Genomic DNA, 288,358 nt, shown 5'->3' on the forward strand with positions numbered 1-288,358 from the left:
TAATGGCAGTGATCAGCAGCTTTTAATGGGACTGCGGTGGACATTCTGAGACTGGAAGGAACTGGCTTAGTGTCATTAACATCCCCAGTGACACCAACACAATGATCAGTGCTAAAAAAAAAGCACTGACACTGTACTAATGGCACTGGGCAGGAAGGGGTTAATATGAGGGACCATCAAAGGATTAACTATGTGTAGGGTGTGTTTTACTAGGGGGCAGGGGGTGTGTGCTTCACTGTAAGCACACTGCTCTGGATGGCTGTGATGTAAACAAAACAGTCTTCCTCCTCATCGGAGATGCTCGGGTGCCGGCTTATAATTACAGGCCGGGCCCGGTGGTTGACAGCCGCAGCCGTGAATGGTGGTGCGTGTGGGGCGCGTACGCCACCTACCCAGAGATGTAAAATCACGTGTATATACGTGATTTTGCGCACCCCTGCTGCTCTGTAGCAGTATACCTGAAATGCACATGTCCCTATTTAAATTAAAGAAAAAGAGGGGGAAAAATTAATGGGAATGCACAAAAAAATGCACTAGAATGCATAACAAATGAGTAAAAAACGTGCATGCAGAAATGCATCCGGAACGCATCTGGACTGCGTTTCCATAGTGTGGACCGGCCCTCAGAGTGCATTAGCCTCATGTGAGAACCTGTTAGGTGTCATCTTTATCCTTGGTTACTCAAACAAAGAAGTATTCATGTAGCAATGTCCGTCCACATCATCCTCTGTGGAAACTCTGAAGAGGGATGCGGGAACACTAGGCAGGTTCTCATTGCTAAAGCAGATAACCCTTTCAAAGGGTAAATGGAAACCATACCTTTAGTGTATTGACAATGTGTTTATTGAATGTGATATCCTGTTAAGTGTCATCTCTATCACTGGCTGCTTAAACCACCAGGATAGTTATACTCATCCGCATCTTCCATTTCATAGAGTCTGAAAAGGCTGTCTTGCCTGGCACAGCTATGAGACTTCTTATCGCCAGAACATATAACCCTTCCACAAGGTGAGTGGAAACAACTCCCTTTAAGTGCACTGGCCATTTAATGAATGTGACGTGTTGGGTGTCATCATCCTCATTTTGTGGTTGCTTGAACAAAGCAAGGTTCACATCGTCGTGTTCATCTGTGTCTTCTTTTTTGAAAAGTCTGAAGAAAGTTGTTTTGTTTGGGAAAGCTCTGAGCCTGCTCATTGCCAGACTAGAAAACCCTTTCCTGCTGCTTAAAGCAGCTAAAAAAAATAAAAATAATAAAAAAAATAATAATAATTTAATGAAGTAGAAATTAGCTTGCTTAGTAACAAACCCTAAAGGGTTGACCACTGCTAGAGGGATGCCAATACTGCAGCTTCTAGCCCTGAAGTCACCAGGTGGGTAATGAACCGAACCTTGCCATGCCAGAGAACAGGACATGATGAAAATGTTTTGTTAAGAAAAGCAACAAAAAGGTAAGAATCTGCAACAGAATTACAATAATATTCTGAAATGTACACAAACCATCCAAGGGAATTGTTGACATCATAAAAGACACTTTTTTTTTTAAGAAACTGGAGACCACAAACAAATATTAAAGGGATGTCCTATACTCCAACAGGCAATGCTGACTACAGTAGTCATCCACAGGCGACTCCTCTACCTTCTCTGGGAATGCAGTTTTTTTTTTTTGAGGGGGTTGGCATAATGACGCAATAGTAAAGCAAATATGAGAAGCCACCATCAGGTAATGCCATGTGTAACAGACAAAGTATTACTTTGTACACCTGTTATGCAGAGTGGAGCTCAGGGTCACAAGTGCATCAGGCACAGCTGGATATGCTTCACGGTTGTAAACCTAATTAGCTGGTCCCATGATGTCTGTCAGACACTTGCCTTGGCCTGGTCGTAAAGCTATAAATCAGTCAGTCACTGGACATGAAAAGCATTCCAGAGTGGCAGTACATCCCACTTTAATCACTTTTCATACAAATTCATAAAATCCCGACATAAACAAGGTACATTAAAACAAAGCATATATTCAGATATGTCATTTTAATACAAGTCACCTGATGCCTTACACCCCTAGGTAACGTCTACCAGAGAGTAGAAAGCAATATCTTTTTATCCGTCACAGCCAGATATGTCAAATTTGGTGTCTGGACGTTCAGAATATGATTCTGCATATTATTCTACCAGTGGATAGAATGCTACATGTACCTATGGAAGGTTATTGACCATGGTGTAAATTGACCATGGTATAAACTTGTGAGGGATTTGGGTCACAGCCTGGATCTCCACCTAACACCCCTCCCCAAATGAGGCGATTGGCCCTTGGCTTCAGTAGACACCCCCTGCTCATGCCTGGAGAGAGGAATGAAGAGATTCTCCCTTTTAACATCAGGAACCGACTTTGGGAGAAAAGGTACCCTTTGTTCAGGACACTTGACCTCTGCTTAAACCAAGGACTTCTGCAGGTATCCTGCCTTCTTAAACTTCTTTCTTTATCTCTCTGTTGTGTTATTGCTCGCTCTCTCTCTCTCTCTCTCTCTCTCTCTCCCTCTCTCTCTCTCTCTCTCTCTCTCTCTCTCTCTCTCTATAATTTGTTACATCTTTTTCTGTAAATATTTTTATTGCACCATTTTGACCTTTTTAGTAATAAATCCTATTTTATGAAAAGTGTTGAACTGTTTCTAAAGCTCTTTAATGCAAACTAAGAATCCCTGTCTCTGAAGAGTGTGTTTTAACCCTCTGCATACATCTGTCTGCGGTGGCAGTGTGTATACAGATGCTTATTCAAACATCATAGTGTTACTGCTAAGATTTGTGAGTTTCCTCCTCTGTAAAAAGGTGCTGGTGGCAGTGTGAAGGGTTAATTGCGTAATTAACCTGACCCAGTAACAATCGCTCTTGGGCTGCTGTCACATAGATTGTGGTCCAGCGACCTGGAAAATCTTTGTGCAGGGCGCAGCTGAGAGTGGCATTGCTACGCAAGTGGCAGCGTGGTCTTGGATTGGCTGGTCCTTCGGTCACAAGTTGGTGAGAAGGCTGGGGTCTGACGCCGCGCCTGTCACAACCCCCACCTCCGCTATCCAACTGTATACACTGGCGCAGGCATGTGTGCCTAGAGGAAACTCTGCTTACAGCACTGCCCACTTCACATGAACCCAGTGGACCCCAGACAAGGATGTTAGCCATGATAAAAGCCACCCTGAGGACCAGCAGCGGGCCTCACTAGATTGTGGGTAATTTACCCGGTACACCAGGGACCCCATCCAGCTGAAACCCACATGCATGGACAGACAACCAGCCCTTTAGACTGGCCAGGTAGAGGAGCACACCTAGGTCCTGCACATGGGAGGAAAAAAGAGGAACGCTGAGGCTGCAGGTGGGCTCAAATTTATGAGCTAGGTCCTGGAAGCATAGGGAACCGAGGTCCTAACCCAGCTGTGCTGACATGGAGTTGTTAGGAAAGACCAAATTGTCAATCAAGTCTGCCCCATTGTTTAGATTTATGTGTTTTTTTGTCTTTTTTTTTCTTTTTTGTGTCTTAGAGTGGAACTGCACTGCATCTAAGCACCACAAACCAAAAATGCAGTTTAATTTACTGTTAATATTCAAAGCAAACTCACCCATCCATGTCTCCATGCTTTATTTTGCTGAGAAATAATTTTGGAATGATTTTTTGCAGTGGCCAGCTAAAGTAAGGGCAGATTCATGTAGCATTTACTTCATGTAATTAAAAGAGTAGGGGTTTGGTTTATTCCCTAAAATATAGTTATCTAGGTGGATGCAGCATCAATCTAATACTGCACCTGTCCTCCGCCGGCTCTAAGTGTTAGAACTCAGAGATCACATGACTGCTGAGTTCTCACAGCCAGTGGCTCACTGAGAGGCTGAACCATGTGCCACTCCAGACTCTGAGGTGGATCCCGACTTTAAAGTCAGGATCTTTCTCCAGCCTGGACTGGCTGAGTGACATCAGCCAACAGCTGGCTTCAGCCCATTTTCAGCTGAAAACTGCACTCTTGTGATCCACAGAAGTACATCCAAAAGAGCTTTGGCTGTACTTCTCCTTTAATCAGACACTGACTGAGTGGAGAACCCTCCTTCCCCTCCTGAAGACTGCTGGGATATATGACATCATTTGCCTAGGCCTGGAAACCAGGAAGTAACTGAAGAAATGTAAAAAAAAAATTAAAAAAAGTAAATATGATATACTTCCCTATTTATTTAGTAAAGATAGCAGCATAAGGATTAAAAATAGTCCACCATTATTGAAAGAGTGAAGTTACACTTTAACCAATTCAATACCAGGCAAAACGATGTGCTGCACTGCCCTACAATACAGTGTGATTTGGCATGATGCACTGTGATAAAATGCAGCATGTCTGCATTTTACCGCAGTGCTAGGCCGTGTTGCAGTATGAATGGAACACATAAGAAACAATAAAGGTATGCTTTATAAAAATTCATAGTGGAAATGAAATGTTTGACATAATTCATTGTGGTCAGTGATGCTGATTGCTTTTGATTTGATAAACTTACTTCAGAATTTCCCCAAACTAGTTATTTATCATTAACATTTATTAGCTATCTTAAATCATTTTGAATGTGTCTTGCTCCTGACCCTCTCTTAGCCATAAACTATATGTTTAATTTATAAATATACACACTATATTGCCAAAAGTATTGGGACACCCCTCCAAATCATTAGATTCAGGTGTTCCAATCACCTCCGTGGCCACAGGTGTATAAAATCAAGCACCTAGGCAAGTAGATTGCTTCTACAAACATTTGTGAAAGAATGGGTCGCTCTCAGGAGCTTAGTGAACTCAAGCGCGGTACCGTGAAGGGTTGCCACCTGTGCAATAAGTCCATCCATGAAATTTCCTTGCTGAAGCGCACAGTGTGCAGAAGTCGCCAACTGTCTGCAGAGTCAATAGCTAAAGACCTCCAAACTTTGTGTGGCCTTCAGATTAGCACAACAACAGTGCATAGAGAGCTTAATGGAATGGGTTTCCATGGCTGAGCAACTACATCCAAGCTTTACATCACCAAGTGCAATGCAAAGTGTCGGATTCAGTGGTGTAAAGCCGCCACTGGACTCTAGAGCAGTGGAGACGTGTTCTCTGGAGAGATCAATCACACTTCTGTCTGACAATCCGATGGATGTGTCTGGGTTTGGTGGTTGCCAGGAGAACGGTGCTTGAATTGACTGCTTTGTGCCAAGTGTAAAGTTTGGTGAAGAGGGAATTATGGTGTGACCTCGACCTGATAGATCACCTTTGGGATGAATTGGAGCAAAGACTGCGAGCCAGGCCTTCTCGTCCGACATCAGTGCCTGACCTCACAAATGCACTTCTGGAAGATAGGTCAAACCTTCCCATAGACACACTCCTAAACCTTGTGGACAGCCTTCCCAGAAGGGTTGAAGCTGTTATAGCTGCAAAGGGTGGGCCAACTCAATATTGAACTATACGGACTTAAACTGGGATCCATTAAAGTTAATGTGCGTGTAAAGGCAGCTGTCCCAATACTTTTGGCAATGTAATGTATACTGTATATATTTATGCAGTATAGCTAGGTGCAGCTGGTTATTAGTCTACAAATGTGATAGAGCAGTCTTCTGACTGTGTTTGGGTGAGAAATATTTATAACTTCTGGTGCTAACTTGCATTTGCCTTCACATACTGTATAAGCTAGATTTATTCATACTGAAATTGCATAAAAGAATCAGGAATAAGGCTTCCTGTATGGTTAAACAGAGGAGTTTCAATATTAAATATGATTACTCATTGATCCCTTGTAGGAAAAGTCCAGTGCATATTGTGCAAGACTTCTGCATGACGTGTATTAGCTTGCATGTGCAAATGTATTAACGTGCATACTAAGCAGCATGTGCGTAGGTACACATGCACTCTTGGCACTGGCATTGGTGTCAAAAGACCTATTTAAGCTGGAATGTGATATGAACAGATTGCTGAGCGGTTTTCATTTAGTTCCTGCTTTAGGCTAGGCTCACGTCTGTGTAGGTGGTGCCACTGTGGGATCCGCACCAGGGGCAGACTGACAACTCATGGGGCCCCCAGGCAATAGGGGATCATGGGGCCCCTGTGTCTTTGCCCAAACTCAAAAAAGCCTATGAAAAAAGTACCAGGGGCATCTTATGGGGCCCCCTACTGACCCCGGACCCTTGGGCAGGGCCCGAGTTTCCAAATTGTCAGTCCGCCCCTGATCCACACAAATACAGCCACAACCAGTCAATGGCAAAAATAAAACAAATCCTCCTGCACATAGGTGAGATAGACTATGAACAAATGGTGAATGCCCCAAATAACCATCCAGGGAAAAATGAGGCCTTGCTGCCCTCTTATAATAGGGGAAGTCCAGCAATCTGCAAGGAAACAAAAGAAATATGGCACACCAGCCTAGTGTATTATCCCCCAGGGTTTTATTATTAATAAGTCAAGCTAAAAATATACTCACAAACGTGTGATATCCAGCATGTAAAGCCACCACCTTGTGGCACAGTGAACGTAATGACCCAACAGGAACCAACACTCAGAAAAATGCAGGACCCACAGGCGGGTGCTATTAATCCTAAAGGCATGCCTCTTGCACTGGAAATCACAACCGTACTGTAAACCTCGGTTCCTGTGCAGATTTCGATTTCAAAAATAGTGAATGGACTTCTTTCCTGCGTGTCCTGGGGCACGGCAGCCCATTCAAATGAATGTCCATGCAAATCGTGGCCCACATGGCCGCACAGGTGTGAACGTAGCCTTACCTGGCCCTTGGCCTGCTATATTTACCTTTACATGCACGACCCAACTTGCCTTTGACCTGTCTTTGGATTCCTGCCTACCTGTTGTAAACTCGGCTCACACCCTGACTCCGTTGCTGCCTTACATTCCTGTACTTGACGCCAGCTTGTATCCTGACTGTGCTTCTGCCCATTGTCCCTGTACCTTGCTGCTTGGCTGTTGATGAACTTTTGGTTTATGTCCTGGCTTTGCTTCACAAATGCACTCACTAATGCTTTGGGAACATCAGCATGGGACCGCAGTCATGTAGAGATGAGCATCAAGGTGGCACCCCAACTTGGAAACGAGCCGTTGACCTTGCACAGTTTCAGTTGGTAGACTTTGCAGTTAAGCACTTCAACCATATCCTTAGCTCTTCACAAAATATCAATTGGATGTTTGGCAGAAGTTCAAATAAGCAGAGCTGTCTGTCTTTTCCCAATTGATCCAAGAAGAGATGAAGGTTAACCCTCTCTGGTGTGCAAAGTTGAGCAGTGTTTAGTGTAGCAAGGTCTTAGAAGACTATTATTTAAGGAAATACCCCCTTCTTTTAAGGAATTGGTTATTTGTAATTTGTACTCTGGAAAGTAAACTAAAATTGACTTGTTCATGTCAATGTCAAGCTTTGTGACACAGTTTTCACAACGATAATATTGTATCTTTGTTTTTATGTGCACAAATTTCTGAGCTTTTTATATGTAAAAATTATTACATATTACATGTTCTGTTTGGTGTGTGCTATAGAGGTTCTTACTGTTTATATATTTATAAAGTTTTTAGTTATTTTGTTCATTTTTATGGTGGTGCAATGATGCTGTCATTGAGGACTTTAACTCTTTAATTTTTGTAGTAGTTGCTTCAAGTGACTGTAAACTCTCACCTTGTAAAATAACCCATTTCAGTTAAAAATAAAAAATTAAAGCAGCACACTGAAAGGCTCTAGGGAGGGGGGAGGGGGGTAAGCTTCAGGGATTTCAAATCCCCAGAGCTGTGAAGCAGTTGTCTCTCCTCTCCTTGCAGGGATGACAGTATGGACTAGATGGCTTTCTGGTTGGTCAGCACCGTCCAATCTGAAGTCCCCGCCGCTTTCACTCCTCTCCTACAGCTGAGAAAACTGAGCATCTGCCTCTATCTGCCACCAGGTATACATCCTCACACTCCCTTCTCTCCCACTCTCTGCTTCGGGAAACCTCCCTGCACCACTCCTGTGTGAACTCAAGCTATGACAACCCTGGGTTCACACAGGAGCAGTGCATGCGATTTGGACAGGAATCGCATTCCTGTTCAAATCAAATGCTATTCTTTGAGATGCACTTTGTGTCCATTTTGTATGGACACAAATCACACCCACAAAGTATCAGTACTCAGTATCGACAAGTACTTGACCGAAAGTATCGGTACCATACTCTCCAATCAAAAAGGGTATTGGTGCATCCCATACTGTATATATATATATAATACAGTGAAGGAAATAAGTATTTGATCCCCTGCTGATTTTGAATGTTTGCCCACTCACAAAGAAATGATCAGTTTAAAAATCGAATGGTAGATGTATTGTAACACTGAGAGACAGAATAGCAACACAAAAATTCAAAAGAAATACACGTCTAACAAATTATGCACTGATTTGCATGTTCCTGAGGGAAATAAGTATTTGATCCCCTATCATTCAACAAGATTTCTGGCTACCAGGTATCTTTCATACAGGTAACAAGCTGAGATTAGAAGCAGTCTCTTAAAGGGAGTGCTGCTAATCTTAATTTGTTACCTGTATAAAAGACACCTGTCCACAGGAGCAATCAATCAGATTACAAACTCTCCACCCAGGCCAAGATGCCGAGAAGCCGCATATTTGTGTGCACTTGGCGTCTAGGGGTTAAAGACAAAATATATATTTACCAAATATACATTAACTGTATTAATCAATCAGATAGAGAAACAAATAAAAAAAAGAGATAGCGTTACGAAACTCCACAGTGATCAGCAATCGCCAGGCAGCTTTCAGTAAAGGACTGACTCTGAGAGGAACACTAGAAGGGGCGGCAGCTCAGCTGCTACACTGGCCCTAGACACCGGGCATCTTTCTCTGTACTTTCTTGCTCCCCTCTGCCGCCCCTCCCCTCAGTTGGAGGATCAGTTATGACATGCCAGCATCCCACATGATCAATCAGCATCCACTCCCCTCACCCTGATCATTGTCCGCCCCCACTTCCTTTCCTGTCACCTCCAAGACCCGCCATCCCCCTAGGCTCGGCTCACCCTTGACGACTTCTGCCAGGGTGCAGAGTCCAGGCTGCGGCTCTCAGTGAGGTCAAGAGGCCTCACAGCACTACACCACTTCCCTCTCATACACATCGGGCCCCTATCATCCTACTCACATAGGGTTAACCTTGCAACCAGAGCACACCCCCACCTATTAATTGGCTCCAGCTGTGTAAAATAAGGCAGAGCCAGTCTGGACATGCTCCATTCGGTCACTAGTCAGCTCCTTGTTACAGCTGGAAGATCGTGTGTGCCAGTGTGTGTACCGACCAACCCTCTGATCAGTGACTGCTGACCGCCAGGGGTCATGGGCTAATGTTATCTGCAGAGAAATTAAGAATTCATACACGAGGTCCATAGGCCACACAAAGACAGTGCCAGCCTGTGCTGCGCCCACGCACCCCTAGGTGGCAGTGTGCTGTAGGCGGCTGCTTAGTTTCCCTAGTGGAAGCGCCGGCCCTGTATGCTGCACAATCCTCCACTAGCCAGCAGGGGAAGAGCTAAAGCCAAGAAGTCCATATACTTTTATGCAAAGTGCTGAGAATCCTGGGAGTTGTAGTTTGTAACGGCTGCTGTATAATGGCTACACTGTAATGGTTACACTACAGCTATCAATAGGCTCTGTGCAGTGGGAGCAGCGGAGATATGATTTTTATTAAACTGCCTGGGAAAGTTCTTCCTCTTGCCACCGAGGAAGTTTGAGAGAGAGAGAGCATCTTTGTCTGAATGTTTGCCTATCAGTGGGAGACCATACCAGTGGAGATCCGAGTCTGAGACTGGGAGCAGGGGCAGACTGACAACTCATGGGGCCCCCGGGCAATAGGGGATCATAGGGCCCCTGTGTCCTTGCCCAAACTCAAAAAAGCTGAAAAAGGTACCAGGGGCATCTCATGGGGCCCCCTACTGACTCCGGGCCCTCGGGCAGTGTCTGAGTTTCCAAATGGTCAGTCCACCCCTGACTGGGAGTGGAGACACCTGGGGGCATCACAGCACTGCCCACATCACAGCATCTGCATTAGTGCTGCAGGGAGACTGGAGCATTCACTCACCCTCTGCTTCCCACCGCTGGTCACTGGAGGTTGTTTGGGAGAGACTGAGGTGCCCCCTTCTACAGAGAGAGGTCACTGCAGCATCCCAGGGACTGGTGAGAGGGCTATTTGCCCATTGCTGATACTACTAGCAGGGACTGAGCAACTCAGGACACCAAGTATATGCAACCCATACCACATCCGTACTGCTCTCTATACCGCACTTATTCTAAACCTAGACTGCACTTATACCAGCCCTATACCGCGTTATACCAAACCTTTACCGCATTTGAACCACATCTATCTTGCACATGTGCTGAGACAATACCATACCTATACTGTACCTTTTTGCTGTTTATGCTGATCCAGATGCAGAAATCACAATGTACTTTAGGTGCGCTCAAATATTTTAGTGATTGGAAATCAAGATCCAAGGACTGCATATACAGAGTATACCAGCTAATAAAAACGTTTCTTATCCACCCCCACTCTATCCAAAACAGAACAAAAAAATGAGTTTAATTACACTTTAAAGTTCCAAAAAGTAAAAAAGAACCTGAAAAATAAAAAGCAACATTTTTTAAATGCTCTCAAAACATATTTGTCTCTAAGACTTGGTTCACACTTTTGCATTCATTTTTAACTGCACAACAGAAACTAGGGCACATTTTTGCTTGTGCTAAACCTCATGGTGCCAAAACATCAGATCCATATTTCCCTCTGTTAACAAATCAGCATTAAAAGCATAGAAATCTTCCAGGTAGATCTTCCATCCTATTGGACAGGCTCTGAACCCCCTGAAAGTTGTTATGCAATTGAACCATCCAGATAATATATGGCATAAAGCCAGGGCCAATGCTAGACCATTTTCCCCTCAAATTTTCCACCCTAGCACAAATCCTCTCCCCCATATCCCCCTCCTTGCATAAATCCCCCAAATCCTGCCTCCTAACACCTCCTCCAAATGCAAATCCCCTCCAATCAATCTCTCCTAGCACAAATTCCCCTCAATCCCCTCTCCTAGAACAAATTATCCCCCAATTTCCCCTCCTTGCACCCCCCCAATTCCCCCACCTAACACAAACCCCCCTCCAAATCCCCCCCTCCTAGCACAACCCCTCCCAATCCCCCCTCCTAGCACAATCCCCCCATCCCCCCCTAACACAAATCCCTCCAATCCCCCTCTCCTAGCACAAATTACACCCCAAACCCCCCCCTCCTAGTACAAATTACACCTCAATTCCCCCTCCTAGCACAACCCCTCCCAATCCCCTCTCCTTGCACAAATCCCCCCAATCTCTCTCCTAGCACAAATCCCCCCCAATCCTCTCACCTAGCACAAATTCCCCCCAAACCCCCTTCCTAGCACCCCTGCAATCCTCTCTCCTTCTACAAATTCCCCCCGCTTCCTCCCTCTAACACAAATCCCCCCCCTATCCCTCCTAATAGCACATATCTCCCCAATCCCCCCATCCCAGCACCAATCCTCTTCCTTTAATTCCCTCTCCTAGGACAAATTCCCCCAAATCCCTCCTCTAGCTAAAATCCCTCCAAATTACCTTTCTCAGCATAAATTCCTTCCACTTTACCCAAATCCCCCCTCCCCCTTTAGCACAAATCCACCCCACCTCCCTCCTCTTCAAACTTCCCCCCTACTCCTTGCACATATCCCCCCATTCATTCTCCTAACCCAATTCTCTCCACCCCCATCATCCCCATTACCCTTCCCAGCATAAATAGCCCCCATCCCCCTCCTGCACAAATTTCTCATATCAGCACAAATGATTGTCACCCCCCCCCCCCCTTCATTGTGTACAGTTCCCCCATCCCCCAAACTTACAGGCAGGAAACCAGGTAAAGGTATGTGTTGTGCAAGTTGTGCTGTGCTCTCACTCCTGTCAGTGCAGTCATCCTCCATGGATAGGGCTGTACACAGTTTGATTCCCCCATCTCCTCCAATGACCACTCATATCTGAATGAATCAAACACTGAACATGCCGATGTAAGAGCTATTTTGTGTCATCTGCTTTATGAAGGATCACTCCACTGACAGGAGTGGAGAGCACAACCCTCACCTCCAAGCTCTCGCCTATCATTTCTCCTTTGCAGGCTTCACTGATCCAGGCTGCTCTCCCTGTGAGTGCAGGGATGGGGGAAGGCACTCATTGGCCAGGCACAGTGTCCATAGAAGGATCGGCTAGTGGGGGCACAACTGAAATCTGGACAGGAGCGTTGGTGGGGGACCCGAGAAGAAGTTGTAATGTTTACAAACAGTTCTCCCTCACCCCCGTGGAAGATGCTCGGCAATCACTGGGCTTGTGCGAGTAATCACCGGCCGGGACCCGGTGATTGACAGCCAGGGCCGCGAATGATGGCGCGGGTAGTGCGCGTGCACACCTCGAGCACGGCCCCTACCCGGAAAGCCAAAATCACTCATATATACGTGATTTTGCGCACCCGTGCCGCCCTGTAGCAGTATTTCTTCTATAGAGCGGACTGGAAGCGGTCAATATCACTTTAAGCTTTCTTGACACATACACTATTCTGTCCTGAGTTCCACCATTTGACGTACTACTGCGAGGCAAATTTTTAAACATTTTAAATTTGAAAGTGCCAGAAGCATCTTGCACAACACAGGAAACCTGTCAATTATGCGATATGTAGGGCTGGGTTTGGTCTACGAATGAATGAGGTGAATGAGAGGATTCAAGGGACATTTGCACATCATATAGTGGAGCGGGTTGGGAGGGGTAAAAAAAATAGGGTTACCTGGATTTTAGGCTGCATTCACATCTGAGTGTAGCGTTTCTGTGCATTTTTTCATGCATTTCGTCATGTGTTTTGTTGCGCAGTTGCAAACATTTGTGCGTGATTTGTTCAGGTGTTTTCAGGCTTTCTGAGTTCTGGCACTTTTGTATTAGCCAGTAGAGAAAATTTTCATCTGTGACATCAATTGTTGCCATGTTTTGCCATGCCTGAAATGTGCTCTTAATCACGTGCCAAAACTCGCTAAAGTGCATGAAAACGTGCGATTTGCGCATTTCCATGTATTTCTATGGGAATGAAAACGTGACAAAAAAACATCAATCTGCCCGAATGGAGCTACAGAGCCAGCTCTAAAACTTTTTTGAGCTTCTGTCATTCTGCTTCAGGTGACATGGAGTGGAGATGTGCACCCTCTCCATACAGTAATATTGATTTTTTTTCTCCCTGAGCGATTTGGAGCTTTGAGCTTCACACTGCAAAGCGCTCAGGTGTGAATGGGGCATTAAGGTGGGTTGACATGGCTTTAATACATCTGGCAGTATCTTTATTTATAGAGATCTCTATATGTGACAACAGAGAAACAGAGAGGGACAGAAATTTTTCCAAATGGAGAACAAGTCCATCCAAAGGACACCTGGGAGCTATGCATGATTTTGAAAATATAACTAAAGGCAAGACTTTTTTTTTTTTTTAATGTTTGGACAGAGTGGAAATGGATTAGAACACCTGTCAGATTTAATTGCTGTCTGTGTCCCTGATTTACCCTCTCTATGTGTCCTGTTTATAGTTATAATTGAAAGTGAAAGTTAAAAAAAATCTACATTTTGGGTTGTCCCCAGAACAGTAATAGAGGGGAAAACTTCAAATGGGGACATTGGATCTGGTGACAACCAGGAATTCCCTCACTTTGAAGAGCCTCTCTACGACTTCCTGTTTATGGGACAAGAAGTGAAGGAAAATCTCCCCAATAGGACACAGATGGCAGAAACAAACCTGACAGGGGTTATAACCCTCCATTAAGCTAGGGTCATATTTATGCATTTTTAGGACCTTTGCAGATCTGCAAACTTTCTGAGATGGAAAAGATTGACACCTACTGTAATGGTAACTTTGGGAATACCAAGAAAAACTCCAGACACGAACTTGAGGAAAACAAGCCTTTTATTTACCAACAGTTACGTCACAATGCATATATTTCCTCCAGGGGCGGACTGGCAACTCATGGGGCCCCCGGGCAATAGGGGATCATGGGGCCCCTGTGTCCTTGCCCAAACTCGAAAAAGCCTATGAAAAAGGCACCAGGGGCATCTCATGGGGCCCCCTACTGACCCCAGGCCATTGGGCAGTGCCCGAGTTTCCAAATGGTCAGTCCGCCCCTGATTTCCTCTTTACTTTTCTGTACTGTTAAAATAAATTCTGAGCAGTTAGCCTTTGCGGTTTCACAGACATTGCAGCTGCTAGGCTGGAACATATGGTTCCACAGGAAATGAGGGGAAGGAGGTAAGCTGATGACCTGCTTCTGCAAACAAATGCTTTTAGAAATGTTAAAGCTTAAATATTTGGGTACTGCCACACTACAGAAGTAGAAAAAGTATGTATTCATAAGATACACCGCCTGCCATGCCTCCTTACAAGGACAATTTATACATAAAAATGATTGGTTAAACTCACCCTCTCTTTTTGTCCTTTTTACCATCATAATTAAAAGTGAAAGTAAAAGACAATCCCACATTTTTGGTTGACATTGCAACAGGGATAGATGGATAATCTTCCAATGTGGACACTATTTCTGGTGACCCATTGAGATTTCCCTACTTTGGAGGGATTTCTTCTCAGTTCCTGTTTTGGTTATTGGACAGGCAGTAAAGGGAAATTTCCCCTATGGGACACGGATGGAAAAAAAATCTCCCTTACTCTCCAAGATGAACCAAAAAAGGTTTGCCTTTAGGCCTGGTTCACACCAATGCATTTGTAAGTGCTTTTTGCATTTTTCAGAAATGCACTACAGTCCATTTAACATGGTTTCCTATGGAACATTTTCACATCGATACGTTTTCAGCCGCTGCATTTTTTAAAAGGGTCAGGGATTTTTTTTAAACGCAAAATGGTGTGTTTTTGATTCAGTAGACTTCAATGGAGATGCTGCAGAAAAGCATGTGAGTTTTTTTTGCCAAGTTTTGTTTTTTAATCTGCTTAACAACAAATTGGCTAAAAAAACACACATAAAAAAGGTTAAAAAACGCCTGTGTCAAAACGCAAAACGCACTGCAGAAACGGATCAAAGGCAAACTGCATAGCTGTGAACCAGGTCTTAGGCTAGGCTCACAACTAAGGGTTTTGCGGCACATTTTTCAGAAACACACTACAGTTCATTTAATATGATTTCTTATGGGTCACGGTCACATCTCTGCATTTTCAACTGGTGCGATTTTGGCCTGGTTCACACCTATGTAGTTTGCTTTTGATTCGTTTGTGCAGTGCTTTTAGCTGTGCGTTTTGCACGCATGATTTCCCACACATTTTTTTACGTGGTTTGTGTTTATTAATGCTTTTTTTTGGTCAATTTGTTTTGGGCAGATTAAAAAAACGCGAATGAAAAATGCATCAGTAAAACGTACTACATACTTTCCTGCAGCATCTCCATTGAAGTCTATTGAACCAAAAATTCAACATTTTGTGCTGAAAAAAGTCCCTGACCCTTTCCAAAAACGCAGCAGCTGAAAAATGTGTCCCATAGGAAACCATGTTAATTGGACTGTTGTGTGTTTCTGCAAAAAGCACAAAAAACTGCATTGAAATGTGTCAGCCTGGGTTCACAAATGTGCGGTGTGGGAGACCCTGCATGTGATTCGCACAGGAATTTTAGAACATTAATTTTGTATGGCTCAAATCGCACCGCTTCTGCACCAAAATGGGGCAGGACCCTTTTTTTTTACCGCACCGGAATTGGATCACATGGTTGTTCACAACCATGATGATCCAGTTTTGGCAATTGCACTGTGTTTTGCAAGCTGTTTCAGGGTGTCCTTAATTTAACATTGACACCCCCAGCAGATCACACAAACACTGTGCAATTTCAATGTGGTGCAGAAGATGCACAGGATTCGCTGCGCTTCCCACATTGCATCAGAGCAGGGGCGGACTGACCATTCGATCACTCAGGCACTGCCCGAGGGCCCAGAGTCATTAGGGGGCCCCATGAAATGCCCCTGGTACCTTTTTTATAGGCTTTTTTGGGTGTGCTTTGAGTGTGGGCAAGGACCACCGAGTTGCCAGTCTGCCCCTGCATCAGAGTGAACCCAGTGTTAGGCCTGGTTAACATCAATGTGTTTTTTAGTGCCTTTTGCCCAAACGTACTACAGTTCATCCAACATGGTTTTCTATGGGATACATTCACATCTTTGCATTTTTAAAAGGGTCAGAGACTTTTTTAAATGCAAAATGTTGCATTTTTGGTTCAATACACTTCAGTGGAGATACTGCAGAAAACGCATGTCATGTGCTTTTGGCGCATGTTCTGCGTTTTTAATCTGCCCAGCAACAAGTTGGCTCAGAAAAAAAGTATAAAAAATGCAAAACGCGTCAAAAACGCCACACCAATACAGTTTGCATTTGATCTGTTTTTGCAATGCATTTTGCTTTTCACTTTTTTTACACACTTTTTTTTTGCTGCATTTTTACTGTGTTTTTTTCACAGTTTTTTTGGTGGTTTTTCATTAAAGGGGAAATGTTCTTGTTGCTGGGCAGAATAACAAGGCAAATGCAAAATGTGGCAAAAACGCGCCATTGAACTCTATTGTAGAAAAAATGCTGCTTTTTGTGTTTAAGCCCAGGTTCACACTGATGAGGTGCTGCACATTGCATGTGATTGGCTAAGGAACCACACCACATTCCTGAGCAAATCACATGCGATTTGTGTACGGTGCAATTTGAGCCATACATTTTGAATGGCTCAAATCGCACTGCATCTGCTCCAGAAAAGTGCAGGACCCTTTTTTAGCCCGCACCAGAATTGGTAACACCCATGCGATCCGATTCTGCACATTGCACCGTGTTTTGCGAACTGATTTTGGGGTGTCGTTAACATAAAATACACACCTACAATGGTTCAAATGAATAGGGTGCGATTATGATGCGGTGCGGAAATCGCAAATTCCTCACTGCATCAGTGTGAACCCAGGCTAAAAAAGTCCTTGACCCTTTCCAAAAATGCAGCAGCTGATAAACACATAGATGTGAACGTGTCCCACAGGAAACCATGTTAAATGGACTGTAGTGCGTTTCTGCAAAAAGCAATAAAAAACACATTCGTGTGAACCAAACCAAAAAAGGACAAAACGCAAACTGCATTGGTGTCAACCAGACTGCTTTTACCCTAGGTTCACAGGTAAGCGTTTTCTGCAGCATTTTGCATTTTGCAGAAATGCAGTACAGTCCATTTAACATGATTTCCTATGGGACATGTTCACGTGTGCGTTTTCACCCCATGTGTTTTTTGGAAAGGGTCAGCCTGTGTTCACACTTGTGTGGTACGGTATATCGCATGTTATTTGCACAGGAACCGCACCGCATTCCTGTGCAAGTCAACATCGAATTCTGTGCATTGCGATTTGAGCCATACATTTTGTATGGCTCAAATTGCACTGAATCCACACCAAAAAGGTGCAGGACCCTTTTTTTAGTCCGCACTTTAATCGGATTGCACGGGTATTCACACCTATGCAATCCGATTCTGCACATCGCACAGCGTTTTGCGGACCGATTTCGGGGTGTTGTTAATATACACACCCACAGCGGTTCGCATGAACGAGGTGCAATTCTGATGCGGTGCGGAATTTGCACAGAAACCGCTGCGAATTTCACAGTGCATCAGTGTGAACCCAGGCTCAGGGACTTGTTTAAGCCCCCGGTCACATCGGGTGTGATTTGGCATGCAATTTACATGCCAAGCGACTTGCAAATTGTATGCCAAGTCGTACCCTATTGTCTGCTATTGGAGCGGTGATATTGGTGTGGTGCTGACTTGGTTGGAGCCGCACCGATTTCTAAAGTAGTGCATCTGTGTCAGATGTCTTGCAAATCGCAAGAAAATTGGTAGGTCACCCGATTTTGAAATTGTGCAACTTCACTGTAAGTTGCATAATTTCAAAAGCGGCTTTGGTGTGACCGGGGTGTAAATGCAAAAAGTTGCATTTTTGGTTCTATAGACTTCAATGGAAACGCTGCAGAAAAGCATATATTGAGTTTTTGCTGCATTTTTGCCATGTTTTTGATGCGTTTTAAATCTGCCTAGCAACAAGAAAAAAAAGAAAAACACAAAACGCATCAAAAACGCAACGCAAAACGCAGAAACTACTCAAACACAACCTGCATAGGTGTGAACCTAGCCTTCATACCAGGGGAGGACTGACAACTCATGGGGCCCCCAGGCAATAGAGGATCACGGGGCCCCTGTGTCCTTGCCCAAACTCAAAGAAGCCTATTAAAAAGGTACCAGGGGCATCTCATGGGGCCCCCTACTGACCCCGGGCTCTCGGGCAGTGCCCGAGTTTCCAAATGGTCAGTCCGCCCCTGCTTCATGCAGCAGATGGCATTTTTGGTTCTTAGACTTCAATGGAGACACTGCAGAAGGCTATGTTCACATATGTGCAGGTGGTGCTGCTGCGGATCTGCACGTAAATCTGTGCAGCCACACCACCCGCACAGAAGAATGCAGCTCCGCGGGTGAGTGCCATTAATTCTAACGGCATGCCGCCCCCGCACTAGAAATCGCAACCGTACTGGAAACCAAGATTCCCGCTGCGTTTTCAAAAGTGCAAGGACTTCTTCCCTGCGTGTCCCGAGGCACGGGAGTCCATTGAAATGAATGGGTTCTTGTGCCCGTGCAAAACGTGGACCGCAGGAACGCCGATATGTGAACCAGGCGGAAAAGCAGGTAGTGCGTTTTTGCGTTTTGTAATCTGTCCAACAACAAATTTGGCAAAAAAAAGGCAAAAAAAGCGCGTGTGCAAAAACGCACCTCAGAAAGCACTGCAGAAAGTGATCAAATCAAACTGCATAGGTGTGAACCTAACCTTCTTTGGAAATGCTGTACACTTTATCAAGCACTAGGTGGCGCTGTGTGATATTCCTCGGATGGGAAGATGCCTCTTGCTGGTAACTGGCATTCCATTGGTTGGTTGCAACCGGTTCTTCTCCCCTCGGCTTCCTAGGAAGTGCTGAGCACTGCGCATGTGTGAGAAGTACACATGGCTGCTAAGGCAGTATGGGAGTACAGGGGGGACCCGGAGCAGGCAGCTCTACTCGGTAAGACACAACAATATCCATTACAAAGCAGTGTCAGTGGAAGGAGGCAGCTCTGCTTATACATGATCCGGTGCTGCTAGGGGCACATTGTACTTTATACTGGTTACAGTGTGATATGAAGGCAGTACAGGCTACTTCCACAGGACCGGCTTGGATTGATACATTGTATATTATGGCTACTATTGTGATGGTATTTTTATCAGCTTGTCATCAACTGCTGTTTTTTTTTATGTTGGGCCAATCTTATTCTATGACAATGATGTGATGAGGAAATCCTTGCAGTGTAGTTCAGTATTTGAGTTTGTGTTTATGTTGGCCACATGGTGATCCAAACATAACCACTTTCCCTCCTGAGGATTTACCCCACCCCCCCCCCCCTTCTTGATCAGGCCATTTTTTTTTGCGCTACGTTACTTTAACAATTGCCCGGTCATGCAACACTACATAAATGAAACTCGTGTTCTTTTTTTTTTTTTTTTTTTTTTTTCCCCGTGAATAGAGCTTTCTTTCAGTGGTATTTGATCGCCTCTGTTTATAACACAAACAATGAAAAGCGCAAACAAAAAAATAAACAGTATTTGTGACGTTTTGCTATTAACCACTTGCTTACTGGGCACTTATATCCCTTCCTGTCCAGGCCAATTTTCAGCTTTCAGTGCTGTCACATTTTGAATGACAATTGCGTGGTCATGCAACACTGTAATTTTTTTTTTTCACACAAATAGAGCTTTCTTTTGGTTGTATTTACTCACTGCTGTGTGTGTGATTTTTTTTTTTTGTGCTATAATCAAAAAAAAAAAGCAAAGAATTTGGGAAAAAAAAAGTTTTTCGTTTCTATTATAAAATTTTGCAAACTGGTAATTTTTCTCCTTCACTGATGTGCATTGATGAGGCTGCACTACTGGGCAGCATTGATGGGCGGCACTGCTGAGTGGCACAGGTAGCTGGCACTGCTAAGGGGCACAGTTGGGTGGCACTGCCGGCCACAGTTGGGTGGCACTGATGGGTACAGGAGGGGGGCAATGCTGGGCACTGATCATCAGTGCTGATCCCTTCGCTGACAATCGCCAGTTCTCAGCAGTACTTTCCTCATGCTGTGACAACGTGAGGAAAGTGCAGCCGATAACCAGCAACTGTATTTACCCGGTAATCGCTGTGTCATTGGACACTGTACTACATGATCAGCTGTGTCCATAGGATACAGCGATCACCGGCGAGGCCAGGTGCGTGCCGCTGGGGGCATTCAGGGGGGCATGTCTTGGAATGACGTTCATGGACGTCGTTCCAGGATTACACAACCACGCTGTATCTGTCCTTTGGCTATAGTGCGGTTGGGAACCAGTTAAACGTGTCCAGTAAATACATTTTAAAAATCAAATTTCTTCATAAATTTAGGCAAAAATGTGTTCTGCGACATATCTTTGCTTAAAAAAAAATCCAAATACATGTAAATTAATTGGTTTACGTGAAAGTTATAGCATTTACAAATGGCGGTATAGATACTGGTGGTTTTTTTTTTTTGCTAGTAATGGCGGCAATCAGCGACTTATAGCGGGTCTGCGGCGGGCATTCTGACACTGGGGGGGAAAGTACTTGGTGTCACTAACATCCCAAGTGAAACTAATGCACCGATCAGTGCGAATAAAAAGCACTGACACTGTACTAATGTCACTGGGCAGGAAGGGATTAACATCTGGAGCGATCAAAGGGTTGACTGTGTGCTGCTTCGCTGTGTGTGTGCTTCACACTGTAAGCACACTGCATTGTATGGCTCTGCTGTGTAAAGCCATACAAAGCAGTGTGCAGGATTTGACGGGAGAAATCAGTGTTGTTTATACACAGTTCTCCCCCCCCCCCCCCCCCCCCCGGGTGATTTACAGCCAAGGCTGTAAATGGAACTACAAAATCATGTGTATATATACGTGATTTTGCACACCCGTGCCACGCTGTAGCAGTATTTCTGCTATAGGATGATGCGGAAGTGATCTGAGAATTGTCCCTTACAGCACACCACTAGCCTGAGATCCTGGGGTGGCAGTGAGCAGTCATATAATAAATGCTCATCTTTTTGCAGCTAAGAACATGTGCACAAAAGTTTTGGCGTCTAAAATCAATACACACTTATTGGTATTTTGGTTTTTTTCTGGAGCTAAAGGAAACTGTTTCTTTTATCTTGCGAAATAAACTAAAAGGAAACTTTTGTTTCTTTTAACTCGGGGAAAGAAACTAAGGGCTCTTACACAGGGCATTTGAAAAACTTTTCTGAACGCTGGAAACTAACTGCTAGAAAATGTAGGTTAAAAATGTCAATTTAGCTGTGTTTACCTACCACGTTTAGGTTCTTGGGTCAGGTTCTGTTCAGAGAATGCTTTGAATTTTCTGAATTAATTCAAAGTGTTCTCTGATTAGACAAGGTGGAGAGGGTGACATCACCTCTCCATCCCATCCAATCATGGAACACTTTGCATTCATTCATAAAATGCAGAGCATTCTGCAAATGGTGCTGATGGCAAGGGGCTGATCTCCTGTGTTCTAAATACAGAAGGGCAGTTACTCCGCACTGGACCCAGAAGCAATTGAAGATCACTGGCGTTGTAGTGTCTACTGGTATATACATAATTACATTGGATCAATGTAACTATGTATAAAATATCTATACCTGGAATTCTTTCAATTTAATTTCAATTCTTGAAAAGAGACCAGGGCCCATGGTACAAAATCATTGCTCAGTGCAGCACAACAAACAGGCAATGACAGCATTACGTACCATAAGCCCAGTTTTCCTCCCCAATTCAGACAAAAGATAAATTACATTAGGGAAATATGACATGTCTTAATGAGTAATGAGAAATAATTCTGCCTATTGTACTGATGTCAAAGAGACCTTTGGAACTTTATAGAAGATGTGGGTCAGACAGGCGTTGTGAGCATCACTACCACGACGAGATCGATAACACATTACATATGTAACAACACAAATACATATTTTTTTCACTTTGCCAATAGTTAAAGGGAGGTCCAAATTTGGTCTTTTACTGGGGCCCTTTGGCAACTCCCTCCACCACTGACCTTACCTCTGAAGATGGTGGCAAAGAACAGTTGCTTTACTTAAAACTAAAATGGGTAAAAGTTGAGAAATAGGCACTGCATGCTGTTTGGAACAGGTCTGCCTATTTCCACATTGTTTTCTACTCTGACAAAACTTCTGTTTAACAAAAAAAAAAAAGCTTATTAAAATATAAAATTAGAAAGCAGTTGATGCTGCAGTACTAGTTGAAATGCAGCGACGCTCGAACGCACTTAAATGTCTCTATGCACATTCAGCATTCTTCCTGCTCTTCAGCTTCTCTCCTGAACACGCCTTTGGTGGTTTAATTTTTTATGGACATATAGGCTAACCTAGAGGTGCTTTTACGGGCTGAAAAAAAAATGCCAAAATGCCTGTAAAAGCAGATTTTTTTTTTCTCTTTTTAACCCCTTTCTCAAAGTGCTGAAGCTTGTCTACTCCTCCCACCTCCTGCAAGTTCTTATTGGCCAGTGAGGCAGCTCATAATCATGATGGACCCCTAGGAATGTAAGGGAGTGGCACTTGGTGGAAATTCTTTGCATGGTGCCACTGCAGGTAACCAGTTAACCCTTCAGACGGGATAACGTTAAACATAATCAGTATTATTTTAAAATGAACCTGTACCCAGACTATGCACTTAAAATATTTACATACTCAGAACAAACAGGGCACTTTAAAACAAATCCTATAAGCTGTAGGCATTGTGGAGAAATTCATCTTCAGTGGTTACAACAGAGTCACTGAAAACACTGCTACACCTCCTTTATTTTCTATAAAGGAGAGACTTGGCAGCCTGCCAGCATTTTTAGAGTGTTTGTTGGTTTTGATTGGCAAATGCTGCATGCTTTTGATGTCAGTTTGGAAGTTTCTAAAGTCATTCAAAAGTTATTGTAGGTGCAGTTGACTTGCATTTGACCTGCTTCAGCTCTTATGTGCAAAGAAGCAGTTCTGAGGCAGTCAAAATTTGCCTGTTGACACTGGCACTTATATAAAGTTGACCATACACAGTAGAATTTTGATCTTAAATATTCGTTTTTGGAGCCTTGGTTCCAGTTTCTAAGAATGGTGACGATATTTTTAGGGCTTTTGACCAGAATTAGCTGACACTGTTGCAAGAATGAGTATTCTGAAAAGCAATTTTTCAAAATTTTCATGTGACGATTTGAGCAAAAATCGAACACTGAATGGCCAGCTTTAACAAAGTAGGGGTTTCTAAACTATCAGAAGAGGACTGAAACCCAATTTTATTAGTAATGTAGAATTCATTTTAAATGGCACCCCAGTACACCTGCAGTGCAACACAGCACAGTATATGATTTAAAGTGTGCTGCAAAAAAAAAAAAAAATGTATTCCGTTCGTTAAGTATTATTGTGGTGTGTTTTTTTTTTTGTTTTTTTTTTTTTTTACATACTGTCACCAGCCAGTGTCCCTGATCACTGCCACACCAGTTATGATACTGAACTGCACTGGTAACTTCATATTCAAAAAAATTGTAACAGAAAAAATGACAACTTCAAAAAACTCACCATGTACCTTGTTAAATCCCTTGGGATGTCTACTTTCCAAAAATTTCAGTAAAAAATTCAAGTAAGTTAATTTTAGGGCACAAAAAGAGCAATAAATTACCCTTTTTTATTGTAAAATATAAAAGATGAGGTTGCAGCGAGTAAATAGATATCCAACTTGTCAAACCTTAAATTTGTGTGTGCTCGTGAAATGGTGACGAACTTCAGTACCCTATATTTTCTATAGGTCGACACTTTTTAAACTCCTTATAGGTCATCAGTTTAGCATTACAGAGGTGGTCTGGTGCTTGAATTATTGCTCTCGTTCTGGCACACGTGGCGACATGTGATGTGTATCGCAGTTGACGTTTAAATGCATAGGCACCCCAGCGTGTGCATTTATGTTTGCACTTGTGTATATGTGAAGGGCTTCAATTTTTTTTTGAGGGGGGGATGGTATATGCTTGGGTGTAACTTTCATTTTTTTACAATAAAAAAATATTTTTTTTTTTTATCATCATAGGGGACAAAGTCCCCTATATGATGATTTTTTTGGGATATTTTGGCAACAGGTTCTCTTTGAGGCATCCAGGGTCTGAAAGACCCTGTATATCTCCCCTGTCCTCCACCAAATGTAATGCAGTGCACGTGGCACCGCATTACATTCTTTCATGGCTGGGAATCTCTCAACGTCACTTCTGACGTCAGGACAAGAAGGGGAGGGGAGTGGACGTGTCCGCTCTCCTTCCTCCCCTGTAGCCGACGGCGGTGAGCTGGACCTGGGCCCGTAGATGGGCAAGCGGCGCTCGAGACCTCATGCGGGGTGGGGGAGGCTGGCACTGTGTGGAGGCAATCGGGAGGCAGTGCTTCCACCTGATAGATGAGCCCGCTGCTTGCCCACAGCAGGGCTAAAGGTAGAAAATAACTACCTGCCCGACACTACATGTGCTGGGCAAAAGGAATCGAACATCCCTGTATTTGTGCACTCTATAACTTCCCTACAGACTAAATCATATACACTCTTTTGGGTTATTTTTACCAATATAAATTTAGGCCAAAATGTATTCTAAATTTAGACTAAGGATTCTTTATTTGCAACATTTTATAACAAATGAAGAAAAATTCCCTTTTTTATAAAAATTTTCAGTCTTTTTTTTTTTTTTTTTTTTTTTTTTTTTTTATTTAGCAAAAAGCTATATTTATGTAAAAAAAAAAAACAAAACAAAAAAAAAATTTTCATTTGGGCAGTGTTGCATAACTGAGCAATTGTCATTCAAAAATGTCAGTTGCGCTACACATGTAACATATTGCGGTGCATGCTGGAGTGAGCGTAATAATTCTTGAGCCATTGCTCATGGTTAGCTCTAAACTGTTGACCTATAAGCCCTGGTTCACACAGGTGTGTCTTGTCATTTGATTTGACCGTTTCAGAATCGCAACCTATTGTTGGCAAAGGAACTGTTCAAATTGGTGGGACTCCGACACTGTGTGTCGCACAGATTTTGAAAGTAGTTCCTGCACTATTTTTTTGTGATTTCACGTGCGACTTGCATAGACATCTGTGCAAGAATTCACACAGATGTCTGTCAAGTCACACCTCGAAGTCGCACTGAGATGCGTCTTTGAAATTGTGCAACTTCAGCGCTTTTAAAGCATCAGCTATGGAAAATGTAAGGTCATTTTAAGTATTGACACCTCATCATTTATATCCCCCCCCCCCCCCAATAAAAAAAATGGATAATGTGTTTGAAATTCTGTGCATGATAAACTGTTGCATTATTATCGCTTAACATAAACAAATTAGACCTACCACCATGTTATTTTCCATTAGCAGTATTATTGCACACTATGGCTAAAGTCGTCCATATTCATTTTAAACTTATGAGAAACAAATACTTAAGTTACCTTCACTTTTATTTAATTATTATTTCTCTGTGTTTATCTGTCTTTTTTTTTTTTTTTCCCCCAGTTCAGTTTGCCAATGGAAATATTCAGACCCCCAAGGATGTACGTTTCACTTTGTATAGGAATGAAGATGACAAAACCCCAGAAACAAAAAGGCAAAAAATTTTGGTATGATGGTGTGTGGACACCTAAAAATGTAGCATTTTTAAAGTTCATCTGTGCTTTGGCCGTTTACTGCTGGGAGAGAAAGTAGGATGCCATGTGTATTAGTGTTGAGTGCCTAAGCAGCTAACCACCAAGCCCCAGCCCCGCCATGTTGAAAAAAGGAGAGTCACGCTTCATTGCCTGCAGCCCAAGAAAGTGGCAGGGGAGAGAAAGGAAGGTTGTAACCTGCCTAGTTACCCTGCATAGCAAAGCACATGTCACATTAAGGCATATTTTTCTTGCATGTCTTGACTACTGGAACAGGAAGTGAGACTTCCTTCCCAACAAGGATACAGACAGCAAAAACATGGTAGGGGCTCTAACCCTCCCCACTATAATCAAAGCTATGAGAAAACTTTTTCATTTTCCACATTGATTTGAATTGATTTGAGTTCCACTTTGATTACAACTCCTATCTCAACATTGTATGGATAAATACTAGCCATAGAGGGCACTATATACTTCACTAATTAACAGATTATTTGTTTACTTCTATAAAGAATTCTGTGTTGAAGCCTGATTAAAAAGGCTTTGTTCAGCAAGAAGGCTTTGGTCATTAAGAAGTCAATGCTTTGATCTGCAGTGCAACTTCCAAGCTGGCCCTAACCTAATTGTACCCATGGAAGAGATCTCTTCCATTTTCCCCTTGGTCTGGCCATCTACAGGTAGTAACACACTAAGTAGTAGTATTTGTAAATGAAGCAACATGAGGGGCACCTGAAAGTGAATGATAGCCCATATTTTGGCACTCTGAAGCTGTGCTTGATAAAAATCAGAATGTACTAATCTTGTGATATTTATTTTAATTTTGTCATTTTGCTTTTTTTTTTTTTTTTTTTTTTTCCCTCAGGCAGCAGAAACAGACAGACTAAGTTATGTAGGAAATAATTTCTCAACTGAAACTGCAAAGAGCACCCCCCTGTGCAAGTAAGCAAACTGTTGACTGATATCCTTTCATCTCATTACTGGTTTCAGCAAATAGTATTATGTGCTCTTAGATGAATAAAGCACAAAATGAAATGTGATTCTCAAAATCATTCACTCCATAACTAAAATAGATGGCACGAATTGTAAGTGTGGTTTCCACAAGAATATATTGTTGTTGATCATGCTTTGGTTATTAAAAGCATCTTTTTATTTACCTAAAAACTTTCAAATTTCACCAGCCACTATAGGACAAAGTGCTGGTGTTTGGGCCTTCGGATAGAACCACTGAGTAACAGGAAGAAGGGTCAGCCGCACACCGGAGGATAGACGAATATAGTGTGTATTTATCGATCCATGGGACACACAATTATGATTAAGCACGAGATCGTGTGAAACGCGTTAACAGGTCCTGTATTCATGTCCTGGTGTTTTGTGTGTCCCATGGATCAATAAATACACACTATATTCATCTATCCTCCGGTGTGCGGCTGACCCTTCTTTCTGTTGCATCGTGTGTGGTGGCGAGCCAGAGCCTGCGCCTGTTGTGGATTGATCTGGATTGTTTGCCTGAGCGGTATACCTCTGTTGTTTGGATAGAACCACTGAGTGCAGTCAATCCTAAGAATTAAATGTTACATACAGATCTGCTGTTTTATCAACCATTTTTTAGGTGTGCAAAAGCAGGACCTTTTCTGGAGACAAAATCTTCAAAGCTTTGAACTGCTTTATGAGATCAGATACCACCATCAGCTATTGTATTCACTACTAACCCGCACTCAGATATAGAAAAAAATGATTATGCTGTATAAGTGCTATGTGTCTTTAACACTGGACTGCTATTCTAAGGTTTTAGAACCCTGAAACTAAATAGATCTAAACTCACAGCACTGTCCTATGCAATCCTCCAATAAATCATTATTTAACCACTTGAGCTCCAGAGGATTTACCCCCCTTAATGACCAGGCCTCTTTTTGCTACTCGGCGCTGCACTAATTCAACTGATAATTGCGCGGTCATGCAATGCTGCACCCAAACGAAATTTACGTCCTTTTTTTCACACAAATAGAGCTTTCTTTCGGTGTAATTTGATCACCTGTGCGCTTTTTATTTTTCACGCTATAAACAAAAAAGGCCAAAAATTTTGAAGAAAAACAATATTTTTTACTTTCAGCTATAAAAAATATATAGTAAACTCAAAGTTGGTTATAAATTTAGGCCAAAATGTATTCTGCTACATGTTTTTGGTAAATAAAATCCCAATAAGTGTATATTGATTGCTTTGTGTGGAAGTTATAGTGTCTACAAACTATGGTATAAATACTGCAATTTACGCCATTTTTCTGCTATACAGCACTGCGCTAGTTTAACGGACAATTGCGCGGTCATGCAATATGGTACATAAATGAAATTTACATCCTTTTTTTCCTCACAAATTGAGCTTTCTTTCGATGGTATTTGATCACCTGTGCGGTTTTTATTTTTTGCGCTATAAAAAAAAAAAGGCTGACAATTTTGAAGAAAAAAAAAACAATATTTTGGACTTTTTGCTATAAAACATGTCCAGTAAAAAAAAAATGCAAAATTCAAACTTAGTCATAAATTTCTGCCAAAATGCATTCTGCGACAGGTCTTTGCTAAAAAAAAACCCCCAATACGTGTAAATTAATTGGTTTACGTGAAAGTTATAGCGTTTACAAATGGCGGGAAAGATACTGGGATTTTTAGTTTTTTTTTTATACTAATAATGGCGGCGATCAGTGAATTATGGCGGCGATCAGGGACTTATAGCAGCGACCAGCGACTTATGGCGGGACTGCAGCGGACATTCTGACATTGGGGGGTACTGACTTGGGGTCACTGACATCCCCAAAAACACTAATACAGTGATCAGTGCAAAAAAAAAAAACACTGACACTGTACTAATGGCAATGGGGAGGAAGGGGTTAACTTTATTTTGCAGGGAAGGGTTATAAGAGTGAGGGGAGTGTTTTACTAGGGGGCGGGGTGTGTACTGGACGGGACAAGGCTGATCGAGAAAGAGAAACTGTTCTTTCTCAATCAGCTCATCCTCGAGCTGACAGGGAAGTGACAGACAGCTCAGCTACTGCAGCTGTGCTGTCTGTCACTGTTTGCCGCCGATCGCCAGGAAACAGCCGCTAAGGAACGGCTGTGAACCGGCGACTCACATCTGCGGCGGTGATCGGCGGGACAGATAGGGCGGCGGCGTGCCTCACGCGCGCCCCCTATTTGTTTACAAAACACGTTTTAAAACGTGGTTTTGCCTGCGAGTGCCGCCCTGCCACCGTATATCTACAGTGGCTGGGCGGCATGCGGTTAAACATCATAATGAACATTAAAGTGCTTTTATGCAATCTTTGTAACAAAGTGCTAGTGCTTAAATAGAATTTTGTGCAATCTTCCAAATACTTGTGCTGATGTGCCAAATCTCCACTGCTTCACATGCATCAATCTCTTGTGCTGTGCCCCCCCTCGAGTGTTCACACACTCTCCAGAACCTGTGGACTCTATGCTTAAGCATTGAGTCAGTAGAATTTGTTTTTGCAGGCTTCACCGGCACGTAAGAACTCCAAGAACTTCTTCTCCGTCTCTCACTGCTCCTCTAGTGCAGTAGTTACGCTCGGTACCATATGTGGCTCATCTGCTCCTCAACAGCGGTGGTTCCAACCTGGGTGGCCTGCAGCAAGACTAGGGCAGTGTGTTCAACTCAGTCCTTTCCAACCTGGCTTTAGTAGCCCATTATATTGAACCATATGATTTGTCAAAGTAGTACATATGTAACTAGTTTTCCTGAAACACATTCTTATGACTTGATTTCTCTCTTGTCCACTCAAAAACTGCCCCACAAAGGTGTATACATTCTGACTTTGTGCCTGATTTAATCAGACTCCTGTTCCCACACTAGGTTTAGGGTTTCCACTTGTCTGAGGGTGCTGCAGGGGTTCAATAACAAATGCCTCAGTTGCCAGAGAGTTCAAACTTGCTCAGAACTCTCCCTCACTGACACCTGCAGCCAGCAGCTATTGCCTATGACCACAATGGGATGACCAATGAACTTGTCCATCTAAAGAAATACAGAAGAATATTTTTCTATACTACAGATTTGTAGACTGATGTTTCTTCCTGTCCTTTTAGTACCCCTTTTTTTCTTGTGATTTCCTGATTTTATTTTGTACTGAGCAAAAGGATAAACAATTGAAATACATTCTGTATACAGTATCTCACAGAAGGGAGTTCGCCCCTCACATTTTTGTAAATATTTTATTCTATCTTTTCATGTGATAACACTGAAGAGATAACACTTTGCTACAATGTAAAGTAGTGAGTGTACAGTTTGTATAACAGTGTAAATTTGCTGTTCCCTCAAAATAACTCAACACACAGCCATTAATGTCTAAACCGCCGGCAAAAAAGTGAGTACATCCCTAAGTGAAAATGTCCAAACAGGGCCCAAAGTGTCAATATTTTGTGTGGCTACCATTATTTTCCAGCACTGCCTTAACCCTCTTGGGCATGGAGTTCACCAGAGCTTTACAGGTTGCCACTGGAGTCCTCTTCCACTCCTCCATGACAACATCACGGAGCTGGTGGATGTTAGAGACCTTGCACTCCTCTACCTCCCATTTGAGGATGTCCCACAGATGCTCAATAGGGTTTAGGTCTGCAGACATGCTTGGCCAGTCCATCACCTTTACCCTCAGCTTCTTTAGCAAGGCAGTGGTCATCTTGGAGGTGTGTTTGGGGTCGTTATGTTGGAATACTGCCCTGCCCTCCGAAGGGAGGATATCATGCTCTGCTTCAGTATGTCACAGTACATGTTGGCATTCATGGTTCCCTCAATGAACTGTAGCTCCCCAGTGCCGTCAGCACTCATGCAGCCCCAGACCATGACACTCCCACCACCATGCTTGACTGTAGGCAAGACACACTTATCTTTGTACTCCTCACCTGGTTGCCGCCACACACGCTTGACACCATCTGACCCAAATAAGGTTATCTTGGGCTCATTAGACCACATGACATGGTTCCAGTAATCCATGTCCTTAGTCTGATTGTCTTCAGCAAACTGTTTGCGGGTTTTCTTGTGCATCATCTTTAGAAGAGACTTCCTTCTGGGACGACAGCCATGCAGACCAATTTGATGCAGTGTGAGGCGTATGGTCTGAGCACTGACAGGCTGACCCCACCCCCACCCCTTCAACCTCTGCAGCAATGCTGGCAGCACTCATACATCTATTTCCCAAAGAAAACCTTAATAATATGATGCTGAGCACGTGCACTCAACTTCTTTGGTCGACCATGGCGAGGCCTGTTCTGAGTGGAACCTGTCCTGTTAAACCGCTGTATGGTCTTGGCCACTGTGCTGCAGCTCAGTTTCAGGGTCTTGGCAGTCTTCTTATAGACTAGGCCATCTTTATGAAGAGGAACAATTCTTTTTTTCAGACCCTCAGAGAGATCTTTGCCGTGAGGTGCAATGTTGAACTTACAGTGACCAGTATGATCGAGTTAGAGCGATAACACCAAATTTAACCCACCTGTTCCCCATTCACACCTGAGTCCTTATCACATTAACGAGTGGTAATACTAACGAGTCATATGACACCAGGGACGGAAAATGGCTAATTAGGCCCAATTTGGACATTTTCACTGGGGGGTGTACTTACTTTTGTTGCCAGTGGTTTAGACATTAATGGCTGTGTTGAATTATTTTGAGGGGACAGCAAAGTTTACAGTGTTATACAAGCTCTACACTCACTACTTTACATTGTAGCAAAGTGTCATTTCTTCAGTGTGGTCACATGAAAAGATATAATAAAATACAAAAATGTGAGGGGGGTACTCACTTCTGTGAAATACTGTAGGTCACTGCAGAGTCAGGATATGGCTGAAATGCATTATATTGCCAAAAGTATTGGGATGCCTGCCTTTATATGCACATGAAGTTTTATGGCATCCCAGTCTTAGCCCATAGGGTTCAGTATTGAGTTGGCCCCGCCTTTTGCAGCTATGACAGCTTCAACTCTTCTGGGAAGGCCGTCCACAAGGTTTAGGAGTGTGTCTATGGGAATGTTTGACTACTTACAGAAGCGCATTTTTTTGAGGTCAAGCACTGATGTCAGACGAGAAGGCCTGGCTCGCAGTCTCCACTCGAATTCATCCCAAAGGTGTTCTATCGGGTTGAGGTCAGGACTCGGTGCAGGCCAGTCAAGTTCTTCCACCCTAAACTTGCTCATCCATTTCTTTATGGACCTTGCTTTGTGCACTGGTGCACAGTCATGTTGGAACAGGAAGGGGCCATCCCCAAACTGTTCCCATAAAGTTGGGAGCATGAAATTGTTCAAAATGTCTTGGTATGCTGACACAATTAAGAGTTCCCTTCACTGGAGTTAAGGGACCAAGCCCAACCCCTGAAAAACAACCCCACACCATAATCCCCCTACTCCAAATTTTACACTTGGCACAATGCAGTCGGGCAAGTATTGTTCTGACAGCCACCAAACCCAGACACATCCAGTGGAAGGCCAGACAGAGAAGCATGATAGGTCACTCCAGAGAACACGTCCCTACTGCTCTAGAGTACAGTGGCGGTGTGCTTTACACCACTGCATTGCATTGCACTGACGCTTTGCATTGCACTTGGTGATTTAAGGCTTGGATGCAGCTGCGCGGCCATGGAAACACATTCTATGAAGCTCTCCCCACAGTGTTGTGCTAATCTGAAGTTTGGAGGTCTTTAGAAGACAGTTGGCGACTTCTGCTCACTGTGTGCTTCAGCATGCGCTGACCCTGCCAATTTTACATCGCCCACCACTTTGTGGCTGAGTTGCTGTTGTTCCCAGTTGCTTCCACTTTGTTATAATACCACTAACAGTTGACTGTGGAATATTTAGTAGCAAGGAAGGTTAATGGATCAACTTCTTGCACAGGTGACAACCTATCACGGTACCACACTTGAATTCACTGAGCTCTTGAGAGCAATCCATTCATTCCCAAATGTTTGTGGAAGCAGTCTGTATGCTTAGCTGCTTGATTTTATATACCTGTGGCCATAGATCTAATGATATGGAGGGGTGTCCCAGTACTTTTGACAATATAGTATATACAGGGGGGGCTCAATCCCACAACCTTGAACATCTGCTGCTCTGGAAGTACTGAATGAATGAGGCCTTCATTCATTAGTTCCTCCTTTCTACGTTGTAAAGGGAGGGTGTGGGCTCTCCAATGTAAACACTACACTGTTCATTTGTGATTACTGTGGTCATAACAGTGTTCACATGGTACGTACCCGCTTGAGTCAACTCTGTATACTGTATCTGTGAACCGAGCCACACAATGTTGTCTTGGTTCACAGCCATTAACAGGTGCACTTGCCGCTTGAGGGTGATTTTATAAATGGCTCTACAAAAATAATCTTCTTCCACTTTGCTGTTCAAAAATGTACTGTGGTAAAGTGGTTAAATTTCTCACACTCCAGCCTGTATGCCTTTGAATTTCTATTAAAGAGCATTGCAGCTGGCAGACTTCCTGTCTGTGGACACCCAGCCCCCCCCCCACAAGTCCCACTGACTGACCTAGACAGATATACATGGCACACAACTTCTGTAGAGCTAGTTTCTGGATTGGAAAGGGTTATATGCAGAGCCTGCCCTGAATCATGAAACCCAAGAAATCCTCTTCAGCAGTTGGTATGTTGCCCAGACTAGAGTCTGTGCAGTGTGATCACTACAAGTAACCTGTAACCGCATCTTGCTTTATCTGGATGGAAATGTTATCTGCAGAGAGCCCCCTTCATACCTGTACACAGTGAATCCCAAGACTTGGGAATTCCTCTGCAGCTAGTATAATGTATGTAGTTGTATTGCACTCTGTGGGCCAGTTCACACCACAAACACACACTTCAGATGTGTTCTGGATACATTATTTTTTTTTCTGCACCGGAAACTGAATGGAACTGACTGCATAGGTGTGAAGTAGGGCTATTGGAGTACATCAAAAACCCTGTGCATGCATTTTTGATGCAGAAAAAAAATTCATTCAACTGCGTCTGGTGTGAACTAGCCCGAAGTGGGAATGCATTCTTGCTTTTAAGCGACACAACTCATTTGTTGTGTTCTTATTGTATTAGATGCTAATGTCTGCTGTATTATCTACAGTAGCAGTAAGTATGGAAGGGAAGCGTAGGCTCTAGTGTATTATGTCAATGTCATCTAGAGTGAAAACAAATGTAATACACAGCTTCTAGTTTACTGTCTTCTACTGTTCATTTTTAGGCAACTTTGTGCGTATTAGGTTAGATAGGCATAAAGTATGCAAATTGTTAGTTGTTGCTGCAGCAGCAGTACTTTGGCTCCACCTGACTCCACTTACCTTCTAGTGCAGTGCAAGGATAGTCAAGGCACTTTTTTTTTTCTCTCCAGTTTTAAATTGGAACTTTAGTCAGAAAAATAAGTCCTGCTGGTTCACTTGAGAAAAGGGCCACACCCCGAAACAAGTTGCTAGGATGACCAATGACATCGCATCCTTTGCAGGGCCCTGACATGTCTCTAGGTCCTTCGGTCATTTTTTTCCGATCTCCTGCGACATCACTTCTCATAACCCGGGCTTCCGACTTGGAACACAGAGTGACAATGGCTGCCCTTCTCCCTGGGTATACAGATCCAGTGCATTTTTATTCAATCAATCTATTGGGAGCTTGGCCACTTATCTTTTGAATCAGGACTTTGGTTATATAGGACACCGTGCAGCCTTACCCTTGGTTTCCGATTTATTTTATTTAACTCATCTTTGGGGTATCCATGAGCACTCCTTCTTGGTTATGGTATAAATCCTAGTTCCATCCTGGTTCAGGTGGTCACATGGAGCAGCTGTAGGAAATACCCAGGCACTTGACTTTTCCTGGCATTACATCTATCTACTCGAACATCAGCAGCAGTCCTAGTACTGGACTTTATTGGGGTTCGTTTTAGATCACTTTAGATTGGCCTCTTTTGCTGGTATGGCTATGTACAACATTAAAAATACGTATGCCTATACTGTTTAAACCCAGTAATACACTGCTTCACCCTGCTCTTCACATTCTCAGTTGCTTTCTATTTTTCAGGACTGATCTGCTGACAGCCTAAAGGTTTACTGCTGCACTGGGCTTCAGCCAAATGGCAGCCTCCAGCAAGAAGGAACGGGAGCAATGCTGGAGGCAATTTACAGCACACACAAATTTTGATAGCATAATTGTTAATGTGGAATGTATTCTTGCTAAAAAATATTTTATTTAGTTATGGGTAAAGTTCTGCTTTAAGGTAGAAACATCAGATAAATTGTTCGAAAGCTGCCTGTGGCATATCAGTCTTGAGAGATAATGTTAAATGCTTGTTTTCTTTTAATTATTTGTCAGGTATTTTATTGGGGTTCTGAATAAAGCCACTGGAAAGATGGAGGTGTATGATGCTGAGCATATCAAGATGCAGCCAGTACTGGAAGCAGAAAATAGCAGTGAGATACAAATCCTTTCATTACTACAAAATGTTAAAAGTGTATCTTTTCATATAACTGCTTTTCTTACACCTCCTCTGCATATTGTCTTCACATTTTTCTTGCACCTCCTCTGCATATTATCTACACGTTTTCTCTATTTGCTTTTTTTTTTTTAATTTTTTTTTTATATTGGTTATGTACCCAAGCCCTAGTGCCTCATCACTTTTGTTATGAAACTGATCCAAACTCCAGTCCCCATAAGGATTTCTGACAAGTGCACATAACTTGCCCACACATGCTAAAATTCATTAGCGATTCCAGATTTTCAGATCGTAGCTAAAGGTATAAAGAGTCAGTCCAAGTATGCCTTTTTTTTTTTTTAATTTGTTTTATATAAAGCTTTATGGAGTTTTACAGCGTTGGAAAAGGTAACAGGCTTATGGAGTACATACAAGAAAAGAGTTCACATACCATCGCAGAAAGTCAGAAAAAGACATATCTCAAACAAAGGAGGAACCCATTATTTAAGATAATTTTTTTTCTGTTAAATACATTTATGAAGGAATCTTTGAGGGCTGTCTTCTTATTCCCTCTGGTGAGTGAACTTTAGGTTCCTTACCTATAATTTCTGCATTCACTAAGTGGCTAGCTAGCTGGCTATGCACAAAAAGTCAATTGCACAATATTGGACAATGTTCTGCGTGAGTTATTAGGAATAAAAGCTTTATGATTAACACTGTTAACCTGCAACATGTATTTATTTTTGCAGTGGGTAAGCAAATCCAAGATGCGACAGACCCGTCAACAAGAACCTACAGAGAAAAGGTGTTCTATGGCTTTCATTTTTTTTTTATACTTTATACAATTCCAAGCTAAATTTCTTTTAAAATTCTGACTGTTAATGCCAATCTGTTACAAATCTCAGAATTTCAAACTGAGCATCAGAGATTACCTTCATTGAAAACTTCATTTCAAAGCAATTGATTCAGAGTTATAGGCAGCTGAAATTACATGTAAATTTTTTTTTTTTTCCTCCAAAAAAATTTTATTGGCTCCCTTTTTCTTCACTGTTCATCATTTTGATGATATCATACTCACTGGTCAGGAGGAGGTTGACCCCAGATTGACTGTTAAATGAAAATTCTATATTTGTACAAATTTAGCTCCCTTTATCTCTATGCAAATCACATCAGTGCTCAAATCAGGATGCTGGATACAAATTCACGACAAAAGTCTTGGGAAATCCTCAAAACACTAAATAAACACTAAAGAGGGTGCACGCTCCTCGTGCATTACCATTATAAATGAGTTTTATTATATATGAAATACAAATGGGTACTCACAAACCAACTGTGCAATCAGGCATACAGTATAACCGTGTTGGATCATGGGGTCCCATCCTGGAACCTGCTAATATAAATGCTATCGCATTTCGGGAGCCATGCTCCCTTCCTCAAAGCTGAAATAGTCACACAGTTCCAATACACAATTGACTAATCTTTTTAACATGCAGTGTTCACATTTTTCAATGAAGCAAATTACTGATTATGTAGTTTTTTTTTTTCTTTTTAAGTGATGACTTGAATGCCCAGGCTTGTGACTTTTTTTTTTTTAATAAGGGAAGAATTCACTAACCTACATACCTGGATCTCCCCATTAGTGTTGCCAATAGAATTGCAAACCCCTGATGCAGCCATCCCCATGTGCTCGCTGTTACAACCTGGGTATTATTATTATTATTATTATTATTACTTCGAGTTTATATAGCGCCAGAGGGTTTGCTCAGCGCTGTACAATAGGGGGGACAATACATGGCACAGTACAAAAACAACAAACAACGTACGAGGGGTAAGAGGGCCCTACTCTTTCGAGCTTACAATCTAGGAGGGAGGGGGTAAAGGTACAGTAGGAAGTGGCTGAGGGGAATGAGGGGTGGGAGGAAAGAGGGAGAATGGCCGTTAGGTGAGGGTGGGGTAGGCTTCCCTGAAGAGATGGGTTTTGAGGGAGCGCCTGAATGTGAAGAGGGAAGGCGACAGTCTGATGGATTGGGGCAGTGAGTTCCAGAGGATGGGGGAGGACCTGGAGAAGTCCTGCAGTCGTGCATGGGAGGAGGAGACCAGGGAGCAGGATAGAAGGAGGTCCTGTGAGGAGCGAAGGGTACGGGTAGGGCGGTACTTGGGGATCAGTTTGGTGAGGTAGTCAGGGGCAGTGTTGTGAACGGCTTTGTAGGTCAGAGTTAGGAGTTTAAATTTGATGCGTTGGGCAATCGGGAGCCAGTGGAGGGAGAGGCAGAGGGGGGTGGCAGAGGTGGAGCGGGTGGTGAGGTGGATGAGTCTAGCCGCTGAGTTCAGGATGGTCTGGAGCAGGGAGAGCCTGCACTTGGGTAGGCCGGTGAGAAGAGAATTACAGTAGTCAAGGCATGAGATGATGAGGGAGTGTACTAGAAGTTTGGTGGTGTCAAGGGTGAGGAAGGTACGTATCTTGGCAATGTTGCGGAGATGGAGCCTGCATGTGTTTGTGAGTGATTTGACATGCGGTTGGAAGGAGAGGTTCGACTCAAGAATGACACCAAGGACTTTGGCTTGCGGGGCGGGAGTGATAGTGGAGTTGTTGGTGATGACAGTAGGACAGTGATTACATCTTGTGCTTTTCTTGTGTTTCACAGATATATTGTGCATGTTCCACCTGGCCAGAGAGAGTAATGACTATCCATGCCCTGAACTCAATTCATGTAAATGGAATTTCCTTCCTTTTAAAGGACTTGTAAAATTAAAACATTAATAAGGCTTTTTAAAAGATATCACCAATGGATACAATTCAAGCTCTGCAATAGGTATATAATGTGCAGCAAACTTATAAATCCCAAATTCTAATTCAATTCCCATTCAATGCACTAGATGGCCTGTTTAGCACTTACGCATGTTAGACGCTGTGTTTAGAGCTAGGAGGGGTAGGCATAACAGTTTAAGACATGCATGGGTCTAGTGGGTAGTCTGATTCAGACCAGGGGCGGACTGACAAATCATGGGGCCCCCGGGCAATAGGGGATCATGGGGCCTCTGTGTCCTTGCCCAAACTCAAAGCCTATGAAAAAGGTACCAGGGGCATCTCATGGGGCCCCCTACTGACCCCGGGCCCTCGGGCAGTGCCTGAGTTTCCAAATGGTCAGTCCGTCCCTGATTCAGACACTGCCCTCTATCTGCCTTGCAGTCCACCATCTGCATTAGCTCCATATAGCCCATATAGTCTAGCACATACTACAGTGGATATAAAAAGTCTACACACCCCTGTTAAAATGTCAGGTTTCTGTGATGTAAAAAAATGAGACTAAGATGAATCATTTCAGAACTTTTCCACCTTTTAATCTGACCTATAAACTGTACAGCTGAATTGAAAAACAAACTGAAATCTTTTAGGGGGGTAGTAAACATAAAAAAAACTAAAATATTGACATTACCAAGAACTGGACGTCCCTCCAAAATTGATGGAAAGACGAGAAGAAAGCTGGTCTGGGAGGCTGCCAAGAGGCCTACAGCAACATTAAAGGAGCTGCAGGAATATCTGGCAAGTACTGGCTGTGTGGTACATGTGACAACAATCTCCTGTATTCTTTATATGTCTGGACTATAGGGTAGAGTGGCAAGACGGAAGCCTTTTATTACGAAGAAAAACATCCAAGCTGGCAAAATTTTGCAAAAACATGTCTGAAGTCTCCCGAAAGCATGTGGGAAAATGTGTTATGGTCTGATGAAATCAAGGTTGAACTTTTTGGCCATAATTCCAAAAGATATGTTTGGTGCAAAAACAACACTGCACATCACCAAAAGAACACCATACCCACAGTGAAGCATGGTGGTGGCAGCATCATGCTTTGGGGCTGTTTTTCTTCAGCTGAAACTGGGGCCTTAATCAAGGTAAAGTGAATTATCAGCAGTTCCAAATACAAGTGAATATTGGCACAAAACCTTCAGGCGTCTGCTAGAAAGCTGAACATGAAGAGGAACTTCATCTTTCAGCATGACAACAACCCAAAGCATACATCCAGATCAACAAAGGAATGGCTTCACCAGAAGAAGATGAAAGTTTTGGAATGGCCCAGGCAGAGCCCAGACCTGAATCTGATTGAAAATATGTGAGGTGATGTGAAGAAGGCTGTGCACAGGAGATGCTCTCACAATCTGACAGATTTGGAGTGTTTGTTTTTGCAAGGAAGAGTGGGCAAATATTGCCAAGTCAAGATGTGCTATGCTGATAGACCCATACCCAAAAAGACTGAGTGCTGGAATCAAATTATAGGTGCTTCAACAAAGTATTAGTTTAAGGGTGTGCACACATATGCAACCATATTATTTTAGTTTTTCATGTTCACTCCCCCCTTGAAAGATTTCAGTTTGTTGTTCAACTGAGTTGTACAGTTCATAGGTTACATTAACCCCTTGACGCCACCGTAACACAAATATGCGGCCTCACAGAACTGGGCTTTTTTCCATGGGGCCACATATTTGCGTACCTGGCTTTGTGCAGTGTCAGTGTGAGCCCTGGGACCCGTTCTAACGATCGGGACCTGGGACTCCCGATTCTGGGTCACATGATCACTGTGATAGCCTCTGATTGGCTATCACAGTGCTCAGTCACTGTACAGCCTTGCCCCCTTGTGTTTTTTGTTTTTTTCCTCTTCCCTCTGAATGGAGGAGAGAGATACATTATATCTCTTCAACTCCTGGCATAGAAGGAAAAAAAATGTTTGTGAAAAAAAAAGGGAGACATAAATAAATATAAAAAAATAGTGAAAAAACACCTGGATCAAGGTTTGATCTAGTTCAGTGCCAGGGTAAGAGTTTGGGTCAAGGTCAAAAGGTCAGGATTTTTTTTTTTTTGTTGTTCGTGCCTGTGTTTTTAGGTAAAAAAAAAAAAAAACCACAAAATGCGCAGTATTGTTTCTGGGCTGTACTATGGGTACAAACAACATACACATATATGGTATCGCTGCGATCGTCAAGAGATGGAAAATTTATTTTGGGTTGTTCTTTGATGGTAGGTTATGGTAGTAACAAGAAACACAGCTAAATTTTAAAAAAATATTTTTTTTTCACTATTTTGGGCCAGTTTTCCTTTTGATAATAAAAAAAAATCATTTACCATCAAATGAAAGCCCAATTTGTCCTGAAAAAAACAAGGTATACCGTATTTTTCGCTCCATAAGACGCACCTGACCATAAGACGCACCTAGGTTTTAGAGGCAGAAAACAGGAAAAAAAAATTCTGAACTAATGGACTGCAGACATAGTACAGGAGATGACCAGAGACTGCGGACACAGTACAGGGGTGACCAGAGACTGCGGACACAGTACAGGAGATGACCAGAGACTGCGGACACAGTACAGGGATGACCAGAGACTGCGGACACAGTACAGGAGATGACCAGAGACTGCGGACACAGTACAGGGGTGACCAGAGACTGCGGACACAGTACAGGGATGACCAGAGACTGCGGACACAGTACAGGGATGACCAGAGACTGCGGACACAGTACAGGGATGACCAGAGACTGCGGACACAGTACAGGGATGACCAGAGACTGCGGACACAGTACAGGGATGACCAGAGACTGCGGACACAGTACAGGGATGACCAGAGACTGCGGACACAGTACAGGGATGACCAGAGACTGCGGACACAGTACAGGGATGACCAGAGACTGTGGATAGTACAGGAGATGACTGCTGACCTTTGGGGAGGTGGGGAGCGGGTACCTGAATTTGACAGGTACCCGCTCCCACTTCCGTGGAGTTGTTCTTTCATCTTACCTGTTCCTCGATCCAGCTGCGCGCTGTCTTCCCGGCTTCTGTAATGGCGCTCGGCATGACAGCCGGGTGCCCAGTGCGCATGTGCGGGAAGCACTTGCGCTTTGTGATTGGTCCGGCGGCTTCTGGGATCTGTCATGTGTCCCAGGTACCGCCTTACCATTCACAAAAAGCACCTCTTCTTGCGCATGCGCACTTGGCACCCGGCTGTCATGCCCACGCTACAGAAGCCGGGAAGACAGCGCGCCGCTGGATAGAGGAACAGGTAAGATGAAAGAACAACTCCACGGAAGTGGGAGCGGGTACCTGTCAAATTCAGGTACCCGCTCCCCCCCCTCTCCCCAAAGGTCAGCAGTCATCTCTATAAGGTCTCGCTGCAGAGCTGAGCGGCCGGCCCGGTATTCTGCACGGCGGCGGTGGAAATACCGGACCGGCCGCTCCATATTCGCTCCATAAGACACACTGACATTTTCCCCCCTTTTTTGGGGGGAAAAAAGTGCGTCTTATGGAGCGAAACATACGGTAATTCACCTGGATGTAAAAACTAGTTGTAATGATATCTACAGTTTTACTAACACGTGTCAACGGTGCAAATTTGAGCTTAGGCATTTAGATTTGTTTTACCCTTGGCATGAAGGGGTTAAGGTAGAAAAAGCTCTGCAATGATTTATCTTTGTCCTAATTTTTACATCACAGAAACCTGACATTTTTACAGGGGTGTGTAGACTTTTTATATCCACTGTATGTTCAGCTTCAGAATACTTTATTAACCCCAAAGGGAAATAATTAAGATACAGTTACGTTCAATAAAGACAACACAATAATGAGCGGAAAGCGGACACCATGACACAATAAAATTACCAATAACAGCAATTCCTACCAAATAAAACTAAATTAAACTATACTCTAATAAACCATCCATCCTAGTAAAATACTACATAGAATAAATAACACAGATTGAACAATCACAGAAAATCAAACTACCAAAATGTAAATATTACACCACATTTTCTAGCATTACTCAAAATCCTAATAATACCAACATATTATAAAAACCACACACAAATCTGGATCATAAATCAGATTAAATCTGTTGCATACATTTCATCACTTCCTGTCTGGTAAAACCATTTCACTGGGACAGTAAATGAGGGGGAATTTTTCTAATGGAGCAGCAGCTAGCAGTAAAACATGACAGGGCTTCTAATCTTTTGCTACTCTATCCAAAAAAAAAACAAAACACAACTTTAACTTGACATACAATTTAAGAGTTTGACAGTAGAGGTTATTTTCAGTTATTCAAAATTTACAGTAACGTGTAGTAACGACAGATTTTTGTTATTATTACATCTGTAGTAAGCACTTTTTGCTTTGGGGGCAAGTACATTTTTTTTTTTTTTTTTTTTGCTTTTACTGTTTCAGGCCTAATGCACACTGGGCGTTTGAATTTTACCTCCTGCACATGTTTAAGAGCATCAAGCATTTGAGCAGTTAAGGATTTAATTGGCTAGATTTCTTTATTCTGGTCATTGGAATGAATGAACACTCAAGTGCTAAATGCGTCTATTGTTCAAACGCATTTAGCTGCATTTATGCATGTCAGTAGTTCTTCTTCTTCCTTCTTCCTTCTTTCTTCTTTCTTCTTTCTTCTTTCTTTTCCTGCCCAATAGCGCCTCTCCTGAATGCTGTGGTCTTTTTTTGTTGGTTTTTTTTTGTGTTGGTTTTTTTTTTTTTTTCCCCTGTCAGTAAACGCTCCTCTTCTAGTGTGCGTGGACACATAGGCTAACTAACATAAAGGTGTGTGTACAGGCAAAAAACCCCCTCCAAATGCCTGAAAAAAGTGACTTTTCTTCTTCTTTTTGCATGTGTGCATGGGCCTATAATCAGTAACAAGTTAGAAACTGCTAATTTTAGTAACTTGCTGCCTGATTTAAAGTGAATATTCAGGCTAAAAAAACACTCTACCCCTCCTCTGGTTCTCTACACTGTTAGCATTCTTCTTCTTTTTTTTTTTTTTTTTTTTAAGAAAATGTTTGCCCTCCTGCATGTAATTCGCCTAGCCGATGACATGCACTGTGCTGTCTTTGCCTCTTGGGATATACTCGTCGCATAACCAAGGCGTTCTAGCTTTCAGTGAGTAAAGGAAGAGGGGGCGTGCCTATCGGTGCATCATTGTTAGGCTCCCGGCTTAAGAAAGAACAGCCAGCAGTCTTTTGATGATATCTCAGGAAACTGTTGCAGCGCAGTACCAAGCGCTGCCACAAGAGATCAGCATCTCAACTGGACAACACTGGATCTGGTGGTGGGTGAGTGTCAAAAATGTTACTCTCACCACCAGGTAAGCAGTGGTTAAAAAAAAAAAAAATTGGGAGGTAGTTAAGCATTATTATTTTGCTCTTCATAGCAGCAAGGTCACTATAATGTCACTTTGATACATAACATTTCTTCTTTAGATCCAAACAGATGGCATGTTGTAATCTTAAGGCCTTTATATATTTACATTTTAACAGGTGGATGCTCTTATAGAAGCTTTTGGTACCAACAGACAGAAACGTGCTTTAAGTTCTCGAAAACTGAACCAAGTTGGCAGTGAAACATTAAATAAAGCAATGGTGAAAGCAGCAGAAGAGATCATCGAGTACAAAGGAAGAACAGGCAAGGGCATTTTTTCTCTTTTAAAAGAGTTTGTCAATAAATAAATACTTAAAATAAATCTTCTACTTTTAATATATCGGTGTGTTCACTTAAAGCGGAACTCCACCCAAAATGGGAAGCTCCCCTTTCTGTCATTTTTATCTTCCATTTTCCCCCCACATTTGGCACTTTTTGAGGGGAGGGGGAGTGGGTGTCAGGTTTTGACAGGTACCTGCTCCCACATTCGGCTGAGTAAGCTGCTGCGATCTCCAGACCCTCCTCCTTCTGCAGCCTTCTGGGACACATCACAAGTCTCAGAAGACTGCGGGACCAATCACAAAGCGCAGTGCCACTTGCGAATGCCCTTCGTTAAGATGCCGGCGCTTGTACCCAAAGCCGATTAAAGAAATCGGCTCGGGTACGGACATCACCGGAACTCCGCTTTAATATGTTCCTTTGTCATTTATTGTCCAAAGAAAAAAATCATTGCTTATACCTAGTACCAGTAGATAGGCTGAGCTCATATTTCAAGCATGTTTGGCTATATATACTGTAGATGCAGTTAATCTGAAAGAAAAAGTAGTTTTGTTTACTAATGGATGACCAGCTCCTTAATACCATATTAAAATCTATTTCTTCTCTACAGAGCTAGTGAAAGAAGCAATAGACACAACTAAAGAAGAGTTGTCTTCTATGTTTTTGCCTCCATGTGATCCTAGTGCAGATAAACCAGAAAATGTCTACAAATTTGATGACCGTATCCTTTTATTGTGTGAAATGAAGTCTTCTGTAGTGACATCTCTGACACAGAAAATCCTTTTGGCTGCTGTTTCTAGCTCTGCATGTACCTGTCAGAAAATAGAAGCATGCTGTTTTATGTGACAGCGTCTAGCTTTGGCTTTTCATACATAGGCCATTTGGATCTAGGTACAGTATGTAATATCTTTAAAGAAATGTATTTTGGTTGCTGTATTAATGATAAATATGTTTAAAATCCAATACCAATGTTTTCCCATGTTTCTTATAGTGAACTAAAAATATTTTTTTGGTTACGCCAAACATGAGAATATTAAATACAGAAAAATACACATGCCAGAAGTTCTTAGCTTATCTGCACTACTGAAAAAATCTTTTTTTTTTTTCTTTCACCTATTGTGCATGGTCCTGCTTTCCACCTTTAACCTCAGGTGGAAAGACCATTTTTACTATTTTTTTTTTTTCTTTTTTTATCATGTTTAAATATTTTTTACATACAGCTTTAAAAGTCTGTAAAAAATATTTTTCTTAAATTCCTACTAAATCTAAAAGATAAAACAAAAACTGCATTGAAAATAAAGGCAAATATTCATAAATGGTAAACTCTGCCTTTTTTCGTAATGGTAAAAACTGAAGGTACACAAATGGCAAATAAGCCCCTCATGCTAAAAATCTGGAGGTTGGCTTCACACCAGTGCATTGTGGTAATCCCCAATCCATAGTGCATGTATTGCAGTTAAAATTGCAGTGCACATGCAAAAAAAAAAAATATATATATATATATATATAATTATTCACAGCACTTAACTTTTTACACATATTATGTTACAGCCTTATTCCAAAATTGATTAAATTAATTTTTTTTCCTCAACATTCTACAAACAATACGCCATAATGTGAAATTTTGAAATCTTTGCAATTTATTACAAAGTAAACAAAAAAATCCACATGTACATAAGTATTCACAGTTTTTACTCAATACTTTGTTGAAGCACCTTTAGTACCAATTACAGCCTCAGGTCGTTTTGAGTATGATGCTACAAGCTTGGCACACCTATTTTTGGGCAATTTCTCCCATTCTTTGCAGTACCTCTCAAGCTCCATCAGGTTGGATGGGGAGCATTGGTGCACAGCTATTTTCAGATCTCTCCAGAGATGTTCAATCATTTCAAGTCTGGGCTCTGGCTGGGCCACTCCAGGACATTTACAGAGTTGGCCCATAGCCACTCCTTTGTTATGTGGGATGTGTGCTTGGCGTCGTTGTCCTGTTGAAAGATGAACAGTCGCCGCAGTCTAAGGTCCAGAGCGCTCTGGAACAGGTTTTCATAAAGAATGTTTTTGTACATTGCTGCATTCATCTTTCCTTCGATTCTGACTAGTCTCCCAGTTCCTGCCTTTGAAAAACATTCCCACAGCATGATGCTGCCACCACCATGCTTCACTGTAGGGATGGTTTTGGCCAGGTGGTGAGCGGTGAGTGGTTTCCTCCAGACATGACGTTTGACATTCAGGCCAAAGAGTTCAATCTTTGTTTCATCAGACCAGAGAGTTTTGTTTCACATGGTCTGAGAGTCCCTTAGGTGCCTTTTGACAAACTCCAGGCAGGCTGCCATTTGCCTTTTACTGAGGAGTGGATTCCATCTGGCCACTTTACCATACAGGCATGCTTGATGGAGTACTGCAGAGATGGTTGTTCTTCTGGAAGGCTCTCCTCTCTCCACAGAGAAATGCTAGAGCTCTTTCAGAGTGACCATCGAGTGCTTGGTTACCTCTCTGGCTAAGGCCCTTCTCCCTCAATTGCTCATTTTGTTTTGGCGGCTCGCGCTAGGCAGATTCTTTGTAGTTCCAAACGTCTTCCATTTATCGATGATGGAGGCCACTTTGTAAGGTGATGCACTTGGGGACTAAGAATATGCATGCATCATACATACTTGGGGGGGTACAACTGGGGGAATCAATGGCGGAGAAGGATCTGGGGATTCTGGTAGATCACAAGCTTAATAATGGCATGCAATGCCAAGCTGCGGTTTCTAAAGCAAGCAAAATCCTCTCTCTCCCCTCTTTTAATGAGAGAGAGACCCCTGTAAAAAATCATTAGTAACACCTCATCTGCATTTCAGTTTTGGGCACCAATTCACAAAATGAACATTGGGGAACTGGAGAAAATACAGAGAAGGGCAACCAAACTGATAAGAGGCATGGAGGAGCTCCGCTATGAGGAAAGATTTAGAGGAACTGAATTTATTCTCTCTTCAGAAGAGGAGATTAAGGGGGGATATGATCAACATGTATAAATACATCAGTGGTTCATATAGTGAACTCGGTGTAGAGCTATTCACCATGAGGTCATCAGAGGGCAAGGGGGCACTCTTTACGTCTGGAGGAAAATAAATTTAATCTCCAAACACGGAAAGGTTTCTTCACAGTAAGAGCTGTGAAAATGTGGAATAGACTCCCTCAAGAGTTGGTTATGGCCAGCTCAGTGGATTGCTTTAAAAAAGGCCTGGATTCTTTCTTAGATACACAGAATATAACTGGTTACTAACATTTATAGGTAAAGTTGATCCAGGGAACATCCGATTGCCTCTCGGGGGATCAGGAAGGAATTTTTTTTTCCCTTGCAGGAGCAAATTGGATCATGCTTTGCTGGGGATTTTTTGCCTTCCTCTGGATCAACTGTGGGTATAGGATTATAACTTTTTTTTTTTTTTTAATATGGTTGAACTGGATATACTTTTGTCTTTTTTCAGCCGGACTGTGTGTGTGTTGGCACCCCTTCATTTCTGTCAGATAATGCACCACTCATGTTTATTTCTTTTCTTTGTATTGGTATGACACAAAAAAGTGAAGGAATTAGCAAAATCTGACACATTCCATGCAAAACCCCAAAAATGGACTGGACAAAATAATTGCATTCCAAGTTTGTGATGCTCCTGTAATTTATTTGTAAATAAACTCACCTGTATCAATAGCAGATCTTAATGTTCCCGTGTCCACTGTACACAACATTGTCAAGACGTTTACAGCCCATGGCATTGTAGCTACTCTCCCTGGACTTGGATGAAAGAGAAAAACTTGATCAAAGATTGCAACAAAGGGGATTGTTCTAATGGTGGATGGAACTTCCAGACAAATTCAAGCTGACCTTCAGACCCAGGGTACAACTGTGTCAGCTCGCACTATACGTTGCCATCTGAATGAAAAGGGACACTATGGTACAAGACCCAGGAGTGCCCCACTGCTGACACAAAAACATAAAAAAGTCAGATTAGCGTTTGCCAAAACTTAACTGAGGAAGCCAAACTCCTTTTGGGAGAATGTGCTGTGGACAGACGAAGCAAAATTGCAGCTTTTTGGTAAAGCCCATTATTCTGTTTTCAGAAAAAGCAATGAGGCCTTTAAAGAAAAGTCAGTCATGGTGAAGGTTCACTAATATTCTGGGTTTGCTTTGCTGCTTCAGGCACTGGATGTCTTGACTGTATGCATGGCATTATGAAATCTGAAGACTACCAAAGAATTCTGGGGTGCAATGTAGGGGCCAGTGTCGGAAAGTTGAGTCTCCATCAAAGTTCATGGGTCTTACAGCAGGGCAATGACCTAGAGCACACGTCAAAAAGCACCTAGAAATGATTTAAGACAAAACAATGGAGAGTACTGAGCTGACCAGCACTGAGCCCAGATCTCAATCCCATAGAGCACCTGTAGAGAGATATCAAAACAGTAGTTGGGAAAAGGAATCCTTCCAATTTGAGAGACCTGGAGCAGTTGGTGAAAGAATCGCCCAAAAAAAAAAAGCTTCCGCCCGATCACTTCCACAGCCCCCTCTACCGAGCCTGGGGAGAGCCATGGCGGGTGCTGGCAGGTAGAGGGTCGTTCTGTGACCCGGAAGGTTACCTGTATGATGTCACTTCTGGGTCATGGCTATTCTAGCCGGTGACACATGTATTGCAATGCAATCTGCATCTAGTAGAGACCCGAGTAGACATGCAGGGTCTTTTAGATTCTCCCCCACATATACGCATATATGAACGTCAACGCACATGTAGGGGTGCCAATGCATGAAACCGTCTATTGCGATACACATGTTGCATATCGCCGAACACGCCGGAGTGAGAGGAATCATTCTAGCACTAGAACTCCTCTGTAACAGTAAACTGATGACCTGCTCTGGTAGTAAAAGAGTTAATGAATGGCCATGTCCAGAGGTTTGTTAGCTTAATTCATACTTAAATTTTAATGCATTGCTGTACTGGTATTATGTATGTTTTAGAGGTGTCCAAGGGGCCAAGTTATACCAGGCATACCTTGCTTGTTTTTGGTTTCTGAGGCATTCAAAGCCCTATTTGTTTTCTTAAATGGGGAAAAAAGTGCCAGGAGCAAAACACAGTCACATGACCTGTTATTCAGTGCTGCCATAGAGTTCTATCTTCAGCATTATGCATTGAGCGCTCCATAAGACATCACAGCCTGCATTTGTTTTTTAAATTGAATGTAAAATTGAGGCACACTATGAGGTACACACTGCCGTGTGCAGAGGATAACAATACTTGCTCTCCATTTTCGGTTGTGGTAAAACATATTTAAGACAATTACACCACGACAAAAATTGCATAAAATTGTTTAAAATCTATGCATGTTTTAAATGCTATCCTGTGCATAGGATATTTAATACATATATCTTCATACTATACCTGCATTTGAATATCATTCTAGTTCCTTACGATACTTTCCCTGTAATCCTAAGATATCAAAATCCTTTTATGATGATATTTTCATTACATTCTTTCATACTGGTGGTATTTTGATCTTAACTCTTGTCAAGTTATTTCTCCTGTGGAATATGAAGCTTTGGAAAGTGTATCTGCTTCTTTTAAGAACATTACATCTGAGGAACTCCAACAGATGACAGAGAAAAAGGAGTAAGCCACTCTTTTCAATGGGTTGGTTCAGCACAGAGTTACAGAAGTAGACATGTTAGTCTAGGTTGTAGTTCTTTAGGAAGTTTTGCTCTCTGTTCTCATATTTATTATATAGTGTAGCAGGCTTTTCCATTTCCTAAATGTTCTTGTTTTACTGTTCTGTCATTGCCACTTATTTTCAATATAATCTATGATATAAGGTGGAACAGTTCAACTGTTATCAAAATAATAATTTGGCTGTAGAGATCAGAAATATGCAGATATGTATAGCATGCATTTGGTGCGTGTTTCACATTATTGAAGCCAGCAGATCAGTGCTAGAAGCAGGCAGCTAGCACATTTAGATGGTAAATTGAGCACATTTTCTCTCTTAGGTTTTCCATCTTTCAGCGGTTAGAGGAGGGTGGAGAGGGTGTTGCTAATAGGCTTTTGGAGAGGCACAAAACATAACTTGAGTTTTTTACATTTTTACAGTAACTTCTTCACATTTATTAGGGAGCAATTTAAAGTAACAAGTAATAGAAGTATTAAAAACTGCAAATGTTAGAGTGTTGTAGTACATTTAACTGCCTTTCAGCATGGATACTGTCTGAGTAATTTTAATGCATGCATATACTGTATGTTTGGATAGCTTGGCATGTGTTTAGTTATAGGACCACCACGCCTACTAAAAATCATCTTTTTCACGCAGGCAAACTTTATTTGTACTTCAAGAGCTCCAAGATCTTAAACTCACAAATGACATTGACCGTCAAGCTCGCGTTCTGTGGTATTTGGACACACTGATTAAATTCAGCCAACTTAAAGTTGCAAAACGGAAAGGTCAGTTCTTTAAACTACAGTTCCCAAAATTATTAATTATTATTATACAGGATTTATACAGCGCCAACAGTTTGCTCAGCGCTTTACAATATAAAGGGAGACAATACAGCAACAATACAGTTCAATACAAGAGGGATAGGAGGGCACTGCTCCTTGGAGCTTACAATCTAGGAGGGAATAGGTAACACGTTTAACATTTTTTACAGCTGATCTGTTTAGAGAACCATAAATGAGGGATCTAGAATTATTTCTCTGGCTCATAACCAATGGCGTCGATTTACTAAAGGTAAATATATTGTGCACTTTCATCTAATTATATGCAAACAAAAATGCTGTTTTTTTTTTAATTTCCTTGCATTTTCCCCTCAGATCTAGAGCAATTACACTTTCAGTGCACTTGGAGTGCACAGCCTATTTGCCTTTAGTAATTCAATCCTAATATGTTTTCTGCAATCATGATTTACTTACACATGCACTCCCCACACTTGCATTTTTTTTTCGTACGTGCAAAATGTTATTTGTTTTACTTTTTGAACACTTTTTTTTTTTTTTTTTTAACTTAAAGTTTACATTCAGTTTAAAATAGAAATGAAAGGCACAGCATTTGTGTATAGATATAAAGAGACCTTTTTTTCCCACGTTTGATTACAGTAATTACATTCCCTCTGTTCAAGGAGCTCAGGGAGGGGAAACAGCAGTACACTGATCTTCCCAGTGAATGGCTGGGGGGGGGGGGTGACAGCACAAGTCTGATCATTGGAGGAGAGCATGCTGAGTTCCCGGCACAGCCAGAAAATTGGCCATGCTGGGGATCATGAAGGAATTTTTTTTCCCTGCAGGAGCAAATTACATCAGGCTTTGCTGGGGTTTTTTTGCCTTCCTCTGGATCAACTGTGGGTATAGGATTATAACTTTTTTTTTTTTTTTTTTCTTAATGGTTGAACTGGATGGACTTTTGTCTTTTTTCAGCCAGACTAACTATGTAACTATGTGCTCTCATGCCTAGTCAGTTTTCACTAGGATAGCAGGGGGACTGGCAGTAACACCAGGGATTTCACACAGATGCAATGACAAAAAGCACATATCAGGAATATGAAATGTTGGGGTAACATTCTTTAAATGTATTGCTATCGCAAGGGGGCTAACAAGCACCTAATGTGATGGCATTGAGCAGGTAACAGGTACTCTTATGGGGACTTTAGGAGACTATAAGGCTCCAAATGTCTCCCTTACTATCAGCTGAATCTGATCGAACGCAGACTGTTTACGCTTGATTCACTGTTTACCTAGCCTTCCAGCCAGGATTTTGCACTGAATGCTTCAGTGCCTACATTTTGCAGCGTATATAGGGGAACAGATACAGCCATGAGTTTGTTTTAACTCTTTCAAACCATGATGTGTGTCACATGTCTTTGGCAGTGAATGGGTTAACCCAAACGCAAACCCAAACCTCGGCAACTTAGAATGGGCATATGAAAAAAAAAAACACTTTGGACTCACCATATGATCATCTTAAAGTCCATTGGGAAACACAGTAAGTGTTTAACTTTTTGAGTTATCCTGTCACCTATAGGACTGGACAGTGTGCAAGCAAAATAAATTCTATGCCAACCCAGGTTAACTTTTTTTTTTTTTCACTACCAGCATGCCTCAGTTTTGTAAAAACAGCACAAAAAGTATGATCATACCCACAGAGGGGTGGACCATGAGCCCCTCAATGGGCTCCAAGAAAAGAATGTTACAGTGAGTACGAAAATCCTTATTTCTCACTCCTATATTGAGGCCGCTAAGCCCAACACACTCAGATCAGATAATTCCAGGCTACAGTTTGTCAACACTGTCAGTAGATGAACTGCAAGCTGCCCCAGAACCATTGCCAGAGTATGAGCTAGGGACATCCAGTATAGCAGAACTGTCCATCCCCCCAACCCCAGTATCTTGAATCCGACATGGTACGACTGTGTGGCAGTGAGGCAACATACTTACAAAACCCAGACAACTGATAGGTTAGGTGATGGCCGGAGTTGATCAAAGTCACCCTAGACAGCCAGCAAAAATGGATTAAAGATTCAAATTCCACATGTTTTTTTTCAAGCAGGATCAGCAGCGGGGAGATGCTTCCTCAACGCTGTATGACACTCCACCCAATGGTGGCGTCACTGCTCAGTCCTGCATAATTTACCATTTCCACTGCAAAACTGGTGGGAATGGGGAGAAAAGGCCCTGGGGACCTAGGTTAATAAGGTAGCTCCTGGTGCTTCACTTGACTGGCCCACTCACTAAATGAGTCTTCAGAAACGGGACAAGTCCTGAGGCAAAGCTAGTCGCCCTGAACCTACAAAGCAATCCACAGCTAACTTTCACTAGAATGAACTCTTGAAATTGAACTACATGGAACCCAGTTCACTACAGTCACTTCAGGGTATCCCCACACATCCAGTCCAACAGTGTCTGGATGCAGTGTTCCATAAGCAAGGCAGAGGAATAGTGCGCCATAATGCTGCCTTTGAAGAGACAATTTTCCAAAAGTGATGTAGAGTCTTGTTTGAAAAAACTAAGAGAAAAGGTGCTAGTAAATATCAGTCTTAACACAGCATAGCTGTAGAAAGGACAACCATCCTTGAACACTAGCAAAAAAAGGCATGCTGGTAGTGGGAGGGGTTGTCTTGGATCAGCCTATAGTTTGTGTCTAATCCTCCTGTAGGTGTCAGTGTTACCTGAAGGTTTAACATTTCCTTTGTCTCTTATTGGACAAGAGAGAAGTATGCAGAGGTTGCCTTCAGCTAAAACTGGCAGAATGAAAAATAGATCCAGTGATAATGTTTGCTTCAGTGTGTCACAGTATCCGCACGTTTTAATGCGTGTGTAAACCATATCCCTAAAATCTTATAAAAAATTTAAAATGGTATTGTAAAACTTTTATTAAACCCGTGGATTCCATTAAAATAGCAGCAGAACATCCTGCTGTGAATGTGTTTGTTCAGGCACACCATTGCTATAGCAAACTAAATGGCATTTTAGTTTACATCTACTTTACTTTTGGTCTACTCCTTGTTGGTGACTTGTATATTTCTACTGTAAGTAGCCACATGATAGTTAAACAGTCTATTGCTGGTTCTCACTGGTTAACTCTTTCCCGTTGACTACATGTATACGGGGTCTTTAACCATGGGGCAGCATATACTCGTACTTGTTTTTGTGCTGGAAGCCCCAGGTCTTGTACTAACAATTATGAACTGGCAGGCCCATTTCCTGATCACCTGATTGCTGTGATATCCTCTTGGCTATAAGTGATCAGTCACTGCACAGCTCACCCTTGTGTAATTTTTTTTTTAATCTTTTTCTTCTTGCTAGAGGAGAAAAGTATAAATATAGTAGAAAAAATATCTAGATCAGGGTTTGATTTAGGTCAAGGCCAGGGTTAGGGTAAAAGGTCATGTTCAGGATCAGTTTACTTTAGGTAGAATTTAAAAATTTTTTTTTTACCATTTTAGTAAAACTTTAAAGTTTTTAGTATTGGTGTCAGTTTGTAAAATGTGCAGTATTGTTTCTGGGCCCTGCTGCTGGTACATGCAACAAATAATATACACATACAATATATTGCCAAACGTTTTGGGATACCCCCTCCAAATCATTGGATTCAGCTGTTCCAATTACCTCCGTGGCCACAGGTGTATAAAACAAAGCACCTAGGCATGCAGACTGCTTCTACATACATTTGTGAAAGAAGCGGTTGCTCTCAGGAGCTCAGTAAATTCAAGCAAGGTACTGTGATAGGTTGTCACCTGTGCAATAAGTCCATCCGTGAAATTTCCTTGCTACTAAATATTTCACAGCCAGCTGTTCGTGGTATTATAACAAAGTGGAAGCAACTGGGAACAACAGCAACTCGGCCACGAAGTGGTAGGCCACGTAAAATGACAGAGGGGTCAGCGCATGCTGAAGCGCAAAGTGTGCATATGTCGCCAATTGTCATAGCCAAAGACCTCCAAACTTTTTGTGGCTTTCAGATTAGCACAACAGTGCGTAGAGAGCTTCATTGAATGGGTTTCCATGGCCGAGCAGCTGCATCCAAGCCTTACATCACCAAGTGCAATGCAAAGGGTCAAATGCAGTGGTGTAAAGCATGCCGCCACTGGACTCGACAGCGGTGGAGACGTTTTCTCTGGAGTGACGAATCACACTTCTCTGTCTAGCAATCTGGACGTATCTGGGTTTGGCGGTTGCCAGGAGAACACTACTTGCTTGACTACATTGTGCCAAGTGTAAAGTTTGTTGGGGAGGAGGTGATTATGGCGCAGGGTTGTTGCTTTTCAGAGGTTGGGCTTGGCCCCTTAGTTCCAGTGAAGGGAACTCTTAAGGCGTCAGAACACCAAGACATTTTGGACAATTTCATGCTCCCAACTTTGTGGGAACAGTTTGGGGATGGCCCCTTCCTGTTCCAACATGACTGTGCACCAGTGCACAAAGCAAGGTTCATAAAGAAATGGATGAGTGAGTTTAGGGTGGAGGAACTTGACTGGCCTGCACCTCAACCGATAGAACACCTTTGGGATGAATTTGAGTGGAGACTGCGAGCCAGGCCTTGTTATCTGACATCAGTGCCTGACTTCACAAATGCGCTCCTGGAAGAATGACACACTCCTAAATCTTGTGGACAGCCCTCCCAGAAGAGTTGAAGCTGTTATAGCTGCAAAGGGTGGGCCAACTCAATATTGAACCCTACGGACTAAGAGACAGGGATGCCATTAAAGTTCATGTGCGTGCAAAGGCAGGCGCCCCGATACTTTTGCCAATATAGTGTACGCAGTATTGCTGTGATCACCAGGAGCAGGAGAATTTATTTTGAGTTGTTCTCTGACTTGGGCGTTATGGTAATAGCAAGAAATATACAGCTAAATCTAATGAAAAAAAAATTTTTTTTTTCTATTTTTGTGCCAGTTTTCCTTTGCCTAATAGAAACAAATCAGGCGATATCCATTATCCTTTAGCATCAAATAAACACTAAGTTTGTCCCTGGAAATAAGGTTTCATTCATCTGGATACACTAAGTAGTTGTGGTGATATGTACAGTTTTACGAACACATGTCCAAAGTGCAACATTGTGTTCAGGCATTAGGATCAGTTTTACCCTCCATCATAAAGGGGTTATGGAAGTATAGTTTGTTTTTGTTTTGTTTATTTTTTAAATATCTAAATATTATTGTTTTCAAATTCAGATCTTATTACCAAAGGTTTTCCAAGTATTATTTGTGGAAATTTAATGAGGAACTTTACTGTAACAGTCTATAAAGATGGCAGGTAAGATATAAATGTATTTATTATTGCACTCATTGAAATTAAACCATTCTCTTGCTGCGCCTTCAGTTTTCTTACCAAGATATTTTAAGGGGGTTGTGCCTTCTGATGTATTTTTTTGAAATTTGTGTAAATTTACACATGCACACAGACAATATTCTGGACACAGTAATGTGCATTTGGGATATACAGTGGATATAAAAAGTCTACACACCCCGTTAAAATGTTGGGGTTCTGTGATGTGAAAAAATGAGACAAAGCTAAATAATTTCAGAACTTTTTCCACCTTTTTATTGTAACCTATAAACTGTACAACTCAATTGAATAACAAACTGAAATATTTTAGATGCAAGGAAGTAAAAATAAAAAAATAAAATAATATGGTTGCATAAGTGTGCACACCCTTAAACTAATACTTTGTTGAAGCACGTTTTCATTTTATTACAGCACTCAGTCTTTTTGGGTATGGGTCTATCAGCATGGCACATCTTGACTTGGCAATATTTTCCTACTCTTCCTTGCAAAAGCACTCCAATTCTGTCAGATTGCGAGGACATCTCCTGTCCAGACCTCTTCAGATCACCCCACAGATTTTCAATCGGATTCAGGTCTGGGTTCTGGCTGGGCCATTCCAAAATTTTAATCTTTTGGTGAAGCCATTCCTTTGGTGATTTGGATGTATGCTTTGGGTCGTTGCCATGCTGAAAGATGAAATTCCTCTTCATGTTCAGCTTTCTAGCAGAAGCCTGAAAGTTTTGTGCCAATATTGACTGGTATTTGGAACTGTTCATAATTTCCTTTACCTTGACTAAGGCCCAAGTTCCAGCTGAAGAAAAACAGCTGCAAAGCATGATGCTGCCACCACCATGCTTCACTGTGGGTATGGTGTTCTTTTGGTGATGTGCAGTGTTGTTTTTGCTCCAAACATTGGAATTATGGCCAAAAAATTCAACCTTGGTTTCATCAGACCATAACACATTTTCCCACATGCTGTTGGGAGACTTCAGAGGTGTTTTTACTAAATTTAGCCAGGCTTAGATGTTTTTATTCGTAATAAAAGGCCTCTGTCTTGCATCTCTACCCCATAGCCCAGACATATGAAGAATACGGGAGATTGTTGTCACATGTACCACACAGCCAGTACTTGCCAGATATTCCTGCAGCTCCTTTAATGTTACTGTAGGCCTCTTGGCAACCTCCCTCTCCAATTTTCTTCTCATCGTTTCATCAATTGTGGAGGAATATCCAGTTCCTGGTAATGTCACTGTTGCACCATATTTTCTCCACTTGATGATGACTGTCTTCACTGTGTTCCATGATATATCTAATGCCTTGGAAATATTTTTGTACCCTTCTCCTTACTGATACCTTTTGACAATGAGGTCCCTCTGATGCTTTCGACGCTCCCTGCAGACCATGGCTTTTGATGTAGGATGCAGCTAAGAAAATGTCAGGAAAGACCTACTAGAACAGCTGGACTTTATTTGGGGTTAATCAGAGGCACTTTTAAATGATGGCAGGTGTGTACTGACTCCTATTTAACATGATTTTGAATGTGATTGCTTAATTCTGAACACAGCTACATCCTCAGTTATAAGAGGGTGTGCACACTTCTGCAACCACATTACTTTAGTTTTTTATGTTTATCCCCCCCCCCCCCCCAAAAGATTTCAGTTTGTTTTTCAATTGAGTTGTACAGTTTATAGGTCACATTAAAAGTGGAAAAAGTTCTGAAATTATTTATCTTTGTCATTTTTTTTTTACATCACAGAAACCTGACATTTTAACGGGTGTGTAGACTTTTTATATCAACTGTACGGCAAATACGGCCATGTGCATTAAGCCTGATGGTGTAGGCATGGTTGTATTCATATTTTCTAAGTAAAAACATTTTGTGAGGTGACCATCAGATTTCTCTAGGAATCTTATGTAAAGCTTCAACTCCTTCCAAGCTATAATGTTTAAAATGGTGCGGCAAAATCAAAAATTACATGTTAAAGTCTGTCCTGTAGTATCAAAGCAAAAACAAAAGTGACTATAATATACAGGTACGCTTTGAGTTGGCACAGAGTCTTGTAACTTCTAGCAACCTTTTCAGGAACGGAAACTGACCATGCCTATGCCGATCTCATTCCATCCTTAGTGTGGTCAATTTGAAACAGAAGCCAATGAGAACTGGCAGGGTGACCAGGTATTTAGCATCAACGTACAAAATAAAAACCAGCACTAATCCTAATTATGAGTAACATACACTTTTAATACTGCCTCAAATCAGGCAATCATAACTTAGTATTCTGTAATATGGATTATTGGCAGTGGTTTTGCGGAGATGTAAGATTACCACTACAATTAAATCTTACCTTTGACCTTGTAAATGTAATGTTTGAAAGTGACACCTGTGGCTTTTCATTAGAGTGGGCAGTTTTAATGCCTGTTATAGTGAGGCACCAATACATGAAGCACATTAACAGTCTGTGATATAAACTGGCAGTAAACTTTGTATTTATTTCTTAAAAGTACTTTTATATTGCTCTCGGCCTCCTCCAATTTTTATATATATATTTTTTTTTTTAATTTTTGCTTCCCTGATCTAATTTACTCTTAGCGGTGACTACATTTGTTGATCATGGTCACATTGTAGCCACCTTTTTGCTCGCTTCCTCAATGGACTATATTTGTAGTGTGCATAGATCAGTGCACATGACTGCAACTAATGTGCACTGCTCGTGTCAAATAAAGGTGGGGGGGAGAAGAATTTCAGGAGCTCACAGAAGCATTACAAGGAGACAGAGAAACACAAACTATTTTATGAGATATAGATTACAGAGCAATTAAGTAATGGATGTGCATGGATTATTTTTTTTTTTTTTGAGAATATTACTTTAATCAAAGCAAGTGGTCAGGCATATGTAGATTGTAACTAGTGGTGCACCGAAATGAAAATTCTGATACCGAAACTGGAAATTCAAGATGCATTTGCCTGAAAACTGAAACCGAAATGGGGTGTGTGTGTGAGATATATCAATGTATTCGATGTTTTAATTAATATAATGAATTTAAATGAATATGAATTAACAAAAAGATTGCTGCACAGTAATTTAAAAAAAAAAGGCAAAACCTAGAATGGCAAAGAGCCCCTATGTTAATGTAGACATGTTTACACCTTTTTTAATTATTGTTCAATACAATAAATAGAACTGCCCAACAGAATTTGCAAAAGGCCTCTAATCTGTTTCATATAAATGTATTTTGAAAGTTACTGTGCAAAATAGTAATAAATAGAACTAAAACAGCAAGGCAGAAGGACGTTATTCTGCTTCATGTAAACATATTTCAACTTTAATTGAAATAAAGTATTGTGCAAAATAGTAACAGAATTAACCAACAAAATAACAAAGGGCCCACACTCTATTCTGTTTATGTAAACTTTTTAATTGAAACTTACAGTGCAAAACAACCCGCCAATTTTAGCATAGAAAATTGGACTGCTTTCTATTTAAGTAGAAATGGCAGATTTTGCTTTAAGAACAAAAGTTGCTCAGCTTTCTCATAGGAGACTGTTCGTCTTCCCATCAAGAATATGTGGTGCTATAGTGAAGTCTCTCATTCTGTACTGTTGCTTGGTGCAGAAAAATGTGCAATCTGCAAGCAATGGAAATGTTCTTTGTTCATTATTATTATTATTATACAGGTTTTATATAGCGCCAAAAGAATAATAATAATTCTGTACTGTTGCTTGGGGCAGAAAAATGTGCAATCTGTAATCAATGGAAACGTTCTTTGTTCTTGCGCCAGTAGTTAAGGGGTTTTGTCAGGAAAGGAATCCTCATGTGCGCAGGCGCACAAATCTGAGGAACTCTTCTCGTGCCAGGGACTTCAGGTGCGCGTGCACATTGGTGCCAGAAGAACTATTTAAACTGCACTATTGCAGTCTGTCAGTGCTGTTTGACCTTATTACGTTCCTGTGTTCCTGATACCAGTTACTGCCCGATCTTCTGTTATTGACCTGGTCTGCCTCTAACTCTGCTCTGAATGCCGTCTGTACCGACCCCTGGCTTGTCTCTGGACTACGTCTCTGCTTGATCCTTCTGCCATTATTGCCTGCTGTTATCGACCATGGCCTGACTCCTGACTACTCTCCTGCCTGGCGCTTGGACTTCATTTGCTCGCTAGTTACCGACTCAGACCGTCTGACCCTGTTTGTGCCTGTTCACCGACTGCCTCTGCCTCTGTTATCCTGTGTCTGCACTGGTTCTTGTCCCACTGCTCGTTTGTCTGTCTGTTTCTGAGCCTCCTGCTCTCCTGATGCACATCAGCACTAACCAGCGAGAGCCACCCTGTGCTTTTTTGTTTCCTCTCACCTTACCAGGGACTCCTAAGCCAGGGCTCCCCAATGCTTCAGGCTCCACCATCGGGTATGTAACAGGTTTGTTGCTTCTACCGATAGGCAGTTCAGCTAAATAAATCCCCAGCTGTTGGGTAGCTGCACTTGTGGCACTACTATGGACCAGGGTGCTTTCCTGTATAATTTTGTAAAGATATCAGATATCATCATCGCCTCCAGTTGTCCCTGTATCAGTTCGTGTGCACGCTGCTTTTTCTCCACATTAAAATAATGTTTTTTTAAACAGAGAATCTAGAACTGTTGCAGTGCAGTAGAGTGGGTTGGACTTGTCTTGGAATTGGTTCACAGCTTCCAGTTTTAGCCGTTTTGACGCCATGGTCTATTTCTGACTCTTTTTTTCCTAGCAGATGCTTCAGTGCAGCAATCAAGGGAATAACTCCAGCAACGGAAGCATCAGCTGAGCTCATTTCTTTTTGTTAAATGTTCAAATGGAGTTAGAAGAGACCAACTATTTTCAATTAACATCCACTGATGTGCGCTCATTGTTGCCGGCAGTTTGTAATCTGCAATGTACGCAGCTAAAACACACTTTTGTTCAAGAAGACTTTGCAGCATATAGTAGGTGATGTTCCATCAAGTGGCTACAGCTTGCTGCAGTTGTTTTGGTGGCATTCCAAACTGTACCCGCAAAGCTTTTAATCTGGAATAAGCAAGTAGAGAATGCTTAAAGTGGTCCACAATTTTTCTCTGTTTTGCTACTATGTCTGTTATGGTTCGCTGACTCCACAGTCTCTCATTCACAGCCAACTGTAGACTGTGCCATGCACGGTATGCTTTTAAGTCCACTGTCCTCTATAGCCTTTGTCATGTTCTGTGCATTATCTTGGACAATCATATGCACTTTTAGACTAGTTAATGTGCTATGTGTTGAGCATGGTATTTAAAGCATCAGATATTGCTGCTGCAGTGTGTGATCCAGCAAACTCATGTGCGTTTAGGATGTTTTGCAATTGTAAAATTGGCATCTGTCCACTGCGCTGTCAGGCTAAGCATGCTTTCTGGACTGACCCCTGAACTCCAAATGTCCATAGTAAAACTGAGAGCTGGGATGTTGGTAGTCATGAGCTCATGAATGTGTGTTGCAGCACTGTCAAACACGGTAGACGGGTATCTGCAAAGAAGCGTCTGCTTGCTAGAGTGTAACACGGCTCAATATATTGGATGACCCTTTGAAATCCACTGTCCTCCACAACAGAGAATGGCTGGCCATCTACACAATAAATGTCATTATTTTCTCTGTAATGCCACATGCTTTGGGACCGTCACTTTTTTCAGCCTTGTCAAAGACTGCGGCAACAGATAGTGTTTGTGCTTGGGGTACTTTTTGGAAGCTGTGTTTGTTTATTGTACTCTGCGTGCTGGACTGGATGATGTGTTTTTCAGGTGGTATATCACACCTGTGTCGTGGAAAAATGCTTGGCACTTTACCCCTTCTTGAAATTTCAGCTGAGCAAACACTTCAGATTGCAAAATTTGTTGTCTTTAGCAGGAACTGTAAAATATTTCCACATTGCAGACATGGTCCACCTCTGCTGGTAGCATAGTGATATAAGATTAGAGCGTTAGTGAAATCTGAGGGGGAGGGGGGAGAAAGCACTAATCAATTTCATAATAAACCCCAGCTATAAATGTAAAAAAAAAAAAAGGAAAAGTGGCTAATTTGAAAAAATTTGTACTGATTTTAAGCAAGATCACTTACTGTAATATTATCAGTATAACTTCAGCTATATAGCATACACTTTCATACCAATCATTGTATGCAGCTCTTCTTGCCGTGCAAGTTGTCTGCATCTTGTATATACTTAACCGCTTGCCGACCACCTTGTAGCAGCTTTACAGCTAGAGGGTGGCCGCTGTGTGCAGAATCATGTATATAAACGTGGGCGCACTGCTTCTGCTGTGATTCCTCACAGCAGAAGCCGATCAGCTGGTGTCGGCCAATGTATGACCACCAGTACCTGCTGAGCAGCGAGGAGACGCACAGGACGGAGCTCTGCATATGTAAAGAATGCAGACCTCTGTCCTGTCACAGGGGATTTGCTGAATTTTGTTTCCGTGCAATGCAGGCAATAAAGTCCAGCACATGCCTTAGTAAAATCAGCACACTGTACACACAAAACACTGGTTAGCCACATTTAACCATTTGATTGCCCTTAGATATTTAACCCTTTCCCAGCCATGTCATTCGTGCAGTGACCGTGCATATTAGCAGTGATCACTGTATCGGTGTCACTGGTTCCCACAAAGTGTCAGATTATGTATGCCGCAATATCGCATTCCCGCTGTAAGTCGCTGACCGCCACCATTACTAGTATAAAAAATAAAGAATTCAATATATATACCATAGTTTGTAGACGCTACCACTGGGCTTGCGCAACCACAAAACCCAGTGGCGTGGCCATTACCACTGGGCATGCACAAATGCGAAGCCCAGTCATCCTCAATTTGCAGCCGTGCCTCCCCCCTGAAGGAGTAGGGAGCAGCATGACCCATGGCTCCCCAGTGAAAAGGGGGCGGGATGGAACCCAGATGTCACAGCCACACCTACTCCCTTCATGCGTCGCCCAGTGGATAGCTGGTAGTGGCCGAATGCCTGCGGGCCACAACAGAGAAGACTTTATCTGCACCTTTCTTTTTTTAAATACTATTTTTAAGCCAATACATTTCTGCCACCAATACCGATTATTATTATTATTATTATTATTATTATTATTATTATTATTATTGCTATTGCATCCCTAATTGTAACAGCATAAAATGCCCCGTGCCAGTCTTCTTTTTCTCAAGAGTCACAATAGTTTCAAGGGTTATTATATATGGACTGGTATTCCTACAGACAAATGATAAGAATACCAGTTGATACATGCCCAACTGGGAGATTGAGTTCTAAAGACATAAGTTTGAGTATTAGTAGTCCTTTTTTCTGTTCAGCACTCTAGAGACTTGTGTATGATCATGTGACTGTCTTTTAGAATACTTGCCATTATAATTAAAATCCATATTGACTTGCGAGCAAGGATCCTTTGTGGTAAAACAGTATGACATGAGGTGTCTACAGTATACTGCTGCTGACAGCACAAAACTACTCATTACACATGGAGAGCTCTTGTCAGTTTCCTTGTAAAATTTGTAGCGAATGGCAGGGTTTCCTTATTGAGATTTATTCACTGATATGGTTTGCAGCAATCCATGTACACTTTTAAAGTGACTGTGGCTTGAAGAAGCTTTTCTTGCGTGAGCTGAAGTGCCTGAAAGCACATGTATTAATCATAGTGTGATGAATTATTTATTTGTCCTGGGCTATCTAACAGCTTGTTCTTTTCTCCTCCAGGACTCAGAATTCTATATCTGGGACAATGAAATCTAAAATTGTGGCCTATGTCATAGCCTTGGCATTGCACATCTCTGATTTTCAGGTGGATCTGACATGTTTACAGAGGGACTTGAAACTAACAGAAAACAGGTAAGATGGCATCTGACAACTGTATAGATTGCACATTAAGGTCCAGTTCATACCATAACAACGCAGTCCGGATGCGTTTCTGTATGCATGTTTTTGTTTTTGATGCGTTCCGGTTAATTTTTTCCTCTCTTTCTTCAAATTACATAAGGACCTATGCATTCCAGTGTGTTTTTGATGCATTTTACTGCATTCCCGTACAGTTCAGTGCAGAATTTTTTTTTAGCATATTCTACTTTTTTTTTCCCCCTGGAACTGGAATGCACTGGAACTGACCGCACTGGTGTGAACTTTGCCATTGGAAACCTACTATCAATGCGTTTTTGATGTAAAAAAAAAATGCACTGGACTGCATGTGGTGTGGACTGCATGTGGTGTGAACTGGCCCTTAGTGTGAAAACAATAAACTGCCCACTTGAGATAATCAATATTCGAACCTTACCCCAGCCAAATTCTTATTTCAGCTATAAATTAGTTGTGTCAGAGTTTAAAGAAAATGTGCTAATGAAAGTGTAACTCAAGTATCAAAAGCGTTTTAAACTGGCCTCCATCATCATTGTTAGGGTGAAGCTATATTATGCTTGTTGGGTAAGAGTTCACTCCACTTGATAGGCATTGCCAGATGCTGAAATTCAGCAGCTAAAAAACTTCAGAAGGGTGGCAGTAGGTGCCTTCTCCCCCCATTGCATTTGCTAGGTTGCCTTGTGGGTAATCCAGCAGGCAGACACTCCTGGGAACCCCATACTCCTTCCTTTAGGTACAATAGTCCCAAATAGAAACTGACCAGTCGGTCATTGATAAATTATGGGGTACTTTCCGACCTCTGTTCAATTCCTGGAGTGCCTATTGCCTGCCCTTGTTTCCCAGTGCTCCCAAGCTTTCCTTTACTGAGCGCTGCTTTTTTTGTGGCCTGGCCTTTGCAGGTTAGGTCTTCTCAAAATGCTAGCCCCTGTTCTTGCTCAGCTTCGACAGTGGGATATTGTATGACGTTCTAAAGGCATTGTCAACTCTGACTAGATCAGCTAATATCTATAAGACTGTGCATACTCTACTGTGATCCATGAGGATCTTAAATCTTCAAAACTCAGCATTGAAACTATATCTTTGCTTGGAGTGTCTGAGTCTTATCCTAGTCTCAGCCCTGAAAAGCTCTAAGCTCCTTGTCCCCACTCTGTGGCCCAGGAGCAAACTGACCCTGCATTTTGCATTAGGGTCATGGGTTTATTGGGGTCCTCTTCAAGGCAGTCCAGATCATAACTGCTCGCCATTCTGGCATAATGGAACATGAAATGTAGTCTCTGGATTGTCCTATTCACCTGTCTTGCAAAACTAGGCTTGCTCTGGAGTTCGGCATTGGACATGGAAACATGCCTTTCACTCAATTGCTTTGTTGGTTCTCTTAATGAACATCAGCCCTTTAGGCTGGAGGGAAGTCCTGGGTGCCTTCTTTGTACAGAGGGCTTGGTTGTTGCAGAACCTTAGTCTTCTGATCAGTGTTCCAAAACTAAGGGCATTTCAGTTCTTTTTAGTGCTGAACCTCCCTTCTACAAGGTCATCCAACCTGGATTGGGTTGGATTATTCCACTGTGGTGGCTCACATCGTCATATGGGAAAAATCTGATGTCTCCTATATTAAAGGGAAATGGATTTGCTTTTGTCCTGGGTTGGAATTCCCTCTCCAGCTGTGGCCCTCATGCCTGTTCACAGCTAGGAAACTCGGCAGGTTGACTTTCTCAGTCATCCATTCTGAAGTGTTTAGAACCTCTTTTGACGGTAGGGGATTTCAGACATGGCCCTCGTAGATAACAGGCAGACACAAACTGTGCTGGATTGTCTTAAGTCTCAGAGCTTCCAAAAGTGTTCACAGTGAATGCTCTAGCAATGCTGTGAGTTCAGTTCATCCCACCTATGCTCTCAAAGTGCAAAATCTACCTTTGCTCTTGGATGAGTACGTTGCTTTGTGCATATCTGAGGGACAAATCTTGGCTCCAGTCTGGTCTAGACCTTATTTTTGACCTTAGCTGGTTGCCCATCTTTCTTGTGGGGGCCCTTATACAGGATGTTGCTTGCAATGGTCTTCCTGTATTTATCCCAGTAAATTCTGTGAGGTCTCAACCTGGTACTCTGTAGGTTCCTTTAGGACTGCCCCTGGAATGCTAACAGGGAATTTCCCTGCCTAGGCTTATTGACATCATTGCCTTTTTGTCCCTGTTGCTTATGCGTGCGAGTCCTGAGGTCTTCCCAGATACGGAGTCTTTCATTGCCTTCATTAAATACAAGATTGTTTTGAGGCCAGGGCCTCTTTTTTTCCAAGGGTGTTTTCCTAATTCACCCTGTGCAGGACTTTGTTACACTTTTTCTCTGTCTAGCTCTTGTACGTCCTCTGGAAGTTTCCCTCAATTGTTTGGATGTGACAACATGCTATTTAAGTTTCTCCCAGTGGCTATCCCAATCACCTGAAGATACACGTATTGAAGTTCCCCTCTCTGTTCAACAGAACTGACTGTTCGAACGGCTTTTGTTGAACGGTATTGCTGGAAAATCGGCATTCAATTTGCACTTGCAACCAATTGCTGCATTGCTGATATGTGTATTATGATGGAGCGAGGGCCCCATGGTCAGAGTACAATAGCACAGCAGTAGAGATTCCTACATCCACATCACTTGTGTGGATTAGGGAATCTATGTTTTTTTTTTTTTTTTTTTTTCCGTTCAACCCTCGGACAGTTTGAAAGAAAAAAAAATAAATCCCTGTCAATGTATTTCCAGCATTAGTATTCTATCCTGTATTGTACACCAAGATAAAAATCAAATTTACAATATTAAATATCTCCCAATATTATCCCTTATACCCAACAAGCCTCATTTTTTTTTTTGTGTGCCAGTGTCTGAGGAGGGTGAATGTCTTTTGTTCTGCTGTTGATTTTGTTTGTGGATTTCCTCTTCCATTGACTTAGATTCCTCATAGCATTTCTGATTAAACTGTTTACTACATAGCAGCTATCCAGATTGGCTTTTCCTCAGCTTGACTTTGAAGTGGACTGGACATGTTTTGGCTAGCCTGGAATGTGACCTTTAAGGCACTATGCTCTACATTGTGGTGTTTTCCAGACCTGAGTGTACTGGTAAAAGTTAGCCATGGATCGCTGTCCAGAGCAATAGTATTGCTTTAGCGCTTGACCCTGGCTCTGAAGACTCAATTTGTGGACAAGGCATTCCAGAAAAAGCACTGGGAGTCACCTCATGATTTGTACTGTATTGAATATATTAAAAGGCTTAATGGTGAGGGACTATGCACTGCTCTCATCCGCTGGGAGCAGTGTCACCTGTGCTATTTCCTGCCATTCAGCATCAAGAAACCACTCTCCCTCTGCTGCTCCTGCAGTTTCATGCGGAATTTCAGTCTTTGGTCTGTTCCCACTGCCTGCCTACAGTGACCTCACATCTGGAGACATGATGCTCATCAGCACAAGCTGCTCAGGTTTGAGCCCTTGAGACCTTGCCTCAAACTTCTTACTACGTGGATCTCAACACTTAAACAGAAGGGAAACTCCCACTGCTACGGATGACCCCAGCCCATATTCCCTCCCCTAGTTGTTCTGGGGGCTTTTGCTCCATATTGTCTGGGGGAATCGGAACCTACAATCTTTTACCTGGTGCCTCTATAGTTATATAGGGTCTTCTTTATTGGTGTTATCCACTGCAGGCACTGTCTGACCTCCTGAGTCCTTTAGATCAGGCCAGGCCACTGGACCCTGTGACCATATCTTACTCAGATTCTCAGTTCCAACAGTCTGTCTCAGAAGAAGCCGTTTTTGAGCCTCCTGCCATCACCCCAGAACTGCAAGCGATTCTGTTGCATTGTATTGATGCAGTGTGTTCTAGTCTTCATTTGAAGAATCAATCTGCTGCTGGTCTTTTAGAGCTCCTACTGCTGCTGAGACGTTTCCATTTCTAACTACTATTCAAAGAATTCCTCCATGCAGACTGAAAGGTCCTAGACCTACGTTTTGAGAGTGATTTTGCTAAACTGTGTTTTGTTTGCATTATGGATCTACAAGTGCCTCACCTTATCAGGGACACTCTTGGATTATACTGACAGGCAGCTAGAATTCCTCCTTAATTCCCAGAATTGGCTGGTTCTGCCCTCTGTCCTGTGTTCTAAGTGACCTGAAAGAGATGCTTAAGCACAGAAGGTTTTTCACCTTAATGCATTCTATGCATTAAGGTGAAAAACCTTAAGGCTTTAGAATCCGTTTGTGTGGACATCAGAACCATGCAGAACACAGAGTACTCTGGTTATGCTGGGGCCTATCCAAGAAACATCTGACTCACCAGGCCTTTAAGGGATGCTGTCTCTTTGGCCCTGCACTTGACACCATCTTAGTAATGCTACAGGAGGCCATAGTGTTAAATGAATCCCACTATTTTCCTTTATCTACTTCTGCAGTTGGTTCCCCAGGCCCTTGGAGCTAGTCTCCCACTAAGCCTGTAGAGCTGGAACTCAGAGGTCGCCTAACCCCTCTGTACTTCTTTCTGCATGAAGGTATGTCCTGACTTCTGCAAGTTGGGGGCTGATTGGCATTCAGGTGCAAACTGCTCAAGGACCCACCAGGATGCACAGAAAAGTAGAGTCCCTGCATTATAGTGTACAGTAATGGAATGTTGAATGTTTCAGATCTGTTAAAAACCTGCACTATGGGACAAATGCATATTAACATACCTGGTGCATTAGCACCACAGATCTTTTGGCCCTATATTGAGGGTTTGGTGATGCTATTGTGTGTATTTTATAAGGCTTGGATCACGTATTGTTTTTTTTTAACACTGCAATTGAGTGAGGAGTATAACCGAGTGAAAGCTTGTGATTTTCCCCATGATTACCCTCTTTTGATTCTAGCACATATTTTGTCAACAGGATAACTGAAATTGCTAGAGCCATGGGGCTGAAGATCAGTAAAAGAAGTATGTTCTCTGATGCGTCTTTCGAGGAAAATCACAAGATTGCCACACTGGAGCTCCCACTGGTCGTTTACAAACCAGCAGGTGGAATAAAGAAAAGAAGGAAGATGTAGGGGAACTGGGCTAGATATTTGAACTATAAGATACATTGTTATTGGAGCACAGATATTGCTTTGTTTTAATTTCTATCATACCTGAAGTTATTTGTATAAACACACTGTTGTGTCATTTGCAGTGTTTGTGTTGTTTTTCTGGTACCAAAAGAGCCTTGACACATCAAGGTGAAATGTACATTAATATAATATGCGTAAACATTAATAAATACAACATTCATGAAGTAGGGCAGCAACATGGACCCATGTAGGGGTATCAAACAATAGCAGTTTTGTAAAGAAGTTGCCATTATGGTCTATTCCAATAATAAGGGCACATATATTATATCATATCTTGTTACCGTAAGCTTCGTACTGTACAGTGCCCTGGTAATGGACGTGTTATTTTTCTATATGATGGCTTATTTGTGAAAAAAGTAAGAATTTTCTAAATAATGATCCTATGAAGTGTGTCTTATTCATTTTTTAACCCCTTGATGCTGACGGCACACAAATATGCGGCCTCACGGAACTGGGCTTTTTTTTTTTCATGGGGCGGCATATTTGCGTACCTGTCTTTGTGCTGGGAGCGCGCCAGCACAGAGACCGCAATGTCACTGAGAGCATCGGGTCCAGTTCTAACGATCGGGACCCGGGACTCCCGATTCCGGGTCACGTGAATGCTGTGATAGCCTCTGATTGGCTATCACAGTGATCAGTCACTGTGCAGCCCGGCCCCCTTTGTATTTCTCTTCTCCATTCATAGAGAGAGAAAAAACATGCATCTCTAACTCCTGACATAGAGAGATAAAAAAAAATGTTTGTAAAAAAAAAAAAAAGAAAGAAATATTAAAAAATAAAGAAAAATACCTAGATCAAGGTTTGATCTAGTTTAGTACCAGGGTTAGTGTTTGGGTCAGGGTCAAAGGTCAGGATTTAAAAAAAAAAAAATTGGTGTCAGTTAGCGTTCATGTCAGTGTCGGTGTGTTGTAGGTAAAAAAAAAAGACAAAAACAAAATGTGCACTATTGTTTCTGGGCTGTACTACGGGTACAAATAACATACACATATATGGTATCACTGTGATAGTCAAGAGCTGGAGAATTTATTTTGGGTTGCTCTTTGGTGGTAGGTTATGGTCGTAACAAGAAACACACAACTAAATAAAAAAATTTTTTTTTTTCACTATTTTGGGCCAGTTTTCCTTTGATAATAAAAAAAATTTAGGAGCTATCCATTACCATTTACCACCAAATGAAAGCCCAATTTGTCCTGAAAAAAACAAGGTGTATTCCACCTGGATGTACAAAGTAGTTGTGATGATATTTACGGTTTTACTAACACATTTCATCGTTGCAGAATTGTGCTTAGGCTTTTAGATTTGTTTACCCTTAGGCGTGAAGGGGTTAATATACCAACAGAAATATAAATGATAGGCATTTTAAAGTGCCATTTTAATATTTTTTTAAAGCTAGCAACTGATGGAAATTTGGTGCTTTGTTAGCACCGCTAAGTCTAAGCATCTATGGTTTTAATGTCTAGGACAGGAAGGGAGGTCTCCTAAATTGAGACACAGAGACACAAATGTGTATATGAGCAGTCAGCATTCTTAGTTTGATTTGAATTTATTGTTTAGCATTTTTGTTTTAGAATTTCTAAGGTGCAGATGCTGGAGTTAAGCTGCTTGGTGAGCAGGAGCACCTTTTTATATCTCTTTCTTGTCCTCTGTTACTTTGTTTTCAGATTTATTCATTGACTGAGATGCAGGTCCCACTTCCATGGCTTTAAGGGTCTGTGTACACTGGGCATACAAAATGCTGCTTATACAGGCATTGTGGGTTTTTTTTGTTTTTTTTTTTTTCTTTCAAGTTTGTAGAAGCAGCTCTATATTAGCCAATGTGTCCCATGCCCATTAAGGAGTTTAAACGCATGTTTTCAGATGACTGTTTAGAGGCAGACATAAACCCTTCAGAATCATGTTTTTGAGAGGAGCTTTCTGGCAGAAAAAAGCACTAAATGCTCAAAATGTGGTGTTTAGGAGCATTTGGAGTTTTCAAGTGTGCATTGAAAAATGTTTTAGGGAAAAAAGGAAATGCCCATAAACTCTTGTGCAGTATGAGCTTCCCCTCGAAGGTTGTGGCATTTTTTTTCCAGCCTCAAGCATGCATGGACCTTTTTATAGTACCTTCTGATTTCAGCTTATACAGGCATTATTTAATTCTGTATAGATAGGGAAAGGTAAATTACATTAGTGTGTTACTTTATAAGAAACCATGTGGACCTTTCTACTGTCCATTGATGTACTGTAATCTGTATTTCTTTTTTTTTTTTTTTCATTCTTTGCATTTGTAAAGGACTTGCAATGTGGTGTATGGAGTTTTCGCCAGATCTTATGGAGCAGTAAAAACGAGCATTTATTATTCCCTTTATTAGGCCGTACATTGCTGTGCTATTGTTCCTCCATAATGGTTCAGTTCATCATAGTCCAGACTCCCGGAACTTTTCTACATACCATCAATGTAAAGCAGCTTATTGGAAGAGCCTTTCCACAGACCACTAATGTAAAAGGGCTTTTGATTGACCAACAACACAAAATAGATTGTCAGGTGGCCTTGCCAGATTCTCGTCCATTTCTTATCCATAGCCTAAGGAACAGACTGAAAGGTTTCAAGGATTTTACTTTGCTCTTTTCAGACTTTTTTGTTCTAGCCTCTGTGGACATCAAGGAAGTGTACTTACATTACATGTGATTTTTTTTTTTTTTTTTTTTAAGTACATGTTTTCCTTTGCTTTACTGTGGGCCCCATGCACTACTAATTTATGGCCCTACTCTTCTGCTTCTTGTATGGATTTTGGTGGTAAAGTGGACCTTTAATCAGAAAATGTATTCCTGCTAGATCACTTCAGACTGGCCCCTTTTGCAGGTATAGCTGTATGTAAAACATTAAAAATAAGTGCCTATACTGTTTTAAAACCCAGTATTACACTGTTTCACCCTGCTCTGCACATTGCTTCATTGCTCTATTTTTCGTCACTGTGCCAAAAATGTAGAGTACGATCTGCTGACAGCCTAAAGATTTACTACTGCTCAGTGGCTCTGTGCTTCAGCAAAATGGTAGCCTCCGGCAAGAAGAAACAGGAGCAGTGCTGGCAATTTACAGCACACACTAATTTTGGTAGCATAATGTATGTTCCTGGCTAAAGAACTTTTTTTTTTCATCAAGTTGTTAAAGATAATGTTCCGGTTTAGCCATGGTGCTGGTCACAGTGTTACCCCTACTGTACTAATGACCTATAAAGATGACCTTCTGTGAGCTGTTTGTATTCCCCTGTAGCCATCTCCTGCTGAAAGGAACATGTTCCCATTTCATAAGTGCACATCAGCTTATCATTCCACTATTTTTAGGTTGCTCAGAAAGTTTATCATTCAAACTTATAATTCCCTCCCTTTTCAGTCAAGTCACACTACTAGATCTGAGTGCTTTTGCCATCAACTGTGTTCCAGGTTTGCAAGACTGCCACCTGGTTTTACATTCACACATTCTTTAATTTTCCCAGAGGGTTGTTGTAGCCCTATCTGATACCAGCTTCGGGTATAAGACCCTTGTGCATAGTTAAAGTGGACCTTCACGCTCTCAAACAACATGGACTATTTTTAATCCTTGTGCTGCTAGCATTAGTAAATAGATAAGAAAGTGTATTGTATTTACTTGTTTTTAAACTTTTTTTTTTTACATTTATTCAGTTATTTCCTGGTTTCCATGCCTAGGCAATTGTCATACATCCCAGGAATCTTCAGGAGGGGATGGAGGGTTCTCTGCTCAACCCATGCCTGAGCTAAGGGCAGATGGATTCCAGGAGTAAATGCTACAAGAATCATCTGCCCTTACTCAAAATGACCATGCCAGAATTGTGAGGGGGCGTTTTTCAAAATGATTTCCCAGCAAAAGAAAGCATTGAGACCTGTATGGATGGGGCTGTAATGGTAATGCATACTGAGCCCTCACAAAGCTGTGTGAAAGGACAAGGACGCCATGTTAACATTTAGCCATGACAGTTCGTAGCACAAGTTGGTGAATAGCAGTAGTGGTTCTCTTCATCCCCCCCAGCAGCCTCTGGTGCAATACACAAACTGTTAATTGATGCCAGGACCTTATTATCAATCCATTGATCAGACCCACAGACCTCTCCATTACCCAATCCACAATTTCAGTCTAGAAGCCCTAATAAAATTCACCCTCGCAAGCTTGAGCAATCCAGAGAGCTAACAAGATACGTAGTCCTAAATAGTTCAGCTGAAGGAAATAGCCGATGCACATTTCTACTAGAAGGGTTATTATCCAAGACTTTAAAATTTCAGCAAATTTCATAGCTCATGAAATCATTACAGCACAGCCAAAGTATAGGCACGCTTACCTCCTTCAGTTATTGGAAAGCATTTTGAACCCAAATATCCCTATGCCAAGAGGTACTGGAGTGGATTAGGCCTCCACACCTCTCCTAGGCGAAATAGATATCCAAGACTTGCCCTATCTATATCCATTTTGAAGCTAATTTCATTCTGAACAATAATCTGCATGGTAGCAAACTGTAAACAGTAGGTATTCAGAAATATAAATACTTATAAGAAACTGTATTTGGGACTTGGTCATAAACATAGTGACCTCCCAACACCCACCCCTTAAACTGGATGATTGGTCATATGGCCTCTATCAACACCCCTTTGATATCACAGAACAAGGGAATGGCAGGACCTGTTGTCAAGCTCTCATTTAACATCAACCTAAGTGGGACCTGAGAGAGCCATAGCACTGTTTTGCTTGACCAATTGGACTCTGCTAAAACCAAGAACTTTGCAAGTATTCATTTTTAACTACTTTATAATTCTCGGTTGCTTTATGGTTTCTTTATTACTTTGTAGCACCTTTTTCTGTAAATATTTTATTTGCAACATTTCGACCTATTCATTTTTAAACTCTATTTTGAAAAGTGTTAAAACTGTCCCTAGGGCTTTTAATGAAAACTAAAGAATGCCTGTCTCTTGAAGAGGGCTACTGTATATGACAAATCTACAGCCATTTATTTTTTGTATTTGTTAAGATTATAAGTTTCTGCCTTCTCAGTCAAAAGGTGGCAGTGGTAGCTTAAAGAGTTAATTAACCAGTTCCCTGCCGCCCCATAGCAGATGTACTGCTACAGGGCGGCTCCGCTGCACAAAATCACATAAATTTACGTTTTGCACTTCCAATAGGGGGTGTGTGCGCCGACCTACCCATGCTGCTATTCGCTGCTGGGGATGTCAGTCCCCGGATCGTCTGCAGGGCTGAGAGGGGAGAGATCTGTCTGTACATAAAGATCTTTCTCCTGTCAGCATGGATGTGCTGCTTTGTATCTCTCTGCACAGCAAAGAGATACAAAGCAGCAGGTCTCCCAAGTAAAATGCCACACAGCACACTGGTAAACCTTTGATCGCCCCAGATGGTAACCCCTTCCTGCCCAATGTCATTAGTACAGTGTCAGAGCTTTTTATTAGCACTGATCAGGGGCAGACTGACCATTTGGAAACTTGGGCACTGCCCGAGGGCCCAGGGTCAGTAGGGGGCCCCATGAGATGCTCCTGGTACCTTTTTTATAGGCTTTTTTGAGTTTGGGCAAGGATACAGGGGCCCCAAGATCCCCTATTGCCCGGGGGCCCCATGAGTTGTCAGTCCGCCCCTGGCACTGATCATTGTATTAGTGTCACTGGAGATGTCAGAACGCCCACTGCAGTCCCGCTATAAGTTGCTGATCACCGCCATTACTAGTATAAAAAGCATAAATAAAAATTCCAGTATATATACTGCCATTTGTAGACGCTATAAATTTTTTTTATTGTATATGCTGTATAGCAAAAAGTAAAAAATGTGTTTTCAAAATTGTCAGTTGAGGTGTGCATGCAGAGGTGGCTTGAGCAGATGTCCCGGTGATCCACTCCGCACCCACCCTCAGGCGCTCTATAGTGGGCACCAGACCTCGCCTGGGCTCTGCACAAGCTCCGGGCACTACATAGCTCTTCCCGATGCCGGGTCTTGCGGCTGGGAAGAGCCAGAGTGGCTCACAGAACCTGATCTCCATGGTGGGCAGGGGGCAAGATGGTGGCCGGCTCCAGTCTCACGGCCTGCAGCTATTCTCTCCAAGTTAAGCCTCTTCCAAAGAGCACCAAAGCAGGCACCTCCTGCATTGGAGACTGCGATCTGAGCACTAGAGCTTCTATTAAGGGGATCAGTGATCTTTTGCAATCCCCCCAACCTTCCTCTAGTCCTGCCTTATCTCTATCACAGGCTTTTGCCTGCTCCCTAGGCCATGATTCCCACACCTCCTCTGCCTTGGATAAGGAGATGGCTGATATTTTCCTCAGTCAAAATAGTGGTGTGAACCCTGCTCTGGATAGCCCTGAGGGATCTCCAACACCCCCGCTTGTCCCACCGCAGTATTCTGGGGATGCAGTCCTTATTGTCTGTTTTGCTGATCTGTTACAGTGGGAATTGGATAAGGCTACTACTAAATTAGCTGCAGATTTAAAGCAAGACTTCCAGGAAGTGGGCCGTTTGAATAGTATTGAATCTAAAGTAGATGCAACTGTCCATAATGTGTCTCAAAATTCTATCATGATTACTGAGCTAAAAGACTGACTGGAAGAAGCTTACATTAAAATAGACGATCTGGAAAACCGTGCCCGACACTGCAATTTCCATATATGGGGACTCCTGGAATCAGTGAAGGATCTTGCTACCATTACTCAGTCTCTTATGCGATCTGCAGTGCCAGAGATAATGACCTCCACATGGAAATTGACCACATCCACAGGGCCCTGATTTCCCCCAGACCGGAGGAGCCTCCTAGAGACGTTATTGTCAAACCACACTTTTTCCGGGTTAAGGAAGTGGTCATGAAATATGCTAGAGAAAATTCGAACATAGAACTGGCTGTGTACAAAATTAGATTTTACTGCAGATATCAATGCTACAGTTCAACAGATCTGGTCAAGTGTTTGCCATCCTCGAATAAACCCTGATTGGTCATCATGAATGTAGTTTGCTAGAAAAGTATTGAGGTGCAAGGCCAAACCTTTAGTAAGGATCTTTAGGTCGCAATTGATCAGAGAAATAGGGCAGTAATTAGGAACAGCAGTGGTATCTTTGTTAGGCTTGAGAATGACACTAATATATGCTCTATTCTCTTCATATAGCACTACACCCCCATCCTGTAGATGATTGAATTAAAGAGCCATATGTGGAACCAAAAGATCTGAGAAGGTTTTAGAATAAGTATGACGAAGACCATCAGGTCCCAGTGATTTATGGGTAGCTAAAGTTTTAACAGCTTTCTGGATTTCCTCACAGGTGATATGTTGGTCCAGAAGGTCTCTGTGGGCCTCCTGAAGAGATGGAAGAGTCAAAGATGTCAGAAAATGATTAATAGCCAGGGAGACATTGTTTCGGGGTTGACAATAGAGATCAGTATAAAAGGAATGAAATTCTTGCAGAATTTTACCAGGGTCCTGGGACATATTACCAGTCGATAACCAAACTTTAGGGAGAGCTATATGAGAGTGCCTATCCGGCCACGTGAAAAATTTGTGATTAGCCAAACATAATTGTTTATCTGCTGTAGGAGTGAGGCATGAACTAAGTTCAATATGGGCCTGCTCACGGTTAGCTAATAAATCAGGGTCAGGGGTCCATTTATGTTGGGCAGCAAAAATTCTATAAGCTTTGGATTTAGCGAAGATCAATTCAGGATGAGACTTCTTGAGTTGGGAAGATAGCTGAATAAGAAAGCCCCTAACTGAGGCCTTCTGGCCATGGCTATCTTTAGTAGGGGCAAATGACTGACGTAGCATGTACTTTGAATCTATCCACCCATAGCTTAGGAATGCCGGTTGGAGGGTTTCTTTACCCGAGTCTACCCCTCCTCTCCTCCTGAAGACTCCTGGGATGTATGACATTTGCCTGAGCATGGAAACCAGAAAGTAACTGAAGAAATGTAAAAAAAGGAAAAACCGTTAAAACAAGTAAATATTATATATTTTCCTAACTGTTTACTAATGCTAGTAGCGTAAGGATTAAAAATAGTCCGTGTTGATTGAGAGAGTGAAGTTCCACTATAACGATTTGAAGATTTTTGACATGAGCACATACAGTTGTGTTCAAAATAATAGCAGTCAGACATCACTAACCTGATCAATCACTGTTTTTGGTAGAGATGATATTTCTACATGGCAAATAATTTACTAGCAGGTGTAGAGTAATAGAAATCCAACAGACCCAACAGTCATGACATGCATGCTGCTGATTCTGTGTAATTGAATCACTAATTGAAAGGGGCATGTTCAAAATAATAGCAGTGTGGAGTTCTATTAGTGAGGTCATTCATTCTTTGAAAAACAGGTGGCAATTATTGCCCTTATTTAAGGAAGGAAGGCAGCAAATGTACATGCTGGTTACAGTGCATTTCTCTCTGAAATTCTGAGGAAAATGGGTCGTTCCAGACATTGTTCAGAAGAATAGCCTTGATTAAAAAGTTGATTGGAGAGGGGAAAACGTATAAAGCAGTGCAGAAAATGATAGGCTGCTCAGCTAAAATGATCGCAAATGCTTTAAAATGGCAACCAAAACCTGAAAGACGTGGAAGAAAGCGAAAAACTACCATTCAAATGGATAGAAGAATAGCCAAAATTGTAAGGACTCAGCCAACAATCAGCTCCAGGAAGATCAAAGAAGGTGTAAAGTTACCTGTGAGTACTGTTACAATTAGAAGATGCCTATCTGAAGCCAAGCTATCTGCAAGAAGCCCCCGCAAAGTCCCACTGTTGAAAAAAAGACGTGCTGAAGAGGTTACAATTTGCCAAAGAGCACATTGACCGGCCTAAAGAGAAATGGCGCAACATTTTGTAGACTGATGAAAGTAAGATTGTTCTTTTTGGGTCTAGTGGCCGGAGACAGTTTGTCAGACGACCCCCAAACACTGAATTCAAGCCACAGTACACTGTGAAGACAGTGAAGCATGGTTTCCCAAGCATCATGATATGGGGATGTTTCTCATACTACGGTGTTGGGCCTATTTATCGCATACCAGGGATCATGGATCAGTTTGAATACATCAGAATGCTTGAAGAGGTTATGCTGCCTTATGCTTAAGAGGAAATGCCCTTGAAATGGGTGTTCCAACAAGACAACGACCCCAAACACACCAGTAAACGTGCAACATCTTGGTTCCAGACCAACACGATTGACGTTACGGAGTGGCCAGCCCAATTCCCGGATCTTAATCCAATAGAAAACTTGTGGGGTGACATCAAAAATGCAGTTTCTGAGGCAAAACCAAGAAATAGAGAAGAACTGTGAATGTAGTCCAATCATCCTGGGCTGGAATACCTGTTCACAGGTGCCAGAAGTTGGTTGACTCCATGCAACACAGATGTACAGCAGTTCTCAGAAACAGTGCTTATACAACTAAATATTGATTGATTCAAAGGAAAGCAAAATCTTCAAACATTTTTCAGTTTATATAGTGAATGTTTGAGTTTGTAAAGAAGAATACAAACACTGCTATTTTTTTGAACAGTCTAATATTCACTTTTCTTCAATTTTTTTAGAGAAACAACACAAATTTGATATTTTTCCTCATGTTTTGATTTGGAATAGAATGTGTAGTGTTCCCAATGCATTTGTGTGTATGGAAATGTTAGTACTGTTAATAAGAAGATATTAGGTTAAGGAAAGCTTCTAACATGTATGAATGAGTTGGATCTTAATAGAATAATTGAGTTATTATATTTATATTTGTTCTAGATTGGGAAAAGTAAGTAATTAGACTTCATAATCTGTGAATATACATATGAACATATATCTTGGGTTTTTCCTTTACATTCAAGCCACATATGAGAGCAATTAGCTATACCTTCCCCCATCCTCCCCCATCTATGTAAGAGATAAAGTTACACTCAGACTTTGAGAGAAGTAGATTGGAGGTTTTGTTTTAATACCTCTGTTGGTGTCAATTATCTTAGTGGGACTACAAGAGAATACCAACCCACTTTTAGGAGATGGTGTGGTCTGGATTGCTCTTTTAAGAGCAGAACAAAGACTTTGTAAGGACACTCTATTTAGAAGCCTTGATGCGACAGACATACACACACACACACACACACACACATATACATATATACAATCTTATTATCAAGAACTTAACTATATTTTTTGGACATTATTTAAACATTTTGTATTCCAATATTTTATTTCTAATTTTATGCAACGTTATTATTAAATCATCTTTTTGAGTTTATACAAGAAGTGGAAGGACTTTCTATCTGAACATTTCTCATCAATACAAGTTAATAAAATATCGAGACAATACGATATTTTACAGGAAATAAAAGCTATTTAGAAGGATTTTGAGCTTTATTCACTTTTTTCAACACACTGCTATTATTTTGAACACAACTGTACGATCTAAAAATTTCAACCCCCACAGCTATTGCAGGCTGTCACAATGACAGCCTGTATTTTCTTTCTAGTACACAGCATGAGCAGCTATCAATGTGTAAAATGAAAATAGTCTGCATCTAAGTACATTGAATGTATTGTTTTATTTAATTGTATTTACTACTTTATTTATCTGTAGATAGGTTTGACATTTTTTTTGCATATGACGTCACGTAGCCTCCCTAGCGATCTGATTATGTCAGTATTTCTGTGCTCAAAGTGGTACATTTTTTTTGCATGGAAATATGTTGTTTTTTTTATTGTAGGCCTGTAATTTTTAGGAATAACTCACTGAAATCTGTCCGAACAAGAGTCTAGTAAACATCCCGGGTAGGATAAAACTTGAAACATGAAATCATAAATTATAATATAATAAATAATCATAAAAAATAATAAGTTTAATTCAATAATATAATCAAACCAAAAACACTGAAATTTGAAATATAGCGCCAAGTTCGCACATCACTGAGCAAAGTTGCAAAATTGTTTTCAGTGTCTGATGACGAATTTCCCCACAGATCATTATCACTCAATTCTGCAAGTGGTTCTAATTTTCTATCGCTGTTCTCTAGCTGGTCTAAAACCAATTTTGACCTAAAGGGACGTTTTTTGGACACCATGGACATTTCTCAGTTTCCAGGCAGAAAGAACGGTAAAAATGCAGGCAGGGCACAGGACAAAGCACTAGGGACAAAATGTATGTGAAATAGTTTGATACAGTAATGTTTTACTATGTGATTTTAGTGAATGTCACGTTTTGACATTTTTAAATTTCCCGCCAGTTCTGTCCCCGTACATCCCGACATCGCAAGGAACGGAACCCGGAAGACAGATGCCGGCATCGGCCGGAGGACATTGCCAGGGACACTGCAGGGGGGACATCGCGGGAGCGAAGGACAAGGTAAGTAAAGAAGAGATCCTGGAACAGCTCTGCAAGGTATTCCCGAGTGTAGCTCGGGGTTACCGCTTGTGGTGCTGAAACTTTACCCCGATCTACACTCAGGAATACCGCCAGGGAGGTTAACGCAACTGTACAAGTTAAATGTATTGATTTATACCCCTTTTTGAACTGTTAATTAACCTTAATTAGCCATAATAACTCCGTTCTTCCCTAAGCTATTTTCAGATTTTTTTTTTTACTATCAATGTTTGATTTTTTTTTTTTCCAAATTCCTTTTGTTATTTTTTTTGTATGGCTCTTTAACATGGTCAGCCTGGGGATGATAAAAAAAAGGTGCAGAGCAACAGTTTTATGATCACACAGCCACTTCCCCAATGAGTGTCAACCTAAATCTTAACATTACAACCAGCCAGGGAAGTAGACATGCTGCGAAGCTATGCTTCATGGCCACTGCAGTTTTTTCTCGACTTGCAGAGTGTTACAGGTGGTCAATAGAAGTGCACTGCAACCGCAAGCCAAACATTAAAAAAGAATAAAAGACATTCAGAAGGTGGCAGAACCACTTCCCGAACACCTGTCAGCCATTGCTATAGAGGGTAATAAGCACTGTCACCAGAATGAAAAAGCCCTTAGTGTTCCATAAAAAATATATGTGCAAAATTTAAAAGAGCAATAGTTTTTCATGTGTAAAAAACTGGTGCGTTCTACCAGAAACCTTATTTTTGTGTCATTTTAAATGCAACAAATTATAGAATATAATATAGAATACTTTTTTTAGTTTTTTTTCCATCTTTTTGTCTAGAATTTTTACAGAAAATAATATTTTTGTAAAACAATATCGGTAAAAGAGAGCCTAGTTTTTTCACAAAACAAAAATATATGTATGAATTTTTCTTAAATACAGATATATAGTGGTATACAAGTACAAGGTAAAGTGATTTATAACAGGTGGATAGTTAAGGTTGATTCCATTCTTAATAAGATAGTGTTGATCCAGAACGTTTGAATTCATAATTAGCTTTAAGGACATACACTGTGGCAAGGGGAAAAATTAAATGCTTGAGATGTAGCGTTATTCACTTCAGTATTTCAGAGATTTTTGTAGAAATCATTTAAAACGATTGAAAGCATTGTAATGGAGAAGTTATGAACATTAGGATATAGTCTGTGAGCAATGTGCATTCTTCCATCCCACAGTAAGTACAACTAGTATTAGCAGTGTTTCTGAAAAGCAGTTGCTAAAGACATTGGGGTTTATTTACTAAAGCTGGCGAGTCCAAAATCAGACTCCCTTCTGCATAGAAACCAATCAGCTTCTAACCTCAGCTTGTTCAATGAAGCTTTGGCAATGAAACCTGGAAGCTGATTGGTTTCTATGCAGAAGGGAGTCTGATTTTGGACTCTCCAGCTTTAGTAAATAAACCCCATTGTGTCCAAACAAATAATGGTCACCCTTGTCTTGTGCCTCTTTGTGTATTAGGTGGAGATAGTCTTTCACTTCCCTGTCCCAAGCAGAATACAGAGAATGAGAGTGAACTCCAAACATACAGCAATAAAAAAAATTGTTCCTTGCTAAGTGCTAACACTTTCTGTGTCTTGGTTGGAAAGATTACTCTCACTTCCTGTCTTGATAACCACATGGGAAACGAAGAGAAGCTACCCAGTGGGGTCACAAATGACACTTAAAAATAATTAAAAAAAAAAAAAAAAAATAATGCTGTGATCCTCAGTTGGAGTGTGAAAGGCAGAGGACTAGTGATCATTTTAGGACTTTCTAAAAGATTGGGTGTGCAGGGGATATGGGAGTTTCAGGTTCTGAGTCTTGTTTGGTTAAGTGATCAGGCATGACAGGTGTCATTGGGCCAATGTGAATTAGTGACATCACAGGTATATGCCTATTACAGCATTAAATATGGGACCCCCACTATGCAGATGAATTCACACACATCCAACATTTATCCATTTCTGTTACACAAAAACGTAAACTGTAACAAAGCATATAAAATAAATCTTTATTGTATTTGTTTGTCTCATATATACAGTTTTCACAAATCTACTGATAGAAAAAGAACATAGCAAAATGATATTCATACGATGTACATGTCAGATGCAGATTTCTGCATAATTGTAATGTTCTATATAGGAAAGAAAAAAAAGACTAAAGCTTAATGCATGTGTATAGCCAGCCTGAATGTTTAATTGCAAGTTTACAGTGCATGAGTCTTATTTATTTGGATCTTTCTGCCTTGTGGAAATGTACAGTTCAGGACTATTACAGCCAAGGACTACCAGACTGTTGTAAAATCAAAGAATATGAATATTTCCTCATTAGTGGATTAAATTGGTTTGGGATTTGGTATGTGATGTAAACCAAAAGCCTTTAATTTGCCTGAAAACATGTATGCTAGCTGAACTTTCCATGAAAAGCATACAGTCTTATAATTATGTTTGGAGATTTTTTTAAGATGATAAAAATGTTGCTGTGAATATTATTTGATGAAGATGGACTTATGTTTATCATATTAGGCAAAATATACTTGCATTAAAATAGAGGCTTCTTAGCAAAATCATAGACTTTATTGAACGTTTCCACATATTATGCTTAACATATACACATTACGGTTAAAGCACAGAGACCTTATCTGCATAATGTTCATAATATGCCTGTTCTTAAAATTACTGATGAAATATATTTAAAGTGTAAAATTGTTCATAACTAGTAAAGGCATCCACTTTGTGGTTGGGAGTAGGATATGCATTGATTCATTTATTTATATTACTGTGGCATCTTGCACTTCCTATTACTGATATCTATAGTGATAGGCTGCATTCTGTATACGCTTTGCTTAGGTGAACAGTTAGCATCAGCTTTTAAATTGATATTAAAGGCAATTAAAAACAAACATGTCATACCTGCTCTGTGTAGTGGTTTTGCACACAGCAGCCCCAGTCCTCCTCTTCTTGAGTCCCAAGCCGGTGCTCCTGGCCCCTCCCCCTTGCCAAGCTGCTTGCTCTGGGGGTACCCAAGCAAGCTTGCTCCTGAACTGCTGCTTTGTGTGTCCATTCACACACAGGGCTGTGACTCAGCCCTTTCTCTCTTCCCACTGGCTGTGATTGAAGCAGCAGGAGCCATTGGCTCAGGTAAGTATTAGGGGTGCTGGGGGGATGCTTCACACAGCAGGTTTTTTACCTTCATGCATAGAATACATGAAGCTAAAAAACCTTGTACCTTTACAACCACTTTAATGAACTACATATGCACCTTAACTGAAGGACATCGCTCAAATGAACTAAAGAAAATACATGGGTGGACATGGTTCTTAAAAATAAGAACTGACAATAATTATATATTGAGATCCAAAATAATATTTACAAAGGGCTGAATTAGCTTCATCACAAATATCCCACCTGATGACAGTTGCTTCTAACACCTTGTTCAAATGAGTGTCAGCAGTACATATAATAAAGGAGTGTGTACAGCAAGAGTTTACAAAGCTTTCTGCCGGCTTTGGGCAGCTTTTTAGAAGCTTATGAAGCAACCGTCAGATCCAGTGCCAGTTTGAGGATGGTAAACACTGATCTATATGGGACTACCATTGTCATTTTTTGAAGCCAGTTAAACAAACTGCTAGCAGGCATTAGTAAGCTTTGGCACTACTTGCTTGTTGAAGTGTTCAGCAGTTTGAATAATGGCACGTTCAGCGCTCCTATCAGAATTAATGTTTAACATTCTCAAACTAAAAGTATTTAAAGCTTTAACAAACCTGCCAGAAAGCTTTGAAAATGCTTTGTAATAGTTTGCAGAACATAATGCTTTCATACAAGCTAAAGTCCAAGTGAACAAGGCCTACTTTGTAGCAATGAATTGATTATTTCTAACTATGGTAACATGAGCACATATCTATACATGCTAGATTATAGCTAAACCTATACCATAAAGGGCTGTGTAAAAAGTATACAGTTTGGGGTAGATATAGTAACAGAATGACAAGCGAACTGACCAGTCTATTCAGCAGGAATTGTGGTATGATAACATGGATGACTGTTTCCTATATGTATACATATAGAATTTATGGCACATAGATCACCACGGGAACAACCATTTTACCAAAGTATTTTTGTTTTACCAAAGTATTTTAGAACATCTTACTGTAAAGATCCATTTATGAGCTTCACACCTTGACTTAAGGGATATTTAACTCTGTTTTAAGCCCTTTCAGCAGCTGATTCAATTGTTTACTGAGCATGCAGCTTCTTCTTTTAATCCTTGCTCTGTGTTCCGGTTTAGACTCATGCTATGACCACTGCCCCAGATTCCTGTTTTAGTGCAACTCCTTTTTAATTTTAGCCTCCTAAAGGGCCACCCCTGCATATAGTGACTAGAGATGTGTCTCCCTACACTGTGTGCATCCATAGAAACACACAGCACCATAGTCTAGGATGGCAAAACACTCCCTTGCCCCTGCCTTCTTTCCCCTCTCAGCTAACAGATGGACTCAGACTGCATTGTCCTGTTCAGACTGGAAGTTCATGGAAACGACACTGGGAAAACAGGAGCCTGAACGCTGTAAACTACAAGTGCTAGGCAGGGGTGTCAAACTGGCAGCCCTCCAGATGTTGCGAAACTACAAGTCCCATCATGCCTCTGCCTTTGGGAGTCAAGTTTGCAACTGGGAATCTTGCAATGCCTCATGGAACTTGTAGTTTTGACAATAGCTGGAGGGCCAACAGTTTGACACCTGTGTGCTAGGGTAACGATTTTAATAAACAGTTTACTAGGGAATGTTTATTTTATTGTGCTAAATGTGTTAAGCAAAGAAAAACTGAGTGTTATTACTAGTTTAACCACTTGCCCTCCCGAAGATTTACCCCCCTTACTGACCAGACCATTTTTTGTGATACGGTGCTGTGTTACTTTAACTGACAATTGCATGGTCATGCAACGTTGTACATAAATTAAATGTATGTACTTTTTTCCCCACAAATAGAACTTTCTTTCGGTGGTATTTGATCACCTCTGTAGTTTTTATTTATAAACAAAAAAAACCCGACAATTTTGAGAATTTATTTTTTTACTTTTGGCTATTAAACATATCAAATAAAAAAATTTTAAAAATCAAATTTCGTCATAAATTTAGGCCAAAATGTATTCTGCTACATGTGTTTGCTATAAAAAAAAAATCCCAATACATGTAAATGGATTGGTTTATGTGAAAGTTATATCGTCTACAAATGGCGGTATATATACTTGAATTTTTTATTTTTTTTTTAAACTAGTAATGACGGCGATTAGCAACTTGTAGGGGGACTGTAGGACTGCAGCGGGCATTCTGAAACTGGGTGGGAACTAACTAACTTCCACTGACATCCCAGTTACACTAATACTGTGATCAGTGCTAATAAAAAGCACTTACATTGTACTAATGACACTGGGCAGGAAGGGGTTAACAAGCTTTTTAAGGCTTTTTTTTTTTAAAGAGTTTTCTAAGAGCTAAGAGTAATATATAAATAGTGTTGCATCATGCTTGCACTCCAGTACTAGAGGGAGATGAATCTGCCAATATCTTTTTTTTTTTTTTGTTTTGCTTACTATACATAGGAAACCTCAGTAAAACTGTATGAAAACTTCATATGAAATGCACTGTCTTTATTACTGGCTAACTTCTAGTTTATTATATTTAAAGATCTCCTTGGCAAAGAAGCCTAGCCTGCCAGGATTCTTCTGTCATTTTGTGTGTTTAAAATAAATGCTGTAGCACTGTTAACATATCAAATTAATAATGAAACACATAAAGATTATAGGTTTAGAAAATATGGAGGCTGCCATTGCACTGTTTCTGAAATAGCCAGTTGCCTTGCTGTTTGGCAGATCTATTATCTTCAATAAACTCTTAACCACTGACTCAAATCAAATACATGCTGTCATGCTTATGCTGAGTTAGTGACTCCAAAGTACTGAGGCCAGAGACAGCCCAGCAAGTAGCATTTTTTAGGTGGAGATCAGCAATGGCAGCTCCTTTATTTATATCAATATGATTTTCCTTTAGGAAACCTGTGTGCTTTAGTGTGACATCATCTCTTCCGAAATGTTTAGACCAGGGTTTCTCAACTTTTTTTCATTCAAGGCATCCTTTAAAACGATATGCAATCTCAAAGGCACCCCATTCTGTCATGTAAAAAACGAAATGTATAGTTTTACATAATGCAAGGGCATTCACACATGCAGGGCACCCAACATTAGAAGTGATTTATTTTTTGAAAGCAAATATACCTTTATACACTGGTACTGAATGTTATTCCAGTGTTTGTCTTCTCCCCAAGTTTCTCCCCCTCATGCTGCTAACGTGACTCTGGTGATAATGGAGATCGGCAAACACAAGCACGTTGTGCAGGCACCCGATGTGCTCATTAGGATATTAGGGGCTGACCTGCAAGGTTCTATTGCTGCACAATAAAAACCTGGGACTTTGTGTGGTAAAAAAGCAGGCTTAATCCACTTGCTTACTTGTTAATAATTGTGGGGCATTGTAGGGAACATTTTAGGCATTTTTCCACAGCACCGTGGTTAAGAAAGGCTGGTCTAGACCACTTCTCATTGACAAAGTTTCTCCCCCATGGAATGTATTTCAGAATCCAGATGAAACAGCAAGGTCAATATAGCTCTGCAGTCAAAGGATCGTACAGAAGATGCTGCCATTGTTGTGACAACGTCCTTCCACTCTTGCGGCAATCCTGGTGGTGACAGTGTTAACCCTCTGACTGCTTTGTGTGCTAGAGACTCCTCTTGTACACCCTTCAATGTATGGCCTTGCTGGTGGGTTCTCCAGTTTCCATGTAACATCCGACCTGGAATATAACATTTTCCATGTTTAACAACTGTTATTGATTATAGGGAAAAACTCAGGTTACAAATGTTGTCTCCTGGTGGCATGGGTCTAGCTCTCATCCAAAACACTAAAAGGGCAAGCTTCAATTCCATTATTAATTAAAAACAAAAAATATTCAAAAATTTCCAGATGGGGAAAGAAACAAATGTTATTTTTTTGACCATCACTTTATTGTGTAAGATTTGTCAGCCGTTACATTGTATTGTAGTTCAATACAATGTCTTAACTTTTATACTGTATGTATACTTTGTCGTTATGTGCAATCCCTGTTATCCAAATTCTTCTAACTAAATAATTAAATGAATAATGAAAGAAAGAAATAAGACACCAAACTTTAATTTTGCTACACATATATCATTGTAACCTATGGTTTATAGGTGGGGTTCAGTTAACTGAATACCACCTCTAAACCATAGGTTACATTGATACATTATATGTGTAGCAAAATAAAAGTTTGGTGTCTTATTTCTTTCTTTCATTATTCAATTATTTAGTTAGAAATTATTCTAATTTAAGTTTTTGGGTTAGGTTGAGATTAAGTATTAGGGTAGGGAGTTGGGTCACATTGATCCGAAAGTTGAACAACAAGCAAACAACTAAACACACAGCTAAAATAAATAAATCTGATAAGCTTTACCTGCAAAACCATTGTAATTTTTTGAAGCCAGTAACAGAAACAACCCTGCTTCACAGTGTGGCAAGATGATGCAACCCCTAGAGATCTGTCTTCAGACTACACTGCAGCTGAGCAAAACAGCCTGCTCTGAGACCGAACTGCATTGACAGAAACAGCTAAGAAAAGGTACCTAAAACTGTTCTGCCTTTTTTTTTTTTACTGTCCAGTCAAAAATATCAAGTCATTGATGAGATCAACATTCTACCCTCTTCTCCTGTCCAAAAAACATCCAATATCCTATGTAGAACTCACTTGTGGGTGCAGCAGAGTCTGACTGGCCTACATGGATACCCCTCAACCAGTTTAAATGCTGGAGGAGACTGATATCAAGACAGCTTTAGGTACCTTTTTTGCAGCTTATGAATATACAGCTAATTAATATAAATACAGTTCATTTAAACAAAGCTTACCCCACTAAGAAAGTATCGCACATGCACAAGTAATAAAAAAACAATGAGGATAATTTACAAAAGCAGTTGAGGATCTTCACATTAAATTGTTGGAAGATTCACTTCAAATATCCAGGAACAGCAAGTTCGTGTTTACTTATTTCATCTACACATGATTAGGTTTTCAAAGTGCACAAACATTTTCTTTGCATATAATTAGATAATTTAATTGAATATTCATCAGTTTTGCTATGTAAAGAGTCTCAAGTTTTTTTAACCACTTTCTGCCTGCAATGCACTGCAGATGGGCAGCCACTGTTGGCAAATCGACTTACCCATACATCGCTGCCCACTTACGGGTTATTATTATTATACAGTATTTATAAAGCGCCAATAGTTCGCTCAGCGCTGCGCCCCCCCCCCCGGCTGCCACCTGCAGTAATTGTGCCCCGCAGGAGCCTGTCCGCAAGTCCCGGCCAATAATTCACAGCTGGGACCTGCTGATTAGCTGTGCACGTGCACAATCACAGCCCAGAGCTCTGTGTTGACAATCAACACAGATCTCTGTACAGAGGGAATGATGTGTTTCTCATCCCTGCTTTGAAGGGATGAGAAAAATAGAGATCTATTAGTAAGAGAAGCACACTTTACACACATTACACAGTTAGGCACACATTAAACCCCTTGATTGCCCTAGATGTTAACCACTTCCCAGCCAGTGTCATTAGTACAGAGACTGTGTATAGTATTATCGGTGATCACCAGTGTTAAATTCATTGCCGAAAATATTTTCATAATTTTTGTCAGCGCCATGTTTTCAGTGATGAAAACTAAATGAAAATCAATTTGAATTTTCATCAGTTGACAAACTATGAAAAAAAAGTTAACAAACAAAAACTAAATGAAACTGTAAGGGAGGGACGTTTACCCATGTGAGCTTCTGTTTTCCTCTGAGCCCTGCCTGTAAAGCCTGCAAACCACGTGGGGAGTGTTCCCCTCCCAGCAAGGTAGCAGTGGTTAGTGGCGTTCTTAGCATTGTGCATTACAGCCTCCCCAGACCATGCAATTCTCTGCCCGCACCCTGTGCACTCCCATGAATAATAACAGGTTACTCAATTTTTACTCCAGGAGTACATAAGTTTGCCAATTCTAAAGAAATGCTTAAATAATGCTTTACTATGTAAATCAACCCATTATTATTATTATACAGTATTTATATAGCGCTAAAAGGTTTGCTCAGCGCTGTACATTATAGTGGGGGACAGAACATGAGACAATACAGTAACAAAACAAAACACGAGGGGGTCAAGGGCCCTGCTCTTTCAAGCTTACAATCTAATTAGATTTGAGTTGACTATAATGTAGTGGAGATTTTAGTTGACAAAAATGTACTGGAGATTTTAGTCAACTAAAATATGACTAAAACTAAAACAATTCTAATAACTAAAATACGACTAAAACTAAAATGACATTTTAGTCAAAAGACTATATCTAAAACTAAATCGAAATTTGATGTCAAAATAACACTGCTGATCACTGTAAGGATGTCACTGGTCATGACACTACCTGCAGTGAGCTTACATGTCATGCTTGTGTGGGTTCACTCCCACACTCCAAAGATATAATGAAATATTATTTGGCTTTGTCTAAAAAAAAAACAAAAAAAAACCTAGTATGATATTCGACTGATGTGAATGTATAATATGTATATATGAAGCGCTGCGTAAATTGACAGCACTATATAAGTACCTGTAATAAACCTGTAATACTAAGCACGATTGCGATGATTACCTCAACATCTGCCCCAACAGCAGATAAAGCACTTTAACCACTTGAGCTCCAGAGGATTTACCCCCCTTAATGACCAGGCCTCTTTTTGCTACTCGGCGCTGCACTAATTCAACTGATAATTGCGCGGTCATGCAATGCTGCACCCAAACGAAATTTACGTCCTTTTTTTCACACAAATACAGCTTTCTTTCGGTGTAATTTGATCACCTGTGCGCTTTTTATTTTTCACGCTATAAACAAAAAAAGGCAAAAATTTTTGAAGAAAAACAATATTTTTTATTTTCAGCTATAAGAAATATATAGTAAACTCAAAGTTGGTTATAAATTTAGGCCAAAATGTATTCTGCTACATGTTTTTGGTAAAAAAAATCCCAAGAAGTGTATATTGATTGCTTTTTGTGGACATTATAGCGTCTACAAACTATGGTATAAATACTGCAATTTACGCCATTTTTCTGCTATACAGCGCTGTGCTAGTTTAACGGACAATTGCGCGGTCATGCCATATGGTACATAAATGAAATTTACATCCTTTTTTTCCCCAAAAATTGAGCTTTCTTTCGGTGGTATTTGATCGCCTGTTCGGTTTTTATTTTTTGCGCTATAAAAAAAAAAGGCTGACAATTTTGAGGAAAAAAAACAATATTTTGGACTTTTTGCTATAAAACATGTCCAGTAAAAAAAAAATGCAAAAATCAAATTTAGTCATAAATTTCTGCCAAAATGCATTCTGCGACATGTCTTTGCTGAAAAAAAAACCCAATACGTGTAAATTAATTGGTTTACGTGAAAGTTATAGCGTTTACAAATGGCGGGAAAGATACTGGGATTTTTAGGTTTTTTTTTATACTAATAATGGCGGCGATAAGCGAATTATGGCGGCGATCAGGGACTTATGGCAGCAACCAGCGACTTATGGCGGGACTGCAGCGGACATTCTGACATTGGGGGTACTGACTTGGGGTCACTGACATCCCCAAAAACACTAATACAGTGATCAGTGCAAAAAAAAAAAAAACTGACACTGTACTAATGGCAATAGGGAGGAAGGGGTTAACTTTATTTTGCAGGGAAGGGTTATAGGAGTGAGGGGAGTGTTATACTAGGGGGCGGGGGTGTGTACTGGGCGGGACAAGGCTGATCGAGAAAGAGAAACTGTTCTTTCTTGATCAGCTCATCCTCGAGCTGACAGGGAAGTGACAGACAGCACAGCTACTGCAGCTGTGCTCTCTGTCACTGCTTGCCGCCGATCGCCGGGACATAGCCGCTAAGGAGCGGCTGTGACCCGGCGACTGACATCTGCGGCGGTGATCCGCGGGACAAATAGGGCGGCAGCGCGCCTCACGCGCACCCCCTATTTGTTTACAAAACACGCGTTTTAAAACGTGGTTTTGCCTGTGAGTGCCGCCCTGCCGCCGTATATGTACAGTGGCTGGGCGGCATGCGGTTAAGTGGAATTTATCAAAACTTGAGCAGCCAGAATTTGGTGCATTTGCAAAGCTGAACTGAGCAAGCTAAAGGCAGACATTGATTGGTTGCCATGCACGGCTGCTCCAGATTCTGTCTGCTCTAGTTTTGATAAATTCCCCTCTTTGAGTCTCCAGAAAGAAAAGTGCTATAGAAACAAAAATTCATTTTAAACCTATAGTTTAAATAGTATAACTTTTAGGTTGATCTGAACTGCTTTTATAGTATCTATGTAAAAATATGCTTGGTTTAACCGTTTCAATACCGTGCAATTTTACACCTCCTGCCCAGGCCATTTTTCACGTTTCAGCGCTCTCACACTTTGAATGACAATTGCGCGGTCATACAACATTGTACCCAAACTAAAATTTTATCATTTTCTTCACACAACTAGAGCTTTCTTTTTGTGGTATTTAATCACCGCTGGGGTTTTTATTTTTTGCTAAATTAACAAAAAAAGACCAAAAATTTTGAAAAAAAACACATTTTTCTTTGTTTCTGTTATAAAAGTTTACAAATAAATAATTGTTCTTCATAAATTTAGGCCGAGATGTATTCTGCTACATGTCTTTGGTGAAAATAACCCAAATTAGGATGTATTATTTAGTTTGTAGGAAAGTTATAGAGTTCACAAACTATGGTATAGATCTGAATATTGATCAATCCTGAAGTACTGACAGCCAATCTAATTTCTTGAGGTCCAAGAATGTCAGAACAGTACAGATATCCCCAAATGACCCCTTTTTGCAGAGTAGACAGTCCGACGTACTTCATAAGAGGCATGGCGAGTTTTTTGAAGTTGTATTTTTTTGTCATAATTTTTCGGAAAATGAAAAAATTAAAAAAATTATTTTCACTATTTTTTTTTTTTACATACTGTCACCAGTGCAGTACAGCGTCATCATATAACTGGCATGGCGGTGAACAGGGACACTGACTGGTGACAGTATGAAAAAAAAAATATATATATTTTTTTTATTTTTTTATTATATTTAATTTTTTATTACATTTTTTTTTATTTTTTTTAAGATTTTTTTTTCATATTTTACTATGACCAAAGTAGTACAATGTTACCATAGTAACTACTTTGGGGAAGTGATCAGTATTTTTTTTTTTTTTTTTTTTACACAATTTGCTTATAGCAAAGAGTTACTTTGCTATAAGCAAGCATTTACCTGAATAAAATCGATTCATTCAGCCTTTTTTTTTGTGCTTAGCTGTGATTTGGTCACAGCTAATCACATGACATGTGCATGTGATTAGCTGTGACCATTCACAGCTAGGCACTAGTATACAATGGATGGCGTCATGAATGAAGCCATCCATTGTATACAACTGTCATGTGACCTGCTGTGATTGGTCACAGCAGGTCACATGGTACCAGCAACGGGAGCCGGTACTCAGATCTGTCATCGGCCGTGTCCTAGGTGCACGGCCGGTGACAGATCGCACTGCTGCGCCGCTCTGCATTAGCGCAAACTGCGCATGTGCGGGAGCACGCCAAATGGCGTGCACCCGGAGTGCAGAGACACATTTGAGGCCGCCAAACGGCCATTGGCCGGGCGGCTACTGGTTAATCCTTTTCAATACTTCATATACATGATATAATAATTTATATTTCATACTTTCAAACTTTTTATACATTCATATACATACAATAATCTTATATACTAACTTTTTCTTAAAGGTGAGTAGTTTGTTGTGTTGGACGATGCAGTCCTCATTGTTGGACATCTGCTGCAAAATGTTTTGGCCATATTTCCCTTCATAGATGATATTTTCCTGTACAAGTCCTTTAGTTTGGTCAAGGAGAGCTATTCCATAGTCATGAAGTGACTGAATTCGGTTTCGGGTCACCTACAAAACAGAAGCAAGATGCCAGTGTTTGACTGAAGGCAGTAGTCTAAAGATGAAGCTTTAGGATGTATAACAAGAAAGCCTTACACAGGGTCTGAAAGAAGCCCCTCCAGTTATGCACACACAGAACCTCTTCCTAATATCTATAAATCTCCTATTTACTAAGTAACAAAGGCTTACCCAACAACAAGGTAAACTTAAATGTTCACCTAGTGGTGTTCTAGTCATCTGGATACTTGAATGAGAGTAGAAAAAAAATCTATATTCCTTCTTTGAGGTATATACATATTTAGTGTTGGTAGCGTATAATGAAGCAGATGCACAACATAACACAGGGCTCCTGTTAAGGCATCAATTTTAACATTTAAGATAATGCACTTCTGTAATTATACACTGGAAGAATTCTTTCCTCTATTTTTTATCTCAGCAAAATTCTATTTGATCATTTCTATACGCTTCTAGATATAGAAAATCATACTGGAAAAAAACACTGATGTGGAATAGAGCTGTTGCCTTCAGGGAAATGTATAACATTTTTTGTAGTTATGCATGGGAAAGAAAACAGCTAGATGCAAGAAATCTTTTCATTGTTTGGTAATGGTTTAAAAACTTGTTTCTATGTACAGTATGGATGTATGCACACAGGGGCAGACATATTTGCCTATTACATTCAAAGGATTTAGTTCTTACTTGCCAGCCTTCAGCCTACATACCATACTGCTGCCTCTCACAATGCTAGTCTATGAATTGGCAAACTGGTAACAAGCCCTCCCTGCAGGACCGACATCTTATCTCAAAAGGTTTGAGATAAAGTAATTGCAAAATGACTGTTTGCTCCCTTTACATGGAAAATCTATAAATCTCTATATTTAGTCCATTAGAAAATATATAGAGTAGAAATTTTAAAATATAAAAGTTTCAGCAAAACTAACCTAAAGGTAAATATTGCAATAAAACATCAAAAATATGTACTAACATATAGTACACTATACTTTGCCTTTAAATATCTAATATCTCAATTTGGTATATCATTATCAGGTCTCCCTATGGGCCTGTTGACACCACTGTGATGTAGTGACATTCAGTAAAATGCACAGCTTATGCTATCGCACCATGTAAGCCGCAGAACTTTGCTGTGTGCTGGCCTGCAAAACAATGCAAAAGGACCCGAGGAGCACTAACAGCCAGTTCTGTTTGAATGAGCTGTAGCTGATACTGATTGCTTCACAGTGATATGCACTTGCATCACTTCAGTTTTCCACAGAAGAAAGTGGTTTGAATTCAAAGAACCGAGATAATGTCCTTAGCATGCAATATTGATCATCATTTTTGTCACTTATAGTACAGTTCTAAATCTTTTTTTATATCTTTTTATTTCAATCTGTTTGTTTTCTTTTTTAAAAAATACAGGTAGTACAAAAGTGAGAACAAATCGCTGTACATACACCATACAGTCAAGAAATCCTTCAAAAAAGGCAAAGCTGAGTGACATACAGACACACAGATCACAATAAAACCATAATAGGAGCTATCCCTTCACAGTGTAATAGTACTGTTAATAGTAGAGTATCATCTATGAACAAGCAACTTTGTTAAGAATTCTCAAACAGTGTAGTTCTCTCTTTGGGTTAAAACTGTAGGTGAATTGTTATATCAAATGAAGCATGGTGTAGTGTATATATAAGTCATAAAGAAACTAAAAACAGTATGAGTAAGATTTTCAGAAAACAGTTGATTTGGTGAAAGGAGAATAGGAAGAAGGAGAAAAAGTCGAGAGCAGTCAGGGTAACACCTCCCAGGCCTCATTCTTCTACATACAAATATTGTATCCATGGTTGCCATGTCTTATGGAACCTAGCCTGGTTATTGTGGATGGTGCAAGTCAATTAATCATGATATAATTTAGTTTTTGTTTGACATAGTCAAAAGTTACTTCTGATTGGTTCCAGCAACAAGCTATCCTTGTGGCTAGAATCATATAGGAAATCAAGAGTGAAGTGTTTTAAGTTAGACATTCATCCAGTTTATTAGAGAGCAATCTCTAGGATTCTGATAAGGTTCACACCTGTAACTGAACGGATTAAAGTAAATACTCTAATCCAGAACCTATTTTTTTTATATATTTGCAGCAATAAATATTAGTGGATATATTCATGCAAATGACATTGCAATAAGAATGGTGGTTGCAGTGCACCACCTCAAACATAACTTTCACAGCACCAGGCACTGAGAAATGTTACCAGTTTTGATAGTAGTGTAAAAGTCATCAGATCAGAATATTGACCTTTACATGTACAGTATTTTCTGGCGTATAAGACTACTTTTTATATCTAAAAATATACCCCAAAAATTGGGGGTCGTCTTATACGCGGGGTATAAAATGTGAACCTTGAGTTTGTTTGGGTCAAGCTGGCTGGATGTGTGGTAATACTGTACATACAGTATACCGTGCTGAGCCAAGCTGGCTCAAAACAAATGTCCCTATGACAGATTAATCTGTCAGCCCGCTGGATGTGTGGTATATACAGTATACTGAGCCAAGTGGTTTCAAAACGTACCTGTACATCCCTACTTTAATCAGCCCACTGGATGTGTGTATGTACAGTAGCTGCGGCTACATACAGTATATACTGGGCCAATCACGGCGAGTGATGTATTCTACTAAGGAATACAAAGCCTGCTCGGATTGGCTGAGTCAGAGAGGTGGGCTCATGTCACAACCTCAGCCAATCCGAGCAGGCTTTGTATTCATTAGTAGAATACATCGCTCGCCGTGACTGGCCCAGCGTATACTGTATGTAGCCACAGCTACCGTACATACACGTATCCAGCGGTTTGATTACCGTAGGGACGTACCGGTACGTTTTGAAACCGCTTGGCTCAGTGCAGTATACTGTATATACCGCACATCCAGCTGGCTGACAGATTAATCTGTTATAGGGGCATTTGTTTTGAGCCAGCTTGGCTCAGCGCGGTATACTGTATGTACATTACTGCACATCCAGCGGGCTGTATATATACTGTATACTGTATGTAGCCGAAGCTACCGTATTAACGCACATCCAGCGGTAACCATCTGATTTGGAATTTAATCCATATGACTGTCTTACAAATGTATCACAATATGTCATTCATGAAATTATGATGTCAGAGGATGAACATGAGGATTTTAAGTACCGGTAAGTCATAACCATTTCAATTAAAAAATCTGATGTTTTTAAATGGTGTTGCCTCGGAAGGGGGGTAGTCTTATACGGCGAGTATAGCCCAAAACCTATGTTTTAACTGGAAAATTAGGGGGTCGTCTTATACACCCAGTCGCCTTACACGCCGGAAAATACGGTAATTGAAAACAACTGTTTCCTTTAGAAAAATGTATGGAGACATATGAATTTAAAGGATAGATGCACTTTAAATTCTAATTTACAGTCACTCTCACCCTTCCACTATCATCATTACAATACATTCTATATAGGATCCATACCTTGCTGCTGGGTACAATAATCTTTTAGCAATAACTAGCCTGAAATTCACACCAATAGCTACTTAGACTGATAATAAAGAGGTGTACTGTGTTTCAAACAAGTACATTTATAATAAATGCATCTATGCACTATGAAGTTCATACTGCACAATGTTTATCCAATTATTGTACTCTAATGGTTTTGGTGTACAACACACACATGTATAATAGGATACTTAAAATACAATTATTTATTAGTCTTAAGAAGTCTGGTGTGGAATTGTTTACTTTTGTAATTAATTGAACTTGTTTTAAACCTTGCTTCTTTTCTTTTTTAATTTGTGGCCATTATGTCCGCATATTTACCCATTTTAGAGGCTGGTCCACAGATGCGACATCCTGTACTTGATTTGAGATATATTTAAAAAAAAGATTTGCCATACAGAATAATGGCAGTCAGCTGACTCAAGGGCTAAGGCACAGATGGGGTTTGCCAATATATGAAGTGAAGAGGTCCTGGGCTGCTTGCACAGACTAAAACATGGTTTGGAGAGGCAGAACAGGGGAACATTTGGGAGGTTAAAATGTAAAGCGCACTTTTTACTTATTATAGTGTGTCACTATTATATATAATTGAATATGGTAAAGGGCATTTAATTTAATATACAGAAAAAAACATACTGTACTACTAAAGGCACAATGTTGTTAAAGAACTCTCATGATCAAATATAGTACCTTCAAATTAAGGTTGAAGAAATTCTTTTTTTGCTTTTAACTACTAGAATGCTTTAGGTATCCAGAGGCAAGGCATCTTACTAAATAATCACTCTAGTATGCCTTTGGAAGTTAGTACCAAACTAATTTTACATCTATACAACATAACACTCTGAAGATACTGACTATAAAAGGCTAGCATGAAAACTTCCCACTGATCAACCTAAATAAAAAGAGTCTTCCCTATAGGTCTTTCAAAAAAGAAAAATACTTTATTGAGATTTTTTTTTTTTGCATCTCCTTTCCTTCACATCACTAGTTTTATTTATCTATGTCTGCTATTTCCAAATAAATAAAAGACATTAGACAAAAACTTGCAGTGTACTTACCTTCATGTCAGCAGTATGGATGAGCTGGATACCACAGCTACGGTTACCTATGATATCATTCTCTATGATTGTCCCATCTCCCTTGGAAGCGACACCATGGCTTCTATTGTCATAGACACCATTTCCCCTTAATTCCACTCTGCATCCTGTCTCTACATGGACACCGCTCAGTCTGTTGCATGAGATGCTGTTATTTCCAATTCGAACAAGTTGGTTACTTTGAAAAACAGCCACACCACTATCATGGTTGGCATGTATGGCATTTGCTATGATGTTCAGAGCTTCAGTACTTTTAATGTACAACCCAGCAGCTGAAAGATAAAATGGTTATAAGTTCCTTAGAGAACTATAATTAGGCTGGAAAATCAGGAAGATACTTACTGTATTTTACTAACTGTACTTACAGTATAACAAACCAAATTAGTATCATGAAAGGAAAAGTAATGCACAGTAACAAAATGCTGATGGCACTATAAATAATATTGGATTCAACTGGATTACTGTCCTGCTTCTTGTATTCATATTGTCACATGATGAGGTCTTCTCGGAACCAGTTCTATGTGTTTTTGGGACAAGGAGTCCCCCTTCTTCATGAGAAACAAAAATGGAGAAGATGAGGCTGCAGGGGATACTTAGGTGTGCTAAGTTAATACAGGCATCAAAATACATAGAGCCTGTGTACTAACCACTTGGTGACTTGGTGGAGATAAGTGTTATATGTATGGAGGTTCAGCTTTTTTTTTTCAAACTTAAGTTTACTGACACAAGGCAGTAACCATGACAGTTAACAGAAATGTATCCAGATACAAAGGCTAGAATCAGTGCAACATCAGAATATACAGGGCAAAAGACCATATAGAACATCCACAGTGGGACCATTTGGGCCAATATACCAATCCCGAGAGCAAGGCTTTATAAAAAGAAAGACAATACAGCCCGATAGCTAATTATATCATCAGACAAGGTCAGCATGCATATCCTGAACCACTTGAGCTCTGTATCCGCAAAACATGAAACAGTAAGTCCCTGGGGGGGATGGTACTGACTCACATTTTATTGTATATTATGAAATTAAAACAGATAGCAAAGACGAGTAAAAGAGAAGGAACTAGAGGTTCAGCTTTAAGTGAGGAGGCTTTGGTCAGCTATGTGCATGTGCTAATGTTAGCTGTCCTATTCAACCCCATGGTATACCCTGTGGCACTTCACCTTAGAAGCTTTGAAGGAACATCCAATAAGCATCAATCAGGTTCTCATAGTGCAGCTAAACTCCCTCTTTCCCCCCAAACACAGTAGTAGCAAAAAAACGTGAATACTTATATATGGCAGAGGATAAAACTTTTCCTCCCAGGGAAACTTTGCTCTGAATTCCAGAGTTTTCTATTCCTGGGCCTAATCAAAATGGTGATGAATTACTAAAGGAACAGACAATGTTTGCTTTGCAAAGTGAATGTTCACTGAGCTTAGTATATAAGATGATGTTTCAATCAACTAATCTGGCAAAAATCTATTTTTTTTCCTCTACACATGATTGGCTAGTCAAAGTAAACACCAGTTCACCTTAAATACTAGAATTCTTTGCAAAGTGAACATGCACTTTTGCAAGTAAACATTCACTTTGTAAAGTAAACCTCCTCTACTCCTTCAGTAAATAAACGCCACTTTCTGAGGCTCAGAGTACCATGTAAACTCTAATAACTGTGCTCGATAAGAAGGGTTGTGATGGCAGATAATTGAAGACATTGTGAAAAAAAAAAGTAAAATAGTATGTTAAAGTTGCCTGTCAAGGCCCCTTTGTAAGCATACATGTTTATGAACAGTATTTCCTGAGGGTGATTTAATTGTGCCTGCATGGTTTACTGGCACCTAAAAGTGTATATAAACCTTAACAATGAACATCTCTTTTTTTGTGGTTTGAATATACCTTTAAAAGCATTTTGTTATATCTATTTGATCTGTGCAAAAAAAAAATGTTGATCGTGTCAGAAATACATTGCTGTCCTTGGTCCTGTGCACACTTGTTATCTCAAGGAGTCTCATTAGCCCTCCCAGTTCTAATGTGGACTAAGTCTAGGTCCACACTATTGTGGGTGGCAGCAGGTGCGAGAACTGCCCTTGTTCCCGCACCCGCAACTAAAATACCCTACTCTTTAAAGATGCGCGGGGCTGCCATTCATTCTTAATGGCACCCTTACACATCTAACGCGTGTTTGTTTGGTCCGGGAACTATCAGGAAATCAAATGAATGGGTTGTCATGCCCAAGCAAACGTGGCTCATAGATCCGCAACATTGTGAACCTAGCCTTCAAATGTAATTTAGTGTCTATGTTGTGGTGAATAGCATAAAGGGAGGGTTTGAATAGTTTAGAAAAAGACAATTTGGCAGGGAGGACCCTGCTCAGTCCACAAAAATGCTGTGTGTTGTCAGCTCAAAACAGGACTAAAAACAGGACTTTGGAACGGAGCATATTTCTGACAGATGAACAGGTATTTTTCTGTACATGCAGGAACAAAACATGAGGAAATATGCGTGTACTGCAGATATGTACTGAATGTGTTTTTTTCCCCTAACAATATGTACACTTGAATGTAGAAGAAAATGATATTGACAGTAATGCCCCATTAATGAATACGCCTTTCCTGTTGTGACAATGTTATATGCTCTAAACAATATGGTGTTTATCTGTTTGCCAGTCTGTTAGTCTGTCCCTGTTTTTTTTTATCTCTTTCCTGCTATTGCATTTCATCTTGGATCATAGCAAGTGTGGGGGTGATATATTAGACACAAAATTATACATTAATAGGAGTCTGGCTTATTTTTGGGATAAAAAATAAATAAATAAAAAAATCAGTAGCATCAATGTTTTACAAATATTGTGCATTAAAATGCATGGTTTACAATCAAACTAAACTGCTGAATTATATGGTGATTTAACAAAAAAATCTTGTTTCCACATAGTCAGTTTTCCTTTGGCATCCAACAAAACACATCTTTGCCAGGATCACCTTTTCTTACAATGAATGTGTGAATACCATTTTCTATTCACAAAACTTGTGGAATATTAGTACATTAGTAAATTTGTCTTATGTCAGTAATGCTTTTTGATGGCTGTGTACACATTTGGGCAATTTACAAATGTGGCTCAATGTATGGCCTATCTAAAGTTGAACATACATGGAGCGAATTTTGGGTAGTTCCTGGTGAACTGCATGAAATTTGCTCAGTGGTTGCCCTGTCTTCCGCCTTCCACTCAACATCCCTCTGTTGAAAAATTGTCAGATGAACACCACCTACATCTAATCAGATGCAGCTGCTGTTCAGGTACAACGTCCATCCATCCATTCCTGTCATGAGACAAATTGAGGATTTTGTCCCCGACAGTGCCATCTAAAGGAGAAATATCACAATGTTCTTACTTTAAAGTGGTAGGATTGACAAAGGAATGTCCCAGGGTCGACCTATACCAGCCCATGTTTGTTGGAGACACTAAATCAGTCATCAAAATCTAGAAAAGTTCTGGGTACTAATATTTCAAGTTTCAATTACATTGCTAAAAGTGCTTTTGTGAATAGAAAATGGTATTCATACATTCAGTGGAAGAAAAGGTGATCCTAGCAAAGAAGTGTTGTGTTGGACGCCAAATGAAAAGTGACTCTGCAGAAACAAGCTTTTGCTAAATCACCATACAATTCTGCTGTTTAGTCTGATTGTAAACCATGCATTTTATTGCACAGTATACAGTATGTAAAGCATAGATGCTACTTAATTTTTTTAAAATTGATTTTTATCCTAAATGCAATCCACGCTCCTAATAATCTATATTCTTGTTTCTCATATATCACCCCCACACTTGCTATGATCCAAGTTGAAATGCAATAGCAAGAAAGAGATAAAAAAAACAGGAACAGACTAATAGACTAGCAAATGAATAAACAGCGACTCAGAGGGCCAGCTGTCAAAATACAATAGACCATCAGGGGGGATCCATGCTGTGTAGCATGGATGGAGGTATCTCCTATCTGAATATAGGAGATATGTATGGCCAGCTTTGCATTTAAAAATAACAGTGTCGTTACAAAGTGAATGTTTATAGCTGCAACAGTTTTTCTAGGGTGTATGAAAGTTTTACATTTTTATGGCAGAGTTGTGTTTCTTCCTATCAGTGATGAAGTACTGCTATGTCTAATCAAGATTTAGAAATGCTACTTTTCAATGTCACTGCCCATTCTTCTGTCTTGTTAAATTAGTGTACAAGTAGTCAGTCAGCAGTAGCACTGACACAATTCCCACAATGCAAACAGTGCATCTTGCCTTTCATTCCCTTCTATGTCACTGGTTTTGACCAATTCACCTTTGCACCTTACATATCAACCTAGAATTTCTGGCTGTAGGATAGGTATACTGAGATCTGAAGGTCTGAGATTCGATGCAGGGAAGCAGGATACTGGTATAGATACACTTTAGTTAGAACAAAAGGTTGCGCCAAGGATGGAGAAACTGAGCTGAGCACTGAGCTGGCACGATCTTTATCAGTGGAGCACTGATTCAGGGTCACGCAAGAAGCATTTACTATTTATAAGGGATAATTTTGCACAAGAATTTCTCTACCTATTACAATTTCCTGAGCTTTATGGGCATTTAAATTTACTGGACATTGTGAGAAGCAGTTGGACAGCGATTGCAATTCATAAGAAGCACCATATTTTTGTTTTCCATAGTATTTACACATTGATGTATGCACTTTAATACTTATGTTTGGATTTTGCCTTTTTATTCCCCATCAACGTATTCAGGTTGATGGTACATGTATATGGTATTATATGTTATTGCTGCACACCACTCTATACAGTCAGGTCCATAAATATTGGGACATCGACACAATTCTAACATTTTTGGCTCTATACACCACCACAATGGATTTGAAATGAAACAAACAAGATGTGCTTTCCCTGCACACTGTCAGCTTTAATTTGAGGGTATTTACATCCAAATCAGGTGAACGGTGTAGGAATTACAACAGTTTGCATATGTGCCTCCCACTTGTTAAGGAACCAAAAGTAATGGGACAGAATAATAATCATAAATCAAACTTTCACTTTTTAATACTTGGTTGCAAATCCTTTGCAGTCAATTACAGCCTGAAGTCTGGAACGCATAGACATCATCAGACGTTGGGATTCATCCCTGGTGATGCTCTGCCAGGCCTCTACTGCAACTGTGTTCAGTTCCTGCTTGTTCTTGGGGCATTTTCCCTTCAGTTTTGTCTTCAGCAAGTGAAATGCATGCTCAATCGGATTCAGGTCAGGTGATTGACTTGGCCATTGCATAACATTCCACTTCTTTCCCTTAAAAAACTCTTTGGTTGCTTTTGCAGTATGCTTTGGGTCATTGTCCATCTGCACTGTGCGTCCAATGAGTTCTGAAGCATTTGGCTGAATATGAGCAGATAATATTGCCCGAAACACTTCAGAATTCATCCTGCTGCTTTTGTCAGCAGTCACATCATCAATAAATACAAGAGAACCAGTTCCATTGGCAGCCATACATGCCCACGCCATGACACTACCACCACCATGCTTCACTGATGAGGTGGTATGCTTAGGATCATGAGCAGTTCCTTTCCTTCTCCATACTCTTCTCTTCCCATCACTCTGGTACAAGTTGATTTTGGTCTCATCTGTCCATAGGATGTTGTTCCAGAACTGTGAAGGCTTTTTTAGATGTCGTTTGGCAAACTCTAATCTGGCCTTCCTGTTTTTGAGGCTCACCAATGGTTTACATCTTGTGGTGAACCCTCTGTATTCACTCTGGTGAAGTCTTCTCTTGATTGTTGACTTTGACACACATACACCTACCTCCTGGAGAGTGTTCTTGATCTGGCCAACTGTTGTGAAGGGTGTTTTCTTCACCAGGGAAAGAATTCTTCAGTCATCCACCACAGTTGTTTTCCGTGGTCTTCCGGTGTTGCTGAGCTCACCGGTGCATTCCTTCTTTTTAAGAATGCTCCAAACAGTTGTTTTGGCCACACGTAATGTTTTTGCTATCTCTCTGATGGGTTTATTTAGTTTTTTTAGCCTAATGATGGCTTGCTTCACTGATAGTGACAGCTCTTTGGATCTCATCTTGAGAGTTGACAGCAACAGATTCCAAATGCAAATAGCACACTTGAAATGAACTCTGGACCTTTTATCTTCTCATTGTAATTGGGATAATGAGGGAATAACACACACCTGGCCATGGAACAGCTGAGAAGCCAATTGTCCCACTACTTTTGGTCCCTTAACAAGTGGGAGGCACATATGCAAACTGTTGTAATTCCTACACCGTTCACCTGATTTGGATGTAAATACCCTCAAATTAAAGCTGACAGTCTGCAGGGAAAGCACATCTTGTTTGTTTCATTTCAAATGCATTGTGGTGGTGTATAGAGCCAAAAATGTTAGAATTGTGTCAATGTCCCAATATTTATGGACCTGACTGTATGTAATCTTTTCTTTAAGCAGCGCAGCATTTCTTTATTTTATTTCTGTTGGGAATTTACTAATGTCTGTGTCCTCATTGAGGAGATTTACTTTCCTTATTTTTCCTTGGGATGATTATTACTGGGACTAAAAGTGAAGAGATATCTAAAACTTTTAGTCACAAACCGGAAAAGAGGGGGGGTCCTTAAATGGATTTTGTATTTTATCTAAAATAATATTTTGCTTCCTTTAGAAACATGACTCTCACTTGCTGTTGTGTCTTAAGACAGGGCATGCAGGATAATATTCCAAATGGGACACTGACAGCAACTAAAAAAATCTTGATGAGTTTTCAGAATTCCATACTCTCTCCTAAACGAAAATCTAAAAATAGCCTTAGCTATACTGTAAAAGAGAAGCGTGGGATTAAAAAAACAACAAAAAACAATAAATCATACTCACCCATGTGCAGAATTGATCCAATGCAGATTGCTCAGTGGTGACTCTCTCTGCTCCTCCAGCGCTCACTGGAGCACCAGGTTGTGGAGGGGGCAGGAGCAGCTGGCTAAGGGCTCTCAACAGCTCACTGAGAGGCTGAGCCAGCTGTTGGTCAGGCATCTGGGTGGATCCCAACATTATTGTCAGAATCCCTCCAAAGCCACAAGAGAGCAGAACTGCACTTTTACCCACATGGGAAGTATGGCAAAGAAAGCTTGGTCATACTTCTCCTTTAATGAATGATTTGAATATGACATCTTTTGTTATGATTTATCAAACTAAAACATTAAACACTTTAATTTCATAGTAACGCTAAAAAACAGATTTAGAAAAAAAATCTTTCAATTCATATAAAAAAAATCTTTTTTCTTTCTGACCTCCATTGTGGTTAATACTGTTGGACTCAATAAGTGCAACATTTATCGGCCTCCTTGAGGAGAAGCGATCATCTTCACTGTCCAGATCATTTTCCCAGTTGGCTGCTTCTCCTTCATCATTGAAGTTTTCATTACCAGCCTGGTTAGCTGGGTAGTCACTAGCATCATCTTTGCGGCAGAAAACTGCCACCCCATAAATGCTGTTGTGTCCTATCTGGTTGCTGGTGATATGTGGAAGGCTGGATGACATAATCCATACTCCGCAGCCTTTATTGCCTAGGAAAGAAAATAACAGCATATTTATTGCCAAAACAGAAATCAAAATATTCAAAAAGTTTAAATATTTGTACCTACTGGCAGTAGTCCTTTTGTTCAAAGGAGCCTGGAAAGCACTGCACCAGCGATCAGTAGATCACTGATGCCATGCAAGTCTCCTGCAGACCTGTCAGAATATCTGCTTGCTGTACAGGATGTACGAGCAAGCAGATATTCTGACAGGAAGCTTCAATGAACTACCACAACGCTCCATAGCGCCATTGTAGTTCACTGAAAACTACAAGCCCACAGCCGCTAAGGCTGTCAGGACTTGCAGTTCATTCACAGAAGTCTGTGAATGAATGATGCTGTTTTCAAATTTGACAGAGAAGTTTCCCCGTACTATCTTTCACAGGGAGGAGGGGTGGCGGGCGCGGATGCAGCTATGGGAACATGTTACATGTTCCACCCTAAAAATGGGTGGAACATGCAACATGTTCCAAGTGTGAACTTATCCTTTAAAACATTTTATAAAAAGCCACTTTCCAAAGCCACTGTTTACAATGTACCCCCTAGGGAATTTACTATCTTAAAAACATCTTGCCATTATCCCCTTCTTTTACATAAATGTTTCTAAGCAATCTCTTGTGCTATGAAATATAAATTCCCCACATCTGTTTTATACATGATTTATCATTTAGTAAATCCCAATACTTATATAACTAACTTACTTCACCAAGCAGAAATATCCTCTGACTGTGGCATAAGCACCCACTTGAGTACAGGTACTGGATGAGAATGCAAGAACAGAGGGCGCACCGGCCTTGCGCGTTACCTTAGAGATAACTTTTATTGTAATAATAAAACAGATGTATACTCACCAACAGCATAGAAACTCAAGCTCATCAATTTCAAAGTGTCCTGGACAACATAGTCCACTGAATGAGTCCCACCCGCAAGAAGCCCCTCAAAAGTGGCTGTCAGCAGGTTGACTATGCAACATTGAGGATTGGCTCTGACTGTGAGGAAGAGGGGATCTCTCTTCGAAATGTGTCAGCCATTTTTGAGACTAGAAATCCTGCACACTGCTATATACCCTTTCCAGCAAACTTTGCAATAAAAAAAATAGGGACTTTTAGTTGTACATATTGCCGTACATGCTGAAAAACACTGCAAAATTTTGCCAACATTGGACTGGTTGAAGATCTGTAGTCCACCATTGCCAGAGCACTTGTTTTAAGAAAAGGAGATTGTCCTTTTGGACTGCATGAGAATCTTTTATCCAGATAAGTACAGTATTACTGAAATCTGGCCTTGTTATTCTGTGGCCAGTGTGCGGAGCATACCCAGAATAGGACATTTTGACATCTCATAATATATACAGTTGTAAGGAGAATTTGACACGTTTAATATGTATGAAATATATCACAATAAGACAGTAAATAACATACATCTCTTAAGGTGTGCATGACTGTCTGGTACAGTTTTACTTCATATATATAAGTAAGCAGGTTTACAATATTCCCATGCATACAGCGGCAGAAATAAAACATCTTCAATGTGTGTTCACAGTTGGCTTGTTACAATCTGAATGCCCAAGGGACCATTATAACAAAACAAGCAAAACTAATCAGAGATTTTCTAGGTCTAATGAACCTCTTAACTACCATGTTACTGTGAAAGCATTTCTGTAATCTTACAACAGAATCTACAAGAATATCAGGCAGATAAAATGACTGTGTACTTGGAGTTTAAATTTAGAGTGGATATAGTTACTTTCAATGTTTGTTCCATTCACTTAGAACACATTAGAAAACATAGTGCTAAGCATAGTATTAATTAGATCTGTCAAATACACTAGATTTAGAGCTGAAATCCAGGGAGATATAAAACAATAAATCCATTTATATGTTTGTAAAAGAAAAAAAAAAATGTAATCTATTTTTTACATACTATACAGCTAACATACATCCCTGAATCTAACTTTATATTAGCCTTTTGAGAGGTTCTAAATGATTTAAAACATTTTTTACTTTAATGCATTCTATGCATTAAGGTAAGTATAACATCTTTTTTATTTTAAAGCAAAAACAATATCCTTTACAATCACTTTTTGAAATCCCCTGCACAACATCACTTAGGCAGCCCATACATCAAAGTATAATTAAAAGCAAAGATTTTCTTTTTTTTTTTAGATGATGGATTAGAGCACCTATTACGTTTTTTTGCAATCTGTGTTCCCAGTTAGGGAGATTTACCTTCTCTATTTGTCCTATTTACCATTATCATTGAAAGTGAAAGTAAAAAGTATGTGTATGTATGAATGTGAGTTAGGGACTTTAGACTGTATGCTTCTTGAGGGTTAGGGACTGATATGAATGTACAATATATATGTAAAAGTGCTGCGTAAAATTTATGGCGCTATATAAGTACCTGTAATAAATAAATAAATAAATAAATAAAAGAAAACCCCAAATTTTGGGTTGTCCCCAGAAAAGTAATAGAAGAAATTTTTCCAATGGGGTCACTAGTTCTGGTAACCTGGGGATCCCCAAGGAATTTTCTTAATTTGCAGGGTCTTCCTTCACTTTCTGCTTTGGCTATGGGACATGAAGTGAAGGTAAATCTTCCCAATGGGATACAGATAGCAAAAAATAAACTGACAGGGGTTATAACATTCCCTTACTCTATCCAAATGAAAAAAAATTTTGCCTGTAGTTCTGCTTTGAGCAAATGTAAGAAAATGACTTGATTCCATGAATGTGTTTATGAGGGAATCCCTCCTGCAGAGGTTTTGAATTCTGACAGTGGGAGACCTGTCAGCTTTGCTCTCAGGAAGGAGGTACTTGCGTCAGCTCGCCAGTTCAGCAAGGATGCATGTTGTTACGTGATTCCCAACGCTGAGGCATCTCATGGTCTTATGTGATTTTATTCTCCATTTTTGTGAGTATTCATTTGGCACCATTTTTATTATATGAAGAATGCATTGTTGGTAATGCACTAGGTGTGTGTGTGCCCTCCTGTTTGTTTTTTCTGTAGTTGCTATGAGATTTCCCCCATCTGAGGAGGGCTGCATCTACTACACATGTCTGGCTAAGTTCATGGTTGATCACATAACATACACCACTCGTGGCTCTCTTTTGCTTTGGTGGAACTGTGAGCACTTGCAGCGACAGTAGTTTTATCTATATTTCAAGACTACAAGCACTAGAGAATTTCAACACATGTAACAGAGTCCAGACCTACTTCATCATTGAAGCCTATTCAAGAGTTTTATGTCCCACCCACTCCTGCTTATGATCACTGGACTAAGCTGATGGTGCATCAGGAGGCCAAGTCTAGGTGCAGGGAGAACTGTCCAGTAATAGTTTGCACCTCTACTAATATGTAGTGACAAGGCAACAGTCATGGTGCTCTATGCAAAACACAAGTGTTAAGACAGTCCACAGTACTTAAAGCCCATATCCAGGTAACGTAAAAATCCTCCCTTGCAGAGCAGATCAAGCTCAGGTAAGTATAAGGAGGGGAGGAGTGAGCTGCATACAAGAGGTTTTTTACCTTAATGTAGAGAATACATTAAGGCAAAAAAACTTCTACTTTTAGAATCACTTCCACAACAAAGGAGCTAAGGAGTCAGAAGAAAACCATGTGAAAAGCACTTAAAGCTCCACCTGCTGTCTGGACTGAAAACTACACAACATGCATACATTCAATATTTCACATTTCCATGAATATAAAAAGAGGAAACATTTTTGACATTTTACATTAGTTTAAACCATAATACAAAACAAAAACAAGTATAAAGCTACCAAACATTTCCTTAACAAAATTAAAAGAGAGGTCTGCAAACAAATCCTATAAATACTGCTTTATACTGTCATTATGTATACATTAGTTAGATACAAAAAGAGCATGAGGTTACAGTGCTTCTAAAGAGAAGCAAAATAAATATATTTTTTTTACCACTGTTTCTATAGTTACACCAATGCAGACTAGGATGCATGCAACCTAATGATGTTTAACCAGATCACATTCAAATTCATTGGAATGGCTTTTTTAAAGTACCATAACTGATGCCATTTGTTCAAGCACCCTCTTCGTATCTGTAGCAATTATTGAATCCACTGAAAACCTCTCACTAGCCTTTCTACCTCACTTCAGTGTCAGAAAATGATACTGTTTAAAAGACTTACATGCTGGTAATATCTGGTTTGAAAATGAGGTGACAGAAAAAATTTTTTTTCCCTGCTCCCTCTTCAGTATGCGAAATTGCACATTTATTTTCAAAGCACAGGAAACTGTAATCTGGGCTCAACTCTGATCATGTACGAAATGTACTATGTTACTGCCATTTGATGCCGCATGATGCTGCAGAGTGCTCACAGAGCACAACATAATACAATCACTGTCTAGACAAACCCTAATTGGTAACAAGTATGTCTCACTGTTTGCCTGTCCTTGAGCTTTTGGTATATTCATCCTAAATAATATGTATAAAAAATAATAAATACGATTTAAATGAGATTCATCAACTATCATTGCTCTCCTTCTGATATTGCGAATAATAACAATAAATAATTCATTACAGATGTTCAATATATGCTATCATCTAATACAGATTTTAACCAGTGAGCAAAACATACTTTTTAAGAAAAATCTCAGCAATTGAGTAACGAAAACATGGAAATATAACACTGTTTACCATAAATGGTATTTCCTTCAATAAGACCTTTGCCTCGTTCTCCAACGACCACTCCATCGGAATATCCACAACATATAAGATTACTTCTGAGAACTGGATCACCGCCTCTCCGGATATCCACCCCACCCCACTGATTTTCACGGATGACGTTTTCTGTTAAATGGTAATTAAAAACATTATTTTACATTTCAGATTCAACACAATAAAGCTAGTGATATGTTATTTTTTTCCTATGTACACCTTCTGCTCCAGCTGTCTTTGCCAACTGAATCAATTCAACTACATATAATAAAAACGCACAATCTGGATTATTTATAAATGTAATTAAACAATACAAGGACATGTGTTAGTTTTAGAAGCCTAAACAAACTCATCATCTTTTAGCTAGCTGCAGCTAGATAGAAAATTAATTTTTGCTATAGGTAACTGCATGTTGCTCTTCATGCTTTTAGATTTCCCAAATAATAGTCATCTTCCAATTTTTTTTTTTAAAACATGGTGGACTGATTGTGGACTGTTCTTCAATTATGTTTGTGTTAAAAAATTGACTAACAATGTTACTAAAATCTGAGCATCAGCCAAAGCTTTTTTTTTATGGTTTTTGGACACAATGATGAGGGGTTAGAATCTTTGACAAGCTTAATGTTAACTTTGTCTCTGCATGGGAGATTTCTCCTGATTCCCAGTTCACAGAGACATGACATGTATGACAATCATCACAAAGTAAGGGCAAACTCTACCTTTGACAGATGTCACCATTGGAAGACTTCCCCTCACCTCCTGTTCCAGTGACAACTTTAAAATTTAGCAATTTCTCTTGCTGTCCATTCTTATAACAATGGTCAGCAGGACAATTGGAAGGTGTGTATCTTTGCCATGGCCTCTGATTTTATTCCTTCACAACTTTAGTAGGCTATTCCTACTATTTTAACCCCTCACCTACAGGGCACTTATACCCCCTTCCTGCCCAGGCCAATTTCCAGCTTTTAGTGCTGTTGCACTTTGAATGACAATTGCACGGTCATGCAACACTGTACCCATATGAAATTTTTATAATTTTTTTGTGACAGATTGAGCTTTATTTTGGTGGTATTTAATCACATCTGGTTTTTTTATTTTTTCTTAAACAAACCAAAAACCACTGAAAATTTAGAAAAAAACGTTTTTCTTAGTTTTTGTTATAAAATTTTGTAAATCAGTGATTTTTCTCCTTCACTGATGTGCGCTAATGAGGCTGCAGTAAAGCAGTGCCCCGGTGCCCGAGGGCGGATGGCTGACAAAAGCCCAGGCATCAGGGCGTAATTTATAGTTGCCATGGTGATCTGGGATTTGTCGAGTTCTTCAGTACAGCCCCCACATCACACAGCACAGCACAGCCCCCCTCATATGATACAATACAGCCCCCCCATATCACAAAGTACATCCCCCCCATATTACACAATAGCGCCCCCCATATCACACAATACTGCCCCCCATATCACACAATGCATATGATCAGCACAACACAGGGGCCCCACACATGCTCTATGTGGCCCTCTCCTAGACACGTGACTAGCACAAAGAGGATATGATACAGGGGCCCTACATAGCAGAGTCCTGATCACCCTGGCTGGAACCTCTTTCCTCCACTCACTGCAGTCCATTATGGAGGCCAGGACCACCAGGTGCAGCTTTATCACCGCACCGCTCAGAGCCTTGGTGCCTCAGAACACATCCCTGGAGCTGCCATCACAGTCTTCCATAGAGCGGGCAGGACCGGAACACTTCAAACACGGCGCCAGCCAAAGAGAGAGCGGGGTCGCAACACCTCCCCCCCTTGCAGCGCTGGCCACAGAGAGAGGGCGGGGCAAGAACACTTCACACAGCGCCGGCCAAGGATTGGACGGAGGGGAGGAGGAGGAGGCTAAGCCTGCTGCTCTGAGCTGTGATTGGCTGCAGAGGGAGAATCCCAGTGCCTGCCAGCAGATGGCTGACAAACCCCAGGCACCAGGACACAATTTCTAGTCGCCATGGCGACCTGTTGCCTGGGATTTGTTGAGCCCTGTATGTGTATATACATATATATATCTATCTTATAGGTAATAACACCAGAGATTGTTGATCCAGGAAATATCCAATTTCCTTCTAGGAGATCAGGAAGGAATTTATTTTTTCCCCCACTGGAGCAAATTAGACCACGCTTTATACATAATAATACAAAGAAGTGTAGCACTACCTCAGTTTTTCCAATATGTTTGAATAGTGTTGGAAACCTCTATACATAGTTAGGTTTTAAAAATAAAACAAAACATAAGTCCATCTAGTTCAACCAACAGAAAAAAATACATAGAAAACCTTCATATATCTGCATACATGTCCCACATCGGACTTATATATGCTGTTGCCCTTCCACCTGCTTGCTCTTGTGGCACATACCACATCAGCTTAGGTAGATCAAACTGACAAATTTCTCCCACTTGTGAGTTCATTTTAGATGTTTGTGGCTACATCCACCAGGCTTTTCCCATTGACATAGTTAGTAAGGTTGAATAAAGACACCAGTCCATGCAGTTCAACCTACTGTATGTGGGTGTGCATGTGTTCATGTCAAAAGACCTTATCCCTGTATATTGTGCTCACTAAGATGCCCATCTAAGAGTTCTTTTTAAACTATCAATAATTCCCACTAACATTACAGATTGTGGAAGTGAGTTCTACATCCTTACCGCCCTGACAGTGAAAAACCCCCTACACAGTTTAAGGTTAAACAACTTCTCTGGTTTCATTGAGTGGCCCTGCATCTTCTTATACTCCCTGAGACTGAATAGTTTACTGCTTATGTTAGAATCACCATTGAGGTATTTGTATATTGCCATCATATCTCCTCTCAAGTATTTCTTCTCTAGGGAGAATAAGTTTACTGTTTGTAGTTGTTCCACTTAACTGAGGTCCTACCCCCTTTATTAACTTTGTTGCTTTTCTCTAGACTCTCTCCAACTCAAGCACATCCTTCCTGAGGACTGGTAACCAGAACTGGATGGCATACTCCAGAGGTGGTTGAACCTGGCATTTGTGTTCACACCTCTCAGTTTTGTACAGGTGCATATTATTTCTTAGTTGTTCTGTGACTGTAATATTGTTTTGCCAACCCACTTTCCCATGGTTTAAGTATGATGGTTTTATCCCCCTCTGACCTGTGCTCACTGCTAGCTAATGTTTCCTCTGATCTCCCCCCCCCCCACCTAGTTTAAAAGCCCCTCTAACTTTTTGGCCATCCTCTCCCCCAACAGAACTGCATCCTCCCCATTAAGGTGCAGTCCGTCCCTACTACACAGCCAGTAACCAACTGAGAAGTCAGCCCAGTTGCCAGGAACCTGAAACCCTCCCTCATGCACCAACTCCTCAGTCACTTGCTAAGTTCTTATAGCTCCTGCTGTCTTTCTAGTGTGGCATGAAGTACAGACAGTATCCCTGAGAATACCACCTTAAAGGTCCTTTTCTTCAATAAAGCCCCCAAATCCCTGAAATCATTTTTGAGGATGCTCCACCTTCCTCTAACTTTGTCACTGGTACTAATGTGTACCATAACAGTTGGGTCCTCCCCAGCCCCACCCAACAATCTGTTCATTCGATCCACTATATGCCAAACCTAAGCGCCCGGTAAACAATATACGATTCTGCGATCACAGCCTTTGTGACATATTGCCCTATCTGTCCTTCTAATAATTAAGTCCCCTACCACCAGTATCTGCTTAGCCCTGCCTGTATCCTTTGCCCCTCCTTACTGGTGCAGTCATTCCCCTGGCAGCTAGGGGAAGAGGCTTGCTCCAGTTGTGCCACCCCTGAACTTATATCGTCAACATCATGTAACTTGGCATATTTATTGGGATTTACCAACTCAGAACTAGCCTCTCTAAGGCTCTTCCCCCTACCCCTACTTCTATCCATCACCCAGATACCTACCTCTGGCTCCTGTACCTCCATTTCCCCACCCCCTCTATACTGGCCCCCACCATGTTTTACTTTTTGAAAGCTTTCAGATTGTTTTGCTTTTGAAAGCCATTAGACCGTTACACATTCATGAAAAATCTATCCATCACTTAACTCACTCACATAGTGCTGCTTTGATGCTTTCAGATTAATAAATATTCAGATAAATAAAATGCAAACAAGCTATGCTGTCACAGCCATGCACATGTATTACAGTTTTATTTCTACATGGTATGTGGGTATTTAGAAGTGTTAAGAGTGGTTAGCTGGAGGAAAATATGTTAAATAAAATTACATTTACTTTAGGCAAGCCATGGTTTAGCTGGTGTACAGTCAGACACTGGAGAGTACACTCCAAAGAAAACAGCACTTTTATAAATTCAGCTTCTTTACACTGTACCTATATCTATTCACATGCACTTCAGGTGCACAATAAGATCTGATTTGGATGTCCATGTATGATCGATGCCCTGCATATGCACATATCTTTTAGAAAGATAGGCCCAATGTGCAATGTTTCCTTGCTTTATGGCTCTTTGTATTCTTACTCAAGAAGGGGTTACAAGGACCCAAAGATAGATGTTGCTGGGAAGAAGTGTAACATAAAACTTGCTTGCCTAGTTGAGTCTTAGACTTGGTTCACACTACTGCGACCTGAAAGTCATGCAACTTACAGTGGGACTTTGGCAGGCGACATCCCGGCGACTTGATGCGACTTTGAAGCGACTTTCAGGGAATGCCTGGGTAATCTTCCTATAATGTCGGATCCAAATCATATCAATATAGACGAGGATCCGACTTGGAGGCGATTTTCCATTAAAGTCTCTGGGCACCAGTCAGATAGAAGTCATCTTGAAGTAGTACAGGAACCTTTTCTAAAGTCAGAGCGACTTCAGTAATGCTACTTAAGACAGCTCTCATTGACTAACATGGGATTTCAGATGTCATGCAACTCGGGATCTCACAAGTTGGACCCCAAGTCACAGCAGTGTGAACCGAGGCTTAATAAAATTTCAAAACAAATGTTGTTGCATTTTTATGTTGCAAAGGACTTAACATTACTGGACCTTTTTATTAAGGCTCCACAAACACCAACGGAAATTGATAACAATAGTATAGTAACCTATAACAGCACAGCAAGCAAGAGTTTCATCAGTTAGAATTCTGATTTAAGACAGCTATATTGGATGTGGAACTATTGCCCATAGCAACCAGTTTTCCTGTTTATTTTTCTTGAAGAATGCAACATAAAGCCTGGTAATGGCAATGGCACAACCATTAAGCCTCATGTACACATAAAGATTTTTTTTGTTCACCCCGAATGGGAAAATTTTTTTGTTAGTGCGCCAAAATCCCCCGCTGTACCTTTGCGCTCCGACAGGGGGACTGCCCCCCCCCCACCAGAACACATTGATCAGAGCTGGCTGCCAGCGCTGATCGGATTCTGGTTTTCCAGCCGTTGCTTCTGTCAAAGAGACAGCTGTACACACTGACTGAATGTTGGCCAGTTTCTGTTGAACTGGCCAATATCTGGCCTGTGTGTACCCAGCCTTAATCACCAGATCTATATACATAACAGGTAAATAATGATTGATGACTGAGTTAACACAACTGCATTGCCAGAGTTCCTAGAAACCCAAGGCACTCCTGGGTACCCAGCTTGAAGTGGCGTGAAGCTTATTGCACATTTTCTTGTACTCATTTCTGTTTTTTCCTTCCGGTCTTTTTCTTTGTTCGCTTTCTCCTTTATTGCTGCACCTTCTGAATACTAAACAATCAGTGCTCTGGTTGTTTCCTGACAGGCAGGGTAATAAAAAGGACTTCCAAAAGTATTTTGCAATACCACGTCTCCCCCACGCCTTATAATCATTTTGATAATATCCCTAACTAAGCCATACAGAAACAGATACTTGTGGAATGACTTTCACTGGTAATAAAAAAATCAGAGCTAATATTCTTTTTATTTTAATGAATGTAAACAGTCATAACTGTCATTTTTTTATATATACAATTACATAAATAAATGTATAAACATTACTGAAAAAATAATTAAAAATCTGACAAACAACAAAAGACTTATTGTGCATTGAATGTAGATCACTCAATTAATCAACACAGTAAATTAGAAATGTGTATTGCAAAGTGCAGGAAACAATAAAAGCTAGTAATTAATTTCAATTTAACAAACTTCTTTATTTCCTTAAATGATCTACTGTACATATTTCTAAACAACTGAAAGGGAAAATGCTGGTATAATATTTAAAAATCTCACAACGAAAGCAGCATTGAAGTATGTTTACAATTACTGCAAATAAGACTAGGGCCATCCATATGTCCTAGGTACCAGGGTCTAGCAACCCCCTTACTTTCCCCAAAATACAGCACAGTCGCATGGCATGCATTCAGATCCCAAATAATCAAAGCAATGGATTGGCTGAGTTTTGTCCAGTAATTTAAAGCTGACCATAAATTGGATAATTGAATTGTCAAGCAGAAAATTACATAAACAGGTAACAAATGAATGATGACTGCATAATTTAAATTTAAATGGCAGGCACATCCCAGGGTGCTAAAAGCCAGGGCAGTGATGGGTACCATTAGACAAGCTTCTTTTCATTCAACATGCACATCTGCTATTCATTGCATGATAAAAAATCCCCAATGAATATAAATTAACACAGGCAATCCACTGAAACCTGGATGTCATTCTACAATATCAACAGGTTACTATGAATTGATTTTTTTTTGTATATTAATCGTTAGTCCATTCCTATATCTTTGGAGCTGTATTGTTATTTCTGAAGCTCTCTATGACTACTCTTCTGTAATAAAAGGTTAGAGATCCACCGCTATAAGCTTTACTTTTGTTTTCAACGCCTCTGCAAAATTATTGAACCAAAGATACAAAGTCTCCTGTGGTAAATCCAGGTATTCAGTGCAGAGTCAAATAACATATTTGCTGTACTAGAGACGTTATCAGAGTTACTGGCATCAATCAGAAACACTAAATATGACAACATGAACTTTATTCAAAATGTAAAGTGCAAAGTGTTAGCCAGCATTTACTTCAAAATAGAAGACTACTTCAAACAAATCTGCTAAACAACTACATAAATGGGATCTTAGTCTAATCTTTCAGTCTAACAACACAGAGAGGTAGTGGAAAAAATATAGCAAAACATGACTAGTAATCATAAAAGTAGTCATACTTATTCATGTAGTGTGCAAAACAACTTACAGCGCTGTGAAAAAGTATTTGCCCCTCTTCTTGGTTTTTTTTTTTTATTTGTTTGCATATTTGTCACACTTAAATGATTCAGATCATTAAAAAAAATTAATATTACACAAAGATAACTGGAGTAAATACAAAATGCAGTCTTTAAATGATGATTTTATTTACTAGGGGAAAAAAGCCCTCCAAACCTGTCATGCTCCACGTAAAAAATGAATTGCCCCGTAAACCTAATAATTGGTTGTACCACCCTTGGCAGCAACAACTGCAATCAAGCCTTTGAAATAACTGGCAATGAGTCTTTTACATCACTATGAAGGAATTGTGGCCCTCTCTTTGCAAAATTGTTTTAATTCAAGCATGAGCGGCCTGTTTAAGGTAATGCCAAAGCATCTCAATTGGATTTAAGTCCAAACTTTGACTACGCCACTCCAAAACCTTAAGTTTGTATTTTGGAGTCATTCAGAGCTGGACATGCTGGTGTGTTTCGGATCATTGTCCTGCAGCATAACCCAAGTGCGTTTGAACTTAAGGTCACGAACCGATGGCCGGACATTCTCCTTCAGGATTTTCTGGTAGAGCACAGAATTCATGGTTCCATCAATTATTACAAGTCGTCCAAGTCCTGAAGCTGGAAAGCAGTCCCAACCATCACACTACCACCACCATGTTTGACTGATGGCATGATGTTCTATTTATGAAATGTTGTGTTAGTTTTACACCAGATGTAACAGGACGCAAACCTTTCAAAAAGTTCAACTTTTGTTTCATCAGTCCACAGAATATTTCCCCAAAGGTGTTGAGGATAATCAAGATTTTTTTTTGGCAAATGTGATACGATCCTTCATGTTCTTTTTGGTCAGCAGTGGCTTTAGCCTTGGAACTCTCCTATGGATGCCATTTTTGTTGAATCATGAACATTGACCTTAACTGCGGCAAGTGAAATAAAAATAAAATAAATAAATAAGTGAGGCCTGCAGTTCTTTAGATGTTTTTCTGGGTTCTTTTATGACCTCCTGGATGAGTCATTTGTGGATAAATGGAGATGGAAATGGCTTTGTAGATCTTTCTAGACTGATACATGTCTAATATATATATATATATATATATATATATATATATATAATGTTAGTTATATACAGCAGATAAAAAAAAAAGGTTGAACATGTCACAATTTTTCTAAGTACCGTATTTGCCGGCGTATAAGACGACTGGGCGTATAAGACGACCCCCCTACTTTTCCTGCTAAAATGTAGTGTTTGGGCTATACTCGCCGTATAAGACTACCCCTCTTCCAATGCACACCAGTGGGAGGAATAGTGCCCCATCATTGATGTCAGTGGGAGGAATAGTGCCCCATCATTGGTATTAGTGGCAGGAATAGTGCCCCATCATTGGCATTAGTGGCAGGAATAGTGCCCTATCATTAGTATCAGTGGAGGAATAGTGCTCCATCATTGGTGTCAGTGGGAGGAACAGTGCCCCATCATTGGTGTCAGTGGGAGGAATAGTGCCCCATCATTGGTATCAGTGGCAGGAATAGTGCCCCATCATTGGTATCAGTGGGAGGAATAGTGCCCCATCATTGGTATCAGTGGGGGGAATAGGTGCCCCATCATTGGTATCAGTGGCAGGAATGGTGCCCCATCATTGGTATCAGTGGCAGGAATAGTGCCCCATCATTGGTGTCAGTGGGAGGAATAGTGCCCCATCATTGATGTCAGTGGGAGGAATGGTGTCCCATCATTGGTGTCAGTGAGGGGTGGAATAGTGCCCCATCATTGGTGTCAGTGGGGGGTGGAATAGTGCCCCATCGTTGGTGTCAGTGGGGGGGGGGAATAGTGCCCCATCATTGGTGTCAGTGGGGGGGAGGAATAGTGCCCCATCGTTGGTGTCAGTGGGAGGAATAGTGCCCCATCATTGGTATCAGTGACACCAATGATGGGGCACTATTCCTCCCACTGAGACTTGCTGACCCTGTTCTCGTATGGTGCTGCTGCAGCCAGCATATGTGGTTGCAGCAGCACCTCTACACAGAACACTTACCTGCTGCTCCGGCACTCAATTTTCGCGGGGCCGCTCGGCTCCGCCCCCTCGCCGGTGATTGGCTGCCTGTGTGCCTTTCCTGAGCTACAGTTCTGGCGGCCAATCACCGGTGAGGAGGCGGAGCCGAGCAGCCGCACGAACATCCAGTGGCCGAACTGATGGAGATGCCGCGCTTCCTGGACCGGATCGTCGTGGGACTGGATCCAGGTAAGAGACATCAGCCCCTGCAAACCCCTGTACTTAATGCCGCAGCCCCCCTAAACATGTGTACCGGCGTATAAGACAACCCCCGACTTTTGAGAAGATTTTCAAGGGTCAAAAAGTCGTCTTATACGCCGGCAAATACGGTAAATATATTTCTAAAATTGCTATTGACATGAAAATTTCAGTCAGTAACAGCCCATGAAATCCATACATACATTGAAACCAAAACAAATAAGTTCAGAAATTAAGTTATGTGTAATAAAATGGAATGACACAGGGAAAAAGTATTGAACACATGAAGAAAGGGAAGTACAAAAAGGCATGGAAAGCAAAGAAACCAGCTGAAATCTATCAGTAATTAGAAAGCAATCCTGCCCCTTGTCAGTGCAAATATCAGCTAGTTCAGTCTCAAAATAAAAAAGGTCTCATTACCAAGGTGTCACACATAAAACATCTCATGGTGGGTAAAAGCAAAAAGCTCTCCCAAGACCTTCGCAACCCTATTGTTACAAAACATACTGATGGCATTGGTTACAGAAGGATTTCTAAACTTCTGAATGTTCCAATGAACGCTGTTAGGGCCATAATCTGGAAGTGGAAAGAACATAATTTCACCATAAACCAGCCACGACCAGGTGCTCCTCACAAGATTTCTGACAGAGGGTTGAAAAGAATTATCAGAAGATTTGTCCAAGAGCCAAGAACCACTTGTGGAGCGCTTCAGAAAGACTTGGAATTAGCAGGTACAATTGTTTCAAAGAAAATAAAAAAAAGTAATGGACTCAACCGCTATGGCCTGTATGCACACTCACCATGCAAGACTCCATTGCTGAAAAAAAAAAGCATGTTGAAGCTCCTTTACAGTTTGCTGCACAACATTTAGACAAGTCTGTGAAATGCTGGGAGAATATAGTCTGGTCAGATAGGACTGAAATTGAACTCTTGGATGCCATAATACACACCATGTTTGGAGGTTAAATGGCACTGCACATCATCACAAAAGTACCATACCAACAGTGAAGTTTGGAGGTGGGAAGATCATGGTGTGGGGCTGTTTTTCAGCATATGGTACTGGCAAACTTCATATCATTGAAGGAAGGATGAATGGAAAAATGTACCAAGACATTCTTGATAAAAATTTGCTGCCATCTACCAGGATGATGAAGGTGAAACGAGGGTGGACATTTCAGTAAGACAATGATTCCAAACACAAAGCCAAGGAAACTCTCAATTGGTTTCAAAGAAAGAGAATAAAGCTGCTAGAATGGCCCAACCGATCACTTGACTTGAATCTAATCTATGGGAAGAACTAAAGATCAGAGTTCATAGAAAAGGCCCATGGAACCTTCAAGATTTGAAGATTGTTTGTGTGGAAGAATGGGCCAAAATCACACCTGAGCAATGCATGCGACTACTTTCTCCATACAGGAGGTATCTTGAAGCTGTGATTATCAACAAAGGATTTTGTACGAAGTATTAAATACATTTCAGTTAGTGTGTTCAATACTTTTTCCCCATGTCATTCTATTTTATTACACATAATCTAATTTCTGAACTTATTTGTTTTGGTTTCTTTGTATGTTTGGACATTTGGTGAAAATTTCATGTCAATAGCAATTTTAGATATATATTTATTGAGAAAAATTGTGACGTTTTCCATACTTATTTTACCCGAATATATATATTATATATATATATATATATATACACACACACACACACACACTAAGCAGAGTTTGTATCCAGTGCTGGGCAAAGGCACAGGCTTAAGCTGGATATACATGAATCGAAATATGGCCGGTTCAGCAGGGACCAGCTGAATTTCGTTCTGTGTGTGTGGCCCTCTCTACTTACCGAAGTTGATCATTAGCTTGAATTCTGTTGAACATGACTGCTGGAAAACTTTAATTCAATAAGCCACTGAAGCCAAGTGAAGTCGTCCAGCTGTCATAATACAATAGCAGAGCAGGGAGGATTCCCCAATCCACCTCACCTGTATGGATGAGGGAATCCATTCGTTTTTTTTGTTCAGCCCACTAACTGAATGAAACAAAAACCTATGCATTTATATTCAACTTTACTAGAGTGTATGTGCATTGCAATACCGTTTTAGGCTAGGTTCACATATGTGGGGGTGGTGCCGCTGCGGATCCGCACAAAAGTCTGTGAAGACGCACCACCTGCACAGAGGAATGCGGACCCGCAGGCGGGTGCCATTAATTCTAATGGCACGCCGCCCGCATTGGAAATCGCAACCGTACTGGGAAAATCAGTTCCCGTGAGGGCTGCGTTTTAAGAAGAAGTGCAAGGACTTCTTCCCTGCATGTTCTGTGGCACGGGATTCCAAATGAATGGGCTCTTGTGCCCGCGCAACGTGGATATGTCAACCAGGGGTTAGACTAGCAGATGGCATGAGCACTCCCCCAACTACAGGTGTGGATTAACCGCAGCAAGAGAGCTGGCTAAAAGGATAATAGTTCACCTGCTGCCCACAGGTGCCTATAACAGCATTGCTCTTTATATATCTATATCTGTATAATATCGATGAAAATGACAGATGTATGCTATAATTACAATCAGCAATTACATGGCATATAATCCAGCAATAGATTTTGCAAGCCTTATATAGCAAATAGTAAAGTTTACATGGATGATCAGTTCTATCAAACCTATGGATAAATCAAAAGTTACAAAACAGCATGAGACGGCTGACAATATAAACTGTCAGCATTAGACTTATGCAGAATGCAAAAATTCATTTTGTTTTGATGCATCATTTAAACAATTTTGTTTGGTTAAATTTGTTTTCGGACTTCATTTTGTTTATTAGTTTTGTTTAATTCAGTTCAACCAAATTTGGAAAATTTGAACAGGCATTCGAATTAAAATTTATTCTATTTGAAATTCGAATTTTGGAAGATGCTTATATTCGATTTTATTCTATAGTTTTTTCTATTCTATTCAATTCTATTCTAATATATTGTATTAAAGTTTATTCTATTCGAATAGTTATATTCTATTCCTTTTTCTTTTTTATTCTTTTCCATTAAACTTTATTGTATTTGAAATTCTATTTTATTCTACTCTATTCTATTGTTTTTTTCTATTGTATTCTTTTTATTTTCTATTCTTTTCTGTTCTACTTTTAGTTTCTATTCTATTCTAATCTAATCTACTCTATTTGAAATTCGAATTTCAGAAGACAGTTATATTCTATTTTATTCTATTCTATTGTTTTTTTTTCTATTCTATTCTTTTCTATTCCATTCTGTTCTATTCTTTTATTTTCTATTCTACTCTGTTCTGTTTTATTCTTTTTCTAGTTTAGCCCCTTATATTCTATTCCATTTTCTATTCCCTTTTTTTCTATTCTATTTTACTCTATTCTTTTATTTTCTATTCTGTTTTGATTTAGTCTATTCTATTCTTTGCTTTTCTATTCTAATTTATTATTTTCTATTCTATTCCTTTAATTTCTATTCTATTTTATTCTACTTCTGTTTTTGAATTAGATTAAAATTCATTTTCAAATTTAATTTGAATTCGATTCGAATTTCTGCCAAATTTAATTTAGCTATTTCATCTTTGTTTAAATTCGTTACTATTGTAATTTGGAAATTTAGATACCTCTGAATTTCCGAATAACGAAAAATTTGGGCGAATGAAAGAACTTCTCATGTCTAGGCAACATCAGTACAGTGCAATGCACAATTTAATTTATGCACAAGTACACTAAACCATGTCTAAATCCAAAAATGAAACTTTACAAAATGATAAAATTCATAAAATATAGTGGCTGCATTAGTTTTCACATATAGGTTAAGAACATTATCACAAATACAGAAAACACCGGTTTTCTTGCCACTTCCTGAGAGCTGAAACGAAAGGACCTCATCTTTTTTTGTGTAAACTACAAGTCCCATCAGTCCACCATGTAATAAAGAAAAACAAAGGCATACATTTCTGAAGTCCAGACTTGATAACCATGGCTCCTTATTATTACAAGGAGCCATGGTTATTCACAATATTACAGGTGAAAATGAAAGGAAAAAATGCCTGAAAAAGAAAATGTATGCTGCCACCATGTCTTTAGCCTCGTTCACATCTATGCGTTTTAGGTACAGTGCACCAAAAAATCCTGCTTGCTGCAACTTTGAAGCACTTTCATGAAAACAAACATTATATAGGATTCAATGGTAACACACTTAACCACTAGCCTACAGGGCACTTATACCCCCTTCCTGCCCATGCCAATTTCCAGCTTTCAGCGCTATCACTCTTTGAATGACAATTGCGTGGTCATGCAACACTATACCCATATGAAATTTTTATCATTTTTCTGTGACAGATAGAGCTTTATTTTGGTGGTATTTAATCACCTCTGGGTTTTTTATTTTTTCTTAAACAAACCAAAAACCACTGGAAAGTTTGAAAAAAAAAGTTTTTTCTTAGTTTTTGTTATAAAATTTTGTAAATAAGTGATTTTTCTCCTTCACTGATGTGCGTTAATGAGGCTGTAGTGCTGGGCACTGATAGGCTGCACTGATGGACACTGATTGGTGGCACTGATGAGGAGGCACTGATTGGCATTGACAGGCAGCACTGATGGGCACTGAAAGGCAGCACTGATAGGCGGCACTATATGGCAGGCGGGAGGCGGTTAAAATAGAATGCTGGAAAGCTGCAATATACTACATTTTTGTTTTTGGATTCAGTTATGCTTTAACCTCTTCCCAATTGGCTGACAGGCATTAATGCCAAGTAGCCACACGTGTGTCACATTATGCACGCTCCCAGCACAGTAACAAATGTGCACCGGAGAGTTCACAATGCATACTTGCAATCAGGAGCTTTCAGATCATGTGGCCACTGTGACAGCCAATCACAGCTGTCACATGATGGGAAAGCTGACCTCCTGGCATTAAGATCTTAAAGGACGGGGAGGCAGCTGTGGAAAAGGGTTAAGGATGTTTATTAAACCTCACTTGTTGCATCCAGCTTTCAAGTCTGGGTATACCAGATATTGTTTTAAGTATTCACATACATACCATGCATATTTACTGTGTTCCCCCAGTAGTGAATGCATAACTAGCTAAATGCAAAATAATGAGGACAGCATGTGTTAATATATAATGACACACAGATGTCTATGTTGCATACACAGAAAAGCTGAAAACACTAATCTATTGAATCTACTGCATCCTTTAAATTAAACTTGTCAGTTTCACACATGCATTGGTGTATACATGTATATTTTGCATGGAGTGAATAATGTATACCCCCACCTATTAAATAAATAATTTGTAATCCACAAGCTGCTAACATTAGTAAATAGATAGTAAAGTATATCATATTTACTTTTCTTAAACTTTTTTTTTACATTTCTTCAGTTACCTATTGGTTTCTAGGCCTAGGCAATCATGTCATACATCCCAGGAGTATTCAGGAGGGGAGAAGGGGTTTTCTCAGCTATGCACACCCTCCTGCCTGCATGGCGGAGCTAAGGGCAGATGGATTCCAGGAAGTAAATTCTACATGAATCATCTACTCCTACTCATGATGGCCACAGCCAGAAATGCTGGGGATAGTTTTTTAAAGTGATTTCTCAGCAAAATAAAGCATGGAGACATGGCTGGATGGGCAAACTTGCTTTGAATATTAAAAATGAATTAAATACTATTTTTGGTTTGTGTTTTTTAGAAGCAGTGCAGTTCTGCTTTAACATAGTCTTAGTATTAACTAGTTGGGTTTACTAAATACATACAAAAAACGTCCTTGAAGTACACAGGGCATAAAAACACATTTTATTATTTTTTCTTGCTGCAGTTCCCCCTGCCCCATTTGCTGGTAATTCCAGTTATAGCTTTTGCCTGAAAAAGGACACACATCTGACACGTTTATTAACACTGTTTAGATAGGAGATAGGGAGATACAAAGTTAGATCAAAGGACTGAGCAAAAAACTTTGCAATGCTTTGAACCACAATCAATTTTAAGGTCATTTTAACTAGAACATAAACATTTTAACTAGAATAAAATTCATACTTTCCAGCTACAGTAGCTTCCTTTTTTAAATTAACACTGATCAAATAAAAAACTTTTTTTTCCAGTTTGTTACAGTTTTTGTCAAAGGATTGCATAAAAATAAAATAATTTTTGCAAGATAATATCACAAATAGAAAATGTTTTGTGTCCTAAAAATGTCTATGTATCACTCTGTTATCTTAATTAATGACAATGTTATTACAGATTAAATAGGTTCATAGCCTGAAATGTAAATATTGTTCTGGTTCCTAGAGGGTGTACAGATGGGAGAAATAAAGTGTTTAAACGTTATAGATAGATAACATGTAGAAACATCCACATCCACAATACTTCACTTGCTTTGATGGGAACTGCACAATGACATATATTACACTTATTCTGAATAGTTTTTTTCCCCCCATCACATTTTCTACAACAATATACAGTAATAAAATATTGCTTCCAGCCTCTTTAGTATACCAACAATGTATCCTTAGCCCTGCTCAGAAATACCAGAAAAGCAAGGCTATGAAGTGGAAATGTGCTCAATAATTACAATCAGAATAAATTAAGGTTTTTGTACTGTAAAATCTTTTTCTTCAAGTCATTCGAGGGACACAGGAATGTAGAAATTTTTAGACAATTGGGATATTTGCAGCTACCATCAGGAGGTGGACCCTGACAGAAACAAAATGTTAAAAGTCAGCCCCCTTATAACCCCTTTCAGTTATGTGAACAAGTAGTACATAGGGCCAAAACACAAGGCAGGTTCTTTGAACTTCTAGAGAAGGGATTTTCCGGTATGTTCAAAAATAGTATTTTTCTTTATTGTCTATTGACAATAAACGTAGCACAGTAGCTATGTGGTTAGCACTTCTGCCTAACAGCACTGAGGTTGTTGGTTTGAATCCCAACAATGGCACTACCTGAGTTTGCATGTTCGCCCTGTGCCTGCGTGGGTTTCCTCCGGGTACTCCTGTTTCTTCTCACACTCCAAAGACATGCTGGTAGGTTAATTGACTCCTGTCTAAATTGTGTATTTATGAATGTGAATCAGGGGCCTCAGATTGCTCCTTGAGGGCAGGGACTGTTGTGATTCCTAGACTCTAATGAGCAGGGCCCTCTGTTTCCCCGTGTACCAAATTGTATTGTAACTGTAATGTCTACCTTAATTTTGTAAAGTGCTGCACAAACTGTTGGCACTATATAAATCCTGTACAATAATAATGTATAATATATATGTAAAGTGCTGTGGAATTCAATGGCGCTAAATAAGTACCTGTAATAAATCAGTATATATTGAGGGACACAGGAATGTAGAAATTGTTAGACAACTAAAATGTCCAAAAGCAGTCTAACAGCAGAGAGAGAAATATATTTTGTAAGAAATAGACTGTGTTTATTGTCTGTCGCACCTTCAAAAATAATTTCTTCTACCAAAAAGTTACTGGGAGGCTTTAAGAAAAAGTATCCAGCTGAATGCCACTGACTAAAGGAATCCACGACAGCTCTAGAATGAAGCACGTACTGAGACACTTGGGCTGCCTCATCTTATAATGAATCAGTTGTTCGAAATATGTAGTGCTAGTGCAAAGTCTTCTCACTATTCCAGTAATATACAATACATAAACACTTCACCACTCAGAAGGCAGGCAAGGCTGCCTGATCAGAATGACTTGATTGAATCTGTCTACAACAATAAGGCTTTGCTAAAAAGAGATATGAACCATGGCACAAGTCATTTGGAAGCACAGAGAAAATGCCTGTGCAGTAGCTAGTTTTAGGATAAGACTTTTACATATGTAATGAGAGCTCTTCCCTTGGTATTGAAACTTGCATCTTGTTTAGAAAAACAATTACAGTATACTAAGTCAGAGGATCAAATTTCCCCTGAAATCCAGTTAGCAGCTCAATGACAATAGATAGCTATATCATTTCTAACTCATGCTTATAAGAAATATATTATTCTACAGAAATAGCCACTGCATACAATCTCAGTAAATAAATGTGAAATCAATTCTAAATGTGAAAGTTTTAAAATGTAATAAAGTAATAACTGTGTAAGCCCCTAATATGTAAAATGTACTGCCTGCTTTTATTTGTTGGGTAAGCTACTGCAATCAATTTTTGGATATTCTTTGTAAATAAAAAAAATAAAATATTAGTATTATTAACCACTTGCCCTCCTGAGGATTTACCCTCTTCCTGACCAGGCCATTTTTTGCGTTACGGCACTGCGTTACTTTAACTAACAATTGTGCGGTCATGCAACACTGCACCAAAATGAAATTTACATCCATTTTTTTCCCATGAATTAAGCTTTCTTTCGGTGGTATTTTATCACCTGTGCGGTTTTTATTTTTTGCGCTATAAAAAAAAAGACCAACAATTTTTTGAAAAAAACTATATTTTTTACTTTTTGCTATTAAACATGTCCAGTAAAAAAATTAAATCAAATTTCATCATAACGTTAGGTCAAAATGTATTCTGCTACATGTCTGCTAAGAAAAAATCCCAACACACGTAAATTTTTTATTTTTACTAGCAATGGCGGCAATCAGCGAGTTATAGTGGGACATTCTGACACTGGGGGAACTGACTTGGTGTCAGTCACATCCTCAGTGACACCAATACAGTGATCAGTGATAAAAAAAAAACACTGACACTGTACTAATGGCACTGGGCAGGAAGGAGTTAACACGTGGGGCAATCAAAGGATTAACTGTGTACTGTTTTACGGTGCGGTGTTTGCATGCTTCACTGTAAGCACACTGCTTTGGATGGCTGTGCACAGCCATTCAAAGCAGTGTGCACGAGCTGACAGGGAGGAGAACTGCATTGTTTACTTACAGTTCTCCTCCCCGTCGGAGATGTTCATGAATCACTGGGTGCCGGCGTGTAATCACCGGCCGGGACCCGATGATCGACAGACACGGCCTCGCTTGCGCCCCCTACCTGGAAATGCAAAATCACATATATATATACAGTATCTCACAGAAGTGAGTACACCCCTCACATTTTTGTAAATATTTTATTATATCTTTTCATGTGACAACACTGAAGAAATGACACTTTGCTTACCTGTGAAGCTCTGGTGAACTCCATGCCCAAGAGGGTTAAGGCAGTGCTGGAAAATAATGGTGGCCACACAAAATATTGACACTTTGGGCCCAATTTGGACATTTTCACTTAGGGATGTACTCACTTTTGATGCCAGCGGTTTAGCCATTAATGGCTGTGTGTTGAGTTATTTTGAGGGGGCAGCAAATTTACACTGTTATACAAGCTGTACACTCACTACTTTACATTGTAGCAAAGTGTCATTTCTTCTGTGTTGTCACAAAAGATATAATAAAATATTTACAAAAATGTGAGAGGTGGATTCACTTCTGTGAGATACTGTATGTGATTTTGTGCACCTGTGCTGCCCTCTAGCAGCATATCTGCTATAGGGTGGTCAGGAAGTGGTTAATACATTATTATTATTAATAATAATAATATTGCAAAAAAAATTTAAGGATAATTTCATCTTTGGAAACGTGTTGCATGTTCCATACGTTTTTAGGGTGCAACATGTAACATGTTCCCAATGCTGCAGCCGCTGCCCGCTGCCCCACCCCCTACCTATGGCAGAAGTTCCCTGTACTAGCTATCACTTTTTCAAAACAGCGTGGCTGTGGAGGGCTCCGCCGTCAGGCCGCGTTATTCATTCGCAGTGTTATGTGAATGAATGATCTACAAGTCCCGACAGTCTTTTCATCTGTCAGCTTGTAGTTCTCATAGAACTACCAAAGCGCTGTGGAACGCCGTGGTAGTTCATTGAATCTTCCTGTCAGTATATCTGCTTGCTAGTACATCCCGTACAGGAAAGCAGACATACTGTCAGGTCTGCAGTAGACCTGCATGGCACCAGCAATCTGCTGATGGCTCCTGAAACTAAAAATAGTAAATGCACATTTTTTGACCTGTAAAAAAATGTGCATTTATTATTTTTGGTCAAAAGCTGAACTTATCCTTTTAATCATATTGTGCATATATTGCTGCCTCCCACCTTCTGCTGTTAAAATGCTGTATTAGGCCCTTTCCGCTATAAGTCCGCTTGCTCAGCAAGCAGATGGCTTGTCCGTGTCTCCTCCGCTTATGCAGAGTGGGCACAAACACAGCCCACTGTCCTTCATGGGTGGTTGGATGTAAACCTACCTATCAGTTTACATCCAACTGCCATCCGATCCAATCTGCTAGATGGATGGGGAAGGTATCCCTATTCATCTGTTTTAGTGAATAGGATTGGATTGGATGTAGGTGGATGTAAATGGGCACATGTCTATTTACATTCTCTGCCCCATAAAGAATAATGGAGGGTCCAATCGTATCCGCCTAAAGAACTGACAGGCGGACCCGATCAGGCCGCCCATGTGAAAGGGGCTTTACAGAAATGAAAAAGAAAAGCTTTGGGAGATAATCATAAAAATCACTTATTATTCCCAGACTAGGCAAGCTGACATCTGTAGGTCTCCTTGCAGGATCCTGGGAAAGTTGAGGATCTGAAAACCCACACACCTGTATAGTGCAGTAGAAAGTTGTATTGGAGAGAAACCCCCCTACCTCTGGGCATCAGGCTCCGCTGCCTGAAGCGTCAGTGCACGGCGCCACCCCGCTCTTGTGATGTCACGTAACGGCAAACCACCGACATGCACCAAGATGGCGGGAAGGTGAGAAGCATAGTCTCCTGAAAGGAGACATCCCAAGCTTTAGGGGTCATAACAAAAGGCCATGCTCACCACAAAAGCAGTGGCGCGGCCTGTGCATGCCGGGCACCACCTAAATGAAGAAACCCACACATACCCTGGTTCGATCCCAGCCATCAAATGGGCCAGAAAAGCAGCAAAGCAAAGCCCACACCAATGTACAATACAGTATACAAAAAAAATCAACACCTGTACAATGTGAAATCTATTTATGGAAAATGGCACCTACAAGAGAACATTTGTACAACATCTATATTTTGAACAGGATAATGGTATCATTATAATACAAACATAGATACCACCTCCCAATTCTATATTTCCAAGAAGCCACCAAATTGATTACACATTTAATACGATAATGTTCCAAAAAACAATGACAGAGATATGTTAGTGCATATACATTCTACTTAGGAAAGTGAAGTATCCTCTTTTCCTAAGTAGGATGGATATGCACTAACATACCTCTATCATTTATTGTATGTTAGTTCATATCCACCCTACTTAGGAAAAGAGGATACTTCACTTTTCTAAGTAGAATGTATATGCACTAACATATCTCTATCATTGTTTTTTGGAACATTATCGTATTAAATATTGTGTAATCAATTTGGTGGCTTCTTGGAAATATAGAAGTGGGAGGTGGGATCTATGTTTGTATTATAATGATACCATTATCCTGTTCACAATATAGATATTGTACAAATATTCTCTTATAGGCGCTCTTTTCCATAAATAGATTTCACATTGTACAGTTGTTGTTTTTTTGTATACTGTACTGTACATTGGTGTGGGCCTTGCTTTGCTGCTCTCCTGGCCTATTTGATGGCTGGGATCAAATCAGGCTATGTGTGGGTTTCTTTTTTTAAGGTGGTGCCTAGAACGTGCAGTTTTGTTATGGCCCCTGGAGCTTGGGATGTCTCCTTTCAGGAGACTATGCTTTCATCCTTTCTGCCTGGCGTTATCTTGGTGCGTGTTGTCATCCGGCACTAAGGGGGTGGAGCCTTATGCCCGGAGGTGGAGGAGCGGAAGAGCTCTGGTGTTCGGCGCCATCTTTGGACCAGGGGGCGGTGACTCATTTGATGCATATACTTTTAGAGATATAAATAGATCCCCCTTTTGGATCTTACGCTTTGTTCTTCATCCTTGGATGACAAGCCGGACATACTACTGTGTGGTTTTGCAGTTAGTCTTCCATTTAGGTAAGCCGGTCCCCGTCTCTCTGGTTTCTTTTTGTCTTGTTTTTCTTCTACTCAATGGGGTGGAATAGGTGACTACATCTATACACGCCTTTTTTGTGATTTATATGGAGGCCTTTTGTCTTTGTTTTGAAATTTTTTGCAGGTTCTTCAGGATCAATTTTGTCTATAAAACTAGAGGATCTTACTGTGTATGGAGCTGTGCTTTTCCATTAGTCCCCTGAGAATATTGGCCTAATAGAATTTGTACTCGCATGAGTAACAGTGGATGTTTTGTTAGACCTACTGGTTACCATATGTTTTTTACAAAAACGACATGATATCCCCTCTTCTTGCCTACATGGTATTATTATTATTCTTTGTATGTAGCTTGCCTCTGTGGCTGGCAGTGCAGCCTAAGTGCCTCCTTGGAGGGTCCCAGCCTGCTCGGTGCCTGCCTGGATGTGATCTGGGGAGAATATGCAAACTCGGTTATACACCAAATGCTTTTATTGTGGCGGAAATCTTCTCTTTCTCTGGCCGTCACTGTAATATGCTGTATGTATTTTTTGATGTCCACTTAATGAAGCTGTATATAATTGCTGATAGAATTGCTCTATGATCTCAATATGTATGTTTCAGCTTCTAAAGGCTATACCATTCATGCACACAGTCTCGTCCCTGAAGAAGGAGTAGACTTACTTTGAAACATGTCGGATACTATCTAGGAATTCTGTAATGTTGATATATCTTTGTATGGTATTATTGTACTTACCTTTCAACTTACCACCTGTTCAATGTTTTACGGCTGACAAGTTTTAACATATCTATATTTAATAAAGATTGTTGTAACTTTTACTTACTATTTCGATGCATTTAAAGCTCCAACTACATCTCCAATACAACCTACTATTTTAGGGATGTTGGCATCCATTAGAGATACATCAGGATAATATTTTCAAGTATAGTGCAGCAGCATAATCTTTTGATAACTAAAATCCTAAGCTTTCCTAAATCCCTCCATGAGGCCCAATGATGTTAATGACACAAAGAAGGAAGCCGGCAGAATCCAGCAATAAGGTATTTTAATGCACTTTATTTCAATGTGTGTGATTTTTTTAAATTTTCATAATGTAGTTTTTTGTGAACTACGGGTGGGGTACTGTAGACAGGTGCCCTGCGGGCTTAGTGAGACAACCTCTATCATAAAAACATTTTGCAATTGTTTTTTTCCTTACAATGCATTATTAGTTACACATTGTTACATAGACAGCATGGATGTAAATGGTGCTTTAGAGAAGTTCTCCTTTACATATATATGCTTTTATAATGCAGACATAAGTCAAATTCTAAACATTTGTTGGGAAGCAAAAGCATCTACATTGATGTGCTTCTTAACAGAAGAAATCCTCCAAAGCAAGTAAATATTTTTACACTGACTTGGCTGGATGACACATGCCCATGTATTTGTGCGTCTATAGTTGACACATACCATAACTCCCTGAAATTTCAGAAACATGAATGATGAATCATAGATTTTTCTTCCTGTAGCTCTTCATCCTTTTTAGCATCTTACACTGTAGATAATAAAGTCCCAAATCAAGAAGAAAGCTCAACTCGTGATGCAAAGGGTGTTTTCAAGTTTTTTTAAATGGACGATAAGCTGTTTTTTTGTGTAAGGGCTTGTTCACAGCACAATTTCTGCATTCCGGATGTGTTTCTGCATGGGCATTTTTGACACATTCAGGTTCGTTTTTGATGCATTCCCCCCCACCACCTTTTTTTGCTTCATCACAATTCAGTACAGTATCAGTGTGTTTTGGTGCATTTTTTATGCATTACAGTTAATTTTGTAAGCATTTTGTAAGCATTTTGCGGCTTCCCAGATGCATTCCATACAGAAAATATGCAACTTTTGTTGATTGGGCCGGAACACACTGCACTGGTGTGAACAAAGGCCACTGGAATACATGGAGAATATATGTATGTGCATACAATTTTTATATACTCTGCTCCTTTGTGCAAGGAGGGACAGGATGAGTACTGCCAGAGCCCTACAAAATGACCTCCAGCAGGCCACTGGTGTGAATGTCTCTGACCAAGCAATCAGAAACTGACTTCATGAGGGTGGCCTGAGGGCCCGACATCCTTTAGTGGGCCCTGTGCTCACTGCCCGCCACCATAAAGCTCGATTGGCATTTGCCATTGAACACCAGAATTGGCAGGTCCGCCACTGGTGCCCTGTGCTTTTCACAGATGAGAGCAGGTTTACCCTGACCACATGTGACAGATGTGAGAGGGTCTGGAGAAGCCACAGAGAACGTTATGCTGCCTGTAATATTGTTCAGCATGACCATTTTGGTGGTGGGTCAGTGATGCTCTGAGGAGGTATATCCATGGAGGGACGCACAGACCTCTACAGGCTAGACAATGGCAGCCTGGATGCCTTTAGGTATTGGGATAAAATCCTTGGACTCATTGTCAGACTCTACGCTGGTGCAGTGGGTCCTGGGTTCCTCCTGGTGCATGACAATGCGGCAAGAGTGTACAGGCAATTCCTGGAGGATGAAGGAATTGATACCATTGAATGGCCCCCACGCTTGCCTGACCTAAATCCAACAGAACACCTCTGGGATATCATGTTTCAGTCCATCCAACGCTGCCACGTTGCACCTCAGACTGTCCAGGAGCTCATTGATACCCTGGTCCAGATCTGAGAGGAAATACCCCAGGACACCACCCGTCGTCTCATTAGGAGCATGCCCCGACATTGTCAGGCATGCATACAAGCACGTGGGGGCCATGCAAACTACTGAGTACCATTTGAGCTGCTGCAATGAAATTTCAGCAAAATGGACTAGCCTGCCGCATCATTCTTTCACTCTGATTTTCGGGGTGTCTTTGAATTCAGTCCTCTGTAGGTTGATAATTTTAATTTCCATCAAATGATGGGGCATCCTTATGTGCCTAACATATTACCCAGTCCATATCAGTATAGATATCCAGCATTTTATTTTTCCACATTGAGATCTGATGTGGTTTCCAAGTGTTCCTTTAATTTTTTTGAGCAGTGTCGATTAAAAATTATTTGGACTGCATCTGCATACTTCTCATTCATGGACAATTGATTATTTGTTCCAATACTGGCTCCACAAACATTTGAATAAGATGTATTTTCAAACCTGTAATCTTTAAATGGGATCAAATATGTTCAAAGCATCTGTACTTATACACCTTTATAATAAAGTGAAATGACTATAGTGAACCACTACATACTGAAAAAATCCACCTAAAGTGTTACTAAGCCCACAACTGTAAAATCAGTCTGTATATGCAGTAAAGCATGCTTGTGATACTCACTGTGGAACCTAAGGGGTTAATCCTCTGCATTGTCCAGACAGAGGGTCAGAGGTCCTGCATCCTCATGAGAAAAGGTATTTAGTAGTTTATATTTACTAAACTAATTGCATTTCCATGTGTACTGTGGGAGACCAGATAAAGTGAATGCAGAGTCCTGGGTTTGGCAACACTTTAAAGCAGTGGTTCTTAACCTGGGTTCGATCGAACCCCAGGGGTTCGGTGAGTCAGTCTTGGGGGTTCGGCGGAGGTGACCCACACCCGACTCATATGATTTGTGATGACATGCCCCGCTTGTCCATCATTGGCTGCAGGTGGTCACGCAACATCGCTTAGCCCAGTGGTCGGCAAGCCGCGGCTCTTGTGTGCCGGGCGCCCACTCCCCTCCCTCCTCTCGGGCGGCAGGGACTCAAATGCAATGATTGGCCAGTCTCGCTGCCACTCACATCCTGATAGCCAGTGATTGGCTGTCAGGATGTGTGTAGGCGGGGCAGCGTGACGAACGTGAGAGGAGCTAGGCTCCTCTCACAGTCCGCCCTGAAGACCGGAACGGCGCGGGAATACAGCGAGAGGAACGCGCGGAGCAAAGGTAAGTGAATTGACACAGGGGGACTTGGGGACTTAATATGGGGGATGAATTAATATGGGGAATGAATTACTATAGGGGGGATGAATTACTATATGGGGGATGAATTACTATATGGGGGATGAATTACTATATGGGGGATGTATTACTATGGGGGATGAATTACTATATGGGGGATGAATTACTATATGGGGGATGTATTACTAAATGGGGGATGTATTACTATATGGGGATGAATTACTATATGGGGGATGAATTACTATATGGGGGATGAATTACTATATGGGGGATGAACTACTATATGGGGGATGAATTACTATATGGGGGATGAATTACTATGGGGGATGAATTTTCATACCGTTTGTTACAACATATCTTTGCGAGCAATCCTTTTCGAGGATGCTGGACATAAAGACGAAGAAAAGGAACAGACTTTGTTGCGAAAATGACATGAGAGTGGCACTTGCCAAGGTAATGCCGCGCATTTCTGAACTGGCCTCTGAAAGACAACAGCAGAAGTCACACTGATTTGCGGTAAATATTCATTATTTTGTTTTTGTGTGAAAATCATGTTTTAATGGTTTTGTTCTTTGTTCTTAATGGTTTTGTTCATTTTGTGCACCTATGTATAAATATATACCTATGTTTTGAATTTTAAAAATCATATTTTATTTTTCCAATTAAGAAGGGTTCGGTGAATGCGCATATGAAACTGGTGGGGTTCAGTACCTCCAAAAAGGTTAAGAACCACTGCTTTAAAGGGTTTAAACGTCTGTCAGTTTATTTTTTTTTACTGTGTGTTTCACTGAGATTTCCTTTTACTTCCCGGCCAAGAGATGCATTAGGACGTGAGAGAAAATCTCTAAAAAAGTTCCCCTCTTAGATGGTTTTTACCAAAGCAGGTGTCCTATTAAAAGATTCTCTCTATTCCTGTTCTGGTGACAACTGTAAAATTTGGGATTTTCCATTACTTTATGTCCATATAATGACCATATAATAATGGTCATCAGGACAGACAGAGGGGGTAAATCTAACTAGTGAGGACACTGGCTGCAACAGAAACTTGACAGGGGACCTTATTCTTCTCTACACTATCTGAAACTAAATAAAAATGTTTTGGCCTACATATTTTTACACACACTTTAATAATTCTGTAGAGTCCATTAATCATTGATGAGCCTATGAAAGAGGTCCAGCACCTATACATAATACATCAACACACAGATGGCTCACAAGCTGAAAAGGCCCCTTTCATACAGTGTTTGATTTACACAATTTTTGTAACTGGGGAATTACTTTCTTCATAAATCTCCTCACCTCTTAATATACATGTTACAATAGGTGAATGAAGACAGGAGCAAATAACAAATAAAATAATTTCTATTATTAGAAATGTGCCACAAATACATAGTTTCCATTAGTGTAGACTTCAAGGCAAAATGATTAATAGATCCCAAAAACGGCATTACAGTTATGCAACTCATCTGATGTTGAAAAGACCAATAATTGTTACACTGCCTTTAGACACCAGGGACATTATGCTTCTTGATACTGCATGAATTACTTCTGTGAAAGAAAAGACAACCATTCCTTTACTTGAAACACAGTGATCATTCCCATTGTATGTTAAGCCTGAGTGCTATCATGGATACTTTTTGAATTACTTCCATTTGAAACCAATTCACGTTTAACCGCCTCCCGTCCGCCATATAGAAATATGACGGACACAAGGTGGTTCTCTCATTCTGGGAGGACGTCATATAATGTCATCCCCTTCTAACCGCGCATGTGGGGCTCCCGGAGCACACAACGCGGCGATCGGTGGTGCACTGTGTCCCTCAGACACAACAGATCACCGATCCATGGAAAGAGCCGAAGATGTCAGCTCGGTCATGTAATCAGCTGTGTCCAATCACAGCTGATCACATGTAAACAGGGAAATGCCGGTTATCGACATTTCTCTCCCCACGAGCTATCACGCTGACAGCTCGGGAGGAGAGGAGAGCCGGGAATCGGCATTCCTTGGAGGGAACATGTACACAGATCATCAGAGCACTGATGATCAGTGTGCCCTGATGATCTGTGTAGCCCCAGCAGTGCCACCTGTCAGTGTCCATCAGTGCCAGCTCTCAGTGCTCATCCATGCCACCTGCCAGTGCCCATCAGTGCCCATCAGTGCCACATATCAGTGCCCATCTGAGCTCCCTTTCAGTGCCACCTATCAATGCCAGTCAGTGTCACCTATCAGTGCTGCCAATCAGTGCCGCATATCAGTGCCAGTCAGTGCCGCCTATCAGTGTGCATCAGTGCCACCTATCAGTGCCTGTCAGTGCTGCCTATCAGTGCCGCCTAACAGTGCCACCTAACAGTGTCAATCAGTGCCATATACGAGTGCTGCCTTTCAGTGCCCATCAGTGATGCCTGTCAATGCCCATCAGTGCCACCTACCAGTGCCTCCTCATCAGTGCCCATCAGTGCCACCTATCAGTGTCCATCAGTGCAGCCTATCAGCGCCCATAAGTGCAGCCTTATTAGCGCACATCAGTGAAGGAGAAAAATCACTTATTTACAACATTTTATAACAAAACTAAGAAAAAACGTTTTGTTTTTTTTCACAATTTTCAGTGGCTTTTAGTTTGTTTAAGAAGAAATAAAAAACCCAGAGGTGATTAAATACCACCAAAATAAAGCTCTGTCACAAAAAAATTATAAAAGATTTCATATGGGTACAGTGTTGCAAGACTGTGCAATTGTCATTCAAAGTGCAACAGCACTGAAAGCTGGAAACTGGCCTGGGTAGGAAGGGGGTATAAGTGCCCGGTAGGCTAGTGGTTAAACAACCATTGCATATATTGGATCAGGAGTCAAAGACTGTTGCTCACATTTCAATTATTTCTGCACTGTTATATTTTTTTACCTATTAATTGTGCATTACATTCAGCTATCATTTGTGTATATAATTTTCTTTATTTTATTTGAATAAGGTGTTTGTAAGCTGTATGTGTGTATATACAGCGGGTAAAATAAGTATTGAACATGTCACCATTTTTCTCAGTAAATATACTGTATTTCTAGAGGTGCTATTGAAATTTTCACCATGTCAGTAACAACTAATGCAATCCATACATACAAAGAAACCAAAACAAATAAGTTCAGAAATTAAGTTATGTGTAATAAAATGGAATAAAACGTATTGAACACACTAACTATATTTAATTCTGCATACAAAATCCTTTGTTGGTAATGACAGATTCAAGATGCCTCCTGTATGGAGAAACTAGTCACATGCATTGCTCAGGTGTGATTTTGGCCCTTTCTTCCACACAGTCTTAAAATCTTGAAGGTTCTGTGGGCCTCTTCTATGAACTCTGATCTTTATTTCTTTCCATAGATTTTCTTTTGGATTCAAGTCAAGTGATTGGCTGGGCTAGTCTAGCAGTTTTATTTTCTTTCTTTGAAACCAATTGAGTTTCCTTGCTTTGTGTTTGGGATCATTGTCTGGCTGAAATGTCCACCATTGTTTCACCTTCATCATCCTGGTAGATGGCAGCATACTTTTATCAAGAATATCTTGGTACATTTTTCCATTCATCCTTCCTTTCCTTCCTTCAATGATATGATGTTTGCCAGTACTGTAAGCTGAAGAACAGCCCCACACCATGAAGTTCCCACCTCCAAACTTAACTGTTGGTATGGTGTTTTTGGGGTAATATGCTGTGCCATTTGACCTCCAAACATGGTGTGTATTATGGAATCCAAAGAGTTCAATATTGGTCTAATCTGACCACAGGCTTGTCTAAATGTTGTGCAGCAAACTTTAAAGGAGCTTCAACATGCTTTTTCTTCAGCAATGCAGTCTTGTGTGGTGAGCATGCGTACGGGCCATGGCACTTGAGTGCATTACCTATTGTTTTCTTTGACACAATTGTAACTGCTAATTCCAGGTCTTCTTCCAGGTCTTGGTCAGGACCAATCAGCAGGACCATTTAATCACTGAAGGAATTTACGTATTTGGGCACATATCCAGCTGCCTATTTGTTTTTCATCTCCACGTTCATCTCCTGTCTAACAGTTTGACAACATTTAAAAACATTTTTTAAATCTTAATAGAAACTTTAAAAACTCAAAATATTATAAAGCAATTTTCTTAGAAATTTAGGGCTGGTAAAAACTATTGCAGACAGCTTTTCTGTAGAAGCAGCTCTCCACATGGGCACACAGGAAACAGTGGTTTTCTGTGTACCGTTAGCACTTCCATGTGGCTGTCAGCTGGAGGCAGAGTGGTGAAGAAAAATGCACACATGTTGCATTTTTCCGCACTGCTACACAGATGAACTCAAAATGTCAAAATGCACTGAGAACACCTGCAGCAGGATGTAAATAAGTACATTAGGTACTTTGCAGGAATTTGTAATGTGACATCTCCCCGGGAAGAGACTGTTGTCCACACACAGTTGGGCAGGACTTTGTCCGATGTTTATGGATCATAGCACATGCCTGGATGGTCACTGATGTAGCCCCACTCAGCTGTGTTGACATTTGGTTCCCTCCCGGCAGCTGTCACGTTACATATTCCCACAATAAAACCAAATGTCAGTTTGCACATCAGGATATGTAGCAGCGTGGTCTGGAACAGCAAACTGGGAAAGGTTTACAAAAGTTAACTACTGTATTTTACTTTTGTCCATGTTTTATTTCAATAAAGGACTTTATTGCAGTGTCAGTGTCTTTTTTACTTATTGCTGTCATTTTTTGTTAATGATTAAATAGGGGTGTTATGTGCCCCTTACTCATTCACGTGGGGGGGGGGGGGGGCAGTTTCTGTTGTTAAGGAGGCTTACAGATTCCAATAAGCCTATACGTGAAGGTAAAAAATGTTCTGTGTGCAGCAGCCCCCTCAGCCCCCCAATACTTACCTGAGCCAGCAATGTACACGGGATCCTCAGCTCTCCGAGATCCTCAGCCCTCCTTTTTGGATGAGACAGTAGCAGGAGCCATTGAGGAGAGAGAGGGGCTGGGCAGAGTGGCAGCTATGTGTATGAATGGACATGCAAAGTAGCGGCTCAGGAGCAAGCCTGCTTGGGTGCCTCCTTAGCAAACTGCTTGCTATAGGCGGCACTAGGCAAGATGAAGGGGCCAGGAGCGCCGGCAGGGGACTGGAGAAGAGGAGGATCTGGGCTTCTCTGTGCAAAACCACTGCATTATGCGGTGGTCACTGCAGCATATAAGTATGACATGTTTGGGGTTTTTTAATTGTCTTAAATATCACTTTAAAAACCTTACCAGACCTTAAGGGTCTCATATGGCTTTTTGGGGGTAACTCACACATTTATTAATTTTTTTTGGGAGGGGGTTCCCTTAAAAGCTAGACCAGACCTGAATGGTAATTTTTTTATATACCTGACTTTTACTGTTCTTTTTTCATGAATTACACGTTTTATTTCATTACCCCTGGTTCACATCTGTGCGGGTGCTGCCGCTGCGGACCCGCGCAAATACCAGCCACACCACCCACACAGAGGAATGCGGGACCCGCAGGTGGGTGCCATTAACTGTAAGCTGCCCGCACTGGAAATCGCAACCGTGCTGATAACCTTGGTTCACGTGCGGGCTGCGATTTCCAAAGTAGTGCACGAACTTCTTCCATGCATATTTCAGGGCACGGGAATACATTCAAATGGGCTCTCATGTCTGCGCAGATGTGAACCAGGGCTTACAGGTTGTCTCACATCAGTAAAGACAGCAAAAATTATAAAACAAACAATCACAAACCATTCTGTGGGGGTCCAAAGAGCACTTATAGCTTAGGCAGAAACAGCACAGGGGAGGATCCCCAGACCAGCTGTGACTCATAGAATTGAATAACAACTTACAGAAGTTAGCAAAGCTAAAGGTCTTATTTTCATATAGTATAAGAAGGTTACAGACTAAGCAAGAAGAACTACAAGTAAAGAAAGGAAGAGAAAACCGTCAAAAGAAAAAAAGGGGGAGAGGGAAATGAGAGAGGGGAACAAAAGAAAAATGGGAGGGGTGAATTGGAAGGGTGATGGTCTTGGGTGGGTGAGGGGGAGCGCGATGTTGTAGTAACACTCACTAAGTTACATACTAGCAGGAATTAGTGCCTACTGTGAAGAGATTTAGGTTTGAGATGTGAGAACTGTATTACTATGTAAACTGGAAATCAATAAAGTCACGTTCTGCAAAATGGTTTGTCTTTACATTTCAAGGTGTTCAGGTGTTCCCCGTCATTTATCTTGTTCACCACTGATATCAATTGCCCATCCATCAGAGACGATCAGTACTTCTCTATTTTTGTGGTATACATACCCTAGTGACACTAAGAAGGTGGATCAGAAGGGATTTCTTATATCTGCATTTCGAGAGCGGGGTAAGCCGGGTATATGTAGCCAGGTTCTGTTCTCCCACTGACATTGCCAGCATAATGGTAAGCAGGGCCATGGATAAGGGGTTACCACCAGTACTCCTGTACGGGGCCCAGGCCAGCAGGGGGGCCCAGGCAGCTGGGTGATCGGCACGGCTGGAGGGGCAATTGCTGGAACCGATCCCCTGTATGGCTCTCTGCAGCAGCTGAAAGCTGGCTTCTTTTCCTCTCTCTCCTGCTGACTTTTGACTGATGCAGAGAGTGCCATACAGGGGATCAGGGGGAATTGCACCCCCCCACACCTCACCAATCACCCTCCCTGTGCACCATACCTTTCCCTCTAGTGCCCAGGGCCCCTGTGTGCCCCCACCCCCGCAGTGCTGTTGGCTTCCCTCCTCCTCCTTCCCATTGACAACTGAAAGCACACAATAAGATCCTTCAGGATGGAGAGTGGGGGAAGGGTCCGGTAAATATGTCACATTTACCAGCCTCTTCCTTTCCTGAATGAACACAATGCGTGATTGGTACTGATCGCTCACTGTGTTCATTCATAACTGAAGCATCGTGAACTGTGTTTATTTGAGGGGGCCCTGTTAGGTTGGGTGTATGGGGCCCCGTGGTTTCTAACAACAGCCCTGATGGTAAGCTTCTATGCAAGAGAGTAGGCACCCATGTTAAGAGCTTATAACATGCCTCTTGGTATCTACTTGAGATGGGAGACCAGCAGGCAAAATAAAAAACATAGTCCCCCTGTTCTGACTTAATAAAAAACAAACAGCACAAGCACCTCTAATAAAGGATCAATACCCAATAAAGGCAGAAATACCCCAAAAAATCAATGCATCATAATGAACTGAATTCCAAGAAAGTCCATATGTATTTCTTGATTATAAAAACTTGGCTAATCATAAACATTGTTGTGTAGCTGAACCCCTGGTATCTTTGGCTTGAGTTGGCAGCACAACCCAGCCCGGAAGCCTCTTTGGATAAAGGAGTGCCATATTTGTCTGGACATTCATTTATTTGTTTGGGCAGTTCTCTTGATGGAAGATCTTTTATAGATATACAGTACTGATATTGCTGTGATGTCATCACTCTGCGCTGAATTCTTACTAAGACATTGGACTGGCCTGTTCCATGTTACACAGCAGTGTTTATGATTAGCCCAGAAGATGCGTATTGACTTTCAGGGACTTTAATTCATTATGGCACATTGATGACCTTTTTCTCCCTTTATTGGGTATTGATTCTTTATTAGAGGTGCTTGTGCTATTTGTTGTTATTTTTGTACACCAAGCTTCATTGGTTTTTACAACTGCAACCATCTCTCACATTGTGCTGCAATATAGAGGTTTGGTTTGCGGTGCTGGAGATTTTATATACACTACTCAAAAAAATTAAAGGAACACTTTGAAAACACATCAGATCTCAGTGGGGAAAAATCTCCTGCTGGATATCTATACTGATATGGATTAGGTAATGTGTTAGGTACATAAGGATGCCCTATCATTTGATGAAATGATCAATCTACAGAGGACTGAAATCAAAGACACCCCGAAAATCAAAGTGAAAAAATTATGCAGCAGACCATTTTGCTGAAATTTCATTGCAGCAACTCAAAATGGTATTCGGTAATTTGTATGGCCCCCATGTGCTTGTATGCATACCTGAGAAGGTTGGGGCATGCTCCTAATGAGACGATGGATGGTGTCCTGGGGTATTTCCTCCCAGATCTGGATAAGGGCATCACTGAGCTCCTGGACAGTCTGAGGTGCAACCTGGCGGCATCGGATGGACTAAAACATGATATCCCAGAGGTGTTCTATTGGATTTAGGTCAGACGAGCATGGCGGCCATTCAATGATATCCATTCCTTCATTCTCCAGGAACTGCCTGCATACCCTCGCCACATGAGGCCGAGCATTGTCGTGCACCAAGAGGAACCCAGGACCCACTGCACCAGTGTAGGGTCTGAAAATGGGTCCAAGGATTTCATCCCGATACCTAATGGCAGTCTGGGTGCCATTGTCTAGCCTGTAGAGGTCTGTGCGTCCATGGATATGCCTCCCAGACCATCAGTGACCCACCACCAAAATGGTTATGCTGAACGACCTTACAGGTAGCCTAACGTTCTCCACGGCTTCTCCAGACCCTTTCACATCTGTCATATGTGCTCAGGGTGAACCTGCTCTCATCTGTGAAAAGCACAGGGAGCCAGTGGTGGACCTGCCAATTCTGGTATTCAATGGCAAATGCTAATCGAGTTCTATGGTGCCGGGCAGTGAGCACAGGACCCACTAGAGGATGTCGAGCCCTTAGGCCACCCTTATGAAGTCTGTTTTGGATTGTTTGAACAGAGACATTCACACCAGTGGTCTGCTGGAGGTCATTTTGTAGGGCACTGGTAGTGCTCATCCTGTTCCTCCTTGCACAAAGAAGCAGATACCTGTCCTGCTGATGGGTTAAAGACCTTCTACAGCCCTGTCCAGCTCTCCTAGAGTAACTGCCTGTCTGCTGGAATCTCCTCCATGCTCTTGAGACTGTGCTGGGAGAAACAGCAAACCTTCTGGCAATAGCACATACTGATGTGCCATCCTGGAGGAATTGGACTGCCTGTGCAACCTCTGTAGGGTCCAGGTATCGCCTCATGCTACCATTAGTGACATTGATCCAAGCCAAATGCAAAACTAGTGAAAAACAGTCAGAAAAGATGAGTAGGGAAAAAATGTAAGTGGCCTTCACCTTTAAAACCATTCCTGTTTTGTGGGTCATTTTCATTGTTGCCCATCTAATGCACCTGTTGGTAATTTTATTAACACTAAAACAGCTGAAACTGATTAACAACCCCCTCTACTACTGAACTGACCAGATCAATATCCCAGGAGTTAATTGACTTGATGCTATACTCTGATTAGAAAGTGTTCCTTTAATTTTTTGAGCTGATGCTTTGCCAGGCTCTAATGGTAGCTGTCTACAGTTGTTCTTTGTGGGTTTTTCTGCCTTTAGTTTTGTCTTCACCTAGTGAAATGCATGCTCAATTGGGTTGAAATCAGCTGACTGACTTGGCCATTGCAGAATATTCCACTTCTTTTCCTTCAAAAGCTCCTGGGTTGCTTTTGCAGTGTGTTTTGTATCATTGTCCATTTGTACTGTGAAGAGCTCCAATCAACTTTGCTGCATTTGGCTGAATCTGGGCTGACAGTATATCTCTAAACACTGCAGAATTCATCTAGCTGCTTCTGTCTTCTGTCACATCATCAATAAGCAACAATGACGCAGTGCCACTGGCAGCCATGCATGCCCATGACATCACAATCTGCCTCCACCATGTTTTACAGATGAAGTTGTGTGCTTTGGAGCATGAGCTGTTTCAAGCCTTCTGCACACGGTTTTCTTTCTGTCATTCTGGTACAGATTAATTTTAGTTTCATCCATCCAAAGAATGCTTTTCCAGAACTAGTCTGGCTTTTTTAGATGTATTTTAGCAAAGTCTACTTTGGCTTTTCTATTCTTCAGGCTTATGAATCGTTTCCACGGGTGGTGAACCCTCTGCATTTGCTTGTTTGAAGTCTTCTCGATTGTAGACTGACAATGATACGCCCACCTCCTGGAGAGTGTCCTTCACTTGTCTGGATGTTGTGAATGGATTTTTCTTTATCATAGAGAGGATCCTGCAATCATCCACCATTGTTGTCTTCCATGGACGTCCATGCCTTTTTATGTTGCTGAGCTCACCAGTGCATTCTTTTTTCCTCAGAATGTACCAAACTGTTGATTTGGCCACTCCTAATGTTGCTGCTATCTCTCTGATAGATTTGATTCATTTCTGAAGCCTTACAATGGCCTGTTTCACTTGCATCGACAGCTCCTTTTAACGCATGTAGGTTCACAGCAATAGATTCCAAATGCAAATACCACACTTAGAATCAACTCCAGACCTTTTACTGCTTAACTGATGAAGAAATAACAAAGGAGTAGCCCACACCCGGCCATGAAACAACTTTTGATTTAATTGTCCAATTACTTTTGGTCCCTTGAAAAAGGGGAAATGGCTACTCTTAAGAGCTGTAATTCCTAAACCCTTCCTTCAATTTGGATGTACATACCCGCAAATTAAACCTGAGAGTGCCCATATTCATTATATAACTATAGCTTGAATAAGTTTTGGTAAATATCTGAAAAACACACACACACAGCTTCTTTTTCTCTGAGAATAGGTGCAGGAATTCCTCCTTTTTGAGTCCCCCTTGTTCTGCCCCCTACCCTCCTCTGAGTACCATCCCTTGGTTCCACCCCCTACCCACCTCCCAGTACTGCCCCTTTTAGAGAATACAGACCCAAGAATCATTTTGTGGTGCTACGTAATTTGTATCGAATTAGTTAATGATAACAAGAAAAGCAGTAAAATAGATCCCCTGCAGCCAGCAACAATAGATCCCCCAGCAACAATAAACCCCAACCCAGCAACAATTGATCCCCCACACAATAGACCCCCCCAGCAACAATGGACCCAACCCCAACAATAGGTCCCCTCAGCAACAATAAATCCCACTCCAGCAAAAATAATTCCCCCGCAGAAACAATAGGCCAACACCAGCAACCAATGACCCCACTCCAGCAACAATAAATCCCTCACACAATAGACCCCCCACACAACAGCAACGGACTACCTACAACAAAATACCACAACCAGTAGCAAAAGACCCCCCCAGCAGCCAGCAACTTCTCCCTCAACAGTAGATCCCTACCAGCAACATAAGACCCCTAGCAACAATAGATCCTCACACAAAAACAGATCCATACCATTGAGAAGAGATTCCCCAGCAGCCAGCAACCTCTCCCTTAACAGTAGATCCCTACCAGCAACATAAGCCCCCCAGCAACAATAGATCCCTGACCAGCAACAATAGACCCTTACACAAAAACAAATCCCCCCCAGCGACAATAGACCCCCCCAGCAGCCAGCATCAATAGACCCTCCAGCACACCCATACCCCTTGCCATTACATACATTCAGTGCTGGAAGTGCAGGAACTCCCGCGTAAATACACACATACACACACTATATTGCCAAAAGTATTGGGATGCCTGCCTTTACACACACATGAACTTTAAAGACATTCCTCCCGTCTTAGTCCATAGGGTTCAATATTGAGTTGGCCCACCCTTTGCAGCTATAACAGCTTCAACTCTTCCGGGAAGGCTGTCCACAAGGTTTAGAAGTGTGTCTATGGGAATGTTTAACCATTCTTCCAAAAGCGCATTTGTGAGGTCAGGCACTGATTTTGGATGAGAAGGCCTGGCTCGCAGTCTCTGCTCTAATTCATCCCAAAGGTATTCTATCAGGCTGAGGTCAGGAATCTGTGCAGGCCAGTCAAGTTCCTCCACCCAAAACTTGTTCATCCATGTGTCTTTATGGACCTTGCTTTGTGCACTGGTGTGCAGTCATGTTGGAACAGGAAGGGGCCATCCCCAAACTTTTCCTACAAAGATGGGAGCATAAAATTGTCCAAAATGTGTTGGTATGCTGACGCCTTAAAGAGTTCACTTCACTGGAACTAAGGAGTTAAGCGCAACCCCTGAAAAACAACCTCACACTATAATCCCCCCTCCACCAAACTTTACACTTGGCACAATGCAGTCAGGCAAGTACTGTTCTCCTGGCAACCGCCAAACCCAGACACGTCCATTGGATTGCCAGACAGAGAAACATGATTTGTCATTGCAGAGAACACATCTCCACTGCTCTAGAGTCCAGTGGCAGCGTGCTTTATAACACTGCATCCGATGCTTTGCATTGCACTTGGTGATGTAGAGCTTGGATACAGCTGCTTGGCCATGAAAACCCATTCCATGAAGTTCTCTATGCACTGTTGTAATAATCTGAAGGCCACATGAAGTTTGGAGGTCTTTAGCTATTGACTCTGCAGACAGTTGGTGACTTCTGTGCACTGTGCGCTTCAGCATGCCCCTGTCTAAGTGGCCTACCACTTTGTGGCTGAGTTGCTGTTGTTCCAATTGCTTCCACTTTGTTATAATGCCACTAACTGTGGCATTGACCGTGGAATATTTAGTAGCAAGGAAATTTCATGGATGGACTTATTGCACAGGCGGCAACCTATCATGGTACCTCGCTTGAATTCACTGAGAGCGACCCATTCTTTCACAAATGTTTGTAGAAGCAGTCTGCATGCCTAGGTGCTTGATTCTATACATCTGAGATCAATGATTTGGAGGGGTGTCCCAATACTTTTGGCAATATATAATTTTGGTTCCTCTGTTCTCTAGTCAGGGGTATGTGCAAGTCCTGTTCCCATTTCTGCAGGAAGGGAGGGACAAAATCATTGGTGGCCCAGAAAGAGTTAAAGAGTATGAGATTGACAGAGCATTTCTCAATGGCATGGTATCTAGACAATGAGGGGATTATTTACTAAAGATGGAGGGTGGAAAATCAGGCTCACTTCTGCATAGAATGGTAACCAATCAGCTTCCAGGTTTTATTTCCAAAGGTTAATTGGACAAGCTGAGGCTAGAAGGTGATTGGTTTCTATGTAGAAGTGAGCCTAATTCTTCACTCTCCAGCTTTAGTAAATAAACCCCTGAGTCTCAAACTGTGTAGGAGACACACAGCACCCAGTGTATTGGAATAGAAGAGAAGTAATGACATATTTGCAGTGGGGGTGAGGTGAGCAAATTTTGTATCCCTACAAGTGACTGCCACTGGCCATCCTTTACAATATGTTGAACCCTGAAATGGTTAGTAACAAGAAATGCCCTAAAATGGGTATCAACCAGCCCTGTGATGAGCCCTTGTGCTCTAGTTACCAGGGACATAAAGGTGGGAATTGAGGGAAAGGTTGAAAAACAATCCACCTTAGTCAAAATAGACAGGAAAGTACCTATCGTGGAGTGGCATTTGATATCAGTTAAGAAGGTCGAAGACTGCCATGAGAGAGACTGAAATGGGAATGATGATACCCATCCCTTCTCAGGGGCATGTTTAATCTAGTCTAACACTCTGGTCATGAATGGCATAATAGTACTTTATAGGTTCTGGAAATCCTAGACCCCTGTCACTTTTGGCAAAGACAAAAAAGTCGGTACCAAATCCTCTTAGTTTTTTTACCCCAAGGTTATATTAATTACTAAAATTAATTTTGGTATGTTCATTTTGTAGTTAGAAAGGTCTGCGTAATTCCTTCAACAGGTTAGGAATGGTTAGTTCTGAACATGTGACAAAGAAAAGCAGGCCATCAGCATATGCTGCAACCTTATGATTAGTACTTTTGCTCTGGACACCCTTGTAATCTGGGCTGGATCTGATACGACATAATAAAAGCTTCAAGGACTAAAAAGATTAAGGGGACCAGTGGGCTCCCCTGCCTCATTCCATTACTCAAAGAGAAGTCTGCCGAGATAGCCTCATTAGCTCTGACTGCCGCTGTGGGGTGGGAGTAGATAGCATCTATCCATTTACACATATCAGCACCCAAACCAATAAAATAAAGAACATGTTTCATAAAGGTCCAGTTGAAACGGTCTAATGCCTTCTCTGTGTCTGCTGAGATCAGCAACATTGGAATATCCTTCAGCCGAGCCATGCGGATCAGGTTCAGTGCACTGAAAGTGTCATCCCTAGCTTCCCTCTTGAAAATGAATTCCCCCTGATCTCTATGGATCAGAAACAAAATAAATGGCAACAGACGATTGGCCAAAATTTTAATAAAAAATCTTAAGATCAACTTTTAATTGGTCTTTACTTCACAGTACTTTACAGAACTGAGCTTTACTTTCACATTCACAAACCATAGAATTAATTCAGTACCAATGTTGATGGCCCAATCCCATCTTCACCCTTCTCCTCCTCAATCTAGGTAAGATACAAGTTAGGGCAGTGGCCAAAGAAATTACAAAACTCTCAGAACACCACAAAGGAAAATAATGCTCCTCTATCTCTCGTTTTTATCATCCACAAACAGGAAATTATGTCACAGGAATTTGTCATAAAACTCACAGTTAAAATAAATAAATAAATAACTGCAGCTAAAGGCGATATGTTAACAAAAAAAAAGCGCATAAAATTGCACTTAAAAAAAAAAAATACAGGTAAACGCAGGTGAATGCATATGCGTTTTACCTGCATTTTAATATACACAAGTGTGAACCTGCCCTAAACCTAATGAAATAAACAGCACTTTTATTTTCTTCAGCATCCTATTTTTAACCCTGAACTAAGTATGAGTTGAATGTTTATTATACAATAAAAATATCTTAACTTTGCTATATGTATTTTACTATTTTAGAACATCAAACCTTTTAAAAAAAAAATCTGCCATCTTTTATATTATTTCATATGAATAAATTGGCTGCTGTGTAATGTACTGAAAACTCAAGGGGAAAGATGGGAGGAGTTGGAGAAGGGGGGAGGGGGGGAACATGAAATCCTCATGGACACGTTAGGGTCACTTAAGGCAATCAGGCATCTTGTTATTTCAGGAAATGAAGTCTTTTTGCTTGGTTGAACAGGTGTCCTACTTCTATTTTAATTTGGATTTTCTAAAGCTTCTGAAAGCATAAACTCACAATCTGAGCATTCTACTACATCGAACTCTAGAGAGCAAGACTTTTTTTTCAGTTGCACAGAGGCAGTTAAGTGGTGCAAAATTGCTATATCTGAAATTCCTTGTCACCTCTTTCACACTATGATGCAAGGGCCACCAACATTTGTAGTAATTTCGCCAAATTGAGACATAAAAAAGCATATTACAGTAATGCATAGCAGATGTTTTACACATAATCTAGCAAAAATATTTTGTTTAAAAAGTTATTACATATATAATGCATTTTTTTTTTTTGTAATCTGACAAACATGCTTGTTGTCTTGCCCCCACAGGTCACCAAGGAATCCTTTGTAGATCCGCCTATACATATATGCGAATAGGATGCTTTTTGAACCGCATCCGATTCACATGACAAGTGAACCAAAATCCTCTATGAAGCCGGTTTACATACGGTATGTGCAGGCCAGTCGGCGTGTGATTTAATAAAGGGTCAGGTGTGATTTTCAGTCCGGTTCAGGTGCGATTTCCATGTCACTTTAACAATTCGCATTGGAATTGCACCTGAACCGCTGAACAAAACCACACTGGACTCCTTTAGAAATTGCCCTGCAAATTGGCCCAGTACATATGTGAACCCAAGCTTGGATTTAATAGCCAATCCTCAACTACAAATAGAATTATTTATTATGTTGAACAAAGGAGAAGCAATTATAATAATTACTAGCACAGATCACTAAAAATCTAGCATAATAGACGATCATTTTACTCGCAACTGAAAGGAGGCCCCCTGTCATGTTAGGTTATGGATTATAATGTCCATCATACTATGGTTATAGAATATAGTTCATATCATTACATGGTTATGGATTATGGTTTATATCATTATATGCCTAATCTTATCAAAATAAATTATTTATAGTGGATTGATGTACTAAGTACCACTATTTTAAAGCCAAGGCAGAATATAGTCATTCCCATACCATATTTACTGACCCAGAGTAACATATCAATTTTTTTTAAAATTTACCATATACCATTTTCATTTTATTTGCAGTTATCAGTCCATGTGACATCATCACAGGGTAAATCATACTCCCTACCTTCAGCTGCCAGTGGAAGGACTTTGCAGGATACCCTATGCCTAATATAATCCAAACAAATTCCAACATATACTAAAGAATATAAGTAGCTAAACTTTTACTTAGGAAGTATAAATGCAGAACATGGATGTTTCTAATTCTGCATAGGAACCCTTTTTCAATACAACAGGCCTTGAAACGTTGGTGTTCCTCATTCATGCTGCTCAAGTACATTTTTTATATATCCTTAGTGGTGGTGTGTTGGCATCTGTTTGAATTAGATTATACGGAGCTGCTCATAGCTATGTAGGCACTGCACTATTTCATAGGCCAGAAGTAAGATGCGTAAAATAGACTTTTCCCTAATTCTGGAAATGAATTAAGAGCACCCTGCCACACCACACCACAAGCATCATTACAGTAATAGAATTACATGGAGCAGCCTGCCCACATACAACTTTAATTCCAAAAAAGTTGAGACACTGTGTCAAATCTATATAAAAACAGAATGCAATGATTTGCAAATCTTATAAACCCATATTTTATTCACAGTAGAAAATAGAAAACATATCAAATGTTTAAACTGAGAAAATGTACTATTTTAATAAAAAAATAAAATAATTTTTACATTCATGGCAGCAACACATCTCAAAAAAGTTGTAATAGGGCAACAAAAAGCTGGCAAAGTAAGTGGTACTAAGAAGGAAGAGCTGGAAGGACATTTTGCAACTAATTAGGCAACAGGTCAGTAACATGACTGAGTATAAAAAAAAACATATTAGAGAGTCAGAATGAAGTAAAGATGGGCAGAGGTTAACCAATCTGTGAATAGATACTTCTGAAAATTGTCAAACAATTTCAGAATAATGTTCCTGAACATGAAATTGCAAATACTGCATTAAATATACGTATCATCATTTAAAGTACATAACATCATCAAAATATTCAGAGAATATGGAAAAATATGTGCAAGGGACAAGACTGATACGCAATACTGAATGTCTGCATTAAATAATTCTGTGCTCTATCTAGGTCTTAGAACATATGCTCCCATGCTGACAATATATTTTCAAGGAAGGTCTTGCATATTTAAGCAGGACAATGCTAAACTGCATACTGAATCTATTACAACAGCATGGCTTCGCAGTAGAAGAGTTCAGGTGCTTAAATGGCCTGCCTGCAATCCAGACCTTTCACCAACTGAAAATATTTAGCACATCTTGAAACAAAAAATATGACAAAGAAGACCCAGGACTGTTGAGCAACACTCCACTCCCAAAACTTCAGCAACTGCTCGCCTCAGCTCCCAGACCTTTACAGAATGTTGTTAAAAGAAGTGGGGATGCTACACCATGGTAAACCTGGCCCTGTCCCAACTTTTTTTTAGATGTGTTGCTGCTATCAATTTCAAAATACCTTATTGTTTATTAAAATTGTACATTTTCAGAGTTTAAAAAAATTTATGTTTTCTAATGTGAATAAAATATGAGTTTATGAGATTTGCAAATCAATGTATTCTGTTTTTATGTAGATTTTACACAGAGTCCCAACTTTTTTTGGATTGGGGGTTTACCTGTCCCCAGCCCTGTCTACAAAATTTCAAAAGCACTTGGGGCCTTTGGAAGTTTCTTGACATAGTTTGGGCTGGGCTGATGGCTGGCATATAAAATTGCTCTGCTACATGCAGCAACTGCTTGCATGGCAAAATGTAGGGTATGAGTCACTGATGTCCAAGCCCCTAAGACGGCTAGAAGGCACTTGTAAGTTTATCAACTGCAATGGGCAAACAAGGAATATATATATTTTTTTTTTTGTGGGGGGGGGGGGAGCGGGTACCTGGTTTTGACTTTGCTTTTACTTGTATAGCAACAACATATATATAGATATGCTTATTATGCTGAAATTATTCAGCAACCAACAATGGATCTACTGTAAACAGCCACAGTGTATCAATTCCAAAAATATTATATAGATACATTTCTACAAGTGATAAGAAAAAAAAAAAAAAAACTGCTTAAATAATAAATGATTAGTCGCTATTAATACATTTGAGTATTGAATAATACCTGTAATTTGACCTCTTCCATTTTCATTAACTGCAATTCCAGCAGCCAGGCCTTGAAATATATGGTTTCCACTGCAAGAAAAAAGCATAGCATGCATGATTTTAGGAACACAAAAATTAAAAATAATAACAATTATAAAAATAACAACACCACTCTGAGATATCAGTAAAGGAGGTCTAGGGTTAATAATTAGAAATGCATGTCAAGGAAATGTTCAAGCGCGTGCGTGCTCAAGGACTGTGCATTAAGGGACTTTGTGCTATTCTTCATATACAGTTGTGTTCAAAATGATACAGTGTGTTGAAAAAAGTGAATAAAGCTCAAAATCCTTCTAATAGCTTTTATTTCCATACACACAAATGCATTGGGAACACTACACATTCTATTCCAAATCAAAACATGAAGAAAATTATATCAAATTTGTGTTGTTCCTCTAAAACAAAATTGAAGAAAAGTGAATATTAGACTGTTCAAAAAAATAGCAGTGTTTGTATTCTTCTTTACAAACTCAAACATTCACTATATAAACTGAAAAATGTTTGAAGATTTTGCTTTCCTTTGAATCACATAATTTTTAGTTGTATAAGTACTGTTTCTGAGAACTGCTGTACATCTGTGTTGCATGGAGTCAACCAACTTCTGGCACCTGTGAACAGGTATTCCAGCCCAGGATGATTGGACTACATTCCACAGTTCTTCTCTATTTCTTGGTTTTGCCTCAGAAACTGCATTTTGTATGTCACCCCACAAGTTTTCTATTGGATTAAGATCCGGGGACTGGGCTGGCCACTCCATAACGTCAATCTTGTTGGTCTGGAACCAAGATGTTGCACGTTTACTGGTGTGTTTGGGGTCGTTGTCTTGTTGGAACACCCATTTCAAGGGCATTTGCTCTTCAGCATAAGGCAGCATGACCTCTTCAAGTATTCTGATGTATTCAAACTGATCCATGATCCCTGGTATGCGATAAATAGGCCCAACACCGTAGTATGAGAAACATCCCCATATCATGATGCTTGCACCACCATGCTTCACTGTCTTCACAGTGTACTGTGGCTTGAATTGAGTGTTTGGGGGTCGTCCTACAAACTGTCTCCGGCCACTAGACCCAAAAAGAACAATCTTACTTTCATCAGTCCACAAAATGTTGCGCCATTTCTCTTTAGGCCAGTCAATGTGCTCTTTGGCAAATTGTAACCTCTTCAGCACGTCTTTTTTTCAACAGTGGGACTTTTTCGGGGGCTTCTTGCAGATAGCTTGGCTTCACATAGGCGTCTTCTAATTGTAACAGTACTCACAGGTAACTTTAGACCTTCTTTGATCTTCTTGGAGCTGATTGTTGGCTGAGTCCTTGCCATTTTGGCTATTCTTCTATCCATTCGAATGGTAGTTTTTCGCTTTCTTCCACGTCTTTAAGGTTTTGGTTGCCATTTTAAAGCATTTGCGATCATTTTAGCTGAGCAGCCTATCATTTTCTGCACTTCTTTATATGTTTTCCCCTCTCCAATCAACTTTTTAATCAAGGTACGCTATTCTTCTGAACAATGTCTGGAACGACCCATTTTCCTCAGAATTTCAGAGAGAAATGCACTGTATCCAGCATGTACAACATTTGCTGCCTTCCTTCCTTAAATAAGGGCAATAATTGCCACCTGTTTTTCAAAGAATGAATGACCTCACTAATAGAACTCCACACTGCTATTATTTTGAACATTCCCCTTTCAATTAGTGATTCAATTACACAGAATCAGCAGCATGCATGTCATGACTGTTGGGTCTGTTGGATTTCTATTACTCTACTACACCTGCTAGTAAATTATTTGCCATGTAGAAATATCATTTCTACCAAAAACGGTGATTGATCAGATTAGTGATATCTGACTGCTATTTTTTTATTTTGAACACAACTATATAACAACCACCTTTTCTGTGTACTGTAATTTAAAGTCCGTTAAAGAGACTGGAGAATGGAAAACATCACACCCTTTCATACATAAGGTAATCAGGCATCTTCATGATCCAGGAATTGAAGTATTTTTACTTGGTTGGGCAGGTGTACTATGTGCTTATTTATGTGATCTTTTCTTTCTCTAACACTTGTCTGCTTGAGCTGCCAATCCATCTGTGCATTCCACTACGTTAAAATATAGGGAGTAGATCTTTTTTCTGTTACACTGAGAAAGCAAAGCATAGCAAGAATACTATAGCAAAAGAGTACATAAGTTGGTGACGAGTGGCGGAATTCAGAAGGAAGGTGGGCACTTTGTGCAAATGCAGGGTGAAAGATGGGTCTATGAGCATGGTGGCGGCAGTGGTGATGCAGGTGAATTGGTGAAAGCAGGTGAGGGGGGCTGACTGTAGGGGTGGGTGAAGCTGTAGTGGCACAGTGTTGAGGGGCCTTGTCCTTCATGCAGGCAAGGAGTGCGAAAGGGGAGAACGTACAGTTGTGAGAAGGTGGGTACAGGCATGGTGGTTGGAGCAGGGGATATAGAAGTAATGTTTATAAGTGGAAGGGGGCCTGCACATGCAGTAATAAAGAGTGCAGTCAAGGTTTAGGGTCATTTGGTAAGGGGAGGTATACAGATGCGGTGGTGTAATGGGTGCAGGTGTGGTGGGGAGGGCAGGAGGTGGGAGTGTAAGGCTGCAGACAGTGAGCTTAGGCCTCCAACTCAGATCACCCTTCTTTTCCATCCAGGTACATCAGCTTCTGGCATTGCTTATGATATACGGTGTCTGGGGTCATGCAAACTCTTTGAGGGCACACCATGCTGTACATAAGGCACCCTAGAGGCCTTAGCTTTTCCAATTCAGTGCCCATGACACTCATTGTGCTGGGATGTTGTGGGTGGTCAAAGCTATACCAGAAACAATTCTGTGTGACTTCCTCCCTGGCTCTAGTTTTTTACAATGGACCTTCACAGGCCATATCAGGTGATACCTTCAATGCATGTCCTCTAGGTTGACTGGACACAACGAGCAGCTGGTTAACTATTTCAGGTCTCCAAGCTCCCTGCCTATAGACCTTTCAATCCTAGTTTCTCGTTGGCTCAGTTAAGCGGTTTACCTTTTTCAGCAGGGGAGCTCACAGCTAGCCTGCTGAATGCATCAATACTTTGATCAGTTTGAAGTGCTGGCTGAGCCATAGGACTGCAAGTACCAACAAGCTTTCTTTTGCCACACAAAGACAACTGCTGGGGGGGTTATGAAGACAGAATCCTCTGGGCTGGAGCAAGGAAAGGACCTATCCAGACCATCCCTTTTGCTCGGCATCCAGAAACTGTACCTCTGCCAATTTCAATTCACTGTGAGTGACCCCCAACAGTGACAAAACATCATCATTACATCCAGTAACTACACTGTTAACATCAACTACACATGCATTTGATGATTATTATTATTGTTATACAGGATTTTTATATATCGACAACAGTTAGCGCAGCACTTTACAAAACGAAGGTAGACATTACAGTCACAATACAATTTAGTACAAGAGGAAACAGAGGGCCCTGTTCGTTAGAGCTTACAATCTAGGAGGAAGGGTTGAGTGATAACAAAAGGTAATAGCTGAGGGGGGATGAGCTGATGGAGGAAAATAAAAAGGCAGTTTACTAGTTTGAAGCAGGATAGGCTTCTTCAACCGCTTGGGGACCGCCCACAGTACATTTACTGCTGCAGGGCGGCCCCTGTGGCAGCATCACGTATATATATGTGATTTGCGCTACCACAGTTTTCGTGGACCTGAGTGGGCACGCGCACGCCCCTGCCGACCCATGGGTGTCCCAATTTGATCCCCGAGGGATCAGTCTTCTGATTTAGGCCAGTGATGTCCGTCCCAAGTCAGATGATTGATCCCTGTCCTATCCTGTCCTGTGTTGAGAGTTACACAGTACAGGAAGTGATGAAATCTTCTGTCCCAGAGAGAGAAGAAAGAACACAAACTGTGAGTAAAAGTAGCACACAAATCCAGTTAGAACACTCTAGGACACATTTAACCCCTTGATTGCCCCCCCAGTTAACCCCTTCACTGCCCTATCACCAGTGTCGTTAGCACAGTGTACAGTATTCTTGCTGATCACTGTATTAGTGTCGCTTGTGACTTCAGATAGCGCTAGCGTCAGTCAGCGTCCGTTAGCGCCCCTCCAAGATAGCGCCAGATTGCCTGTCAGTACACCAATAATCACATTTAACCCCTTGATTACCAGGAACACGCTCACTTACACAATAAACCTCCATTGCTAGTATAGCATCTGAACGGATCAATATTTTTAATCAGATCAGCACTCTACCAGTGTTCACATTAGTATAGCGTCCCCAAAAACGCAGCGTTAGCAGGATCAGCCACAGCACCTGCCAGCACCTTCGTTTAGCCCCTATGCTTACCCTTCTCCCCCAGAAAGTGTAGTGTCAGTAGGTCATTGTCACTTGATACATAGCACACAAAACCGTAGTGTTCGCAGAATCAGGCCTGATCTCTGATAGCACTTGTTGGTAAATTTTTTGTAGCGGTTCAAGCAGTCCCTGACAGTCAAGCGTTCTTTTTCCCGTGAGTCGCACTAACTACCTATAAATTTAGTGGCCAAAATGTCCAACGAAAGGTACACTAGTGAAGAGGCCTACAGGATTCTGAGCATGTTAGGTGAGAGTGAAGGGGAAGCCTCACTGATAGAATCCAGCTCAGAATGTGAACATGTAGACAGCAGCGGCACCCTGACAGATAGCTCAGACAATGGAGAAGAAGTCCCTGTTAAGATCAAGCGTACCCGACCCCATTCCCAGGTTGCTGAAATGTTACAAATGCATGATGATGCTCACATGCAGCAGAGTGCCAGTACTAGTGCCGGTCTACCTTTTGATGAACTGGTGAGCACCAGCAGCCTAGTACGTCCTGGTCTTTCACATACCAGCACTGCAGTATCACTTGGTGACGTGGCGAGTCCCATAAGTGCAGTACAAGCTGATGTCGTGGCGAGCACAAGTAGCCACCAAGAATTTGCACACAGGCCCATAGTGTCCTTCCGGACATGCTTGCAAATCCCGATTGGCAGCCCACAAATTCTGCAGCATCCGTACTTCCCTCATTCACTGCCCAACCCGGAATTCAGGTGGAAAAAGCAAATATAAATACTCCCCTTGATATGTTTGGAGGCGTTTTTCACGGAACATCTGTACACATTGATTGTGGATCAAAGCAATTTATATGCACAACAGTTTATCGCTGCCAACCCAGATTCAAACTTTGCCAGACCATTCGCATGGAAACCCATTACAGTTTCCGAATTTAAAGGTTTTTTTGGGCCTAACCCTCAACATGGGCATTACTAAAAAAAAATTAATTGCGGGTGTAGCGGTCCACAGACCCCATTCATCATATGCCCATGTTCTCTGCTGCCATGGCCAGGAATAGATATGAGAATATAATGCGTTTTATGCATTTCAACAACAGCACACTCAGTCATCCTTGGGGTGAACCTGAATTTGACTGACTCCACTCCAAAATTCGGCCCCTCATAAATCACCTTAACCAAAAATTTGCAGATATCTATACTCCCCAGCAACACATCTGCATTGATGAGTCCCTCATGAATTTTTCTGGCCGCCTTGCATTCAGTTTATCCCCAGAAAGCGTGCCAGATATGGGGTCAAGGTGTTTAAGACCTGTGAAAGGGCAACAGGCTATACTGTACATATAAGTTTCAGATTTAAAAGCTAGTCACGTGGAGCCCCCTGGATGCCTAGACTACATGGTGAGCAGTGGCAAGATAGTTTGGGACTTGGTGTCATCCTTTTTCAATATGGGGTACCACTTATACGTGGACAATTTTTATTCAAGCGTGCCACTTTTTAGACATTTGTACAATCTTGGAATTGGTGCATATGGCACCATGCGACCTAATCGCCGGGGCTTCCCCCAAAGGCTTGTAAATACCCATAGAAAGAGGGAAAAAGCCTGCTTGAGAAATGAGGAATTTCTCGAAGTGAAGTGGAAGGACAATTGGGATGTTTTCGTCCTGTCTTCCATTCACGCAGATAGGACCAACCAAATTACCACGGCAACTGGTGTTGTTGAGAAACCCCTCTGTGTCCACAACTATAACCTTAACATGGGAGGGGTGGACTTCAACGACCAGATGATGAAACCATACTTAGTTTCTCGAAAAGCCTGACGCTGGTACAAAAAAGTGTCTGTTTATTTCAATTGGCTCTACCTAATGCTTTTGTGTTTTACAAAGCAACTGGATGAAAAATTCCAGGAAGATATCATCATGGCCCTTTTGTATCTAGAAGGTGCTATGGCTCAAACCCCTCACCCAGATGCAGTTAGCCGGCTGCATGAGAGGCATTTTCCCAATGCCATTCCTGGTACACCAACCCAAAGGACACCCCAAAAAAGATGTTGTGTCTCTAGCAGACATGGAATTAGGCATGACACCCGCTTTTTTTGTCCCTCCTGTCCTGGTCAACCTGTTCTCTGCCTCAAAGACTGATTCCGTCGCTACCATACACTAGTGGAGTATTAGTATAGGGTACAGCATGGCACAGTTTAGGGCACATATTTGCACAGGTCTCGAAAGATGTGAGGTAGTCAGGAAACTGGCTATTGCATTTTGAGAGACCCTACAATCTGGTTAAGTTAAAGTTAAAAAAAAAAAAAACATAAAAAATAAAAAGTAGAAGTACAAAAAAAATTTTACATTTTAAAAACCAAAATTAGTTGTAGGTTTTTTTTTGCTGTTGTCGAGTTACTGTTCTACTGTTATGATTTTACTGTTTTATTGTTAACCATTGCTGTTTTCTTTGCAGGAGTGCCATTCAGCTGCAGCACTGACCTGTGTATTCTGACAGGAACTTGCTCTCAGAATATACATACGTCAGTGTGTGCAGCGCTGTTGGATGAGATTTTTCATCCGCACTTAAAGAAGAGCATATATGCCGAAGCAAGGGGGTGAATGGCCCCTATGCTTCGGCATATATATTTTATAATATTTTTGGTACATACTTCAATAAAAAATGTTGTTTTATTGAGTTACTGTTTTATTGTTACTGTTTTATTGTTAACCAATGTGGTTTTCTTTGCAGGAATGCTATTCAGCTGCAGCACAGACGTGTTTATTCTGACAGCAACAAGTGGTCTTGCTCTCAGAATATACATAAGTGTGTGCAGCACTGTTGGATGAGATTTTTCATTAAAAAAGAGCATATATGCTGAAGCATGGGGGCCTGGGGTGGCCAGTGAGTGGATGGCCCCTATTCTTCACTATATTTTTTTTTTTAAAATGTGGCAGAGATTTCTTCATCCACATCAAACAATGTGAATAGAGGAATATGTTAGGTTCTTTTTCTTTTTCATTCAGCCCAAAAGAGAACATTTCATGTGTACCCACCATTAGAAGTGGGTGAACGCAGGGCGGTATATTCTAATGGTGGGAATACCACAAAATTTCTGGCAGAGATTTCTTCTTTTTTTTTCATTCAGCCAACAGGCTGCATACAAAAAAAAAGAACATAGCATATATACCCAACAAGGACCAGAGACGTACTGGTACATCACTGGACTTTGAATGGTTATATGGGGATGATGTCTACAGCTGCAGGCATCATCCTGGAATTGTTTTTTTCAGCCGGCAATTGGCTTTCATGTCAAAGCAATCCTAGTGGCTAAATTAGCTGCAGGATTGCTTTTAGAAGCAGCGGGAGAAGATGCCCCCCCTCCCCCGCTGACTTCCACGGCCTTCTCGGGCAGTCCCATGCCATCGGGGGAACCTGAGAATGCAGCCGGTGTTTCTGCCAGCTGACCATAAAGCTGATTAGAGCCTGAAATGGTGCCAATCATCTCTATAGTCTAAGAAATCAAAAGCTACGAGCATTTCATCACTTCAGTTTCGCAGGATATAAACCGTGCCATTTGTAAATTGGGAAAGCATCCAATCACACCGATCTTGGTGAGATTAGATGATGTAAGGGCAGAGGAGATATCTAGAGTCTAATAGAATCCAGATTTCTCAAACAAGAATACCTGTCAATGACCATTGCAGTCATAGGGGATATTTACATTTCTTGTGATAGCATTAACAGTGATTAATAATACTAAAAAAAAAGCACTCTCGCCCCCCCCCCCCCCATGCATGAGCATTGACCCCGTGCCAGCATGTAAACAGCGGTTGCATGATGCATGTGCGGTATTGCTACTAGACCTCCTCTGTAAATCTAAACTGGTAGCTTGTAAAGACTTAAAATGTTGCCTATGGATATTATTATTATACAGTATTTATATAGTGGCAACAGTTCGCTCATCGCTGTACGTTACAATGGGAGACAATACATGAGACAGTACAATAACAATACAGTGCGATACACGAGGGGTTCAAGGGCCCTGCTCCTTGGAGCTTACAATCTAGGAGGGAGGGGATAGTGGTATGGGAGGAAAAGCTGTGGGGATGAAGTGGTAGGAAGAGTGGAGGAGATCGGCAGTTATCAGAGGGTGGGGTAGGCTTCCCTGAAGAGGTGGGTTTTTAGGGTGCGCCTAAATGAGAGGAGAGTGGGTGATAGTCTGATGGATTGGGGTAGGGAGTTCCAGAGGATGGGTGATGCCCTGGAGAAGTCCTGGAGGTGGGCATAGGAGGAGGAGATCAGGGAACTAGAAAGAAGGAGGTCTTGAGAAGAGCGGAGAGTGCGTTTTGGGTGGTATTTGGATATTAGGTCGGTGATGTAGTTTGGGGCAGAATTATGGACAGCTTTGTACGTCAGTGTTAGCAGTTTGAATTTGATCCGTTGGGCAATCGGAAGCCAGTGGAGGGATTGGCAGAGGGGGGGTGGCGGAAATGGAGCGGTTGGTAAGGTGGATGAGTCTGGCCGCCATATTCAGGATCGACTGAAGTGGGGATAGCCTGTGGTGAAGCAGGCCAGTGAGGAGGGAGTTGCAGTAATCGAGTCGTGATCTGATGAGGGAGTGGATGAGCTGCTTAGTAGTTTCTGGGGATAGGAATGGGCGTATTTTGGCGATGTTGCTGAGGTGGAGTCTGCATGAGTTTGTTAGCGATTGGACTTGGGACTGGAAGGATAAATTGGAGTCTAGTATGACACCAAGTATTCTGGCTTGCGGGGTAGGCTTGATGATGGCATGGTTGGACGTGATGGAGAAGTCAGTGGGGGGGGGGGTGTGCGGGCTGGGGGGGAAGACTAGGAGCTCAGTTTTGGAGAGGTTCAGTTTAAGGAAGTGGAGCGACATCCAATTTGATATGTCGTTCAGTAGGCTGGTGATTCGGGTGGAGACTGAAGGGGTGAGGCGAGGGGTCAGGAGATAGATTTGCGTATCATTGGCATAGAGGTGGTAGTTGAAGCCGTGAGAGTGTATCAGTTGGCCAAGGGAGGAGGTGTAGATGGTGAAGAGAAGGGGCCCGAGGAAAGAGCCTTGAGGGACCCCAACAGAGAGGGGGAGTGGGGGGATATTAAAAATGTATGCAGTTTGTCGCCATTGCATGGGGCGTGCGCACTTTTGAAGCATGTAATGTTTGGTATCTATTTACTCAGCATACTATCATCTTTTATATTTTACCAAATAATTGGCCAATATATTGTGTTTTTGTGCATTAAACGTACAAAATTTTTTTTTTTAGACTGCGTTTGAAAAATTGCTGCGCGAGTACTATGTGACATACAAAATTGCAGCACCCACCATTTTATTCACCAGGATGTCTGCTTTAAAAATATATAATGTTATATATAAGGGGGTTCAAAGTAATTTCCTAGCAAAAAATACTGATTTTTTTTTACATGACCAGAAAGTGTCAGAAAAGGCTTGGTCTTCGGGTGGTTAGAAGAGTGAGTTATGTGTGGCATAAAATTCTAATGCTGGGCATAAAATGCCCCCACCCCTCAAATGACCCCTTTTTGGAAAGTAGACACCCAAAACTATTTGCTGAGAAGCATGTTGAGTCAATAGAAGAATATTTTTTTACAAGTTTTTGTAAAAAAACTTGTCAGTTAAATGATTTATTGCTCACACATGCCGTGGGTATATGTGGAATTACTCCCCAAAATACATTCTGCTACTTCTCCCAAGTATGGGAATACCACATGTGGGAGACTTTTTGGCAGTCTAGCCAAGTACAGGACCCCAAAATCCAATAAGCACCTTCAGGCTTTTAAAGGGCTTTATTTCCTCATTACACTTCCTGACTACCTATCACAGTTTCGGAGGCCCTGAAATGCCAGGATAGCACCTAACCCCCCCCAAATGATCCCTTTTTGGAAAGCAGACACCCAAGGAATTTGATAAGACGAGATGAGTATTTTGCAGATCTCGTTTGTCGACGTTCGTCTCGTTTTTGGAAAATGAAGAAAGAAAACAAAAAGATTTTTTTCTTTTCTTTTTTTATATTTCAAACCTTGTGAGAAAAAATTAGATCTGCAAAATACTCACCATGCCTCTTTTTAAATTCATTGGGGTGTCTACTTTCCAAAAAGGGGTCATTTAGGGGGGGCTTGGTGCTATCCTGGCATTTCAGGGCCTCTGAAACTGTGATAGGTAGTGAGGAAGTGAAATGAGGAAGTAACGCACCTTCAGGCTTTCAAAGTGGTCAATGGATTTCAGGCTCCTATATGTGGCTAAGCTCCGAAAAAGTCTCACACAGGTGGTATCCCCATACTCTGTAGAAGTAGCTAAATGTATTTTGGGGTGTAATTCCACTTATACCTATTGCTTGTCTGAGCAATATATCATTTAAATGACAACTTTGTGTAAAAAAAAAAATTTTTTTGTCATTTTCCAAAAACTTGTGAAAAAAAATAAATCTTCCATGAACTCAACATTCCTCTCAGCAGATATTTTAGGGTGTCTACTGTCCGAAAAGGGGTCATTTGGGGGTGTTTGTACTGTCCTGGTATTTTAGCACTTCAGGAAATGTAATAGACAGTCAGAAAGTAAAAGCTGTGTAAGTTCCATTATCTATACCATAGTTTGTAGATGCTATAACCTACACACAAATTAATATGCAATTATTGAGATTTTTTTTACTAAAGACAAATTCATTTTGGCCTAAATTTATGACTAAACTTGAGTTTTTTGGATATTTTTTATGACAGAAATGAGAAAATCATTATTTTTTAAATTGTCAGTCTTTTTTTGTTTATACTGCCAAAAAAAAAAAACACAGGTGATCAAATACCACCAAAAGAAAGCTCTATTTGTGTGAAAAAAGAACATAAATGTAATTTATGTACAGCATTGCATGACTGCGCAATTGTCAGTTAAACTAGCGCAGTGCTGTATAGCAAAAAAATGCTATTTAAATATAAATTGCAGTATCTATACCATAGTTTGTAGATGCCATAATTGTCACACAAAGCAATCAATATACACTTATTGGGATTTTTTCACCAAAGATATGTAGCAGAATACATTTTGACCTAAATTTATGAGTTTACTATATATTTTTTTTAGCCAAAAGTAAAAAATATTTTTTTTTCAAAATTTTCTGTCTTTTTTTGTTTATAGCTCAAAAAATAAACAGCGCACAGGTGATCAAATACCACCGAAAGAAAGCTCTATTTGTGTGAAAAAAGGACAAATTTCATTTGGGTACAAATTTGCATGATCGAGCAATTACCAGTTGAAATAGTGCAGCACCGAATAGCAAAAAAAGGCCTGGTCAGGGGGGTAAATCCTCTGGAGGGCAAGTGGTTAAATAACATCTGTGCATATATTTTTTCTAATCTCAAACTGCACAGTGCCACATGAGTAACTGCTTTGGTTCCCCATACTAACAGGTAACCTTCCTTCTTGTTTTTATCCTTCTTTCGAACTCTTCAGTCAAAATATAAAAAAATAAAAGATATGTGTACCTTTAAGAAAAAAAGACAGTGGGGTAGAGTGGTGCTTTTATAATGCTCATTTTGTTTTGCAATGCTCCAAATACAGCCTGTTCTATATTTGTCATATTTCAGCTTGATGTGTAAACATTTAAATAAAACATGCTCTAGAATAAAAATTACAAACCACAGGTTTTTGAACCTCGGACAACTAGAAAAATAAAGTCAACTAGGAAAATAAAAGTGTCAGTTACCTTAAATCGAACGTTACCAATTTATTGCATTTATTTAACCTTATTGGCATATTACATAAAATTATATAAAATGAGGATTTTATAATATGGTTTTGGCAGTTGTTGATAGCATCCCTTCAATTTTATGTTCCAAGAGACAAATAATTTAATACGTTTAGATAAGAGATCTATTGGACTCTTATGTCCATGACCCCAGATATTATGGAGCAGATGGACACGCCACAATGACCATCTAATCAGTTTCGATATGCAGGCATGCTGAAAGCCTCCATCAAACGGAGTGTCTTATAAATGAAAACAGTAATCTAACTGCTGCTTATAGAAGATGGATTATAGTGCTCCTTGAAATATACTTGAGGAGCCAGTAAAGCATTAGCCATACACAAGTGGTAGGTTTTCTTCAGACACGTAATCTTACATCTACAGCGTAATTACTTTCAAAATGCATTAGATACAGGGTCTGTACATGCAGCTTTTCTATCCAGTACATCTCATATCTGTGGAAAGCTAGCCACTTTTATCATGTGTCTTACTACCAGTGCACCATCTCGTTCTAAAAAATTTTGAGTTAATATGTACCTAAACCCAAAAAGAACATTTTTTGTATTGCAGTTTAACCACTTCACACTGGCGCATCCCGGCCCTTTAAGTTTCAGAAGCCGGGAGGCAGGCGGGGTTTTAGGGTCATGTGACCACCGTGATTCGCCATCACATGATCGGAAAAGGTTCTGATCGAAGGGGAGATTGGGACCTTTCCATAAGTCATGGACACGTGCTGGGAGCGTGCAGGGCACGCGTTCTGAGCACATATGTATTTTCTATTTGCACGCAAATATGCAGCTGCTCGGCGTCAAGGCCCAGACGCCGAGAGGCCACATATTTGCGTGCACTCAGCGTCAAGGGGTTAATAGTCTTTTACTAGTTCTGGCTACATTAGTTTCTTTTTTTTGGCTTTTCTTTACCTTTATTTTCACCCAGCAACCCTGCCAGTAATATAATTCCTGTCCAAAAGTGACTTTGCTTACTGTGCAGAGTGTGTTAAGACTACAAAACACATCTCCCTCTCCTCATCTCCATAACATCATAGGAGCTGTTCAGTGGTTCACAAAGGTGAATAAAATAGGGCTGATAACTAATGAGGTTCAGCAGAGGTGGAGAGCACAAGATTTTATGGGTTCACTAAATTTCTGGCAAGATAAACAGCTATTTTTTGCACTTCTTGAACAAATATAACAAAACAATTTTAAAGATATTTCTACAAGTAAGCCCTTAAGGGTGGAATGCATTCTAGTAGGCTGGCCTGGTAGGTGGGGACTCTCAGTGTATTTTGTGCTGGCTGAATAAAGATGCATCACAAGTGACATCATTGGTGTGCAGTCGTTTATCTTTACCATTTCAAAGGTATATTTAGGAGACCAAAAGGGAGTTAATAAGACAAGTTTATTGTTAGGGTATATATGTACTTTAACACAAACTCCTGTTTAGGGTAACTGGTTTTGGAAATGGCAGTTGGGTGATGTTGATATGGGGTACACAAGTAAATGCTATCTAAAAATTTGAAGGGATTCAATAAATGTATGTAGTTTATGTACTACCTATACTCAGAGTCAACATCAGAATCTGGGGGGGATGCATTTTTTTTGTTTTTATGCACCATGGTCGAGGCTAATATCATTTCTAAACTTATGACTGTATGTACTTAACTGCTTTCCTGCCATGCCCGGTGATTCCCCACCGGCACCTGGCGATCACTGAGTATCACTGATGGGGTAGAGACCTGTACGTAAACAATACAGATCTTTCTCGTCAGCTCCTGCACATTGCTTTGTATTACCAGAGCAATACAAATGTGCTTACACAGTGAAACACATACACAGCTAACCCTTTGAACACCCCAGATGTTAACCACTTCCTGCCCAGTGTCATTAGTACATTGTCAGTGCTTTTTATTAGTACTGATCACTGCATTCGTGTCACTGGAGATGTCAGTGACAGTTAGTCAGTTTCCCCCAGTGACAGAATGCCCGCCGCAGTCTTGCAGTCCTGCTATAAGTTGCTGCTTTCTAATATAAAAAAAAAAATTCCAGTATATATACCGCCATTTGTAGACACTGTCATTTTCAGGTAAACCAATTAATTTACACATATTTGGATTTTTTTTAGCAGAGACATGTAGCAGAATACATATTGGCCTAAATTTATGACGAAATTGGATTTTTAATTTTTTTTTTACTGGACATGTTTAACAGCAACAAGTCAAAAATATTGGAGTTTTTTTTTCTCAAAATTTCTTTGTTTATAGCGCAAAAAAAAACCAAAAACACACAGGCAATTATATACCACCGAGAGAAAGCTCCATTTGTGGGAAAAAAAGGACATAAATTTCATTTGGGTGCAGTGTTGCATGACCGTGCAATTGTCAGTTAAAGTAACGCAGAATTGCCTTCCTGCCTGGTCAGGAAGGGGGGTAAATCCTCTGGAGGGAAAGTGGGTAAAGCTGAACTTTACCCAAACCAACTTGATAAAAAATAAATGTTCTTTAGGAAGGAACATACATTCTCCATTAATAATTATGCTAACAAAATAAGTGTGTGCTCTAAATTGCCTCTAACATTGTTCCGTTTTCTGCTTGCTGGAGGCTGCCATTTTGCTGAAGCCCAGAGCCCCTTAGCAGCAGTAAATCTTTAGGCTGTCAGCAGATCAGCCTCTACATTGTTGGCACCGTGCTGAAAATATAGAGCAACTGAGCATGTGCAGAGCAGGGTGAGACACTGGATTGTAAACAGTATATGCACTTATTTTTAATATTTTACATACTGTAGCTATACCTGCAAAAGGGGGCAGCCTGAAGTGATCTAGCAGGACTTAATTTTCTGACTAAAGTTCCACTTTAAAGCGAAATTTTGCGTACATTCATCAATTTAACAATTTAAAAAAACAGTTATATTCCAAGCACAAGCTGATGTAAACATTGTAAAAGGATGGTGGGTAATAAGGGGTGAAAGGATTGGTGGAGGACAGAGAACTCTGATGTGAAAGGGGAAATGGAGGACTATGACATGAACGAACATAAAACTGGGGGGGAGGGGAGGGGGGACTAAGGACTCTTGATATGAAATGGAAAAGGAACCCTGAGGACTCTGATGTGAAAGGGGAGGGGAGAAACTGAGGACTCTGATGTGAAAGTGGGGCAAAGGATTGGGGGGTGAGAACTCTGATGTGAAAGAATAGGGGGTGCCGCAAAACTGAGGACTCAGTGAAAGGATGGGGGGGCAGAGGGAATAAAGACTGATGTGAAATGATAGGGAAAAACTGATGACTCAGATGTGAAAGGGGAAGGAGGGGAATGCGGATTCTGATTTGAAAGGGGGGGACTGAGGACTGTGTTGTGAAAGGATGGGGGAAAGGGGGGAGAACTCTGATATGAAAGGATGGGGGAAGGGGACAGGGAAAAGGAGGACTTTTATATGAAAAGATGGGGGTGTGGGGAATCTGAGGACTCTGATGTGAAAAGATGGTGGAAAGCAGAATTGCCAACTATCTGTAATTTTAAGGACAGTATGTAAAAAAAACCCAGATTCCTCTTGTCTGTAAAAATCTGTGGACAGGTGAACTTGCCTGTGAAATTAAGGGTAGCTGGCTGCAGCTGTCATTTCGGGCTGCCTGTATGACCCTTTCCAAGAGCGAACTGCTTCGCTTTTCATAGGTGTTTGACAGGCAGTGAGGAGGCAATAAGTCCCCTCCTCACAGTCTATTTTAACCTCCTAAACATGTGGTTGTGGATTCAGTGCAGTCTTGTTCAACTTGAATTGGTTCCATTCCATGTGTGATAGTACCCGTCAAAAGTGTCAGGGAATGTACAGTTAGGTCCATATAGATTTGGACACAGGCACAATTTTAGTTTTTTCAGGTATTTACCAAGACATATTCAAGCTATAGTTATATAATGGACTGAAAGTACACATTCTCAGGTTTAATTTGAGGGTATGTACATCCAAATCGGAAGTGGGGTTTAGGAATTACAGCTCTTAAGAGTAGCCATACCCCCTTTTTCAAGGGACCAAATGTAATTGGACAATTGAATATAATCATAAATAAAATGTTCATTTTTAATATTTTGTTGAGAATCCTTTACTGGCAATGACTGCCTGGAGTCTGGAACATTACCAAAGACTGGGTTTCTTCCTTTCTGATGCTTTGCCAGGCTCTAACTGCAGCTGTCTTCAGTTGTTCTTTGTTTGTGGGTCTTTCTGCCTTTTAGTTTTGCTTTCACCAAGTGAAATGCATGCTCAATTGGGTTGAGATCAGGTGACTGGCTCGGCCATTGCAGAATATTCCACTTCTTTCCTTCAAAAGCTCCTTGGTTTCGCAGTGTGCTTTGGATCATTGTCCATCTGTACTGTGAAGAGCCGTCCAATCAACTTTGCTGCATTTGGCTGAATCTGGGCTGACAGAATTCAGGGCTAAACACTGCAGAATTCATCCGGCTGCTTCTGTCGTCTGTCACATCACCAATAAACACCAATGACCCAGTGCCACTGGAAGCCATGCATGTCCATGCCATCACACTGCCTCCACCATCTTTTACAGATGACATTGTGTACTTTGTGGAGAAGGCTTGGAACAGCTTTTGATACACTTTTTTCTTCCCGTCATTCTGGTACAGATTAATCTTAGTTTCATCTGTCCAAAGAATGCCTTTCCAGAACTGGTCTGGCTTTTTTAGATGTTTTTTGGCAAAGTCTAATCTGGCTTTTCACCTTGTGGTGAACCCTCTATAATTGCTCTTGTGAAGTTTTCTCTTGATTGTAGACTTTGACAATGATACGCCCACCTCCTGGAGAGTGTCCTTCACTTGTCTGGATGTTGTGAATGGATTTTTTTTTACCATAGAGAGGATCCTGCGATCATCCTCCACTGTTGTCTTCCATGGACGTCCATGTCTTTTTATGTTGCTGAGCTCACCAGTGCATTCTTCTTTCCTCAGAATGTACCAAACTGTTGATTTGGCCACTCCTAATGTTGCTGATATCTCTCTGATGGATTTTTTTCGTTTTTGAAGCCTTACAATGGTCTGTTTCACTTGCATGGTCAGCTCCTTTGAATGCATGATGTAGGTTCACCGCAATAGATTCAAAATGCAAATACCACATTTAAAATCAACTCCAGACCTTTTATCTGATGAAGAAATAACAAAAGGAGTAGCCCACACCTGGCCATGAAACAGCTTTTGATTCAACTGTCCAAATACTTTTGGTCCTTTTAAAAATGATGACTACACTTAAGAGCTGTAATTCCTAAAACCCTTCCTCCAATTTTGCATGTACATGCCCTCAAACTAAACCTGAGTGTGCATTTTCAGCCCATATCCATTACATAACTGAAGCTTGAATATGTTTTGGTAAATACCTGAAAAAAAACTAAAATAGTGCTTGTGTCCAAATATATCTGGACCTAACGGTAATTCCTATCACAGCCGCAAAGCAAATCTTCACAGCATGTGCACACCTCCAGCTTGTGCATTGTCAGCTAAAGAGGGACCAGTAAAACCATGGCTCAACTGCAGGATTTTACTGTCCCCAAACACGTAAGTGAAAGTCCTAAATGAGAAATAATGTACAGCTGCAGAGTTCCACAGAAGGAGTGACCACTACAAACCACTGGAAGTGACCCCTCTGCATCCTTCTATGCTCATACTCTCCCCCCTCCCCACGTATTTTTCCTTTCTCTCTCTCCCCCCTCTCTGTCCTCTTCCCACCTCACTCTCTCCCCTCATCACTCCGACCCCACCTCCCCCCCTGCCTCTACCCACTATCTATATATGCTTCTCCCGCCTACTGCATTCTCTCCTACCCCCAGCTATTTTTTCCTTCTACCCTCTCTTCCTCCTTCCCCTTCTCTCCGTCTTCTACACCGAGCTCTCTACCCTCACCCCCTCCAACTCTCTCTCCCTCCTCCACCACCTTCGTTCTCTCTTCCTCCATCCCCCCCCCCTTAAATTCCCCTCCTTCTCATCCCCCCTGTCCTGACTGCTGCACTCAATACACTGTGTTGTATGTTACTTACTACTGACTCCTGCATTCTATATGTTTTGTTTTATGTTACACAGACCTGACCAAAGTGTTCATGATTTCAACAGTTGCTAGTTTTAATGAAATTTTTCTTTGAGGTACGCAGAGTCAAACAAAATGATATCTTGTGTGCAGAAAAGCATATGCAATTAAAAGTTAAAAGAACCTTTGTTCTAAGGTGTATGTGTGTCACTTGTGGTATATCAATTAGTTGCATTTTGCAGATACAAGGACTGTGACATATGTGTAGAGTGTATACAGTGACTAGGCTCATGTTCTGGTTAATCATCCCCTTTAAGAAACTTCCAGTGTTTGGTGCAACCTTACCAAGACCACCATTAGCCAGGACACACTACACGCACTGCTGGACTTGTTTTCTGCTCATTCCCAATGTTCCTCAGGCCTTTCATATAACTGATCATACTCACATTTTGTCAAGTTGTTTAGATTTTTTATTGTAAAGCCAGGTAGATTGCTTTTTATGGGCATGGTTAATGTTTACATATTATATATATTGTATATAATTTAAATATTAATTCTCTTTCTAAAAGGGAAATTCTGTCATATCTCAGGTTGTCAGTAAAATGTAAGCAGTCAGTTAATTTTCTATGTTTTGTCGGAAAAGAAAATTGTGGGGGGCTGGCAACCCTTGGGGGGGGGGGGTTAGGGTACTGAGAACTCTGATATGAAATTGCTTTTCACAGTGCAACTTCCCTTGCAGAGTGAACAACCTATTCGCCCTTAGTAACTGCAGTGAGTCAGCCACCAGTTTGATTCAATGTCTTAAATGAAGGGAGTCTTTATTCATAATTTCTCTACTGTCCTGAACTCATGCCATCATTGGAAAAACTGCTCACAAACTGCTACCGTTAGTTAAGCCTTGCCCATCCACCCACCCCTTGGATGCATATTTACAGAGTCAATTATGGAACTCAGACATAGAAAGATCCTGGCATCATCCTTGTTTTCAGTTCCGTAACTCTGGGAATTATCTGTATTGCATATTTACATTGGTCCAGCTTGGCGAAACATCTAAGCATGCATATCTCATAGTGGTAGGCCACTGAGAAACTTGAAAATCACTGTAGTAGGCAGCACTAGTATAGTGATAGGCTTGTGAGTGACCTCCCATCTGAACACGAAACACTGCCATTCATATAAAATCTCATATTTTTTTTTCAATGAATACAAGGCATTCTCTGATTGGACCAAGTGAAAATTGTGATGTCACCACCCTCACTCTCATCTAAACAGAGAATGCCTTGTATTTATTGAAAAAAATACAAGCCGTTCTATGAATGGTGGTGATGCAACCCCCTGTGGTCAGTGTGCAGAGTGGAGGCCGCTCAAATGGACACCAGCAGGATCCGGGAGGTCGAACACCCCCAGAAATGTAATTTACTGCTGCTCTGATTGGCTAATTACTAGTTTTTCTAGGGAAAGTTTGTCTTAATGGAGAAGGTAGGGGGGAAAAAGCCAGACAATTCAATCCTGGCTACTGAGCTAATCACTGAGGAAACAATGCTGAGTGGCTGAAAAAAACTAATATGGTGTAATATGGCCACAATAAAAAAAAATGAGCAATGATAATCTCATGTCTAACAGTATCTTTAAAATTTCAGTGGATTTTTAATGGTTGAGCTTTCAGGCAGGAGGCTGATAAAAAATCTTTGTATTATAATTATTCATGCAGTGATGGGACTTGTTAATGATAAACAAAACAAGAATCCATTTATTATGCATACAGCTCTGACATCATTTAAAAGCACACTTGCCAACATCCATTATTATTACCTGACTCCAAAGCAGAGAAATTTGATAGAAAGGTTTAATATTTTAGTAATTTACCTGAACTTGGCGTATACTGATCCCAGAAGTATCAGCATATCAATGGGCATGCAGAAAATTAATCTGCCATTTAAATCCTAATCCTAACAAGGTGTACATATGTATTGTACTGTACATACAGTATGTTCACAAGGCTTACATACTTTACACATTTCTGAATATACAGTTAGGTCCATATATATTTGGACACAGGAACAATTTTAGTTTTTTTTCAGGTATTTACCAAAATATACAGTTGCAAGAAAAAGTATGTGAACCCCTTGGGATTACGTGGAGTTTTGCATGAATTGGGCATAAAATGTGCTCTGAACGTCATCTAAGTCACAACAATAGAAGAACACAGTCTGCTGAACATAATACTACACAAACATTAGATGTTGCCATGGTTTAATTGCACATAACATGTAAACATTCACAGTGCAGGGAGGAAAAAGTATGTGAACCTTTGGACTTAATAACTGGTTGACCCTCCTTTGGCAGCAATAACCTCAACCAAACGTTTCCTGCAGTTGCAGATCAGACCTTCACAACCATCTGGAGTAATTTTGGACCACTCCTCTTCACAAAACTGTTTCAGTGTAGCAATATTCTTGGGATGTCTGGTGTGAATCGCTCTCTTAAGGTCATGCCACAGCATTTCAATCGGGTTGAGGTCAGGACTCTGACTGGGCCACTACACAAGGCATATTCTGTGCTGTTGCAGCCATTGTTTTGTTGAATTACTTGTTTGCTTTGGGTCATTGTCCTGTTGCATCACCCATCCTCTGCGGAGCTTCAGTTGGCGGACAGATGGTCGTACGTTATATTGCAAAATGTCTTGATAAACTCTGGAATTAATTTTCCCATCAATGACAACAATCCGTCCAGGCCCTGAGGCAGCAAAGCAGCCCCAAACCATAATGCTCCCTCCGCCATGTTTTACAGTGGGGATGAGGTTTTGATGTTGGTGTGCTGTGCCTTTTTTTCTCCACACATAGTGTTGTGTGTTCTTCCCAAACAACTCAATCTTGGTTTCATCTGTCCACAGTATATTTTGCCAGTAGTGCTGTGGAACGTCCACGTGCTCTTTTGCAAACTTCAAACATGCTGCAATATTCTTTTTGGACAGCAATGGCTTCCTCCGTGGCGTCCTCCCATGTACTCCATTCTTGTTTAATGTTTTCCTTATTGTAGATGTGTCAACAAAAATGTTAGCATCTGCCAGAGATTTCTGTAGGTCTTTAGCTGACACTCTGGGATTCTTCTTTACCTCATGCAGCATTCTGCGCTGTGCTCTTGCAGTCATTTTTACAGGACGACCACGCCTAGGGCAACAGTGCTAAACTTTCTCCATTTGTAGACAGTCTGTCTTACCGTGGACACATGAACATCAAGGCTTTTGGAGATACTTTTGTAACCCTTTCCAGCTTCATGCAAGTCAACAATTCTTGATCGTAGGTTTTCTGAGAGCTCTTTTCTGCGAGGCATGGTTCACATCAGACAGTGCTTCTTGAAACCAGTAAACCCAAAACAGGTGTGTGTTTTTTAAAGGCAGGACAGCTGTCAGCAACACATCCAATATCATCACACTGATTGGAGTCAAGGTTGGCTCACTCCTGGCTCCAATTAGCTCTGGGAGAAGTCATTAAGCTAGGGCCTCACATACTTTTTCCGCCCTGCACTGTGAATGTATACATGTTATGTGCAATGAAACCATGGCAACATCTAATGTTTGTGTAGTATTATGTTCAGCAGACTGTGTTCTTCTATTGTTGTGATTTAGATGACGTTCAGAGCACATTTTATGCCCAATTCATGCAAAACTCCACGTAATCCCAAGGGGTTCACATACTTTTTCTTGCAACTGTATTCAAGCTATAGTTATATAACGGATATGGGCTGAAAGTACACACACTCAGGTTTAATTTGGAGGAAGGTTTTAGGAATTACAGCTCTCAAGAGTAGCCAGCCCCCTTTTTCAAGGAACCTTCAAGTTTGACCCAAAATTTAAAAAAGTGTCCACCTGAGACACCGCAGGATAAAAACTCACTATACTGTGTATCTGTAGAATAAAATGCAGGATTCCCTTATCCAAAGGGACTTCGCCCTGATGAAGTGACATAACGCGAAGGGTACGCCGATGACATCAAGCCGCAAACCGGAAGTGCACGTGCTGCCATTTTGGATAGAGAATCCTGCACTTTATTCTACAGTTACACAGTATAGTGAGTTTTTATCTGGCGGTGTCCCAAGTGGAACAAAACAGTCTTCCTCCCTGTCGGTAATCACCGGGCGCCGGCGGGTAATTACTGGCCAGGACCTAGTGATTGACATATGCGGCCGCAAATGGCGCCGTGGGTAGGGCTCGCGTGCACCCCCTACCCGGAAATGTAAAATCACATATATACACGTGTTTTTGCGCACAGGTGCCGCCCTATAGCAGATATACTGCTGCAGGGCGGCACGTGTGCGCAAAAACACATGTATATATGTGATTTTACATTTCTGGGTAGGGGGTGCACGCGAGCCCTACCTGAGCCGCCATTTGCGGCCACAGATGTCAATCACCAGATTCTTAAGCAGTTAATTAATGAAGAAATGAAGGAGTAGCCCACACCTGGCCATAAAACAGCTTTTGATTCAATTGTCCAATTACTTTTGGTCCCTTGAAAAAGGGGGGGGTGGCTGCTCTTAAGAGCTGTAATTCCTAAACCCTTTCTCCAATTTGGATGTACATACCCCCAAATTAAACCTGAAAGTGTACGCTTTCAGCCCATATCCATTATATAACTATAGCTTGAATGTGTTTTGGTAAATACCTGAAAAAACTAAAATTGTTCCTGTGTCCAAATATATATGGACCTAACTGTAACTTTCAATTGTTTACCCAAATCTCATGTGAAAATAGATAATGTTTGGTGCTTGCAAGTACAGTGTGAAAAAAAAAAAAAAAAAAAAGGTATCAAAACTATTAAGCTATTGGCACATGGGCATACTACAAAGCACACCTGTGAGGGTTGTGTTTGTCCATGGGGGATGCACAGATGTTCTGTGCATCCCTGTTCCGGCAGTCCAATTCATGTCAATTAGGGCACAGTGGCTGCACCGATATAGCTGCTGCTCCCAGTTTGACACCCATGTGGGTGATGGTGCATGGCCCCCCGAACGCAGACAGTGTGAACAAAGCCATAGTGCAACACACAATTGTGGTAGACTGCAAAAATGGCCTATTTTCTGTGTTTGTTAAGGTGTGTTACAATCCATTTATTTTAAATGGGCTGCCTATAAAACTAGGGTTGATTTAAAAATGCTGCAAGGGAGTTTAGCAAGTAAGGTGAAGCTCTTCTGATTTCCATTATCCAACCATGTGCAAAAATATGTTTTTTTTTTTCCATGTGATTGGCTATTCTTTTCACAGTGAATTTTCATCAATCACTAAGCTAAGGGAATATTCCCTTGCAAAATAACCAGCTTCTGGTGTGAATGGGACCTAACTATGTGGTACATGTCTTTTGTAGAGAACAGAGCTGTGGTGGGATCCAGATGATTCTCCCACAAGAGGCTGTCTGCAGAAAATTACATGTGTTTGGATACAAGACCAGTCACCCTTCATAAATAGAGCATAGGTGACTGGTCTTTGGGGTATCAAAAAGCTGGAACTGGGCTTTGCAACACTTCCTGTCCTAAAGACTCAATGGTAAATGTGAGGAAATCTCCCCAAGTGAGGAGATATATGATAGATGCCAACTCCATTAATAGATATTATACATTTTAATTAGAATGTAATAAATATACTAAAATATAATAAATGTTCATAAATAAACATTTATTGCAAAATAAATATATAACAAATATATAAAGGGTTTTTTGTTTTGTTTTTTTTCCAATTCTTTTTGTGTTCTTTATTTGATATAGTAGAAATAAAAGGTCCAGTGGTTATAAAAGATGATCAAAACAAATCTCTATCTGTCTCAAAAAATATATAAAATGAATTTGGTCCACCTGGCCTATAAAGGAATTCTTAACACCTCTGTGGAAGCAAATCTAAAAAGGTAATCACCAGATGATATATGGTCCCTGCTCATCTTTCGAAGTTGTATCCAACTTGTTTTCGAGATGGTCAGTTAATGGGTAGGATATATCATGTCTGGTGGGAGTGTCCGAAACTGCGGGGCTTCTGGAATAGTGTTTGCTTTCATCCGTAAGGTCACTAGGACCCCAGTCCCTTAGTCGCCTTGAATTGTACTATTGAATAAGCTGGTGGATGACCTGCCTCGCTCGACAAGGAAGCTGATCTTTTTTATGATTCTAGCAGCCAAGCTCACGATAGCTCGCTTGTGGAAAAAAACCTTTGGTCTTTATGCCAATGTATAGGTCTCCTGGTTAATGTTGAAACAACTTACTAGTTTGATCACTGAAACGGTCAAGCAATTTAAGGCAACTTGGGAACTTTGAAGGCAAGAGAGGAAATATTACAGATCAACATGAACATATTTTGCCCAGACGGGAACCAAGCCTAGCTTCCTCCTCCAGATTTCCACCCCCTTCCTTTCCTTTTTCTCTTTTTTTCCCCTTTCTTTTGTTTTCTGTTTCTTCATCTCTTGGTCTTCTTGGACTATACTATTTAGCTCTGAGGGACAGTGCCAGGCTATGCGTAGAGACCTCGGCTTGGGCTCCATTGCCAGGACCACAGCTATCCCTGCCAAGTACTTCTCATGTAGGAGGTCCCTGACATGTTAATGTATCATTTCTTTGATCTGACTGTCCATGTCAGATTGCCATTTTTTATTCTTTTCCTTCTGTATGTGTACCAGAATCCTGGCCCCACACAACTGTAACCTTAATTAATGTACCATATTCTGGTCTCACTGAATGGTTTTCTTTCTACTTTTTAATTAAACATTACATTTAAAATAGAGTGAAAGTAAAAAAAAAATTAATTTGGGTAAAGTGTTGCATGACTGAGTAACTGCCAGTCAAATTATTACAGTACTGAAAACTAAATAATTGCAAGGAAAGGAAGGGGTATACCATGCTGGCACGAAGGTAAAGAATATAATTTTTACAAGCTGGTTAACGTAAAAAAGGCCCAGTTGTGGATACATGCACTCTTCCAAGAAAAACTTTTTTTCTAGCAATACACACCAAACTAAGCATGTGCAAAATGCTTTTGGTTCAGTCTGTCTTATCAGGAGATAAAAGGTGGTCGCTTGAAAAAGGGAGGAACAGAAAAGAAAGGATCAAACGGCCTTTTTACACAATGTAGAGGATTAACCCCTTATGCTCCACAGTGAGTATAACAAGCATGCTTTACTGCATATACAGGCTGATTTTACTGTTGTGGGTTTAGTAACACTAAATGTTTTTCAGCAAGCATCTGACTTTTACTCATTTCATGGAAAAAACTAACAGCTACCATTATACCGATTCCCTTACCTCCCATGGCAACTTCTGCAAAGCAACAGGCTACATAGACATGTTAAAGAAATGTCAAATGTCTTGGCTTCTGCACAAATATATGAACCTTTTCAAACACAGCTGTGAATGTTAACAGTAGATCATTCACTTTAATGCACCTAATTTGGTGTTCTTGGGGAGAGGGGAGGTAGTGGTCCTTTAAACTGTATAAAACATACCATGTTTGGTATTATGTTCTTGTTATGTAATAAAATGAAATGGGATGCATAGATTTTTGTATGCTTCATTTCTCCTCTGAGGAGCAACAATATAAATCGACTGAGCTTCTGACCTTCACCATTTGCCTGGCTTTTGAAGCTGGGGACTAGCAAGCCGATTCTTGACATGCAGTCTGAGCAATAATCACAGAAGATTTACTTAACCCATCAAGTAACAGACTGCGCACATAGAGTAGTTACTGTTCCTGCATTTCAATAAGCTCACTCCGCTATGTGCACAGACTTTCATTTAGACTTTACAGATATCCATTGGTAATTGTATAGCATTGTTCCTTAATTATAGGGTACAACTTTTTTCATCTGGTAAACATAACAGAATATATTCTAAGCCATTATGTAATTATCATGCAGCTTGGGGAAAAATATGGACGCTTGTACAGTTTAATACCATTTTCTCTATGAAATATAGACATTAGTGCAAACTGCAGGTGCTCACTATCCATGCAATACAAAATGCCCATATATCTGAATTGTAATTGACAAGCACAAAACAAACCGTGCTTGGTAATAGCAGTTATAGTCATTACATACTGTATAGTAAAAAGTGATATACTGTATTGCTACATAACTAAACACATGCAAAAAAAATAACAGGTGTACAATAGCATACAAACGATCTACCCCCCAGTGAGCCTTAGATTGGATGGCACAGTATGCAAACTTTTCTTAGGGGTTCCACACATAAAGTACAGGCAGCAGCGTAGTTCTGTGCAGAAGTAATCTGACCTCAGGCTAACATAACACACCCCTAGAGGGTGTGTCCATGACGGCCGAGGCTCACAGGAAGTATTCCAGTACTGTCCCTACAGTAATCAAACATTTCATGAGTGGGTGCGAAAGTGAACAAACAATGGATGGTGCCATCTTCAAACAAAAAATTAGTGTGGGAAAGCATTATGATGCACCATGGTGATTACACTCAGAAGCCCATCCTGCACAGCAATTTTCTAGTTCGAGGGACGATAATCTATACACCAGCAAAATAAGAGTGATCATCATCAGGGCAAGTTAACTACCGTATTTTTCGCTCCATAAGACGCCCTTTTTTCCCCCAAAAAAAGGGGGGAAAATGTCAGTGCGTCTTATGGAGCGAATATGGAGCGGCCGGTCCGGTATTTCCACCGCGGCCATGTCAGAATACCGGGCCGGCCGCTCAGCTCTGCAGCGGGACCTTATGGAGATGACTGCTGACCTTTGGGGAGGTGGGGAGCGGGTACCTGAATTTGACAGGTACCCGCTCTTACTTCTTTGTTCTTTGATCTTACCTGTTCCTCTATCCAGCGGCGCGCTGTCTTCCAGCTTCTGTAGTGTGGGCACTGGGCATGACAGCCGGGTGCCAAGTGCGCATGCGCAAGAAGCGGTACTTTTTTTGAATGGTAAGGCAGTACCTGGGACACATGACAGATCCCAGAAGCCGTCGGACCAATCACAAAGCGCAAGTGCTTCTCGCTCATGCGCACTGGGCACCCGGCTGTCATGCCGAGCGCCATTACAGAAGCCGGGAAGACAGCGCGCGGCTGGATCGAGGAACAGGTAAGATCAAACAAAAACTCTGCGGAAGTAAGAGTGGGTACCTGTCAAATTCAGGTACCCGCTCCCCACCTCCCCAAAGGTCAGCAGTCATCTGTACTGTCCGCAGTCTCTGGTCATCCCTGTGCTGTCCGCAGTCTCTGGTCATCCCTGTGCTGTCCGCAGTCTCTGGTCATCTCCTGTACTGTGTCTGCAGTCCATTAGTTCAGAATTTTTTTTTTCCTGTTTTCTGCCTCTAAAACCTAGGTGCGTCTTATGGAGCGAAAAATACGGTATACTGTTAAAGGATAAGTTTACCTCCTGAAGACAAGCACTGCAGCTGTCAACTCATACCTTTATATGGGCTGACTGTTTACAAGCTGCAGGGCTTGTGAATGAACTATGAGGTCTCTCCTAAGCGACCCAGCAGTCCATTCAGAACTACTGTACAAGCTGCAATGGCTGACTGTAGTTGTAGTTCATGTATTCACAGGAAACTTTTTCAAATAGTGGCAGCAGGTGCACGTGTGACGATTGTGTGCAATAGAGACATAGGAGCTGTATGCGACAGCCATCTTGTTAAGGTCTCAACCATGTTGTCTTTCATTTACAATCATCTCTCCTTTCCTCCCTCTAGAAAATGGAATTTGTAGCTGTAAGTTGTAACAAAACTTCAAAAAGAGCCTCTTATCTTAAATGGAACACAGATAGATGAAGCTCCAAGAACTGTAAACCGCTAATAAGGCTTGGCAGGATGTCTACATGGCAGAGACACTTTCCTCTGCCCGATCGTAAAACAATAACTCAGTCAGCCGTCACACACATGACCGGTTAGGCATTAGGGCTCTAGGAATGCAGAGCGTGCCATAAAAATGGTTTTTTCACATGTAACCATTTTGCACATTTAGTTCATAAAAATCAACAGGAACTGGGCACATTAATATTAGGTATATATTTGGAGAGCTAATTTCATGTTGAGGCAAACAAGGTCATACATGACTATGTTAGAACATAGGAGAGAGGAGAAAGCAGTCTCTTCCCTCCTGGGTGACAAGGGTATGCTGTATTTGGTATCCCTGGGTTTGAAATATAATTCTGAATAGTAATCTGACAGTTGCTAGAATGCCACCTGCACCTATTGGAGGTTTTTAACCTTAGTATGAAATTGTAAGGTGACCTGGTCATAACCTTGGTGATCTCCTAGACCCCATCCTCAAACTGGATGATTAATCAATATTTCTCAGGTGACACCTCTTTAATATCATAGAAAATGACTGACAGGCCTGGAGAAAAGAGAGCTCTCGTTTAACAACAATCAAGAAACCTCTTAACGGACTTGAGAGCCAAGGCAGCCTTTTTGCTCGGACAATTGGACTCTGCTTAAACCAAGGACTTTGCAAGTATTCTGCCTTCTTAACTCCTTTCTTTTATTTCTCTGTTGAATTACTGTTCTCTTTATGTCTTTGAAACATCTTTTTCTGTAAATATTTTAATTGCACCGATGTGATGTTTTAATATTGTTTAAAGAACAATAGTACAGAAAATATTTACACAAAAAAAATTACAAAACAGACATAAGCAACAGTAAACTAAAAATAAAAATAGTGAGCTCTAAGAGAAAAAAAGAGCTTCTAGCACTTAAGAGTAAACCAACCCCAAAAAAACTAGTATAATGATAGTTCAGTGGTAAAAAGAATAAAATCCAGTTATAGATATTAACATATAGCTGTGACTTAAAATGTATATAACTTAAAACAGTTGTCAGTGAACAATACACCCAATATAGTGACTAAAGTGCCATGTGCAAAATAAGTAACCAAATATACATCATTCATAAGGTGATTGAATAAATAATAGCTAATAAAAATCAGCCCATAAACAATATTATAACTTGATGGGCATATGGACAGTCCAATCAAATTCACTTCAAACTTGGCTGTACGATTCCAAAAAGTGCAAATCTTCAGTGTAATCCATCACCACATAGCACTCACCAGAAACTAGAGCAAATGAAGCATAATCATACTGTTGCCAGGAAAAAACAAGACATCTCTTGGTGTTTCTTTAGTTGGGAATACAGTCCATCGGTCAGGATAGGAATGCAGACCCCTATGTTCTGGAAGATCATGTGGACATCTGATGTGGTCACCTGATCAAGAATTCAACTGTATAAGCCATTTAAACCTGCCATAGTATGTCAATCAACAAAGATTATCCAAAATGATCCATGCGTGAGATGTCTGTACTATCATTTTATAATCTTGTTTATGGACTGATTTTTATTTGCTATTATTTATTCAGTCACCTTATGAATTATGCAGACTTGGTTACTTATTCTGCACTTTAGTCACTATATTGGGTGTATTACTCATGCACAGTTATATACATTTTATGTCACAGTTCTATATTAATATCTATATTTGGATTTTATTTCTTTTAGCGCTGCAGTACTAGTAAACTAAAAATGCTTAAGCAAATTTCGCCTAGTCTTTGGTTCTATGCAGAGTCTGATTCACTTGCAGAGTAAGCCCAGAGAACCGTATATACTCGAGTATAAGCCGAGTTTTTCATCACATTTTTTGTGCTGAAAAACGCCCCCCTCGGCTTATACTCGAGTCAACGTCTGCAGGGGGCTGCTGTCTCTTACCTGGCTCCGGTCCCACGACGATCCAGTCCAGGAAGCGCGGCTGCTCCTTCATTCGGTTCGTCCACTGGATGTTCACGCGGCTGCTCGGCTCCGCCTTCTCACCGGTGATTGGCCGCCAGAACTGTAGCTCAGGAAAGGCACACAGGCGGCCAATCACCAGCGAGGAGGCGGAGCTGAGCGGCCCCGCAAAAATCGAGTGAAGGAGATGCAGGTAAGTGTGCCGTGCTTAGGTGCTGCTGCAACCACATATGCTGGCTGCAGCAGCACCATACTGGAACAGGGGTCAGCAAGTGTCAGTGGTAGGAGTAGTGCCCCATCATTGGTGTCACTCATACCAATGATGGGGCATTATTCCTCCCACTGACACCAACGATGGGGCACTTTTCCTCCCCCCCACTGACACCAACGATTGGGCACTATCCCCCCCCCCCCCCACTGACACCAATGATGGGGCACTATTCCACCCCCCACTGACACCAATCCTGGAGCACTATTCCACCCCCCACTGACACCAATCATGGGATACTATTCCTCCCCCCCACTGACACCAACGATGGGGCACTTTTCCTCCCCCCCACTGACACCAACGATGGGGCACTATTCCTCCACCCCCCCACTGACACCAATGATGGGATACTATTCCTCCCACTGACACCAATGTTGGGACACTATTCCTCCCACTGACACCAATGATGGGACACTATTCCTCCCACTGACACCAAAGATGGGGCACTATTCCACTGACACCAATAATGGGGTGCTATCCCCCCCACTGATACTAATGATGGGGCACTATTCCTGCCACTGATACCAATGATGGGGCACTATTCCTCCCACTGACACCAATGATGGGGCACTATTCCTCCCACTGATACCAATGATGGGGCACTATTCCTCCCACTGATACTAATGATGGGGCACTATTCCTCCCACTGATACCAATGATGGGGCACTATTCCTCCCACTGACACCAATGATGAGGCACGATTCTTCCCACTGGTGTACCCACCCTCGGCTTATACTCGAGTCAATAGTTTTTCCCAGTTTTTTGTGGTAAAATTAGGTACCTCGGCTTATATTCGGGTCGGCTTATACTCAAGTATATACGGTAACTCTGATCTTTGAAAGAATCACTAGCCCTCAGAAAAACTGACCTTTATCCTTAGTAGTTTTGATGTCAAAAGAGAGCTCCTTAGCTGCCAAAGCAACAATTTTTTTCCTGAACCTTGAGAGGCTGTTGCAGAGCTAAACCCCACCTAAACAAAAGGTTTGAGGGTGTGATGTAGGAGTGCTGGAGAGTTTTATAATTCTCCAGCAAACACACCCTTAATGGCAACTATCCTAAATATGAGGATTCTTCAGAAAGTTTTCACACTTTTCATACGTTTGCATGTTCATCTGACAAGGTTTCACAGTCCAACAATTAGCATATTACTTAAAATGGAAATTCACCCAAAAGGGGAAGTTCCGCTTGTTTGAATCCCCCCTCCTCTTTAATGATTGCAGTTGATTGAAGTTCGGCCCCTCTTTCCTTCCCCCCCCCCCCCCGGTTTCTGGGACACATCACAGGTCTCAGAAGTCTGCGGGACCATTCACAAAGTGCAGTGCGGCACATACGTGCGGGACCTGAAGCCGACTGAGTAACCAGCTTGGGTAAGGACAGGACTGGAATCCTGGATAGGTAAGTGTCCTTATATTTAAAGTCAAAAGCTACAGTATTTGTAGCTGCTGACTTAATTTTTTTGGGGGGAAGACTGGTGTCTGATTGGTATCTTCTTATACATTAGTGAAACCATTTTTGATTAACCCCTTCGCACCTAAGGGTAAAACAAATATTAACACCCAAGCACAATTTTGCAACTTTGACATGTGTTAGCAAAACCGTACATATTATCACATCTACTTTGTGCATCCAGGTGGATTATACCTTGTTTTTTTCAGGACAAATTGGGCTATCATTTGGTGGTAAATGGTCCTGATTTTTTTCTTAATAGCAAAGAAAATATGATCCAAAATAGTAATAAAAAAAAAACAACTTTTTTTTAATTTAGCTGTACATTTAATGCTACTACCATAACCTACCACCAAAGAACAACCCAAAATAATTTCTCCTGCTCATGATGATCACAGCGATACCACATATGTGTATGTTAGTTTTTGTTTGTACCTTTAGTACAGCCCAGAAACAATAGTGCGTATTTTGTTTTTTTTTTATCCTGACAGTAACTGCCATTGATACTAATTTAAAAATAATAAAAAAAAAAAATCCTGACCCTGACCTTGACACTAACCCTGGCACTGACCTAGATCAAACCTTGATCTAGGTATTTTTTTATTACTATTTGTATTTTTTTTTTTTTGCACACATACAATGTATCTCTTTCCTCCATTCACAGAAAGAAAACATGGGGGGCGGGCTTCACAGTGACTGATCACTGTGATGGCCAATCAGAGGCTATCACAGAGGTCAGGTATCCCGGAAATTGGGACTTCCATGTGGCACCCTCCCAGCACAAACACAGGTAGGAAAATCATTGGCTCCTATGGGAAAAAAGCCCAGTCCAGTGGGGCTGCATATTTGGGTACAGTCGGCACGAAGGGGTTAAAGTAATTCAATTACCAAAGTTTTGGGTTGCGATGTCCGATAGTTAAGTTTTAGGTCAAATAAAACCAGACTTATAAATCTGTATTGCTCAACCTGCTTTTTCAGACTGTTTACAACAGGACCATTTATGACCAGCCATTTACTGGTCTTTTGAAGATCCATGCTAGTGGAGGTTTATGAGAGGGCTCGGCAATGCACACCCCAGGGGCAGGGTTTTGGGACGAAGTCAACAGACGCCCTCCCAGAATTAGTCTACCATGCTATAGCTATCAACCGGCTATAGAATGATCAGCAACTAGGGATGGGCTGACAAAATCCCATGTCAAGCCCTGTCTTAAGGCATGCCTGCTCTCACATAATTCACTGCTCTATGTACCCTAAAAGTGAGAGCTCTGTCAGACTAGATTTGGGGGCCACACTTTGAAGAGAGGCCTTGTTGTGGCAGTGTGAATTCATAATTGAAAATGTACTAAACTAAAATCTCTATTTTTATTGCAACCTGTTGACATGGTTTAGTTTATTTTTGTATCTAGCTGGTAAGCGTGCTGAAGAATTTTATAAATATATATGTCTGGTGGCGAAAATGGATGGTTTCATCAAACAACTGAGTGGTTTGGGAGAGAGAGGGCAGTCAAGCTTGCTTCATACAAGTAAAATTTAGATTTGCCTATAATGCCACCTGCCTACCTCTCTGCTAGGTTTAGTTTATGGGAAGTGGAGCAAAACATCTGAAGTGAAAACAGGTGCATATCGTTTCAGCTCAGTTCACATGGTTCTTGAAGTGGACCTGTTTTAAGACAATGGATGTTAGCGTTTGAACGATTCTTAACAAGCAGTAAAGATGCTTTAAAACAAATCTTTACCTTTTTAGCTGCTTCACAAAAAAACTTCTACAGTTTGGTTTCAGTTGGTTTTCAAGGCCTTTTTCACACTGGTGGAAGAATTTACCACCCTCGAAAAGACACTCCACAGTGGATCACATTTTCGGAGGTGGTTTAGGGCCAGTTTACAGACATTCAGGAGGTGCTACTGCCATCTCCTGAATGCCTTTTTTATTTAATTCCAAAGGGGATTTTACATTGAACTACTGAGCCACAGCTGGCATAGCTATGTTTGGTATGCAGTTGCAGCAAAGTAGCATCAACTTTAATCGATGGAGTTTTGACATGCAGCGCCACCTTTAAAACTTGACATGTTAAAATTGTCATGCAATAAAGTGAAGCATCGTACCAAAGACAACGTAAACAGACCAAAACAGCCGCCACGTTTGCTTGTAGGTAAGCGGTCAGGAGGCAGTAAAAACACACATTAATCACCCTTTTTTACTGCCCCTCCACTACCACTGTGAACAGCTTAGAAACACGTGCTGTGTGTTTACATTAGATGTCTGCCAGGCTGCCAAGATTCTGCTCTGAGAAAGTAAAGGGGGAAAAAAAGCTCAGAATTAGGTGCCTCTTTTATACACTTGAAAACAAGTATCAACACAATGCCTATAGTCCCACAGGGGAATGAGTATTTGTTTTAGAAAATGTTATTACTGTGCATCGTCTGGACACAGGTTCACTTTAAAGTAAACTTGTCACAAACTTGGGCTTTAAAAGCAGCGCATGTCATATAAAATACTTAAACCGAGATTTAAAGTGTTACTAAATCCACAACAGTAAAATCAGTCTGTATATGCAGTAAAGCTTGCTTGGTATACTCACCGTGAAAGCTAAGGGGGTTAATCCTCTGCTTTGTCCTGACTTGTCCACGCTGATAAGACAGACTGAACCCGTAGCCCTTCTGCACATGCTCAATTTAGTGTGTATTGCTAGAGAAGTTTTTTTTTCTTTTCTTGGGAGAGTGCATGTGAGCAGCACAGGGCCAATCGGCACCGTCCAGACAGAGGTCAGGGGTTTTGCATCCTCCTAGAGCAGAAAGAAAACGCTTCCTGCAAGCTTTAACCAGTGCTCTGCTGAAGTCACAAGACTGCTTTAACTCCTGATGAGAAAAAGTATTCAGCAGTTTATATTTACTAAAATAATTGCACTTCCATGTTCTGTGTACTGTGGGAGAGCAGATATGGCTAATGCAGGGTCTTGGCTCTAGCAACACTTTAAAAAGCGTGTTAAAAAGATATGGCCATCTATTTCTGATAAATATCTCAGACTGCAAAAGTCCCCATTCTGTTTGTTTTTTGAATTGTCCAGATGATAGGTATAAAATGAAAATAAGAAACCCAGAAAAAGCAGTCCTGTAGCAGGCAGCAACCTAGAGGACATTTCGTATTTTCCCATGATAATGTTTAAGTTGAGTCATAATTCACAAACATGCCAGAGAATATTACTTTTACAATACATGTTACTTACACAGCAGGAAGAATTTTCCAGATTTCTGGCTGTCTTAACAACCCTGCAGTATCCGTAGCTGCTCCCCGGAGGAACATCAAGCTTGTACTGTTTGACAAAGCACCTTACACGGTTCAGCTGCTTACAACGCACTGAAGCAACCGAACCTCTATGGTATTAGTGCATTATTTATAAATAGACTCTGTGAGGAAAACAACACTGACACATTGTTATCCTTGTTATACTGCTACATAGAATACTGACAACTGTCATTAAGCCTTCTTGAGCCTATCACGGCCAACAGTTCCAATAATTGGGAGCAGAACTGGTCAATTAATCAGGGTGTTTTGTCATAAAAAGTTGTAAGGTGCTGGTATGTGAATATTTTTCATCTTCATGCTTTCAGTTGCCATGGCATGGACTATATCTTACTAACAACACAAGTGATATAAGCATCATCCTATGATGAAATTTTGCACCAAAACTATGTATGCATTTGTGCATTCATATGCTTTTTAAACCCTTTAAGGGGATCATAAAGAGTAAGTTACCCCATCATTTCATATTCCTGATATGTGTCTGTTGTACCATATACATATGATAAAAAGAATCCTGTTGTATTTGTATTTCTTCCTTTGTGTGAAATTCCTAGTGATCCTGCCAGTCCCCTTCCTTTCCTATTTGAAATTGACCATGCTAGGCACAGAAGCATATCATTCCCAGCATGGTCGGTTTTTCTGGCTGTGCTGGGAGAACAGCCTGTCTGTCCTCCAACTGCACAGAGTTGTGCTGACATGCCCCCTGCACAGTTCATCACTGGGAACATCAGGGTACTGCTCTTTCTCTGGCTCCCCCCTGACACACCCCTGCAGTCTCCACCACCATATCTCTAAGCTGACAACAGATTTTGTGATCACTTGTAAAAAAAATAAATAAATAAATGTATATATATATACACACACAGTGGGGCAAAAAAGTATTTAGTCAGCCACCAATTGTGCAAGTTCTCCCACTTAAAAAGATGAGAGAGGCCTGTAATTGGCATCATAGGTAGACCTCAACTATGAGAGACAAAATGAGAAAAAAAATCCAGACAATCACATTGGCTGATTTGAAAAGAATTTATTTGCAAATTATGGTGGAAAATAAGTATTTGGTCAATATAAACAGTTCATCTCAATACTTTGTTATATATCCTTTGTTGGCAATGACAGAGGCCAAACGTTTACTGTAAGTCTTCACAAGGTTGGCACTCACTGTTGCTGGTATGTTGGCCCATTCCTCCATGCAGATCTCCTCTAGAGCAGTGATGTTTTGGGGCTGTCGCTGGGCAACATGGACTTTCAACTCCCTCCAAAGGTTTTCTATGGGGTTGAGATCTGGAGACTGGCTAGGCCACTCCAGGACCTTGAAATGCTTCTTACGAAGCAACTCCTTCGTTGCCCGGGAGGTATGTTTGGGATCATTGTCATGTTGGAAGAACCAGCCACGTTTCATCTTCAATGCCCTTGCTGATGGAAGGAGGTTTGCACTCAAAATCTCACGATACATGGCCCCATTCATTCTGTCCTGTACATGGATCAGTCGTCCTGGTCCCTTTGCGGAGAAACAGCCCCAAAGCATGATGTTGCCACCTCCATGCTTCACAGTAGGTATGGTGTTCTTTGGATGCAACTCAGCATTCTCTCTCCTCCAAACACGACGAGTTTTGTTTCTACCAAACAGTTCTATTTTGGTTTCATCTGACCATATGACATTCTCCCAATCCCCAGTTTGCTCTCTAGCAAACTTCAGACGGGTCCGGACATGTACTGGCTTAAGCAGGGGGACATGTCTGGCACTGCAGGATCTGAGTCCCTGGCGGTGTAGTGTGTTACTGATGGTAGCCTTTGTTACGTTGGTCCCAGCTCTCTGCAGGTCATTCACTAGGCCCCCCCCCCCTCCCCTTGTGCTCCTGGGATTTTTGCTCACCGTTCTTGTGATCATTTTGACCCCACAGGGTGAGATCTTGCGTGGAGCCCCAGATCAAGGGAGATTATCAGTGGTCTTGTATGTCTTCCATTTTCTAATTCAGATGGGTCCGGACATGTACTGGCTTAAGCAGAGGGACATGTCTGGCACTGCAGGACACAGTTGATTTGCTCCCACAGTTGATTTGTTCACACCAAGCTGCTTGCCTATTGCAGATTCAGTCTTCCCAGCCTGGTGCAGGTCTACAATTTTGTTTCTGGTGTCCTTCGACAGCTCTTTGATCTTCACCATAGTGGAGTTTGGAGTGTGACTGTTTGAGGTTGTGGACAGGTGTCTTTTATACTGATAACAAGTTCAAACAGGTGCCATTGATACAGGTAATGAGTGCAGGACAGAGGAGCCTCTTAAAAGAAGAAGGTACAGGTCTGTGAGAGCCAGACATCTTGCTTGTTTGTAGGTGACCAAATACTTATTTTCCACCAGAATTTGCAAATAAATTCTTCCCAAATCAGCCAATGTGATTGTCTGGATTTTTTTTCTCATTTTGCCTCTCATAGTTGAGGTCTACCTAGGATGCCAATTACAGGCCTCTCTCATCTTTTTAAGTGGGAGAACTTGCACAATTGGTGGCTGACTAAATACTTTTTTGCCCCACTGTATGTATATATATATATATATATATATATATATATATATATCACACACACTTTAAATTGAAGGGTTGTTTTACATATACTTTAATGACACAGGTATTTTCCCAATCATGTCAATATTGTCATCAGTAGACCAACCAAATACCAGATCCCAATCATAGGGTGCCCTTTCTAGCACAGAACTGCACCACTGTAAGCATGTATATGTGGCAGTGTGGTGTTAAGTTCACTGACGTGCTGCCACATATACGAGTACAGCTGGTGAAAATGGGTTAAGGTGCAACTACAATCAGGAATTGAAATTAGTGAAGGTCTAATGCAATGTAGCACACACTGTAAGGGTTTTGTTTATAGCAAACTGCACATAAAACCTCACTGCAATGGAATGAAAATATATGTGCTTTGATGTGCATTTAACATGTACTTACATTGAATTGAATTGAATTGTGCTGTGTTGCTTGTGCTATGATCCTTTCAAGGAGAACATTGTCCATTGTCCTTTTTTTTGTTATTCCAACAAAATGTACAAAAAATGTCAAAAGGTACTTTTTCAGACATCAACTATATATAGCACCAATATGCATCTTTAACCATTTCCATACCGGGCACTTTTACCCCCCTCCTGCCCAGGCCATTTTTCAGGTCTCAGCGCTCTCACACTTTGAATGACAATTGCGCAGTCATACAACATTGTACCCAAACTAAAATTTTATCATTTTCTTCGCACAACTAGAGCTTTCTTTTGGTGGTATTTAATCACCACTGGGATTTTTATTTTTTGACAAATTAACAAAAAAAGCCCGAAAATTTTGAAAAAAAAACACACGTTTTTCTTTGTTTCTGTTATAAAAGTTTGCAAATAAAAAATTGTTCTTCATAAATTTAGGCTGAGATGTATTCTGCTACATGTCTTTGGTGAAAATAACCCAAATTAGGATGTATTTTTTAGTTTGTAGGAAAGTTATAGAGTTCACAAACTATGGTATAGATCTGAATATTGATCAGTCCTGAAGTACTGACAGCCAATCTAATTTCTTGAGGTCCAAGAATGTCAGAACAGTACAGATATCCCCCAAAAGACCCCGTTTTGCAAAGTAGACAGTCCGACATACTTCATAAGAGGCATGGCGAGTTTTTTTAAATTGTATTTTTTTTGTCAGAATTTTTTGGAAAATGAAAAAATTAAAAAAATTATTTTCACTATTTTTTTTTTACATACTGTCACCAGTGCAGTACAGCGTCATCATATAACTGGCATGGCGGTAATCAGGGACACTGACTGGTGACAGTATGAAAAAAAAATGTAAATTGTTTTTCATTTTTTTTTACGATTTTTAATTTTTTTGATATCATAGTAACATTGTACTACTTTGGGGAAGTGATCAGTTTTTTTGTTTTTTTTTTTACACAATTTGCTTATAGCAAAGAATTACTTTGCTATAAGCAAGCATTTACCTGAATGACATCGATTCATTCAGGGCTTTTTTTTTGTGCTTTGCTGTGATTTGGCCACAGCTTGTGCATGTGATCGCTGTGACCATTCACAGCTAGGCACACTAGTATACAATGGATGGCATGAATGAAGCCATCCATTGTATACAACTGTCATGTGACCTGCTGTGATTGGTCACAGCAGGTCACATGGTACCGGCAACAGGGCCGGTACTCAGATCTGTCATCGGCCGTGTCCGAGGTACACGGCCGGTGACAGATCGCACCGCTGCGCGGCTCTGCAGGCGCGCAAACTGCACATGCCCAGGAGGACGCCATTATCAGCAGTAATTAATCCTCACATAGGTGTTTTTTGTGTGTAGATGCTAGAGGCAGCCTAATTCCTTAATGCATGGAAGATACAGTTGTGGCCAAAATTATTCAACCCCCACTGAAATTGAGTGTTTTGGCCAGTTTGACATTGCTTTTGATCATTCAGTCATCTTGCTTACATTTACATTAAAGAGGCACTTGTAGGTCAGACAAATATAACATAACAGTTATAATGAAATAACCACAAATGTCTTTTCTGTGCTCACAGCATTATCAGTTTTATTCAACCCCCAAGTGACATTCAATCTTAGTACTTAGTACAGCATCCTTTTACAGTTATAACAGCTTTTAAACGTGAAGCATAGCTTGACACAAGTGTCTTGCAGCGATCTACGGGTATCTTCGCCCATTCTTCATGGGCAAAGGCCTCCAGTTCAGTCACATTCTTAGGCTTGCGCACTGCAACTGCTTTCTTTAAGTCCCACCAGAGGTTCTCAATCGGATTTAAGTCTGGTGACTGCGATGGCCACTCCAAAATGTTCCAGCCTTTCCTCTGCAACCATGCTCTAGTGGACTTGGAGGTATGCTTGGGATCATTGTCCTGTTGAAAGGTCCAACGTCTCCCAAGCCTCAGGTGTGTGACGGACTGCATCACGTTTCCATCCAATATCTCCTGGTACTGAAGAGAATTCATGGTACCTTGCACACGCTGAAGCTTCCCTGTACCTGCAGAAGCAAAACAGCCCCAAAGCATGATTGACCCTCCACCATGCTTCACAGTAGGCAAGGTGTTCTTTTCATCATAGGCCTTGTTCTTCCTCCTCCAAACATAGCGTTGATCCATGGGCCCAAACAGTTCTAATTTTGTTTCATCAGTCCACAGAACACTATCCCACAACTTTTGTGGTTTGTCCACATGGCTTTTGGCATACTGCAGTCGACTCTTCTTATTCTTTGGAGACAGCAAGGGGGTACGCCTGGGAGTTCTGGCACGGAGGCCTTCATTACGCAGTGTGCGTCTTATTGTCTGGGCTGAAACTTCTGTACCCACATCTGACAAATCTTTTCTCAGTTCCTCAGCAGTCACACGGGGACTTCTCTCCACTCTACGCTTCAGGTAGCGCACAGCAGTCGAAGTCAGCATCTTCTTTCTGCCACGACCAGGTAGCGTTTCAACAGTGCCCTTTGCCTTGAATTTGCGAATGATGCTTCCTAAGGTGTCTCTTGGTATGTTTAACATCTTTGCAATCTTCTTATAGCCATTGCCCTTCCTGTGAAGAGAAATCACCTCTTCTCTTGTCTTCCTGGACCATTCTCTTGCCTTCACCATGTTTGTAACCACACCAGTAAATGTCTAGAAGGAGCTGAGTATCACAGTCATTTTAAAGCTGCCTAATTGGTGCTTATTATGCTTGATTGCTGCTCGGTGACATCCACAGGTGTTTTCAATACCTGATGGAAAGCACCTGTATGAACCTCTGTTCTTCAGAGTGGTAGTCTTTAAGGGGTTGAATAATTGTGGCAATGAAGAAACCACATAAGAACCATTTACTACTGTATTACATAAACAATTGATGTCATTTTAGTTGCATTTGGGTAGTTACAACGTCCTTGTAGGATTTGATTCTGAATACAATTCCAAATGTACACTATAGTCCCTAAACCCCTTTACAGCATTGGGGGTTGAATAATTTTGGCCACAACTGTAACCTCCCAGTGAAGACTGCATTTTCTTTTTCTGCTAAATCACTGCTGATTACACGTGGTGTCCCCCAAACTAATTTTAGGCTGCCTTATGTCCTAATCCCTTTATGATAACCTGTTTATGGTTCAGTTGTATAGGATGCACAAGTTACCATTAATATCAGGAAGGGTTTGTTTATTAGCTGCAGGGGTGCGTTGTATGAATGGTCCAGTGATGTTTGCCATGACTTTATTTTTTAATGGTGAGGGGTTCCTTTTGTTCCTTGCTTTTCTTTAAGTGATTTTTGAGTTAAATCTTTCATAAATTAAAATTGAAACCTTTTATGCTGCATGGTGTCCCGAATTACCGCTTTTTCTGGCCAGGTCATAAAAAGTTTTTAAAAGCAAAATAACTTTCTTTTTTTTTTATTTATTCGTACAACATAGTAGAAGCTATACATGTGTAAACAGTTTTTATTGTGATAGAAAACTACAGACATTTGTTGATTGTATTAATGTTACCTCCCCAAGGTAATACCTGTTTATAAATACCTATGGCTGCAAGTACATCTGCAAGTCTTTAAGGCACGTGCATGTGGCCACCCAGGGGCCATACATCATGCAGAGCCTGTCTAATAATTTCCCTGGACCTGCTACTGCTGCATACAGCCGACCTTTGAGATGAATTAGAAGAAATGGCTGTAAGTGGTGATGTGCCAGGGTTGTGTAAAACACTCGCACAGATGTATGTTCTGAACACAGATAGTGTGTATTAGGAACATATACTATTTTGCCAAAAGCAGTGGAACACCTGCCTTTACACACACATGAACTTTAATGGCATCCCAGTCTAATGCCCCGTATGCACGATAAGAAAATTGTCCGAAAAATTTTGTGGAACCACTGATCAAACGATTTCTCTTTGTTGGTGAGCAGGATGTTTTAACTGATGACGATACTGTGAACGAAAAAATCCGGTTGAATAACAGTGAAAAATTTGGTCGTTTTGCATATGAACGACCAATTTTCTATGCAGTGGTATGACGGTCGTACGAAAAAAATCTGTCAAGCGCTATCACGCATGAGCGAAAACTGAAGATGATGTTTATGTTAAAGCAATCTATGTAAACACGAACGAAAAATCCAAATGTTAAAAGAAGATTGGCCTAATGAGATAATGAAACCAGAATTCTGCATATTATATTTTTATGTATCACTATTTATGTATATAGGTAATGTAATAAACTATATTATACTGATTGCTGTTAATTGTTGTGTATATCGCTCATTGTGGCCGGAAGGGCGTGGCTACAAGGTCACATGCACACGGCATCACTTCCACTTGAACAGAAGACGTCAACATTACATATTGCCCAACGAACGATTTTTTTAGATTGGTTAATGTGGGCCACGATTTCGACCAATGAACAAACGCCTCTCGGTCGTCAGATGACCGATCGGTCGATTTTCGTGTATTCCCACCTTTAGTCCGTAGGGTTCAATATCGAGTTGACCCACCCTTTGCAGCTATGACAGCTTCAACTCTTCTGGGAAGGCTGTCCACAAGGTTTAGGAGTGTGTCTATGGGAAAGTCCAACCATTCTTCCAGAAGCGCATTTGTGAGGTCAGGCACTGATATCAGACGAGAAGACCTGGCTCACAGTTTCTGTTCAGTCTAATTCATCCCAAAGGTGTTCTATTGGGTTGAGGTTAAGACTATGTGCAGGCCAGTCAAGTTCCTCCACCCCAAACTTGCTTTTCAATGTCTTTATGGACCTTGCTTTGTGCACTGGTGCGCAGTCATATTGGAACAGGAAGGGGCCATCCCCAAAATGTTTCCACAAATTTGGGAGCATGAAGCTATCCAAAATGTCTTGATATGCTGACACCTTAAGAGTTCCTTTCAATGGAACTAAGGGATCAAGCCCAACCCCTGAAAAACAACCCCACACCATAATCCCCGCTCCACCAAATTTTACACTTGGCACAATGCTGTCTGGCAAGTACTGTTTTCCTGGCAACTGCCAAACCCAGACACATCCGCAAGATTGCCAGTCTGAGAAGTGTGATTCATCACCCCAGAGAACACATCTCCACTGCTCTAGAGTACAATGGTGGCGTGCTTTACACCACTGCATCTGACGCTTTGCATTGCACTTAGTGATGTAAGGCTTGGATGCAGTTGCTCGGCCATGGAAACCCATTCCATGAAGCTCTCTATGCACTGTTGTGTTAATCTGAAGACCACATGATGTTTGGAGGTCTCTAGCTACGGACTCTGCAGACAGTTGGCGACTTCTGCTCACTGTGCGATTGTTATTTTACATGTCTTACCACTTCGAGTTGCTGTTGTTCCCCGTTGCTTCCACTTTGTTATAATACCCCTAACAGTACACAGGTAGCAACCTATCACGGTGTCATGCTTGAATTCACTGAGCTCCTGTGAGTGACCCATTCTTTCACAAAATGTTTGTAGAAGCAGTCTGCATGCCTTGGTGCTTGATATTATATACCTGTGGCAATGGAGGTGATTGATGATTTGGAGGGGTGTCCCAATACTTTTGGCAATATAGTTTATGTCAGTGTGCATTCAGGTGTTTTATGCAACCTCTGGTGCATAGCTGCGCATGAGGCCATTGGATAATACACTGTCAGCTTTACATATCTGGATCCTGGAATTTTTGCCAATTCTTTATTGCAAAGTTGCTTCCACTTCAACATGTTAAATGGGGAATCATTTTCAGGTCTTCTTGTCACAGGTTCGCAATTGGATTGATTTATAGTCCATTCTAATTCATTCAGGTCCTTGTTTTTAAACCAGTTTAGAGATGGTTCTAAGTTAGATACATCCACTGCCTTTTTAACTTGCACAGAGTACTTCCACATGTGTGTATACCTTGACATTTTAAAATACCTCAAATAATGTTTCAGTATCAGTGAAAAGCCCCAACCAGTGATGCTCACTGTTCACCAGATATCCTCAGCTGCAGCCATCACAAAAATACCAGTGTCATCTAGTATCAGAGCCAAGAGGGTGCAATATTTTGTCTGCTAGAGCACTGGGGAAGGAGGTGGAAGACATTTCACGGACACTGTCACTTTGCCCTGAACAGGAAAGTGACAGTCCTATTTTATATATTTTTTTAATTATTTTGCTGTTCCCAAGAACTTCCTGTGGTGGTGCAGGTAAAAATCTCAAGGAAGATAAAGATATAGAGCTTTTAAGGTAAAGTACCAGTTGCATAAGTAATCACCCCCCAGTCAGTATTTGTTAGAACCACCTTTGTTGCAACTGCATCTGTAAGATATTAGGCCAAACTTCTACTAGCTTTGAATATTTGGACCCTGTAATTTTCCCTATTTGTCTTCGCAAAATTGTTCTAGATTTGTCAGGTTGGATGAGGACCATTGGTAAACAGTATTTTTTTAAGTTTAGTCATGGATTCTTAATTGGACTTTAGATATGGGCTTGACTGGACCATGGTACGCCTTTCAAATTCTTGTTCTTTAACTACTTCACAACAGATTTAGCCCTTTGTCTAAGTTATCTCAAGATTCATTTTAAATCCGAGTAGTTGCACTACAAAATATAGAAAATCCAACGGAGACAAACATCTCTGCTGGTTATCTAGAAGGCTATTCTGTTACAGAAAACTAAATTACAAATTCACGTAAACAAAAATGCTTCCCAAAAGTCGTCTGTATTTTACAATGCCCTTTAACACCCATTAGGCCATGGTTTTTTTGCCATGCCCAATTCAAAATAGCCACACCTGTGTTTTATGTCAAAAATACCTTACAAACTGATTTGCCAACAGATGCCCTTGAAAATGTTTTTTTGAGAAACGTTATTTGTGTCTACACCCCTGTGCGGCAATTCTTTGAACTCAGACTAAATTTATGCCAGAATTAGTAGTAATATTATTACGCTAAAATATAAGTTAAAATGTTTTTCATTTGAAATTTCAAATGCTTTCTTTGAGCAACATCATACAAATTATGTTACATTTCAGTTACAATATATGTGAATTTGCATCCTCTTTTTTATCTCCTCAATGCAAATTTTCTAACAGCATGTTATCAAATAATTGTGATTTTTTTTTTATTTTACTACAAAAATATTCCTTAGTGTCCCATCGATTAATGGTACTGGGAAAACAAATAGACAAGCCCAGACTATTTGTCTCTGGAGACTGACATACATAACAAAGGAAATGTAAAGGCTGGAGCAAAGCAGACGACATTGCAGAACATAATCAGAACATTACTTTGGAGATTAGCTTGTGAAAATAATGTGTTCTGCATTTTCAAAGCGTAGCCACAGAGACGGAATAAGTAGAATGAAACCATAATAACATACCTCACCACAGGGTTCCCATTGTACAGTATATAAATGCCAGCTTCTTTATTCCCATAGATCTGATTGCTTCGGATGCTGCCTTTGCCGTTGCCTAGGACCACAATGCCAGAGCGGAGGCCACTGTGTATTCTGTTACACTGCCAGTTGCATTACATGCACAGAAAATAGAAGCATAGATATTAATAGAGAATGCAGGCCAAAGTGTGTACATCACATCATGAAAATCCTTTCTAAATCCAGCAGCACAGCACTTTCAAAATAAACCTGACTTAAGCTTTTTAGTAGAATTTGTTAATGTGAAAAAAAAAAAAATCTGCTTCATACTGAACTATAGACATATGTTGCCGTTATACCTCTTCACTGCACCATGCTATGTTTATTAAGGCATATGTTATCCTATGCTACAGCAGCTAAAAAAAACAGTATGTTAATATCTTTCTATTCAAAAAGACACTGTCACTTTGCTAATTCAGGACCTCATGCACACAGAAATTTTTAGGCATCCAACAAATTGCAGGTATGTTTCTAACTCAGGAGAGACAGCTGTACCATACAGCCAACCATAACCAGGAAAGAGCAGTTTTAGAAAACTGGATAGGTAATTATCAGTGGGTCAGAGAAGGACTTTTCACTTTGTCATAAAAAGTGACAGTGTCTATTTAAAGATGGTTATAAATTAAACACTATCAGAGCCATTTCCTAACCAAATGTATTGATACATGGTGAAATCTGCACAATTCAGACAGAACTGCAGCCAAATCAAGTAAGGATAGATTTGAAACTATCAGATGTTTACCGCTGTTGTCCCCATTGGGGAATATTTCACCTCACTGCTCACCACAGTGGTGATTGGTCTCTTGAATGGGTGCAATAAAAACATTTGTTTTTAATGAAGTGGGGAAGTGTTTGAAAGTTTGTATCGCTGTATGCATTATTGGCAGATTACCCCTAAACTGGCTATATGGTTCGAATCTTGGCCGATTCAGCAGAGAACAGCCGAGATTCAATCTATGGGCAGGCTGGTTGTAGCCAAGTTGATTGATTACAGCCAATATGTTGGATTTTACATGCAATTATTGCTAGCGGCTATTATAGCCACTAGCAGTAATCACTGTTTACTCCCGCGGGTGGGATTCCCCCATCAACACTGACTGTGTTGATGAAGGAATCAAGCAATTTTATTTCCTGCAACCAGTGCATCATGTATGACCTGACTTACTCCCTGTCTGAGAGAGGTTCTGATGCTTCCCATTTTCATCTAAAACGGTAAGAAAACTTCTTCCTAGAATAACACTTAAAAGTTTCCCCCTACTTTGTTCATTTAAAACAAAACAACAGTTTCAACTTAGTAAAAGGAGCACACACTTATCTCTTGTTCTTTTGCCTGTGCCAGAGAAAGCCAAAGAAAAACAGAGTATGTGCCGATCAGCCTGCTAGCTCACAATGCAGTACCCGGTGCCTGAGCAGCCAAACTTTAAGTTCAAGCACTGTCACAAAGAGGTGACATGAGGGTCCTAGACCTGTGTAAGCTCCAACTCATAGTTGGGTTAGAACTGACACAGCTCCAGATGGCTAAGAAGATGGAAGGGGAAAGTAAGGGAGTTAAAGCACTAAAAAGAAACCCACTACCTTTCTCTGAATGGACCAAAAATGATTGTGCTTCAAGTGCCTGTCTTACAAAAAGACAAATGTTCATAAAATGGGAATGTGACCTTTGTACAGCTAGACTAAAATAGGAATTTGAATAAGCAGTCAAGTTTAAAAGCTGTCAGATAAAAAATCTAAGCTGGCATTCCTCAGTTTTCCTTATGCCTCAGGACACAACAGAGGGAAAGAAAAAAATAAAAGGATATTTGCAAAGCTGCTTAATTTGATTGATACATTTACCTTCAAAATACTCCCTTGACATCTGCCTGCCGAGGAATTTGGAATACCTGGTAAGGCAGTTGGGGGAGCATAAGATCTTCTTGCCTTCCTCTCACAATGCAAGGTACAGGGCCTAAGCTTAGACACAGTCCAACTCTGAACTTACATATCTATCTAGGGCTCCAGTAAAAGAACAGAATGGTGGGGAAAGTATGCATCAGCAAGAGGGGGGAATGGGCTATCAAGATTTACTTGAAATTGCATGATTTGGTGTATCATTTTGAAACATAACTGTCTACACCTTTTGGTTCTGAAAGACAAATAAACGTAACTATACAAATACAGCAAATTTGAATTTCCTTTTGATATTGCAGTAAAATGTAAGTGCTATAGAGCTCTGCTAGGTAATTAGGCTTAAATTCCAGAGTTTTGCATACCAATATCACAGGGTTGGCTCCTTTGCGTATATCCACGCCTGCTTCCGTGTTTGAATGGATGTTATTATCAGCTATTAGACCTCCAGCTGCCAGGCGTAGAAAAACCCCTGATGCTTTGCAGTGGTAAATTTCATTCTTTAGCATAACAACCTGTGGAAGAATCCTGACAATAAATCCATAATGCAAACAGACTTTAAACATTTATAATATACTAGGTAATACACACAGGTAAAATAGCGTGATGATTATACAGACATACCCAAATGATGATTAATTATTCAAATGCCTGACACTAAACTCTGGTTAAAAAAAAAATGTATTCAAGCATGCCTACATAACTCAGAAAAGTACCTTCTATTGCTCTGTCTCCTCCAAATTCCTTTTTTTTGCTCCTGTAAGCTGACTTTGAGGCTGGCTAAGTTCATTCTACCTGGTCCCACTGTATGTAGTAACATAGCCATCCTTTCTTGCTTGTTCACGAGATGGACTTGGGTCTATGGACTATGGACGATGGGATTTGTAGTGTAAGGTGACCAGATTTTCAAAATGAAATCAATGAAACACCCTACTGACCATGCCCACTTTTATTGGGAGTGGGACAGGGGTGGAGAAGTGAGCAGGAATAATTGCGGCAAGCAAAGCACACTGCACCAAATGTTGGGTGTAGCCAAATTGTGTGAACAGTGGGAGTGGTTTATAGGGGTATGGTTTAATAAAACCTAAGCCTACTTTGCTGTGGGTCATAGTGCATAACATGCACAGTGTGCAGGACAAAAGTAAGCAAAGCACAGATTGCCTCTGAAACAAACGTTCCTCCCTCCTCCCAATACAATCCCCTACCCCCAAGACAAAATCCCCCCCAACACAAATTCCCTGTTCCCTAAATTGTACTAACCAGACGTTCCCATGGCGTTGCTTTTGATTCCCCATCACAGAGGGATGTTGAATTTGTGTCAACCGACACCCAGGACATGTAGTTCCGGGCGTCGGGCAGGTTGTTTTTTCAACCTTTAGCCCTGCTGCAAGCAAGCAGCAGGGCTCACCTGTTAGGTGAAAGCATTCAGACAGCAGTGCTGCAGCCCGATTGCTTTCACACAGTCGACCATGGTGCCAGCCTCCGCCCCCCCACGTGTGAACCTCCCCCGCTCACCAAGTCTCCCGGGCTCCACTTGCCCATCTGCCAGCCTGGGACTGGATCAGTGTGTGTCAGCGGCTAGAGGGGAGGAAGGAGAGCGAACACGTCAACTCCCCTTCTTGTCCTGACCTGGAAGTGACGTCACTTCCAGGTCCCCGTTCTCAGATTTCCTGACCATTGAGGCCCAGAAAAGAATTCTGTTTATTTACACTGCATTACATTCAGGGGAGCAAAGGGGAGACATGCAGGGTCTTTTAGTCACCAAAAAAATCATCACATAGGGGACTTTTTTTTAGGTGATCGCAGCGGAAGTGGAAGCGGGTACCTGTCAAATTTGGGTACCCGCTCACCCTCAGCTCCCCAAAGGTGCCAATCCTTAATGGGGAGCGGGGGACAAAGGCTTAAAGCGGAACTTCCTCTTTTGGGTGGAGCTCCGCTTTAAGTAAAAAAAATTGTTTTTCAATAGTAAACAAAATAAAAGTTGCACCCAAGCACATAACATCCCTAAAAAAAAAAAAAAAAAATTGAGGCACCCCCACATATACACTCATACAAATGTAAAAGCAGGCACCAGGGCGCCTATGCATAAAAATGTTCATTGCGATACACGCTACATATCGCTGCGCACGCCAGAATGAAAGCAATAATTCTGGAACCTACTAAGACCCCTTCCGTGACACTATACTGATGACCTATAAAGGGCTTTAAAAGTGTCACCTACAGAAAATATACGGTACTGAAGTTTGTCGCAATTTCACGAGCACACGCAAATTTAAGGTTTGACATGTTGGATATCCATTTACTCAGTGGAAACTCATTTTTTATACTTTGCCAAAAATAGAGTAAGTTAATTTTTTGTGCCCTAAAATTAAAGTATATTTTTTTACTGAAATTTTGCATTTCCTAGACCTTTGTGGTAATATCGTGCACCATAAAATTGGTACTACCATTGTTTTATTCTCTAGGGTCTTTGCCTTCCAAAAATATATAATGTTTGGGGGTTTTGTGTAATCTTCAAGCCTAAAATGATTTTTTAAACTTGTGCAAAAAATGTAAAAATGGCTCTGGCAGCAAAAAGGGATAAAGGATACTTCCCTTTTCTGATAAGCACCCAATCTGTACTGATCACACTGCATGCTCTCTCTCCTCCCTGCTAGTCCCCAAGTGCGGTGATTGAGAGAGGCAGGAAGGGGAGGAGGAGATAAACAGCACAACGCTAAAAAAATAAAATGTTTAAGTCGCCATAGAGCCCCTTTTGAATTTAAAAGTCCCAGACATTCCTAACAGCACCTCAAATTAAAATACGATTTTAGTTAGAATTGATTTTTTTCTTTATCTGGACAAGTACATTGTCAGAAGGGACAAGCAGATTGGAACCTAGATTTAGTCCCTGGACAAGTAGTTTTTTAAAACATTTCTACACCCCTGATCACAGTCCTTCATCTGTTGGCGAGTTCCCATCCCTCATCTCCAGTGGTAGTACCAGTGCAGAAGGCAGCATACACTTACATGAAGGGGAGGAGTCTGTGGCATCAGATGGAGCATGTCACCTCTCACATACTTCTCTCTGCACAAGCAATCACCAACAAGTTTATGTGACAAGTCATATCCCAGGTTGCATTTAGAGGTGACTGCTAGTAGTCTGCAGTCACAATCCAGTTCAGTGTAGTACTGTCACAAAGCACCATTGGTGACAATGTGTTACCGATTTACCTACTTCCCCCTTTCCCCACATTAAAACACTGTGCATTGCGCAGCTGCTCCTCCAGAATACCCCCTAAGACCTTTTTTCTGGCCCGTACCATTCCTTGCATTAAAGAAAAAAATGTTTAGGCATCAGTTTGCCCCCCCCCCCCCATTTACTTACCTGAGCCCTCATTCGCTCCAGCGCTGTGCATGTCTACAGCTCTTCTCTCCCCTCACCTCCATGTCTCACTAGCTTTCCTGGAGCACCGGGAACCATTGGCTCCTGTTGCTGTCAATCAAAGCCAGTAACAAGACAGCATGGGGCGGGGCCGAGTCCCGCTGTCTGTGTCAATGGACACAGCAGCAAGCTCGGGAGTAAGCAAGCACATGTGTTCCCATGAAAAGTGGCTTCCCATGGGGACACTGGACAGAAAGGAGGAGCCAGGAGAGCCAGTAGGAGACCAGAGAAGAAGAGGTCCAGGGCTGCTCTGTGCAATTTCATTGCACAGAGCAGGTAAGTGTAAAATTTTTTTTTTCTTTAAAAAAAACATTTTTTCCTTTATAATCACTTTAATAATTGTCCAGAAAGACCACTTATTCCACAAAACAATACAAAGCAAATATGAAGAAGGATATAATAAAACTACACAGCATATGCTTGCCTCTGCTATTGTTTTTGATGTTGTCTCACTTGCACATTACCTATGGTGACGTGACAAGGGGTGGGAGTAAATGATTTCTAACAATCAATAAAATGTTTTTATTTAAAAAAAACAAACAATTTTTATATATATATTTGTGCATTCATAAAGTATTCAGACGCACTTCACTTTTTCAGTTTTGGTATGCTGTAGCCTGATACTAGTTTTTTTTTAATTCATTTTTCCTACTTTTTCTACTCTCTTTAATCTTCACTCTGTTCCCCGTAATGACAAAATTTTAGAAATGTCTGTGAACTTAATAAAAAGAAAAAAAAATGGCACATGTACTTAAGTACTCAGACCCTTTACTCAGTACTTTGTTGAATCACTTTTGGCAGACGTTAGAGCTTTGAGTGTTTGAGTATGAAGCGACAAGCTTTGCAGACCTGGATTGGGGGATTTTTAGGGCATACACACACACACGTGAAACTCAAAAAATTAGAATATAGTGCAAAAGTTAATTTATTTCAGTAATGCAACTTAAAAGGTGAAACTAATATATGAGATAGACTCATTACATGCAAAGCAAGATAGTTCAAGCCGTGATTTGTCATAATTGTGATGATTATGGCTTACAGCTCATGAAAACCCCAAATCCTCATCAAAAAGGTAGTCACACCAAACATTGATTTTATTTAGATTTTTCTTCTGTTCACTCACTTTGCATTTTGTAAATTGATACAAAACAAACAATTAAAATAACTTTTTTTTTTTTTAAAGCATTCTTACTAGGGGTGCATCGAAAGTTCGGTGGTCGAAACGGTTCAGCGGAAAACACTTCCATCGGCCGTTGGCAGATATGTAAAAAAGCACCGATACAGGTGCCGAAAATAACCCCTCGCCGCCACTGCCATCACCGGCCGCCGCTCGGTAGTTCTTGGTAGTTACACGAGAGACCACCGAACGATCCCGGCACTAGGCATAGAGATTAGTGAAGGAAAGATGGCCTCCACTCATCTCTATGCCCTTGGAGGACTGGAGCAATGTCACTTCCGGTTCCGTTGCCTTATAAACAAGGTCATTTTTTTTTTTTTTAAAGCAATAGATCAATGCTTTTTTTGAGCTAATGTTTTACATTGTAGGAGATATGTGGGGTCTTATTGACCCCGTATCTCTCCATAAAGAGGACCTGTCACTAATTATTTCTATCACAAGGGATGCATGCATTCCTTGTGATAGGAATAAAAGTTCTAAAAAATTTTTTTAAAAGGGACAGTGTAAAAAAAAAAAAAAAAAATTAAATACTTTTTTTAAAATAAATTTAAAGTGCCCCTGTTCCTCCGTGCTTGCATGTAGTAGTGAACACATACGTAGGACATGCCCATATATGTAAACAGTGTTCAAATGTAAGGTATCGTCATGAACGTCAGAGCAAGAGCAATAATTCTAGCACTAGAACTCCTCTGTAGCTTTACACTGCTATCCTGTAGAAATTTTTACCGTGTCACCCATGGAGATTTTTAAGTACCATAGTTTGACGCAATTCCATGAGCATGCGCATGACATGTTGGGTATCTACTTACTCGCCGTAACAACCGCTTTCATATTTTACAAAAAAAATATATATTGTGGGGTTTTTTTTTAATCATTAAAAGTGTATTTTTTTTCAAAAATCTATATTCATTTTTAAAAACAGCCTTTTTCAGTTTTCGGCCAAGTGCATTCTGAATTTTCAGTTTCAGTACCAGAATTTTCACTTCTATATATATACACATATACACACACACACACACGCATACAGTTAGGTCCATATATATTTGGACACACGCACAATTTTAGTTTTTTTTTAGGTATTTGCCAAAACATATTCAAGCTATAGTTATATAATGGATACGGGCAGAAGTGCACACGCTCAGGTTTAATTTGAGGGTATGTACATGCAAATTGGAGGAAGGGTTTAGGAATTACAAGGGGACAAGGGGAAATGGCTACTCTTAAGAGCTGTAATTCCTAAACCCTTCCTCCAATTTGGATGTACATACCCTCAAATTAAACCCAAGAGTTTGCACTTTCAGCCCATATCCATTATATAACTATAGTTTGAATATGTTTTGGTAAATACCTGAAAAAAACTAAAATTGTGTCCAAAAATATATGGACCTAACTATATGTACACACTATATTAACAAGACGTATTGGGACTTAGGTATTATGGTATGGGGTTGGCTTTCAGAGGTTGGGTTTAGCCCCTTAGTTCCAGTAAAGTGAACTCTTAGAGCGTCAGAATAACAAAACATTTTGGACAATTTAATTCTCCAAACTTTGTGGGAACAGATTGGGGATGGTTCCTTCCTGTTCCAACATGACTGCGCACCAGTGCACAAAGCAAGGTCCATAAAGACATGGATAAGTGAGTTTGGAGTGGAGGAACTTGACTGGCCTGAACAAAGTCCCGACCTCAACCTCATAGAACACCTTTGGGATGAATTGGAGTGGAGATTGCGAGCCAGGCCTTCTCATCCGACATCAGTGCCTGACCTCACAAATGCGTTTCTGGAAGAATGGTCAAACATTCCCATAGACACACTCCTAAACTTTGTAGACAGCCTTCCCAGAAGAGTTGAAGCTGGTATAGCTGCAAAGGGAGGGTCAACTCAATATTGAATCCTACGGACTAAGACTGGGATACCATTAAAGTTCATGTGCTGTTTTGTATACACCGCACTGCATATGTTAAGTCCTTGAAAATGCATCCTTCCAATCTAGCTTGCCCTTGAGATCAGATGAAGATACCCCCTTTACTATCTTTAAAAAGGCACAAGAGATACCTTTTTATCTCTAAAAAGGTACAAGGCATCCTTGAATTGTGCTGGTCTCTGCAGATCTTGCTAAAGACTTTTTAAAGCCATGTCACTATATATATATATATATATATATATATATATATATATATATATATATATATATATATATATATATATATACATACATACATACATACACACACACATATACATACACACACACATATATATATAAACTCTTGTTGGAGTTTTGAAAATCTCTACTAACGTCTTCTGTAAGCGGGATCACACTTTCTGCAATCAGGGGATATCGCAATTGTGCATCAATGCCAAACTGCCTGTTTAATCTGCAATTCTGTTTTAGAGTTTATTTGAGAGGATTGCCTAATTTCTTCAAGAGCCCCACAGCTGAGCAAACACTGCATGGCTTTTTCTAGATAAGCTTCCTGCTACTGGTACCCAATGAGGCATAGAAAACATATTTTCACATTATTTATTGGGACACAGATTTACCTTTGCAGCACATAACCCATTAGCATCCACCTCTACAGTGCAACACACAACACTTCTTATCAACCTTTTTTGATTGGCTGATCAATCAGTTGGCAACTAATACATTTAACCAATTGACAATTCACGTCATAATAAAAATGTAGATCAATTTTCTCACTGGCTTGAAAAAATAATCAGTGCACTAATTACACTTGTTTCACGGGAAACGGTGCTCCATGTCAAAAGGAAAAATAACAATTGCCATGCAAACACATTTTCTGACATTGTAGTATCTTGGCCATTAATCAAAACAATGAAAGTAGTTAAAGAAGTATTAAACCCAAAACCAAAAATGTAATATATTGCAGCTTAATAATCAGTAGATGTGTTGGCTGCATCACTTTTCTTTGGCTTTTTTCCCCTCTGTTTTCACCTGGTGATCTGATCAGTAACACACCTCGTGTATTAGTCAGACACAACATTGGAGGAATGAGACTGGAGGCACAACAGACAGCAGCATTGTCAGTCTGGGAGGAGGGGAGTGTAAAATGTATTAACACATTTAGATTTTTAGACTAATAAATGGAAGCTCACACTTTATAAACAGTTACAGCAAACTGTTTTTTTCTTTTTGGGATAATGGCTTTGCATGAATAAATAAAAGCTGATCATTTTAATCACTCCTGCAAAAGCTTGTGCTTTTGAAAAACAACAGATTTGCTGGTTGGTTTACCAGATGAAAATAGAAGAAAGAAAGCCTAAAAAAAGAAACTAATACAGACATCACATCTAAGAATTGGTAAGCTGCAATATAATAAATGTTTGCTTTTGGGTTTAATACTGCTTTAACTGTTTAAATGCTGACCTGAGTCAAATAATATAATGAATTTTTCTTATCCTGGATACAGAAAAACAAAACGGCATAAGAAAAACAGACCCTAACACATTAAATGGCTGCACATGTCAAACACGCAAATAATTTTCTGAAATAAAATTTATATTTTTATTATTATTAGTTCCGATGGCTTACCTTGCTGTTTTGTATACACCGTACTGCATAGGTTAAGTCCCTGAAAATACATCCTTCCAATCTAGCTTGCCCTTGAGAGCAGATGAAGACTCCCCCTTTGCCATCTCTAAAAAGGCACTTCCGTACAAGGCATCCTTGAATTGTGCTTGCAAAATTTTGAAGTTCTTTGTCTCTCTGCAGCTCTTGTTGAAGACTTTTTAAAGCCATGTCACTCTGCAAAGTGAGAAGCCCATTGCTTTGTGGTCTGCAAAGTATAGATTTGGACAACATGTCACTTAGTCCATGTGAATGATAGGACAGTTTGTACACCAATGGGTTATCATCCTCGTTCTCACTGACTGTGCTAACTTCACTATCACTATACTCTGTATCCAAAGTCATGGCTTCCCCTTCTTTGCCCATGTAAAAGTTTCCATTCAACTCATTTTCTTTTTCATCCACTACTTGTGATTTTGAGTGAGGAAGTAAATGATTCTGGTCCCCATTCACAATGATCTCACAGGTCCTTAAATTTCCAGCAGGTGACCCATTAGCCAAGTAGTCCATATTGTCTGCACTTCCAAGTGACTCCTCTGATGCACTGTACAGCATGGTCCTTGACTTTGCAAAGGCTGAAAGGTGTTTGCAGGCCCAGTTTTTATCAGATGTAGGGGACCCCTCCACAGTAACTGAGGCATTTTCACTGTTGACAAATTCACAGTTTTCCAATACGCTGAGAGCCACATTGTGAAAATGTATACTGGACTGATTAAAAGTGCAAAATTTTATCTGGCACGTTCCTGGAGCATGGATCTGCAGCTGACCATTTTCAAAATTGCAATTGTCAAATTGTACATAGCCTATAGATGTCTGGAAAAAAACATGGAAAAGAATAAATTCTGCACATACAATACATGGGAATTCATTTACTAAAACTGGAGAGTGAAAAATCTGGTGCATCTGTGCAAGGTAACCAATTAGCTTCTAACTTCAGTTTGTTTAAGCTTTCACAACCTGGTAGCTAATTGGTTTCTATGCAGAGCTGCACCAGACTGCACCAGTTTTTTAGTAAATCAACCCCAAGGCATCCTTTATTTGCTTCTTATAGGCAAAACGTTTAGTTTTTACTTTTAGACCCTTTCTTATTTCAAAATGAAAAAAAAAAAGGCTTTGCATACGTTTAAATGAAAAAGCAAATTCCATTCTAACCCTGTAAAAAACACATTTCCTGTTCTTGGGTGGCTACACTCTCTCCTCCACTGTATCTATGGAAAAACCCAGGTTGAACTTTAAAGCATGTCTGCTTTTAGTCATCTCCATTACAAGGGTGTGATGGGATTTGCAGTTAACAAAAGAAGATTACATTGTTTTAGCTTGCTTCCACTTCATCTCACATTAAGTGAGAATGACACTGCATTTCAAGGGAAGTCAAGAATTTTCTGTATAAAAAATAAAAGTGTAACGCCACTCATGAAATAGTGTAGAACTTTCTACACTTGCTAAAAAATTTTTTTTTCCTGAAAAATGAAGACTAACACAGACACTATATCTAGGCCTTGGTAACCTGCAATATCTAAATTTTGTGTTCTGGAGTTTAGTTAATTAGTTTGGAATGAACTGCCAATGCAAAGGAACAGACCAATAAATGAACATTTTTTTTCCAAAAGCAATGCACCACAAAGTGTGGTAGTACATTTTGATGCATTGCAGTGCACCACAACACATGCTGTGTGTTTCTGTTAGTGTTTTTTCACTTTGGTTTTTTTTTTTTGGAGTTGAAATCTTTGTTTTGGTGTCAAAACCAGCTGCGTCAACATAGCATGTATAATAAAGTAACATTATGATATGGTTAGAGTTCTGCTGAAGTAAAACAGGCAAAAAAGTGTCCCCTTCAAATAAGATAGTAAATACTCACCTTTCCCACTAGCTGTGCCACCAAACACAACTGCAATGAAGGGATACAGCCCTAAAACTCTTCAGAATCTGCTACCATTTGTGTCCATTTTCTAGTCATTCGCTGTACACAATGGTTCGATCCTCCAGCTCCTATGTCACTACTGAATCCATTAATGAAGTAGGGGTTAATGACAGGAACCACTAAGTACAGTGGGGGTATAAAAAAAAATCAACATAGTTGATTTGGTGAGGCAATTTCTCTTCAATGTAATAGTGTTTGGTGGCATGGACATTGAGAGAGATGAGCATATCCTATGTTCTTTCAATGAGACTATATTATACTGTCAGGTCTCTTAAAAATAACAGAATAAACAAATAACAGAATAAGTAAGTATACCAAAGGAGACCTCATTAGAGGCTAATAATTCAAACATGCTAGCACTGATTGGGATAAGTAAAATAAATCTCACCTTAAACATTACAGGTGTGAACCACGCAGGCATAAACACCAAGTTGCAAAGGCGAGATGTTGGACACTGCTGGTCAATACAAACAAGTAATGCCACATCACCAAGTTTCCCCTGGCCCATGATCTCCACAGGGACTTTTAGAACAATCTCATTTTGTTCTTCATAGACACCAGGCTGGAGCATAATGCGATCATAAATGTTAGCTGAAGCTAGGGCAGTCCTAAGGTTCTCATACTCACAGCCATACCCAACATAAAGGACTTTACGATCCTTCTTTCTTCGAAATAGATACAAACAATTGGAGGACTCCAGGTCCTGAGCATTTTTAGTCCAGGTTTTGGAAGCTATATAATGTTGCTTGAAAGCCTCTCTCCATGACTTTGGTTCTACTTCTGGCCTAATAGGCCAGTTGGGGTGTCTACATTCCACACATCCCAGACAAAGCTGTCGCCATCTTGTGTTATCCAGGCTTATTATAAGGTCATACCATGATCGGCAGACCAAGCCACAACGCCCAAGGTCACGCAAAGGCAAGTAGGCCAAAATCAAACGCCACAGTTCAAGTGGTAGACCACCAATCTCCATAATATCCTATAAATAAAAATTAAAAAATTAGGTTGAAGGTAACTTTGAAAAAAAAAAAGTCAACCAGGATGAAAAAAAAATAGAATTCAGGAACCAAGTTAAAATTTAAAAGGAAAGGTACATTATTTGTTAAATAATTACACGTTTTAAGTTATGAAGGTCAAAGAGAAACAATGCTTTATTGGTGACTTCTACTTAATTTTTAGAACATTTATAACTTTACACACTGATCTTTTATGTCCTTTTTTTTGCATTTCTTGCATTAAATTGTAATTTTCAGAAATAAATGTTTAGGCTCAATTCACACTTGTGCGACTTGCCATGCAACTTGGGACATCAAAGTTGCATGTCAAGTTGCAGCCCATTCTTTTTAATGGCACCTATTCAAGTCGCAGCATCTTTGAAAAGGTGCCTGCACTACTTTGATACGACTTTTGATGCAACTTTGATCGAGAGAGTGTAAAGTCAGATCAAAGTCCCACTCAAAGTTGCTCCAAAGATGAAATGGAAATCGTGTAACTTCGGAGTCGTGCAAATGAGAATGGAGTCTTAGAACAGGGTGCCTTTATTATACTTTGTTTATAGATTATACTGGGCTTTCTAATAAAACCATAACAATAGTTGCCTATTTGTGAACTGTCTACTGGGAAATTATACTCCGTATGTACTCATAGTAACAAGAGTTGACAGATAGCAAGGGAGATTTACTTGTGCACACAGAATCTGGCACAGCTATGTATAATAACCAATCAACTTCTAGGTTTTATTGTCAAACACAATAAATGATCCATCAATCGACTTGGGAAAAACCAGCCTGTCGGATTTTTCTGCATGTGATTACTGCCAGGGGCTATAGCCGCTAGCAGTAATTATTTTATTCTGCTGGCCAGGAAGGCTCCCGCCCCCACCCCCAGTTGGCAAAATACAATAGCGCCGTGGGAGACATTCCCCCATCAACACTGACTGTGTTAGAAGAAAAAACCCATGGTGAAAGGAAAGAAAATTGCATCATCTATGGGGGAGTGCCTTAGGGAAAAGCAGAGTCTGGGCAGTTACAGTGTTACTAAACCCACATCAGTAAAAGCAGTCTTTATATGCTGTAAAGCATGCTTGTTATACTCACTATGGAATCTTAGGGGTTAATGCTCTACACTGTATAAAAAGGCTGTTTAATCCTGTCTTCTCTTCTTTTACTGTCCCCAATCCATCTGCTGATAGTACATAGCTCTAGAAGGCACTCAGCACATGCTCAGATTATTGTGTATGGCTAGAGAGTTGTTTTTTCTTTGGGAGGATGCATATGATCAGCACAGGAACAATCAGCACTGTCCAGACAAAGGTTCAGGGGTTATGCAGCCTCATAGGACAGTCAGAGAAGAAGGACTTCTCCTACAAGCTTTAACCAGTGCTCTGCTGGACACTGATAGAAGTCACAAGACTGTTATATACTGCTGATGAGAAAAGGTATTTAGCAGTTTATAGTTACTAAAATAATTACATTTCCATGTTGTGTGTACAGTGGGAAAAAAAGATATAGTGAATGCAGGGTCCTGAGTTTAGTAACACTTTAATAGACAGATATGGCTGCCTCCCCGTAATCATGTTTCTATTATTAATAATTACCATAAACAACAAACCATTCTTTTTAAACACTGAAAGATTTCGTCATTCCACTTAGCAGTAGCATATTTTTAGGGGCCCAGTACTTGTCCAACTCGGTCTTTGGTCTAAAGTGCATTACATAACAGAAAAAGACAACCCAAAACCAGAAAAGGTAGAAAATCTGATTCAAATGTTTTTTTTTAAACTATCCAAAAAAATTAACTACTTGACATAATCAATAAAAGGCAAGTCTTAAAAAGAAATTTACCTTGATTAGAATCTTATTTTATGTTTGACTTTCATCTTCATCTCCATTTTTATTTCTTCAGTGTCAGCATCTGGCCAAAATAAAAAAAAGAAATAAACAAACAAAACAGAAGCCTTAATTTGATTGATGGCTTATGTTGGCTATGCAGAAATCCATCCATGGAAAGATAAACACTTTGTCTTTGTTAAACAAAACATATCTGTACGCAAGCAGCTGTTTTTAGTAATTGATTACTTTTGAGTTATCTATGGTACCCACACTTTCTGATGTATTGCATTATATGGAACAAGAGTCTGCACATGTGCATATGCAAGTCAGGAAACATGGTGAGCAAAATAGCCTTAATTCTACTTTTATTTTTGTGTAGAATTAACATGTTTCATAGTTTATTTCCATTATAAACAAGTCATATGTACAGTGTATATCATGTATAGCTCAAATGTTTAATGTGCTTGCCATGTATTTACAGATAAGGATTAATCCATATTAGGAATTCCCTCTTGCACATTTATTTTTAATATTTCAGAATTTTGTTAAGATTATTATTAATAATTAAAGATTTAAGATCTTTGTCCCGTTTAATCCAATGCCATTTTTATAGCCGATGCCCTTGGTATTTCCTTACAAAGGAACATCTGCAAAAAACAATACACTGTATTAACATATCCTTTTTTATAATAAGACCTTTAAAACTATTCTTGCACCCAATTTGGGTTGTGCAGAATTATATATTTTAGGATCCATAAATGGGGAAACAAAATCTGTTTAATGTGTATGTGGTTGAGAAACGTGCTCATTTCCTGTGCTCAAACACAATTTTTTTATTGGAAGAAAAGAGATTTAGGAGGTTATTTACTAAAACTGGAGAGTGCAAAATCTGGTGCAGCTCTGCATAGAAACCAATCAGCTTCCAGTTATTTTTTTTTTTCAAAGCTTAATTGAACAAGGTGAAGTTAGAAACCAATTGGCTACAATACACAGCTGCACCAAATTCTGAGTGCACCAGTTTTAGTAAATCTCCCTTCACCTTTAGCTGTGATAAGAGTTCCTAATTTATACAGATACTCCCTGGAAGGTTCACCACCCTTGTTAAATGGGAGGGATGTCTGGAGGCACACATAGCTAAGATTGGAATACCTTGCAATTCCGGAAAAATGTTGCAGCATGTGGCCAGGCACAGTGAAATCTTCACTGACTTAAGTCTATAAATCTACATGACACATTCGTAGTTAAAGTATATGTAAAGACAATATATTTTATAGATTTGGATAGAGCAGCCTTTCTCAGCCTTTTCAACACAAAGAAACCCTTGAAATAACTTTCTGGTCTTAGAGAGCCCCTGCTAAAAAATTATAACTCTAATTACAACTTGTGATACATTAGTGTGGTGGTCATTGGGAAGAATGATCCTTACACTTGTAGTCATTGGGAAGAATTACCCCCTTATAGATAGCTAAAAAAATCAATTATGTCAGTGAGAACTTGTCTGAGAGGAAAAAACTGCTAATTTCTGAAGGAACCCTTAGCAACCCCTGAAGGATACCTGGTTGAGAAACCCTAGGATAGAGTAAAGAAGGGCATGTAGCTCCAGTTAGGTTATGTTTTGCCTGGGGAAATGTCCCTTTACTTTATCAAAGTGAGGGAAATTCCCATCTTATACAGGTATCATAGGAACATTTTTTACCTTTTTTATTATACAAGATTTTGGATGATTTATCTTTATCTCCTGCCCTGGTGACAGCAAAATATTGGTTTTCCACTCACCTGCTGTCTCAGTAACTGTGGTCACTAGGACAAACAGACGTGGTAAGTTTCGTCAACAAAGTCACGGACTGCAATAAAAACTTCACAGGGGTTTTAACTTTTCCCCATCTATCCTCTGTCAAAAAAAAGGTTTTATCTTTACTGATATGGACTGGGTAATGTGTTAGGAACGTTAGGATGCCCCATCGTTTGATGGAAATGAAAATTATCAACATACAGAGGACTAAATTCAAAGACACCCCGAAAATCAAAGTAAAAAGATGATGCAGCAGGCTAGTCCATTTTGCTAACATTTCATTGCATCAACTCAAAATGGTACTCAGTAGTTTGTATGGCCCCCACGTGCTTGTATGCATGCCTGACAACCTTGGGGCATACTCCTAAAGAGTCGACGGATGGTGTCCTGGGGTATTTCCTCCCAGATCTGGACCAGGGCATCACTGAGCTCCTGGACAGTCTGAGGTGCAACCTGGTGATGTCGGATAGACCAAAACATGATATCCCAGAAGTTTTCTATTGGATTTAGGTCAGGCGAATGTGGGGGCCATTCAGTGGTATCAATTCCTTCATCCTCCAGGAACTGCCTGCATACTCTCACCACATGAGGCCGGGCATTGTCATGCACCAGGAGGAACCCAGGACCCACTGCACCAGCGTAGGGTCTGAAAATGGGTCCAAGGGTTCATCCCAATACCTACTGGTAGTCAGGGTGCCATTGTCTAGCCTGTAGAGGTCTGTGCGTCCTCCATGGATAGGCCTCCCCAGACCATCACTGAACGGTAATGCTGAACAATGTTACAGGCAGCATAACGTTCTCCACAGCTTCTCCAGACCCTTTCATTTCTGTCACATGTGCTCAGGGTGAACCTGCTCTCATCTGTGAAAAGCACAGGGTGCCAGTGGCAGACCTGCCAATTCTGGTGTTCAATGGCAAATGCCAATCGAGCTCTATGGTGCCGGGCAGTGAGCACAGGGCCCACTAGAGGACGTCGGGCCCTCTGACTACCCTCATGAAGTCTGTTTCTGATTATTTGGTCAGAGACATTCACACCAGTGGCCTGCTGAAGGTCATTTTGTAGGGCTCTGGCAGTGCTCATCCTGTTCCTGCTTGCACAAAGAAACAGATACCGGTCCTGCTGATGGGTTAAAGACCTTCTACAGCCCTGTCCAGCTCTCCTAGAGTAACTGCCTGTCTGCTGGAATCTCCTCTATGCTCGAGACTGTGCTGGGAGACACAGCAAACCTTCTGGCAATGGCAGACACCACACGCTGTCACAGCTGTCACACGCTGTCACAGTAACCAGCAACTGTCAAAGCAGACATCTGCACTGATAATCAGTGCCCTGAATATCAGTGCAGCCCCAAAAGTGCCCAACTGTGCTGCCCATCAGTTCCCAACAGTGCAGCCAGTCAGTGCCCTTCAGTGCTACCTATTAGTGCCCTTCAGTGGCACCTATCAGTGCCCATCACTGCCGCCTATCAGTGCCCATCACTGCAGTGCCTCCTCATCAATGCCCATCAGAGCCACCTCATCAGTTCTGCTTATCTGTGCCACCTTATCAGTGCCCATCAGTGCAGCCTCATCAATGCACCAATCAATGCACCTCATCAATCAGTGAAGAAGTGAAAAATTACTGGTTTGCTAAATGTTTTCGCTTGTAGAGCAAAAAAATAAAACACTCTGGTGAATAAATACCGTGTAAAGAAATCGCTATTTCTGTGAAAAATTTTTTAAAAATTTCATATGGGTACAGTGTTGCACGACAGCACAATTGTCAAAGCGCGCCAGTGCTGAAAGCTAAAAATTGTCCTGGGCAGGAAGTGGGTGAAAGTGCCCGGTAGGCAAGTGGTTAAAAAGCCTCACAGCTGACAATGCATACTGTATCAGAGCAAAAGCCATGAGGTCAAAAAGGAACTGTATGCAGAGACAGGATTACTGCAAGGCACAGATCTGGGGAAGGCTACAAAATAAATTCTGCTGCACTGAAGGTTCCCAAGAGCACAGTGGCCTAAATTGAGCAATCGGGGGAGAAGGGACTTAGTAACAGAGGTGACCAAGAACCCGGTGGTCACTCTGACTGAGCTCCAGAGATCCTTTGTGGTGATTGGACAAAGTTCCAGAAGGACAACCATCACTACAGCCCTCCACCGACCTGGGCTTTATGGCAGAGTGGCTGGACGGAAGCCTCTCCTCGGTACAAAACACATGAAAGCTTGTTTGGAGTTTGCAGAAGCTGAATGCACTGTGGCAAGCTGTCTGTGAAGCTGCAAGGAGTCATAGCTGGCTTTCTACAGTTAACATGGTGGTGCCAGAGACCAAAAACCCAGCCTGGGGAAGTACGGCACTGGATCCCTGGACAAGTAAGTGTTAAAGGTCAGCAGCTACATTCTTTGTAGTCGAAAAGGTTTTGTACCTTAAAAGAGAAGCGTGGACTCCCCCCCCCCCCCCCCCCCAATTTATACTTACTTATTGGTCCAATGCTGCATCTGTCCCCCGCCGGCTCCAAGTGTGAGAACTCAGCGATCACATGACTGCTGATCGCTGAGTTCTCACAGCTGCACTGAGCAGAGAGTGGAGACTCAGTCAACGCTGTCTGCTCTGCTCCCCCTCCTTCATGCTCACTGGAGTGCTGGGCTGTGAAGGGGAAGGGAGCGGCTGGGTCAGGCTCTCAGCAGATCAGATCGCTGAAAGGCTGAGTCAGGTGCCACTCCGGACTCTGGGGTGGATCCCAACATTGAAGTCGGGATCTTTCCTCAGCCTGCATCAGCTGTGTGACGTCAGCCAACAGTGGGCGACAGCCCACTATCAGCTAAAAACGAGTCACAGGAGTGCAGAACAAACTGCATTCCAGTGATCCACAGAAGTACAGCCAAAAGAGCTTTGGCTGTACATCTCCTTTAATGCATTCTCTGCATTAGAGTACAGTGATACTTCTGTTCGCGAACAGAAGAGTTTGCAAAAAATTTGCTTCGGTTTGTGAACTCTGCTTTGGTTGACAAACACGAGCCATGGCCATCTTCCCTGCTCTGACACGTGGTCGTGACTTCCTGTAGGTGAGATCGCGGTCACAGACAGACACTGAAAGTGTACTGTGAAGACACCTACAGTACTGAGAAGCTTTTTGGTGTGGTTTTTAGCACATACTGTATAGTACTGTACATCCCTGTGCACACTTGCTGTAAAGCTTTTTTGTGTGCTTTTTAGCACATACTGTGCTGGACATCCAGTATGGCTCCAAAGAAAATTCAGAGCAAGCATGGTGGTAAGAAGAAAGTGCGGAGTGGTAATGAAGGTGACAAGAAAGTAAGGAGCGGTAATGAAGGTGACATGAACGCGCAGAGCAGTAATGAAGGTGACAAGAATGTGCAGAACGGGAATGAAGGTGACAAGAACATGCAGAGCAGTAATGAAGGTGACAAGAACATGCAGAGCGGTACTGAAGGTGACAAGAACATGCAGAGCAGTAATGAAGGTGACAAGAATGTGCAGAGCAGGAATGAAGGTGACAAAAAGTGCAGAGCAGTAATGAAGGTGACAAGAATGTGCAGAGCTGTAATGAAGGTGACAAGAATGTGCAGAGCGGTAATGAAGGTGACAAGAATGTGCAGAGCAGTAATGAAGGTGGGACGAATGTGCAGAGCAAGCATGGTAGTAAAAAGAAAGTGCAAAGCATGGTGGTACAAAAAAGTGCAGAGCAAGAATGGAAAGAATAAGGTTGTGAAGAAAATAACCATTGAGTTGAAGGAGGAAATTGTAGAAAAGCATGACAATGGTATTCGTGTGACTGATCTGGCCTCGAAGTACAAGATGGCGAAGTCAACAATCTCGACTATTTTGAAGAAGAAAGCTGCCATCAAAGGAGCTGATGTGGCAAAAGGAGTAATGATGTTAACCAAGCAGAGGACGCAAGTGCAGGAAGAGGTGGAAAAACTTTTGTTAGTGTGGTTGAATGAGAAACAGCTGACAGGTGATAGCGTTAGTGAAGCTATGATCTGTGAAAAATCCAAGAAATTGCACAGTGGGTTTCTGCAAAAAAACCCTCTACAAGTGCAACAAGTGAAGAATTTAAAGCCAGTAGAGGGTGGTTTGAAAAATTCTGCAAGAGAAGTGGCATCCACAGTGTGACTAGACATGCTGAGACTTCCAGTTCTTTGAAGGCCACTGCAGAAGCCTACAAGAAAGAATTTGCAGAAATTATGAAGGCAGAAGGATACGTAGCTCAACAAGTGTTAAACTGTATGAAACAGGGCTCTTCTGGAAAAAGATGCCGAACAGAACCTATATCACACAGGAAGAAAAGGCACTTCCAGGGCACAAGACCATGAAGGAGAGATTGACCCTTTTGCTGTGTGCGAACGCAAGCGCTGATCTGAAGATTAAGCCGCTACTGGTGTACCATTCCCAGACCCCTCGTGCATTCAGGGAACAGAATGTGAACAAGGCCAGACTGCCTGTCACGTGGAGGTCCAATGCGAAAGCTTGAGTCACAAGGCAATTGTTCATGGAATGGCTGCAAGAGGTGTTCACACCCACTGTAAGAAAATATCTGACAACCAACTGCCTGAAAGGTGCCTTCTTCTGATAAACAATGCCTTGGCACACCCTTCAGCCTCGGTGGATGAAATGGACGCCCAGTATGACTTCATAAAGGTCAAGTTCCTCCCCCCCCAACACAACATCTCTTCTGCAGCCCATGGACCAGCAACTTCAAGAAGCTGTACATAAAGGTGCTCTTCCCTAAGTGTTTTAATGTCACTGTCATCCTTGAGTCTGAAAGAATTCTGGAAGAAACATTTCAAAGTTCTCCACTGCATCAACCTCATTGACAAAGCCTGGGAAGATGTCACGTACCAGACCTTAAACTCAGCCTTGAGGAAACTGTGGCCAGAATGTGTCACTGAACGTGACTTTGAAGGGTCTGATGCAGAGGTAGTGGAGGAGATTGTGCCCATGGGCGAGAGTATGGGTCTGGACGTCGAAGGTGCAGAGATAGAGGACCTTGTTGAGGAACATAAGGAGGAGCTGACCATGGAGGAAATTTCTGAACTCCACAGTGAGCAGCAGAAGGTGCTTATTTTAGGAGCATTCCACTGAGGAAGAGGAAGACAGGGAAGAGGAAGACAGGGAGGAGGTTAGCAGTGATGCCATAAAATCCATTATGGAAAAACGGAATGAGTGCCATGATTTTTTTGAGAAGCACCACCCCAACATAACTGTAATGAACAGAATGTTGAGTCTGATGAACGATAACGTTGTCTGTCATTTCCAGAGAGTTATGCAGCGCAGGAAAAGACAAGTGACATTGGACAGATTTTTCACCAAAACAGAGCCTGCAGTTAAGAGGCAAAGAAGACAGGAAACCCCTGAAGGAGATCTCCCCAATGTTCTTATGGAGGGGGACTCTCCCACCGAACAATAACTGCCTCCCACCCGCCTTCCTGTCCTCCACGCCAGAAGTCGTCTCAAGCAATGTTCGTGTTCTCTCTCTTCATACTGTACTGTACTTTGTTTCATATTTTTGTGGTTCAAAAACAAAGTTCAGAATGGATTAATCTTATTTACGTTGAACCTTATGGGAAAATTTGATTTGGTTGGCGACCAAATTCGGTTCACGACCACGTTTGTAGGGGTCAAAACGGAGTAACCTGATTTACATTGGGAAAATTTGCCTTGGTTTGCGACCAGAGTCGTGGAACGAATTAAGTTCGTGAACAGAGGTATCTCTGTACTTTCACACTGATCTGCAGAAAAAACACATATGTGTTTTAACCACATTTACAGTACAGTTTTAACGCGGGTGCGTTTTGCTGCGTTTTCCATTGATTTAACGCACCAAACCTGCACCAAAAATGCAGCAAGCAGGATTTTTAAAAGAGCACATGACCCGCAAAGGATCACTGTAAAGAGTTCCACAAGAATGCATGGTCACGAATTTTTCTTCTGCTTTGTTGAATGCAAAAGAGAAAAAAATATGGATCAGTGTGAAAGCAGCCTTAAGGTAAATGAGTTGTGGTAGTCACAGCGGAAGCCTTCCTGTGATGAGGGAGCAGGGGATGTGGCTGAGCTGCACTGTGTGTGTGTGGATGCACGTAGCCCAGATTGGAAATGTGCTCGCACAGGGGCCTCCATAGCAAATGGCTTTCTTGGGGGCACCTGGAGGATGAAGGAGCAGACAGCGCTGGCGGGAGACACCAGACTAGGAGGAAAGGGGACGCTCTATGCAATATTGTTGCACAGAGCAGGTAAGTATAACATCTTTTTTATTTTCAGCCCCAAAATGTTTAGCTTTAATATCACTTTAAAGCTTTGTGAATTGCGCCTAATGTGGGATATAGGAAAGAGCTGTTCCAGTTTGACGAATGCAAAGGTATAATACAAAGGGAAATTTACATCCACTGGGTATAAAGTCCCTACAGACATTACATGCCTCTATTAAAAGTAATTGTAAACAAGGCTCATTAGGTCTCTTGAGATATCGCACATTGTGATAACAGTTCTACATTAACCTCGTCATGTCTGGGGCAATTCTTTACTTTTTCACACATGCTAAAATCTGCATTTTTCTGCTTGAAAATTACTTAGAACCCCCAAACATTAAATAATTTCTGAAAGCAGAGGACCTGCAGAATGGTAGCAGCTGCAATTTTTTACAATATTTGTACAGCTGTTTATCAAGCACATGTTTTCAGGAAATGAATTTTAGTGCACACAAACACAAAACCCACTTTTTGGAAATGTACAACAGATGGGGTTGAAACTTTTTGGTATTCTTTGTGCAATCCTTACCTCTATAGAACAATGATAAATAAATTAAACAATAGTTGCTGCCCACACTGTTATGTGTTTTCTCACACCATCAACATATATAACAAATTATTAAAAAAAAATTATATAACAGATGTTGAGTAGATACCAAACATGTCAATGCTCATAATTGTAACTGCCCTTGAAATGGTGAAAAACTACAGTACCCACAATTTTTCATAGGTGCTTTAAAAGCATATAAAGGTTATCAGTTTAAAGCTAAACTTTTTTTTTTTGCATTCCCCTCCTCCTCCTCCACTTCCACATTTGGAACTGATTTTGTGGGGAGGGGGGAATGTGTACCTGGTTTTGACAGGAACCTGGTCCCACTTCCAAGCAGATGCACCGCGGCAATCTGAGCTGGACGTTCGCCCCCCCTCCTTCCCCCAAAGCCTTCTGGGACACATCACAGGTCCCCGAAGACTGTGGGACCATTCACAAAGCGGAGTGCACTTTGCACATGCCACAAGGCTTCACTGTCAGTTTCCCATACTAAAGATTACAGATGCACTGAAATTTCGGCCGTTGGCCGATATGAAAAAAAAAAAAAAACACAATACAGGTGCCGAAAAAACCCTGCCCCTCGCCGCTGCCACCACCACTCGGTAGTTCTCAGCCTTACCTGAGAAACCACCGAACAATCCTGGAGCTGGGCATAGAGATTAGTGAAGGAGAGATGGCCTCCACTCATCTCTATGCCCTTGGAGGACCGCAGCAATGTCACTTCCGGTTCCGGACACTTTTTTTTTTTTTTTAAAGCACTAGATCAATGCCTTTTTTTGATCCTATGCTTTACATTGCAGAGGAGAGATGTGGGGTCTTATTGACCCCATATCTCTCTATAAAGAGGACTTGTCACTAATTATTTCTATCACAAGGGATGCATGCATTTCTTGTAATAAGAATAAAAGTGACTAAAAAAAAAAACAACAAAAAAAAACAAAAAAACCCATTAAATAATAAAAAAAAAAATTAAAGTGCCCCCGTCCCCTCGTGCTCGCACGTAGTGGTGGACACATACGTAGACCATGCCCACATACGTAAATGGTGTTCAAACCACACATATGAGGTATCGCCACAAACGTCAGAGCAAGAGCAATAATTCTTGCACTAGACCTCCTCTGTAACTTTACACTGCTAACCTGCAGAAATTTTTAAAACATCACCCATGGAGATTTAAAAGTACCGCAGTTTCACGCCATTCCACCAGCGTGCACAATTTTAAAGCGTGACATGCTGGGTATCTATTTACTCGCCGTAACATCTTCTTTCATATGTTACAAAAAAATTGGGGTATATACTGTTTTTTTTTGTTTTTATTTAATAAAAGTGTATTTTTTCCAAAAAATATATATTAATTTTTAAAAACTGCGCATTTAGGTTTTCGGCCAAGTGCATTTTGAATTTTTGTTCTCAGCACCAGAATTTTCATTTCGGTGCATCACTGCATACGCTTGCACCTGAAGCTGTTTGAAGAATTGAGGACATCACTGAATCCCTGGACAGGTAAATGTCCTACTATTAATAGTCAGCAGCTACAGTGTTTGTAGCTGCTGACTTTTAATTTTTTTAGGGGGAGCCCGGAGCTCCGCTTTAACCATGAATGGCTCTAGAGTGATTGCTCTCAATCTGGAGTTCACAGTGATACCTCACATGTGGTGCAAACACTGTTTACATGCAAGTGCGGTACCTACGTACAAATTTGCATTTATGCGCAGAAGGGACGGGGGTGCTTTTAATTTCTTTTTTTCTTTATTTTATTACATTTCTGTTTGTTTTTTTTTCATTTAACATTACTGCTATCACAAGGGGGTGTAGAGCACACCTGGTTCCCTTTTACTGAACAGCTGACCGCTGGCTGGTACCAGGTTTAAGGGGTTAAAACAGGCAGTAAGTAGGCAATATAATGCCTCCTCACTGTCTATCAAATGCCCTCTGAAGAGTGATCCAATTCTGGTACCGAGAGGTGTCAGGACAAACAGTGCACCGCAGTTTGTTGTCCTGAAGAGCCACAGAATGGTTAGGGTACTCATGCTGACCCCTGTCCACAGCCAAAAGCGCCTACAATGGGTATGTGAGCATCAGAACTGGACCACAGAGCAATGCAAGAAGGTGGCCTGGTCTGATGAATTCAAGAATGGTTTGACTTGACTTGGCTTCCAAATTCCCCAGATCTCATTCCAAGTGAGTATCTAGAGGATGTGTTGAAAAAACAAGTCCAACCCATGGAGGTTCCACCACGCAATTTACAGAACTTAAGCCTAGGTTCACATTTGAGTGTTTTTCAGTACATTTTCTAGTTTGCAGAAACACACAGTCCATTTAACATGATTTCCAATGGATCTAGTTCATATCTGTTCATTTTGACTGGGTGTGTTTTTTTTTTAAAGGGTCAGGGACTCTTTTTCCAGCAGCAGGTTGCATTTTTTTGTGCAATAGACTTCAATGAAACCACACCAAAAACGTAACCGTTGGATTTTTTATACTTTTGTATTTTTTTGCTAATAGGGAAATATGATAGTTCCTTCGTGAGGTTCAACTTTGATGCGACTTTACACTCCTTGGCACTCAAGTAGCATCAAAATTGCACCCATCCAAAGTCACATCAAAGTGGCAACAAAGTCAATACTTTCCTATTGACAAAAAAACAAACTGCAAAACTCATAAAAAACACAAAAACGCACTGCAAAAGGCGCCAGAAAAATGCATCAATCACAACTTGCAGAGGTGTGAACCTAATCTTAAGGATTGTTTACTGATGGCTTGGTGCCAGATACCACAGCATACCTTCAGAGGTCTAGTGGAGTCCATGCCTCGCTGGGTTATGGTGAGTAGTCAATATGTTATGGCTGATCGGTGTATATAATATACTGTTTTGATTATGCATAATGGATACAGGAGGTCATTATATAATTTTAGATCAATATACTACCTACACGTGATGCATATGTGTATATATATGGGCAGCACAGTGGCTAAATGGTTAGCACTTCCACCAGGCAGCACTAGGGTCATTGGTTCAAATCCCAACCACGGCACCACCTGTCTGGCGTTTGTATGTTCTCCCTGTGCCTGCATGGGTTTCCTCTAGGCAATCCAGTTTCCCCACACACTCCAAAGACATGCTGGTAGTTTAAATAGATCCTGTCTACATTGGCCCTAGTATATGAATGTAAGTTAGGGACTTTAGATTGTACACCCCTTGAGGGTTAGGGACTGATGTGAATGTACAATATATATGTAAAGCTCTGCATAAATTGACAGTGCTATACAAGTACCTGAAATAAATAAATATACATGTGATCCTGTTTGGAATATGCATAATGGATACAGAGGTCATTATATTATTTTAGATCAATATACTATCTACACATGATGTATATGGGTATATATACGGGCAGCACAGTGGCTAAATGGTTAGCACTTCCACCTGGCAGCACCAGGGTCCTTGGTTCAAATCCCAACCACAACACCACTCTCCTGGAGCTTGCATGTTCTCCCTGTGCTTCCTCCAGGAACTCCGGTTTCCTCCCACACTCCAAAGACATCTTGGTAGGTGAATTGGCTCCTGTCTAAATTGGCCCTAGCATGCATATGTATGAATGTAAGTTAGGGACCTTAGATTGTACACCCCTTGAGGGTTAGGGACTGATGTGAATGTAAAGCACTGCATAAATTGACAGTGCTATACAAGTACTTGTAATAAATAAATATACATATGAACCTGTTTGGAATATGGATACAGAGGTCAGTATATTATTTTAGATCAATATACTACCTACACCTGACGTGTATATGTATATACATATGATCCTGTTCTGAATATGCATAATGGATACAGAGGTCATTATATTACTGTAGGTTAATATGCTACATACGTCTGATGAGTGTATATATATATATATATGTGTGTGTTTTTGTTTTAATTTAATGTATATGTCCGTATATCAGATACTATTTTGATTATGCATGATAGAGGTCATTATATGATTTTTAGATCAATACACTACCTACGCCTGATGTGTGTGTTTGTGTATGTATGTGTGTATATATCTGCTTTCATGAATCATATTGTGACAGATTATTGTAATCTATCTACAGACCGATCAGACTAAGGTAGTATATTGTGTTTAATATTCCCACCCCCTGTATATCTGTAATGTAAATAGTAATAGAACACACTATGATGGATTAACAGAAGGCTCTTGTCATTTCTATACATCCTAATGCAGGATAGTGATGCACAATGATGCTGCTGCTCCCCATACATACAGAGATGAAGAGGGAGAGGTGGCACAGGTCCTGTGTACAGGTCCTAGGAGGATGCTGTAGTGTCACCCCCCCATCCTCACAATGTCACACACACAGCAGTATGTAGTATGCCACGCTTCCCATAGAGAGGATGGAGTGCTGGCAGGCGTAGTGTAGATGTGGAGCAGCAGCTATGGATTCATGAGAGGACAAGGAAGGACACAGAAAGTTCCAGTAGCGGAGTACCTGCATACACACACAACGCTCAGCCGGCTCCCAGGCACTGCTGCTCCTTGTGCTGCCTGCAGACTGATCACCGCTGCTGCTACCATAGAGTACAGGAGGAGAAATGAGTAGATGAGCCCCTCCTGGTCTTTCCACTGAATCCAGCAGTCCAAGCACCATAGAGACTTGACGGAGCCAAGGAAAGAGTCGTAAAGATGAAAGGAGGGAGCTGTGTGCTGTTCATGGAACTCCATCCTGTGGCAGCCACATGGAAGTGATGTGCTCACATGAAGCACAAGCTCAATGTAAATCCTGAAATAAATGGCATTTTTTTTCACCGAAGCACTGTGTATCATAAACGGGCGGACTGACAACTCATGGGGCCCCCGGGAAACAGAGGGACTGGCAGGAACATCACGGATTTTGCACAAAGGAAGCAATACAAAGAGAACAGGATACTTTTCCATACAAGTACATGGTACCAGGGGCGGACTGACAACTCATAGGGCCCCCGGGCAATAGGGGATCATGGGGCCCCTGTGTCCTTGCCCAAACTCAAAAAAGCCTATGAGAAAGGTACCAGGGGCATCTCATGGGGCCCCATACTGACCCCGGGCCCTCGGGCAGCGCCCGAGTTTCCAAATAGTCCGCCCCTGGTACTAGGTATTAGGCCCCTTTCATATGGGGTTTCTGTGCTCTGTTCAGCCAGGGTTCCCATGCTGAATCAGAGCTAAACAGTGTGGATGACAATGTTTCAACATTTGTGCCAATTTAGTTTGTGTGCATTTACCAGCAGATGCAGACGGACTCCTGTTGGCTCTATAGGTGGTTGGATGTAAACAGACTTGTGTCCATTTACATCAGGCTACCTTTCATCCATCACGTTTAGGTCTGGAAAACAGACAAGGACACGTTTTTTTTTTTGGACCTTTAAATGTAACTTCACCCAAAAAGGGGGACTTCCACTCTCCCTCCTTTTTTCCTCCTCTTCTGCCACATTTGGATGTAATTTGTTTTGGGGGGGGGGGGGGGGGCGGATAGCTGGTTTTGACAGGTACCACTCCCACATCCACTTGGATCACCTAGGTGATCTGAATGAAGTCCTGTCTGTCTGCAGCCTTCTGGGACACATCACAGGTCCCAGAAGACTGTGGGACCACTCAGGTGTGGCTCGTGCCTGGGCAGCCAGCTGTGAAGCCGCAAGCCGTCATAGCCAAAGGCAGGGCTGTGCAGCAACCAGAAGTGACGCGGGAGCGCCTTTTTATGGGATTCAGCGGTGGTGAGAGCACTGCATCGACTTCCATTAGTGTTTACACTTGATTATACCTGATTGCAACATCTCTGGCCTTGTGATTTGCTTGTAGTCTGTAAGTGACTGTCTATTTTTACTGAATAAAGGAGCTGTATTGTACTGCACCATTGGGGTACTTTGTACTTTGTTTTTTGCATGATCACCTGAGAAAGGAATATTAAGCAGAAGGAGGTTGTTTGTATACCATCATAAGTGCCTCCATATTAGACATCCACCAATCTGTGAAGTGCTGTCTATTTACTCTGGAGAATGGCAGACATGGTGATTAGAGGAGATGACTAACATCAATAATAAATGATCTTCTTCCCATTGGAAGTTATTCTTTGAGCGATTTTAGCCAACCATGAGAATGGGGGGCATGGCTATCTGGTGAGTGCATACCCAAAAGGGGGACACATGGGGGTTTATTTACTAAACCTGGTTGACTCAGAATCGTGGGCACCTGTGTATGGTAGCCAATCAGCTTCTAACCTTAGCATGTTCAGTTAAGCTTCAGCAATAAAACCTGGAAGCTGATTGGTTTTTATGCAGAAGTGGACAAGATTCTGAGTCAGCCAGGTTTAGTAAATAAACCCCATGGTGACCAGGGGCGGACTGACAACTCATGGGGCCCCCGGGCAATAGGGGATCATGGGGCCCCTGTGTCCTTGCCCAAACTCAAAAAAGCCTATGAAAAAGGTACCAGGGGCATCTCATGGGACCCCCTACTGACCCCGGGCCCTCGGGCAGTGCCTGAGTTTCCAAATGGTCAGTCCGTCCCTGGTGGTGACTGTTTTTGAAGAATTTGAAGATTTGTGTGGTGGATAAGGACTTTTTTTGGACTTTTATTTTCACCTACATTGATTTTTCACCTTTATACTTACTCACATGTAATTTGCACTACTGAATCACTTTGAGGGTTCTTTTATGTTCCTATTGATTTATTGGAAATGGCAGCAATATTTAGTATAATTTATTTTGTTCTGTATGATTTACGTTTTAATACGCATCCAGTGCAGTTTTTTGTTTCTGTACACAAGTCACAACCAGCTGCCCATAGTTAAGAGGCCGGCACCAGGGACAAAAGATAAGTATTGAAACGGCTCCAGTGGGAACAGCACTGGATGCTGGGAAAGGTGAGAGTCTGTTTGTTAAAAGTCAGCAGCTACAGTTTTTGTAGCTGCTGTGAATTTTCACACATATGGCTGAAGCTCCTCTTTAATGGACTCTGAGGTCCATTTACATTAGTCTGCCCATAGACTAACATCGAGATTTTGATCAGATCCACCTGAAAAACTGACAAGAGGACGTGAATCAAAAGCCCACATGAAAGGAGCCTAAGGATGTTCACATAGTTTTACAATATTTCTGTGTGACTTCATTAAAATGTTACTAAACCCAGTACCCTGCATTCACTACACCTGGTCTCCCACAGTACACACAACATGGAAATGCAATTATTTTAGTAAATATTAACTGCTAAATACCTTTTCTCATCAGCAGTTAGAGCAGTCTTGTGACTTCAGCAGAGCACTGGTTAAAGCTTGTAGATGGAGTTTTCTTTAGCTCTAGGAGGATTCAAAACCCCTGACCTCTGTCTGGACAGTGCTGATTGGCCCTGTGCTGATCACATGCACTCTCCCAAGAAAAAAAACCTCTCTAGCAATAAACAGAGCATGTGCATGTGACTATGGGTTCAGTCTAACTTATCAGGTAGACATTTGAACAAGAGGAGAGACAGAGAAAATAGGACCAAACAGCCTTTTTACACAGTGCAGAGGATTAACCCCTTAAGTTCAACATTGAGTATAAGGCTCCATGCACACTGGGCGTTTTAATAACGCTTGTAACATTAGCTGTGTAAAGTCAGCGTTTTTGTATTAGCGTTTATCAGCATTTTGCCATGTTTTTTCATGTATGCATTTTTTAGAGGTGTTTTTGATCAATAAAAAAATATTTTTTTTGTCAAAAAAAGTCCACAATTTACCATGTTTTACCGCGTTTTGCAGTGTTAGAGTGTCTTTACAGCTAAAAAAACCCTCTAGAAACCCACTAGTCCTGAAGTTTTTTTCCAGCCAAAAACGTCCCTGCCAAAAAACATTGATTACAGTGTATGTGTGCATGGACACATAGGATAACCTGCTGGGGGATTTACTAGCTGTAGAAAAAAAAGTCAAAAGCCAAAAACAGCAGCTGTAAAAATGTCCAATGTGCATGAGGACTAACAAGCATGCTTTACTACATATACAGACTAATTTTACCGTTGTGAGTTTAGTAACACTTTAATAGCACAATCTTCTGATCCATTGTTAACCTAGGAAAAAAATGTATTAAAAAACACTAGATTTAAGTGCTAAATATCGAAAACATAACTATTTAATACATTTGATAAATAACATATAATTATTTAGTGAATTGAATACTTTTGAGATAAATATTGCCGTTATTTTAAGGCAAAAATTCATACAGTATTTATCACTTAGGGCTCATTTACACCGGCTTTATTTTTTGAAGTACGATCCAAGGTTTGGATCACTCTTTAGAGAGCAATAGACAGGCATTGCATTGACTTTTTACTACTTGTTTTAACCTTCTAAATACTGAACAATGACATATGCAGCCCCATTCACTAAGAACAACAGGGGGTATAATTCCTACTGTGGTATGTGTACACACCCTGCTGCTGCCTCTGAAGCAAAAAGAGGAGCAGTTAAGGGGCATGCAAAATGCAGCTCAACTGCAGGATTTTACGCCCCCCCAGTCTCAAGTGTAAATTAGCCCTAAGCGAATGGACCCCAACTTAACTGATTACAACAGAAAAGAGAAAGGGAAAAAATAAGTCTTCCTTTAGGACTAAAAATGTCAAATCTATGTGTGAAAATTAGCTCTGACACCATGTATGATATTACATGCATGCTGTCTGCTATGAGAATAACACCACGCTGTACAAAAATGCAGAGCATTTCAGCCAGGATGTAAACTGTGGGCTAAACATTACTTCCAAATATTTGCTGTAAAAATACCTTAGACTATTCCTTTCACAACACACATTTTTAACAAGATTGTGGGCCCTCTAATTGCCATGCTCTGTTCATACAGAATTCCAAGACAACTCCAAACATCAGCATTTAAGACGCATATTTAACAATTTTTCTACCACCTTGTACTAATATTATAGAATATACCTTAACCACTTCAAGTCCGGACACTTTTACCCCCTTCCTGTCCAGGCCAATTTTCAGCTTTCAGCACGGTCTCACTTTGAATGACAATTGCGTGGTCATGCAACACTGTACCCATATGAATTTTTTTAGCATTTTTTGAGACAGATAAAACTTTATTTTGGTGGTATTTATTCACCACTAGGATTTTTATTTTTTTTGCTATATAAATGAAAAAGTCCAAAAATTTTTTGAAAAAGTGTTTTTCTTACAAAATTTTGCAAATAAATAATCTTTCTTGATAAATATTGGCTAAAATATATTCAGTTATCTTTTTAGTAAAAAAAAACCCAAATTAGTTTATAACTAAAAATTATAATTTTTCAAAAATGTTTATTTTACATTTTTATTTAATTTTTTTATATTATTATTTATTTATATATTTATTTTTAACATACTGTCACCCTAGCAGTACAGTGTCACCATAGTGACACTGTACTACTTGTGGGGGGTGATGAAGATATATATATTTTTACACTGTTTGCTTTTACACCCATAAAGGCTGTAAAAGCAAAACGTTCTCTCTTTGGCTGAATTCTTACAGCCATTGAAAAATACTGTGTGAGCTGTGATTGGTCACAGCTTGTCACATGGTACAAGGCTGTTGTGAATAGCCTTATACCAGGTGATCTCTGTGATCATTCACAGATTTCACACGTAGTAAGCAATGATGTCAGAAGTGACATCTTGCTTACACCTATTCATTTGATCACTGATTGTCCAATCAGTGATCACATGATCGGGACCTCGCACATCCGGACACAGGGGGCATTGGATTGCGGTGCCGTGCACTCCCAGGGAGAGTGCACAGTCCAAAATTGCGGGCGCCGTTTATGAATGGCAACCCGCCCCTGCACTGCCAGCGTCAGGCCGTTTATATACAGCAGCCAGATGGAAAGTGGACATCACTTTAGTAGCAATGCTTACTACAGTGATTATGGCACGTACATCTACAGCTCCACAGTCGCAGGAATACAACATTTTTTTTTTAAGGTAGGCATATTTTATGTCTAATTACATAAATGTGACTAAGGCCTAAAGCTGGACACAGGTCAGCTATACGGAAGTACCATTAGGGTACCACTGCATATTCACAAGTTAATGCTTGTTTACTCTGGGGGGTGTAGTGCAGGAGGAATACTTACCTTATTCTTTGGTCTAATTGCAGATGATTTTGCTAATTCCTGGGTGGGTCCTTGACATTATCCCATACAATGCAGGAACAGCAATGCCCGTTGAATTTACATTGTACTTAATGAGGTTAAAGAGTGGTGGCTGTACAACCAGCAGAAGAGAAGATCCTTATTGGGACCTATCATCCATATTGGAATTGGGGGAGAGTAAGACTGTGGGACTTCTTTCTATTACATGCCCCAAGACTAAGAAAGCATTAGACACTTAAAGTGATACAAAAGCCTTAAATTAAAAAAATTATAAAAACAAACATATTATACTTACCTGCTTTGTGCAATGGTTTTGCACAGAGCATCTCTGATCCTCCTCTTCTCAAGTCCCCTGCCATTGCTGCATACTGAAGGTTTTAATCTACATGTATAGAATGCAGTAAGGTAAAAGCCTTCAGGTTTTACAACCACTTGATTGTACGGGGAGGAAAGGAAGGAGGAAAACATTAGTTTTCCTATAGGAACATCTTTCAAACATTGTGTTATATGTAAATTCAACATTTCATATTCCTGATATGTGCCTGCTGTACCATGCAGGGGTGGACTGACCATTTGGAAACTCTGGCACTGCCCGAGGGTCCGGAGTCAGTAGGGGGCCCCATGAGAAGCCCCGGTACCTTTTTCATAGGCTTTTTTGAGTTTGGGCAAAGACACAGGGGCCCCATGATCCCCTATTGCCCGGGGGCCCTATGAGTTGTCAGTCCGCCCCTGGTACCATATACTTGTATGGAAAAGTATCCTGTTCTCTTTGTATTGCTTCCTTTGTGCAAAATCCATGATGTTCCTGCCAGTCCCTCTGTTTTCCTATTGGGTGTGGAAGCACAAGGCCATTGGAGGACAGGCACACTGTTCTCCCAGTACAGCCAGAAAACTGACTATGCTAAGATAGATGTGCTCAAATACTTTCACCTTCTGTCTATCTGATGTGTGTCAGATGGAACAGGAAGTAACGAGAGATCCCCCACAACAGGAACACAGACAACACAAAAATGTATTCTTTAGTAGAATGCTGATTTCTATAAGGCTCTTTAAGGATTGTATTGCTGTCTATGTCCCTGGGTGTAATGGAGAACATACACAGTGCAAAAATTGCTGTCTGATTTGACAAAAACATTGAATTGGACTTATGTAAATCAAATGAAAAAAAATGGCATGGCCAAGTGATAAGCAACAGATAGTGATAGTTTCAGTCAACCCAAGTCAATCAGTTGTGGCAAGAACTATTGAATTTACAGGGTCACCGATTTTGGAACAAGGGGCACATACAGGGTCACATAATTTGGAACAAGGTATAAAGACAAAATAAACAGATGAAGGTATCAAGAAAAAAAATTCAGCACTCAGAGTATGCTGCCTGCCGAACACCTTGAGGAGTGGGCAACAACGTGGGTGTTCGCTTGTATTGTAGGATTAAAATAAGCTCTGACATTGGTGTCATTGGCAGTCATTACCAGAACCCACATTCCCATGCCAAACTCTCTTTTCCAGTCCAGCTGGGACTGTAATTCAATTGTCAGTGCTGGTCTGCAGAGAGCATTCCAGCACCCAGCACACTGCTGCCATTTTACATATCACCGCTGGCGACACCAGGATACCCTCTAAGTCAGGTGTAGGCAGCCCCAGAGAGGTGGAAATCTATCTGAACACTCCAGCAGATACATTAAAAAAGGTCCAAGGATGTTGCAGAGTTCTGTGGACTGGCCCTGAGGATAACAGTGGTCTGTAATTCAGCCATGTCCTCAGAGACAGTTTGAGTGGCTATGGCAGGTTTAACAAAAGTGGCGGAGGAAGAGAAAAATGGTGTAATAACAGCACTTGCAGGTAAGTAGCTACTCTTTCGCATGCTGTGCCTGTATAGCAGAGGGTTGCTGAGATAGAAAAGGCAGACGTCCTCTGACTCCAGCTGATGTGGCCCTGAAGAAACTTCCCTCCCCCTCCTCCCTCCCAACCTTTGCAGCCAAGGAAGCTACCATCTTGATCTGCAGTTGCCATGTGGCTGCACATGTGATCAGCTATGACATAAGTAATTTGACTGACAGTTCAGTTGTCAGCTGATAAAAACACACTAGTAAGTAATCTATCCACTGCTCTCCGCTGAGCAGGCAGATAACAGGTCTGTGTCCGCTCTGCTTGTGCAGAGTGGACACAGACACAGCCCGCTGTTCTCTATGAGGTAGTTGGGTCCAATCCATTAGACCAATGGAGAATGGATCCTTATCAGTCTGTTTTTAGCAGACAGGATCAGATCGGATGTTGGCGGGTGTAAACATACACATGTCCGTTTACACCTGCAGCTCCATAGAGGACAATGGAGGATCAGATTGGGTTCACCTAAAAATTGAAAGCAGGAGTGCAGTGCCTGGGGGGGGAGGGCCTGGAACATGGTGCTGGCAGGACTCTAAGTTCAAGTTGCTGCTAATGCTCCCAATACCTGTTCTACCTTAAGGAACTGTGGTCAGTTGGGGTCCCCTGCCTGACTGCTCTCTTCCCGGTGACAAAGTGTGCGGTGCCCAGAGGCGCTTGTTCTCCTCTGGTCGTGAGAGGGCCATTGGTGGAGCAAGGAGCAGTAGATGCTGAGAGAGTCCTCATGACAGCCCGACAGAATCCTAGGAGTTATGGATAGAGACTGGGACAGAAGCAATCCGTGAGGATCTGAATCACGGAACCCCCCTCCCTGGGTCTCTGGAAACACCTGACATCGAGTTGAGGGGGAGAACACCCTGTGTGGGGGCGGTGGAGCTTCCCTGGGAGACACTGAAAGAGACACTGGGGGATGCTGAAGGAGGTGTGAGGCACTGTATGAAAAAGAAAGATGTGAGACACAGCCACTAACAAGAGAGAACCAGATCTGATAACTTTGTATTAGATTAATTACTATACACCCTCTTTTTTCTGACCACACGCTTGTTACCTTGTTTTCAGGTTACCCCTGTGTCTCACCAATAAATGACACTTTTATTTACTATTTCTATAGTGCTTTTCTCTCTGCAAACTCAAAGCACTTTTATCTTCTGTTAGAGAAGGTGGTGATGCAGCTATTTTGGGCACGCTCAATAGAAAGACCAATATTAGACAAGAGCCAAGTACCTACTGTTGTGTCTTTACAGTGTCCGGAGGAAACCCATGCAAGCACAGGGAGAACATGTAAACAATGTAGAAAAGTTTCTAACCAGGACTTGAACTGAGGACCTCAGTGCTGTAAGGTAAAAGTGCCAATCATAGTGCTACCCCACTTTCTTGGTAAATTTAGACATTGTGAAATAGGTTTCATGGACTCTCAATATTAACTGTTTTTTGCACATTTCACAATAAAAAATCATTGTGCTTTACCAAATGGACATCAAACATAAAATTTTGTAGAGCTATGTAAAGTAACCAAACAGCTTAAAAGGTTTTATTGTCAAAGCTTAAATGAAAACTGGTTACTATGCACAGCTGCACCAGATGCTGTGTGCTCCAGTTTTGACCTTGCTACTACTGAAGAGGTCACTAAAGTTTTCTCAGAAGCCCGTCTCACTACCTGGATCCTGTCCCCTCTCAACTACTACGGTCACCCTCTTCTTCTATCCTATGCTCCCTCACATCTTCAATCTCTCCCTCTCTAATGGTGCCTCCCCCTCCCCTCTAAAGCATGCGCACATCACTCCCATACTTAAAAAGCCCTTGCTGGACCCCACCAACCTGAACAACTTACGACCCATCTCCCTGCTCCCATTTACCTCTAAACGCTTAGTCTACAATTGCCTGAGCTCCTACCTCACTGACAACAACCTTCTTGACCCTTTACAGTCTGGCTTTCGCTCACTACACTCCACTGAAACTGCCCTATTAAAACTCACTAATGATCTACTAACTGCTAAAACAAACGGCCTCTACTCCACTCTTACTACTTGACCTCTCTGCGGCTTTTGATACTGTTGACCATCCCCTCCTCCTCAAAAAACTCCACTCTCTTGGCCTCCGAGACTGCTGTTTCCTGATTCTCATCCTACCTATTGCAGCGCTCATTCAGCGTTACCTATAACTCTGTCTCCTCCTCTCCACTTCGTCTTTCTGTAGGGGTCCCCCAAGGTTCTGTCCTTGGACCCCTTCTCTTCTCCATCTACACCTCCTCCCTTGGTCACTTGATAAACTCCCATGGCTTCAAGTACCATCTCTATGCTGATGACACACAAATCTATCTTTCTACCCCTCACCTCACCCCTTCAGTCTCCTCTTGCATTACTAACCTACTAAGTGACAAAGCGGCATGGATGTCACTCCACTTCCTCAAACTCGATCTTTCCAAAACTGAGCTCTTAGTATTCCCTCCAGCCCGTGCCCCCTCCCCTGACTTCTCCATCAAGATCAATAACACAATCATCAGTCCCTCCCCTCATGGCAGGGTACTAGGTGTCATCCTAGAGTCCCATCGGTCCTTTCAGCCCCAAATCCAACCACTGTCCAAATCTTGTAGACGTCACCTCCACAACATCTCCAAGATACACCCATTCTTAACTTCTGAAACTACTAAGCAACTCATTCACTCCTTTGTTATCTCTCACCTTGACTATTGTAACTCCCTCATTGGCCTACTTCATCGCAGGCTATCCCCTCTTCAGTCTATCATGAATGCTGCTGCCAGACTCATCCACCTTACTAACCATTCCATATCTGCCACCTCTCTCTGCCAATCCCTCCACTGGCTTCCTATTGCCCAACGGATAAAATTCAAAACATTAACAATAACTTATAAAGTCATTTGTAACTCTGTCCCAAATTACATCACCAATCTGGTCTCCAAATATCACCCAAACCGTCCTCTCCTCGCACGACCTCCTGCTCTCTAGATCCCTTGTCTCCTCCTCCCATGCCTGTCTCCAGGACTTCTCCAGAGCCTCCCCATCCAATGGAACTCTCCACCCCAATCTATCCGACTATCGCCTACTCTGCCCACTTTTAGGTGATCTCTGAAAACCTCTCTTCAGGGAAGCCTATCCCGCCTTCAGCTAATAACAGAATCTTCTTTTCCTTCTATCAGTTCATCCCCACAGTTATTACCTTTTGTACCAGCAGACCCTCCCTCTTAGATTGTAAGCTCTAAGGAGCAGGGCCCTCCTAACCCTCTTGTATTGAACTGTATCGTTGCTGTATTGTCTCCCTTTATATTGTAAAGTGCTGAGCAAACTGTTGGCACTATATAAATCCTGTATAATAATAAATCCCCACCCATTGCATGTAATAGAGATGTAAGTCACTATACATCTCAGACATATGAAGAACTGCATGTAACAAGGTGGCATGAGGTAATGCTTATATTAGACTGGTATTTGATACTGTATATAGCAGATAACCATAATGCACGCAATAGAGATGTAATGAGAGAGGAGAAAAATACTGCACCTAAGAAAGCAAAGAGAAATGGAATGCAACAGAGAGGTGTGAGGTGCTACATTTTACAGGAGGAACATGAAATGCTGTGTAAAAGACAGATCTAACACACTGTATGCAATAGATACACAAGACACTGCACGCAATACACCATACTCCTTAGATATATGGAGTTCTACATGTAACAGGATGGCAAGAGGTACTTGATATTGTATACAACAAATAGCTATAAGACACCTAAGAGAGCAGGAATGAACAGAGAGGTGTGAGGCACTACATTTTATAGAAGGACATTAAGCACTGCGCAAAAAAGAAAAAATACATTGCCTCATGTCATTTTATGAGAGATCTAAGATGCTGCATGCAACAAATATATGATACACAAATGTTCTCCCAGGAAAGTACAGTATCTGTGCCTGCTTCCCGAAGCCTGCGATGTATTTTTTTTTTTTTTTACCTTGGATTGCTGAAATAACAGTTTGTATCAGACTAGTGGCTTTGATACATTTCTTAGTATTAAAAAAACCCTAGTACTGTACGCTTCAGTTTAGAACAGTGGTGTCCAAACTGCAGCCCTTGGCTTGCAACTTTTTCTGGCCCTTGGGATACTATTCCTCTCTTTGATACCAACAATGGGGCACTATTCCTCCCACTGACATCAATCATGGTACACTATACCTTCCACTGACACCAACAATAGGGGTAATTCCTCCCAATGATATAAATGATGGAACGCTATTCCTCAGATTGATATCAAAATGGGGCACTATTCCTCCCATTAACACCAATGATGGTGAACTATTACTTCCACTGACACCAATGATGGGCACTTGTCTCTTCCACCGACACCAATGATGGGGCAGAATTCCTTCCACTGAAACTAACAATCGGGCACTATTCCTCCCACTGACACCAATGATGGGCACTGTTGCTTTCACTGACACCAATCATGGGGCTTTAATCCTTCTAACACAAACAATGGGACACTATTTCCCACCTTACTCACCACAGGTAATACATTTTTTCTACAACTAAACACAGTGTGCTGCCATTACGACATAAAGATCAGATTCTGTGTATATATGCCTCAAGCCAGTGGGAAGTGGTATGTCTAAAACTACTAAAAAGATATTTGTTGGTGCTATTTCATCCCTGCTTAAAATCTATAAAAGAAATAAGGATGCCTGTAATCATCACGGATACCATGTTAGATGTTCCAATAGACAAACAACAAACAAAACATAAGCACAAACATTTGCATGTTTATTGAGTAAGAAAGCACAGCACAACCTCAAATCCTCGTATATGCATTGATGGAAATAATCTTCACTTAAAACACAACAGTCATATAATCCACGTGACAAAAAAAAAAAATGGTGGTATCATTGGAGCCGAGAGGTAGCTTGAATTAAGAAAAAAAAAAGGCCTCACCATATTCCACCTGTGAATACATGAATACAAAATGTTTTAGCAGTAGCGCGAATATGCTCGCTTTTCATATTCAATACTTTTAAACCCCCAGGATGTGACATACAGTCAATGTGCAGATTGGTCATGTAAGCATATTCTTGCATATCAGGATACTGTATTTTCTTACGGAACACTCCAAGCAATGTTGCACTTTGAGTAACTCAGTGCTTAGTTCGTAAAGGAAAACAATTTAGTCCAGAGCATTTCTGAAGTGGAGGAATTCATATCTTCATATACTGTCCAGCTTCTTTAAGATATATGGAGCTATAAAACGAGAAAATTAAAATTACAAACATTTTTGACCTTGGCTGGTACACAGTTTAAGTGGACAAAGACAAATACACCTATCTTATAGAATACCATGGACAAAACAAAAAAAAACAATATACCAATCTCAAAAACTGTACCTCACTAAAACATAACCCAAGCTGTGTCCCATAAAGGCTATTCATTTGTACAGAAAATCATTGAACATCATGGAAAATGTGTCAAAAACCTCAGACTTCCTTAGTGTCATGCATATATGAACATTTATATATGGATAAAATACAAATGGACATCATAATCCAAATAAAAAAATCTATATGCAATACACAGTTATTAATTGCATCTTTGTTTCCATCATGTAATTTCATAATCTGATTGTTAGAAATACAATTAAAAAATGAGCAAAGTATATTAGAGCTGCTGATTGATGCAGGAGTGCGCCTGCACAGGTGCCCCTCAGCACCTGTCTTGGTGAGGGGGCACCTGAAGGAAGAGCAGAGCTCTGGAAGATTTCACCCCCTTCATGGCCAGAGCATTTTTTTGCTATTCAACACTACACTACTTTAACTGGCAATTGCCTGCTATCATTTTTTTTCACACAAACAGAGCTTTCTTTTGGTGGTATTTGATCACCACTGATTTTTTTTTTAATTTTGTATTATATAAATGAAAAAAGACTGAAAATTTAATGAAATAAAAATAGGATACACACATACATATATTTATTAATTCTACTTTTTATAATAAGACATTCAATAAAAAAAATAAATAAAATGTCTTCATAAATTTATCCTGCTATCTCTTTGGTTAATAAAAAAACAAATCCCAATAAGTGTATGTCAAGTTGGTTTGTGTGAAAGTTATAGAGTCTACAAAATATGGTGCATGTATATATATATATATATATATATATATATATATATAAAATGGAATTTACAGTTATGGCGCTATAGTGCTAAGGGCGGTGATCAGTTACTTACAGTGGGACTGTCATAGCATGGTGGGCTAGCTGACAGGTACACGACATCAATAATGACACTAAGCCCTGTTCACACTAAATGCGACTTTGAAATTGTGCTACTTCACTTGAAGCAGTGAGATTTCAGGTGCGACTTGCCTGATATCTGTGCAACTTCATGCACAGATGTCTATGAAACTTGCACCAGAAATCATGGAAAATTCTGCTGAACTGACAATAGGATGCAACTTGTTATGCAATTTAAAACTGTCAAATCACATGACAAGTCGTAAGCCAGGGCTAATACAGTGATCAGTGCTAATACTGTACACTGTCATTGTACTAATGACACTAGATGAGAAAGGGATAACATCTATGGGCAATCAAAGGGTTAACTGTGCCCGACTAGTGCAATATGTGCTGCTTTTACTAAGAAATGTGACTGTTTTATCTTCCTGCTTTGCAAGGAGAAGAAACAGCCAAATCACTGTTCTGTGTAGTTTGTAAACACAGGGCTCTGTGCTGTGATTGGACACAGCTGATCAGCAGGTCTCGGCCTTAAATCGTTGGCTGGAACCTGGTGACAAAATCCCGCTGTGTCCTACTGCAACGTGGGTCAGCAGCGGGTGTGCGTGCCCCAAATCCATTCGCATACAGGCAATGTTTATTTACATTACTGGGCCTTTCGCTGTTGCCCAGTCACTGTATGCCAAAACACTGAGCCTGAGTTGACCTATTCAGTTCACCAGACATGGCATGAATGAGCCCTACAATGCACCCTGTCTGAGGTGCATGTACAGTGCAGGGTAGACTCCCAGCCAACTCCTGTCATCTGTAAGATGCATGAAATGGAGGCAAGTCCTCCTGCACAGGTTACATCTGTGGCCATCCAAAGGTGTTGGGAATGCAGCAGATGATGATGGCAGACAGGGCATCTAGAGACATTTAAGACTCCATTCACACTTAAACGTTTCAAATTGCGGACAGAATTGCCATGATTCTGCCCGTGACTTGAAAATACGCATTCATGTGCTCAGGTGCCATTCATATCAATGGCACCTGAAACCACGGGCCATTTTTCTGTGAAACAAATACGCTGTGATTGTGCAAACAAAATATCGAGACATGCAATGCCCAAAAAACAGTTCCAGAGCCTTTTTTGGGTGTTGCGTGTCCCACGGTCGCAGCAAAAATGCCAGTTTTCAAGTGCCATTAAAATGAATGCGTATTTTCACAGCGGGTAGAATCGCTGCAACTCCACCCGCAATTAGAAACGCCTATGTTTAGGAAGCCTTAAGGCCTTGTTACAGCACAGTACTACAGCGTCGACCGATGCGAGGGCTGCGCTTACCTGCACAGGTGTGCTGTTCATCCCTATCCATGTCACTTGGGGCACAGCAGCTACATGGACAAAGAAGTTGCTCCAAAGCTGACATCAATTCAAATACATGACCCTGAAAGCAGTCAGTGTGATTTTTTTTTGGGGGGGGGGGGGCATGCACCCCCTCCAATGTCAAATTGGGTGCAGCCGCTGTGTCCAGAGTGACATGAATAGAACACCTATACATCCCTGTGTTGGTAAAGACAGCCCTCGCATGGCTGTATGCTGTTGTATGCCCATGTGAACAAGGCCTTTGGGTTTTGGAGGAAGGCAAGAGCCGGGTGAGCCGGCCATAATGAACCCCTCCACATTCTGACAAGAACACTGCTACTACAGGCTCACTTAGAGCTGAGCACTGTGTACAGCCGGGCCACTTTCATGTATGAACCAGGAAAGTACAATGACATTCAGCTCTGCTCAGAGAAGGTTCTGCCTACTAGAGCTGTGCCGATCACTCACTGATTCTAAGCACGGCCACATAGATGAGGAAATTCCGCACTGAGCTCACGACGTCTCGCCGCATCTTGGCACGCAGCTCCTCCGGATCAGCTTTGGGCCCCAAACCCTCCAATCGGAACATGCCGATAGTTGTGAGCGACTCTCCACACGAGGTCCACCTGAAGACTTCACCTCTCCGAGCCGGCAGCTTACTGGAGGTCAGCGAGGAATAGGCCACGCCCGCCTCAGGGCGCCTACATTGTACGTCAGACTGTCACCGGAAATGATCAATTCTGTGTGGGCAAAGTAAAGCTTTGGGGAGGGGGGGAGGTGTACCAAGAAACAACGTGTAAAAAAAAAAAAGAAAAAAAAAAACACCTTTCGCAAATGACTGCCTTCTAGTAGTGCATAGTTATAGAGACCATATAGGCCCATAATGTAGGAGTTAGGAGGACATGGAAACGTGGAGGCTGCCATTGCTGGTGTTGCAGCAAGATCTGTCCCCCGTGAAGATCTGCCCCCCCTTGACACAACCCCCTCCCAAGCAGCAACCTCAGTTCCCCGTGAAGATCTGCCCCCCATTGACGCAAGCAACCCCCCCCCAAGCAGCAACCTCAGTCCCCCATGAAGATCTGCCCCCCATTGACGCAAGCAACCCCCCCCCCCCCCCCGTAGCAGCAAGCTCAGTCCCCCGTGAAGATCTACCCCCCCTTGACGCAACCCCCCCGTAGCAGCAAGCTCAGTCCCCCGTGAAGATCTGCCCCCCCCGTAGCAGCAAGCTCAGTCCCCCGTGAAGATCTGCCCCCCCTTGACGCAACCCCCCCACGTAGCAGCAAGCTCAGACCCCGTGAAGATCTCCCCCCCTTGACACAACCCCCCCACGTAGCAGCAAGCTCAGTCCCCCGTGAAGATCTGCCCCCCTTGACGCAAATCCCCACCCCCATGTGACTGGCCCCCACATGTAACTGCACCACCAACACGTTATGGCCCCCCCATGTCACTGATCCCCCCACATGTGACTGTACTCGCCATGTCACAACCCCCCACAGCTTGGAGACATCTTGCGGGAGGATCGTCAGCGCCAGTGATCCGAGGGATGTGATTCAGCGGTTCGTGTAAGTGGAATCCAGCATAAAAGGGGTTAACAGTGTAACAGAGCGGGATCGCCGATCGGCTGCTTATGCCTGAAACTGGCACATGCGCAGTTGCGTCAACAAGCGGGGCAGATCTTCACGGGGGACAGATCTTGCTGCAACACTGGCTCACCCTCTGACTTTAATACTTTTTGAGTGGCAAGGAGAAAAGAAAAAGTACACTATATTGCCAAAAGTATTGGGACGCCTGCCTTTACACACACATTTATTTCAGGTACTTATATAGCGCCGTTAATTTACACAGCGCTTTACATATATATTGTACATTCACATCAGTCCCTAACCCTCAAGGGGTGTATAATCTAAAGTCCCTAACTTACATACACATAATAGGGCCAATTTAGTCAGTAGCCAATTAACCTACCAGCATGTCTATGGAGTGTGGGAGGAAACCCACACAGGCACAGGGAAAACTCCAGGCAGGTGGTGCCGTGGTCGGGATTTGAACCAACAACCCCAGTACTGCCAGGCAGAAGTTCTAACCATTTAGCTACTGTGCTGCCCCAGTAAACACATATAAACCTAGATTGTAAGCTCGAAAGAGCAGGTCCCTCGAACCCCTCGTGTATTGTATTGTTACTGTCTTGTCTCATGTTCTGTCCCCCTTGCTACTGTACAGCGCTGGGCAAACCCTTTGGCACTATATAAATACTGTATAATAATAATGGCATCCCAGTCTTAGGGGTCAATTCACTAAGAAATAAATACCGCATGAATTTTTGAGTCAAAATGGCTCATGCGGTATTTATTTCAAAAGTAGTCAATTCACTAAAAAAAGCGTTATTTACTGTAGGCGTTAAATATTTGTTTTGCGATATGTAGTACTTAAATTTTGCCTTATTTTTGGTGTTTTTCACAAATTTTTGCGCAGGCTAACATTGCACCAGAATGCACACAGCAATACTGTGAAACTATGAAAACATTGTAGTGTGCTTTCATTCACAAGATGATCTCCCTCTGATGAAATGTTACCATTTATTTTCATTCCTGAGCTCAGTGGAGAACATTTTACACTGATACACTGTATACTTTTCACTTTCTGGCCAGTGCAGAGTTGCTCTGATTGCTATTTTGTACATTTCTAAAATACAGCCATCAAACACCAAGTGACCAGTAACGAATGTGTGTTGTTTAACCTCTTCCATACCTGGCACTTTTACCCCCTTCCTGCCCAGGCCATTTTTCAGGTCTCAGCCCTCTCACATTTTGAATGACAATTGCGCGGTCATACAACATTGTACCCAAACTAAAATTTTATAATTTTCTTCACACAACTAGAGCTTTCTTTTGGTGGTATTTAATCACCACTGGGGTTTTTATTTTTTGCTAAATTAACAAAAAAAGACCAAAAATTTTGAAGAAAAATGCATTTGTCTTTGTTTCTGGTATAAAAGTTTGCAAATAAATAATTGTTCTTCATAAATTTAGGCCAAAATGTATTCTACTACATGTCTTTGGTGAAAATAACCCAAATTAGGATGTATTATTTAGTTTGTAGGAAAGTTATAGAGTTCACAAACTATGGTATAGATCTGAAAATGTATCAATCCTGAAGTACTGACAGCCAATCTAACTTCTTAAGGCCCAAAAATGTCAGAACAGTACAGATATCCCCCAAATGACCCCTTTTTGCAAAGTAGACAGTCCAACGTATTTCATAACAGGCATGGCGAGGTTTTTGAAGTTGTAATTTTTTTGTCATAATTTTTCAGAAATGAAGAAATAAAAAAAATGATTTTCACTTTTTTTTTTTTTATATACTGTTACCAGTGCAGTACAGCATCATCATATAACTGGCATGGGGGTGATCAGGGACACTGATTGGTGACAGTACGAAAAAAAAAATTGATAATTTTTTAATTTTTTTTATTATTTTTTATTACTTTTTTTCTCTTTTTTAAGATTTTTTTTTCATATTTCACTATGACCAAAGTAGTATAATGTTACCATAGTAACATTATACAACTTTGGGGAAGTGATCGGTATTTTTTTTTTTTACACAATTTGATTATAGCAAAGAATTACTTTGCTATAAGCAAGCATTTTTTTTTCTTAACTGCGATTGGGCCACAGCTAATCACATGACACAGCTGGGCTGTGATTGGCCCAGCTTGTGCATGTGATCGCTGTGACCATCCATAGCTAGCCACACTTGTATACAATGGATGGCATGAAAGGAAGCCATCCATTGTATACAACTGTCATTGGTCACAGCAGGTCACATGGTAACGGCAACAGGGCCGGTACACAGATCTGTCATCGGCCGTGTCCAAGGTACACGGCCGGTGACAGATTGCGCCGCTCCGCGGCTCTGCGGACAGGCAAACTGTGCATACCTGAAAGGACGCCATATGGCATCCACCCGGAGGGACGAGGTGTTTTGCCGGCTGCCATCTGGCTATAGGCCGGACGGGAACCTGTTAAAGAATTGACTTTAATTATTATTATTATACAGGTTTTATATAGCTCCAACAGTTTGCTCAGCGCTTTACAAAATAACGGGAGACAATACAGCAACAATACAGTTCAATACAAGAGGGTTAGGAGGGCCCTGCTCCTTGGAGCTTACAATCTAAGACTTTAATGATTTATCTCATGTTTTTTTGCTGAATTTATCTCACTATTTTAACAAATGTGCGGTATTTACTTCACATTCGATATTTTACTTTGATGAATTGACTCTTATTATCTCATGCGATATTTCTGAAAAATGAATCACATGACCTTCATAATGCATGCGGTAATCTTTAGTGAATTGACCCCTCAGTCCCTAGGGTTAAATTTTGAGTTGGCCCCGCCCTTTGCTGCTATAACAGTTTCAACTCTTCTGGGAAGGCTGTCCACAAGCTTTAGGAGTGTGTCTATGGGAAGGTTTGACCATTCTTCCAGAAGCTCACTTGTGAGGTCAGGCACTGATGTCGGATGAGAAGGCCTGGCTCGCAATCTCCACTCTAATTCATCGCAAAGGTGTTCTATCGGGTTGAGGTCAGGACTCTGTGCAGACCAGTCAAGTTCCTCCACCCGAAACTCACTCATCAATGTCTTCATGGACCTTGCTTTGGGCACTGGTGTGCAGTCATGTTGGAACAGGAAGGGGCCATCCCCAAACTGTTCCCACAAAGTTGGGAGCATGAAATTGTCCAAAATGTCTTGGTATGCTGACGCCTTAAGAGTTCCCTTCACTGGAACTAAGGGACCAAGCCGAACCCCTGAAAAACAACCCCACACTATAATCCCCCTTCCAGCAAACTTTACACTTGGTACAATGCAGTCAGGCAAGTACTGTTCTCCTGGCATCCGCCCAACCCAGACACGTCCTTTGGATTGCCAGACAGAGAAGAGTGGTCACTCCAGAGAACACGTCTCCACTGCTCTAAAGTCCAGTGGTGGTGTGCTTTACACCACTGCATCCCATGCTTTGCATTGCACTTGGTGATGTAAGGCTTGGATGCAGCTGCTAGGCCATGGAAATCCATTCCATGAAGCTCTCTACGCACTGTTGTGCTAATCTGAAGGTGCTTGTTTTTATACACCTGTGGCCATGGAGGTGATTGGAACATCTGAATCCAGTGATTTGGAGGGGTGTCCCAATACTTTTGGAAATATATTGTATGTGGATAGGGAGAAGCAGTATAAGGCCTCATGCACACAAGGCATTTGTCCATCACTTCTGGATGCCTTTCCTCCTGGCAGTAGTGTTTTGACAGAAAAAAACACTTCACACTTGTAAGTTTTGTGTAAACACATCAGTCAGAAGTTAATTCATTTCAATGGCCAGCATAATAATTTATTCTGGCTATTGAAATAAATTAACACTCAAGCGATTGATGTGCCTAGAATAAATGTGCATTTACATGCATTAAGCAGCTTTTCTGCCAAAATGTTGATGCTCCTGAATACACTGGCAGTGGGGTTTTTTTCTGCCTCCAAACATCCATGGGTGTGTGGACACATAGGCTAACATGCAGGGATGTTTAGAGGCAGAAAAAATACAAGACACCTGTGGGGTCGTTGTATGTATATTACTAACTATGCCATTTTGTGGGTGGAGCCTACTACACCAATGCTCTAGGGGTACCTCTACCCACGTGTGCCCCCATCAATGCCTGGGACTAGGTGCAAACTGAGGTCATGTGTACAGTCTAACATTAACCCCTTCCAGTAGCGCTCCTGTCCCTTTTAAAAGCTTCTAAATGCCAGGATGTGGGCATTTGGGTCATGTTACCGCTGTTATCGGAAGCTTCCTGATCATAAGTATGCATCAGGAGCTTTTCGGTCCCACTGTTAACTGCTGGGAGCTCGCAGGGTGCACACTCCCAGCACAGAAAAGTGTTTACATAAGGCCACTTATATGCGGCCTCTCAGCATTAAAGCCCACCAAGGCTGCATATATGCATACCTCCAGCAGGAAGAGTTTAAGGCAGTCCCCTGACTTAGAGATGAGCTGACACTGTAAGTAGTATAAAACCATATTTCTCCCTACCTAGAGCTGTCCCATAGCTCTACTCCCAGTATGTTACATGTGTTGCATTCGGGGTGGTGGACCAAACCATGCCACACCACCAGCCAGTGTACCTCCGCTACCTCACTCCACTGGACACAATGCATGGGTCTCATTCATGTCCTAGATTAACTCTTCCTCTTCCGTACCACACAGTTAGGCTGAGGGCCTCTGTGACGCTGGTCTGCTCTCATTTGCTATGGGAGATGGACCACTAGGGAGGGAGCCCAAACAGAGACCCCCTTTCTAGCAGAGGACACCCCACCTCATCTGGTGACTCTGTGACTTGACTTGGTTGTCATTAGCAAGGAGCTTGTTCTTCATCAAAGTGCAGATTACTTCTACTTTAGTATCATATACTTCATACCCCTTTGTGCTATTACAGGCCCAGATTCTTTGCGTACACCATCATCTACACTGTGCACCCCTTTAGGAATAACTTCAGACCAGGCTGAGGAAAAGGTTAACAGTTTTTACTTCTTTAGTGCAAACATGATACAGGATAAATGACGAACAGTTCCTTACATCCCTGACTAACTATGAATCAGGCCAGGCATACCTTGCAATTGATTTAGAGTCCATGTATGGTGGCAAGTCCATTATCAGAGACATGGTCCAAGAGTGGTGGCATTATGAGAGTCTCAGTACAGTTAATCTTCTCTGGTAGTTGTGATCAGCAGCAGCACAGATCTTAGACTCCAACCAAACAGTTCACTACTGCTCCATAAACAACTCTTTAAGTGGCTCCTAGGCCTAAACCTTCCTCCAATTTACACCACAGGTTGGCTAGCTGAACCCCAAAAAGCCTGCAAACCTGTGACCAAGGGTTAACCCTTACCCAACCTACCCTGGGCTGGTATCTAACTCACTTAAGCAGGGTTAAACTCGCTGACAGCAGCTGTACAATTGTCCAGTGTGCATAAGAGGCCTTATATTAACAGACATATACAGTTGCAAGAAAAAGTATGTGAACCCCTTGGGATTACGTGGAGTTTTGCATGAATTGGGCATAAAATGTGCTCTGAACGTCATCTAAGTCACAACAATAGAAGAACACAGTCTGCTGAACATAATACTACACAAACATTAGATGTTGCCATGGTTTAATTGCACATAACATGTAAACATTCACAGTGCAGGGAGGAAAAAGTATGTGAACCTTTGGACTTAATAACTGGTTGACCCTCCTTTGGCAGCAATAACCTCAACCAAACGTTTCCTGTAGTTGCAGATCAGACCTGCACAACGATCTGGAGTCATTTTGGATCACTCCTCTTCACAAAACTGTTCCAGTGTAGCAATATTCTTGGGATGTCTGGTGTGAATCGCTCTCCTAAGGTCATGCCACAGCATTTCAATGGGGTTGAGGTCAGGACTCTGACTGGGCCACTCCAGAAGGCGTATTCTGTGCTGTTGCAGCCATTGTTTTGTTGAATGACTTGTATGCTTTGGGTCATTGTCCTGTTGCATCACCCATCCTCTGCGGAGCTTCAGTTGGCGGACAGATGGTCGTACGTTTTCCTGCAAAATGTCTTGATAAACTCTGGAATTCATTTTCCCATCAATGACAACAATCCGTCCAGGCCCTGAGGCAGCAAAGCAGCCCCAAACCATGATGCTCCCTCCGCCATGTTTCACAGTGGGGATGAGGTTTTGATGTTGGTGTGCTGTGCCTTTTTTTCTCCACACATAGTGTTGTGTGTTCTTCCCAAACAACTCAATCTTGGTTTCATCTGTCCACAGTATATTTTGCCAGTAGTGCTGTGGAACATCCAGGTGCTCTTTTGCAAACTTCAAACGTGCTGCAATCTTCTTTTTGGACAGCAATGGCTTCCTCCGTGGTGTCCTCCCATGTACTCCATTCTTGTTTCATGTTTTCCTTATTGTAGATGTGTCAACAAAAATGTTAGCATGTGCCAGAGATTTCTGTAGGTCTTTAGCTGACACTCTGGGATTCTTCTTTACCTCATGCAGCATTCTGCGCTGTGCTCTTGCAGTCATTTTTACAGGACGACCACGCCTAGGGAGAGTAGCAACAGTGCTAAACTTTCTCCATTTGTAGACAGTCTATCTTACCGTGGACACATGAACATCAAGGCTTTTGGAGATACTTTTGTAACCCTTTCCAGCTTCATGCAAGTCAACAATTCTTGATCGTAGGTCTTCTGAGAGCTCTTTTCTGCGAGGCATGGTTCACATCAGACAGTGCTTCTTGAAACCAGTAAAACCAAAACAGGTGTGTGTTTTTTAAGGGCAGGACAGCTGTCAGCAACACATCCAATATCATCACACTGATTGGAGTCAAGGTTGGCTCACTCCTGGCTCCAATTAACTCTGGGAGAAGTCATTAAGCTAGGGTCTCACATACTTTTTCCTCCCTGCACTGTGAATGTTTACATGTTATGTGCAATTAAACCATGGCAACATCTAATGTTTGTGTAGTATTATGTTCAGCAGACTGTGTTCTTCTATTGTTGTGACTTAGATGACGTTCAGAGCACATTTTATGCCCAATTCATGCAAAACTCCACGTAATCCCAAGGGGTTCACATACTTTTTCTTGCAACTGTATATTCTCCATGAGGAGGGTCAGCAATAGCAGCCTCCACATTTATCTCATAAATGTTGCTCAACCTTTTAGCCACATGCACATTGCAGCTGTAAAATGCCCATGCTGTGCCTAGCTTGAAACATGTAAAAATAGAAGTTGTTGCAAGTGGCTATTTTAATAAAGGAAGAATTTTTTTTTCCACCTCAGTGTATGATGTTCTTGTTGCTGGTACAATTGATTACTTCGGTGGACTTGAACTCAAAATCAATATGATCTGTGGGAAGCAGTGATAGATGAACTCCACATAACAATGCTTTTAATAATGATTTAAAATAAATGTATAATTCTAGGATAGTTGTTCTATTAGCTGATGCTAATTTCGAGATCATTAAAAAAAACATATGTTAAAGCTGAATGAAACCGTCCTATTCTTTACAACCAAGGTACCTGCTTCTGTTTGATCTGCAACTGCCATGGTGCTGCACATGTGATCAGTTATGACACCATCCATTTGATGGTTTGACAGTTTGGTTGACAGCAATCCCAGCATTCCAAGAATGTAGCTGTTTTTTTTAAACTGTTAAATTGATGGGTTTAGTTCTGCTTTATGATTTACTGCTGTTCAGGGGCTCTGGGCTTAGTAAAATTGCAGCCTCCAGCAAGAAGAAACAGGAACAATGCTGGAGGCAATTTACAGCACACACTTTTTTTGGTAACGTAATTATTCATGTGAAATGTATGTTCTTTTATAAAGAATATTTTATGTTATCAAGTTGTTTATGGGTAAATTTCTGCTTTAAGCTTAACATCTTGCACTTCATGTGGACTAGACTTGGTAGTGTTCCATATTAAGCTGATGTCATGCCCACTGCCCCAGGTTTCCTGTTTCAGGGTGACTCCTTTCTCTTGCAGCATCCTATGGAGCCACCCTTGCATGCAAGGACTAGAGTTGTGTCTCCCTACACTGTGTGAATCAATGGACATGCACAGTCCTAGGATAGCAAGCTACTCCCCTGCTCTTCCCTTTTGCACGCTAACAGAATGACCAGAGACTGCATTGTCTACCTCTTACCTTTGGAACATTGGAAATTAGGGAAGCATTACTGAGAGCAGGAGCCAGAAGCATTGAAAGTTGTAAACTGTGAGTGCTGGGGTAATAATTTTACTAAATAGTTTACTGGAGAATGTATATTTTATTGTGCTCAATTAAGGTAAAACATAGTACTTTAATAGTCAATAATCCCAGCTAAAAAGAAAAAATCAAATATATAATATTTCTTACCTTCATAAGCAGTCATGTAAATAATTTTAAATAGCAAAGTGGGATATGGAGAAATAGATAAAAATTCTGCTCATGTGACTTAATTTTTGAGGGTAGCTATGCTGGCTCCACATTTGTCTTACTGTATGCATGATGTAGCCAACCTCCTTGACATATTCCAGATGTAGACCACATAGCTACAGTGGGGATCGAAAGTTTGGGCACCCCAGCTAAAAATTTGTATTAATGTGCATAAAGAAGCCAAGGAAAGATGGAAAAATCTCCAAAAGGCATCAAATTACAGATTAGACATTCTTATAATATGTCAACAAAAGTTAGATTTTATTTCCATCATTTACACTTTCAAAATAACAGAAAACAAAAAAATGGCGTCTGCAAAAGTTTGGGCACCCTGCAGAATTTATAGCATGCACTGCCCCCTTTGCCAAGCTGAAACCTGCCAGTGTCATGGATTGTTCTCAATCATCGTCTGGGAAGACCAGGTGATGTCAATCTCAAAGGTTTTAAATGCCCAGACTCATCTGACCTTGCTCCAACAATCAGCACCATGGGTTCTTCTAAGCAGTTGTCTAGAAAACTGAAACTGAAAATAGTTGACGCTCACAAAGCTGGAGAAGGCTATAAGAAGATAGCAAAGCATTTTCAGATGTCAATATCCTCTGTTCGGAATGTAATTAAGAAATGGCAGTCATCAGGAACAGTGGAAGTTAAAGCAAGATCTGGAAGACCAAGAAAAATATCAGACAGAACAGCTCGCAGGATTGTGAGAAAAACAATTCAAAACCCACGTTTGACTGCACGATCCCTCCAGAAAGATCTGGCAGACACTGGAGTTGTGGTACACTATTCCACTATAAAGAGATACTTGTACAAATATGGTCTTCCTGGAAGAGTCATCAGAAGAAAACCTCTTCTACGTCCTCACCACAAAAATCATCGTTTGAACTTTGCAAATGAACATATAGACAAGCCTGATGCATTTTGGAAACAAGTTCTGTAGACCGATGAGGTTAAAATTGAACTTTTTGGCCGGAATGAGCAAAGGTACGTTTGGAGAAGAAGGGGCACAGAATTTAATGAAAAGAACCTCTGTCCAACTGTTAAGCATGGGGTTAGATCAATCATGCTTTGGGGTTGTGTTGCAGCCAGTGGCACAGGGAACATCTCACGAGTAGAAGGAAAAATGGATTCAATAAAATTTCAGCAAATTTTGGATGGTAACTTGATGCCATCTGTGAAAAAGCTGAAGTTAAAGAGAGGATGGCTTCTACAAATGGATAATGATCCTAAACACACCTCGAAATCCACGGGGGATTACATCAAGAGGCGTAAACTGAAGGTTTTGCCATGGCCTTCACAATCTTCTGACCTCAACATAATTGAAAATCTATGGATAGACCTTAAAAGAGCAGTGCGTGACAGACAGCCCAGAAATCTCAAAGAACTGGAAGACTTTTGTAAGGAAGAATGGGCAAAGATACCTCAAACAAGAATTGAAAGACTCTTGGCTGGCTACAAAAAGCGTTTACAAGCTGTGATACTAGCCAAAGGGGGCAGTAAAAGATATTAACTCTGCAGGGTGCCCAAACTTTTGCAGACGCCATTTTTTTGTTTTCTGTTATTTTGAAAGTGTAAATGATGGAAATAAAATCTAACTTTTGTTGACATATTATAAGAATGTATAATCTGTAATTTGATGCCTTTTGGAGATTTTTCCATCTTTCCTTGGCTTCTTTATGCACATTCATACAAATTTTTAGCTGGGATGCCCAAACTTTCGATCCCCACTGTATATGCCGATGCACTACATCCTGAGAGACGTAGTTCTAGAAGAGCAGTGCACTGGCTATAAGTTTGGGAAAACCGCTTTCAGGGACAACATGAAAAGGAGAGAATCAGGATGCTTAAAAAAAAGGTAATTGAACATTGTTTTGTGAATAAAATCAAGAGGTGTTTTACCATCCCACCAAAGGCTGCTTTCACACTGATGCACTGAAGTTTACCTGCAGCGCGGATGCAGCGCGGATGCAGCGCGGATGCAGCGCAGTGCACCGGTGAATTTCTGAGGGTTACCTGTACTTTGCCATAAACTTCTGTTATATCTTGCAGGTGTGGTGCACTTTCTGAAAGTGCACAAAAACTCCTTAATTCAAGAGTTTTGATGTTCTGTCAGAAAGCCCACCAAACCCGCAGGATATAATAGAAGTGTGCTTCCCTGGTTTGAGGTCGAGGGCCACAGGTTGAGCACCCCTGCTTTATTGTCATCTACTACATGCTCTGTAATGTGCTGTATGCTGGACGATTGCACCTTCTTCTTTCTTCCCCTCTTTAAAACCCATTACAGATTTGTCCCTAAGGGCCCATTCACACTGGTGTGTTGTAAAACATGATATTCATTTTGTTGAAATTGCACAGTACATTTTTAGTATGTTTTTAATGTGTTTTGCATGTGTTTTAATCCCTAGTATCCTGGGAAAAAATTATGACAAAAAAAAGACACTTAAAAAACACAGCGTGTTCTTGGTGTGTTTTTTTTGCATTTCCATTAACTGTAATAGAAGGTGCATTTTTCAAACAGGGCACTAAAGATGCAACAATCAGGACTTTTAAAAAGGTGCAGTGCACTGTATATAAACACAGCGCACAGATGTGAACAGTTAGATAGGATGTAAAGAGGACCATTTTTATACGCTTTTTCTGTGCAGGGAAGGTGCTTTTTACTGCAACAAAAGAGCACCAGTGTGAACAGGGCCTAACTCTTCCAAGCTGTATTTTACTATGTAGTTTTTTTATAATACATTGCTATGGTTTCAACCTACTATTATAATTCTTTCCTCTATATGCTTTTCGGCTAGGGCTCCACATACACACATATTTTGTAAGGCGCTCAGTCATGCTAATAAAGCCTTGGGTGATTGATTAATCTTCTCTCTGTTGCTGTATAGCAATTAATAGAGGAGGAGATGAACTGCTCAAATTCCTAATTTATGAGATTGGAGTTTTTTCCCATTTGAAGCAGAGAAGAGTCATCGCTCGATAATCAACCTAGAATTTTATACAGCAGTTACAGTATAGGAGATTTCTCAGTGTAAAGTAATGATTAAAAATTTACAGCATATCTATAGCATTTATGCAGATTTAAACACTGATGGTCCAATTTATATGTGAAGATGAACTTTTGCACATTTTATGTAAAAATACTTAAGGATTCCACACTTTTCCACTTTGCCTTGCTCAAAAAATTGCTCTTTCTGCTTAGTTGCAGAAATGCTTCTGGTTACAAAAGCTGCACTTTTTTTTTTAATTTTTGACTGACTGTTGTTCTATTTATAAAGGGACAACCTTTATTATCTGCTCTGTGAACACTCAGGATTTGGATTTCTCCTCATGTTTGCGGTAATTGTAGCTGTATTAGTGCACTTGCAACAAAAACAAATTTGTTGATACTTTTTTTTTTATTAGCAAGACAAGATTTATATTTTCAAGACAAGTTTTTGGATTATTCCCTTCTTCATCCCTGTCCATACATTCTACTGAGAGGGAGGAAACACCCTGAAAATAGAAATATTAGTGGAAATATAAAAAGTAGCATGGATAGTGCTTTTACGTTTTCCTCATTTCCAATCTAGGCAACACTGCTCACCAGGAGAAATAGATTATCAGGAATTGTGTCAGCCATTAGGCTAATGCATGTGCGCATAAACGTGCACATGTTTGCGAATACTGGAGCCAAACCAGTGTCAACTATGCAAAGGATCATCTCTGAATTGTCTTTTAGTCTGTACTTCTGCGAATCCTAATCCTGAACCTATGCTTGTTCTTGTATGGACCCAGCTTTGATATGACCTATTCTTGGATTATAATTGTTTGGTTATTACTGTCTATCTTTGTTACCGATTTAGGCCTGGACTTCTGACCAGTATTCTGCTTGTTGACTTGGTCCTGACCTGGATTCTTTATCCTTGTCTGTTTATTACTGTCTATCTTTGTTACCGATTTAGGCCTGGACTTCTGACCAAGATTCTGCCTGTTGACTTGGTCCTGACGTGGATTCTTCTAACGTTTTGGAAATAAAGGAGAAATTCTGGCACACAGAGTTAAAGTTATTCCAACGTGATACAATATAAATTGTAAACAATATGAATAATGTCAGATACCCACAAGGCAAATTAAATATGTATATGTTTATGTTATACATATAACTCCGTACTGGGGACAAGCACGGGTTGAATGTAAATCAACACTGTTAAAAGAATAAATCATTAGACGTCCATAGACATAACCAAGACTTAAAGAGACTCTGGGACACTGGGTGTCAAATAGCGGCAACCATCCCATAGAGCAAAGCCAACTCTACATGCAAAGACAAAAGAGAAAAGAATAGGAGGCGCAAGCTAAGTGCAGTAATTAAATGCTGTATTTAATGATATAGGATTAAAAACACTCACAAGAGGCAAAAAAATGACAAGCTCATCTGTGTAGGGGTATGAGGCCACTCCTCCCTGTCCTGCAGGTACTGCTGGTCAATCATCTAGGGTGTAAGCTGGAGCAGTGTGGAGCTGTGTGGAGCTGTGTGAGCTGGTCAAAAGACCTCCTGGATGTCATGGAGATGCAGCAGAGCCGGTCCAACCCTGCCTGGACCAGGAAAAGTTTGCGCTGACCAGCGTGGAATGCACCGGAAGAGGCAAAGGGCTGGATATGGAACACATTGGACACAAAGAACACAGGTAAAGGACACAGGCTAGCTCCTTCTACAGGTCTGATTGTACAATGCAATAGGTGAAACCTTAAACAGCAACATGCCGTCACCATGGGACAGCAATACTCAGCCACATTAACCACTTCCCCGCTGCCCTATAGCAGAAATACTGCTACAGGGTGGCAGGGGTGCGCAACATCACATATATATATACTATACTAGGGATACACCGAAATTTCGGTGGGTGAAATGTTTCGGTCAAAAACATCCTTTTCGGCCGTCTGCCGGCATGAAAAAAAGCACTGATACAAGTGCCGAAATAATCCTGCCCGCCTTCGCTGCCGCCACCGGCTACCTCTTGGTAGTTCTCAGCCTTACCTGAGAAACCATCGAACAATCCTAGTACTGGACATAGAGATTAGTGAAGGAAAGATGGCCTCCACTCATCTCTATGCTCTCGGAGAACCGAAGCAATGTCACTTCCGGTTCCAGACATTTTTTTTTTTAAAGCACTAGATGAATGCTTTTTTTTTTTGATCCAATGCTTTACATTGCAGAGGAGAGATGTGGGGTCTTTTTGATCCCATATATCTGCATAAAGAGGACCTGTCACTAATTATTTCTATCACATTATTATTTCTTGTGATAAGAATAACAGTGATTACATTTTTTTTAAAGGGACAGTGCAAAAAAAAAAAAATGAAATACATTTTTTTTATACTTTAAAGTGCCCCCGTCCCCCCGTGCTCGCACAGAGTGGTGAACGCATATGCAGGCCATGCCCACATATATAAATTGTGTTCAAACCACACACGTGAGGTATCACCACGAACGTCAGAGCAAGAGCTATAATTCTTACACTAAACCTCCTCTGTAACTTTACACTACTAACCTGTAAAAATTTTGAAAGCATCACCCATGGAGATTTTTAAGTAACGCAGTTTCACGCCATTCCACGAGTGTGTGCAACTTTAAATTGTGACATGTTGGGTATCTGTTAAAAAAGTGTAAGGTACCTCCTGCGCTTGTATGGATATAAAAGAGTATAAGCTGCCAGCACCAAAATGCCTCAACCTAGGCACAAAAATGTAACAATATATAATAAGGTAGTGCGGCGCTATATATACTTCATGAAATATCAAATCACACATTTGAAGAAGTCACATGACAGATTGTGACGTAACGCGTAGATACGCAAGTAGGAGGAGCTTCTGATGCGCGGTGACATCATGTCCGGCACGGGCGCCATCTTGGTGCACCCATTTGTTTACCCATGCAGTACACCCATAGTGTGGTGTGAAAGCCTGACTGTGTCTCTGCAAATTTTTACACTATGTTGGCCATTTTCTGTTTTAATACTGGGCCGTTCAAGGAGAGTAACATACACAGGAGTGTCATGGCTGGAGGCTAAACTAACGTAAGGAGGAAAAGGTACCACCACCATTTTTATGAAGACTACCCAGGACTGGGAGGATCGTCTTTTGAGTGATTCATAAGGCTCATTGGTCCAGTGGGGCCTGGGCAGGAAGGTGAGGGGGCACTCCAGCTACTGAGGATTGGCGCATTATCAGCACAAGCACGAGATCATCACTTGCATGTGTGTGCGAAGTTATTCAAGTGGACTTTTTATACTACAGCATCCATGTACATTTAAGGGTGGAGTGCTGTAGTATTGTTCAGCAGTTTTGTGCATGGCTCACTGTGTTATTACCTCATCCCCTGAAGGGATGCACACACTGTTTTGCACTGTATTAATGATCCCTCAGGTGAGGATCTAGAAGGGGGAGTGTGTCCTACTTGTGTCCACCTATTGTTTAGTGTGTGGGGCTGGTATTAGTGCTACTTATTAGTATTCATGTGACCATTTCTTGCCATCTCATCTTATGAATTTTATATTTGATATTTCATGAAGTATATATAGCGCCGCACTACCTTATTATACATGTTGGGTATCTATTTACTCGCCGTAACATCTTCTTTTATATTGTACAAAAAAATTGCGGTATATATATATTTTTTGGTTTTTTTAACTACCTGCCGACTGCAGATAGCCGAATGACGGCTGCACTGCGGCCGGCCAGTTCTGAGTGGACGTCATATGACGTCCTCCCAGAACGCGCTCTCCTGCGCGCCCCAGGGGGCGCGCACCCGGCGATCTCCATGATCGCTGTGTCCTACGGACACAGCTAATCACGTGGTGTGGTAAAAGGCCAATCACAGCGGCCTTTTACCACGTGATCAGCGGTGTCCAATGACACGCTGATCAGAGGGAAATGCAAGTGCCGGTTCTCGGCTGCACTTTGCTCACGCTGTCAGATCGTGAGGAAAGTACTGCCGAGAACTGGCAGTTGTCAGAGCGGGGATCGGCACCGATCATCAGGGCACTGATGATCAGTGCCCTGATGATCGGTGCCCAGCAGTGCCACCCGCAAGTTCCGCCCACCTGTGCCCAGCAGTGCGCCCACTAGCTCCGCCCACCTGTGCCCAGCAGTGCACCCACCTGTGCCCAGCAGTGCACCTACCTGTGCCCAGCAGTGCACCCACCTGTGCCACTCTGCAGTGTCACACACCTGTGCCCAGAAGTGCCACCTACCTGTGCCCAGCAGTGCCACCCACCTGTGCCCACCCACCTGTGCCCACCAGTGCCACCCACCTGTGCCCACCCACCAGTGCTGCCCACCAGTGCCACCCACCAGTGCAGCCCAGCAGTGCTGCCAGTCAGTGCCCAGGGGTTGTGCCAGTCAGTGCCGCCAGTCAGTGCCCAGCAGTGATGCCAGTCAGTTCCGTCTACCAGTACCCATCATCAGTGTCACCTATCAGTGCCGCCTATCAGTGCTGCATATTAGTGCCGCCTATCCGTGACACCTCATTAGTGCTGTCTATCAGTGCCGCCTATCCGTGCCACCTCATTAGTACTGCCTATCAGTGCCCTTTAGTGCTGCCTATCAGTGCCCATCAGTGCCGCCTATCAGTGCCCATCAGTGCTGCCTCATCAACGCACATCAGTGAAGGAGAAAAAATGCCTGTTTGAAAAATTTTATAATAGAAACAAAGAAACTTTTTTTTTTCAAATTTTTTGCACTTTTTTTATTTATAGCGCAAAAAGTAAAGTGCCCAGTGGCGATTAAATACCACCAAAAGAAAGCTCTATTTGTGAGAAAAAAATGATCAAAATTTCATATGGGTACAATGTTGCATGACCGCGCAATTGTCAATCAAAGTGCGGCAGCGCTGAAAGCTGAAAATTGGCCTGGTAAATAAGGGGGTATTAAGTGCCTGGTAGGCAAGTGGTTAATCAGTGTATTTTATTTCAAAAATATATATTCATTTTTAAAAACTGCGCATTTCCGTTTCGGTTAAGTGCATTTTGAATTTTCATTTCGTTTTCAGCACCAGAATTTTAATTTCAGTGCACCACTAGTATATACACGTGTATATATACAGTGTTGATTTACATTCAACCCGTGCTTGTCCCCAGCACAGAGTTATATGTATAAAATAAACATATGTATGTGATTTTGTATTTCCGAGTAGGGGGCACACATGAGACACGCGCACGCCCTACCCTCACATCTGTTTGTGGCCGCAGCTGTCAATCACCGGGACCCGGCCAGTGATTACCCGCCGGTGCCCGGTGATTACCGTGGATCTCCAACGGGGAGGAGGGCTGCTTTGTTTACTAATAGCCCTCCTCCCTGTCAGCTCGGGCACACTGCTCTGGATGGCTGTGCACAGCACCACCCCCCACTAGAACACTCCCAACACACAGTTAACCCTCATGTTAACCCCTTCCTGCCCAGGTGCCATTAGTACTTTTTTTTTAGCACTGATCACTGTATTGGTGTCACTAGGGATTTCAGTGACACCACGTCAGTTCCCCCCCAGTGTCAGAATGCCTGCCGCAGTCCTGCTATAAGTCGCTGATCACCACCATTACTAGTAAAAAAAAAATTCCAGTATATATACCGCCATTTGTAAACGTTATAACTTTCATGTAAACTAATTAATTTACACGTAGTGGGATTTGTTTTTAGCAAAGACATGTAGCAGAATACATTTTGGCTGAAATTTATGACGAAATTTGATTGTTTAAATCTTTTTACTGGACACGTTTAATAGCAAAAAGTAAAAAATATTGTTTTTTTCTCTAAATTGTCGCTTTTTTTTTATAGCGCAAAAAATAAAAAACACACAGGCGACACACATACCACCAAAAGAAAGCTCAAGTCATGGGAGAAGAAAAAGGACATACATTTAATTTGTGTGCAGCATTGCATGACTGTGCAATTGTTAGTTAAAGTAACACAGAGCCATAACACAAAAAATGGCCTGGTCAGGACGGGGGGGTAAATCCTCAGGAGGGCAAGTGGTTAAAGGGACAGTAAAGTAATGGTGCTGAACAAGAACTCATCTATTAAAACAATATATAAAGAAGGGGGAATATAAATATATATATATATATATAATTATGTATATAGAAAAATAAGTTATAAAAACAAAAATAATAATGACAATAATAAAAGTCAAATAAACTAAGCATCTGTATGAAAATATGTAAAACATTGCTTGAATTACAACATTTGATGGATTTTTTATGAGTAATGCTCTATTTTAGAGAAAATAGGGATAGTAAAAAGAAACTCCCAGACACTATGTATGTATATACACGTTAGTGTACATATATTGTCAGGGATCCCGGGTCCTCGGCGGTGCGCGCATGCGCAGATTGCCGATCCGTCCCAGCCGGCGAGCACAGAGTCCTCGGCGATCGCGGCGGCGGCCGCGCATGCGCACTAGCGATCGCGGCCGCACCAATGGGAGAACAGGGCGCTCTATTTAAAACTGCCCTGTGCATCTCCAAGTTGCCGCAAGGTCTTGTTCCTGTTCCTGTAAGTACGCTTCCTTGTTGCCAAACTCTGCCTGTTCTGATTTATGCTGACCCTCTCCTGCTCTGACCCCGGCTCGTTCCTGACCATCCTTCTGCCTGACCCTCGGTACCGCGCTGCCCGCTACCTGCTGAACCTGGCTTGTGACCCCAACCATTCTCCGCTTACTCCCCCTGTACCACGCTGCCCGCACGATACCGACCCGGCTAGTCTGACCTCGCTCACTCCTAGCAGTCACCCATCCATCCCGCTCGGATCGGGATCTGTCATCCGTCCATCCCGCTCGGATCGGGATCTGTCATCCCATCCATCTGCTCGGATCGGACCTGTCATCCCCTTCACAGCAGGCTCATCCCGGGTACATACCCTCAGCGGGACCCCTCTGCCACCGCCGGGGGTGTCCAGGGGCGCGACCTGGTTCCAGTCTTGCACCAAGTCCATCCCCACCATCAGGGGCCCTGGTGAAAAGGCAGACTGGGACTTAGACTCCGCGTCCTGGGAAACCCCGTGCTGTGGACCACTAGAGATCCCCTTGGGCGGAGCCTGACATATATACACTTGTGTTTGTATGGTGCGTTGGAAAAAAAATATATATATAAAAAATACATTCTTGTAGGAGGAGCTAGAAACTCCGAGCACGTAGCCTGTGTTCTTGGCCTGTGTTCTTTGTATCCTCTGTGTTTCACATCCGGTCTTCCACCTCTTCCGGTGACGTCACTTCCACCGGTGCATTCCACACTGGTCAGCGCAGACTCTTCCTGGTCCATGCAGCATTGGACCAGCTCTGCTGCATCCCCATGACATCCGGGGGTCTTTTGTCCAGCTCACACGGCTCTACACTGCTCCAGCTTACACCCATGGCACCCTAGGTGATTGACTGGCGGTACCTGCAGGACGGAGAGGAGTGGCCTCATACCCCTACACAGATGAGCTTGTAATGTTGTGCCTCTTGTGAGTGTTTTTAATCCTATATCATTGAATACAGCATCTAATTACTGCACTTAGCTTGCGCCTCCTATTCAGGGGCGGACTGACCATTTGGAAACTGTCAGGGATCCAGGTATGACCAGAGATGTGTGAACTGACACAGGGAAACAGCAGGCTTCAAGTATGGTAAAATAATAATAAGATTTATTATTAGCTGCACAAAATAAACAAACACAGTGCAAACGAAACCAAACCTTAACTAACACTAATATGTACAAGGCAGCAGGCAAAAGGTAGTCAGGTCACTCGCCGGGTTCGGTAACGGGGGTTCAGATCAGAATAGGAATGTCCAGAAGAGTAGTCAAACGAGCCAGGGGTCAGAGCAGGAGAAGTCAGCAGAGGTCAGGATCAGGCAGGGTCGGCAACAAATCAGATAGGCAGAAGAACAGGAACAGGAACACAGGATACAAGGTACAGGGGCTCATGGGAAACAACACAAAGGCACTGACTGCAGGCCTGGCCATTGCTTAAATACACCTCCTGCAATCAGCCTCAGGTGATGGCTTGATTGCAGGAGTGAGATTCTGGCTGCTGAGAGCACCCGCTGGCCAGCACTGGTACTGCAGCCCATAAGGCAGGTGAGCCCTAGCACCACCGGTGATGAGTCCATTCCTGACAGAAACTCAGGCACTGCCCAAGGGCTCGGGGTCAGTAGGGGGCCCCATGAGATGCCCCAGGTACCTTTTTCATAGGCTTTTTTGAGTTTGGGCAAAGACACAGGGGCCCCATGATCCCCTAATACCCAGGGGCCCCATGAGTTGTCAGTCCACCCCTGCTCCTCTTCTCTTTTTTCTAACGCTTTGGTGCCTTCCTGTTCCTCTGATACCAGACCCGGCTAGTGACTCAACTTCACAACTGAACTTGGTGTATCCTTAGAGTACTACCAGCTGTGTTCCTGTCCATCTGATAAAAGTGCATATAAGTTTCAGTCTTCAGTTCCTGCACCCTGGCACTTACAAACTCTAGGGTCCACAGACCCTTCCAGGGGTGCTAGGACAGGAATTTTGCAAAAGGGCACCCTTGTCATCTTTGGCTCCTCATACGGGTGTGTTACATTTGAGGGTAACTATTCCTAACAAACAGACTGTATATAAGGTTATAAGGAAGAGAGAGTGCCAAACAAATAATTTCCGTCTGAATCAATTTTATTTGTTGTTTACATGTTTTAACAATAGGTAGTTAAAACCTCTGAGTTATAATACAAAAAGAACATCAGTAACTAAATAAAATTATATCTAGAATAATGATTTTACATAATACACTGTGTATATAGCTAAGTGTGTAATGTCATAAAATTGCATAATATCAATTATGTGACCTTGCCAGGGATATTTCTCCATGACAATAGCATCCCTACAAAGCTAATAGTATTCCACAGCATAGCTTATGTTGTTCTGAATTTTTTTTTATCTTAAAGAGACATCTTGAGTAGCTGGGATAGTGTCACTGGTCCACAGCTGTCTGGGCAGATATTTTTCTTTTTCACTTCAGAGAAATGACCATTGTTCAGTCTGCTTTCTGTCTTAAAATTGTATTGAAAAAGATAATGGTGTAGGAACCTTGTCTGATTCAGAGATAAGCCTTTTTGCTTACTGGCTGGGCAATTTTAATTAACCTCTGCTGCTACAGAAACATTCTAATTCATTTTCAGTTACAGAATGTAACATCTGCATACACTCTGTAGATTCCATTCTATGGAGTGACAGCTGTTAAAATATACATTGCTTACTATTATGTAATCAAGACATTAATTCCATGCTTTTGTTGGTTTGTATAATTACTTTTATCACACATTGTATATAGAGTACAGATAACAGTTTACAGCATTTTTATATTTAATATTAGTTTATTAGTAATAAATGCTTAATGTTTAAAAAATGGGGCATTCTATGCATGAATGGAAGCACGTACAATAAATTATTTTTTTTGAGAAGTGCTCCCAAACATTTACATATTGATAATTTCACCGCCACCGGCTCCCGATCCCTATGTGTAGACTTTCCTGAACTTCCTGTCGGGAGGTTGCACTCTGTGTAGCAAATCTCATTCCAGCGTTTGATTTTCTAACTGTTCGTGGGGTCAAACTGAGGTTTGTTTGTTATCACAATGATGAAAAAACTTGAAGGTACAAGATGAAAGATTTTCTCCAACAAACGTATTTCTAATAATACATGTGTTTTTTTGTTTTGGAAGTCATTCCAAAATCGAATGTTAAAAACAAGCAAAAGTACTTTCGAATTTCGAACGACATTCCCTCAATTCATTGAATGCACTTAGAATTTTCATACAAATTTTCATATGAATGCTCCAAAAAGCATTGTGAATGATCTCAGAAGCATCTCAAACTGATTGCAAAATCAAAACCTGTTGAAACACAAGCAGGATCAAGCAAGGTTGTAAAAATGTGAAAGTCATACAATATATCAAATGCTATAATAATATCTACCAATACATGCTAACTGAAAATACTTTCCTTTTAAAATGAATATACCCAATTCGTCATCAGCAATCAGTATCCATAACAATATTTATTTAGGCTAGGTTCTCGCTATTGCGGGTTGTTTGCAGGTGTAGGAATCGCAGCTGTTTCAACACCGGCAGCCAAAATGCACTGCTCTTTAGAGACATGTGGGGCTGCCATTCATTCTTAGTGGTACCCCTTGCATGTAAAACCGCAGCGTGCTTGCAGGTGTGGGAACCACTGGGAAATCGCATGATGCAAAAGTACCATGTGATTGCCCAGACACTGGTCTAAAATTGATGCAGGAACCTTTTTCCTGTGTAAAACACAGGCACAGCAGCCAATTCAAATGAATGTGCTGCTGTGCCCAAGCAAACGTGGCTTGAAGAGCTGCAATAGTGGGAACCTAACCTTAAACCCCAGTGAACAAAAAAAATAGATTAATGTAAGAAAACAAGATGACAGGTAATTTATTAATATTTCTCTGTAATATCATATTGGAAAAGAATTTAAAAACTAGTTCCATATAAAACCCCTAATTTTTTATGTTTTAATATTTTTTATTGAGAAACAGGCATATAATAGCATAAAACAGGATGGCAAAAAAAAAAGGGGTCCACCTACATGGTGGGACGTTATATAGAATCACAATCACAACACTGATAGGCACGCAAAAAAATTTGACTAACAATGGCAATAAGGATACACACAGAGAGTGCCATTACAACCCCTAATTTTTTAAATGCTAAATATTTATCCTGTGCAGAAGATTAATATCTCTGAATGGATAATACAACTGACTACATAGTATTTTAAATAGGACCTTGTATATAGCTATGGTGTTTAGTCTTTTGCTTAGTATAATGTAGGCTCTTGTTTGCTGTCAAGTCAATCAATACTTATTGAGGTTCGCAGCAATCTATCTTTTATGCACTAAGCAGGAAGATCATTCCCTATGTGTCTCTGACTGCTGCATTTCAGAGATAGCTATACATTTCTTCAATAATTCTGCAAGGACGGAGATAACAGTACTTTATTGGTCTGTATCTTAATTGATGTATTCTTTCATCATATTTTCTGTAATCATAAGCTTGTCTTTGATATATTTACTACAGCAGTGAGCAATATTTATTGATTTCTCTTGTCTAAAATTTTCAGGCTTGTAACTACTAAACTGTTATGGACTGTTTTAAAGAGAAATATTAAAATGATTCTAGTATTCAACAATAGGCATTTTTCTTGCACATATGTCCACAGTATGTAAAGATATACATATTACATAAGGCATCAAGTAATCCAGGGTGCACTACTGAGGGTACAGGGATATTGCAGTGTCGTACAATAAATTCATCATAACTGTCTGGCATTTTAACAAATAATACATCATATATACAATTGATATAAGTAGCTATTTTTTGTTATTTAAAACATAATGGACTGCTTGGAAAAACCCACACATAATTAGGTAATAACTAATCTGATGTAATGAGGTACTTGAAATACAGCCACTCATACCAAGGTATTCATGATCAACATTGACTTCTATAAATGGCTAAAAATAAATGTTCAACATTTGAAGTGTGTGTATAGCCAAAACATGTTTGGATAGAGAAGGGAAGCATAAAACCCCTAGTAGTATATTTTTTGCTGTATATGTATCATTAGGGAAACATTCCTCCACAGTCTGTCCCAAAGACACAACAGGAAGTTAGAGGAAATTTCCCAAGGTGAGGAACATTCCCATCCTAGACCTGGAACAGTTGTCATAAATGGAAGATTTCCCCTCAGCTCTTGTTCTGGAACAATTTTAGACCTCCTCACCTTCTTTCTCTGTGATAAAAGTCAAAAGCACAAACAGAGTTGTAAATCTGTTTATTTAAGACTCAAATAGCAGTAAAAACTCAACAGAGGGTATAATCTTCCCTTACTCTATTCAAACTAAAGAAAAGGTTTTGCCTGAAAATAAACTTTAAGCACTTGCCTCAGCTGGACGATTTGGAACACATGTGGGTAAATCTAACAACATCATGGAATGGAGTAGGGGCAAAACCCCTGCCAGTGTATACATAGGCTTAGCCTATGTAATGTGCACACATCTTTTTGACTATAAATATACATATTGTTTATGCAATGTAGATACATCAGCCAAATGATAAGACAAACAGCAATGTGAAACCATTTGATGGAAATGATGACTGCTGGCTGCTGCATCTTCGCAGCATCTTTTGGAGAGACTGCATCTGGCCCATCTCGGAATGAAAGATCTCCAGTTACTCCTACTGTGTGGTCCATGGGTCCAGTGACATTTGTGGAGGTTTAGGCCAATACAGAAGCAACTGTACAAGTACACTAAAGGAAGAAAGCCAGCACTAGAAGCTAAGGAAAACCTTTGGAGGTCCCCAATGAAATTGCAAAATGTCATGAGACATATCCTCAGAGAAAGAGAGGACTGCAAGCCTGGACTGGATCTATGACTGTAACTGCTTCAAAAAAACTCCTCATAAGCTAGTAAGCCTCTCTGAACATGCCTGTTTAAGTAGAATGCATCTACATAAAGGCCCTCCTTCACTCATATGCACAAGAGACCCTGCTGTACAGAGAATTTTTATGAAAAGCACCTGTCTTTACAAGAATTTGAGGATTTAAAGATCTAGGGCATTGTAGTATGGAAGTTCCCTTGAAATGTATTCTAAAGATCAAACTGTTGTTTAATTCTCTAGTCCTCTGATAACCAAGGACCTTTGACACACTAGCTTTTATGTGTTCCCGGAACCCAAGGTCCACAAAGATCTTTGATCATGGGGATGAACAAAGATCTAATAAGGCAATTCTTAGCCCCCCCTTACTTCAGAAAACAACTCTACAACAGAGGGTGTGCACTCCATGCTGCAGCCAGTGTACCAACAGTTGATTCACAGTTCTACATCTGGTAGATGTAACATGCCTTTGAGCCTCAGCAAAGTTGAGCTGGAACCAAACAGGTCTGTATGTTGTGCTACAAGCTAATCTGAATGGTGACAAAAACTTTGGAATTGATTCCTGAAGTAATCTCGATGACAGCATTATGGAAGACCAGAGGAATAGTACCTGTGAATGTCTGAAATACCACTAAATCCCTCTGAAGTTACAGGCCCGAATGTTGTTTGGGCAGGTGAACCCAGCTACCCCCCATCACATCATCTGTTTTAGTTGGGGGAACCAAAGATGGGATCCACTTAGAACAACTCTATCCAGTTAACACTCCAATATCACCCAAATGGAAAGAAAGATGCCAAGCCCTGCTCAAGAGATGGCGTGAGTTGGTCTCTAAGAATGTGTTTAACTACTTGCCTACTGGGCACTTATACCCCCTTCCTGCCCAGGCCAATTTTCAGCTTTCAGCGCTGTCGCACTTTGAATGACAATTGCATGGTCATGCAACACTGTACCCATATGAATTTAGCATTTTTTTTTTTACACAAATAGAGCTTTCTTTTGGTGGGATTTACTCACCACTGGGTGTTTTATTTTTTGCGCTATAACAAAAAAAGAGAAATAATTTTGTAAAAAAAGTTTTCTTTGTTTCTATTATAAAATTTTGCAAACAGGTAATTTTTCTCCTTCACTGATGTGCATTGATGAGGCTGCGCTGATAGGCAGTACTGATGGGCACTGATATGCGGCACTGATGAGGTGACACACATAGGCGGCACTGATGGGCAGCACTGATAGGTGGCACTGATAGGCAGCACTGTTGAGCTGGCACTGATGATGGGCACTGACTGGCAGCACTGATGATGGGCACTGACTGGCAGCACTGATGATGGGCACTGATGGGTGGCACTGATGGGTGGCACTGACTGGCGGCACTGCTGGACACTGATGGGGGGCACTGCTGGGCGGCACTGCTGGGCGGCGCTGCTGGGCACTGGTGAGTGGCACTGGTGGGCACTGATGGGCACAGGTGAGTGGTACTTCTGGGCACTGATGGGCACAGGTGGGTGGAACTGCTGGGTACTGATGGGCACAGGTGGGTGGCACTGCTGGGCACTTGTGGGCGGCACTGCTGGGCACTTGTGGGAGGCACTGGTGGGTGGCACTGCTGGGCACCGATCATCAGGGCACTGATCGGTGCCGATCCCTCCTCTGACAACTGCCGGTTCTTGGCAGTACTTACCTCACGCTGTGACAATGTGAGGAAAGTGCAGCCGAGAACTGGCAATTGCATTTCCCGGTGATCAGTGTGTCATTGGACAAGGCTGATCACGTGGTAAAAGGCCGCTGTGATTGGCCTTTTACCATATCACATATCGTAGGACACAGCAATCACTGAGATCGCCAGGTGCGCAGGAGAGCGTGTTCTGGGATGACGTCATATGATGTCCACCCAGAACTGAACTGCCAAATGTTCAGTGCTTATTGAAGTATACAGTAGTAATACAACTAACAGTTATAGCTAACACAGCAGCAGCTACACATGGAGCACACATCTTTCGTGATCATTTATTCTTACATTGCAAATGTTCAAAAACAGTTGGTTTCCCCAGAGTTCAGCTTTGACTGTGTATTTAGCTGTTTGCCTGGACACTCCATATTTTGTGGTCAACAACAAGAGTAAACTAATAACACACATACATATATATATATATATATATATATATATATATATATATATATTTATACACACACACACTGTATGTGTGTATATATATATATATATATTTATTTTTTTATTTTTTTTTAATTATTTATTATTATTATTATTATTATTATTATTATTTTATTTTAATTTTATTTATTTATTATTTATTATAAGTAGCAGCAAAGGCTCATTCTATGACAAGTGAATGCAAAGTGTTGGGGTTGTAAAAAAAAACAATTTATTTATTTTCAAACACATTACATTTCTTCCTGTCATACAAAATAACATGTTTGAAAGTTTGAATGTTTACTTTTCTCTGCTTGTAATATTAATAAAATTAATGAAAAAATACTACTTTCAACAATACTGCAAGTACAAGCTGCTTTAAGATTTTATTACAGTATAACTGAATCACATTGTGGCCTGTCTGTACATTTTCAATGTAATATAAACGCTTTACAAAATCTATTTAAAATGACTGTGCACCAAGTGCCTATAGACAGCACAAAGTTGATGTTTTTCTTTTGCCCACAAGATGGCAGGAGGATAGATGTAGTCATCTGAAATAACATGCTTTAAGAGCAAAAGTTAAAAAATCAAAATAAAACCACCTAACAGCTGCATCAAATTAAGAATTCAATGCAAAAACGTTTATTTTTTAATTTTTGTTGTTGCTCACAAATAAACCTTAATCTTAACCTCTTTTAAATTAAGTAAACTAGGGGCCATCTCACTAAACTGACCAAGTTGATTGTAGATCAAAATCTCCTAACCATGTAAATCTACATCCTAAATATGAATGAGAGGGAATTAATCGAGCATATTTTGTATCTTTTCTAAACCAAGCCTGCGTCAGAAGGAAACTTAACCACTTCAAGTCTGGGCACATTTACCCCCTTCCTGACCAGGCCAATTTTCAGCTTTCAGCGCTGTCACATTTTGAATTGACAATTGCGCGGTCATGCAACACTGTACCCATATGAATTTTTTACCATTTTTTTGAGACAGATAAAACGTTATTTTGGTGGTGTTTATTCACCACTGGGATTTTTATTTTTTTGCTATATAAATGAAAAAGTCCAAAAATTTTGAAAAAAAGGGTTTTTCTTATAACATTTTGCAAATAAATAATCTTTCTTCATAAATCATGGCCAACATGTATTCAGTTATCTTTTTAGTAAAGAAAGATAACCCAAATTAGTTTATAACCAAAAATTACAATTTTTCTGCAACCCACCCCTGCACAGCTTCCATCCAGCCGTTTATATACATGGGCCAGATGGGAAGTGGTTAAAACTGAACTCCAGGAATGTGACAAAAAACCTTTGCAGTGGAGCACCCCCTGCACTGCAAGGGTTGCATGCTCGTTATCGCTATGTCTCACTCCTGGCTCAACCAGGCTCCCTGGTTCTGTGTGACTGGTCTCCCACATCCTCCTCTCAGGCTTGGTTCAAATATGTGTGGGTGGTGCCACTGCAGATCCGCACCAAAGTCCATGCAGCCGCACCACCCACATAGAGAAATGCGGACCCACGAGCGGGTACCATTAGTTCTAATGGAACGCTGCCCACACTGGAAAACACAACCGTACTGGGAACTGAGGTTTCCATGCGGGCTGCGTTTTCAGAAGAAGTGCAGGGACTTCTTTCCTGCATGTCACAGGGCACGGGAGTCCATTCAAATGAATGGGCTCTCGTGCCCACGCAAAACACAGCCCGCACGGCCGCATATATGTGAACCAGGGGTAAGGCACCTTGGGTTTCAGTCACATGGCCCCCCCCCACTCCGCCATAATTTGCAGGGTTGAAAGCCCAGCATCACACATAATAATGCTGAGGCGCCGCCCACAGACTGGACCAATAGGGAGATCTGAGCAGGCATAAGTTAAGTAATTATACCTGTTCAGCTTCCCTTAGACATAACAAGCATTTGACCCTTGAAGTGCAAAGGGGCCCCACTGCAAGGTTTTTTTTTTCACATTCCCAAATTTGAGCTTTAAAGAGTTTGAAAGCCCCAAATCTATACTTGGCATCATACCTCGCTGTATATACTTTTAGAAAATGTGGCAACCTGGTGATCAGGGAAGAACTCCTTGTTTGGATCTTAGTCTGAACTCACCTGAGCTATCCCACCAGGAAACTGTCACTGCAAAAAGCCAATGGTAAGTAGCCAAGGCATTCCCCATCCCACAGCTGAACACATACAAGGAGCATGATGTATACAGTACGTGCAGCTGTAGGGCGAGGAATGCCTTATCCGCTTACCATTGGCTCTGTGTAGCTTCCCAGTGGGATAGCTCAGGTGGGCCTGGTCTAGGATTTGAACATGCCTGAGCTCATCCCTACTGATGATCCTACCAGTGACTACACTTCGCTTACAAAGCAAAACATTTTGGCTGTATATTATGTTTGTATGTGCCTCCTGAAGACTTGCAAGGCAGCCCAACAGACAAATAAAGAGCACGTATGGTAGGCTGACAGTGGCTTAAAGAGGAACTTTGCTCAGGATTAAAAAATTAAAAGTCAGCAGCTACAAATACTGTAGCTGTTGACTTTTAATAAACATACATTTTCAGTCCAGGGATTCAGCACTGTCCTGACCTAGGCCTGTTTTCCACCAGTCTTTGGACTCCTGGTGCCTCCATCTTGGATGTGGGAAGCCAGCTGTGATTTCCTGGTGCTTCACAGCCAGCTTTGCACTGCACATGTGCAAGTAGTGCTGCTCCTTCTCAATGAATCTGCAGCCTCCTGGGACCTGTGATGTGTCCCAGTAGGGTTGCAGGCAGGTTGGGGAGAGGGCCAAACTTCTGCTCAGGTCAGCCAGGCAATCCGTGCAAAAGTGGAGCAGGTACCTGTCAGAAATAGGTACCCGCTTCATGAAAAAAAAAAATTCCAATAGTGGTGGAGGTGGGAGGGAGTGGTGGTAGCAGAACTTCCCTTTTAAGTGACTTTCTGCTTAGACAGCTCCTTATATATATAACCTTTCATACACCAACACCATTTAAAGGACTATAGAACACCTCCACCATTTTTAGGTGGTTTTGGACTTTATAGTTCGGTTGAATCGTTATATCGACTCACTATATACAGTATGTTAGATGATTTATATATGGTTTTGGACCTTTTTTTGATCTATTACTTTTATGTGTCACGGATTTACGTTTGTGTCACTTATTCTATAATTTTTCCCCTAATTTTGGGATCACGAATAATTAGTTCACTCTTATTTATACTCTTCTATATACATTTCCCAGCTACAGGATTACGTTATATAAGCGTTGTGGCTTATAATGTTCCACCATACACAGCATTGTATTAGTGTCACTTAGTCACTAATTTTTTCACCTTATCCCCAATTAGGGGTCACTGTTATATGGTTCACTTTAATCATACCAGTTTATATTTTGGTTTGAGTTTTGGCTGATCAAATTTTCAGCAACTTCGTTGCATCATATCAGCTTTGTTGTTTTCACCATTCACCACTTTAATAGATTTTTATTTTCATGTGCACGATATGTGTCTTTACTCTGATATTTTTATAGCCACTATTAGTTGGCACGCAGTATACCTGAAGGTATATTTTCACATCACAGCACTATTTTAGTGCATATTTTGCACTGTCGTGGTGGGATCCTATTTGTGGAATTATCACCATTTATGTTGGTACCATTTATGGTTACTAAGGATTGTCACCTATTTATCATTAATGGTGTATCTAGGTACACTTAGATTTATCATTTTGGGTTTTTTTTCACTGTTATCCATTATTTTGGATTTTTCATGTGCATTCTATTCTATTCTATATTTATTTTTTGAAGATTCTATTTTATATGTTCGATTTGTGAAGTTTTTTTTTATTTCTTGATTATGTGATATTTACATTTATTAAGGCAGCACCAAATAATTTCTATCTAGAGAACAGGCACACATTGCCCCACCCCTCCCCACAACTGCCGTTGACATGCACACAAAAATTCTCATAAAATCCCGTAACACCTCCTGAGGGACCCCCAAGGGACTGCGGACTCCAGAGGCTGCAGATTATACTGTGACAGTTTGAGCAGGATGAGCAGAGGGGTAGCTGGATGGGGAATCTGTCATTGTCAGCATTGGGGGGGTGGGGGGGATAATGTGACATTACCAGGATGGTGGTGGGGGATCAGTAATATCCTGGGAGGCCATGTGTCATTACTAGGAGGAGGGCACCTGAAGATGGGGGTCATCTGTCATTACCTGGTGGGGAAGGGAGTCATCTGTCATTACCTGGTGGGGGAGGGGGTATCTGTAATTTCCTGGTGTCGGAGAGGGGGGTGTAATCTGTCATTACCTGGTGGGGGGGTCATCTGTCATTACCTGGCGGGGGGAGGGGATCATCTGTTATTACCTAGTGGGGAAACAGGTGTTATTACCAGGAGGGGAAGTCTTCTGTCTTTACAGGAGGAGGGGGTCATCTATAATTAGCTGAAGTGGGGGGCTCTTGAAGGAGGGGTCATCTGTCAACCAAGAGGAGGCAGGAGGGCATGTGTCATTACCAGGAAGAGGGGTGTAACTTTTCCCTAATATCCTGCACCTCCATATCAATGCAGCCTAGCCATGAGAGAGGTAACTGGGTGCGGTTTCATAACACATAAAAGAAACGTGTTCTTTTTTTGTTTTGTTTTGTTTTTTAAAAAGGTGTGATATCTGCAGTGGCGCACTCTCTGATCATAAAAAACAATCCAGCAGCAAAAAACCTTTCTATTTTAACTACCACCCCCAAAAGAAAAGTCAACAACTTTCACCCTTGAAAGTAAACGTAAATGATAACACAACTTTTCTCAACTCATAAATAACTAAAATAATAAATCATAATTAGTGTCCAAACCATGTGAATGTCCTCAATAAGTAAGTAAATTAATAAACGTCTTCTATAATAAGTCTTTTTATCCTTCAAAAATAAACGTATCTCTTTACTTTATCCCACGTAGGTGTTTCTGGTGGACTGGTTGAAAGTGTTGTGGTCAGATGAGACCAAAATTGAGCTCTTTGGCATCAACTCAACTCACCATGTTTGGAGAAGTGTTTATGACCCTAAGAACACCATCACAACTGTCAAACATGGTGGTAGAAACATTCTGCTTTGGGGGTGTTTTTCTGCTAAGGGAACAGGACAACTGCACTGCATCAAAGGGAAGATGGACGGGGCAGGGCATTGAAAATGGGTCTTGGATGGGTGTTCCAACATGACAATGACCCAAAACACACGGCAAAGGCAACAAAGGAGTGGCTCAAGAAGGAGCACATTAGGGTCCTGGAGTGGCCTAGCCAGTCTCCAGACCTTAATCTGAATGAAAATCTGTGGAGGGAGCTGAAAGTTTGAGTTGCCAAACGTCAGCCACCAAACCTTAATGACTTGGAGAGGATCTGCCAAGAGGAGTGGTCCAAAATCCCTCCTGAGATGTGTGCAAACCTGGTGGTCAACTACAGGAAACGTCTGACCTCTGTGATTGCCAACAAGGAATTGTCACCAAGTACTAAGTCATGTTTTGTGAAGGGGATCAAATACTTATTTCCCTCATGAACATGCAAATCAATGCATAATTTGTTAGACATGCATTTCTTTTGAATTTTTTGTTGCTATTCTATCTCTCAGTGTTACAATACACCTACCATTCGATTTTTAGACTGATCATTTCTTTGTGAATGGGCAAACATTTCAAATCAGCATGGGATCAAATACTTTCCTTCACTGTAAGTATTGAGGAATGGTACCTCCAGAGGGAATATTAACCTTATACCCATCCTCCATATATGCTTTTTGATTTTGAGTATAACAAGAATGCGTTACTGCATATACAGACTGATTTTATTGTTGTGAGTTTAGTAACACTTTAAGGTAAAAAATCTTCTGCCTTCACCTCCACTTTAAAAAGAAAAAGGGAGATGGATTAATCTGCCCTTAGAAAAAATGGCCACTGTGAGAGGAGTGGAGAGGAAAAGAAAATGAAGGTATTTAAACATTTCTAAAGGTGCCTTTGTTGTCATTTTTTAAATTAAGGTGAAGTTCCTCTTTAATCATATAAAGGTTTTAATGAATGTACTGACTGTTTCTTTACTGAACTGTCTTTATTGCATAAACTGTATCTGATTTCAAAGGTCTGTCCCTCATTCCTCCTCATTTGTCCCTCATTTTGGTCTGATCGATATAGTTGTATATAAAATGCACTACTTAGCTTTAAAAAAGTGCTACACAGTGCTAAACCTTTCATCCAGTTTCTAAATTGTTGCATTTGTAAACTTCAAAAGCCAATATAAGGGAATAGTAGTGGTAAAACTATACTTGTTGGTTTAATCTAACAATTTTTTTGTACAATTCTCCTTTAAGAGGGTGGGGGGCATGGCAGGGGGTCTGTCCTATGCCTACATACTTTTGCTAGTAGGTGTCTTTCATTCCCATCTCAGAAAGTTGGGAGGTATGTTATTGTAAGCTCCAAGGAGCAGGGCCCTCCTAACCCTCTTGTATTGAACTGTATTGTTGCTGTATTGTCTCCTGTTATATTGTAAAGCGCTGAGCAAACTGTTGGCGCTATATAAATCCTGTATAATAATTGTAGTTCCTTGAATTCTACTTTAAGAGAAGCTCCACTCAGAAAGTACTGCTCTTTTTAGGGATAAGTTTGAAGGCAAAATATTCCCTTCATTAAATAGTGGAACTACAGGTATATCTATAGCCAGTAATTTAATGTTTATGGGGTGTGTCAGCAAACTGCATCTGGTAAACAAAGCAAAGCCATAACTTAACATGACTCTCCATGGGCAAATCTGCATGGATGATTTTTGACTGGCAATAATTGGTTGTGTTATAAAATCAGCTGCTTTCAGGATGAATCTGCTGCAGTTAAATGAGAAGTGCAGTATCGAAGAAAAAAAAAACAAAAACAAACATACATACTCAACTAGGTGCATGCAGCATCGATCCAATCCACTACATCGTGAACTGAGCAATCAAAGATCTCTGATTGCTCAATTCTCAGTCTTTATTGAACAGAGAACCCTTGCCTGTCAGTCACTGGCTCTCTGCTCTGCCCCTCCAGCGCTCACTAGAGCACTGAGCTGTGGAAGAAGCAAGAGCAGCTGGTTCAGGCTCTCGGTGGATTGCTGAGAGGCTGAACCAGATGTCGGTCCAAGCTTCTGGTTGGATTCCTACAGGATCTCTCCAGAGTCTGGACCAGCTGAGTGACGTCAGCCGACAGCAGACTTTAGCCCCCTGTCAGCTGAATACAGGTCACAGGAGTGTAGAACTAAGTGCACTCCTGTGACCAGGGGCGGACTGACCATTCTGGCACTCGGGCACTGCCCCAGGGCTCGGGCTCAGTAGGGGGCCCCATGAGATGCTCCTGGTAGCTTTCGTAGGCTGTTTTGGGTGTGGTTTGAGTGTGGACGAGGATACAGGGGCCCCATGATCCCCTATTGCCCGAGGCCCCATGAGTTGCCAGTCCGCCCCTGCCTGTGACCTACATTACATGAGAGGTAGGACCAAAAGAGCTTTGGCTATACTTCTCCTTTAATCTTACAAGGGTAGCATCAAAACGCACATCAATTCTGAACAATGAATCTGTTTAGTTTTGCATATTAGCCATTTGTGTTGAATCATGGATAACAAATAAGATCTATAATAGATATCCATGGCCCAGGAGCCTCGGTGTTATGTCTTGGCCACAATCATTGTCTTGATTTTTCTGCAGAGTGGTGCTGCACACGATGATCTGGAATTGAGAAACAGATGTACCACGTCTTGTGGGGCATAACTGAGGATCCAAAGAACAGATGTAATTTGCATGGTAAGAAAACAAATGGGATGAAGTGGTATTAAATCTAGCAGAGCATACTGGAAGATAGCAGATTGGAAGGACGCAGGGAAAACATCTTTTAAAATCATGGTATGAATTCTTTATGTATTAGCATTTGAATACAAATAATTCATTTTTAAATTGATGTAATGCATTGTCATTGCACACTGATAAATGCACATTATGTAATGCATTCTCTCAAAGACAGTACAAAAGCACTTCGTGGAAATGCTGACATTCATCAGCATGCTTATAAATCCATTATGTTCTGTGCTTATGCTCTCACTTTTGTGCAATGTTTAGGCATTAAGCCTTCACTGCCATATGTCTCACAGTACAAACCATCGACAACGGTTTGATTTCAGGGTCATTTCATGTCTCTAAATAGATCACAGCAGATCTCTGTCTTTACAGTGGAACAAACAAGTCAAACATTTATTTTTAATTCTGATTGATTTTTATTTATTTAAAGAACATTCAAGAGTTCTCTTTTGATGAAAGTCATAATTCAGCTTTTTTTTCAGTACCTTTCTAACCAGGGAAACTAACATGACTAATTTCATGCCATACTGAATATCTACTTTGGCATTTAGCATTTAATTTTTGAAAAATAAAACTTTTTGAGGCTTAGTTTAATGCGTATTTCAGGACAAAATAAAAGTAAAATGTATGCAGTACATCTGTGTTTTATACCTAATAAAGACAATGCAAGTACAGAAAAATACCTGCTGATCTGCCAGAAAAGTTTGCAGTTCCTTAAAGTGTTACTAAACCCACATGAGTAAAATCAATCTGTATATGCAGTAAAGCATGCTTGTTATATTCACTGTGAAACCTAAGGGGTTAATCCTCTGCGTTGTGTGAAAACCCTGTCTACTTTGATCTTCCCCTTCTTCTACTGTCCCTGTTCCATCTACTGATCGTACAGAGCTCTAGAAGTCACTCTGCACATGCTCAGTTTAGTGCGTATTGCTAGAGAATTTTTGTTTTTGGGAGGGTGCATTTGATCAGCACAGGGCCAATCAGCACTCTCCAGACAGAGGGTCGGAGGTTATGCAGCCTCAAAGGACAGTCAGAGGAAAATGAAAACTCCTCCTACAAGCTTTAACTAGTGTTCAGCCGGCCACTAATAAAAGTTACAAGACTGCTCTAACTGCTGATGAGAAAAGGTATTTAGCCGTTTATATTTACCAAAATAATTGCATTTCTATGTTCTGTGTACTGTGAGAGACCAGATATAGTGAATGCAGGGTCCAGGGTTTAGTAAGACTTTAACCCTGTTGTGGGCTAACAACACACAGCATTTTTGTGGACTGAGTGGTATCAGCCTTGCCCAGCTGTATTTTGTTAAACTACTTAGTCTCTCCCACTATTCCATCTTTACAGCCTACGGGCTAATCATTCTGTAGTTCTAATATAAAAAGTAGAAGGCTAATTACTGCCCTTGAGATAATACAGGAAGTCTGAGGATGATTATCTGTCACGAACAACAGATATTTCTTTTTTGATGACAGTCATGCTCATCCTCTGATTACTTTTGGAATCACTGCTCTGAAGACAGAATGAGGACAGATTTGTGTACTTGTTCATCACTTAGAAAGTATTGGAATCATTAGGTCAGCCTGACAACCAAGTAACAGTATTCTTCATATTATTGTACAGGTTTTCTTTATCTATTTGTGGATTGGATGTTCTACACATACTCCCCAAACAAATTTCCTAACGTGTGTAGTATGTCCTGTTCTTCTTCCCCGCTGCCTTTTCCCCCCAGTTGCTCTTGCAATTGATTCCCCAATTTCAAAATGACAGTCGGGGTTGCTGTGTAAGGGTCCATTCAAATATAAACAGACAGCTGCCACACAGTAAACTGCAACAGTTTACTGTACAGCAGCTGCCCATTCCTGCTGCAGTGAGCTGGCGGTAGGGGGCTATGTGGTGCGCAATTCAGCACATCACATACCTCCCTTTTTGTAAGAACTTTATTTGAAGTGCACAAAACTGACACTTATTTCTTTTACTGTATAGTAGAATGCAGGCCCGGACTGGGACAAAAAAGAGGCCCAGGCATTTTGGACTGAGCAGCCCTAAGCCCGGGGACCCTTTTTTTGGAGCCCAGTGGCGGAATGCCAGGGTGCGGTCACAAGAGCAACCCTGGTAGTTCTGCCAGTAGGTTTTTATTTTTATTTAATTTTTTATATTTTTTTATATTTTATTATTTTTTTACATTTTTTTTGTAGGAAAGAGAAAGAAAGAGAGAAGGGAAGGAGGGAAAGAAGGACTGTGGGAAAGAAGGAGGGAAAGAAAGAAGGAAGGAAGGAGGGAAAGACAGAAGGAGGGAAAGAAGTAAGGAGGGAAAGAAAGAAGGAAGGAAGGAGGGAAAGAAAAGGAGGGAACAAAAGAAGGAAGAAGGGAATGAAAGAGGGAAAGAAGGAAGAAGGGAAAGAGAGAAAGAAAGAAAGGCGAGAAACAGGAGAGAAAAAAAGAAAGAAGGAAAGAAAGAAGAGAGAGAAAGAGAAGGAGAGAAGTATAGAAAAAAAGAAAAAAAGGAGCGGGAAATGCATGGCCCAGTTCCTCTATGTGCTGCCTCTCCTATCCAGGCAGCCCTTAAATCATGTTGTAATTTTATTCTGCTATGCTCAAGACCTTATTTGAAAGGGTGACAAACCACATAAAGTGCCTTGCGACTAGGGTGGGAGGGAGAGGAGCTCTCTTAGCAGTGCTGACCAACTGGCAAATTGGCTCTCCGGACAGCTGTTTATATAATGAGCCCCTTGATTCCAGAACATTCTACCAGGTCATGTGGGGGACCCCTTTTTCCTGTCCAAAGCCACTATACTTCTTAAAGGGCCAATGACTCCTTAAATGTGCCATTTTAGGTCAATTCAAAATTTTAGTTTAAAACAAAAATCAATCAAGAAGGAAAGGCGGCCTCTTGCCCATGAAAGTGGGCACCTATACTTGCATCCACTTTTATAATTCTGTTGTACGAGAATTTTTGTAACTTTAGTAACCTCTTCATTTTTAACCACTTGCCTGCCGGGCACTTTTACCCCCTTGCTGTCCAGACCAATTTTCAGCTTTCATCGCTCTCATACTTTGAATGACAATTGCGTGGTCATGGAACACTGTACCCAAACTAAAGTTTTATTACTTTTTTGAGACAAATAGAGCTTTCTTTTGGTGGTATTTGATCACCACTGGGGTTTTTATTTTTTGCTAAACAAAACTAAAAAAGGCCAAACATTTTGGAAAAAAAAGGTTTCTTAGTTTCTTTGTTTTGTAAAGTTTTGTAAATAAGTAATTTTCTCCTTCACTGATAGGCACTGATAGGCTGCACTGATGGGCACTGATGAGAAGTCACTGATAGGCACTGTTAGGCTGCACTGATGGGCACTGTTAGGTGGCACTGATGGGTGGCAATGATGGGAACTCTTAGGCAACACTGATGGGTAGCACTGATGGGCTCTGTTAGGCGGCACTGATGGGCAGCATTGATTAACTGATGGGCACTGATTGCCAGCACTGATGACCAGCACAGATAGGCACTGATGGCCACTACTGGCCGCACTAATGGGGCTACACTGAGAACCAGGACATTGATGATCAGTGTGTAGATGTCCCTCTGCGAAATGTCACTTACCAGCTCTCCTCTCTTCACGCGCTGTCAGCGACAACCTGGCAATTCCTATTTACCAGGTGATCAGCTGTGATTGGACACAATTAAATATGTGTATAATCACCTCCCCCCGAAACTCCTCAAAAAGTCACACTTTCTCCCCAGAAAGTAACACAATATTATCACCTTTTTGAAATTATATAAACATACTCATATTCAAATAAATGAATATAATAATAATAAAAACTCAAAAAGTAAAAAAAATTCGATTTAGGAGCAAACTTAAGACCTTTATCTAATACTGAAATTTCCTCATCTGTTAACGGAACTGAACTCAAATTATAAATACCTTCCCCTAAACTTCTTTTCGCTTCCTTTTGTTCTCGTTTCCCCCTTCCACTGGTCGCTCCTCTACTTGATGGTACCTTCCTGTTTCTTCTCTCGGGGCATATCCTCCCTCCCCTTCCACTGGTTGGTAATATTGGGGATTTCTCTGTCCTCCTCTTCCCCATTGGGGTTGAAAATAAGGTCTCATATAAGGTGGACCTGGTGGCCGACCTCTGAAGTCCCTCTGAAAAAAATTTCCCCTTCCTCTATTTCGACCTGGGCTATAATATACGTTCCTAGGATTATATTGATTATATTGGTTATTCCAACCTTCCAATGGTTGGAATCTATTGCAAACTGGAACGTTATATTCTTGATTACCTGAATTCTTGGTTTTCAAATTTGTTTTATTATCACTAGGTTTAGATCTCTCCCCCCTCCCTCCATTCAATATAACTCCCATCGACTTATTTTCTTCCTGGGATATATTTTTCCTATCTCCCAGGTTTCCATCAATAGATTTTGCTGGAGATGATTCTGTAGACTGACAATTTTTTAAAATTACTTCCTGCCATTTATGCACTTTATTGGCCTGGTAATCGCCTATGTCTCTAACAAATTTCTTATGTTTCTTTTTCTTAATTTCCCCATCCTTCTTATTGAGTTGTTCTTGTAATTTCTGAAATAATCCATTCAAATCCCTCTTGTCTTTTAATTCCTCTACTTTCTTTTTCATCTCATCTATTTTAGCCTCCACTGTCCTTAATTTCCTTTTTTTCCTTTCTACCAACATTTTTAGCAATGAACTCTCACATGTATGGAAAAAATTTCTCCATTCACTCAGAGAATCCTCATCATGTAATCCATCATTTGGAATAAGATCCCATCTCAATCTCCGAGGTATAATACCTTCTGATATATATTTCTCAAAGGATACAATATCCCACCATAATTGTAATTTCTTCTCCATAGCATAACCTACTTTCTTCACCATTACCTCTACATTGATATCCAAAGTGGACTCAGTGGTGGAAAACACCTCATCTAAATTGATTTTTCTATTATCAATAAAATTAAACACATCCATATTAAGTGAAATTTCCCAGTACCGTCCGTATAAAATTAACCAAATATTTAAAGATTATAAATCAAAACCTATTTGTGATTAATTAAACACCCCCTGGTGTGTGAAACAATTAAATATGTGTATAATCACCTCCCCCCGAAACTCCTCAAAAAGTCACACTTTCTCCCCAGAAAGTAACACAATATTATCACCTTTTTGAAATTATATAAACATACTCATATTCAAATAAATGAATATAATAATAATAAAAACTCAAAAAGTCAAAAAAAGTCCAATACAAAGTGTCCCAATAAAAAATGTCCCAGTGTTCACAGAGTGGTCACAGTTAACTCATATGTGCACGGAAGAGATATATATATATATAGTTTTTGCACAGTTTTTGTGTTTTTGTGTTTTTGCACAGAGTGATTATATTATCTACAAAGGTAATGCACTAGATTATTTAAATTTGTTTTTTTGAGGTACCACGGGACGAAATGGAATTTCTTCCTATTGGATGATAAAGTTTGAACATTGGGACATTTTGGACACTATTTTTGTTTGGATTGGGACATTTTTTATTGGGACACTTTGTATTGGACTTTTTTTGACTTTTTGAGTTTTTATTATTATTATATTCATTTATTTGAATATGAGTATGTTTATATAATTTCAAAAAGGTGATAATATTGTGATTGGACACAGCTTGTCACATGGTAAAAGAGGCTGTGATTGGCCCTGTCATGGAAATTTTGTATTATTGGTCGAACTTTAAATGTGTCATATATTCGTGTTATTCATATGTCTCTCGTGTGGCTTAATTAAAGCTCTGAAGGCTGCAATTGGGCCATGCGCATGTACAATGTATGTATTACAGTACTCAGCTTGGTAATGGATGAGATGGCAGATCTGCGCTTATAGACCGGCGTGTATACCACCACGGCATTCCATGCGAATGCTGCTGTCAGTAGACCGTGGGCCTGTATCCACATATCAGCAGCATGGTACCACATGGGCTTCATAACGCAATGCGCAAGCGGTGTGAACTCCACGTGTAGGCTTATGCATATCTTACAACCCATTACTAATCTGAACTGTATCTCGGATGGATGTGTTTTAATAAAGATCGTATCGGGCCCATCCAGGTACAGACTGATATTTTTAGGGAGCGCTTGTGCAGAGAATTTTGCATACCAATAGAAGCTAGTAGGACAGGAAATATGACCTCAGATGGCTCATAGGGGGGAAGGGGAGGAAGTCTGCTGACCTCAGAAGACTCATGGGGGAAGACCAGTGATAGATAATAGCAAAGGCTATGCTCCAATTGGAATGTACATCCTCTGTATAGGCAATCCCCATTGCATTGTTCGGTGGGAGGGATTGACTTTATTCATGTGGGGGGCATGTGTGTATTTTTAATAAAACAGAGAGCTGGGTCTAAAATCAGCCCTTATGCGGATTGCAACCAGCCTTAGAGTGTCGTGTGATCATTCTAGGGTAACGGAGCTCCAATCACCCACAAATTCAACAGAACCAAAGTATTTGGATGGGCAGGAATCGTGTAGTTTGGCTGCAGTCGTGGTAAGCGAGATTCGCACAGCTTTATGGGGGATTTCTGCGCATCCAACTGCGAGTACTCACGGTAAGGAGAAATTCGTTAAAGCGAATTTCCAAGACAGTTTGGCGAGCCTGGTGGATACTAACGCGTATTATTGCATAGCTAACAAAGAACGGGGGGGAAATGAACTATCATGAACTAGCAAAAAGTATGCCGGCACATTTCAGGTCTCTCTGCCATTAAGAGGATCGCTTTTTGCGTGTTCGTGTGGCTGATTTCGCTCTCTGTTAGCTAACAAGAAATACCGCTTAACAAGGACCTCGTTTTTTGTCCTAAACTCTTGATTTGTGGGTGAAAGACAAGGGTTTGTCTCTGCGGAGAGCAGCAGAGGGGTGGGTTTTGGTTGGCTGGATTTGGTCAAGTTTAAAAATCTTCCAACCAAAAATTAAACGGGTATATGTTTTAGTGGGTAAAAGTTGTTGCATAGTGTTAGGTAAGTATTTGTGGGTTGTAGGTACTGTGGTGATTGCTCTACCCCCCTCCACGTGAGGTAATTATTACAGTGCTGAAAGGCTTAGGTTAATTGTTAACTGTTGTAAGATCTGTGTTATGTGGTCTGTACAATGTTTTGTGGTACTACTGCTCCCAGCAAGCATGCAGCAGGGGGTCCTTTCTGTTACATGTGCATGTTAGTGTGATATGTTGGTGTTTTATGTCCGTTCTGTGATTGTGCCCAAATTGTGTTGTATGTGTACTTCATATTGTTGTGTAATTGTCCAGTCTATGTTCTGTCTAAAAGTCTGTTTTATGTAAGAGGCAATTTTGAGGCTAGAGTCTGCCGTGTGTTTCCCTGTGGGGGGTCATTCTAGTGTTACCATGTGCTTCCCTGTGGGGGGTCATTTTCTTGACTAAACCACATGGACTCCTTTTGTTTGGTGGCCATTTTGTTGGCTACCAAATGTGCAGTAATCTCTATGCAATGTGCATGAAGTTTCCTATATGCATTTGACCCATATTGTGTTTTTAATCCAAATTTTTTACAGTTTCATTTGTTTGCTTTTAGCTTTAAATTTGCGTATTGCCAGCCAATTTAAAGTGTATTAAGCGAGTTTTCCCTTCACGTGTTCCACATTTAGTGAGCGCGGTGTAGTCTGGGTTTTTGCACATAGATTTCTTGTATAGTGATTATGTTTTTCTTGTGTTTTTCCTGTTAAAAGTAGTTCCTTATTGTAAAGCGGGTTTGTTTTAAGCTGCTGTGTCGCGTGTTTCACGTCCAGCAAACTTTTTGTGTAAACGGTTCTAGGTGGTTGCAGTAAAGATTGCGTGTATAACGTGGATCGTTTAGCGGTGCTGATAGGAGTGATTTTTGCGTCAGCAACAAGGTTACTTTTGGCGCAGTTTTTCGGTTTACCTCTGTGTAATTGTTTTACTGTGAAACGTCCCGTGTTTTTCATAAGGATCCACTTTGTCCTTTTAACAGTTTTTCAGGTTGAAAAAGGGTTTTTCTGTGTGTATTAGGAAAGTTTTTTTCTTTACACAAATTTCCTAAAGGTCAGTTAGCAGGTTTCTGCCCAACCAGTGACCCCTAAGTAACATCCAAGAACCCCTCTTTTTGTTTTGACTTGTGTTAGCTACTGTGTGCAGGGAGAGAAAAGCCACTTTCATCATTGTGCGGTGTGGCCTGCCAAACACAGTGGGTGATGAGAACCACATAAATTACGCTGTGTGAGTGGGCGGTCCAGGGAAGTATAACGCTTAGCCTGGTTACCACAAACACTTCGGGTGGTCAGGATCACACAAATTGCGCTGTGGGAGTGGGAGGTGTGCTCTGACCGCCACTTGATGCGCTTCGGGTGATCGATAAGTATCACATAAATTACGCTGTGCTGGGAAAGTGGTGGAATCAGGCCTCTCGGTAGGATCCCACCGAGTGCTCCAGGGGGTAAACAGGTACCCGGACGCGGGATATATACCAGTGACTAGTCACGATGGGCAGTAGTCAGTCCATGAAGAGAGAGGGGGAACCAGCCCTCTTCAGGGTAAGGACAGCTGCACAACTGATGAAGGTGAGTTTGGGGGGGAAGTCTACAGAACCCCTCAAAAGGTGGAATAAATGGTCGAAGGGTACCAGATGGGAAATTCCCCGGGAAGGTACATTTGACGCATGGAGGTGGGAAAAATTCATCTCTGAATTTGAACCACGGATGCAGGCGTCAGAACTAGAGATCGCACAGCTATGGCTTCACAGGTCAATCCGATTAGGGAAGCAGGGCATACATAAACTGGTGTCTGTCCGGAAGAACCAGGTGATGTATACCTGGCCTCCAGAGGGAATAAAACAGGAGGATCCAGTGTCAGAGGTGGAGGAAGCTCTTTCAGGGCTGACTCTACTAAGGCAGGCAGGATCAGGGTCTGCTGGGGTCCCCCAACAACCAACAGTGGCTGAGATAAGTATAACTGCACCTGTCTCTTCTGTTAGTGACGTCACTCTTGACATACCTTCTGTGTCTTCTGTCTCTATGCCTCAGCCTCTGCCTCTACCTCTCCCTTCTCCCTGCTTCACCCCAGCTCCTTCTGTTTCCAACTATGAAGCCTACTCAACAACCGATTTGCAGACTATCTGTGAATCAAGGGGAATAGACACCCGGTTAAAAAAACAGGGCGGATTGCATCAAAGCGCTACGAACCACTGATCAGACCCCTGCCCCCCAGCTATACCCTGATCTGAGGGACCTCAAACCTGAAGGTGCAGTAAGCGAGGTGGTTAATCTAAGCCCACCGATGATGCTGGGTCAGCCCTTGCACTCTTCCCGGACCGAGGCCTATCCAGTCAGGGTGCAGCAATTTGAAGGTCCTCCCAATGCCCGGGGGGAACGGACTTTAGGGGAACGGGTAGTTTGGCATGTCCCCTTCACCCCGGCAGAGATCCGCACTATTCTGGCTGAGCTCCCGGACTATCGAGTCAATCCGAGAGGATTTGCTCGAATGTTTGGACAAAACCAGTTCAGCTATGGTATGAGCGGGTCAGATTGTGCACAGATCCTACGGGCAAAGGTGGGCATGGAAGTGGCCAGTACAGTGATTGCAGGGTGCTCTATAACCACGCATGAGGAGATGACTTCAGGGGGCAAAGAGTTCTGTACACAGCTAAAGGCAAAGCTTCCAGAAATGTATGGTGCTACCTCTACTACGGACATGATGAAGCTCACCCAGGGTCCTAATGAGGAAAGCGCCTGCTTCTGGCGCCGTCTCAAGCAGACGGCACTGGATGCGGATCTGGAAGTTGGACCTGATGCTCCAACTGAAGGGGTAAAGGTGACCGCGACGCACATTCTGTTGCGGGCCAAATTTTTGGAAGGCATCGATACTAAAATTCGGGAAAGGCTGGTTCTGGCCCGACCCGAATATAATGAGATGTCTATCCCTGCTATCCTTTCCACTCTTGCGGCAATAGAGAGGGAAATGGATAGAAGAAAACAAGACAAGGCCAAAGTTCTTATGTCCCAGACCCCACACGAAAAACCAAGGGATCTGGGTCACAGGAAGGATAGGCCCCCACCCAGGTGCTTCCAGTGCCACCAAACGGGGCACATGAGGAGGAGCTGTCCCCAATTACCTAAAGGTCGGTGGCAGTTCATTCCTGATGAGTCCTCCGCCCCTATGACCACCATGGTAAGTAACTCCTATGAATTCTCATAGGAAGTTGACAAATCGGTGTCGGCCCAGATCCATCTTTTTCTAGAGGAATTAAAATATCCCCTCCCTTGCCTCACTGACACCGGTGCAGCAAGAACGGTCCTGCGAAAACAGGACATCCAAGGCAAGGTACCCCTCTCAGGGGAAAGCCCTCCTAACCCCTACTAACCTCACTATCAAACGATGCACTATTCTTAACCCAGCTTCTCTTCTTCCTGTGTCGGAAGATGAGAAGGGGGGGGAGGACAGCAATGACAGTGCTGAATTTTGCAACACGACTAACAATACTAACACCTCTTCTGCTAACATGTCTTCTTTGTCCACTACTAATCTCTCTTCCAAAGGACACGACTGCATTTCTTTGGTGGAACTGGAGTCAGCGGCGACACACCCCATATCACCCCGAGAGTAGCGGTAAGGTTGAACGTCTTCCGATACCCAAAAACCTTGGCCTGAGTGTCTCCCCATTGCCCCCTATTCCATCCGGAATGCCCCTCGGCAACCACATGGGCTGTCACCCTACGAGGTGTTGTTTGGGGGACCTCCCAAAACAGGGTTGTACTTTCCTCAACAGTTGTCGTCTTTGCATTCACAGCTTACAGGTTATGTGCAATCTCTGCAACGGGAGCTGCAGAAGATACACCATCGGGTTCGCGAATCGCTCCCCGATCCAAATGCAATAACAGGTGTTCTTTCTATTGAGCCAGGTGATTGGGTCGTCCTAAAGAAACATCAAAGAACCGGACTCGAGCCACGGTTCACCGGACCATACCAAGTCCAGCTGACGACACCTACCTCACTCAAACTCGAGGGACGAGACAACTGGGTGCACGCAAGCCACTGCAAGAAGCTTTTCAGCTACACCAGAGAATGAGGGGTGTCATTTTCCTTTTTCTTTTTTGTTTGTATGTCATACATGTGTGTGAACGGAGGAAAAGACGGCAGATACCCCAACCTTTTATTTAAAATGCACCTGCGTTTAGCCAGAACCGCCAACAAAACCAACTGTTGGGTATGCTCTAAGCCCCCACCCAGTCATCACATGTCCGCAATGGCCGCTGTTCATGCCCTATATGACATCCGCGTCGGCATGAAAAAGCAAGGGACCCCTGGTCAGCCCCCACGTAGACATTTATCGGTAGAACTTAATGACACATTTTTAGCAGGTAACATCAGTTTCAGCACCAATATTAGCTCTAGCTCCTGTAGGGCCCTCACCAGTCCATTATGGGTAACTGGGCAGCTAGGCAGCCCTCAG

The 288,358-nt window shown here is 41.2% G+C and overlaps 3 protein-coding genes across 3 annotated transcripts; 1 reads left to right on the plus strand and 2 right to left on the minus strand.

The window, feature by feature from the left end:
- The first annotated feature begins 19,031 nt into the window (after nucleotides 1-19,031).
- On the plus strand, nucleotides 19,032-69,579 carry POLR1E (RNA polymerase I subunit E). Its single transcript, XM_089670910.1, has 12 exons — nucleotides 19,032-19,141; nucleotides 25,684-25,787; nucleotides 26,674-26,750; nucleotides 35,161-35,258; nucleotides 36,010-36,065; nucleotides 43,555-43,699; nucleotides 44,325-44,435; nucleotides 49,257-49,353; nucleotides 50,045-50,175; nucleotides 55,395-55,476; nucleotides 63,210-63,341; nucleotides 68,257-69,579. Exons 1-12 carry the CDS (start codon nucleotides 19,084-19,086, stop codon nucleotides 68,411-68,413), a joined length of 1,248 nt encoding a protein of 415 aa, XP_089527036.1. The 5' UTR covers nucleotides 19,032-19,083; the 3' UTR covers nucleotides 68,414-69,579.
- A 12,237-nt stretch (nucleotides 69,580-81,816) lies between these two features.
- On the minus strand, nucleotides 81,817-226,449 carry FBXO10 (F-box protein 10). The gene is made up of 12 exons (XM_089670912.1): nucleotides 226,309-226,449; nucleotides 213,243-213,312; nucleotides 210,788-211,378; nucleotides 208,443-209,291; nucleotides 200,655-200,804; nucleotides 198,352-198,488; nucleotides 153,174-153,244; nucleotides 109,746-109,898; nucleotides 104,789-105,064; nucleotides 97,452-97,762; nucleotides 92,704-92,885; nucleotides 81,817-86,664 (listed from the first exon to the last, which is right to left on the minus strand). Exons 3-12 carry the CDS (start codon nucleotides 211,370-211,372, stop codon nucleotides 86,487-86,489), a joined length of 2,892 nt encoding a protein of 963 aa, XP_089527038.1. The 5' UTR covers nucleotides 211,373-211,378; nucleotides 213,243-213,312; nucleotides 226,309-226,449; the 3' UTR covers nucleotides 81,817-86,486.
- A 12,146-nt stretch (nucleotides 226,450-238,595) lies between these two features.
- TOMM5 (translocase of outer mitochondrial membrane 5) lies at nucleotides 238,596-242,122 on the minus strand. Its single transcript, XM_089670913.1, has 2 exons — nucleotides 241,889-242,122; nucleotides 238,596-239,087 (listed from the first exon to the last, which is right to left on the minus strand). Exons 1-2 carry the CDS (start codon nucleotides 242,007-242,009, stop codon nucleotides 239,053-239,055), a joined length of 156 nt encoding a protein of 51 aa, XP_089527039.1. The 5' UTR covers nucleotides 242,010-242,122; the 3' UTR covers nucleotides 238,596-239,052.
- Nucleotides 242,123-288,358: the final 46,236 nt, after the last annotated feature.

Source organism: Staurois parvus, unplaced genomic scaffold, assembly GCF_062004578.1.
Source record: "Staurois parvus isolate SC_StPar_1 unplaced genomic scaffold, SC_StPar_1.0 ptg000096l, whole genome shotgun sequence".
Classification (NCBI taxonomy): Eukaryota; Metazoa; Chordata; class Amphibia; order Anura; family Ranidae; genus Staurois; species Staurois parvus.

Coding starts and splice junctions, on each gene's coding strand:
- POLR1E (XM_089670910.1), top strand. CDS start 19,084: ATGGCTGCTAAGGCAGTATGGGAGTACAGGGGGGACCCGGAGCAGGCA. Junction 26,751..35,160: donor AAGAGCACCCCCCTGTGCAA/GTAAGCAAACTG, acceptor ATTATTTGTCAG/GTATTTTATTGGGGTTCTGA. Junction 50,176..55,394: donor TAAAGTTGCAAAACGGAAAG/GTCAGTTCTTTA, acceptor TTTCAAATTCAG/ATCTTATTACCAAAGGTTTT.
- FBXO10 (XM_089670912.1), bottom strand. CDS start 211,372: ATGGAGATTGGTGGTCTACCACTTGAACTGTGGCGTTTGATTTTGGCC. Junction 153,245..198,351: donor AATGGGAACCCTGTGGTGAG/GTATGTTATTAT, acceptor TTTTTCTTGCAG/TGGAAACCATATATTTCAAG. Junction 97,763..104,788: donor CAGTATTAACCACAATGGAG/GTCAGAAAGAAA, acceptor TTTATCTTTCAG/CTGCTGGGTTGTACATTAAA.
- TOMM5 (XM_089670913.1), bottom strand. CDS start 242,009: ATGTTCCGATTGGAGGGTTTGGGGCCCAAAGCTGATCCGGAGGAGCTG. Junction 239,088..241,888: donor TGTGGCCGTGCTTAGAATCA/GTGAGTGATCGG, acceptor CTCGTTTTATAG/CTCCATATATCTTAAAGAAG.